The 275,756-nt window shown below is 36.9% G+C and overlaps 16 protein-coding genes and 1 pseudogene across 22 annotated transcripts; 13 read left to right on the top strand and 4 right to left on the bottom strand.

Moving 5' to 3' along the window:
* Positions 1-18,593: 18,593 nt before the first annotated feature.
* Positions 18,594-23,857, top strand: psmc4 (proteasome 26S subunit, ATPase 4). Its single transcript, XM_059508319.1, has 11 exons — positions 18,594-18,731; positions 19,343-19,444; positions 19,535-19,721; positions 20,620-20,766; positions 20,895-21,004; positions 21,080-21,173; positions 21,286-21,453; positions 22,232-22,308; positions 22,435-22,603; positions 23,169-23,224; positions 23,440-23,857. The coding sequence occupies exons 1-11, from the start codon at positions 18,696-18,698 to the stop codon at positions 23,551-23,553; spliced, it is 1,260 nt and encodes a 419-aa protein (XP_059364302.1). The 5' UTR covers positions 18,594-18,695; the 3' UTR covers positions 23,554-23,857.
* A 38,236-nt stretch (positions 23,858-62,093) lies between these two features.
* Positions 62,094-74,811, top strand: LOC132103315 (beta-1,4-galactosyltransferase 3-like). Its single transcript, XM_059508318.1, has 6 exons — positions 62,094-62,967; positions 66,437-66,672; positions 71,296-71,483; positions 72,020-72,142; positions 73,045-73,149; positions 73,421-74,811. Exons 1-6 carry the CDS (start codon positions 62,709-62,711, stop codon positions 73,584-73,586), a joined length of 1,077 nt encoding a protein of 358 aa, XP_059364301.1. The 5' UTR covers positions 62,094-62,708; the 3' UTR covers positions 73,587-74,811.
* A 2,099-nt stretch (positions 74,812-76,910) lies between these two features.
* On the bottom strand, positions 76,911-82,705 carry LOC132103314 (protein LYRIC-like). 4 transcript variants are annotated; one of them, XM_059508313.1, is made up of 13 exons: positions 82,256-82,705; positions 81,556-81,645; positions 81,378-81,462; positions 80,881-81,087; positions 80,736-80,789; positions 80,478-80,648; positions 79,904-79,963; positions 79,664-79,726; positions 79,427-79,575; positions 78,595-78,705; positions 78,453-78,524; positions 78,268-78,376; positions 76,911-77,762 (listed from the first exon to the last, which is right to left on the bottom strand). In XM_059508313.1, the coding sequence occupies exons 1-13, from the start codon at positions 82,583-82,585 to the stop codon at positions 77,692-77,694; spliced, it is 1,572 nt and encodes a 523-aa protein (XP_059364296.1). In that variant the 5' UTR covers positions 82,586-82,705; the 3' UTR covers positions 76,911-77,691. The 4 variants fall into 4 exon arrangements, with proteins under 4 accessions (XP_059364296.1, XP_059364297.1, XP_059364298.1 ...); XM_059508314.1 differs by having other exon boundaries at positions 78,453-78,518; XM_059508315.1 differs by having other exon boundaries at positions 79,454-79,575.
* Positions 82,706-84,755: 2,050 nt separating this feature from the next.
* Positions 84,756-112,330, top strand: LOC132103312 (centrosomal protein of 85 kDa-like). 2 transcript variants are annotated; one of them, XM_059508311.1, is made up of 14 exons: positions 84,756-84,894; positions 85,706-85,760; positions 85,855-85,977; positions 100,621-101,345; positions 102,948-103,078; positions 103,154-103,271; positions 103,360-103,545; positions 105,482-105,634; positions 108,777-108,931; positions 109,050-109,167; positions 109,297-109,347; positions 110,774-110,881; positions 110,976-111,216; positions 111,942-112,330. In XM_059508311.1, exons 2-14 carry the CDS (start codon positions 85,721-85,723, stop codon positions 112,094-112,096), a joined length of 2,304 nt encoding a protein of 767 aa, XP_059364294.1. In that variant the 5' UTR covers positions 84,756-84,894; positions 85,706-85,720; the 3' UTR covers positions 112,097-112,330. The 2 variants fall into 2 exon arrangements, with proteins under 2 accessions (XP_059364294.1, XP_059364295.1); XM_059508312.1 differs by lacking the exons at positions 84,756-84,894; positions 85,706-85,760; positions 85,855-85,977 and adding an exon at positions 91,762-91,978.
* Positions 112,331-114,078: 1,748 nt separating this feature from the next.
* Positions 114,079-121,952, bottom strand: ubxn11 (UBX domain protein 11). Its single transcript, XM_059508310.1, has 14 exons — positions 121,836-121,952; positions 120,630-121,071; positions 119,101-119,135; positions 118,780-118,896; positions 118,595-118,692; positions 118,363-118,417; positions 117,527-117,609; positions 117,089-117,385; positions 116,887-116,964; positions 115,943-116,093; positions 115,756-115,859; positions 115,614-115,687; positions 115,354-115,491; positions 114,079-114,339 (listed from the first exon to the last, which is right to left on the bottom strand). The coding sequence occupies exons 2-14, from the start codon at positions 120,695-120,697 to the stop codon at positions 114,153-114,155; spliced, it is 1,485 nt and encodes a 494-aa protein (XP_059364293.1). The 5' UTR covers positions 120,698-121,071; positions 121,836-121,952; the 3' UTR covers positions 114,079-114,152.
* Positions 121,926-169,539, top strand: atp2c1 (ATPase secretory pathway Ca2+ transporting 1). Of its 2 annotated transcripts, none has more exons than XM_059508308.1 (27): positions 121,926-122,081; positions 138,977-139,081; positions 146,823-146,939; positions 152,075-152,164; positions 152,257-152,292; positions 152,414-152,475; positions 153,885-153,993; positions 154,458-154,613; positions 155,248-155,316; positions 155,413-155,488; positions 155,604-155,670; positions 155,788-155,912; positions 157,506-157,603; positions 159,021-159,116; positions 159,203-159,292; positions 160,323-160,427; positions 161,040-161,196; positions 161,807-161,977; positions 163,717-163,814; positions 164,113-164,163; positions 164,619-164,785; positions 164,893-164,961; positions 165,643-165,759; positions 165,881-166,028; positions 166,842-166,937; positions 167,135-167,276; positions 168,407-169,539. In XM_059508308.1, the coding sequence occupies exons 1-27, from the start codon at positions 122,058-122,060 to the stop codon at positions 168,526-168,528; spliced, it is 2,763 nt and encodes a 920-aa protein (XP_059364291.1). In that variant the 5' UTR covers positions 121,926-122,057; the 3' UTR covers positions 168,529-169,539. The 2 variants fall into 2 exon arrangements, with proteins under 2 accessions (XP_059364291.1, XP_059364292.1); XM_059508309.1 differs by lacking the exon at positions 121,926-122,081 and adding an exon at positions 132,842-132,951.
* Positions 140,751-143,905, bottom strand: LOC132103703 (E3 SUMO-protein ligase ZBED1-like). Its single transcript, XM_059508801.1, has 3 exons — positions 142,963-143,905; positions 141,870-142,498; positions 140,751-141,782 (listed from the first exon to the last, which is right to left on the bottom strand). Exons 1-3 carry the CDS (start codon positions 143,819-143,821, stop codon positions 141,396-141,398), a joined length of 1,875 nt encoding a protein of 624 aa, XP_059364784.1. The 5' UTR covers positions 143,822-143,905; the 3' UTR covers positions 140,751-141,395.
* An 855-nt stretch (positions 169,540-170,394) lies between the features above and the next one.
* Positions 170,395-174,285, bottom strand: LOC132103309 (protein asteroid homolog 1-like). Its single transcript, XM_059508307.1, has 5 exons — positions 174,211-174,285; positions 172,550-173,866; positions 172,260-172,473; positions 171,866-172,025; positions 170,395-171,412 (listed from the first exon to the last, which is right to left on the bottom strand). Exons 2-5 carry the CDS (start codon positions 173,813-173,815, stop codon positions 170,983-170,985), a joined length of 2,070 nt encoding a protein of 689 aa, XP_059364290.1. The 5' UTR covers positions 173,816-173,866; positions 174,211-174,285; the 3' UTR covers positions 170,395-170,982.
* A 2,364-nt stretch (positions 174,286-176,649) lies between these two features.
* LOC132103702 (uncharacterized) lies at positions 176,650-179,316 on the top strand. 2 transcript variants are annotated; one of them, XM_059508800.1, is made up of 4 exons: positions 176,650-176,700; positions 176,825-178,012; positions 178,691-178,852; positions 178,918-179,316. In XM_059508800.1, the coding sequence occupies exons 1-4, from the start codon at positions 176,652-176,654 to the stop codon at positions 178,923-178,925; spliced, it is 1,407 nt and encodes a 468-aa protein (XP_059364783.1). In that variant the 5' UTR covers positions 176,650-176,651; the 3' UTR covers positions 178,926-179,316. The 2 variants fall into 2 exon arrangements, with proteins under 2 accessions (XP_059364783.1, XP_059364782.1); XM_059508799.1 differs by having other exon boundaries at positions 178,691-179,316.
* Positions 179,317-180,493: 1,177 nt separating this feature from the next.
* Positions 180,494-184,120, top strand: LOC132103701 (uncharacterized). The gene is made up of 3 exons (XM_059508797.1): positions 180,494-181,023; positions 181,452-182,660; positions 183,615-184,120. The coding sequence occupies exons 1-3, from the start codon at positions 180,984-180,986 to the stop codon at positions 184,112-184,114; spliced, it is 1,749 nt and encodes a 582-aa protein (XP_059364780.1). The 5' UTR covers positions 180,494-180,983; the 3' UTR covers positions 184,115-184,120.
* Positions 184,121-184,838: 718 nt separating this feature from the next.
* Positions 184,839-188,190, top strand: LOC132103700 (IgGFc-binding protein-like). Its single transcript, XM_059508796.1, has 4 exons — positions 184,839-185,262; positions 185,712-185,788; positions 186,017-187,219; positions 187,367-188,190. Exons 2-4 carry the CDS (start codon positions 185,749-185,751, stop codon positions 187,801-187,803), a joined length of 1,680 nt encoding a protein of 559 aa, XP_059364779.1. The 5' UTR covers positions 184,839-185,262; positions 185,712-185,748; the 3' UTR covers positions 187,804-188,190.
* Positions 188,191-193,263: 5,073 nt separating this feature from the next.
* Positions 193,264-194,055, top strand: LOC132103699 (ribonuclease P protein subunit p25-like protein; annotated as a pseudogene).
* Positions 194,056-197,213: 3,158 nt separating this feature from the next.
* On the top strand, positions 197,214-199,289 carry LOC132103697 (uncharacterized). Its single transcript, XM_059508795.1, has 2 exons — positions 197,214-198,415; positions 198,814-199,289. Exons 1-2 carry the CDS (start codon positions 197,314-197,316, stop codon positions 199,236-199,238), a joined length of 1,527 nt encoding a protein of 508 aa, XP_059364778.1. The 5' UTR covers positions 197,214-197,313; the 3' UTR covers positions 199,239-199,289.
* A 2,598-nt stretch (positions 199,290-201,887) lies between these two features.
* On the top strand, positions 201,888-203,292 carry siglec15l (sialic acid binding Ig-like lectin 15, like). Its single transcript, XM_059508305.1, has 3 exons — positions 201,888-201,996; positions 202,178-202,552; positions 202,803-203,292. The coding sequence occupies exons 1-3, from the start codon at positions 201,948-201,950 to the stop codon at positions 203,186-203,188; spliced, it is 810 nt and encodes a 269-aa protein (XP_059364288.1). The 5' UTR covers positions 201,888-201,947; the 3' UTR covers positions 203,189-203,292.
* A 30-nt stretch (positions 203,293-203,322) lies between these two features.
* LOC132103308 (CKLF-like MARVEL transmembrane domain-containing protein 7) lies at positions 203,323-210,779 on the top strand. The gene is made up of 7 exons (XM_059508306.1): positions 203,323-203,447; positions 203,525-203,643; positions 204,645-205,134; positions 208,183-208,359; positions 208,478-208,576; positions 208,826-208,907; positions 209,568-210,779. Exons 3-7 carry the CDS (start codon positions 205,018-205,020, stop codon positions 209,579-209,581), a joined length of 489 nt encoding a protein of 162 aa, XP_059364289.1. The 5' UTR covers positions 203,323-203,447; positions 203,525-203,643; positions 204,645-205,017; the 3' UTR covers positions 209,582-210,779.
* Positions 210,780-215,431: 4,652 nt separating this feature from the next.
* On the top strand, positions 215,432-220,392 carry LOC132103696 (CKLF-like MARVEL transmembrane domain-containing protein 6). The gene is made up of 5 exons (XM_059508794.1): positions 215,432-215,622; positions 215,894-216,029; positions 219,632-219,808; positions 219,999-220,097; positions 220,178-220,392. Exons 2-5 carry the CDS (start codon positions 215,907-215,909, stop codon positions 220,337-220,339), a joined length of 561 nt encoding a protein of 186 aa, XP_059364777.1. The 5' UTR covers positions 215,432-215,622; positions 215,894-215,906; the 3' UTR covers positions 220,340-220,392.
* Positions 220,393-231,641: 11,249 nt separating this feature from the next.
* LOC132103306 (copine-4-like) lies at positions 231,642-267,209 on the top strand. Its single transcript, XM_059508304.1, has 15 exons — positions 231,642-231,868; positions 242,928-243,107; positions 243,950-244,021; positions 244,467-244,541; positions 247,649-247,732; positions 247,815-247,904; positions 253,938-254,036; positions 255,361-255,447; positions 255,727-255,786; positions 256,815-256,948; positions 258,764-258,818; positions 260,407-260,458; positions 263,574-263,707; positions 263,789-264,025; positions 266,500-267,209. Exons 1-15 carry the CDS (start codon positions 231,698-231,700, stop codon positions 266,629-266,631), a joined length of 1,662 nt encoding a protein of 553 aa, XP_059364287.1. The 5' UTR covers positions 231,642-231,697; the 3' UTR covers positions 266,632-267,209.
* The last annotated feature ends 8,547 nt before the right edge of the window (positions 267,210-275,756 follow it).

Genomic DNA, 275,756 nt, shown 5'->3' with positions numbered 1-275,756 from the left:
GTGTATGTGTTTGAAAGTTTCTAAATATTAATGTAACTTGTTAAACTACATATATTATATAAGTACTGTTTGTAAGATTGTAAGTACACTGTGAAACATTAATTGTACAGCTAGTAACTGATGAAGAGTTATGATTGGTCAGTTTGAAAAGGAAGTAGGTGGTCAAAACTATAAAAGAACAGATGAAATGTTTGGAACGGGAAGGGAAGGTGTGCTTCGTTGGATTAGTAGCCAACCATGTAACTATTTTTTCCCTTTGTGTTTTTCTTTGTTTTTGTCAAATATTGACTTTGAACAGTTTTGTTTTTGTTTTGTTAATTGTTTTCTGAAGTTAAACTTGGATTTACAGTGGACTTTTTGTTTTGGATTTACAATGGACTTTTTGCTTTGGACTTTGTTGCACCTTTTTGGAATTTGTGGCACCCTGAATTAAAATGAAAACTTTTCCATGGACATTTTTGAAGTTTTGACATTTTTTTTGCTGCCTGTTTAGCCACTGTACTGACCGTCCTACGACAGTTAATTAAAAATGTTAATACGACAATTTAATGTTAAGATTAAAAGTATGCTGACAGAAAATTAATGTCACTGCCCCTTTAAGGGACTAGTGACGCTAGATACAGCACTTCAGTAACGTTACAACTCAGAGACTGAAACATTCATTTGTATTATTTGAGGATTTAAAAAGAGATTTATTGTGTTTATGACCTGTTACACAGGTCAGGTTTTTCTGCTTGGTTTGAAGCTTGGTCGGAGCGAAGATTGGTCTGCAGTGTGCAGGCGTGCACATGCACAGACGGGATTCAAGATGGCGAGCCAGACCCAGACTTTCAACTCATCTTCTCCATTGCATCAGTGAGGAAATCTCCTGTGTATGGTAGCTCGCTGCCAGAGTGGTAGGAAAATCAGGAATTGGTTTTGAATTGAACTGGAAACCGATTGAACTATTATTTTTGGACTGAATCGAACTGAAACTTTTCATTGAACTGAATAATTGAACTCACATTTGGACTTGAACTTATGTTAAAGTGTCATACTTTTATTTTCATGTTGAGTTCATATGTTTGAATGTGATTTGAAATGCTTGTGGTCCACTTTGATTTGGTTGTGTAAACTGAAGGTATTTTCTTACCTGTAAAAGAAAGGGAAAAAGAGTTAACTCAGGAAAAAAATAGGAATTCTAAAATAAGTTTAACCTAGGAAAAGACTTCTCTAACTAAGATTAGCCTGATTAAAATAACTTAGGTGAACTAAAGAACAAAAAGAAAGTGAAATACCTTTTCATTTATAATACTTACCTAAATACAACGAATCTGCAGGGTATTTTTTTTGTTTTGTTTGTTTGTTTACTGTATATTCTATGTGAATTTTGCATTCAGTAAATTGCCGGCCTTTTGTATTTAAAGCAACGGTCTCTGGTGTAATTATTTTTATTTATTTTTTTGCTCCCCACTCCTTAGAACCTAGAACTGGTCCGGTGGCACTGTAAGTGGTGTGATTCCGGTGTTACAAACTTGGCGAGCCAGCCAGGAGTGGCTTAAAGCATTTAAAATTAGAAACCAGAGGCCGTATAGTATTGTTACCAGTGATTCATTATGGATATTATTCAAAGGAGTAGTGTGAAGATCCCTAACTCGGTTATAGTTAGTGGTATAGCTGGTACAGAAACTGATGAGGAACTATACGATTTCCTGAAACAATATGGTTCCATTCAAAGGGTAGTTCCAGTAGATTTCGTTGAGCCAGTTTCAGAAAAACAGGTTGTAGTAGAGTATGTATATGGTACAGCTATGCAGTCTCTCTTACCTTCATTGCCACACAGACTCAACAGTAAGACCCGGACTGATGTCACTTATCACATTAGAGCCTTAGCCAGTGTCTACACACCTGTAGCTAGCAAAACAGCTACACAGACTTACCTCTCAGAGTTAAAGGACATTGCAAAACAGACTGGCAAAGACTTTGCAGCTGTCCTCAGAGAAGAGCTCTCCGTCATCAGTGAGAGTGTCGAACTAGATCAATCCGAAATCCAAGAGGAAGATATAGAACAGAACTCACCTGATACCCCAGGACAATATGGCCCTGAAAACGCTGCACAAATAAGCCCCTTACCTAGTACGGCCACAGGGCAGCATGTTCAACATCATTGGTCTCCACCACCATCTAGAGAAAAGACACAGCCTGCTCTGAAACTTTCTGACGTCAACCCACCTGACATACAAAAAGTAATAGTCGAGCATATAGTGAGAAATGAAGATTCTGCTCTGCAGGTGCAGACTTCTTTGAGACTCAGACCTTTCTCTGGGCGGTTCCCACGATCCAACAATGAAGTGGATTATGAGACATGGCGTTCCAATGTGGAACTTCTCCTTAAAGACACAACACAGTCTGATCTTTACAGGTCACGGAAGCTTCTTGAAAGTCTCTTATCACCTGCTATCGATATTGTGAAGCACCTGACACCTGAATCTCCTCTTAAAGCATACTTGGAGATCTTGGACTCCGCTTTTGGCACTGTCGAGGACGGAGATGACCTCTTCGCAAAGTATCTTAACACAATGCAAGATAACGGTGAGAAACCCTCAGCTTATCTACAACGGCTGCAGGTCATGCTGAACACCACCCTAAGGAGGGGAGGTGTAACTGCAAGTGACCTTGACCGCCATTTTCTCAAACAGTTTGTCAGAGGCTGCTGGGACAACCTCTTGATAGCTGAACTCCAGCTAGAACAAAAGAAACAAAACCCACCTACCTTTGCTGAACTTCTCTTGTTACTACGCACAGCAGAAGATAAGCGTACTTCCAAAGCATCCCGCATGAAACAGCACTTCAATATTGCAAAGCCAAAAGTGTCTTCTTATTATCAAGGTATTTATGTGCAGAGTGAAGAAGACTGCAATCCATCTCAGTCAGCGCTTGATCACAGGTCCGAAATCCAAGACCTAAAGAAACAAATAGCTGATTTACAGTCCCAGCTTACACGTATCACACAGAAAGACGGCAGAAAGGCTAAATCAGCTGCCAGACCAGTAGCTCCCCAAACAGCTATCACTCCAGCATCTCCAAGGCTGCACCACAGCCGAGATGTAAACAACAACACAAGCAATAGACCAAGGCCCTGGTATTGCTTTAGATGTGGAGAGGACGGACACATTAAGCCTCAGTGTGAAAGTGAGCCGAACCCATGTCTCGTAGCTGAGAAGAGGAAGCAGCTAAAAGAAAAGCAGTTAGCATGGGACATTGCAAATGGCGCTTCAAAGCCTGATCATTTAAACTAGACCCAGTTCCGGTTGTGGGAAAAACGGGGACTGGAACACAGACAAAGTGTCCCAAAAAGAAGCTGCACAGAGCCTGTGTGTACTCCCCCACACAAAAACAGACAGTGACCCTGCCAAAAGGGCTGATTGGAGCCAGGTGCACTGCACAAGTGACCATAGGTGACAAAGACTGCAGATGCTTGTTGGATTCAGGCTCTCAAGTAACAACGATCCCCAACTCTTTCTATCTAGAAAACCTGTCTCACTTACCTATGAATTCCTTGAATAACCTGCTTGAGGTGGAAGGAGCCAACGGCCAAAGTGTTCCTTACCTTGGCTATGTTGAGGTCCCCATCAGATTCCCAAAGAGCTTGCTTGGAGCGGACATTGAAGTGCCCACACTAGTTTTGGTTGTACCTGACATGCGCTCCACCTTGTCATCAGTGCTTATAGGCACAAATACTTTGGATGTTCTTTATGAAGAGTATGCAGATATTGCACCTCAGAACTATGAGTCTCTCCCTTACGGCTACAAAGTTGTCTTAAAGACCCTTGAAATCAGGAAAAGGCAGTCTGTTGATTCCAGTCTAGGAGAGGTGAGGCTTCATTGTAGGGACTTTGAGACTATTGCAGCTGGACAGACCAAAGTCCTTGAAGGATCAGTGAGCCGCAGGACAACTGATGTTGGAAAATGGGTGATGGTAGAGTCATCAAAGTCATCTTCCCTGCCAGGTGGCATTCTGGTGACAGATAGCTTGGTAAGCCTTACACCAAAACTATCACGCTACATACCAGTCATGCTCAAGAATGAGTCACATCATGACATCACTCTATCTCCAAAGACTGTAATAGCAGAGATACACGCTGTCAAGAGCGTTCAATCAATTAAGACCCCTGACCCAGACCTTCCCACAAAACCTGACCAAAAATTAAATCTCAACCTTGACTTCACTGGCTCTCCTGTACCCAATGAGTGGAAAGAGAGGATAACTGAGAAATTAAGTTCCATGCCGGAGGTGTTTGCACTGCACGAGCTTGATTTTGGTCGCACTGACAAAATAAAACACCATATAACCCTCCGTGACGAGACAACATTCAAACATAGACCAAGACCTATACACCCTCAAGATATAGAGGCTGTGCGTAACCATCTCCAGCAACTCCTGGATGCAGAGGTCATCCGTGAATCGGATTCGCCCTTCTCCTCGCCGATTGTTGTCGTCAGGAAAAAGAATGGCGACGTCAGACTCTGCATAGACTACAGAAAGTTGAACACCCAAACAGTAAAAGATTCATATGCCTTACCCAATCTTGAGGAGTCATTCTCGGCGTTGACTGGGTCCAGGTGGTTCTCAGTACTCGATCTCAAATCAGGATTCTATCAAATAGAGATGGAGGAAGCAGACAAACACAAAACCGCCTTCGTCTGCCCACTAGGATTCTTCGAGTTCAACAGGATGCCTCAGGGGATAACTAACGCCCCTAGTACGTTCCAGAGGCTTATGGAGCGCTGTATGGGAGAGTTTAACTTGAAGCAAGTCCTAGTTTTTCTTGATGACCTCATCATCTTCTCCTCGACACTGGAGGAACACGAGAAAAGGTTGATGCACGTGCTCAACCAATTGAAAGAGTTTGGCTTGAAACTGTCTCCAGGGAAGTGCAAGTTCTTCCAAACTTCTGTGAAGTACCTCGGCCACATCGTGTCTGAAAAGGGCATCGAAACTGATCCAGACAAAGTAGCAGCATTAAAAACCTGGCCAAAACCAAACAACCTTAAAGAACTAAGAACCTTCCTGGGTTTCTGTGGTTATTACCGCCGGTTCGTAAAAGACTACTCAAAGATTGTGAAGCCACTCAACGAGCTCACTGCTGGCTATCCGCCGTTGAGAAAGCGCAGTAAAACCACAGAGAACCGTGAGAAATACTACAACCCAAAGGACCTCTTTGGTGACAGATGGACGCCTGCTTGTCAGGCAGCGTTCGACACCATTATTGAAAAACTGACAACAGCACCCATCCTCGGGTTTGCTGATCCCAAGCTCCCCTACATTTTACACACAGATGCGAGCACCTCGGGACTCGGTGCTGCCCTTTACCAGGAGCAAGAGGGACGGAAGCGAGTTGTTGCCTATGCAAGTCGAGGTCTGTCGAAATGTGAGTCCAGGTATCCTGCACACAAATTAGAATTCCTTGCCCTTAAATGGGCAGTGACAGAGAAAATCCAGGATTACCTATACGGGAACACATTCCTTGCTGTCACCGATAGCAATCCATTAACATATATTCTTACCTCTGCTAAGCTCGATGCCACGAGTTATAGATGGTTAGCTGCTCTGTCGACATTTGATTTCCAGCTACAATACAGAGCCGGTAAGCAAAATCAAGACGCAGACGGGCTGTCCAGGCGTCCCCACGGCAGATTACCTGATGACATATCATCACAAAAAGAGTTTGAGAGGATACAACAATTCACACAAAGACACTTGTCAGAGGCTGATTATGCACACCTAGATGAAAACACCATCAAAGCTATCTGTGAGAAGCATTTGGTTCGCCAAGTGATCAACAATCACTCTGGGGAAACATCACCCAACACCACCTTGGTTGTGTCACTTGCCCATCATCCAAAGGCTCTCCCACAAAGCTTTGAAGAAGAGGATCAGCTTGGTGGCTTACCTGTTATCCCCTCACTGACACCAGCTGAGTTAAAAGATAAGCAAAATGCTGATCCCTGTATCCGTGAAGTACTCAGGCAAGTGGAATTAGAAGAGAAACCCCCACCATCCTTGAGGAAGGAACTTCCTGAGCTTGGTCTCTTATTAAGAGAGTGGGACAAACTTACGGTCTTAAATGGTGTCTTGTATCGCAAGCGGCAAGAGGGTGCTCAGACTCACTACCAGCTAGTGCTCCCTGAAGTCCTGAGATCCTTAGTCCTCAAGAGTCTCCATGACGACATGGGCCACATGGGCGCAGAGCGCACCCTAGATCTCGTCCGGAAGCGTTTTTATTGGCCCAAAATGTCAGCCGAGGTGGAAACTAAGGTCAAAACCTGCAACCGGTGCACACGACGTAAGACTATGCCCGAAAAAGCCGCACCACTAATCAACATCACCGCTACAAGACCACTCGAACTTGTATGCATGGATTTTCTCAGTGTGGAGCCGGACTCCAGTAACACCAAAGACATTTTGGTCATTACCGACCATTTTACAAAATATGCAGTGGCCGTCCCCACCCCGAATCAGAAAGCCAGGACAGTGGCCAAGAGCCTGTGGGACCACTTTTTCGTCCATTATGGCATCCCTGAAAAACTCCACAGTGACCAAGGTCCCGACTTTGAGTCCCGAACAATAAAAGAACTGTGTGAGCTCATTGGCACTCAAAAGATAAGAACCACCCCTTACCATCCGAGAGGGAACCCTGTAGAACGTTTCAACAGGACCCTGCTCAACATGTTGGGGACCCTCGAGAATCAGAAAAAGAGTCACTGGCGGGATTACGTCAAACCATTAGTACATGCTTATAATTGTACTAAAAATGAGACAACTGGTTTTACCCCTTATGAGTTAATGTTCGGGCGTCAGCCAAGATTGCCAGTTGACCTAGCCTTTGGCCTACCAGTCAATCACCAGCCAGGCTCACACTCCAATATGTTCGCAACCTGAAATCTCAACTTGAAGACAGTTACAAATTAGCAACTGAGAATGCTAAAAAGACAGCCAGTCGCAACAAAGCGAGGTTTGACAAGCATGTTGTTGACTCCACCTTGAAGGAAGGCGACAGAGTCTTGGTTCGAAACGTCCGCCTTAGAGGCAAGCACAAGCTAGCCGACAGGTGGGAATCCGATGTGTATATTGTCCAGAGACAATCTGGAGATATCCCAGTATATGTTGTGAGGCCTGAGACAAGAGATGGTCCACAAAGAACTCTTCATCGTGACCTCCTGCTACCATGCGGTTTCCTTCCTGTGACCTCGATCGAAAGTGAAACTAACCCATCAATGGCAGTGAGAAGACCAAGAACTCGACAACATCCTAAAAATGACAGTTTAGATGGAGCTGATGGGGATGAATCCCAATCTGACTCTGAGGAATATCATTATGATAGACACAGAAACCTAAGAGTGGAAATGCTGGGTTTTGACCCGACCCCTGAACCCATAGAACACTTATCAGAAAGGATTGAACCGGAACCCTCAAAAAAGTTTGCTGCTGTTAAGCAAGATCCTTTAGATATAGCCAAAGCTTTTCCTGAGGATGTTCCAGTAGAGACTTGTGACTTGAACTTACCTGATCCTGCAGATTATGACTTACCCGATCCTGCAGACTATGACTTACCTGATCCTGGAAATAATGACTTACCTGACACTGAAGAAAGCAGCTCAACCGCTGGACAGGAAACTGGAAACCTACATGAGGAAGGCCTGGATAATGTCCATCTTTCTACTCAACCTGTTCAGGAGGGCAAAGAAAACTCCAGTGTTATGGACCAAACTGACATCAAGAAACAAGGTGACTGTTCTAGAAGACCTATCAGAGACAGAAAAGCGACTAAAAGACTGACTTACCCTGAGCTAGGGAACCCATTGGTTACAATAGTTCAGTCTTTATTTCAAACCTTTGATTGATGTGTTTACAGATTCCCTTAAAGAGCCTAGTTTTCCAAAAACCCCTAGTGTTATGACAGTATAGATTCAGAATGCACAGGGACGTGCATTAGGTAAAGAGGGGAGGATGTAACCCATGTTAAAATATGACATAAATAATTAAAATGTTAATTAAAGTTAATTAAATTTAGTTAATTAAAAATGTTAATACGACAATTTAATGTTAAGATTAAAAGTATGCTGACAGAAAATTAATGTCACTGCCCCTTTAAGGGACTAGTGACGCTAGATACAGCACTTCAGTAACGTTACAACTCAGAGACTGAAACATTCATTTGTATTATTTGAGGATTTAAAAAGAGATTTATTGTGTTTATGACCTGTTACACAGGTCAGGTTTTTCTGCTTGGTTTGAAGCTTGGTCGGAGCGAAGATTGGTCTGCAGTGTGCAGGCGTGCACATGCACAGACGGGATTCAAGATGGCGAGCCAGACCCAGACTTTCAACTCATCTTCTCCATTGCATCAGTGAAGAAATCTCCTGTGTATGGTAGCTCGCTGCCAGAGTGGTAGGAGAATCAGGAATTGGTTTTGAATTGAACTGGAAACCGATTGAACTATTATTTTTGGACTGAATCGAACTGAAACTTTTCATTGAACTGAATAATTGAACTCACATTTGGACTTGAACTTATGTTAAAGTGTCATACTTTTATTTTCATGTTGAGTTCATATGTTTGAATGTGATTTGAAATGCTTGTGGTCCACTTTGATTTGGTTGTGTAAACTGAAGGTATTTTCTTACCTGTAAAAGAAAGGGAAAAAGAGTTAACTCAGGAAAAAAATAGGAATTCTAAAATAAGTTTAACCTAGGAAAAGACTTCTCTAACTAAGATTAGCCTGATTAAAATAACTTAGGTGAACTAAAGAACAAAAAGAAAGTGAAATACCTTTTCATTTATAATACTTACCTAAATACAAAGAATCTGCAGGGTATTTTTTTTGTTTTGTTTGTTTGTTTACTGTATATTCTATGTGAATTTTGCATTCAGTAAATTGCCGGCCTTTTGTATTTAAAGCAACGGTCTCTGGTGTAATTATTTTTATTTATTTTTTTGCTCCCCACTCCTTAGAACCTAGAACTGGTCCGGTGGCACTGTAAGTGGTGTGATTCCGGTGTTACACTCTGCCCTAGCAGTTTTTAGAGCCTGTCTATAGCTGGACATACTGTTTTTCCATGCAATTCTAAAAACTTCCAAGTCAGTTTTTCTCCATTTGTGTTCAAGACTACGAGTTTCTTTCTTGAGAGAGTGAGTATTACTGTTATACCATGGCACAGTACATTTTTCTCTAACCTTTTTCCATTTAATGGGGGCAACAGCTTCTAATGTATTAGAGAAAATAGTGCCCATGTTGTCAGTAATTTTGTCTAATTCATGTGTATTTTTGGGTACAAATAGCAGTTGAGATAGATCAGGCAGGTTATTTGCGAATCTGTCTTTGGTGACTGGAACAATAGTTCTGCCCAGACGGTAACGCTGAGACATATAGTTAATATCAGTGATACGCAGCATGCACGATACAAGGAAATGGTCTGTAACATCATCACTTTGAGGTACGATATCTATATCAGTAAGATCGATTTCATGCGATATAATTAAATCTAGTGTATGATTAAAACGATGAGTGGGCCTGGTGACATTTTGCTTGACTCCAAAAGAGTTTATTAGGTCAGTAAACGCAAGTCCTAAAGCATCATTTGTATTATCAACGTGAATATTAAAATCTCCCATGATTAGCGCTTTATCAACTGTAACCAGAAGGTCTGAGAGGAAATCTGCAAATTCTTTTAGGAATTCTGTATACGGCCCTGGTGGTCTATACACAGTAGCCAGAGAAAGAGATACATTAGATTTCTTTTGCATGTCTGACAATGTAACATTAAGCAGAAGTATTTCAAATGAGTTAAACCTGTATCCTGTTTTCTGGGTAACATTGAGAATATCACTACATATTGTTGCAACACCTCCGCCACGACCAGTCTGACGGGGCCCATGCTTATAACAGTAGTTTGGTGGAGTGGACCCATTTAGACCAAAATAATCATTTGGTTTTAGCCAGGTTTCAGTCAAGCAGAGTACATCAAAACTATTATCTGTGATCATTTCATTTACAATAACTGCTTTGGGTGTGAGTTATCTAATATTTATGAGCCCAAACTTTTAAAATAGTTTTTGTTCATTTATTTTACATGTTTCTGGTTTAATCACTTTAAGATTTTTTTCTAGATCCTACATTAAATTTATATTTTGACCTCACTATTCGGGGAACAGACACAGTCTTAATAGATTTTACAGCGCAAGTACTTTTATCATTTAAGCGGGTGGAAAAAAAGTCATCATAATAGTTATTTGAGAATTGTCTTACTAGTCACATGGAGCGAAGTGTCCTGGAGATGTTGTCAGAGAGCAGCTCCGCTCCGACTCTGCTGGGGTGTAATCCATCAGCGCGAAACAGCCTAGGATGCTCCCAGAAAAGACCGCTCTGGGGCTCTTGTAGGCCTTCAGGATTGCGGGTATCTGCGCAGAAACATCGAGAACACGAGCACCAGGGAAACAATGAGTGTACACTTTACCTTCGGCTAATGTAGCACGGACGTGTCGAACGATGGAGTCTCCGATGATCACAGCGTCGCGTCCCGATGCCAGAGTGAAGGACATCTGGGAAGATCACGTCCTGGGTGCACCGGGCCTGTGCAGAGAAACACACAGAGTAGACGCGGTGTCACTGTTAGCAGCGCGCTGTATACTTACAGCGGACTTGTGAACGTCAGCCCGGGATGATTCCAGTGCGGCTCTCACTCAGCTGGGCCTGCCTCACCTCCAGGTCGCGAATCTGCTTCTCCACGGCCTCGCTTCTCCTCCTCACCTGCAATCAAAGGTAGACATTCATCCGCCATTAAAGCAAGTAACAGTGAGTACATCAATGGTAATGTGTGTGAATAGAGTATTAGCAATGTAAGCGCGTTTAGCAACAACCATGCTTGCTGATGCTAAGGGGCTATAAGTTAATAGCGGACCCAGGGATCAAAATAAAACTAGTGATAACGAGGCACTATGATTGTTTTTGTTGTAGAATACAATAGAGCAGGGGTTTTCAAACTGTGGGTCGCGACCCACTCGTGGGTCACGGAATGGAACAAGGTGGGTCGCACAAAGTCACTTGGCTGCAGCTAATTTTGCGTTTCAATGACACACAGACACTAACACAGTTCAGTCTAGGGCTGCACGAATGTGACGAGTGGGGCGGGGCCTAGTGCCATGGGAACAGAGCTAGGCCGGTGGAGTGATTGGGAAATGAGCAACACTCACCGGTCTCAAGAACCACGGAGGAGATCGGAAAGATACAAAAGAGGAGCGATGACAGTGAAGGACGAGAGAGGACCAGGCCTGGGTTTTATTTTGTGTTTGTTTTTTATTTGTGCACGGCAGTCATCCGAGAGGGGCTGTCGCGCTGTTTTGTGTTTATTTGGTTATTAAAACTTTGTTTGATTGTCCGCCGGTTCCCACCTCTTTCCACGAAGGAGTCATCGAGGCGGTGGGCTGGAGTGAGTTCGCCCCCCCCCCCCCCGGCAACTCACTCCAGCCCACCACATCGAGCACCCTCGGCGGCAGACTCCTTCGCCCTGCTCGATGGCACTGCGGATTCACCCCAGCGGCGAAGGATCTTCGGCAGCGCGCCCCTCCTTCCTCCCTGGCTTCGGCACCAGTGTAAAACATTAAAATCTTCACAATCACAGGAAGAAGGAGGCGGGAACTGGGAACCCACTCATCACAACGATATAGCCCACCAACATTAATAATGAACTGCAATATCCTTAGTGTGATTTTCAAATTGCAATTAAGTCCGTGTGCGTTGCGTGTTTTGAAGGTCTCAGAGCAATGTCATTAAAAGGTTCAATCGGTCTTTTTTTACCTATTTCACAATTATTTTAATCTCCAAACTGTTTTAGATAGTTCTGCTTTGCTTCTTATGCTTTTCTAAAAAAGTGTTGGATTGTGCTCCGTTCTCGCCGACACACACGGAAGGATCATGAATGCAACAAAACACAGCAGCGCAGATCACACTTCACTGGAGTGAGCCTGCTTCACGTTTTTATGGACACTACATATTTTAACGCCAGTAAACAAAAATTAAAACTTGTAAATTTGTAGTGAAATTTTCAGTTGTACTCTAAAATAAAATGGTTATTTTTCTTAAATACTTAATTTCTGTCATAAAAATTTTAAGTAAGATTAGGTTTAAAGTAATTTCACTCGTTGTTTTTTTTTTTTTTTTAATATTTTGGTGGGTCGTGAAATATATTACACTTGTCTAGGTGGGTCGTGGAATGGAAAAGTTTGGGAACCACTGCAATAGAGAATATATTCACACGTTCTATAAACGGAAACGATGGTGTATAAAATTGATTTTTAAGAAAAAAATAGTCGATAAAAAGAATATAGTGACGGAGCTCAAACGCAGTACAGACGCCAACAACAAACAGCATATTAAAATATAAAAATATTAAAGCGGACCCATCATCCATGTCTTGCCCACACAATCAACCTGATTGTAAGAGATGCTCTAAAGGGGATAAAGCCCACTGTGGACAAAGTGAAAGCAGCTGTGGAATACTTACACAGGAGCACACTAGGTGCTGAAAAACGAAAGTCTACAAAACGTCAGATGGGAATGCCTGAGCTAAGGCCTAAACAAGACTGCCCTACAAGGTGGAATTCAACATTTTATTTGTTGAAACAATTTCTCAAAGGATGCCATCATCTCTACCCTGGCCATTGTCAGTGCACCTGTTGATCCTCTGACCCAAGAGGAACGGGAGGTGGTGGAGGAGGTGTGCAGAGTCCTGGGGTGCTTCTCAATATCCCTCCTTGTCTCCTCGCTCCTACGTCCTCCATCCTATGACCCGGAAACCGATCGATCACAGCCATCTTGAAGGACATCTCAATTCTCTAATTGCACCACGAGGAGGTGAGGATCGAGAAGGCTTCATGAGGAGCGATGAGCGAGGATACACAGGTGTATCCAATGCGGAAGTCTTTTATTGACTTAACATGACGCACGTATAACTTCTACTCCCCCTTCACATTTATTGTAATAAATTTCATTTATATTTTACCTTTTTACTTCAGATAAACCATGCATGTCATATATTTCAATACATTTTATCCTGTATTTTATATTACATTATATATATATATATATATATATATATATATATGTATATATATATATATATATATGTATATATATATATATATGTATATGTATATATATATATATATTTGTATTTATATATATATATATATATATTGTATTTATATTTATATATATGTATATGTATATATATATATATATATATATATATATATACAAACGTCTGCTTTTTGGATGCCGTTTGTTGAGAGAGCAACTTGGAATGCAGCACGAAGGAATCCCTCAGCAGATGCCATAATGGAGGCTCCTCTAAAGATCTGCAGGTCCTCTGAACTGGTGGAAAAACAAGGCCTCTATCTACCCCCGGCTTACTAAAGTCATGACACGGAGACTCTCCATAGTGGCCACATCCATTCCCTCTGAGAGGGTCTTCTCGAAAACAGGACAAATGATTACTGAGAGAAGAAACCGCATCAGCCCCTCGAAAGTAAGGCAGCTTGCATTTCTGAATGCAAATCTCTTTTGTAATGTAGTTGTTTCTATACATTAAAAAGTTGTAATTTAAATGCAAATGTTTAATAGTATTCTTTTTTCATAACAAATCAATGCATTTTTAAAGAAATTGTGAGACATTGTGAGTATGATTTCATTTAATAATTTAATTAGAATTGTTTTCACACCTATCACAGTCAAAACATTATTGTTTTTTAAAGAGCCGTTTGTGAGCCAAAAGAGCCGGCTCTTTACAGTGAGCTGAGTCAAATGAGCCGACTCACAAAAAAGAGCCGAAATGCCCATCACTCTTAAATGTGACGTTAAGAGTATCTTGAGTAATGGTGAATAATTTGAGGGTTTAATGCCATATCAATAGTGTGAGAAACAGACCGATTCGACGGATTTCCAGTCAGTGCGGCTGTAAACACGAGAACCAGGTTAGTCCGATTCAAAAACTAATGATTCATGAAAATATTCGACATGTTAACGAATGATTCATTTACGAATCGAACATCATAAGCATGAATGCCGAAGGAAGAGCAAAAGAGGAGAATAGTTTTAGTGACTGAAATTTCATCTGATAAAAATATATCATAAGGCTACTTCGAAAGAATTTGGATAGGCCGCGTGCGAGTGATGTGGATTATGATTATTATTTATTTTTTTGTAGATTATCAGACTCAGTCCTCGGTAACTTATAAATAAATACATTTAAAATTAAATACATTTATGCATATAGCAGACGCTTTTATCGAAACCGACTTACAGTGCATTCAGGCTAACATTTTTTACCTAACATGTGTTCCCTGGGAATCGAACCCACAACCTTCCGCTGCTAACGCAATGCTCTACTTTTTGAGAAGGGTACCTATTCTCCAAAAATGCACATATTGTTCCCAGAAGAAAGCACAGATATTGAACGTGAATAAATGTTTAGAGGCTGAAAGTCAGTTGTAGTATATGTTTCTCACCTCTAGGAGGAACCACGCTTTCATTTATGAGGTGAGCCATCATTACAGATGAATTATATATTGTAATAGAGCATGGGTACCGTAGCCTTTTAAAATCTCTTCTCTTCAGGTTTTTATTATATATATATATTTGTTTTACACTGCAGATTCAAAGTAAAATATTTATTGCATGTAAATTGCTCTTCCTGTTTAATACTTTGTCTGAGCTATATTTTGTGTGTGTGTGACGAACCTCGTAATTTTAGCAAAACGCGTTTTTTTCAACTTTAATTTTATTTTTATTTTACGAGGTTAACATATTATGAACTGGTAACGTAACAAAAAAAATTAAATAATGTATCCTAGATTGTGTGCATTGCATGATTTAAAAAAAAATCCTCAGTAGATAAAACACAAATAGAATGAACTCAACTTAGCGGAGCTACATTCTATTGTGACATCATAATAGCCCTTACACGTAACTAAGAATCCTGATGAAAAGAGCTTCATTTGGTATCTGACTGTTGTGATTGCTGCTTGCTTATCGCTCATTCAAGCCAGTTTTGTTGCTGTTGTTGAGATAATCTTCACTCCAGCATTTCAACATGTGGTGCAGAGACAGAAATACTCTCCAGAGTCAATCTATACTATGTCTAGGTGAACAGATTTTTGGCAGACCTCCCTTTTTGCCTGAGACTGGAAAAAAGAAGCCAGTTTCAGGTGAACGTCCTCCAGGACGTCACGGGCCAAGACCTCCTATCTATTTAATGGATGTGGCAGAGAGAAATAACACAGAATCTTCTTGTGAGTCTGATCTAAAAGCTAAAGCTCACCCTTCCTTGCCCCGACTGCCTCTTGCAAGTCAATTAGCAAGGATGGACAAACAACCATCTCTGCATGAATGCCCTGTTGCTGTGTCCATGAACATGCCTGTTCTAGAACCAGCCCATTTTCTTGTGAAACCTCTAGTTGGACAGAACAAGTCAGCTGGAGGTTTCTTCCTGCCAGAAGCTGAAGAGAAGACATCAGTTTCAGGTGAAAGACCTCTGGGGCGTCGAGGGCCCAGACCTACTAACCATTTAATGGGCATGGCAAAGAGAAATGACATTGAAACTTTATATGAGTCTGATCTGAAAACTACAGATCACTTCTCCTTACCCTGGCTGCCCAGTTTTGCAAGTCGACCAGTGAGGGAGGACAAACATACATCTCTGCATGAACACCCCTCTGCTGTGTCCACAAAAATGACTGTTCTGGAACCAACCTGTGTTCCTGTGAAACCTCTAGTTGGACAGAACAAGTCAGCTGGACATTTCTTCCTGCCAGAAGCTGAAGAGAAGACATCAGTTTCAGGTGAAAGACCTCTGGGGCGTCGAGGGCCCAGACCTACTAACCATTCAATGGGCATGGCAAAGAGAAATGACATTGAAACTTTATGTGAGTCTGATCTGAAAACTACCGATCACTTCTCCTTACCCCAGCTAACCAGTTTTGCAAGTCGACCAGTGAGGGAGGACAAACGTACGTCTCTGCGTGAACACCCCTCTGCTGTGTCCACAAAAATGACTGTTCTGGAACCAAACCGTGTTCCTGTGAAACCTCTAGTTGGACAGAACAAGTCAGCTGGACATTTCTTCCTGCCAGAAGCTGAAGAGAAGACATCAGTTTCAGGTGAAAGACCTCTTGGGCGTCGAGGGCCCAGACCTACTAACCATTCAATGGGCATGGTAAAGAGAAATGACATTGAAACTTTATGTGAGTCTGACCGGAAAACTACCGCTCACCTCTCCTTACCCCGGCTGCCCAGTTTTGCGAGTCGAACAGTGAGGGAAGACAAACGTACGTCTAAGCATGAACATCCCGTTGCTGTTTCCACAAAAATGACTGTTCTGGAACCAACCTGTGTTCCTGTGAAGAAAACAGAAAAGTGCCCACAGAAAAGATGCAGTGTTGTTGAGGCAAGGAATCTCACGTCTTTTTAGGGTAAATTAGACAATGAGGATGTCAAGATGAAGAGGGCTACTCACCAAAAGGATTACCCTCTTTGGTCAGAAGTTTTGAAAAGAAGCTAGATACACCGCTTGAACCCGTTTTACACCTCAGACCCTGCCTTTGAATTTATAGAGCATCCACATACGAAGAAGAAATGATGATGAAAAAAATGATGTATATAAATAAAAAATTGTTCCTCAAAAAATGTTTTTGTGCATCAAGTAAATTTTCCTTATTCATGCATCCAAAATATCCTTTGTACAGCAAATAAGCAGTCCTTTGTGCATCAAAAATTGCATATTGCCATTGGATAAACTATAACATTGTTTAATCTAAATAATATTCTATCAAAAGGTAGTATATTGAATATGACATTAATTATTTTCAAGGTATGTTTACATTTATTCATTAAGAGGATATTAGTGAGGAATTTAACTCTCACTGAGTTGTTGAGTGGGCAGTTAACGGTCACGTTTTGTTGTGCCATTTCTTGGTTTTAAAAACGGAAAGTGTTCCCAAGGTACTTCCACACAACTGTAACATGAAAACATGCCATTTCTTTATAATAAACATTTAGATTAAATAATTCAAATAGATGAAAATGCTTCATCTTTGTTCAGATGTTGTTCACATAAAAGATTACAAGTTCTTATAGAATCTGAAGTCAAGTATTCATTACAGTACCTTGAGAATGTATTCATACCCCTTCATTTTTTTAATGTTTTGTTATGTTGCTGCCTTATGTAAAACTGCTTTAAATTACTTTTTTTCCCACATAAATCTGCAATCCATACAGTATAATGGTAAAGCAAAAATATGGTTTTTAACATCTTTGCAAATTTATTAAAACTAAAAAACAAATGATTCCATTGCATAAGTATTCACACCCTTATTCGGGACAGTTGAAATTTAGCTCGGGAGCATTCATTTTTTTTGTAGATGTTACTACACTTAAAGTGAAGTTAACCTGTGGCAAATTCAATTGATTGGGCATGATTTGGAAAGGCACACACGTCGTAATAAAAGGTCTTACAGCTGATAATGCATATCAGAGCAAAAACCAAGCACTGAGGTCAAAAGAACTGTCTGTGCTCAGAAACAGTTTGTGTCATGCCACACATCAGGGGAAGAGTTCAGAAAAAAAATTCTGCCTCATTGAAGGGTCACAGAAGCATGTAGTCTCTGTTATTCTTAATGGAAGACGTTTTAAACAACCAAGACTCTTACTAGATCTGGCCTCCTGGCCTAACTGAGCAACTGATGGAGAAAACTGAAAATGTCTATCTGCAGCATCCAACCTGACAGAGCTTGAGAGGTGAAGATATGAGGAAGAAAATAAGGGGTAAGAATAATTTCGCAAGACACTGTAAATGCATTAAAAACAATCAAAAACCACTGCTCCATAAATTAATATATTTTTAAATCTTTTAAGTCTTTTAAATCAGGAGAAAATATTACTCATTGCTCTCAAAATTAAGGGCATAGTGCACCTTTTGGGTACCCAATTTCCAGTTGTCACACAGTTGGTCTTCATAAGGGACTTTTCAAAAACAGTCACTGGAAGTATAATAAGCTTGGTCCATTTCAAAAGTTTGGGATCAGTAAGATTTGAAATGTTTTTGAAAAACATCTCTTATGCTCACTAAAATTAAAGATACATAAAGGCAATACTACTGTGAAATATGAATAGACCTAATTATTAAAATAATAATAATAATAATAATAATAATAATAAAAAAAAAATCTATATATATATATATATATATACACACACAAACACACACACACGTATGAATACATATAAAATAAAAAATTCAGCAGCCATTAACCGAGATGGCCCAAGAAAAATGTACACATGAAAACAATTACCCTACTCAATTTTTAGATGAATAGAAAGCTAAAAAGAAAAAAAAAACATTTATTATAGACATATTTTTTAACAATATAAAATATTTACTGTCTCTTTTGTTTTCATTTAATGCAACAAACGGGTAGGCCTATGTGGGTCAAAACAAATATATTGATTCAGTATTACATTTCACATAATTCACACGTAGGTACAATTTATTTATTCCTTCAAGGAATTTTACAACGAAAGGAAATGTAAAAAGTGGCCTTTAGGACCCGTTGAATATTTTAACTTCACTGAGAGACGTGAAGCCAGTTGCTGCAAACAAACATGGAGGACGGCGGAGTGCTGGTTGAGAAACCTCAGGTGAGATGTTATGTTGGGATTTGACGTATTTTACTTAGAAAGGGTGGCGTATACGCCGTTATTATGTTTGAAAAGTTCTATTCTACATAATTAAACCATATATACAGCAAGAACGCAAGTCTAAAGCTTACAGCGAACAGTGAAAAAATGCCGATTCATTTAGCTCGCCTCAAATGCTCCGTCATGCCATTCTCTGACAGCGGCTAGCGTTAGCATGTGTGCTCCCCAAAATAACAGAATAGTAGAATATGTAATGTTAGCGTTTAAAACTTTAATTTCAAATCATATTTGAATTGTATATGATTATTTTGAACAAAGTTTTCCACGTTCACACGGAACATTAATCAGTCGGGCTAACGCCTAGCCATGTAGCATAGCAGTTTATCAGCTATTAAGTAACGTACATTTCTTTTAGTAACATTTTATAATTATTTAGAAGTTTGTATAACGCTTAACAGAACGGTAAATTTATGTACATTAAAATATGAATCTATATAAATAATATATTAGTTTCTTTACAGTCATGATAACTGTTTGAAAATGAATTGTATTATGTTGATTCCGTGTGATAATGTATTTATTGTACTTATTGTAAATGGATGATCATACAGGATGATGTGCCAGCCCTGATGCTGAATTCAAGGCCCCAGACCGGTTTGTCTTTCTTGACTCCTGAACCAGAAGATCTGGAGGATCTTTACAGCAGATATAAGGTTTGTATTTTTGTGTGTATATATATATATATATATATATATATATATATACACCGCTCTTGTTGACACGTAATCATTTCCACACTGCAGAAGTTGCAGCAGGAGCTGGAGTTTCTGGAGGTGCAGGAGGAATACATTAAAGATGAACAGAAAAATCTGAAAAAGGAATTCCTTCATGCCCAAGAGGAGGTGAAGAGGATACAGAGCATCCCTCTGGTTATTGGGCAGTTCCTGGAAGCAGTCGACCAGAATACTGCCATTGTGGGCTCAACCACAGGTAACAGGATTGTTTGGTATACAGCGTTTCTGCGAGTCTTAAAAAGTCTTAATTCGGCTTTTCTCTTTTGAGCCAAAAGTCTTAAACTTATGAAGTCGTGGCGTTAAATGTTTGCATGCGCTGACAAAATTAAAATCTTCCTCAGAACTCTTGTCTTGTTTTCCAGTATATATATCCAAGCACCCTTAAAGCAAGATACATTTACTCATGATGCAAAAAAAAAAAAAAAAAAAAAGATAGATAAAATTAAGTGAGTTAATGCTTAAAACAAGAACAAATATGTCAGTAAGGTATGATTACTTTTAGTGAGAGTTTTCTGTTTTTTTTTTTCTTCTGATTCTCAGAAAGAAATTTCTTTGTTATTTGGTTTCAAGTATAAATGTATCTTGATGCATGTATCGTTGTGATCGGAAGGTACAGATAAATTTATTCTATACTCTAGTGGTTGGCCAATGAAGCCATTGTCTATTCTTTGCTAAATAAGTTAAAAAGTAGTTGAAATGTTTTTGAATTTTAGTTTTTACTTTGAAGCATAATACACGACATTTGCATTTAGAGACAACTTTGGCCGTTGTTTACCGATCACTTAATTCCTTATTTTCTTTACTTGGTCTTAAAAAGTCTTAGATTTGCTTTCATAATACCTGAAGGAACTTTGGGTAGTATCAATTACAGGATTATCAATCTGTTTTAATTTCTGTTTTTGTTTTTTTCAAAACGGTTGACTTCAACAATTTAAAATATATGCCTTGCACTTTTGTTGTTTTGAATAGAACAATGGCAAATGCTTAAATGTGTTTTTGAAATGTCATGATATTTGTTAATGTTTGTTAGTTAAAGCTACGTGATTTAGCTTTATCAGTAATGTTGTGCAATTTTTTTTTTTTAATTCCTTCAGGGTCAAATTACTATGTTCGGATTCTGAGCACAATCGACAGAGAGCTGCTGAAGCCCAATGCCTCGGTTGCTCTGCACAAGCACAGCAATGCTCTAGTGGACGTTCTGCCTCCGGAGGCTGACAGCAGCATCATGATGCTTTCTTCAGGTATTCTCAATCAGTCCCTTGTTTGCCCTGTATTAGGGATATAGATTGCACCTTTTTTCTGAAAAACTATTGCAGCGACTTTTTTTTTGTGGTTCCTCTTAATGCACTTCCTCTCTATTTGACAATAGATCAGAAGCCAGATGTGATGTATGCAGACATCGGAGGAATGGACATCCAGAAACAGGAAGTGAGGGAGGCTGTGGAGCTCCCCCTCACACATTTTGAGCTCTATAAACAGGTGAGTATGTGCATGCAAGTGCCTGTGGTGTATAGCAGTCTTGGCTGTCCACTCACATTCTGCTTCTGTTCTCAGATTGGTATTGACCCACCCAGAGGAGTGCTCATGTATGGCCCACCTGGATGTGGAAAGACCATGTTGGCAAAAGCTGTGGCTCATCATACCACAGGTAGGCTAAAGTGTGGTTCGATGTCTTTCAGGCATTATACCCAAAAAAATATCTAGATCAGAAGTGCATGGTTATATTACAACTTTTATAATTGTGTTTCAATGTTCTGCAGCTGCCTTTATTCGTGTGGTGGGATCTGAGTTTGTGCAAAAGTATCTTGGAGAGGGTCCACGCATGGTGCGAGATGTCTTTCGACTGGCCAAAGAGAATGCCCCAGCCATTATCTTTATCGATGAGATTGATGCGATTGCTACGAAGCGCTTTGATGCACAGACTGGAGGTATGCTTTCCTTTCAGGTTTTAAATAGGACTGCACGATTAATCGCATGTGATTGTCTATTCACTGCTAATCAAAGAACCGGCTTTACTAACGAGACACGCATGACAATTGCATGTGATTAATCGTGCAGCCCTAATTTTAAAACTGTATGTGTGTAAATAGATATATGCGTGTGTATTGGTGTCAGTAAGATTTTTTTAAATAAATGAATACTTTTCAGCAACACATTAAATTGATCAAAATTGACATTTGTAATTTTGAAAAAAATAAAACTATTTTAAATCCATTCTGTCTGTTAAGCTTTCCATTCATCAAAGAAGGCTAAAAGTATAATGGTTTTCACAAACATTTTAAGCAGTACAACTGTTTTCAACTTTAATAATAAGAAATATTTTATACCAAAAACACCAAATCAGCATATTAGAATGATTTCTGAGGGGGCTTGTGACACTGAAGACTGAAGTAATGATGCAGAAAATTCTTTGCCATCCCAAATCATCTTTACCATCCCAGAAGTAAATAATAAAAAATAAATGTAATTTCCAATTTTAACAATATAACGGAAGCAATGCAAGGTGAGCATATTCGACTTCTTACAAAAACATTCAATCTTACTGACCCCAAACTTTTGAAAGGTAGATTACATTTTGCGTAAAAAAAGTGCATTCGTCCTGAAGGAGACATTTAGGAAAACTGTTGTCTTTACAACTTGTGCACTATATTCCAAGTCTGCTAGTCCCATTGTTTGTTCATTATTTTTTGTTTTCTATGCTTGTAGCTGATAGAGAAGTGCAGAGAATTCTGCTTGAGCTCCTCAATCAGATGGATGGGTTTGACCAGAATGTGAACGTGAAGGTTAGAAAAAAACATTTTAGTTTAATCATCTTTGACTGTGTGGTGTTATGTTGCATTTCTTCTTCTGTTCTTCTTTAATACGGCTACATCCATGGGTGACGTTGTGTGACTTTTTTTCAATGACAGGTTATCATGGCCACCAACAGGGCTGATACACTGGATCCAGCTCTGCTGCGTCCAGGCAGACTGGACCGTAAGATTGAGTTTCCTCTTCCTGACCGGCGACAGAAACGCCTGGTGTTCTCCACCATCACCAGCAAGATGAACCTCTCGGAGGAGGTTGACCTGGAGGACTGTATCCTGACCCTACATGAAGTTTTTCTCATTATGATTACATTTAATCATTTAGAATATTTAATGTTTAAAGTCACTTACAAATGAGGAAAATGAGAGGCATTGATCATATATAGATCAAAAATATTTTACAAAATACATTCTCATTCAAACATTTGGGGCCAGTAAATATATTTATATTTTTTAAGAAATTAGTATCTTTATTCAGCAAAGATGCATTAAACGGAGTGAATTTCTATTTTAAATAAATGCTGAAAAGGTATCATGATTTCCACAAAAATAGCACAACTGGTTAGATGATATTTAAGAAATGTTTCTTGAACACAAATCAGTGTGTTAGAATGATTCCGCATTACCATTACAAGAATAGATGACATTTAAAAAAATATCAAGTTATTTTAAATGGTATTTTACTGTATTTTCAATTAAATAAATGCAGCTTTGATGAGCATAAGAGACTTTCAGAAACAAAAAAAAATTCACAGACTTTGAACTCGAATGCTAGTGTATCTCTTGATTTAAGAGACCAAAAAAAGGATTTACAATTGTCCTTAACCACAATAAAGATGTTGCGAGGCCTGACAAGATCACTGGTGCAGATATCAACTCCATTTGCCAGGAGGTGAGTTAGAAGAGAACAAAAATAGCCTTATTTGTTTTTATTTGTGATCTGATAGGTAAACATTGATAGCCTGAATGCACTAAGTCGCTTTGGATAAAAGCGTCTGCTAAATGCATAAATTTAATTTAATTTAATTTTAAATTTCATAAATTTAATCTGAATTTCTTCAAGCATATGGTTTCTGTAAAGATTAACTCTGTTTTTTGTGTCTGCAGGCTGGTATGCTGGCTGTGCGTGAAAACCGTTACATTGTGCTGGCAAAGGACTTTGAGAAGGCTTACAAGACAGTTATCAAGAAAGACGAGCAGGAACACGAGTTTTACAAGTAGAATACACCTCAACTAGATATCGGCATTAGCATGTACCCTGTCTGTTCCAGCCTTTATTTGTACGTACAGTGAAATATTGAGGACATAACACTTGATTTACCTTTGATTTACATCTTCAGGGTTTATACTGCTTGTACTGGGTCTTTGATTTCACAGGATTGTTTCATATTCACATCATATAAAGTATGAATGGATAATCAATGTTCATCTAGTGAGCATTTTATGTATTCTGTTCAATGTCTCCTCAAAGACGACCATGAAAATGTTTTCCATAATGACTCTAAATAAAGATGTTTTTGGTGTATGCTGGCAGATAATGTTTTCTGTGTGTTTCAAGAGCTTCATATCCTTTGTAAGAACTGTTTAGTATATTCTGCAAAGTTAGAGTTTATGCCATCAGGAATTAAATATTTTTTTTATGGAATTCTTTCCCTTTCATATGCCATACATTTGATTATTACATGTGCTACAGTTTCTGGATGTCCGCATTTATTGCACTTACCAGAATCATGTTTCCCTATTATTTGAAGTGATTTTTTATGTACCTTGTGAAAAGGTACCACCCCAGTGACAGCTTTTGTACCTTTATTTCTGAGAGTGTAAAAAAAGTTCTGAGTTTTTAAATTGATAAAAAGATAATTCAATATTAATGTTCAATTCCACAAACCTGGACTTTGTGTGTGTGTGTGTGTGTGTGTATATGTGTATATATATATATATATATATATATATATATATATATATATATACACACACACACACATACAATAGGCTTTTTTTTTTATAAAGGAAAAAAAGATTAGGAAGGATCAATGATTTACATATAATTTTGTGCCATTTTGTAATTATTAAGTAATTGTGATAATTCAAAAAAATTATAATATTCATTTATACAAAAAGAAATTGGGTTACATATAATAAGCTACTACCCAGCACTGCATTTAAACATAAAACACCAGATGTTTCTGAGAAACATTGTTCTGAGAATGCAATTAAACATTTATTTCAAATCAAACCTCTTTAATGGTGACTTTCTCTTGCCTCGTTTTGATTCAAAAGCATTTCAGATTCCATTTGTATTACTGACTTTCACCACAAGATGGAGTCTGATAATAAAATGTACAAATAATTTAAATGTATTTAAATTACATATGTATAAATAGTATTCTCTCAGTATAGCGGAAGTCCTAAAAGGCCATGGATTATTACGATTATTTTGTTTGAGACGAGTATTTATGTGTGAGTGTGTATATATGTAGTTATCTACATCTTTGTAGGCCATAACATCACTTAATTAAATTAGCATATATATATATATATATATATATATATATATATATATATATATATATATATATATATATATATATATATATTACATTTATATTACATTTCTTATCAATATAACCTACCCCCGGTTTCACAGACCAGGCCTAAAATGTTAGTCTGAGCTGTTCCAACTGAGAGAAACTTACACTGGTTGATCATAAAATTGTCAGTGCCCTTGTTTTGTCTCAAGATACACAACAGCAATGCTTTTTACTTCAGTGTCCTAATTGAACTATGGCCTAATTCTGGCTTAGTCTAAGGTCTGTGTGAAACCAGGCCTTAAAAATTAACAATTGCACATTACAAATAATGTAGTTGAAGTGTGCTAGAAAAAACACAACATCCCCACTTATTAACTAAAAATCATGTACTTCAAAGATGCACAAATAAGGATATACGTGCAAACAGAATACTATGTAGTGATGTCAACCGTGGTTTTAATAAGCAGTTAGTTTATCACACAGAAAGCGGTGAAACTGTGATGATGAGTAATGCATCTATAGCACATACTCAAAATAATCAAATTGATTCAAACGTTTATGAGTTAGTTAAATGTCAGTAATGAACAATACTGCACAAATTTGGGCAGTAAAGTGGATATACAGTAACACCCATTAGTTATATTCAGGTCTATACTGTCACCTGTTGGCCCAGATGTGTAACTTAGAGAACAATTTTTGTTATGTAGAGATCACAAGATAATTAAGTCATGATCACGAGAAAGCAAGCAAGAAAAATATGAATAATCCATGCCTATGGATTTTCGTACTTTTGTGCAATGCATTTCATTTATCATTTATACCCCCAGTCTTTTATCTTGTGTCTCATCAAATGTAGCCTATTAAAGCCACCATTCTCTAACTACAAAACTCTGCTTTTTAATGTAATTTCTGATATAGCCTCAAGTGGCCTTCAGGTGTATTTTAGATCATGCAATTAAAAAGAAATATCTCCCAGTTATTTTGAGTGAGTGTCATATATAGGCTCAGTCTTGTTGCACAACTTTATTTTTGGAAACTTTGTATATTGCTGTTTTCATCAGTTTATCAGTTGGCAGAAGTTGATCAGTTACCAGTGATCATAGACTTGGTTGGATTTTGATCTTACCTGCACTTTATATCCAAACTAATATGTGTTTTTGGACTTTGACTGTGACAGTGACTTTGTTTGCACCTTATTTTGGAATGGGTTTGAAATGATAATAGATAAATGATTATCTATAGTTCAGATAAAGCCCACTATTTTAATTTGCTGATGTCATTTTGTTACAGACTCATACGTTTACAAATACGTAACATGTGCAGTGTTGGGGAGTAACTAGTTACATGTAACGGCGTTACGTAATTTAATTACAAAATTATTGTAACTGTAATTAGTTACAGTTACTACGAAAAAATGAGTAATTAAATTACAGTTACTTATGAAATTTTTAACGATTACAAAGGGGATTACATTTGAATATTTAGACACATCCACATACAGATTTAACTGATTTCTTTCCCAAATTGCACTGACTATTCTGAGACATACCGCCCTAATAATTTCCGGGATGCGGAAATACAGTCTGGTTCGTAGAATCCAATCATAAAAACGGAATGCCTAACGCGGATGGAATATGCCACATTTTGGATGACTAAATCAAAAGTAGGTCAGTACACTTGAATCAAAACATGACATGGACTAGTGTCTGTGAATATTAAGCCCCAAAAGTGCAATATATGACTTGCACATTCTGCGTGTAATTAAATCTCTAATAAATCATGAAGTGTTAGTCATGACTCGCGCGCTCTCCGCGGCTCCGCCAAACGGTTTGGATCAGACTCCGAGTAATCAATGCGAGAGAGAGAGAGAGAGAGAGAGAGAGAGAGAGAGAGAGAGAGAGAGAGAGAGAGAGAGAGAGAGAGAGAGAGAGAGAGAGAGAGAGAGAGAGTGGACAGCTGGAGCAGAGAAGCAGAACTACTGTTCAGGGTTTCAGGTCAGTTTCATCTGTAAAGATGCTTTTTTGTCTTTGTTTTTTTATTTTATTTAATCAAGCAGCAGCACGTTGCTCATCAGTCATCACTCAAAATACTATATAAAGGACATCATTATTATCTGTTGTAATGTTACAGTAGTAATTTAGCTGAAAAATAATTACGATTTTTTTTTATAGGTTTAGGGGGAGCTACGACAGACAACAACACAACCCTTACGAAAATTAACATTTTAATATTTAACTATAAACCCAGAGAAAATGGTTACTATTGTTTAACTGTGATAACCAAAAATGCAAAATTATTTTACAAATGTATTTATTTAAAAATAAATACAAATCCATTTGCAAAAAAAAAAAAAAATTAAACAAGGTTATTTTACTTTTATATAGGCTAATAAAAGCATGGTTAATTTTTGTAAGGGAAAAATATGACTCGTGTACAGTATTAGGATTTTTCTATAAAGATATCGTAGTATTGTAGAGTATTGTATTGTAAAGTATAGTTTTGTTCAATCTTGAGTATTAAAGTCATGAGAGAGATGGATAACGGCAAAATAAAGAGACTGAAGAGAAAAATGGAAGTGAAGGTACAGTTCAGGAGAGAACTTTTAATTATTTTGCATGTCCCCAAATTAAAGATTTAAAATAGATAAAAAATAGTTTTGTCCATGAATTTGTTTGTATGAGTTTGAATTTTCCAGTCTGATTTTTTTTCCCAGTCTGCCCTTCCTGTAAATTAATGGCAAAGACATGGTTTCATTTACCACACATAAGCCTACTGAAGCTCGCAGTGTTTTCAACCTCTGCTGCCTCAATATAGGAGTACACGAGCACATAAACATAATTTCTAGAACTGCTCTGTGTCACTTCATGTGCATTTTACTTATTTTGAGAAAACATATATCATAATCATCATATACAAAGAGACAGCAGTTTAAAAAAAAACACCAATGTTTAGGAGTTTATTACACAGAATATGTCACATGCTTATTAGATAACTGTATTTAAGTTGATGTATATGCTTTTATTTATTATTCTTTAATTTTCACAAATTTAGAAAAGTAATCAAAAAGTACTCAAATGTAATTAGTTACATTACTTTAATAAAGTAATTGAAAAAGTTACACTACTATTACATTTTAAACAGGGTAACTTGTAATCTGTAACCTATTACATTTCCAAAGTAACCTTCCCAACACTGAACATGTGTCCACCAATCATACTGAGGTGACAGAAGTTTGAGATTCTGTTTGGTAAAAAAAAGTTTTCATACATGGATTGCAATTTGATTTGTGGTCGTTTTAGTGGTTTTTAAATGATATTTTGTTTTATTTTACATCTTAAATTAAAACGAAGTTTGTTTTGGGTGGAGTCACGAGAAGGAATGGAATATAAATTATTTCAAACAAGAGCATATTTTATTGTAAAATATATTAATGCATCCAATTTTAAAATAACAATATTCTCAATTAGTGTTGCAAAATCGAGTGAACTCGGTTGAAGTAGTGCTAATTTGTTGCTTTCATTTGTAATGTTTAGGGATGAGAAGTAGATTTCATCTTAAGCAGACGTTACTTAGCACATAGAAACAGATTTATAGATGGTGATATTAAAACTGTTACAGCACCCGCAGAATTTACCATAGACTGTATAAAAACAGGACTTTACACAAAAAAGTGCCCTGATGTGCGCGCACATTCGCTCACTCTATCACAGCATACCAGCGTGAGCGCGCATCACTTCCTGTGCATCGCATGCTGGGCGCTTTCAACTCCGACAGGACAGTGGACGGAGTCACATAAATAGACAGGAGTCACGGAATATCTGAGTGAATAGTCCGCCAAACTGTCCGAGTTTCATCAGGTAAGTTCTGAAGTCTAATTTCAAGATCTTTTTTCTTCATTTGACCTTTGTAGAAGTGTAATCTCACCACCTTTTGGAGGTTTAGTGAGTATGTGAGAAGCCCCAGTTGTGCTAGCCTGCTGTAGCTAACTCTACTGGCTCTGTGACGGTGGGCGGCTCAGCATCGTTTCCTCTCAAGTTGAGGACTAAAACAAACCCCCATGTTTATGGGGAAATGGCTTTTATTTCTTTTCTTTTTTGCGTTTTAGAGACGATAACTTATAATGACATCTACAGCATCAGCCTCAGCGGTCATAGTGTGTCATTATATCCAGCTGTGACTGCAGTTTTTTTCTTGGTTATGACAATTTTAGATTCATTTTATTTTTAAATATTTTATTTATTATTATACTAATTTTTTACTTAAAAACTAAACGATCACTGCACGACATCGTTAAAAATGATTATTATTATTATGGTTACCAATATTTATTTTGATGTTATTGATGCACAGTAGTTTTTCGACCTACATGTCACGTTATCTTTGTAAATGATTGTGAAATTGTGAATATGGTCTCTCTTTATATGAATGATTACATAAATCTTACTTGGTAATACTTACCAGGTGATAAAAGTACACTTTCATAATGTAACATTACTTAAAGTGCTCTATTTTCACGCACTCATAATATACTCAAAATGATTCTTTAGTACTTCTAACTGTATTTAGTTACCACTTGTAGTACACTTGAACACATTTTTCATTCACTAGTGGAAATAAACAATCTTGTTTTGTCCAATCTCTGCATTTTGTTTCGTTCTAGTGAGCTGGTTTCATTTATCTGGCAAATCTGGTTTTGGGTTTCTCAGGATTGTGTAGGTTTAACTTAAAGTAAATAGAACAACGGGTTCTGCAAATCAGGTCAGGCAGGACAGGATATGTGTGGGTGTGTGTGTGTGTGTATTAAGCACCTGTGTTCGGGAATGTTCACCCTGATCCCTCTATTTTCATCTTTTGCCATGCAAATTCGTTGTATTTTGCAGTGAAGAATCCTTTTGATAGTTTGCCTTTGGCAGAAAAGTTTAGGTAAATTTAACTGTGAACCGATTAAATTTGGCTATTTAAACACTTCTTGGAAGGCATCATGAAGAATGATATCACTTTGAATTGGGAGTGGGCAATATGGGGAAAATATCACAGTTTTTTTTATATTTTTTTCAGGGGTTTACTATTTTTTAAGTTGTTAGTACAGAACAGAACAGCAAAACTAACTGTAAAAACAAAGCCTTAGAATGTAAAAAAAAAAAAAAGAAGAAAAAGAATGGCAGTCATTGATTAAATTTTTTACAAAGATTACAATTTTTATCATTATTTTTATCGTTGTTATTAAAAAATAAGAACAAAGATACACATTACAAATACACATAAAATACAAATAAAACAAACAGTGCTTTATTTTTCACAAAATTTGTGCCCGAACCCGAAAGAGACCCGTAATGTACTACACCGAACTGACCCGGACCCGTCTAATATTTCAAAAGCTGGACCCGGACCCGTGTAGATCCGAGAGATGCCGACCCGGACCCGTATATTATTTGAAAGCTGGACCCAAACCTGCCAGGAAGACAAAGACCCGACTTGACCCGATGGTTACATATTCCACCTTTAATTGCTATTACAAGTCAATAAACCTGTTGCGAAAAATACAGCTTTTTGTCTTACCTAATTTAAGGAGCCATAGTCTCTCTTCCTTGTACCTGACTGCCTGCGATGCATTACAATCCTCCGACAAGAAAGTTATCCATGTTATTCTTCTCGTTATTCCAAGTCCAAGCTGAATCCACTCATTATTTCAGCTTCAAAAGTCCACTTGATGTCACGGTGACGGATGACAAATGCAACTGTGCACATGTACATTCTGACTTGAGTTAACTCGCATAATAACTTAGACTGTTTGCCCCTTTAAACTATAATAACGATCGCTCGTTCAGTGCTTTAACGCAATTTTGAGCGTCATATAAAACATTCATTTGACAGTTCACCTCAGATTGTGTTGCTGATAGGGCTGGGCGATATACAGAAAAAATGATATCTCGATATTGTCACATTTTTTACGATATTCGATATATATCTCGATATGTTTGCATTTGCATTTAAATAATAAAAAATAAAACATGATTTTCTTTTGCCCATTAGAAAAAGAAAAAAAACATTTAGATTAAACAGCTAATTTAAGCAGTTAAAAAATCTAGACCAAGAGATCACTTACTGCTTTTTATTAAATGAATACATGTAGGCCTATATGTAACTGAAGCAGTGCAAATTAAGTAACAGTTACAGAAAGTGCATTCTGTCAACTTTTTAGTGCATGCAATTCACAATTTAAACTATGCAACTGGGATAAGTATTTTATTTTAATTTTTTTAACAAGTTTTTAAGCTAAGAACACAAGTCTGTCAACTGTCTGTGGTTTTAAGAGAAGCTCTGTGACATGAAACTATGTTCTTACTGAACCTAAAAACCCTCTTAGATGGGGAGCTAGTTGCTGAAGCACATAGCTATTTCTTATATATAAATATATATAAATTAATACAAAAGACTTTTGCATTTTCTCTGTCTATATTATGGAAACCGGTAAACATATCAGTGAAATTCCTCAATAGTAATTCCAAATGGCCATAGCCTATGTTTCTCTATTCAAACATCAGCGGTCGAGTAAGTGCATTTATTTTGCGATCACAAACGCAAACAATACAGTTGAGATCTCACGACAGAACACAGACCGGCTGAACGACGCTTTCATTAGATCGCTCAATTCCAGCTTGTTAGTGTTTTCAGATTATCGTCGGCGGCTCTTCCGCAATGAGGAGTGAGCATGCGCGCATGGTTGCCAGATTGCTTAAAATAAGCAAACACCGGGCAGAAAATGTATCCTTGTAACAGTGGAGCTCTGATTCGGAGATTTAAACTCTTGTTATCTGGCAACCGCTATCATTACAGCTCTCGTAGTAGAGGGGCGTAGAGCAGTCAGCAGTTACAGGTTCCTTTTTTGGACATTCGGCGCGTTCTTTTGGGAAAGTTTGCTTGAATTTGAAATATTCGATATTCCCGATATATTCAAATTGTACGTCATCAAAATTATTCCGATATTATCGCTAATATTCGATATATTGCCCAGCCCTAGTTGCTGATTTGAAATATATTAAATATGTCTGTCAAGTCTGCAAGCATTAATCCCGTTTGTGCACTTGCATTAGCTGTGCGCTCCGCTTCTAATGGCAGAGAGCGAGAGAGAGAGATGCAAGTTACAAAAAACACAAGCAGTGTTTGATCACGGCCGGGTGTTCTCCGAGTCCAATGACTCCGATCGCACGGGTATTACACACAATGTTAAACAGACCTGGCTGATCATTTAAAATATAGACCCAAACCCATACGGGTCCCGGGTCGACAGGTCTCGGGTGCACTGTGAAGACCTCTACTCTGAAGCAGTTGCAGGAATTAATGACACAGAGTGGTCATTGCATGAGGGACTGGAGCACTTGTCAGGATAGAGGGAAAAATGGATGGGGCTGTCAAATTCTTGAGGAAAATCTGCTGCGCTCTACCAGAAAGTTGACAATGACAATGACCCAAAGCACACCCAAAAACTAAGCAAACAGTTTTTGAAGGAGGAAAAGGTAAATTTCCTTGCACAACCTTCTATGGACACCTTGGCAATTGAATCACCATTGGCTAGTACATTTTTTAGTTTCCTCACCAGACTAAAATGCTATACTCTAGAGCTCCGGACGTCACGTGACCCATTCTGTTTACACCACCATGCTGAGGCAGGGACAGCTGGGAGTAAATATGAAATAAATGGTGCCACGCCAGCATGAGTTTCAAGGCAACAGAGTTCACTGCATACTTTAATTCAAAAGACCTGGACCTGTACATAGCAAAACTTTATAGATAAAGCATAACGGCTCCCTAAAATGCCCCTGTGGTGCTTTTAATGTGTATCAATAAAGTAACGGATAGATTTCCTGACCTGCAGTATCCTGATATCTACATCTACCTCATCAATTTTCACTCCTAACATTACTCTGGAGACTCTGGAGGGGTACAAATGGATGCAATCAAATTTTTTGATGGATATTCAACCTGCTTTGTCAACACTGGTAGGGTCTGTCTAACAACTGTGTTGTTAGCTAATGTAATTGACCCTAGTTGTCCTTGTAGATAGCCAGCATAGCTATATCACTGTGAGTACAGTAGACATCATAAATGTCATGAAATCTCACCCGTTTCAGGGAACTACACTGCCACCAAAATGGTTGCATATGCGACCTTTTGAAATGCCATCGCGACTAAAATTTTTATGAGGTCGCAAATGTATCACTGATTATTTTTGTACCTACCTTATGTTTTAGGCAATATGCTATGATTTAATATGAGCGTTTATTAAAACAGAAATGTGTATTTTAAGAATACGTTTTATAACGCGCTCCGAGCATTCAACACATCAAGTTGGCTTCAGCCCCTCGAATCCACGTCAGGACGTGCCACTGCTGCTTGTGGTCACGAAAGCTTATCATTTCCACGTGTTTTTAAACCTTGCCAATTCAAACATTCAGAAGAGTTTAAAGCATTCAAACACAAGATGCGGTAATGCTGAACTGAGTTGCTGGTTACTCGCGCGATGTGTTCGGTGCGCACGAGAGAGATGCGTCTCGTGAACAGCAACACTGAACCGAGCTCTCCTTCAGGACTTTCGCCTCGTCCTGCACCTGAATGAACAAATACAAATCACAGTTTAAACAAACAGAAAAAGATGCGAAAGAGCTCAATTCAGCACCGTGGTGTTCTGGTGTTCAGGCTCACGCAGAGACGCATCTCAAAGTCTTTTTGCTTTTGTACCGACAACAGATACATACAAAATATGTCAAAATACCATGTTCGAAAAGGTCTGGTTATGTCTTAAGTGAAAGTAAAGAGTTGAGAAAGAAATCGGATGTGTATCATTATAATGGATGCATTGTCTCTTTAAGTGACTGCGCCTAATTTTCTAGCTCTGCTGTCTTTAATGTATGAAAATTAAAGTAAATCACTCACTGCTCTTGACTGAATTACTTTGTAGTTTTCACAAGAATTTATCCACAGTAGGCGTGTGCCGGTTTCAGAATTGGGGATGACGGTTATGACGTGAGTCAAATGTGACGGTTCATAACATAACCGTCGGGGGGGGGTATTAGTTTGAATAAACGAGCAGACACTGATTAGCTACTTGCTCTACGTTTATTTAAAATTAACAGCAAGACAACTAGCAGTGAATGTGCTTGCCATTAAATGAATCACACACAGTGAACAAATCCTTAACAACAACAAAAAAACTTTGCAATGAACGTGCTTTGTTTTAAATAAATCACACACAGTAAACAAAACCTTTTAAAAAAGTAGGCTACTTAAATTCTATAAGAGCATAAAAATGAATGAGTAGCCTAGGCCTAAATTAAAATGATAAAATCTACATACCTTTATTAAAGAAAAAAAGTCGAACAACGACTGTTGTAATACCTTAATTAAACTAACTAAATAAAGGAAACAAAAAAAAAAGTGCAATGACATTTTAATATCCTAATCTTTTTCGACTTCCAAGTTCCGTGACAGGAACACCAACATGTTCACTTTACTTGGTTTTAGTGACGATCTGACAGGGGTAGCTATGTTCCCCGCAGCGCTAAAAACTCGCTCTGATGCTGTGCTTGTAGTACAAATACACATGTATTTACGTGCCAATTTTGCTAAGAGCAGATAGCGTGTTTCATTGTCTCGCCACCATGCTAGTGGATCTGCCGTAGAGTCAATTGGTTGTTCTTGGAGATAGCGGGTTAACTCCGTGTCAGCGCGCGCTCTGATCGGTAAAGGGGCAGAGATTTCAGACCCCCGTTTATTAAGGAGATCTCCAAGATTTCTCTTCTTGGGAGGGGGTGGTGCACAGACCTCTCCCGAATCATCTCCAGCAGCAGCAGCCTCCGAAGCACCACTAACTCCGCCTCCGTTTCCCTCGTCAGCTGATACAATTTTCCCCTGGAGTGCATCTTTTGTCTCCTCCAATCCATCCCCCCCATTGCCTCTGTATCGTGGGTCAAGGAAAGATGACTTTGCCAAAAGCTCCTGAGTGGCTCCCGCCCGCCATCCGCTGATTGTTTTGCGGTCTATGGACGATGCAATGCTTTGCTGATGCGAGCCGCAAAAAAAGCCCTAGTCTGTTCTAGAAAGGATGCAGCAAAGATATTTAATGCTAATGTATGAGGCATAGGCCTACGCTGAGTTTCATACGATGAGATGCGCTCTAGTTTTCAGTGCAGTGCAAGTGAACGCGGCGCTCTGGCGCTTCCATGTCACGGTTATCATTGTCTGCTATATTTGCTTTTTATTTATTAAAATACATGCAATTGGTTGATGAAACATTTATTAAAATTAAGATAAAATTTGTACAAAACGAAATTCGTTTTTAAGAAAGGTTTTCTACAAAGCAAAATTTAATGAAGTGGTAAATATCATGTCTGACGATTTACAAAACTTCATTAATTGGTAAAAACCATGTCTCCCAAAATATTTCCCATCTTATGATCATATCTAAAAAATGAAAATAATTTTTGATAAAAAATGTTTGTAAAAAATATTTTAATGACACTGTTTTGGCGGTTATAGAGTTCTAATGACGGTGTTCAACAATAACCGCCGGTCTCACGGTTATATACTAACCGTCACACCCCTAATCCACAGTCAATCCAAAAATCAGATATAAATGATTATATTGTTCTACTGGTGGGTGCAGGACACTAGTTCATTTATGTAAGTGAGTATAGCAAAATGATATAGCAAAACAGTGATCTGTGATATATTGTATCCAAAAGTTCTTCATACTGTAGACTACCAGTGAAATTGATTAAAAAAATAAAATAAATTAGGGACCTGACCATGTTTTGCTTAAATGTTTCTTTCTTTAATTGCTAATGCAACCTTCACACCACAGACTGAACAAAGATGAATCATTGCTTGCTTGGTAACTGTTCAACAAAGTATTGATAGTTGTGTAAATATTGTCATACTGAGAGTTGTCTGAAGTTTTGGTTGATTCCATTACATATCTTTCTATGAAAGTTATCTGACATTATCATGATGAATTAGTTCTGACACAGTTTAACTCTGAGTTCTTGTCATATTTTATTACCAATTTCTAAACTAGCAAATAAACTGTGATAATGTGAGAAATTTTGAAGGTGTCTGAATACATTTTGTTTTGACTGTGTATCTTATTTTACAGTGAAGACTATGCAGTGCTATTTTAAATTAGTTTCTGGACACCTACAAAAAAAAACTAAAAACAAAAACGTAAACATTGTGTAAATAGCACAAATAAATAAATAGAAAGAACATACAGTACAAATTAAACAATTTCAGACAGGGCCCACTGTACAATCTGTATGCAATAGTTTCATTATTGTTCATTATTATCGGGGGCGGCTTACTTTGAATAATTTGTGCAACAAAATCATGTTTTGCGCCAGTAACTGAAAAAGTTAGTAGCGCACGTGCCACCAGTGGAAAAGATTAGTGTAGTTCCCTGCGTTTAGTCCCAAATTTTTTGTTGGTTAGCATGTTTAATTGTAGTGGACCATTTTAGTCGTCTATCGGGATCCTTAGGAATATGATAAAATTATTTCCCCTTTGCTTTATAGGAAAATGCATATTTTCGATTTAAAGATAATTTATAGATTTAATATCAAGATTCAAGATTTTTATTCGTCACATACACAATTATATAGAGCATATATAACTAGCAGTGAAATGTGAGTCAAGTCCGCTCCATGGACAGTGCAATTATTAAAGAATATAACACAGATGAAATAAACATAAACATAGATTAAAATATAAAAAAAGATATATAATATAGAATTAAATATAGATTGGAAAATAATGTGCATGAAAGTACACTGTTGTCTTAAATATTAAGATACACAGGAATGTACAAGAGGCGAATGTGCAAACAGGTTGACACTTTCAGTATGTCAATGTGAGGTAGTGAGTGATGAATATCTTACTGATAAAGTGAATATTACGTGGAGACATGAAGATGTTTAGAGGCTGGTTTTGAGTTTAGGAGCCTGAGTTATATGCTCTGCTTTTGATGCGCAACACTTGTTTTTTTTTTTTTTGGTCATTTTGTGAGTTTTACTTATAAGATAAACTACGAGGTTAAGAAGCTTACTTAAATGTAGCATTTATTTTCTCTATTTTGCAATAAAAGATGGGTTCTCTTACTGATCATGTCTCAGGTAGATTGCATGTTTTCTTGCTCGGCTGGATGTTGAACTCATGAAAAATAATCACGTAGTTTGTTTTTGCCAAAACTGATTTGCTGAAGTCAAAACACGGATGCAATTGAGGTACCACGAGCAGCTTGATTGTGAAGCGGGAGCGACCAGCCAGCTGTGAGAGATTCTTGACTTTTTTTTTTTTGTAGTGGGTTGATGGTTTTTGTCCCCTAGGATCTTATCACTTGGTTACAAATCCTAGCAGCAGGTTGTCCTGCTGCTCTCGGGGCTTTGCTCTCCCTGTAGCTTTGTGGCGTATAGGGCACAAAGTAGAGGCCGCAAAATGGGTCAGTGAAAAAGGGTGGTTTAACGTCTGCAGTCTCATTTTAAACCATGAAGGTCAAAGAAATGATATCTGTTGAGAGTTAACAGTTAATTTCTGCTCTATACATTGCCACTGCAGCAGTCAAAGGCAAAATGTTTGCTAGTTTTATTATAACATTCTAACTCTGAGAAATAGTGCAAGGATTTAGGGTTCCAGCCATTCCAGGCGGTTCTTCCTGAGGAACTTAATATGTTCCTGACCTCGCAGCGCTCAGTTGTAGTTCTCTGAGCACTGTGCGATGTTCGAACTGATTGCACCATATTTTATGTACTGCACTGTATTTTATACAATCCGAAATGGTTGCACTGTATTTTATGTATAATCATTTTCTATTTTTAACTCTCTTAATTTTAAAAACATTTTTAATCATTTTCAAAGTTTTTAAATTCCTTGTTTTATTTTTGTGATTTTTTTTTAATTTTTTTTATGAGTATTTTACTTTCTTTTATGTAAAGCACTTTGAATTACCATTGTGTACGAAATGTGCTATATAAATAAACTTGCCTTGCCTTATGTATCAAGGGAATTAACCAACTAGATGCATTCAAGGACTAGTTAGACCCAGAAGAATTTGGCTTTGTGTGCTTGCTGTCACCATAGTATGGAAGTTGTGCTCTGATGCTTGTTCAGTCACTGAATTATAAGATCCAGGTTTACTGACTCATCTGAATATTTTGTACCAAATCTGTGTCCAACATTTAGCCTTAATGGGCTTTAGTGTGAGCATTTCGCTTGCCTTTGTCAGAAAAAGATAGATGTGTGTGATAGGCAGTGTTGGACTAGTTACTCAAAGTATGTAATATATTACTCATTACTAGTTAATTCTTTCAAAAGTAATATTTTTACTTTATTATTTTCTGGCAACAGTAATTAGTTACACTACTAGTTCCATTACTTTTCCTTCATGCCCCACATGAAGTAACTGTGTATCTTCCACACAAAATTCTTCTAGAATGTTACTACAACATATTTCTGCCTCATCATTTGATCAAAATCCACATTGGATTGCAGTCAGAAGTTTTTACAAATACTCAAAAGTGATTGATATTGACATTCAAATAGAAGTGTTATATTAATCTCATTAATTGTCATGTGTAGCTTGAATTGTCATGTGTACCATTTCATGCATGTGTTGGCAAAACTGGAACTAGAATCGGAACCGGAAAATATCTAATGTTGCCCAACCATAGTATATCGGCACAATCTCTTTATATATGTACACTGAAAACCATAATAAGTTGACTCAACTGATTGTGTAAACTTGCTCCCTTAATTGAATTGTGTGATGGGTGTCCTAAGGTGTTTAGGTGTTTAGTTAGGTATGTCGGAGTGCAGGGATTTCATTTTGGTTGCTGCTTTAACAATATAATTTCCTGTGAAGGATTAATAATTTATTTAATATAATGTAAAACTTGTTTATTTGTTCACTCAGCTTAGTGCTCTTGTATAGTCTACTTATAGTTCACTTGATTTGTATTTCATATATTGTACTTAAATAATTAAGTTCACTTAACTCCTTCATTTCTTGTGTACTTGCACTGTGTAGCTAATGTAGATTACCACTACATGATGACTATATCAACAATAAGTAACAAATATCATCTGATCAGACTTTCTCTTGCATTTGTTGCTTTAAGATAAGTGTTTTAGAAAGACAAGGTTTAAGCAGTCAGAGAAAAGCTAATTCTTAAAGGGATAGTTCACCCAAAAATGAAAATTATGTCATTAATAACTCACCCTCATGTCGTTCCAAACCCATAAGACCTCCGTTTATCTTTGGAACACAGTTTAAGATATTTTAGATTTAGTCCGAGAGCTCTCAGTCCCTCCATTGAAACCATGTGTATGGTATACTGTCCATGTAAAAACATCTTCAAAGTAGTCCATGTGACATCAGAGTGGCAGTTAGAATTTTTTGAAGCATCGAAAATACATTTTGGTCCAAAATAGCAAAAACTATGACTTTATTCAGCATTGTCTTCTCTTCCGTGTCTGTTGTGAGAGAGTTTAAAACAAAGCAAGTTTGTGATATCTGGTTCGCGAACGAATCACTTGATGCAACCGGATCTTTTTGAACGAGTTCACCAAATCGAACTGAATCGTTTTAAACGGTTCGCATCTCTAATACGCATTAATCCACAAATGACTTAAGCTGTTAACTTTTTTAATGTGGCTAATACTCCCTCTGAGTTCAAACAAACCAATATCCCAGAGTAATTCATGTACTCAAACAGTACACTGACTGAACTGCTGTGAAGAGAGAACTGAAGATGAACACCGAGCCGAGCCAGATAATGAACGAAGCATTGACTCGTTCACGAGTCAAGAACCGGTTGCATCAGTTTTCGGATCGCCAGTAGTTCTTTCGGACAGTTTGATTCAATAAACCGGTTGAAGAAAACGGTTCACCGGTTAATGGCGTCATTGGTGATGATTGCCCTTGATTTAAGCCTTCGGTTTACCTGGGTTTATAACATTAGCACAGAATCAGTTCAGAATCAATCACCAAAAGAATCAGTTCGGTTCAGACGCTCTGTGTGTCGGTCTGCTTCACGCTGAATCACACATGCACAGTATCATCAGCTCCTCGGTTCTCGAATCGGACGCGTCTGACAGAAACGGTTCTTGACTCGTGAACGAGTCAATGTTTTGTTCATTATCTGGCTCGGCTCGGTGTTCATCTTCAGTTCTCTCTTCACAGCAGTTCAGTCAGTGTACTGTTTGAGTACATGAATTACTCCGGGATATTGGTTTGTTTGAACTCAGAGGGAGAGTCAGCCACATTAAAAAAGTTAACAGCTTAAGTCATTTGTGGATTAATGCGTATTGGAGATGCGAAACGTTTAAAACGATTCAGTTCGATTTGGTGAACTGGTTCAAAAAGATCCGTTTACATCGAATGATTCATTTGCGAGCCGGATATCACAAACTGCTTTGTTTTAAACTCTCTCACAACAGACACGGAAGAGAAGACAATGCTGAATAAAGTCGTAGTTTTTGCTTTTTTTGGACCAAAATGTATTTTCGATGCTTCAAAAAATTCTAACTGTCCCTCTGATGTCACATGGACAAAATAAAGGCCAAATAAAGCAAACACTGATCTCTATCATGGGGACATCAAACTTTACTTAACTTTTACTTTTCACTAAAACATTAACATCTAAACCTCTGTTAAGTCTCAACAAGTACAAACAAATGAAGAAAGTTCCACATTTTATTATCTGCCAATCAGTACATTAGTTCTCTTGTTGCCAGGCAGAACCTTTTGCACTGTTATATTAAATAAAGACCAGAGTGAGCCGTTTTAAAAAATTAGGATTTTTGACAACACCTGAAATAAAAAAATAATAATAATTTGTGGTACACAAAGTTACACAAACTTAGGTTTTTGATTTATGGACCCAATTTGGAAGCAAATGTTGATCATAGTAGTTTGTGGTGAAGGGACTTTTTTATTTTCATTTTATTGCATTATCATGAATTCTGGTTCATTCCCTCATTGTTTCCATGTGAGACTTTAGAAGCAGCTTTAGTAGGCTGAGAAATATTGCTGAGGGAAAATATTTCCTGGCACTGTTGTTGCAGGCATAAACTAAATCCTCTAGCATCACAAAAGATTGTATCCGTCTCCATTAACTATTATACCCCTGCCCTCCAGGATCAGGATATTGATATTGTTTTCTTGGATGCGTTTGAACCCAAAGCTTATGCAAACATCTCTGATGTTGTTTGTGTATTATTAGTTAAGATTCCATTTTCTGTTGCATCAAGTCTTTCTGGATTCAGCACGCTCTTACTTTTCCTTCAGGTTATGAGCAGAGATGTTATATAAATGCTCTAGATTTGACTGAGTGAAAGTTCTGAAAACCAAATGCCATAGTCCCTAAAGTCTGACCTCTTTCTCTGTATTTACTCTGATGCACTTTGAGCTCATGCCTGTTTTTACACATGTAATTGTGAAACCATTTGTGCCCAGCTTTGGCATTGTAAACTTCTTGTAAATCTTGTAAATCTTCATGTTTATAATTTCTATAATTTTTTTTACATTTTGATCAAAAATTTTATCAATAAGTCTTCCTGATTCCTCATACTTTTTTTCTGGGATTTCCATGTTTATTTATGAAATTATTATGAGACATTGTATTAAACATTCTGATGAAAGCACCAAGACGCAAATTTCCAAAATTTGCGGATGGAGATGAATATTTGTCGAGTGGAACATTATTTAAAATGCATCAAGGCTTCATTTATTTGATAAAAAACCCAGTAAAAACAGAAATATTGTGAAAAGTTATTGCTTTTAAAGTGTATTACTTATAACATTCTCTCTCTCTCTATATATATATTCCTGTGATGGCAAAGCTGAATTTTCAGCAACCTTCACTCCTGTCTTAATTGTCACGTGATTCTTCAGAAATCAGTTTACTTGGTGCTCATTAAACATTTATTATTATTATTATTATTATTAAACTTAAACAGTTGTGCTGCTTCATGTTTTTGTGTAAAACGATAAAAAAAATCAGGATGAATGATTTTTAAAACCAAAAATAAATATTTAGTAAAATTTTAATTGTCCTTGCTGTCATGTTTGATCAATTCAAGTATAATTTCAGACATTTAAATGGGTTGTGTGTTGAGATTGATTCAGGTGGAAGGAGATGGTATGAATGCAAAAATTGATGCCTCTTACCATTTTGCTTATTTTAACTTATTTAACTTATTATATTTTTATTTATTTATTTTTTGGACAGGAGGTATTTGGAAATTAAGTTTTACTTGTTTGAAAAAAATAAAAATAAAAAAGTTGAGCATTGGGTATTTATTCATGTAGACTATATCGATATCTTGCTTGACAATTGTTTTTAAGGTGGTTTTGTTGTTTTAAAACTTTTTGTTTAGTTCTTTCCAGAATGGCTATTCACAGGATCCTCTTTGACACAGTCTGCCTTTTGTAAATGTGTTTGAAAAGTACTGCCATTTAGGCACTGCGAAGCCACACTGATGTTGTAGAAAGCCGTTTGACAGCGTGGTTTTGAGTTCTTTGTGGCTTACACATGGTGTGTATTTTGATTGATCTTGTAGGCTTTGGACTGGAGGGACATGCTTTGCTGTACATGGACCGATGTTGGTGAATAGATTTGGCTGATAGATTGACTGTTGACATTGTGTGACAGTGAAACAGGAGAACGAGGGATTGTTTTCTCTTTAGATTTGATTGACAACAAGGTGCGGGATCCAATCCAAACTACTCAAACTCCTTTATTCTTCTACCATTCTCATAATCTAACACAGGGGTTCCCAAACTTTATCATGACAAGGCCCCCATAATACCACTAAGTTCTGGCCAAGGCCCCCCTTTTGCATGATGTGTTATTGAACCCATCGACAATACCTACTACGGCAAATGTAAATAAATAAACAAATTAAACATCTGGGTGAACATCCGTTGACATTTATTAGTGTTGTAATAACAACATTTGTATGTCAGATCATCATATATGGTAATTTCAATATCTTCAAATCTGGAACAGTAATTTCAACATTAAACATTGTATCTGTGTGTGTCAGTCAGTGAATGGAAAAAGAAAGTTCTTAAGGAGTGTGTGTGTGTGTGTGTGCGCGTGTGTGTGCGCGTGTGTGTGCGCGTGTGTGTGCGCGTGTGTGTGCGTGTGTGTGTGTCAATGGGAGTGCTTGTATGGGCTGAAATGTGTGCCACCAGAAACTGTATTTGAATTGCTAAACTTGAATAATTGCATTGAATAACTGAATTTGAATAACATAATTTGAAAGTTCTATGTTTAATTTGAATCATTGCATTGAAAAACTGAATCTGAATTGTATAATTTGAAATTGTATTTATTCAAAAACTGAATCTGAATTGTAGTCTAATAAAATTTGTCCAATAAAATTTGATCCTCACTTAAAATTAAACTCTCCATATATCTTCACATTCACATCTCACAATTCAGATTCAGTTCTCAAATTCAATTTCAAGTTACTGAGACAGACATCCGGGTAGTTGGAGGATGAAGGAAGAGCAATCGAGCACAGATCGATAGATAGCGTTCATTGGCGCACAGGAGCCAATCAGAACCTACGTTTTGAAGCATAGTACGTACCCACCATGAAACAAGGAAGAAGTGCTTGCCTTGCCGACTGACTTGACCACCATGGATCCGGTGTGATAAGAATTTTTATTTTTAAATATGAAAGACAAGAAAAGGAAAGTGCTAGTATTAGTTGGTTAAGTGCTGGCGAAAAAGATGAGTCTTTAGATGTTTCTTGAAAATGAGTAAAGACACAGCTGTACGAATAGAGATCAGGAGGTCATTCCACCAGCTGGGCACAGTCCAGCAAAAGGTCAGTGAGAGTGATTTAGAACTTTTTTGGGATGGCACCACGAGGTGTCGTTCACTTGCAGAGCGCAAACTTCTGGAGGGCACATGAGATTTAACCATTGAGTTTTGGTTTGTTGGTGCCGTGCCAGTGGTCGTAATAAGTGTAATAATTAATTATGTTGTTATATATGGTTTTGCTTACAGGCAGTTAATGTACTGTAATTACTGATTGTCTATTATTTAAGAAACTATTGTTTTCAAAGAAAATCATACAGTAATTATCACACTATTTAAATTATGATGACAGAAATTACAATTGTAATTGACCTTAACTCATAACACAGTACATAAAATAGTACATTATAATAATAATTCTACTGATTTTTTTTTTTTACACATAAATTGTCAAGCAATATGCACACTATCAATGTAATCCATTTATACATTTTTCGAAATACATAACATTTCAAAGAATCTTTACAGAAAGACATACTGTTGTGTCTATATGGTCAAAAACACCCTCACTATTTTAATAGTTGGTGCTAAATGATTTAGTCTCCATACATACAGCAAGCAAGCCATAGGCAACAGTGGTTAATAAAGAAAAATCTGCAAGATGTTGATAATGGAGTAAAAAACCTTTGGAGAAACCAGACTAATCAAAAACACTGGGGACCAGTTCTCCTCTGTATATTCAGTCTGAACATTTGGTACAATGTCAATAGTAGTTAACAGTGTTACTGCATTGATTCAGCTGTAAGGTTAAAGGTTAATTGTGCCATGTACAGGCAGTAACATTGTTTTCTCTGTGGCCCAGGTGATGCAGGCAGTGTTAGTGAAGAGTTCTAAGGTGCAGTCATCCATTAATGAATCCTTGCTGTTTTGCTGAAACTGGAAACAGTTCATCCTACAGTATGTGAAGTCCATATTGGAAGATTGGGGAATCATCAGTCTCAACGTAACTCGAGAGTGTCTCGGGACAGAGTTTCTGTGGTAAATAAAAATATAAAAATGTTTAGGAACTGTAATATAATAACAATAATTATTTCCTCTCTGCCGGTGTAATATACAGTACAGTATGCTGGAAGACTTTCTTGACATCATGCAGAACGGGGTCAGAAGACATCAGAAGCAGGAAACATCAAAAATCATTGTTAACCGTAGAGCATCGGTTTACAAATCTTTCGAAATCAAGTTATGATTTATGTGTATGTTGTTATAAAAACAATTAAACAGACATAAATGTAATCTGTTCAACTCAGTCTATTTTGCATTCAAACATTGCTTTAAATTATTTCACCTGCCTCTTGTTTCTCAGAAACTGTGGTGTATGTACGTGAATTATTCTTTCTCTATTGTGTGTTTGCAAATTTGTGCCATTTACTTTTTTGTTGCTTCTGTAGGGTCATCGCTTACAGGTGATCCCTGGATTCTTTGACATGATATGAGGTACTTGGCCCCAAAAGTTTGAGAGGCTTAGGTTATTTACATTTGAAGGAGAATATAGAAGCGTACAAACCTAGAAATGCTCACTTTTGTTTTGAAGTTGAAGGAATGAAGTCAGCTTTGCTGAAACGACAAAACACAAGTATGAAATATAATGTAAAATTAAAATGTAAAAATGTGTACAATAAAGTTAAAAAGTGGACTTTTGAGAGAAAGCAATTTTGCTATGGTCAGGACTAACTGATCAATAATAATCATATGGGAACAGTGACAACCAAAAAAAAAAAAAACCTTTGTACTGTTGAAAATAAATGTATATCACACAGCACAGTCAGCCTTTATGGTAACAGCTCAGTCAATTTAAAAAGTATTAAATCCAACTGGTCAATGCATTAATCCATTGGTGGGGAGACAGATGCTTGGAGGGATATATCTAACTAAAATGCGACAATATATTGACATTTTTTTATTGACTAAAAAAATATACTAAAGTTTGATGTTGGGCACTGGGCCCAACATGACCATGGGAAGGTATTGCATCTGTGAGCAAATATGTTGAATTTACTATTTCTGAGTTGTCTCCTTGTCAAAACATAGTGAGACATACAGGCTTACTACTCTCTCTCTCCCTCTTAGTAAGCAGTACCCTGATAATGACAATCACGAGGATTAGTTATTGTAAATAATCACGCTGAAGACATTACCAGTCTACTTGGCGGCAACAACATTTTCACCGGAGGAAGAGGCAAATGCTTAGAAATAATAAACGCCAAGCAAAGATGTTGTTACCAGAGCTACATAACCACAAAAACGTGGGATAATAGCTACTGTGTTTGCAACATCTCGAGAAAGATGTAATTTCCCCCGTTTCTACAAAACAGCTACACCATTAAACTAAAGATAGTTAGATCGTGAAAAAAAAAATTGTCATTACCATATTTGTCCCAGGCGGATCCATGGTGGTCAAGTCAGTCGGCAAGGCATGCACTTCTTCCTTGTTTCATGGTGGGTACGTACTGTACTTCAAAACGTAGGTTCTGATTGGCTCCTGTGCGCCAATGAACGCTATCTATCGATCTGGGCTGGATTGCTCTTCCTTCATCCTCCAACTACCCGGATGTCTGTCTCAGTAACTTGAAATTGAATTTGAGAACTGAATCTGAATTGTGAGAAGTGAATGTGAAGATATATGGAGAGTTTAATTTTAAGTGAGGATCAAATTGTATTGGACAAATTTTATTAGACTACAATTCAGATTCAGTTTTTGAATAAATACAATTTCAAATTATACAATTCAGATTCAGTTTTTCAATGCAATGATTCAAATTAAATAATACACTTTCAAATTATGTTATTCAAATTAAGTTATTCAAAGCAATTATTCAAGTTTAGCAATTCAAATTCAGTTTCTAGTGGCACATATTTCAGCCCATAGTGCTTGGCCTGGTTGCAACATTCAACACTGAGAGAGAGAGAGAGGATATTAATGGGATGGATGGGCCTGGTGGCTTCTACATAGTTTGTCCAGCCTGGGCTTTATGTCTTTCAGTGCAACACGCATGTCACTCTCCACATTTAGACGTGCTCTGTGTTTTGTTTTAAGTACTTTTAAAGTTGAAAAACCAGACTCACACAAATAAGTGGTTGCAAAAGGAAGAAGGAATTTCAGAGCACTCTCAGCTAGGATGGGAAAGTCATTTCTTACATACATCCAGTAGTTAGAGAGAGAAAGAGTCTCAAATTTCATTTTTAAATCCCATGAAGAAGTCATCTCAATCAGCTCCTCTTGTGATTTTAAGTCCAGACAAGAGCCTACATCAGGGGCAAATGGGTTCCTTACCCAGTTTAGATGGGTGCTGTCTAGAGCCCGACCGATATGGATTTTTGGGGGCCGATGCCGATATTAACTCGAAAAGAGCCGATTTATAAGCCGATATTTAGATTTAAAAAAATAATCTGGATATTAGACCCATTTCCTATAAACTGCATTTACACAACATTCAATAGCAAAATATCTGCCTGTTCTATGTATGTGGGCTGTATAAACCATTTTCCAGAAGGGATTATGTTTAAAAAAGCCTTAGATTACAGTCTCAATGACTAAACAATTGCACATCAAAAGTATATATTTTTTAATGATCAAAAAACAGTCTGGTTTTAAACATTTAACACTTTTACTTTCTTCCAGTTGAAGCTGGTTTTAACAGTCTGTGTGTTTACTGTAAATAAATTATAATACTAAAGTTAAAGTATTTGCAGAAGTAGTCCCACACTTTGCTGCTACAGCATTCACCTTTTTCAGCCATCTGTAGGCAGAAAGAGAGACGGAGAAAGAATAAGCATGTGTATTAATAATATCACCATGTATCATTACTCATGTCATCATTAGAATTATAATAATAATAAACTGGGATCTCCTACATAGGCAAAAATGAGAAATATATATATTTTTTTATTTGTCAAGCAATAGGTATTACCTACTTATATTTAACAATATTATTTCAACATTTTCCTGTTATGTCTGTAAAGCTGCTTTGAAACAATATGTAAAAAAAAAAAAAAAAGCGCTTGTTCAGCTCACATTTATTTACATGTCCCCTCTGGTTTAATCATTTCTGACGCACCTACTGTAGTTACTGTAACTACACTATATTTGCTCTCACAGACACATTCACAACAGACCCGTATATCTTCTCCTCTTCTCTTTGTGCAGTCTGAATCAAAACAACATCTTGCCTACTATTACCGGAAGATTACGGAATCAATTCGAAGTTGAATGGTTAACGTTAGTGTCATGAACACACCGCTGTCAATTTTGAGAAGAACCACCTTCAAACAAGTTAATAGCAAGCATTTAAGGGGCCTGCTAAAAAGGAAGCTGTTAGCGTTAGAGTAACGTAACCAGCCTGAATTCACCAAATTGTTCTCTGGACCTGAGGGTAGCCTCTTCTTCCTTGCTTCTCTCTTAATTCTCATCAGCAGGACTAGCGCTATCGCTCGCTTCTTACAACGGGACAGATATATGTTTGCTTGTGACCGAAAGGAGGAGGAACAGACTATGAAAGAGCTCCCGCTAAACGTTTTTAAAACTCCGCCTATGCCATAGCGCAGCGCAAATCGCGTTGTATCTGAAGGGCAACGCTGAGCCCAGCGGCAAGCGCCGTGCATACCGCGTCCTGTGTGAAAGGCCCAATTACGCGGTCATTATGTGGGAAACACACCGCAATAGAATAAGAATAAGTTAAACGCTAACGTTATAGTTTGACCTCCTATTAACGTTCGCGCTCTTCCACTGATAAACATGGTATTAGCTTTGTGGCTAATCTAATATAGCAATGCATTAGCGGCTGTAAGTGATGTTACAGAATATTTAGAAGTAATAATGATAGGACCGTTAGCTAGAACTACCACACAGTTTTTATACACAGGGTATGAACTAAATCTACAATCATTTCACATGACGAACGACAGACTCACCGTCAAAACAGTTGATCGCTTTCTTCTGTAGTGGACTTCTGGCGCTGTTGTTAACTCTGGAGCTGCAGAGCTCCCTCTAGTGGGCACACTATGCAACACTCATAACATGAGTGAAGCATGAGACTCTGTTTCTCATGTTTCATCGGCCGTTATAAATGCCGATGCCGATTTAAATGCAATTAGCTTATATCGGCCGATAATATCGGCCGGCCGATATATCGGTCGGGCTCTAGTGCTGTCAATGTCAGGGAAATATTCTCTGAAATATCCCTGGAGGTGCTCCAGGTGTGATTGTATCAGTGAAGAAATGGTGTCCAACTCACCACCAGATGACAGCAGCTCTTGGTGTAAAAGTGGGAACATTTCTGTAATTCCCTCCTTGAGCTTGTTTGACCACAGTATAATCTTCAGGGAAAAAGCACGCACTTTGTCTTGCATATGCACTATGTATGTGTCACGCCCTTGCATGCTTTGGTTAAGCACATTCAGATGACAAAAAATGTCAGCCATATATGCAAGTTTGAGAATCCAGGCTTCATTTGTAAAACGGTCAGCCAGCTGATGTTTCTCAGACAAGAGAAACTCTGCAACCTCCCTCCGCAACTCATACACACGGTTCAAAACTGCCCCTCGTGAAAGCCAGCGTACGTTTGAGTGAAGAAGCAATCCATCAAAACGGGCTCCCATTTCTTTACACAGAATAGCAAAAAGTCTGTGTTTCAAGGGGCGTGCTTTAATGAAGTTTACTGCGTGTATTACGTCCTGTAGTACCTGGTTAAGCTCATCATCCAACCGTTTAGCCACCAGTGCTTCTCGATGGAGCATACAGTGCGTGAACGCCGCATTCGGGGCCTTCTGTTTGATGAGAGCTGTCACCCCACTGTTCTTCCCAGTCATAGCCGTGGCCCCGTCAGAACACACACCCACACAACGAGACCAGTCAAGTCCATTTGAATTAATATATTCGTTCAGCACTTGAAAAATCTCTTTCCCGGTGGTTCTACTTTCAAGTTCTTTACAAAACAGTATTTCCTCAACGAACATTTCTTGGGAAATGAATCTTATGTACACAAGCAACTCGGCAGCGTTTGCCACATCTGTACTTTCATTTAGCTGCAGCGCAAAATATTCGCTAGCTCTCACCTGGTCCAACAGTTGAGCAGACACATCCTCAGCCATGTCTCCAATACGTCTGCTCACAGTGTTATCAGAGAGTGGTACAGCGTCAATTTTCTTGGCAGCATCCTCACCCAGTAGCTCTTTAACAATGTCTTTAGTAGCTGGTAGTATCAAATCCTCACCAATTGTGTGTGGCTTCTTAGCTCGCGCAATGTGAAAGGAAGCCAAAAACGATGCCCTCAATGCTCTCTCAGGGACAGTAGCTTGCCGCACGAATGTTGCTGACTGCCTGGTCAAATGTTCTTGCTTTCTTTTAAAAAAGTCAATTGGTTTTTCGGCCTCTGCTGGATGCTTCTGGTTCAGGTGACGTTGAAGTTTTGATGGTTTTAAGCATTCGTTGGAGAGTATCTCGAAGCAGAGAACGCATTTGGGGCACTCGTGTCCATTCTTGTGTGTGACGCAGGTAAATCCATACTTAATGTATGCTGCCTCATACCTACGAGTCTTAATTGGCCAGGAGTTCGTTTTCTGATTTTTTTTATCTGAGGTTTCGATTGCTGGCTCGTCAGGTTTTTTCCTTTTTAAAAATCTATCCATTTTGATAGAGGTTTGACAGAGTTAGCCAGCTAACTAAATAAATAGCTGAATAGCTGAGCACTGGCGGTTGTTACCAGGGCTACACTGACAGATTACGTGTACCAGCCAATCAGAAAGATTAGCATTAAAAGTTTAATGTTCAGATATCGACAAATTATTAGAATGCTATTTCATAACAATACTCATAGTAATAATAAAAAAAAATATTTTTTTAATATTTGTAAAATTTATATAAATGTTTTTTTTTTTTTTTTTTTTGCTTTTTTCTTCCAACTTGCTGCGGCCCCCCTGGCGCCACATGGCGGCCCCCACTTTGAAAACCACTGATCTAACACATGGAATCCAGATACTCTGCAGCTCCAGCCAACATTTAATTGGTCTCTTTTTAAAATTTTATTTACTCTTTCTTTCTCTTATAATACTTGTCTTTTAATACTTGTAAATCAGCATATTGCTTGGCAATTATTTCTTAGTAATTTTGTGAGAATGATTCTAAACAGATGCTTAAAAAAAGCAATGTTCCTGTTTTTTTAACACATTTAACACATTTTCACCTTAAGCTTATTGTGATTACATAATCGCTTGATTTACTGACCAGTGCTGATATGATCAGAGCATAGGCTATATATTTGCTACAGTGAAATTTCAACAAATTATTGCAATAATTTTAAATGTTTATTGGGCAAAGTATTTATAAAATAATATATATAATAATCAAAAATTGTGTATATATATATATATATATATATATATGTGTGTGTGTGTGTGTGTGTGTGCTGTGTATGTATGTGTGTGTGTGTGTGTGGAAAACCTTTTATTTTATTTATATGGTCATTTTGCACAATATTTACTCTATTCATTCATATTCAAGTATATGAAATGGTAATAGATGGTAATAGTCAAGTCACTTTTATTTGTATAGCGTTTTATACAATACTGATTGTGTCAAAGCAGCTTTACAGTCTCAAACAGGAAAATAGTTTGTCAATAATGCAAGAAGACAATAACAACGAGTCATTTTTCCAGCTAAAGTCCATTCATTGATGATTCTCAAAGTCTTAAAATGGCCAAATATTGGCCAATTTCTTGACTGTTAGGCAGAGAATCGTCTTGTTTTTAATGGTCTAAAAGAGATTTGTGTCAAGTAGACTTCACCAACCTCTCTGCTGTCCTTTAGTTAAGGACGGCCTAACACAGTTTTCCACTCTGCATGTTAGAAGCTAGCGCTGATGCAACTTCATTATTCAGTTCAGCCAGTCTGTTGGTGCCTCATGTAAGCTTCATGCAGTTCTTTGCTTCTCTCTTTTCTGCACTGCTGAGCAAAGCCACATGAGTCGCCACAGGCTACGCAGCAGGAAAGATTTCTCTGTATATTTGTTAATGCACTTCATATTTATTTATTCCTGTCCCATTCTTCTGTGTTTGTCAGTGGGCTATGTAGTGTATGCATAAAAAAATATCAAAGGCCTCAGGCACAAAATATGTGCCAATTGTAGTCTTATGTGTATAGATGCATACTTGTTGCCGTGTGATGGAGGAGAGTGAAAGGAAGAAGATAAAAGATTGTGTGCCTTGGCTTAGTTATAATGCATACCAGTGCTGTCCCTTTGAATCCAGAATGCAAGGGGGACGGGGGGACATGTGCTCTGGCAAGGGAAGAAAAGGACACAATATTCTCATTCCATCTCTGTCCTATCTTAGCATTGGTTGCATCATCCATCTTTCTTCTTATCTTCATGTGGCTTAGTAAAACTGTTACTTTGTTCCAGTCCAGTGGTCACAGACCTGCTATGCTTGACTTTGCATTAGTGTCCCTTGCCAGAAGGCTTTTTGGCTTTCTTGAGTGCCTCTACATAGATCATACAATTATTATTTTTTGGATGATTTGTACTACAGAGTAGAGGTCATCCCAGTGCACCCGAGACCCGTCGACCCAGGACCCGACCCGGGACCCGTACGGGTTCGGGTCTATATTTTAAATGATCAGCCCGGTCCGGGTCGGGTCTGAATCTATTACCTCGGGTCCCGGGTCTGTTTAACATTGTGTGTAATACCCGTGCTATCGGAGTCAACGGACTCGGAGAACACCCGGCCGTGATCAAAGACTGCTTGTGTTTTTTGTATCTTGCAACTTGTAAAATTAGGAAAAGAAAAGAGTCAAATAAAAAAGTGATCTCTCTCTCTCTCTCTCTCTCTCTCTCTCTCTCTCTCTCTCTCTTTCTCTCTGCTTTTAGAAGCAGAGCGCGTAGACTCAGTTAATACAAGTGCACACACGGTATTAATGCTTGCAGACATGACACACTCATATTTAATATATTTCAAATCAGCAAGAAAATCTGAGGTGAACTGTCACATGAATGTTTTATATGACGCTCAAATTGCATTAAAATTTTTTAGGTTGATACAGCTAGCACGCATGTGCAGTCTCGAGCGCATTTCATGTTTCTATGGCAACCAGTGAGGGACACTTAGACCGCCAAACCGTGTTTTATATTTTCTCTCATTTTTATAATATTATAAATGAACCGTTTAATCTTAAAGTTTTAGTGGTCAGATTCAGACTCGATGCAGAGCAGAGAGCACAGAGATCAGATGATAGCAAATAAATAACGTCAGCGGCCATGGCATTGCACGAGCGATCGTTATTATAGTTCAAAAGGGCAAACAGTTGAGGTTATTATGCGAGTTAACTCGAGTCAGAATGTACATGTGCACAGTAGCATTTGTCATCCGTCACCGTGATATCAAGTGGACTTTTGAAGCTGAAATAATGAGTGGATTCAGCTTGGACTTGGAATAACGAGAGGAATAACATGAATAACTTTCTTGTCGGAGGATTGTAATGCATCACAGGCAGTCAGATACAAGGAAGAGAGACTACGGCTCTTTAAATTAGGTAAGACAAAAAGCTGTATTTTTCGCAACAGGTTTATTGACTTGTAATAGCAATTTATGGTGGAATATGTGACAATCGGGTCCAGTCGGGTCTGTGTCTTCCCGGCGGGTTCGGGACCAGATTTCAAATAATATACAGATCCGGGTCGGGTCCGGGTAGGCATTTCTCGGATCTACACGGGTCTACACAGCTTTTGAAATATTAGACGGGTCCGGGTCGGTTCGGTGTAGTACATTACGGGTCTCTTTCGGGTTCGGGCACAAATTTTTGGACCCGTGAAAACCTCTACTACAGAGATCATCAGATTTGAGTTGTAGTTCAAATATGGTGACAGGGCTCCAAACAAAAAAAACGAGTAAGGAGCCATTGGCTCCTATAAGAAAAAAACTTAGGTGCCAAATTATTTTTTTAGGTGCCACAGAATAAACATGTTTTATGCGTTTCATTTAAATTATTTATTTTACATTTTAACTTTTACTAATTAGTAAAATTAAATTTTATAGGAGGAGTTGAATCATGTAGACAACAGGTTAAGTAAAAATATTAAAATTCAATAGCTCATAAATATAGCAAAATGCTCTGCTTTATAGTTATTTTTCTAGCTGACGGATGAGCTTATGGACACCGAAAGGTTACTGAGGTTAATATTACGTTGCAATGTTTACAAGCTTTACACGTTTTCCGCAGTTTGAAAGTGTTGTACTGTAGAATCTCTTATAAAATAGCCTACCGTTTGATGTTAATTCATGTTCATTATGTACTCTAGTAGTAAAGAGCAAGGTATGATCACGTGCTGCTTGAACTGAGGCACTACTCAGTACTCGCGATCACGCCTGCCGCTTCCGTTCACATGTCGCGTCTTTTGCGCGCTCAAGTTCGTTATTTCAAATGTAGACGCGCGGTATGCGTGTGTGCTCATAATGGAAGCGACGCGCTCGTTTTTTTCCAGGCGTGCCCGCACCGCATCGAGTTAAAAACATCTCAACTTTTCAGAATCCCGGAAGCGCACCGCAGGTCACGTGACAAGGACCAACCAATCAGCTTCATCCTTTCCAGTACCAACGTTGAAAGCTCAGCCAAGATGAAGGAACAGCTGACCATAGCTGTATATGGATAGCCATTTTTAAATAAATTTAGTAACAGAGCTACTGCAAGCGATTTTTAGTGCTGCAAATCCATTTATCCTTTGCTGAAATTTACGCGTCTTCATGGAGAGAGCAGGTCATGGTTGCTTAGCAACGGCAGATGCCTCAGGAGCGCAAGAGCCTGAAGGCTTTTGGAAAAAAATCAAAGCGGCGCGCCTAGCGTTTTCCACGCGTTTTTAGGCGCGATATGTGAACGGCCCCTTAAAGAGCACCAAAACTGTATTTATTGTTTGAATTTTGTTATGAATTTGGAATAATTTTAAAGCTGATACTTTGTAAATTAAAAAGTAACAAAGCACAAAGCTTTTTGCGATTACTGGACGGCAAGTGCACTTCAAATAATGAAGTTCATGCATTAACAGAACACAGCATGGACTGAGATCTTGTTAAGAAGAAGCCTTATGATTATAAACGAGAACTGTTAACGATATTGGCAATATCCACACAGAAGACAGCTTTACCTGTTGTAGTTTGTTCAAGTTATGAACGAAATAGACGCTGTTTTTCTGCACTTTCTCTTCAAGTCTCCATCATTTCTCTCTCGCGCGCGCGTTTATCAGGTGTGTGTCAGCGCTGCTGCGCGGCAGATGAGGACTGTTTAAAACTCTTTTTCCCACTAAAACTTCGATGCGCATTCTCTCAATGCGCGAGCATAACAAAAGATGTGAATGCAAAACAATCAGGAAAAAAGCCATTACATGCAATTTTTTAAGAGATAACATGTAAATACATAGGCCTAGTCGCCAGTGGCGACCTCAGCAAAAACTTTACTCGCATTTTAATATTTATGGTCGCAATTGCGACCGTTTTAGTCGCAGTTTGGACCCCTGGGTGACATATTATGATAAAGCATCATCTTTAAAGCAACATAAAGATTTTAAATTACCACATTGGCAGATAAGTTTTTCTGTTTAGTCGATGTGTTGAACTTTTATTTTGACAGTGTGTAAGATGTTTATTTTAACTGCGCTGAAAAACATCAGTGTTTGAGTGCACATAGAGCTCCTATTCTCCGTCTTTGTTAGTTTACTGGCTCTGTATGGAATTCATAATAATAAATTTTTAAAGGAGATCAAAAAATAAAAGGATTACTGCTTTGAATCAGTATGATGTATCCTTCACTGAATGATTCAGCAGTTATTGAGTCAACAATGAATTTGACTTCCTGAACTGAAACTTATCATTTATTTATGTAAATCTCAAAATGGAGCATGTTTTGTGTGCTTGTGTCATAAAACCATATCAGTGTCATTACTGACTGTCCTTTTGTCAATGTAGTTGGTTTTGGGTTTCTTCTGACCTCAATCAGATGTCTTTCTTAGAGATGCACCACGATGTAAATTTAGCTTTTAAAAAGATCAAATTTGGAAACACTTGAAAAGTTTATTGTGGTGGCGGTCAAAAATATTTGCCCATCCCAATCCTTTTTTTTTAAGTGATTGTCTATGATAATCTACATTTTGCCATATAGTCAATAGACATTAAGTAGAAAGTTGAGTAAAAAAATAACTCCAGATATTACTTTTAAGGTCTATCCTAATAGGTCGAGACAGAATGTGCGTGTTAGTGAGCATAAAGCCAAATCTTAAGCTCTCTGACCTCATTAACCACGGTGAAAAGATGTCATTTACAGCATTTCCGCCAGCCTTGCCCTTAATGCCTCTGTCTTTAGCCTCCTCTCTGTGATCTGTGATCAACTGAAGATGAGATTAGTAAGAGAAGATGTGTCTCCTCATCTTCCCTTCGTGCCAATCCACCAATCCCTGCGCTATTCCCCAGATTAGGATCATTGGCCTGTGAGTGGTGGTTTTAATGAGCTGTAATTGATTTGTAAGCACAGATCCACCAGACTGTGTCAGGCAGATTAAATGACACTTGTTTGAAGCCTCAGGTCTCTTTTTCTAGCGAATGATTCTGTTGGTGGTGGGACAGAATTCCCAGCAGGAGCGATGTGGCTTTTAGGAATTACAGAGTTCTTGCCTTCCCGTTCCCGCTGAGGGTGTTTGCCTCCTTCCCCTTGGACAAGGCCTGTGTCTGGGAAGTCAGCCATCTTGGAACCAAGTGCAGGCTTTATTCGTCTAAACAAATTTTAGAGGAATGGACGGAGGAGTGACACAAGCTGGTAGTGTTTGCTCTCCAGTGGTTGTACACAGGGTCCAAAAAACGGCTGGGCGATACATCTAACGACATGATCATACGCATCTAGTCAGTAAATCTGGTTCCGTGATTACCGCTAAATTGCCATCACCAGCTTTCAAATGGAGCGGCATTTAATAGACAGAGCCGTATATCACTGACAAGCTGTGACAGAGCCGTAGATCACTGACAAGCTGTGCGATTAATCGAAATCAAAATAAAATCGCGGTTTGAGTGTGTGCGATTTCTAAATCGCTTTATAGCACGATTTTCCACAGCCCCGTCCTCCTGCAGAATGTTATCTGAACCAATCAGGATGCAGCGTACCTAAGTGGAGCGCGAGAACAGAGCAGACTGGGCATATGCCTAACTCCAGGTTTACACACTCTGTCTGTGATGCGTAGCCTTTTTTTTCCGAGCCCATGTTAACGGATCAGAACGTTCACACTGCACGCGGTAAAAAGATGAGAACAGAAAAGGTTATAAATAGAAAGGTGCGAAAAGATTTAATATCTTGCGCATTAGCACAGAGAGAGTTGTGAGTGCACAGGACACAGGTTGAGCGAGAGGAGACACGTTGTAAGGCAGCGTGTATCTGAGCCTTATATAGTCTATGATCTGAGCACGCGCATCTGGTTTTGTTAACAGAGCAAAGGAAATCTGCTTGCAAGCAGATAGATTCGCGCTCGTGCATTATTTTAATGTGCTTTCGCGTTACAATAATACGCTCTCGTTGCTGCTTCTGAACCGCATACACATGACTTATTGTATACGCACTGCAGACGGAGTACGTGTGAACATTGGGCAAAACATATAACACCTGAGGCACCGCTACAGTGAGCTTAATGACCAATGCATGACAAACAAAACATCCCTGAACACGGGTTTTATTTTATTTTTTTATTATAATTTTTTGCCATATGTCTAGATTTTGTTTGATATCTTTACTTAGTGATTATTTTGATTTAAGTCTGTTCTAGAGACATGTTAGAACTTTTTGATAAAGCTCTCATTGGTTTTCTTTTGGAAATATGTTTCAAATTTATACTGTAAAGCATGTCTGTGTGTGTCAAAATCGTGATTAAAATCGAAATCACAAAATGTATCAAAAAAAAAAAAAAAATTGTCCATATCGCACAGCCCTACAAGCTACGCAATATCGTGTTCATTATCCCAGATGAATTGCCTTCGATAATGAACACGATATTGCATAGCTGGTAAGTGATCTACGGCTCTGTCTATTAAATGCCGCTCCATTTGAAAGCAGGTGATGGCGATTTAGCGGTACCACAGAACCAGATTTACTGACTAGATGCGCATGATCATATCGTTAGATATATCGCCCTAGTCCAAAATAAACTTTTTTCCACACCTGCCATTGTCGAATGAGTTGAGGAAATGATCTGGGGCCTCATTTATAAAGCGTGCGTACGCACAAAACGGGGCTGGAAACGTACGTACGCCAGTTCCCACGCAAAGGTTGTGATCTATAAAAAACAAACTTGACGGGAGAATGTGCGCACCTTTAAGCAAACTTTGAGCCGTGCGTACGCACATTCTGGAGACAAAGGGAATTGGCGACACCGATGGTGAGGTCGTGAACTGAAGTTAGATTGTAGAAAATAAATGTGAGAAGAACGATTATAAGAATGAATGACATTTAATTTTCACTCCATTTCATACGTTATATCCACATTATCATGAAGATTAAATCCAACAGTGTTATTTGTGCCGATTGTTTTAGGCTATATACATCTAGTAAAATCCAAACGTAATTCAAAATGTATTAAAAGTAAAATAAAATAATAATCAGCGCTGCCTTACAGTCACATTGTCCACAACGGGAGCACAGGAGGACATGGCGCGATACATGTGATAGGCTACAGAATAGCATGAAATACCCTTTTATTAGAGAACTGCAGAACACAGTGTAAAAAGGAAATATTTTCCTTAATGTACATAGCCTATATCATAAAATGTCAAAGTCTGCAAATACAGTCATGAAGCACAATCGCTACTCATCATCGGTCCTAACTATTACGGTGTTCATTACAAAACCGTCAAGAAGCATGTGTTCACTATAACATTTTCGTCTTAAATTTTCGCCCACAAATTAATTAAGTGATTTTGTCAAGGTGTTAACGATCAGTCTATTTGCTAGAAACATATAAATTCTCCGGTGACCCGGGTATGTAATGCTTCATGATGGCACTCCTGGCACTGTTGGAGGATTACGCTAATGGCAGAATAAGGAGAGAACGAGTTTTCAGGGACCATGATGATTTCCTGGCCCATGATGATGACTGGCTAATAAGCCGATTTAGATTCCCTAGAGCTGTGCTCTTGGATCTATGTGCTGAATTGGGTCCAGTATTAGAGAGGGCAACACGCCGGAACCATGCCATCCCAGTCCAAATACAAGTCCTCACCACTCTGGGGTTCTTGGCAACCGGCTGTTTCCAGCGGGAATTGGCAGACAGGTAAATTAATAATATAAAAAAACTATAAGTAATCCTCAAATTTGTCTCTAAGACCTTTTTGTATATGAAATAATTCTATTGGAATCTATCATCTCACCCTATAGGTCTGGTATATCACAGCCGTCCCTGAGTGCCATAATATCTGTCGTTTTAAATGGTATACTTAATATGGTTAGTCGATACATCAGGTTCCCCTACACTGTGCGAGAACAGGCCGAAATTAAAACGCAATTTGCAGCAATGTCTGGTTTCCCAAATGTAATCGGCGCAATTGACTGCACTCATGTTGCTATAAGGGCACCATCTGAAAATGAATTTGCTTATGTTAATAGAAAGCATGTGCATTCTATTAATGTGCAAATCATATGTGACTCCAACATGACCCTCACAAACATTGTGGCACGCTGGCCTGGTTCAACACATGATTCCTTTATCTTGACACATAGCAGTGTAGGGAACAGACTAAATGCAGGCGCAGTACGTGATGGCTGGCTTCTTGGTGAGTTTAACAATATTAAAAAGTAGAAACTGTAACAATTTTGTTTTTAATATAATTATAACCTGCAGGCGACAGTGGCTACCCCCTGAGACGCTGGCTCCTCACCCCATTTTTAAACCCGCAGAGCGCAGAGGAAACTCATTATAACGAGGTCCACTCTCGTGCCCGCGCAGTTGTGGAGCGTGCCATCGGCATCCTGAAATGCAGATGGCGTGCTCTGGATGCCTCGGGTGGCAGACTTTTATACCATCCAGCAAAAGTGTGCAAGATTGTCAGGGCGTGTGGTGTTTTGCACAATATAGCACTGAGAAACGGTATTCCTCTCCCTCCTGATCTCCCTCTACCCCAGCATTACGACCCCGAGCCACAGCCCCCTGGCCGACAAGAGGGATATCAACGAGGTGCAAGAATCCGTGAGGATGTCATGCGGCGTTTGTAAAGAAAGACAAAACTCAAGGTTCATGTTTTAACTGCATCTTTTAATGATTGTGCAATTTCTTGCATCACTTCTCTCATCTGCCGTAGCTCATCTGCAACCCGGTTGACAGCGTTTATTGTCTCTCGCTGTAACTGCAGGACTGCGTCAGTGAGTACCCGACCACTTTTGGACGTGCCAGACGCAGAAGGGGCACTGCTTTGAGCCGGACGCTGTGCATCTGCATCTGAGAACCCCTCACCCTGAACCTCCTGTTCATTTACAGCTTCAGACTCCGGAAGGACTGGAGGACAAACAATTGGCAACATTTATCCATTTATCACCCCACACACTCAAATGTACAGCGTTAATGATTAAAAATCGGTTTAACCTTGCTCCTCTGTGGTTTCAGTCACGTCAGTGTCTCCCTCCTTTTCCGACACAATACCACACACGCTGACCTCCCCAATTATAGCCGCGATTTTGCTGTCCACTGATGTGAGATCAGCTGTACATGGGCCCCCACCAGTTGCAGCCACGCTCTGGCGGTGGGAGGACAGTTTTCTCTTTGCCTCCACCTTGAATGAATGAGAATCTTTATTTCACATATTTTGCATACTGTAAGCACATGTAAATAAAACTTTTTGAAAATCAATATTGCTATTTATATAGGTATATAGCCTAATAAAACACAAATGTAATATGTTGGTAAAAAAAAAATTTGTATACCTTCAGGTCGGACCATTTTTTCTTTAATTCTGCAACTGTCCGTTCTGTCCCACTGACACAATTGACGGCAGAAGCAATACTTTGCCACTCGCACTGCTTCTTTTTATTAGTGACCCCACTGCTGTGGCCACCAAATAACACAGTTTTCCGAGCCTCCACCTCCCCTACAAGTGTTTCAATCTCAGTATCTGAGAAATTACGTTTTTTTCCTCTTTTCTCACCTGTCGCCATTATTAAAATTAGGCTAACAGAAATGCACGTTTTCACTTTCTTGGATTAATTAATTGGCGGGTCGCATGCCAGTTTTCCAGGTATATATGGGATTCCACTCTCATTTACATGCTGATCAGCAATCATGAGGTGATTTGCATTGACTATTTATGGTTAAAAATGGGCGTGTACAGGGCGGGATATGAGGCTGGTTCACGTACGCACATCTGCGGGTGATCTGTGATTTATAAAGGGAACATTGCTTACAGGTGTGCGTACGCACGGTTTTATAAATCGGAATATTTTTTGGCGTACGCCATTTTTGGCTTTTGGGCGCACGTAAACTTTTAGTAAAGATCCTACGCATAGTTTTATAAATGAGACCCCTGGCCATGAGTATTTCTTGAACTGTTTTTCCTTTTTAACAACAACAACAACAACAACTACAACAACAACAACAGTAATAATAATTTAATAAATTATTATCATTATTATATAATGTACTGTTCAAAAGTTTGGGGCCAGTGAGATAGAAGAGCTTTGTTCATCAAAGCTGCATTTATTTGATCAAACATATTGTCAAAAACAGTAATATTGTGAAATGTTAATACAATTTAAAATGACTTTGATAGTTTTTTTTCTGTAACAGAAAAGCTGAATTTTTACGTGATCCATCAGAAAACTTTCATATATGCTGATTTGGTGCTCAGAAACATTTCTTAACGTTATCATAATATTATGTTTTAATCTATTTTGCTGCTTGACATTTTTTTGGAAACTGTCATACATATTTTTCAGTATTTAAATGTTATTTAATATTTGCATTTTTTGAAACCGATTTTTTTTGTAACATTAAATGTACGGTATTTACTGTCATTTTTGATAAAAATCAATGCATCCTTGCTGAAAGTAAATTTAAATCCATTTATAAAAAATAAAATATAAATAAAATTCAAACTTTGAATGGTAGTGTATTTCTAACCTATTTCTAAATAAATAAACCAGTTATATAGGCCTATGTATTTATTTTATGATCGTCCACATATGTGAGTGAATTGGTATGGAGTACGGAAGCAAATAAACTTATTGCAAAGCCTCTGTTCTGGGTCGCTCCTCATGTCTCCCCCTTTGTTTTTCAGACACTGACTCCTGGCATTGGACAGGGTGTTGGACCCTCCTCCTGCACGACGACAGAATGAGACAATAGCTCCTCTTTGTTTTCCCCCTCCTACATATCCAAGAAGCATATCCATACTCACTATCTTACACCAACACTCTACAAAACAATACTTTGGACCTTTGTGGCTTCCACACTTTACCTTGAAGGCCCCATGAGACTTTCAGAGGACCGTCGCTGCTGAGAAACTCTGGGAACAAAACCCATTTCCTTTCAGCCAGTAGACACATCCTTCCGTTCTGACAGCTTTGGTGGAGCTAAATGGAAGCTCATTAAATCACGGAATCATGAAAACACCAGAGGATCACTGGGAGTTTCCATTTGGAGTTGTAAATTAATAAGCTGAAAGACCACCAGTGAGTGGAGCAAATCTAATTCAACCTGCAGCAGAAGATCTGTTAGAATAAATGATAACTCTCCTTTGCCATTTCATCAGTCTCATCTGAAGTGCCTTTTGCTTCATCGAACCGTTTACATCCACTCCACATATCTGATCCATCTGCCAAGACACATCTGTTTCATTACTTTCTTCTGTTTGCATGCGAGTAAAAGTTTGAAGTATCTAAGATACGAGGAATGAGACCATCGTAGAATTCAGTTCCTCAGACTTATCCTACCTTAACTCACTCAGACTCTCAAACAGTTCTGTCACCATGTACACGCTGCAGTCCAAATGGCGCTACCTAATCATGTTCTTGGGCGTCCAGTTAGTGGTCATGGCTCTTCTTTCTAGAGAGGGGTACCAGAAAAGAGTGTCATATTTTTTCCGGATTTTCCGAAAGCTGGATTCTACGACTGGACACACAGTTGGTGTACGCAACCATACGGATGTTTACGCCAACCTCTCCCTTTTGGGCCCTCCTGTTAAAAAAGAGGACATGGTCTACTGCCCCAACCAGTCTCCTCTGACTGGTGAGTTTGATAGCTCCCTTAGAAGTGTGTGATCAAGTTTCTGATCTGTCTCACTATTGGGAAGATCATATCATTATCTTAGTCATAAAAAATAAAAAAAATCATAAAACATTTTTAATGAAAAGAAAGAAAAAATAGTAGTGTGTATGTATATAAAATATTCTAGTTTTGTAATTGAGGGGACAAAACACAGAAAACTGTGTTAACTGTATAAATGTATTTATATTGTTTTACTGGTTTTAAAATGTATTCATTTTATGACTTTTGGTTTCCTGGGTTCTTCCCCCTCAGTCTCAAAAAACACTGGAAAAGGAATGAAAAATTTAATGGTCGAATGATATGGGAACACTGTAAATAATTAAAATGGATCATCATGGATGGCATGTCAAATCGGGTTTTGGTCTAATATAACTAGATTATAACTAATCTAGGTTTTACACTACAATATCACCATTCATAGGCGCCGATACCGTGGGTGCTCCGGGGCTCGAGCACCCACGGAAAATACCGAGCACCATTTATTTAAAATTAAACATTGCAGTTGGCGCTATGAAGCATCTGCCACACTGTGATTGGTTATGTTGTTGTCAGCGACAGTGACATAACCAGTCACATGCATGTTCCATATCCTATCCACCAATCACAGTGTTTCTGAAAACGTCCCATCCCCCACTATACAGTGCCGTGCGAGTATGTAATCATTTACTGCTTTCCGTAATCACTAATCATTAATCAGACTAAAATGGACAGATTTGTTATAAAAAAATTGCACTGAAGATTTCGGTTTATTTTCTACATTTTGCTTTGGTTAGATTAGGTTTAGATTAAGGATTGTTTTCTTATATTTTGTTCTTTCCTTTGGCGCCGCTTTCGTTCTTTTCCCATTTTATTGTTTGTTTGTTTACATTTTCACCTTGTACATAGCGCACATTATTATTATTGTTATTTTACTGGATCTAGTGGCTTTGGCTTTTTGTGAATAAACGTCCAGTATTTTTTCTCTTTCAAAGTTTTGTCTGTCATGTTCTTCCACCTCATTTCATACCCAGCAGTACGTTAAAATGTAAATGTTACGGTACATTCCCTAGACTCCTTAAAGTTCGTTACAGGGTTTAAATGGGAACATTTTTCTGCTCAAGTATAGGCCTATATACGGTTTAAAAGAGGAAAAACTAATGGACACAAAAGTAGCCTACTTTTGGACAGAATACGAGTTCTTTGTTAAATACATAAAATAAAAATATATTTTTTTTAGCCTATATGAATAATGGATTCGAAACCTCAAAGAAAAGCCATGCCACTATCAAAAGAAACCTCGAAACATAAATGAGGTAGACATTCCCAGAAACTCATTATTTTAGTCGCAACAATCGGTTAATGGAAACGCTGTCCTTTCGCAATAGTTTTTTAATCAATATTTACAAAACATTAATTTCCCAAGAAGCTGAAACGCATTAGCGGTTACGTGTCAGTTAAACTTTTCATCTCCAATCCTGTTTGTATTTTTGAGAAGTGACGCTGTTGTGTTTGTTTGTATCGGCCGCTGTCCATTAGCCTAAGGTTCTGAAATGCAATATTTTTTGAATAGCCTAGTCTATTTTTTTTATTTTTAAAATTGCGTGCGCCCTTGAGCACCCACGGAGAAAAACATAAATCGGCGCCTATGTCACCATTAATGTATTAGCAAGATACTGTAACGAGATACTATAAATACTTGTTTCCATAAACCATAGTCATTTCTGCAAATATACAACCCAGCCATGCCAAAAGTATTCTGGTTCATATGTGTAGTAAACTATTGAAACGACTTTTTTTCAGCCTGTGGGTCAAAATAAATAAGTGTGAATCTACTATGTTTTCTCCTTTTTAGAGTTTTTACACCTCATTAAAGTGAAGTCAAATGCCTTAAAGGGTTAGTTCACCCAGATAGCAAAAATATGTAATTAATAACTTACCCTCATGTTGTTCCAAACCCGTAAGACCTCTGTTTATCTTTGGAACACAGTTTAAGATATTTTAGATTTAATCCGAGAGCTCTCAGTCCCTCCATTGAAGCTGTGTGTACGGTATACTGTCCATGTCCAGAAAGGTAAGAAAAACATCATCAAAGTAGTCCATGTGACATCAGAGGGGCAGTTAGAATTTTTTGAAGCATCGAAAATACATTTTGGTCCAAAAATAGCAAAAACAACGACTTTATTCAGCATTGTCTTCTCTTCCGTGTCTGTTGTGTGAGAGAATTCAAAACAAAGCAGTCTGGATATCCGGTTCGCGAACGAATCATTCAGTTCACCAAATCGAAATGAATCATTTTAAACGGTTCGCATCTCTAATACGCATTAATCCACGAATGACTTAAGCTGTTAACTTTTTTTAATGTGGCTGACGCTCCCTCTGAGTCAAAACAAACCAATATCCCGGAGTAATGCATGCACTTAAACAGTACTCTGACTGAACTGCTGTGAAGAGAGAACTGAAGAAGAACACCGAGCCGAGCCAGATAAGAAGAATCGATGAGCTGATGATACTGCGCATGTGTGATTCAGCGTGAAGCAGACTGACACACAGAGCGCATGAACCGAACTGATTCTTTTGGTGATTGATTCTGAACTGATTCTGTGCTAGTGTTATGAGCGCGGGTAAACCGAAGGCTTGAATCAAGGGAAATCATCGCAAATGACGCCATTACGTCGAGCGCAAAAGAACTGGTGAACCGTTTTCTTCAACCGGTTTATTGAATCGAACTGTCCGAAAGAACTACTGGTGATCCGAAAACCGATGCAACCGGTTCTTGATTCGTGAGCAAGTCAGTCTTTTGTTCGTTATCTGGCTCGGCTCTGTGTTCATCTTCAGTTCTCTCTTCACAGCAGTTCAGTCAGTGTACTGTTTGAGTACATGAATTACTCCGGGATATTGGTTTGTTTGAACTCAGAGGGAGTGTCAGCGACATTATAAAAGTTAACAGCTTAAGTCATTTGTGGATTAATGCGTATTGGAGATGCGAACCGTTTAAAACGATTAATTTTGATTTGGTGAACTGAATGATTCATTCGCAAACCGGATATCCAGACTGCTTTGTTTTGAACTCTCTCTTACAACAGACACGGAAGAGAAGACAATGCTGAATAAAGTCATAGTTTTTCTATTTTTGGACCAAAATGTATTTTCGATGCTTCAAAAAATTCTAACTGCCCCTCTGATGTCACATGGACTACTTTGATGATGTATTTCTTACCTTTCTGGACATGGACAGTAGACCATACACACAGCTTCAATGGAGGGACTGAGAGCTCTTGGACTAAATCTAAAATATCTTAAACTGTGTTCAGAAGATAAACGGAGGTCTTACAGGTTTGGAACAACATGAGGGTAAGTTATTAATTAAATAATTTTGCTATCTGGGTGAACTAACCCTTTAACCTAATCAAGTAAATATTCCTGTTTACACACTCTTTACTTACATATTCAGGTGGACCAATTCATGTCACTTTTCCCTCTGGGCTTTCGCTTGCTGAGGTGGAGAGAAAGAATCCACTTGTTGTCCGTGGAGGGCGTTATAGGCCGCCAAACTGTGAGGCTCGCCACCGCACTGCAATAATCATTCCCCACAGAAATAGGGAGCAGCACCTCAAGTTCCTCCTCTACTATCTGCACCCCTTCCTACAGCGTCAGCAGCTCAACTATGGCATCTATATCATTCACCAGGTGTGTCTGCAGCCTGTTATTGTGGTGTAACTTAAGGTAACTTAAAATCTATCTCACTGAAAACTATTTACTGTTTATAAATATTGCTTGCTGGACATGGAATTGTATTTTGAGTCTATCAATGAAATGACAGCAAAAGTTTGTTCCTCATCTTGTTGAGTGTTGCCACTTAAAGGAAGTATGACAACGAATAAAAAAAAACTTTCTAGTAAACTGTTAGTCACACATTTTTCTGAGAAATATCTGCTCTTTCCTCTACTAGATGATTCGTATTTTTGTCATTTGATTCACTCTAGTCAACAAAGGTTAGACTATCATTCTTACGCTAAACCCTAGATTAAACCATACATTGTCTATTTTATTTGGTTGCCAAAGCAAATTTTATTCTTAGACAGTTGGCACCTGCTGGGTCTTAATTTTAGACCATGCTCTCATAGTTTCACATATTGTACAAAGATGAATTTGTTGCTTGGTTGTATATTAAATATGCAGCTGTATTATAGTTCAACTCAGCTGTGCCTCCTGCTGTTTCCTGTCAGTTTTAATCACTTTATCCTGTAGATCAAGATGCAAACCTGTTCAACTCAACTCTGACACGTCAATCGCTGCTCAGAAATTTCTGCAGAGATTTGAGTTGCATTGTTGCTCGGATTTGTTTTTGCTGAATTGCGAAGCTCAGTGAGATTGAAATCCTACTTTTATTTGGTCTAGAGCTGAAACAACGAATCGATTTAATCGATAAAAATCGATTATTAAAATAGTTGTCAACTAATTTAGTCATCGATTCGTTGCTAAATAACTTTTATTTGCCGTAAGCGGCTCATTTCGTGCATATTTCAAATCTGCGGTGATCAAAGTGTGGCAGTAATGAGCCACCGGAGGTTTTACTCAGCCAGTACAGCAGGAGAAGTAGCGAATAGCCAATAGCTGGCCTCGTTTTATGTCACGTGCTTCCCGAACAGCGTCTCTGCAGCATTTAGCGGGATGTGGGAGACTGGGGGTGCTTCTCAATATCCCTCCTCGTCTCCTCTCTCCTCCGTCCTCTATCCTATGACCCGGAAACCGATCGAGCTCAGCCATCTTGAAGGACATCTCAATTCTCTAATTGCACCGCGAGGAGTCGAGGATCGAGGAGTGAGGAGGCTTCCAGAGGAGTCATGAGCGAGGATACACAGGTGCATCCTATGCGGAAGAGTTTTATCGACTAAAACGTGACGCACGTATAAATTCTCCTCCCCCTTCACATCGGTCACAATAATTTTGATTTCTACTTTACTTTTGCAGTTTATATAAACCACACACCTCACATATTTCAACAGGGTATCTTTCTTTATTATTATTTATTATGAATTTCTTAAATAAACAAATTTCAACAACATGAGGGCAGATCCTCTGAGCGCTGCTGATGACGCAACGAAGTGACGCTCGAGTGATCAAGGATTCCAATGTGTAAAAAAAGCTTTCATTCGATCCCTCCGTCCTCGCGTCTTTTCCTTGCAGCCTTCCCTCGCATCCTACAGGGGGCGGAGCTGAGACGCGAGGAAAGGAAGCGAGGAGAGGAAACGAGGATGCACAAATAAGAATTGAGAAGCACCCTGGGAGTACTTTACTTTGAGCCTTCAAAAAAGAAGAGTAACCTGTAAACTCTGCACTACTGAACTGTTTAAGGGGACGTTCACATATTGCGTCTTTTGCGCGCGCAAGTTCGTTATTTCCAACACCGCACCGCATCGAGTTAAAAACATCTCAACTTTTCAGAATGCTGCAAGCGCATCGCGGGTCATGTGACAAGAACTAACCAATCAGCTTCATCCTTTCCCGTAACAACGTTAAAAGCTCAGTCAAGATGAAAGGAACAGCTGATCATAGTTGTATATGGATTTCCATTTTGAAATAAATTTAGTAGCAGAGCTACTGCAAGCGATTTTTTGAGCTGCAAATCCATTTATCCTTTGCTGAAATTTCCGCGTCTTCAAGGAGAGAACACGTCATGGTTGCTTAGCAAAGGCAGACGCCTCAGGGGCGCTTCTGCACGAGCGCTTTGGAAAGGAGGAGAAAGCGGCGCGCCTAGCGTTTCCCACGCGTTTTTAGGCGCGATTTGTGAACGGCCCCTAAGACTTTCATTTGTGCAGATTCTCCAGTACAATGTTGTTTGCAAATGTTTAGTCGTAAAAGCTGATAACATTGCTTTTTAACAGTTAACATTTAAAGCTTTACAAACATGTTCTATGATCAGTTTGTCGTTTACCAGTTCAAAATTCAGTCGTGCAGCCTAATTATGACTGAATGAGAGAGGTAAATGTTTAAAGATATTTGAAATGCACTTTTTTTCTAAGTATTCACTGCTCTTTTTCACACAGCAGGTTTTTTGTGTGTGACTGTCCAATTTTTTTTTCTGGACAACCTTCTGATGGATTTTACTTTAAATTGTGAGTTCCATTCAGGTTTCATGCCACTGGCACTTTATTCGAAGGATTGTTTACAATTTCACAGCAAAAGCTATAAAGCTGTTTTCCAGTAAATAATAAAATACAATGCACTGCAATTTTATTCTGTTTTATCCTTATTCTTCGTGAAAATATGTTCTGAAAGATTCCTTAATGAGCTTTGTTCGGGATGTTAAACTACTTTAGGAGGTCTAAGGACTGACATGGTGAAAACATTATTTTAAATCTCCTTGTGAAATTTGCTAGAGTATGGGTCAGTGTTCTGATTGCAGAAGAGTTCGACAAAGGATTACTAACACAATAAAACAACTCCAGGTATATTTTTGATGAGGATATGACAGTGCAAAATGGTTAAAATCTCTTAAAAATCTATGCTGAAGGATAAAGACCATTTATTAATAATTTACTTGGGGGAAAAAATGGAAAAAACTAAAATATAAGTACATAAACCGATTAATCGTAAAAATAATCGACAGATTAATCGATTATCAAAATAATCGTTAGTTGCAGCCCTAATTTGGTCACAGTTTTTGTCCTGTTGTAATTCAGTTTGACTCGTGTATATAAAAATATACATGTAAAACACTTTCATTCAGCAAGGATGGTTTAAATTGATTAAAAGTTAACTAAACTATATAAAACTAAAATAATAATAAACAAAATTATTTTAACTCTGTCCTAAAATATCTAAAACTAAAACTGAAATAAAACTATAACAACTGTAGACTACTAAAAACTACTAAAAATAACAAAAGCACACAACAAAATTACTAAACTTTTACATAAAATTACAATTAAAATATTGCAATTAATTATATAAAACACTGAAGCAAAAGAATTCAAAATTTTCTAAATATTGGGACCCAGGCATAGACTTTTGTCCTCTATAGAGGACATTTATATTTTAGTGAATTTCTCCGAGACCCTACATGCCACAGTTTAACATCCAGGGCTTTTTAGAGATATGAAATTTTCGGAGGTTTGATCATAAACGCCTTCTCCTTGTTCTTTAAAAATTACTGATTTTGACTGTCTTTATTTTATTTTCATCTTGCCTCTGAACAATGCATATTAAAGTAGTGTTCATAAGCAGCTCCTGCTGTCAGAGATTGAAACTGAGCCTCATTCAGCTCGTCTGCTGTTTCGTTCAGTGCAGTTATATAGTAGCTTATAGTTTCATGAAACTAAAGTGAGACCATTCTGTTTTTGCTTAATGTCTTAATTATACAGTCTAATTTAGATTAAAAACTACTCTTCAGTTGGATCATGATTAAAATCCAGTGGTTGCCTCTAATTTTAAATGGAAAGAGCACAGACAAAGCCATAGTTTGTTCATATTAAGAGATTTATTTGATTTGGGGTTTGTTTTACAATTTCAATTTAACTTTGTCATATTTCAATTTCACAAAGAAACGTGCAGCAATAGCCTAATAAAATGACACATTGTCTAATTTTGTTAAGAGAATCGTGAGGAAAATCAAATTGTGAAATCAAAATCGTGAATCGACTCGAATCTTGAGTTGAGTAAATTGTTACATCTCTATAAAATGTAGATTAATATTTCAATATTGAAATATTAGATATTCTTTTATGAAAAGAATGCCACATTATTACTCCCATGTTATACTTCTTTTTTTCAATATGGTTTGCTCCAAGGATACATTAATATGCAAATTAGATGCAATGTATGGATAGATTTGTATAGAATGAGAATACCAATTTATGATACAGTAGTAGCCTATATCAAATCATTCTGTATCTTTCATAACATGGTTAAGAATCATCTCTTTACAAAGTTTGGCTAAATAGCCTTAAACCTAAAAAATTATTGGTGAATGAAAAAATTAAATGTTGTTTTTGCCTATACATGCCTTTTCATGACTGAAAAGCTTAGTCCTGGCATCCTCTAAAGTACATAGAATAAGATATGAATAAAATTTGTTTGTTTTTTTTTTCTTCAAAAATGTATTTTATCCGTTTGTTTCTTTGCTCCAACCAATGTAGTGACATAAAAAATTCTCAACTTGTTTTCTGGTTCTTAGGAGGATTGCACAGCTGAGTTTGTATGTTTTGTTTTATCAGTATTTCTGTAACTGGATTTTATTAGTTTTTAGATGCTATAAATTAGGTTATCATCATTAAGAATTGTTCAATAACAATAACACTCTGTGTGTAGGCTGGTAATTACACCTTTAACCGAGCAAAGCTGATGAACGTGGGATTTCGTGAAGCCATGAGGGAAGAGGACTGGGACTGTCTCTTCTTTCATGATGTGGACCTCATTCCCGAGGACGACCGCAACACCTACATCTGTGATGCTCACCCCAAACACGCTGCCATTGCCATGGACAAATTTGGCTACAAGTCAGTTCTGCCCGCTCTCTAGCTGCGTTTCATTTGACTTAATTTGCATGCATTTTACTTTACTTGCACATAGATTATGCCCATATGCATGATAAACTATTTACATTTAGTCAATTAGCAGATGCTTTTATCCAAAGTGACAATTGAAGCAATCAAAATCAACAAAAGAGCAATGATATACAAGCCCTATAAACAATTCTCCGTTAGCTTAAATCTTATAATGAAGTATGTACACTAAAAATGTAACATTTTAATTATATTTTTGATTAAATTCCACACAAAATCTATTAACAGCATTTTAAAAAGTAGCAAAGATAAATGATGGCATAAGAGGTCTCCAAGAATGTATAACTGCGACCTTCAAACAACGAAAAGGTAAAATCTGTAATAAAAACAAACTCATGTAACAGTAAAATGCTTCTAGTTGAATAAACGGTCACAAACCAAAAACACATATGACACTGAACTGAAGTGATTTAAAAGTATGAATTATTTTACATTTATATTGTGCATTTCTCCTGTCTGTTATCAATCAGGTTGCCTTATAAGATGTATTTTGGAGGAGTATCGGCTGTGACCCCTGTTCAGTACCTCAAAATGAATGGTTTCCCAAACAATTACTGGGGCTGGGGTGGTGAGGACGATGACATTGGTGTCCGGTGAGTGAGCATGGGGGATCTTGTTTATTTGCTTTGGAGGGGTTGAGTGTGTGCACAGAAGGTGTGTGTGTGTGTGTGTGTGTGTGTGTGGATCAATGGAGAGGTCTGTGTGGGAGGAGATCTGTCTTTGTGACACAGCTGGCCATGAACCACCTGTCTTTTCTAGCTTCTCTAGTTCAAAGCTAGAGTGTCACATCTGACAGTGTTACTGTCTGCTTTCTAGAGGTGGATCGTGTGCTCTGATGTTTGCTAAAATTATCGCTGAGTCATGGCTCACAAGCTAGGCCACATGCAAAGGATCCAATAAAATATATATAAAATGTACTGTGTAGTTATGCTGTACAATTCATATAGGTGATACTTTATTTGCCGAAGTCTTGAAATGGCTTGGCAAAAAAATTTTTTTTATAATATAATAATTTGTATTTAGCTTGTATACATTTGTGTTCAAAAGTTTGATTTGGTGCTCAGGAAACATTTTTTTTTATCAATAATCAAGGTGGAAAACTATATATTTTTTAAAAACTGGATATGAATGTTTTCATTTTTGATCATTTTAATGCTTCCTTGCTGAATAAACATCAAAAGGAAAAAAAATCTTACCCCAAACTTTTGAATGTTAGTGTATTTTATCACATTTACTAAATGAACTTTTGTGGACCAGAGTTAAATAACGCCTCACTTCCTAGAATGCATTACTTGTGCTGAATTTGTTAGAATTTGATTGTAGAGAAATTCACTTAATTTTATTCAGATTGAAATTGCAGTGCAGCTTCCTGTGAGTCGGTACCAATTCAGTTAATTAGTTGAAAGGGAACCAATTTCTCAAATTTATTCCCAACCCAATCCTGAGTCGCCTTCTGCTTTTTTGTAACGCTTTCAAACTTCCTTCATCTTCTCAGGGTCTCACTTGGAGGAATGTTAATCAGTCGTCCGTCTCTAAAAGTGGGCCGATATAAGATGATCAAACACAAGCAAGACAAAGGCAATGAAGTGAATCCCAAAAGGTAGAATCACCTGACAACCATCTGAATGATGGACAACAACGTATGATGACAGAACGTCTTTCAGTAGCTTTTTTTATTGTGAAATCCGCACATTAACATTATAAAGGTGCAATCCCAGTTGTGTGGATTCCTATTGAAATGACTGCATTTTGACCGTGAAAATTCACAGAACAGTGTTAAATATGACGACACTTTTACACATTTTGTCTTTAACATATGATAGCATCCTCTCCTAGAACTTCCTCTGTTCAAGCTGTTTCCTCTCATGCAGGTTTAACATGTTGGCCAAGACCCGGCATACGTGGAAACAAGACGGTATGAATACGTTGGAGTATGAGATCGTATCCCGGGATTACCAGCCTCTTTACACCAACATCACAGTCAACATTGGCACAGAGGCAGGCCTGCACCCGCCTAAAAAAAAAGCTGCTTCTTAGCTGACTCCCAGCATTCTTGTGGATCCCAGAGGCACAAGTCTTAGCGCCAATGCCACACTGCCTGAAGACTTCACCCACATGCACATGGCTAGTGAATTCATGGGACATCATGCCTTTACTGCTCCACAGACCTTCTGTTTTTCTCTGTAATAGCGGTGCCATCTAGTGATCCCATGATTCTCTGTCCTTTCTCTCGCGCTCTTTTTCTCCAAAGTTTGACATTCTGATCCTGTGCTCACTGGTTCACTTTATAAGTCAGGATGCCATTCTGGTCCACACACTGACCGCTTCACAGACTCCGTAGGAAGGATGTGTTTCCTGACAGACACTTCATGTATCCTCTGTGTCTATAGGCACCACTGAAAAACCTCTGTTGCCTTAGAATCAAGCTGCATTCTCTCTTTACATTTCTCTTATAATGACTAACGGCCACCCATTGGTTGACGTGTTGCACTGGGTCAGGCCGACTCTTTAGGAGGGGTAAAATTAGTTTTCTGCCACGTGAGGGGAAAAGTGAAGCATGCCGATCAACTACATAAGCAACGTTATTTGCTGCACTACTCTGTGAGTCTGGTGCATTTCCTGTTCAGTAAATTAGTACTTTTGATTATGTACTGTATTGCTATACAGGTGGGTGGAGTGATATTTTGCTATATATCTTCCATTTCAAGTAAATAACTGGCCTCTTTGGTAGTAATAACCACTCTACATATACTGATGTTCGCCTTTTTCTCTTCTTTTTTTATTGTCATACTTGCCTTTGGTTATCTTGGTAATAATACTGGCTTTTCTAATCAATGCGCTGCCTCATTTTCACGATTTACCCAACACACTCTATTTTATCTGCATTATTTTTTTCTTTTTTTTTATGATTGGTTGGTTGTGTGCGGTTTGCTTTGGATTAGGCATTAGGTTTGTTGAATGTAGGTGTAATTCTCCTTTTGGTCAGAGAATGTCATATCAGTGAAGAGTGCATTGTGTTGTGTCCATTTGGATGGCTTGGTGAAAAGCATATACTTTGGAAGTCTCTTTGTTTTTGCCCCATATTCCCATATAGAGTCCCATATAGAGTCCAGCATTTGATCATTCAATGATATTTCCTAGAAATGTACTTAGCTTGTTATGCATGCTTTTAATAAAGACTTTCAGCTTTATAAAAACACAAGCATAAACCGTTTATAAAAACATTAAGTAAATTGTCCCATTGAATAAAATGAGCTAAGAAGATCTGTAAAATATTTGTGGCATTGATTTGAAAACACCTGGTTCACAAAACCATTTCTACATAGTTGCTTTGAAACAGATGTGCTACAATCAGTCTTATATAAAATGGTGTGATTAATCAAATACGCTAACTTTAAAACCATTCTTATGTAAATTGTTGTATGAAGTTAAATTAAATGCTAATTTTCGTAAAACCATTTTTAGATAAATTGTTGCATTTAAATTTAATGCCCTAATATTTATAAAATCATTCTTGTGTCAATTGGAAGTAATAAATCAAATGCAATCATAAACCATACTTGTGTAGGGTGCTGCATTAAATTTGCTCACAAACCAATCTTAAATTGTAGCAGTGCAGTGAATGCGCCAACATTCATAAACGTGAGCTATTGCTTTTAGTTGAATGCGCTAATATTTGTAAAACCACTCTTGCATACATTTACGTTTAATTGTACACACTTACAGTCATAAAACTATTACATTCAGTGCAACCAATGGTTACGAACAATTTACACAGTTTGTTTTGCTCATTGTCCATGAATGAGACCCATTTGGTATCGAAAAAAAAGGTCAATTCTTTCAGTCCTCAAAAGAAATTGGTTTTGTTTCACACCTTTCATATTTAAAAATGCATTCATGAATTTGGAGAAGTATCAGTTCTGAAAATTAGACTGAATCATGGCCCCCCTGGGTAATGTTAACCTTGTATTTGCCATGCCTTGTTCCTGTCTTACTTTTTAAATGTCTTCTGCATTGTTAAGTCTCGTGGTGAAACTAACTCTCTTGACAGTCCAGTCACCAGATACACAGATGCTTCAGACAGATCTTGTGGATAGGTGAATCTCAAATACCTGTTTATGATAATGAGATCATACATTGTCATACATTGTTTTTCTAATGCTGCTGTTCTCTGTGTTGAGTGTGAACGGTGGAGGTATTGCTCCCCTCTTTACTAGTTGGTATGCTGTTGGTATTTTTTCTTTTCTTTTTGCTTAACAGTAGTAGGTTTTTTTTTTTTTTTTTTTTTTTTTAATGAAAGCTTAAGGTGGTCGTTAATGGTCCGGTTAATTAAATCTGTCCTTTACATAAATCTGTTGGATCAGAGAATATCACCTGTAAACACTTTTGATTTATTTTGGGATGTAAAGGTTGACACGAGATGTTTATTCTTCACATTGAGAATTTATAATTGATAGCTATTCACATTGCCATCATAGAAGGTACTTATAAAACTCTGTTGATCAGCCGTGAATGATATAGTTTGATATGTACAGATTACAGGCTGCACATTACTGAGGTGGGGTGATGGATCCGATGTTTCTAAATGTGCCTTATCTCTCTGGTGTCAGTAATCTGGAGTTCTTCAGTGGGCAGTGCTCTGAACAAAGGGCATTTGTTTCTCTTTAAGAAGTCTGCACACTTCATAGTGGCCTTATGATTATTTAATAAAACAAATGTTCATGTTCTACATGTCTCTTGTGTTTGGTTACTGGTATGATTTTGAGATTTGTGCAATTCTTATAGGACCTTATTGATTTTGTAATTACAAAACAGTTGCAGAATGAATTAAACTACAGCTTTAAAACTCTTTACACCCCTTCAGAAACAAAATAATATAATTGAATTTAAATTTAAGCATGTGTGATCCAATATGGAGTATTTTAAAAGGCCTTGTTTGAAAGTTTTTAAGGATGCTAATCCATAAGAGCTTTGTCTTCCAAATTTTAATTCCAAAATACCTTTTAATATCTGCAAGTTTGTGTATATCTGATTATATCAGCTTCATATGTCATCTGCTTTTTAGATATCATATCAGTCATTAGAAAACCCATATCGGTTTATCTTTATAAATGCATTTTGAAACCTTGTTAAAGTGTAACCATTTAACATTTAAAAAGAGCTAACAGACCATTTTTCTACAACATTTACTCCAGTCCATCAGTTAACACCTGTGCTTTTGTAACAATTAAATCCATTAAGAAATGTTTTACTTCAAACCATTGCATTTGACTGAAATGCTGTACGAGTGCATAATCAATAATATTGCCTTCTCCAGTGAAAAAGTTGTCTGGTCTGAATAATCGGACAATGACACAGGTGTGCAAAGAATCTCTTTAATGTTTATTACTTGACATGACTTATATTAACCAATAAATATGAAAGAGGAAACAGCATGCAGCTGAAAGATCGTTGCTGCTATCTTGCACAACACAAGTTAAGGCATTGAAAATTTCCTGACACTGCTGTACCTGGTGTAACAATGACCACAAAAAACCCGACCGACATCACTACTACTTCACCAAAGCGTACGGTTAATAGGTTGTTTGTCTGATAATAGCGTCATCTACTCATGCTCTCCAGCAGTAAGTCTCTCAGTGTTTGTTAGGGTTTTCACATATGGCTTGATCCACATATGCTTTTTTCTCCTACAAATTGGCTAAGTCAGTTCACTCTAATCCCCCTCAGTGTTTCATAAATTAAGTATGAGACAGCACTCTCATGTAACAGCTCAATGATCTATAGTTTCCTGGTGGATCCTGTGCATAGATCTTAAGTGTTCTTGATACATCCCTAGTGCTTTGCGATGCTCGCCAGGATCTTCTTACATAAAAAATACTTTGCCACAAATACAAATCATATCAAATTGACTGTAATAAGCAATTAACATACATAAAAAATGGAGAAACAATTCTGAATGATGTGTCCCTTCATGTGACGTGTAACATTACAGTACTGTCTAAATATACCTAATGGGATGTAGACACTAGGATGGGATTCACAACACGGTGGATTTAAGGGTATTAAAAAACAAGTCACTCAGGAAGTATGAAAATTTGTACAACCCCAAGATTGCATATGTTGTCTCATCTCTTCTGTAACTTTAAGTCTCTCTTCTAGCCTTCTTCTTTTTGACTGGTTGTTTCAAAGACTCCTTGCGGTAATCCGTTTTTTCTGGTGGAGAAGAGACAGAAACGTGAAATCAGAGTTTCAGCAGGTTTTATGACGGTGAATGTAAGACTCTTTCAAGACTACGTAAAGCAAATTTAAATAACTTACTGTACCTACTGATCACACTGCAAAACAGTGATGTTCCATATGACTATTTTCGTCGTCTTTTCCAGTACAAATGTCTGAAGATTCATCAATCGAGATACATTTACTTGAGATGCAATATGGCATGGGATAAGAAGTCTTATCAACTATACCCCACTTGCTGAAAACAAGACTTCATATCTTAACTTTAAATGTATCTTGATGTAGGGCTGTGCAGATATTTGTACTGGAAAACAAGCCAAAAACTCAGCAAGATACTTATTTTTGCAATGCATGCAGCATTTAATGCTTTTATGAATTTAAGACCTTTTAAATGCATTAATCGGTGTATTAAGACCTGCAGAGACCCTGTGAAATGATGAATGATCTTACAACTTAAAGTCTATATGGTGGTTGAACGTACTTTGTGCTGGTCCAGGAGCAGATTTGTCAGTCGGCTCAGGTCCAGTCATTCTCTGTTGCGTCTGTACCGGAGCTGATGGTACAGCACGTGCCGTGTCGTCTAAACGTGACTGTCAAGAAGACGACAAATTTAGGATCTTGTTTTATTGCTAATAGCCAAATGAATGTTGGAAAAACAGATCTCACCCCTGCTGTGTTTCCGGCTGCACTCTGTGCCAGTGTTGCGATGCTTGGTTCTCTCTCTGCCTTCACCTGCGGCTGAATGCATGTATTCTGCATTGGTTTGAAGTATTTGTTATTTGGAATTGATTTCTGTCAATATACTCACCTGCTCAGAAGATCCAGCATCCTCCACCTTCTTCTTCTTCTTTTTCTTCTTCTTAGCTTTACCGCTACCAGGGGCACCTGCTTCGTCTTTATCTTTCTCGTTTTCAGACTCCTGTAGAATGGAAAGAAAGTTTTCATTCTCGGTCTGACTACTCAAAGGAATGAGAATCAGATGGAGCTTAAAATCATAGTTCACCAAAAATGAAGCTTCTGTCATTTTTTACTCACCCACGTGTTGTTGCTAACCTGTACCAATTGCTTTCAGCTGTTGAACAAAAAAGAAGATGGTTTGAAGAATGTGGGTGACCAAACAGCTGACGGTAGCTATTGCCTTACATAGTATTGGGGAAAAAACATGGAAGTCAATGGCTACTGTTTGGTTTCCAATATTCTTCAAAATATCTTATTTAGTGTTCCACAGAAAAAAGTCAGCTACATGGGTGAAAGATGACAATTTTAAATTTTTGGTGGACTATCCCACTATTTCAATGTTTCGCTTGTCCACAGTCCTCCGATGTCAGTTAATGGTCACAACACATGCAGGTAAACCAAATATTTCATCTTTTTCATTTATTTTAATTTGACATTTTTATTATTTAATTATTAGCATTTTCTCAACAGTTTGGTAAACCCTGGGTTATACTATATGTTTTTTTTTGTAGTGCAAAAAATTGTCAATTTACTGTTCTATTTTTTTTTCTTTGTAATCGTACTCTCTTATAAATCAATATCAACATAGAAACAGATCCTGGATTTTCGACCCAGGTCAGAACCTGATTTCAATTTTCTCTCTTTATATATTCAGAGAGGTAAAAAAGAGAGTGTATTTTTACAGGCCCAGCGCTGCAGGATGGACTGACCTGAGCCATTTCTGGGACCGGCGGCTCCAGCGGCGCTGTGCTGACAGACTGCTGCCCGGGATAGTTCCCCCACTCCTCTGAAGGAGCGTTCCAGTCACACAATTGATCTGCAGATCTGCTCTCTGAGGAACACAACAGCAACTCTTAGTAAGTATGTGATTCTAAATTTGTGAGTCAGAACAGGTTTTGGGCTTGTATAGATTTTCTTACTTATTCCGGACCACTCATCATCCAGTGGCACAGGAGGCTGAGCACTCCAACTCAGGTCAGGCACTACAAACACAGAGATACATATTTTTTTCTTCTTCGATGATTTTGAGGTGTTTAAACTGAGATGTGACAGAGCATAGTGATAACTGATAACATTATTAAGCGGTACAGAGAAACAGTTACTGGATGAATAGGAGCAAATCATAGTTAAGCATTCATTTTAATTCATGAATTCATTACCAGCAGTCAAGCCACTGAATGAAACTGAAATGTGAGGTCCATCCACTATAGTCCATGAACCTGTTTTATGAAAAACAAAAATGATTAAATACACATAATCCTTGCTCACAAAGACTGCATTTATTTGATTAAATAAAACAATAAACCAGTAATATTTTGAAATATTATTAATCAACTGTTTTATGTTTTAATACATTTTGGAAAAGCAGTCATTACTCCAGTCACATGATCCTTCAGAAAGCATTCTAATATGCTGATTTGCTGCTTATGGAACATTTTTTATTATTATCAATGTTGAAAACAGTTGAGCTGCTTTGATAAAAAAAAATAAAAATAAAAAATCATTTATTTGAAATATAAATATTTTGTACCATTATAAATGTATTTACTGTGACTTTTGATTAATGCATATTTGCTGAATAAAAGTATTAAATAATTAATTATTATAAAAGTGTTAAAAAAAAAACGTCCATCACCTGCATGAGCACCAATGCATACATTAAGCATGTGCCCCAACTAGACTATAATTTTAATATTAAAAATATATTTTTTTTCTTTCTTTTTTTTTCAGTACCTTCCATATCTTGGGGCCAGACAGAGGGCTCACTAGTCTGACGCTCAGTTGGGACAGTCATGCTGGTCCAGTTCTCTGCCTGAACACTGGCCGTCTGAGGAGGAAGCTGCAGGCCCTGATCACTCCAGCCAGAACCGTCAACAGCCAGCACTTCCTGCCAACTCTGCATCACTACAAGACCACAGAAGGCATGTTCAATATCAGTGCAAAAAATATTTCTTCAACACTATCTGTTAACATTGAACATGAACTGATTACCTTGAGGAACAACAGTGTCTCGTACAAAACTTGCTTCAATTTCAGGTGGGTCCACTACAAAGGAGGAAAAAATAATCACTTTGAATCCCCTGATTATATCGACCTGTAATGTATAATAAAAATGGAAAAACAGCTGTAAACATACCCTCCACTTCTCTTTGGACTGGAGGTGTAGAAACAGTGGTAGGGATGGTGGTTTCTGGTTCTTCTGGGGTGGTCTGGATTTCCTCCATGGTACTAATGGCACTTGAAGCCGTGGTTGTTTCTGGGCTGTCTGACCCATCACCTGGAGCCTTGTCCTTCCGCCGCTGCTGGCGTTTCTCACGGTTACTGACCTTGGTCTCCCAGGTACCTGACAGATACAATTACCAATGACAATCATGTTCTGACCACTGTATGCAAATAAACTGTGCTGAGTCAAAGCTATTTATTAAGCAAATACGAAACACACACACACAAATATATTCTCTCCCTCTCTCTCTCTCTCTCTCTCTCTCTATATATATATATATATATATATATATATATATATATATATATATATATATATATATATATATATATATATATATATATATATGTGAAGCAAAATAACTTAACACAAAATTAAAAAAAATGAGATTCCTATCAGTCAAAACATACCCTCATCTGGTTCTTTGCCATTAAGAGATGTAGAGGGTTTTTTCTCTTTTGCTGGAGGCTTTTCCTTTTTCTTATTCTTCTTTGCCTAAAACCATCAGGAAAATCAGATTGAATGAATAACAGTATTTTTGGATGATCCATTATTTTAAAACTACAGTACATGTCAAAATAAATGAACCTTGTCAGTCTTTCCTTCTGGTGGTTCTTGAAGGTCCTCCACTTTGGCCTCTTCCTGTAGTTCAACAGCAAGTCCGTTCCTCTGGGCTTTCTGTCAAACATTTAGAAAACTGATGACTTAAAATAAGACAGTGGTAGTAATGCATGTAAAAGTTACGCAATGTGTATGTAAATGCATGTTTTAAATAGAACTGGGATGCCTGAATTTAAACCGGTATTACGATCGTGAACGAATCGGTGTTTTTTTTTATGAATCTTTAAGTGAACGACTCGTTTTGTTCATAAGTTTGAAGCGCGTGACAGTTTTTTTCTGTTTTTAAAGACTGACTACACAGCGGTTGTGAAGCGCAATCTCATTGGTTGGACCTACTGAACAAATACGCCCTTCACTGAACCAGTCAGCATTTTGAGCGAGACGGACAATCTTGATCAAACGAAACGTATCCGTCTAAGGTGTCAAAACTGTGTATAATGTAAAACACTCTTTCTGGAGCTTTATATAGACTTGTAGACACGAAATTGTAATAATAGGTTTCTTAATGAATCATTTGAGAAATTATTCAATGACTCGCTCACAGAACGCCACAGCACTCGCTTGTCTCCACCTACAGGCGTCGCGATGCAACACGCAGTAAACGAATCTGGTGGTGAACTGATGCAAAAGAATCGAGTCACTGAGATGAATCGCCTCTAAAGCAAACCTTCTCAGCATTCTTCTTTCTGTTCCTTCTTCGGGGCTCATCTGCCTTCTTTACCGTTTGCGGTGGACCCGTGTTGTCGGCGATGTCTCCTGTCTCTGAAAGTCTTTTTGATAAACCACGACAGACCGAGACCCATAAAATCAGAATTAGAAGTAGAGCCCCCCAGGCCGTTAAAAGGAGTAGCCATGGGGCGCACAAATCAGGATTCAAGCCCAAATCTATTCCCAGCTCAGACTTCAGATAGACGAGGCCGGTCGACAGGGTTTCTCTGACATATCCCGTTATCTGCTCCACATGCTGTGAAGCGATCTCTTGCCAACCCGGTGCCATTGCAACCTATCGTGCGGGCACCGGCATGCAACCATTCACAAAAACAACGGTTTGTGATAATTACACGGGAAAATACATAGGTATGCCAGCGTGCCACCGACTAAAGCTTCTTCTTCTTCTTCTATTTTTCCTGGCGGTTGACAACTTGTTGTTGTATTACCGCCACCTCTGGACTGGAGTATACCCACAACTTATATTATCTCTATACTTTTAAATTCTTTTTAAAAGCCCTGTATTCTTTAAAAAAGAAAACAAAATTTGACACATCTTATCAGAACTTCTATGTAAAATATTTCTATAATTAAATATAATTTCATTGGCTTCTACTTGCTCAATAAACCTTTCCCTCTCATTCTTATATTTCTGACAATAAAACAATACATGCTCTACAGTTTCTGAGTTATTTCCAAGACAATACTCACAGATACCATCACCATGCTTTTTCATTAAAAATAATGTACTGTTAAGTCTGGTGTGCCCAATCCTCAACCTGGACAACACCACTTCTTCATGTCTAGTTCTACCTGACCCTGCATTCTTATTTAGGCCTACCTTAGACTGTAAGTTAAAAAGATGTCTCCCACTTGATTCATTTTCCCAACAGCGCTGCCATATTTCAACAGTTCTTGTTTTAATAATACTTTTAACTTCTGCTTTACTGTGTTTTATGTCAACATCAATGATATCTTTATCTGCTGCTCTTTTGGCCCATACATCAGCCAGCTCATTCCCCTCCACCCCTATGTGTGCTGGAACCCATAAGGAGGAAAACATTTTACCCGCCACCGACTAAAGCTGCTCCTGCTGCTTCTATTCTAACACTGGTTGAAGGTGCATGAACTTACTCGAAGACAAGCTCCCCTATTGGACTGGAGAGCAATTGAGTTTACGTGCAGTCTTTTTAAATAGACTATGTGTGTACCCCAGAGCAGCATTTCTGAACTTTTTTTTATATATGCAAGTGGCCCACAAATATGACAAGGAAACACCACCCTGAAAAAAATTAATAAAAAAATAAAAAAATATATATACACAGTACAGACCAAAAGTTTGGACACACCTTCTCATTCAAAGAGTTTTCTTTATTTTCATGACTATGAACATTGTAGATTCACACTGAAGGCATCAAAACTATAAATTAACACATGTGGAATTATATATGGAATTATATACATAACAAAAAAGTGTGAAACAACTGAAAATATGTCATATTCTAGGTTCTTCAAAGTAGCCACCTTTTGCTTTGATTACTGCTTTGCACACTCTTGACATTCTCTTGATGAGCTTCAAGAGGTAGTCACCTGAACTGGTCTTCCAACAGTCTTGAAGGAGTTCCCCGAGAGATGCTTAGCACTTGTTGGCCCTTTTGCCTTCTGTCTGCAGTCCAGCTCACCCCTAAACCATCTCGATTGGGTTCAGGTCCGGTGACTGTGGAGGCCAGGTCATCTGGCGCAGCACCCCATCACTCTCCTATTTGGTCAAATAGCCCATGATGCCTTCACTGTGACTGTAATTTTTTTTTTACAAGAAACTTACACTTTCAACAATCACTCACTGTGATTAATCTCATGATTTCTGAAAGCAGAATAAAATAGTAATGATGTCAGGTTCTGTAATTTATTTCGTCATTTATTTTGGAACATTTTTTCTTTCTAAACTTGTCCACAGACTCACAATAAAGTGATCTCATGATTCTCATGAATCTCATGATTTCTGTCTAGTCTACTGTCAGTTTCTGTTATTTTATTTTATTTTATTTATTTAGACAATGTGCAAAATAAATAATAAACAACATTGATTGTAAATACAAATGATAGCATAATAATCATATCTGTTGTCTGCAATACATAATTGTTTAAATGTTTAAGCTGAGTTGCTAACTATAAATACTATATAGCACAATATACTTCACATGGGTAAATTGGGAGTCATTTTGATTCTTGAATAGGGCTTTGAATATGAAATTTTAATATGAAATTTGATCACAAATAATTTAAAACTTTTAATCAATAAAAACGAAGGTAGAGTCTGCGCCTGCAGCTCACTAATCAAGCGGCGGGGGGCGCTAGCTGTCTCAACCTGACACGCGATCAGAACACAGAGGAAGAAGAGAATAACGGTTGAAAATAAAAGAGTCCCGATTTTCAGTGAAGTTTGCGGCGTATATTAGAAGATCGAGGGCGCTTATAGTTTGATTGTTTGTGTCTGTGTTATTGACGTTGGCAACCAGTCAGCGTTTCTCCGGTAATGAACCGCACGGTTGCTTCTGTAGGTTCTTTAGTAAAGACCCATTCAGCCCGTGAGTTCAGGTAAGTTACATTTCGTGGAGTTGTTTACTTTTTTATTCACCTTTTAAACTCTTTTTGTTAGCTAACTTATCTGTAAATTTGTTTACTTGAAGTAGCAACCTATGTGGAGCTTGTTTCATAAAGTTATTATGAACATTTAAAAGTTATTATATGAACAATTAAATTACTTCAATGGCTTGTTAATCAGGGTCTCAGTTTCTCTTTCTAGTTGTGGTTCAATTAAGTTTTGAAAACTAGGCTATATAGGAAATTATATAGGAATGGCTTTTGTAATTTAAGAAACTTTATTAACGTTACATTGTTCTCGGTAAACGAGCTTTAAATCTCCTACACTTAAGAAAATCCAGCTAAAATATAGTTAACTTTGTCAACTATTGCAGCTCTAAGCTTTGGGAAATATTTTCTGCTGTAGGTTTTTCAAATAAGATATTTTTTTTAAACCGTTAAACCGTGAATATCTTTGAATCTTTTCTACATTTTTATTTAGATAAAATAATATTTTGTAATTTTTCTAATATTATATTATTATATAATATAAATGATCAAATACTATTATGTAATACTATTAAATGGTTAGTTCACCCAAAAATGAAAATGATGTCATTAATCGCTCCAAGATGAACGGAGGTCTTACGGCTTTGGACTGGAGCAACATGAGGGTGAGTCATTAATGACATCATTTTCATTTTTGGGTGAACTAAACCTTTAAAGTTTTTGCTTCTAGACACTTTTGTGTTTTGATACTGTTGTCTTTTATTTTATTTTTTTAAATCTTTAATTTTTTAAATTCACTAATGAATCCTGTCCACAGGTGACTGCTACAGGAATGACCACTTCACAGAAATACCAGAACCCCAAACTCGCAGGTACAAATCCAGTGAAGTCCAGGATAAGCATATTTTATGTACCTCATAACCATAATCGAGTGTCAAATCATGTGTTCATTATCTACTCCATTAGGATGCTCTGACACAGAATGGCTGACACCTGCTGTGTCAGAGAAGTTCCAGAGCCGTTTTGGATGGCGGCCCAACACAGTGGACAGTGGGGACACAGGACTGGGTACCTCTGACTACACTGAAGGTGAGAACGCTGAGAGTGTTCAGAATCAGATACTGTCTGTTTTGACTGTCTGTCATGCAATAGACCTGAATTAAAGAACTCATCAGCCCCTCCATTTTAACCGTGGTCTTGTGAGGCACAAAATGGGATTTCAACTCATGGAGCAAGCATGGAATATATATAATTTCCAGTAGGGCTGCAACTAACGATTATTTTGATAATCGATTAATCTGTCTATTATTTTTACGATTAATCAATTAATCGGTTTATGTACTTATATTTTAGTTTTTTCCATTTTTTCCCCAAGTAAATTATTAATAAATGGTCTTTATCATTCAGCATAGATTTAAGAGATTTTAACCATTTTGCACTGTCATATCCTCATCAAAAATATACCTGGAGTTGTTTTATTGTGTTAGTAATCCTTTGTCGAACTCTTCTGCAATCAGAACACTGACCCATACTCTAGCAAATTTCACAAGGAGATTTCAAATAATGTTTTCACCATGTCAGTCCTTAGACCTCCTAAAGTAGTTTAACATCCCGAACAAAGCTTATTAAGGAATCTTTCAGAACATATTTTCACGAAGAATAAGGATAAAACAGAATAAAATTGCAGTGCATTGTATTTTATTATTTACTGGAAAACAGCTTTATAGCTTATGCTGTGAAATTGTAAACAATCCTTCAAAAAAAGTGCCAATGGCATGAAACCTGAATGGAACTTCTGATGGTAAAATCCATCAGAAGGTTGTCCAGAAAAAAAAATAGGACACACACAAAAAACCTGCTGTGTGAAAAAGAGCAGTGAATAATACTTAGAAAAAAAAGTGCATTTCAAATATCTTTAAACATTTACCTCTCTCATTCAGTCATAATTAGGCTGCACGACTGAATTTTGAACTGGTAAACGACAAACTGATCACAGAACATGTTTGTAAAGCTTTAAATGTTAACTGTTAAACAGCAATGTTATCAACTTTTATGACTAAACATTTGCAAACAACATTGTACTGGAGAATCTGCACAAATGAAAGTCTTAGGGGCCGTTCACAAATCGCGCCTAAAAACGTGTGGAAAACGCTAGGCGAACCGCTTTCTCCTTCTTTCCAAAGCGCTCGCACAGAAGCGCCCCTGAGGCGTCTGCCTTTGCTAAGCAACCATGACGCGCTCTCTCCTTGAAGACGCGGAAATTTCAGCAAAGGATAAATGGATTTGCAGCTCAAAAAATCGCTTGCAGTAGCTCTGCTACTAAATTTATTTCAAAATGGAAATCCATATACAACTATGATCAGCTGTTCATTTCATCTTGACTGAGCTTTTAACGTTGTTACGGGAAAGGATGAAGCTGATTGGTTAGTTCTTGTCACATGACCCGCGGTGCGGTTGCTGCATTCTGAAAAGTTGAAATGTTTTTAACTCGATGCGGTGCGGTGTTGGAAATAACGAACTTGAGCGCGCAAAAGACGCGATATGTGAACGTCCCCTTAAACAGTGCAGTAGTGCAGAGTTTACAGGTTACTCTTCTTTTTTTGAAGGCTCAAAGTAAAGTACTCCCACATCACGCTGAATGCTGCAGACATAGACATCATAAGATGTCTATGGCTGCAGAGACGCTGTTCAGGAAGCACGTGACATAAAACAAGGCCAGCTATTGGCTATTCGCTACTTCTCCTGCTGTACTGGCTGAGTAAAACCTCCGGTGGCTCATTACTGCCACACTTTGGTCACCGCAGATTTGAAATATGCACGAAATGAGCCGCTTACGGCAAATAAAAGTTATTTAGCAACGAATCGATGACTAAATTAGTTGACAACTATTTTAATAATCGATTTTAATCGATTAAATCGATTCGTTATTTCAGCTCTAATTTCCAGAGTACTTTACAGTATTCTAGTATAGTATGACATGATGTAACAGTCTTGAACATTTCTATAGTGAATAAAGATTTTAATTTTTCTTATTTGAGTGCAGGAGGATCTTTATCTAGAAATCATAAAAACATGAAAATCCAAAAAAAAGAAAGGAAATTAAGTAGTCAAAAGGTTTGGGAACCTTGAAAATTATATTAATACCTGTAACTTTTATAAGTAATAATTTCAAAATGATAAATATACCATTTACTCTAGTTTCCCATGACAAACCATGCTAGCTCTTTAATTTTTCTACATGTGAATATACTCTCAGACTTGTATTGATACAAATCTTCAGAAGATTCTATTGTCATGTTAGTGTGTATGCGTGTGTGTGTGTGTGTGTATATATATATTAGTGTTGTCACGGTACCAAAATTTCAGTATTCGGTACCGATACCAGTGAAAATCCACGGTTCTCGGTACCAATTTCGGTACCAAAGCAAAACACAATATGCTAATAAAAAAAATAAAATAAAAATAAAAATAAAACCAATGCCATTCTTTATACTTATTTAAAATTGTGATTAAAGTATTTTTTTTACAAGTAATACAATTATACAAAAAACAGTAAACAAGTTTCACCCAAATTTTATTTGTCTTTTAATTAATGAAATTTGAACACATTCTATTTTTTGGTAAATAAAGGATTTGCTATTAAAATTAAAACATGGAAGAAATATTGTGTGATTTATTTCTTTAAAAAGTTTGATTAATTTTTCAAACAGTAGTAGCAGTATCACATACATTCTACTAAATAATAGTAATATTTCTAGCACAATGCCTTCTTGTAAAAATGAACTTATTTTGACCGGTTGCCGTGAATACCTTTAAAGTGACACTGGTTTTACTCAAATGAAACGGTAAAATGCTTGTGAAGTGACTCAGAACACTTCACTGAAAACTTCACTGAAAGATGCTGAAATCACTGCAAATGTCACGCGCTTCAGTCTATGCAACCCTCTACGGACACCTCTGCAATTGAATCGCCATTGGCCATTAAATATTTTAGTTTACTCGCCAGACTGATATATAATTAGAACTTTAGTAATTAGAAGTAAACTTGATAACCATGTTTAAATGCATATTAGTCAATTGAACTGAACATTTTAACTGGAATGGTGGTGGTGCTTTTTTGTCATTCAGTGATTCTGTAAAAAAAAAAAGGAGGTCAGAAAAACTAACAAGAATACTGATAAGATAATATTGATACGAATTCTAATAAGAAGAACTATACAAACACACTAAAGATTACTAAGGATTAATTAGCTGCTGGATTCATGAATATTAATCAGGTTTTGTGCATTCGCTCGAATTGATTTGCTGAAATCAAAACGAACGATAATAGGTGAGCGCCAGCCAATGAGATTGCCATTTGCGCATTAACTCCACACACTAACGTTATCGGAAAACCCAGCTTTTCTTAAAAGCTGAAGATTTTCATAGATATGCCACTATTTTGACAGGAAAATACAACCAAGAGTAGTTTAAATGTATTGCGTCAATTCTCTCTCTCTGTCTCTGCGTGTGTGTGAGAGAAAGTGACAGCGATCTGTGCGCCTTCACACTAGAGGTACATTAAACACAGGTGCGCTGTGCATCCATTGAGATGAACTGAATCACACAGATCGCCTGACTGAGAGTGAAACTTTAAAGCGCTCAGTCAGAGAGTGTTCGGGCGAGTGAACATATATCTGAGCTAAACTTATACTTAGCCTCTAACTCACACAATGGCAAGTACAATCTGAGAATTTATTAGCCATTGGCTAATATTAGAAATCATTTAGTCGCCAGAAGGAAGATTTAGTAGCATATGCGAGTGGCGTACTCGCAATTTAGAGGGTTGCTATGTAGTAAACAAACCCGCACGTCTCTGCCATTCATTCATTCACACAGAGACACGCAGAACATGCAGGATTCAGATTTCAACCAACTTTTGCGGCTTAACATTTAAAAATACTGGTCCATATGGAGATTTGATTTGATTAATTTATGCTAACTTTGACAAATTCTTAGACTGTCCATATTAAAATGTAAGTTTCATTTTCATGACTGAATTTTGTGATTCCGTCCGCGTCTTCTGCTTCGCGGAAATCATAGCGCTGTGCGTCAAGAACCAGGTTTGAACGGGACCTCGGTACCACCGGTACTTACAGAAACCTGGTACCGTGACATTTTCATTTTTTTAGTACCGACTTGGTACCGAAGTACCGGGTCTTTTGACAACACTAATATATATATATATATAAAGAGAAGTGAATGGAACCCAACATCAATTGTGACTTCCCATGTAGACACCTGTATGTATATTAATCTTCAGATATCATGGATCGTTTTGTATTTTTGTTTGACCAACAGGCAATGGTTTTAAAGAGAACCCTTTTTTTAGAACAGACATTAACATCCTGCTGGCTGTTTTTAGATTAAGCTGTCATATTTTTAGTCATGGAGATGTGCTCATAGTTCTGGAACTCCTATGATATTTGGAGGAGGATATGATATTCCATACCATAGATTGCTTCAGGAGGTGTTGCACTTCCACTGATGGGGGTCTCATTAGGAGGGCCTGACCTGGAGGATCGAATGGAAACTCTGATCCTGGTCTTCTGGTTTCCTTCTCTCTGCCTTGTTAAACATGTAAAGCACAAAGATTAGCTGTACTAAAGAGCTGGTTTATGTTGATTGCCATAGATTTGTACAGAATGTGCTGTCCATTCGAAACATATGTGCTTATGTTGGCTTTGTTGAACTGTTGTTTGCTATTATTAAATTGAATGGTCATGGGAAACCTGAAATGTTTTTAGAATTGTTCAAATGTAGGTTTTTTTGTACCTCCTATGGTAATCAAATATGCTGCTACTGGGATTTTTTTTTTTCTTTTCATGATTTTGAAATTAATCTTTTATCCTCACTAAGGTTGCATTTATTCGATCAAAGATAAAGTAATAGTAATGGCAATTTGGTGCTCAAGAAACATTTCTATTTTATTTTTAATTTTTTTGACGAAAAGAAAAGCATTTATTTGAAATAGGTTTTTTTGTAACTGTCTCTACTGTCACTTTCGATCATTTTAAGGCATCCTTGCTGTATTTTAAAATGTATTTTAAAACATAACACAGCCCTACAAATATTAAACAGCATGTGTATATAAAAATTTATTTTTAAATTGACTTTAAAATCCTTATTGAGTGATCATAGATGTCTGAAAAGTTCAGTATTCAAATATTTTATCGTTATTGAAAAACTCAGTTCAGTCGACCACTGCCATTTTTGTTGTTGTTACCATGAAACTACTCTCAGATAAGTTACCGTAGTAATAGTAATAAAGTCTATTGAGTTTTCCTACATACAGTTTTGGGCACCTATCAACTAAGACACACTAATAAAACAACTTTATTTGGTTTTAAAACCGACAAAACGGTGGCAGCACAGAACATCTTGGCAGCCGTTTCATTTTAGCAGTTATAAATATATGGTTGGTTGTCTGTGGGCTTCTGTGTTGTGGTGGTGATGGCTTTGTTTTGTTCTGGGTGTTTCATGTAATGGCAGAAAGCCTCTCAGTGCTCCAAGAATCTTTCTTCTACCCAAAGAATAGTTTGAACCTGTCCTTAGCAGATGTTCAATAGAGACACCCCCAGGGCAGACCCTCCTACTGCTGCCTGCATCTTGACATCTCCACTTGATTTAGGTGTTTATTTAATTGTTGTATTGAGGAATTTGTTTAATGGCACTTCAGCAGTATTACAGTATTAAGTATGTGTGTGTGTGAGAGAGGTGAGCTGTGTGGTTAAAGCAGGAGTCCCACACACAGACACCTCACAGTGTAACATGAGAGTACTCTATAAATACTGCTAACCTTTCGGTGTGTACACACTCCTGCGCTAACAGAGCTGTAGGAGAACAAACTCTCATAGCAGGTACACTCACCTTGCCTGAGCTTGACGTTAATTTGAAGGACGAGTTCTGGCAGACGGAGTGGGTGTGTTTTAAAATCAGTAGTTTGTCTGTCACTTACTGAAGATGCATTGGGAGGACATGTTTTTTATGCCTCACCGTTCTTTAGTGTATGAAAATGTTATCATTTGGTATCTCTTTTACTAATAGGAAGGTGAGTACCATTTCTTTCTATGATTTGGTGTGCGTTAAATGTTAGAACTAGCTAGGATTAATTATTTCTTTTGGCTAGAACGGGACAATTGGCTAATTTACATAGTCTGCTTTTTGCTGTTGTATAATGTCTATATAATTTGGATAGGATTATGACCTAACAGTGGATTAAAATGGAAAAGCCTTTATATGTATGTATGTATGCATGTATGTAATATGCTTTTTCATTTTGTGATGAATATATGTTATTTTATGTTATTTTGTTTGTTTCATTTTTATTTTGTATTTTTTGTACTTTTTATTTTACTTTTAATTTACTTGACTTTAATTTTCTTTAAATTTTATTTTAAATTTTATTTGAATAATTTTAAAGTGTAAATGAAATTTTATAAATTTCATTTAATTTTCTTATACTTGTTCTTTTATTTCCTTTTCTTTTACATAATTTTCTTTTACTTTTCTATTTCATTTTCTTTTCTTTTAATTACATTTTTACAGGTTTTCTTTTTCATTTTACATGCTTTTCATGTAATTTCCAAGGGAATATCTTTATATACATTTGAAATATTACTTACTTAATATCTATATAATATTAATAATTCCAGTTGCCTCCAGTTTATAAAAATATTTAATTATAAAACAAATAGTTCTGGTCCTTGATTCTGATTAGTTCAGCCGCATTCGAAGCTGTTGTAAATTACACTAAAGTTTAATCAAAAATAAGTAACGAACCTGCACACCATTAATACTTGCTAATTCTTAAACTTAATTAAATGCAACATTTCGGTCCACTGACCTTCATCAGGCAAATGCGATTATTTATTTTTATTTTTTGTATCATTTGCCTGATGAAGGTCAGTGGACCAAAACGTTGCATTTAATCAAGTTTAAGAATGAGCAACTTATTGATTTTTGATTAAACTGTTTGATTTTGTTCCCATGCACATATCGTCGTTTCAGGTGTGCCGAGTTAAAGTCTCTTTAATCTTTGTGATTTGTTGGGGACGTTTTCGTCCACTAGGGGGTAAAGTTGAGTCTTATTTTGGCCACAACTTTCTCTGTGTTTGAGCTAATGGAATGTTTTGGTGACAAATCTTATTTTGACCCATATTTTGGGAAAATGCTTTGACATTTTTCAAAAACTCAACGGTACTCTGTGGGCAAATTCACTACCCTTTCGGGAAGTTTGTGGATGAAAACATCCACTAAATTAAACTGCTGTAAAAATGTATCAGATAAATATTTTTTTCATTTTTTTTTTTTGCATAAATCTATTAATCAACCTCAGTCCTGATCAAAACTACCAATTTTTTTTTTAAAATTTCAAGATTTTAACTTTTTAATTACCAAGTTCATAAATGATGTCACTGATTTGGGAAAAAAACACACAGAAAATTACATATTTTCAATATAAAACGTGATTGTGGACTGGATTTTTTTTACCTTTTATCACAGTCTTGGGCATGTCAAAGATTAGTAACAAGATTGGCTTTGATACATTGTTAGTGTTTGTGCAGCATTAGATTTAAATTTTTTCTCCCTAATTTGTTGTTGGTGGCTGTTTTTGCCCCATTGACTTCCATTATAACGACATTTTTTGATTGCAAAGCCATGACACCATATAATCATGCATTCTTGATTGTTTGTGGTTTTCACTTTTGGGAAGAGGTAAAAAAAAATATTTTTACAGTTGATCACTAGGTGGGACCATTAACCCTTTAAATAGGCCTGTGCAAAAAAAGGTTTGGTTTCTGGCTTGTATATGGAGTTATATGGAGTATAACAGCAAATGATAGTGTTTGTGTGCGTGTGTGAGATTCTTGATTGTTGGTGGTTTTCCCTGTTGGGAAGAGGTAACATTTGTTATTTTTTACAGTTGATCACTAGGTGGGACCATTAACCCTTTAGATAGGCCTGTGCAAAAAATGGCTTAGTTTCTGGCTTGTATGGAGTTATATGGAGTATAATAGCAAATTATAATGTGTGTGTGTGTGTGTGTGTGTGTGTGATAGAGAGAGAGAGAGAGAGAGAGAGAGAAAGAGAGGGCGTGAGCGAGACCTTTGTGCACTTACCTTGATGTACAGTATCTGAAAAAATCAAATTATGCACCTCATGCTCTCAGAACTACATAGAGTAAACAATAAAAAAAGAAGTGTGTTTATGCACCTGCTTCCTTTTGATGGTGAAAAGTACAGATGGCCTATATGTGAAATGCTCCTCTTTTCTTGATGGTAAAGCCAATGTAAAACCTTAAAATCCTGTAAAAAAAATCTATTTCGCATCAAATTTATGAACATAATGTATTATGAACCAAAATGCAATACCAACTTCAAATAAGCTGCAGCTCGCTGGAGGGGTCACGCTACATAATCATTTCTAAAACTTTGGTACAAGTCAAGCCCTTTCTTGTGTTGCTTGCTGCTCTTCCCACCATTAAATATCCAGCACGATGGCATGCAAGTGTTTAAATCCACGTACTTTGCTTTTGTTTAGTCTATTCGCTTGTTAAGTGTGACGTTACATAGCAGCGCTTCCGTGTCCAAACTCTCTATCAGTTACCATGAGAAAACAACAAAAGGTGCTAATATAAACTCACAATGTGATAGAATACTAGCAAAAAGTTATAATATTAACCTTTAACTCCATACCGAAGTACCAGATAGCCAGACAATGAAAATATAAATATAAAAAATGTTTGGGACGCTGTGAGCACAGAGACTGTAGTGTATATCGTAAGTTTGGAAGCGTTCAACTTAAATTATCAATATGAATAAACAGTGCTCATAAACGGCTGCTGAGGTCATATTCTCAAGTGAAGCGAGTTGAGGCCTGGACCCGGAAACATCGCTTCTTACATCATCACTTAACAACCGAATACTTTCACCACCATTAAAAGGCAGCAGGTGCATAAATACACTTTTGTTTACTCCATGTAGTTCTAAGAGCTGAGGTGTACATTGTGATTTTCTGAAATAAATTAAGGTAAGTGCGCAAAGGTCTCTCTCACACACACTCTCTCTTTCTCACACACACACACACACACACATACACACTCAATATAATATGCTGTTATACTCCATATAGCTTCATATACAAGTCAGAAACTAAGCTTTTTTTGCACAGGCCTATCTAAATGGTTAATGGTCCCACCTAGTGATCAACTGTAAAAATAACAAATGTTACCTCTTCCCAACAGGGAAAACCACCAACAATCAAGAATCTCACACACACACAAACACTATAATTTGCTGTTATACTCCATATAACTCCATATACAAGCCAGAAACTAAGCCTTTTTTTGCACAGGCCTATCTAAAGGGTTAATGGTCCCACCTAGTGATCAACTGTAAAATTAATAAATTTTACCTCTTCCCAAAAGGGAAAACCACAAACAATCAAGAATGCATGATTACAATGTGTCATGGCTTTGCAATCAAAAAATGTCGTTATAATGGAAGTCAGTGGGGAAAAAACAGCCACCAAGAACAAATTGGGTAGAAAAAAATTAAATCTAATGTTGCACAAAAACTAAAAATGCATCAAAGCCAATGTTGCTACTAATCTTTGACATGCCCAAGACTATTATAAAAAGTAAAAAAAAAAATCCAGCCACAATTACTTTTATATTGAAAATAAGTCATTTTGTGTGCCCCCCCCCCCAAATCAGTGACATCATTTATGAACTTGGCAATTAAAGAGCTAAAATCTTGGATTTTTTAAAAACATTTGGTAGTTTTGATCAGGACTGAGGTTGATTTAACAGATTTATGCAAAAAAAAAAAAAAAGAAAATAAATATGAACAGCAGTTTAATTGAGTGGATGTTTTCATCCCGAACAACTCGAAAGGGTAGTGAATTTGAACAATCCACAAGGGTTAAGACAAGTCATGTCACTCGGCGGCCATCTTTGAAATGCCTCTTGGGCATTCAAGTGCAGCTCCGATCTCTTTGAATGGGCAAACACCAAATTCTCCAAAACTGTTCAATAAAGCTTAGGATTAAGTTTCATATTTGAAATCACCAAAGAAATCTGACAACAACTGTGTCATAAATGTTGTTACTTTTACTCAAATAGCGTTATAAAAAGCTTATTTCTCAGGCTAGATCAGCAAGTTCTCTAAATCCAGCGCTTCTTGAAAACTACAGACCGGTATCCCTTCTTCCATTCATTGCAAAGACACTTGAGCGAGCTGTGTTCAACCAGTTTTCTATGTTCCTTGTACAGAACAACCTCCTGGACAGCAACCAATCTGGCCTCAAAAGTGGCCACTCAACTGAGACTGCTCTGCTCTCGGTTACTGAAGCCCTGCGACTAGCAAGAGCAGCTTCAAAATCCTCGGTACTCATCTTACTGGACCTTTCTGCTGCTTTTGACACTGTTAATCACCAGATTCTCCTGTCCACCCTCAGAAAGATGGGCATCTCTGGAACAGCACTCCTGTGGGTTAAGTCCTACCTCTGACAGATCCTTCAGTGTGTCTTGGAGGGGTGATGTTTCAAAGTCACACCACCTTGCTACTGGGGTTCCTCAAGGCTCAGTACTTGGGACCACTTCTCTTCTCAATCTACATGACATCATTAGGATCTGTCATTCAGAAGCATGGCTTTTCTTATCACTGCTACGCTGATGACACCCAACTCTACCTCTCATTCCAACCAGATGACCCGACGGTAGCTGCTCGCATTTCAGCCTGTCTGAGTGACATCTCTAGCTGGATGAATGACCATCACCTTCAGCTTAACCTTACGAAGACAGAACTCCTGGTGATTCCAGCTAACCCATTGCTTCATCACAACTTCTCTATACAGCTGGGCTCATCAACCATTACTCCTTCGAGGACAGCTAGAAACCTAGGAGTTGTGATGGATCATCAGTTAAGCTTCACAGACCACATTGCTACAACTACCCGGTCCTGCAGGTTTGCCTTATACAACATTAGGAAGATTAGACCCTTCCTGTCAGAGCAAGCCACCCAACTTCTTGTCCAAGCTCTTGTTCTCTCCAGACTGGACTATTGTAATGCTCTCCTGGCGGGCCTTCCTGCATGTACTGTCAAGCCTCTGCAATTGATCCAGAATGCAGCAGCGAGGGTTGTCTTCAATGAGCCAAAAAAAGCTCACGTTACTCCTCTCCTCATCAGGTTACACTGGCTACCAGTAGCTGCTCGCATCAAATTCAAGGTTCTGATGCTAGCCTACAAGATGACCACTGGCACGGCACCAACTTACCTAAACTCATTGGTTAAATCTTATGTGCCCTCCAGAAGTTTGCGCTCTGCAAGTGAAGGACGCCTTGTGGTACCATCCCAAAGAAGTTCAAAATCACTCTCACGGACCTTTTCCTGGACTGTGCCCAGCTGGTGGAATGACCTCCCCATCTCAATTCGTACAGCTGAGTCTTTACTCATTTTCAAGAAACAGCTAAAGACTCATCTTTTTCGCCTGCACTTAACCAACTAACACTAGCACTTTTCCTTTTCTTGTCTTTTAAAAACCTACCTATGCGTTCTATACTAGACTAACTGAGACTTGTCATGGCACTTGTATACTGTTGTTGTTCTCTTGTTGCCCTGACTACTTCTATTGTTCTCATTTGTAAGTCGCTTTGGATAAAAGCGTCAGCTAAATGATTAAATGTAATGTAAGTTTGCATGCGCAGCCCTAAGAGAACATCTTAGAATGCTGACTGTTTCTATAGCAACCGGGACATTTCTAACTGCAGCTGCAGTAATGCAATGTCTTTACCGATTAGCGATTGGCTCTTTCATTTAGAAGGCGGGGCTTCCTGCGATTGAGCGTCCATATTGAGCGTTGCATTTTTCCCCATTCAAAACGTCTTGGGTATTCTATAGTCTTTGGCTGAGTTTACGCTGATTGAGTAAATTACACTACAAACATATGTAGTGTATGTTTACCACCTTTGTTTACTTCTGTGTTGCACTAAAACAACTTTGTTGGAACCACAACTGTTTCTAAGGGACTACATTGTTTGGTGGAAGATTACTGTTTTTATATTTATATCAAACACTTTATTTGCTCTGTTTTATTCTGTGACACCTAACTACGTATATTGAATAATTGTTTTATAAAAGCGATAAGCCCCGGGAAGTCATGGTTTAAAGTGAATTTATAACAGCTAAGGGAGTTTTAAGTGCTTCGCGGGAGTGCCCAAAAACCCCTTAGCTGTTATAAATTCACTGCAAACTAGGGCTGCAACTAACGATTATTTTGATAATCGATTAATCTGTCGATTATTTTTACGATTAATCGGTTTATGTACTTTATATTTTAGTTTTTTCCATTTTTTCCCCCAAGTAAATTATTAATAAATGGTCTTTATCCTTCAGCATAGATTAAGAGATTTTAACCATTTTGCACTGTCATATCCTCATCAAAAATATACCTGGAGTTGTTTTATTGTGTTAGTAATCCTTTGTCGAACTCTTCTGCAATCAGAACACTGACCCATACTCTAGCAAATTTCACAAGGAGATTTAAAATAATGTTTTCACCATGTCAGTCCTTAGACCTCCTAAAGTAGTTTAACATCCCGAACGAAGCTTATTAAGGAATCTTTCAGAACATATTTTCACGAAGAATAAGGATAAAACAGAATAAAATTGCAGTGCATTGTATTTTATTATTTACTGGAAAACAGCTTTATAGCTTTTGCTGTGAAATTGTAAACAATCCTTCGAATAAAGTGCCAGTGGCATGAAACCTTAATGGAACTCACAATTTAAAGTAAAATCCATCAGAAGGTTGTCCAGAAAAAAAAATTGGACAGTCACACACAAAAAACCTGCTGTGTGAAAAAGAGCAGTGAATACTTAGAAAAAAAGTGCATTTCAAATATCTTTAAACATTTACCTCTCTCATTCAGTCATAATTAGGCTGCACGACTGAATTTTGAACTGGTAAACGACAAACTGATCATAGAACATGTTTGTAAAGCTTTAAATGTTAACTGTTAAAAAGCAATGTTATCAGCTTTTACGACTAAACATTTGCAAACAACATTGTACTGGAGAATCTGCACAAATAAAAGACTTAGGGGCCGTTCACATATCGTGCCTAAAAACGCGTGGAAAACGCTAGGCGCGCCGCTTTCTCCTCCTTTCCAAAGCGCTCGTGCAGAAGCGCCCCTGAGGCGTCTGCCTTTGCTAAGCAACCATGACGTGTTCTCTCCTTGAAGACGCGGAAATTTCAGCAAAGGATAAATGGATTTGCAGCTCAAAAAATCGCTTGCAGTAGCTCTGCTACTAAATTTATTTCAAAATGGAAATCCATATACAACTATGATCAGCTGTTCCTTTCATCTTGACTGAGCTTTTAACGTTGTTACGGGAAAGGATGAAGCTGATTGGTTAGTTCTTGTCACATGACCCGCGATGCGCTTGCAGCATTCTGAAAAGTTGAGATGTTTTTAACTCGATGCGGTGCGGTGTTGGAAATAACGAACTTGAGCGCGCAAAAGACGCAATATGTGAACGTCCCCTTAAACAGTTCAGTAGTGCAGAGTTTACAGGTTACTCTTCTTTTTTGAAGGCTCAAAGTAAAGTACTCCCAGGGTGCTTCTCAATTCTTATTTGTGCATCCTCGTTTCCTCTCCTCGCTTCCTTTCCTCGCGTCTCAGCTCCGCCCCCTGTAGGATGCGAGGGAAGGCTGCAAGGAAAAGACGCGAGGACGGAGGGATCGAATGAAAGCTTTTTTTACACATTGGAATCCTTGATCACTCGAGCGTCACTTCGTTGCGTCATCAGCAGCGCTCAGAGGATCTGCCCTCATGTTGTTGAAATTTGTTTATTTAAGAAATTCATAATAAATAATAATAAAGAAAGATACCCTGTTGAAATATGCGAGGTGTGTGGTTTATATAAACTGCAAAAGTAAAGTAGAAATCAAAATTATTGTGACCGATGTGAAGGGGGAGGAGAATTTATACGTGCGTCACGTTTTAGTCGATAAAACTCTTCCGCATAGGATGCACCTGTGTATCCTCGCTCATGACTCCTCTGGAAGCCTCCTCACTCCCCGATCCTCGACTCCTCGCGGTGCAATTAGAGAATTGAGATGTCCTTCAAGATGGCTGAGCTCGATCGGTTTCCGGGTCATAGGATAGAGGACGGAGGAGAGAGGAGACGAGGAGGGATATTGAGAAGCACCCCCAGTCTCCCACATCCCGCTAAATGCTGCAGAGACGCTGTTCGGGAAGCACGTGACATAAAACGAGGCCAGCTATTGGCTATTCGCTACTTCTCCTGCTGTACTGGCTGAGTAAAACCTCCGGTGGCTCATTACTGCCACACTTTGATCACCGCAGATTTGAAATATGCACGAAATGAGCCGCTTACGGCAAATAAAAGTTATTTAGCAACGAATCGATGACTAAATTAGTTGACAACTATTTTAATAATCGATTTTTATCGATTAAATCGATTCGTTGTTTCAGCTCTACTGCAAACCACTGCTGCTTGGGGCTTATTGCTTTAATAAACTAAAAGTTTAAATAAACATAAAAAAATGCCATTACTGTCCCACTTTTTCAAATATATTTGGTTGAAAATAGACTTTTCCTTAGGACAGACACTTTATTATTATTTCAGCCTATTGATCATTTAAAACATTCCTGTTTTATTCTAGATATCTGCAGCACTAGTAGCAGTCCCTCTTTCCAGCCCATCCGCAGTCAGATCCCCATCCCGACTGCCCGTGTCATGCCCTCCACGGCCGGAGCTCTGGCCTCCAAGCTCAAGCCACGTGCTTCTGAAGAGGCCCAGGCATCCTCCAGCTCTTCCAGCTCCAAGTCATCCCTCCTCAAATCTGCATCCTCCCCCAACCTGGACGCTCAGCACGAAGGAAATTTAGATGCAACTGTGGTCAAGCCTGACAGCTTGAGCCGATACCGCAGCCTAGTTAATGGCTTCGATCACTCGCTCTTCCCCTCTGGAGATCAGACGCGGCTGGATGAAGCCCAGAAGTTTGATGTACCTGCCATGGAGCCAACGCTTAATCAGTCGGCTCTGCTTGGGGGACTTTGCCATGATGTACGACAGCAGCTGCAGATGACCCGGCTTGTGGACAATACAGGCTTGGTAGAACAGACCTATAAAGTCCTACCAGAGGCTAGGGCAGGCCTCACCTGTGCCGTAGACCCATATGGCCAAAGGAACATTCATCCAGGGTCCGGTGTCTCTGCCAGGGTGTTTTCGGTACCTCAGGGCCTGCAGACTCGGGCTCTCCTGGGGGACCAGGCCAGCACAGGAGCATATGATCCACTTCTGCAGCAACGCTGTTGTGAACTGGCCAGCTGGCAGCAGCAGAAGCAGAAACTCGAGATTCTGCGGCTACAGGTGAACCAAATGCAGGTTAGGTGCCCTGCTGCATACAAGAAAGGAAAAGGGAACCGTTATGTAATCATGAATCATACTTCTAAAGCATGAAATTAGAGTTAACTTTATTCAATTCAACACATGTTGCTGATTTTATTGTGCATGATTCATCAGTGCATGCTGTTCCGAAAATAGACAGTGATCTTTTGTCAAAATTTAGTCAGTGTTATCTACTGTTTTTTAATGCTTTGGATTGGCTATTTATATTTTCATTTTATGCTTTTGTCATTTTTAGTAGTTTCTTTTTAAATAACAATATTTAGCTTAAATTCATTTTTTATTTCAGTTTTAATATATATATTTTTTTATTTCAGTTAGTTGCAGAGGATTTTTAGTCTTGGATTTTTTCATATAATATTTATCTCAGCTTTGTTAAATGAATGATTGATGAATATTTTTGTAGTGTTTTTATTTTATTTTATTAACAAACACTGATTGTAGTAGGTGATATATAATGCTCTACCTGTTAAAAAAAACTTTAGTTTTTAGTTACATATGCAGTGCAGCCAGAATAAAAAAGTTAATCAATTGATGTTTATCAATCAATAATTTAGGCTAATTTTGCAACATTAATAACTGAAGGTGAACGGATACAAAATTAGAGTGCTGATTCTGCTTTTTTCTGCTATCTTGATTTTTAAAATACTGATATTATTTGCACAATTTTGAAAAGAAATGAAATATTAATTTTAAGAAATGTTGAGGACATTGAAGATCTCAATGAAGTTGACCGCAGAGTAGAATGAACAAAATACATGTAACGCCTCAGTCGTAATGAACCCTGAACATCCTAAACAAACCTTTTATCCTGTTACAATTTACCACCCCTCTATAGCTGTGGTCTGTATGTTAATGAAGTCCAGACACCCCAATGTCTGCGACGTTTCCCATAACCAGTCCTATAATTGATGACCATTTGCTCAGTATGTGATCAGACCAAATGGTGCAGGAACAACATAACTGTTGACTTTCTTCTCTAAAATAATTAAGACATTTTGGGCAGTGAGCATAATCTAACATGTGTTTTGGAGTGTAATCTGGGTCAGGCAGTCTGTAGTTTCTTACATGTTTTCCATGTTTATTTAGCTAAGTCGCTTTATTACTGTTTCTCAAAAAGGAATCATTGCAGAGATGGAACATGTACTGCTGTTAATTTGTTTGAGAGACAAATATAAATAAATGGACTACCACAATGATAATGATAAACTACATTCATAACTGTTATGACCAAACACTGAAACAGCACCACATATACTGACTGCAAATTGCCCTGTTCTTCATGCTGCAAATTGCAATTATGCTGTCAGCTTCATGACATCGCTGCATGGGTTTGTAATGGTACTACAAATTGTTCCATGCACTTTTGATTAACAGGAAGATCTGCCCTACATTGTTCTTCATGTTTAATATTCAGCGTCAATTGGACATGCCATATATTATTGAAAAATGGGTTGCAAATACAATTTCATGTGGATTTTAAAGTTAAAATAGACTAATCATTCTTTGCCCGATAATGTTTTTATACCCATTTTAAATAAGAGTTCATACTTCCTCACCAATGTTTTTTTTTTATTGCAGTTAATGACAGGAGGAAATGGACCGTATTCATCTCTCCATCCAGCAACCTCTTACACGGAGAACAGCAAGTGGGATGCTGTCATTAAAGCCAATGAGAACTTGCTAAAAGAGAAAGAACTTACCATTGAAAGGTAATGACAAGTTTTCAGAAGCATCTTTAGTAAGATTCTAAACATTAACTTAATGTAGTAACTTGTACATTGTAGACAGAAGCAGCAAATGTCGCTGCTGGAACAGCGTCTCAGAGAGAGTGAGTTACAGGTGCACAGTGCCGTCATGGGACGTGGAGGCCCTTACACTGATGTGTGTCTGTTAAGACTGCAGGTTAGCACACATGCACACACAGCCTTTTCCCTGCACTGTATCAAAACATCTCTTTAAGTTGTCCCTCTTTTTCTTCTGTGTGGGATAGGAAGCCCAGCGGGAAAATGCTTTTTTGCGAGCCCAGTTCGCAGAGCGCAGTGACTGCTATACCAAGGAGAAGCTAGAAGAGGACCGCAGACTGGGTGCAGTGGAAGCAGAGACGCAACGTCTGAATGAGGTCTTAAAAGAGAGCAGTGAAAAACATGCAGAAGAGCTAAAGAAACAAGAGGAGAGGGTGAGCATATTCAAGCTTCAACATGGGACATAAAGGTGCATCTCAATAAATTAGAATATCTTGGAAAAGTTAATTTATTTCAGTAATTCAACTCAAATTGTAAACTTGTGTATTAAATAAATTCAGGGTGCACAGATTGAAGTAGTTGTAGTCTTTGGTTCTTTTAATTGTGGTGATTTTGGCTCACATTTAAAAAAAAAAAAAAAAACACCAATTCACAATCTCAACAAATTAGAATATGGTGACATGCCAATCAGCTAATCAACTCAAAACATCTGCAAAGGTTTCCTGAGCCTTCATAATGGTCTCTTAGTTTGGTTCACTAGGCTACACAATCATGGGGAAGACTGCTGATCTGACAGTTGTCCAGAAGACAATCATTGACACCCTTCACAATGGAGGGTAAGCCACAAACATTCATTGCCAAAGAAGCTGGCTGTTCACAGAGTGCTGTATCCAAGCATGTTAACAGAAAGTTGAGTGCAAGGAAAAAGTGTGGAAGAAAAAGATGCACAACCAACTGAAAGAACCTTAGCCTTATGAGGATTGGCAAGCAAAATTGGTTCAAGAATGTGAGTGAACTTCACAAGGAATGGACCGAGGCTTGGGTCAAGGCATCAAGAGCCACCACACACAAACATGTCAAGGAATTTGCTGAACCAGAGACAGTGTCAGAGGTGTCTTACCTGGGCTAAGGAGAAGAACTGGACTGTTGTGCAGTGGTCCAAAGTCCTCTTTTCAGATGAGAGCAAGATTTGTAGCAAGTTTAAGTTGCTTGAAGTCCAGTGTTAAGTTTCCACGGTCTGTGATGATTTGGGGTGCAGTGTTAATTTTGGCAGGCATTTTTGATTTAGTCTTAATCTTGAGACGAAAATGCTTAATAGTCTTAGTCACATTTTAGTCATTTGAGTCTTTCATAGTTTTAGTCGACAAAAAGTCATTGCTTTTTAGTCAGTACTTTGTCAATAATTTTAGCCAAACTGTAGTTACCAGCTATTTTATATGTAGTTTTCAAATTAAAATAATCATTAATTATTGTCTCTTTAGACCAAATCAATTAAGCTTATGAGAAATTTGAATCAAGGACAGAATTTGGAAAAACTGGAATAAATTATGACAATTTTCATTTTTGGGTGAACTATCATTTTAACAGAAGTGAAAAAGATGCATTGGTGTTGGTGGGGTGCAATGTCATCTGCTGGTGTTGGTCTATTGTGTTTTTTGAAAACAAAAGTCACTGCACCCGTTTACCAAGAAGTTTTGGAGTACTTCATGCTTCCTTCTGCTGACCAGCTTTTTGAAGATGCTGATTTCATTTTCCAGCAGGATTTGACACCTGCCCACGCTGCCAAAAGCACCAAAAGTTGGTTAAATGACCATGGTGTTGGTGTGCTTGACTGGCCAGCAAACTCACCAGAAATTAACCCCTTAGAGAATCTATGGGGTATTGTCAAGAGGAAAATGAGAAACAAGAGACCAAAAAGTACAGATGAGCTGAAGGTCACTGTCAAAGAAACCTGGGCTTCCAGACCACCTCAGCAGTGCCACAAACTGATCACCTCCATGCCACGCTGAATTGAGGCAGTAATTAAAGCAAAAGCAGCCCCTACCAAGTATTGAGTACAGTAAATGAACATGCTTTCCAGAAGGCCAACAAAATGTCACCTAAAAATGTTTTTTTTTTTTTTGGTCTTCTAAAGTATTCTAATTTGTTGAGATAGTGAATTGGTGGGGTTTTGTTAAATGTGAGCCAAAACCATCACAATTAAAAGAACCAAAAACATTATTTAATAGTTGCACAATTTGAAATCACAAATTTGAGTTGAATTACTGAAATAATGTAACTTTTCTGCGACATTCTAATTTATTGAGATGCACCTGCACTCAACCACATATGACCAGAATCTCACTGAACTTGTTGCTGTTTACTACAAAGATCCGAAGTCGAGACAAGCACATTAACAGCTTGAAAAAGAAGTGTCAGAAGGAGTCAGAGCAGAACAGAGAAAAACAGCAGCAGATTGAGACGCTCGAGCGATATCTTGCTGACCTTCCCACCATGCAAGACTACGAGGCCCAGCACAAAAAGGTACGGCGCACTCTGATGGCCAGCCAACAAAACAAAACCTGTGGATTCACAGCAATTGCTCATAATGCTCAGCTTGAGATGCCTCTCTTGTGTTGTATTTAGAGATCGACCGATATGGGTTTTTCTATAGCCGATGTTTAGAGGTCAGGGTCAGCCGATGGCCGATATGTGCTGCCGATTTTTAGGGCCGATATCTTGAAGTTTTCCCCTTCATTTGCATGCTAAAATGAAATGCTTATAATAAGTGCATGCACAACATTTCTAAACTTATCATCGTTTATTGAGCACTGACTTGAACAATCTCTCGAATCTTAATTTTGTGCACTGCACGGTATTAAAATAAAAAATGTATCCAAAGTTAACCAAACAAAATCAATAAACTGACCAAGTATTAAATATATAAAACAGGTTATATATATATATATATATGTATATGTGTATGTATGTATGTATGTATGTAAATCATTTGCATTAAAGTTTTAGAGCATTTATCAGTAAGAATTGTTCAAGTTTGTTGAAACATAAATGTAAACTTAAATATACATTTAAATAAATACAATTTTAGAAATAAAAATCAATTAAACCTGAAAAATATAAAAAAATAAATATATATAAAAAAAAATAACAGTAGTGCTGCAAACACACTAGCAACCAGCAACATTTGTGTTTGGTATAAATGACACAGAACATCTAAAGTGCATTCTAATTTCAAACTTACATCGCAGTCTGTGCATTATTAAAATAAAGTACAGTCAACCAAACATTTAAAAGGTTACACTGGTCAGTTTAAATAGACCGTAGTATACCGGTCCACTCTGCTGTTATGCCGAGGACGTTTTTGCTCATGTGAAGAGGATCTTTATAGTCTAGTTTACATTAAATAAATAAAAAATATTATAGTTTAACATTTAGATACATTGCGAATATGGAAACATTTGGATATGTGCAGAACGAGACGTGAGCAATAACCTCCAAATACATCTAGTCAAACCCGCGCTCGCTCGTCCTCGTATGGATCGGATAATTTTTCGGATCAGCAAAAAAAGAAAAAAAAAAGGCCAAGACAAATAAACATACGTTTTGTCTTTTTTTAATTAACATTAAATTATTAAATTAAAATATATATGAAATCAACTTAAAGTGCACATAATATCTTCTTTTTAACATAATAGCCCGACTTCTCATTTTCCAGTGTGCTGTGATGAAGTGAGCAGTTATGGTCACAGAGCTCTCCGTCCCCCTGGACGTCCACCCTTCTGTCGTGTGCGCAACAGAGGATGCTCGGGATAGTTCATAAAGATCTGGCACAATATTTTCACTCTAACCTCTTTCCTTCATCATTATATCTGACAGGGAATCCAAAATGCGCGGGGCGTTCAAGCTCCTCCGTTCCTCCGCTCGCCCATTACCACTGAGTGTGGACTGAACATGCGCAACTTTTTTTTTTTTTCATAAATCAATCCGGGGGTCACGTGTGTGCCGAGCCGAAGATATTTATCAATAATGATCCGTTGCACCACTACTATAGTGTGTCATTTGAAAACATTGCAGTTGCGTTTTAAAATACAACAACAAGCACCACGAAACCATTTAAAGAGGCGCATTCAGCGGTCTTCCTTGACAGGAAACAGTCAACTAAGTAAAATGATCTCCAACGTATGGCGCGCTCTCTTCATTTTATCAAATGATCATAATCACATCTATTCATTTTATAGTCCTGCTACTAGCATTTTATTCAGACTAAAACCCCTTTAATTCGGGTGAGAAAGCTTTTTTTCCAAGTGGCTTTTGCACATAATAATACCGCTGCAGACGCATTTTGCAGCATTAAGGTAATTAATTTAAACGACGATCGATCATGGAAATGATCGAATATTGACATCCCTAAATACAAATGAGTTGGATGGAAAACTGGTTATTGTCTGCATCAAACCATGCTTCCGAACAAATGTGATTCACCGTTCTGGGCAGCTCCAGCACAGCTGTCTCTCCGAGCACGCTGCTGTCTGTGAGCGGGGCGGAGTAACGTCAGAGACAGTTTACTTTGGTAACGTCACGCTGCAGTGTTTGTTAGAGCTGTAAACTTCTCCACCCCATTTACAGAGTGAAATTCTCTGACTACCTTTATCTCCCAGGACTGTTGTTGAATCTTCCAAAACTTTTGGCTTGGGGTGCTTCACATGCTGCTGCAGCAGCACTTTCCACCGCACCAATAACACGGGGCTGCCCGCCGACGTGCCTGACTTTTAAATCGGCGCTACTAAACACGCATATCGGCCGATGCCGATATATTAAAAAATGACAAATATCGGCCCGATATATCGGTCGACCTCTAGTTGTATTGCCAGACACTATTATAGCCTCCACTGCACCCGTATATCACACATCTGCTCTAGTTGTATTCTTTATTTCAAAGTGACCCTCTCCTTACTCTGTTGGCTCAAAAAATCCCAAGCTCTCTATGCCTCTTCTCCAAGACATTGCTCTGTTTGCAAAAGGGCTTTTTTTTTTTTTTTTTTTTTTTCACCTAAAAATCTGATGTTTTGTTTCAATTAAAATAATTTATCCATTTAATTATTATTTATCCTTTTTGAAATTCCTTTTAATAAAATCAATAAGATTGGTTTTAGAGATTTTTTTTTTTTTTTTTTAGTACAAGATTTTTTTTAAATAATACATTTATTCCAAAAAGGTGCTATCAATTACTGAAAAGTGACATTTAACACTTTTATAATGTTACAAATGTGTTCTCAAAAATTATTTTGAATAAATGCTGTTTTTTGAAACATTCTATTATTCAGAGAATCCTAAAAAAATGTATCCCGGTTTCCACAAAAAAATTTTTTCAACATTGACAATAATAATAAATGCTTCTTGAGCACAAAGTAATCAAAGTAATAATTTCTGAAAGATCATGTGACACTAAAGACTGGTGTAATGGCTGTTGTAAATTCAGTTTGCCATCACAGGAATAAATTACATTTTAAAATAGAAAAACATGTAAATGTATTAAAATAAATGCCGTCATAGTGAGCAGATTAATTAAGTAAGTAAGAGATTAATTTTAACAACATTTGTAAAAAATTTAGCAGCTTTTATTCTCAGTCCTCAGTTATTATGCAGTTATATTGTTGTGTTGCAGCTGGAGGAGGCAGAAGAGAGGGCAGCCCAGTTGCAAGCCTCCATCAGAGACCTGGAAGCCCAACTGGAGGAAGCCCGCAGTGCTGTGCGCAACAAAGAAACCCAACTGGAAGAACAGAGACACAAGGAGAGAGAACTGCTTTCAACAGTCACCAGGTAGGAAAAAAAACATGCAAGATCCACTTGCACAAAAAGACACAATGTCTACTGATTAGGTTTTGAAGCATTGCCAAGTATGTGGGGTCTAATATTGTTTGATTTGCTTTGTGTTTAGTCTTCAGAACAGAGTGCAGGAGAGCCTTGAGGACGGAGTGAGGTTGCCTTCTCTTGACAGAGAGAAGCTACAAGAAGAAAACACTACCTTGAAAGATGAGCATCTGCGACTCAAAAAGGTTTTTTTTCCCCGGTGATTTTCAATAACGCTAAATTAATAGTGTTAAAGCAGGGCTCTGCCTGTTGATGAATATACATTCTGTGCAAATATTTTAAGGTGCTATCTGAATGAATCTTTATTTTTTTAGGTCATTGAAAAGCAACTCAGGATAATGGAGCAGCTTGGCTCACAGATCAGGGTAAAGACTACATTCAGTTTTTATTCATTTTCGTTTCATTTGTTTAGCTGGTGCATTTACATTTTTTTTATTAAACTAAATTTACACAACATTTTTTCATTTGGCAGACACTTTAATCCGAAGTGTTATACTGAAGGTATACATTTGATCCTGCATTCCCTGGGAATCAAACCTATGACCTTGGTGTTGATAGTGCCATGCTCTCCTGTTTGAGCTATACAGTTTTAGTTTAATGGAAAGAAACTGTGGTATTAGCCAAGATTGAGCAGGGCCAATCATCATCTTCTGACTAGCACAAAGACAAAACTAATTTTTATCCAAGCCAAAATATAAGCTATATTCAGTAATGACTCAGAAGAATGATTTAAATGGAAAGCTCATGAGTTTAATTAAAAACAACTTAAGTAATTTGTTTGCAAATCGGACCATGCTGGTTATATTTTAAAATGTAATTTTATTCCTGTGATGCAAAGCTGAATGTTCAGCATCATTACTCCAGTCTTCAGTGTCACATGATCTTCAGAAATCATTCTAATATGCTGATTTGCTGCTCAGGAAACATTTATTATTATCATCAAAGTTGAAAAGCGTTGTGTTGCTTAATATTTTTGTATAAACCGTGATATAGTTTTTTCAGGAGTCTGATGAATAGAAAGCTCAAAAACCAGTATTGTTATTATACAGCCACCTACAGCAAAATGTGTTTCACTGTCACTTTTGATCAATTTAATGCATTCTTTAACCAAAAAAGAACCTGACCCCTGCTGCTTCTGCAATCCTTAGTCAGACCACCACTTCAATAGACAATCGTTCCTGGAGAGATCTTTAAAGGGCCAAACTGGGATGGATGGGGTGGGGGGTATCTTCATAAGGATTAATATTTGTATAACACAGTCATAATTTGCTTGTATACATTTGGTCCAATATTTGCTGTAAAAATGTTACATGGTTTAATAGAAAGTTAATAAAAATTGTTAAATGAAAAAAGACTGACCCCTAGTGTAGGTTGAAAAATTGTGGAACTGTTGAACTGTTAATGGAAACAAACATCATAAAAATCATTCTGTTCCAGTACTTTTTTCTTTCTTTTAAATGGAACCCATTTTGAATCTGAACTTGAAGACTGTAATTAGGTGTAATTTAAGTAAATCCCCATCACTATGAGCCAGGCATCATATTGTATGATCAAGTCCTCAGCAATGTACTTTCAGTAGTATCTAGGAGGTGAAGAATCTTGACAAACACCTTCTTTAATGTAGGAAGCTTCTTTAGGAACACCTGATATGATTTTAGTACAGAAAAAGTCTATATATTAAGGTTCAACACTTAGAGCATGTGCTTTACCTCTTAAAATGATAGTCAAAGTGTCTTGCACCAAAAGCAGTTGAAGTTTACAGCAATTAATATTTTGTGTGTGTTGCCTTAGAGTCTGGAGGAGCATCTCTCTCAGGAAGAGTGCAGTAGTCAGGCTCTTAGAGAGGAGGCGGCAGAGAAAGAGGAGAGTCTGCTGCAGTTACGCACTGCTATGAAAGAGGTTAGTAGTTAACAGTAATGCATGTTCAGCTCTTAGCCTTTGTGTTTTCATAGCACACATGAGAACTGACGGTGTGCACGTGTTCATACTTCAGCTCTCAGTGCAGAACCAGGAACTGATGGAACGTAATCTGACGCTTCAAGAGCGTCTTCAGGGTGAGGAGGTGCAATGTGGTCCCGGTTTGCTCCCTGTGGGAGCCAGGCTCACCCAGAAACTGTATGGAGAGATGGCCGCCTGTCTGTGTGACCTCCGCTCCCTCTGCAACATCCTCACCCAGCGGGCTCAAGGTCATGACCCAAACCTCTCCATGCTGCTCGGCATTGCATGTAAGTGCACTCTCTGCTGTCAACATGCTGTAAAGAAGGCTAGCATGCCTTCAGATATATAGCAGAAAAGAATTCAGTAGTGAAAAACTCCCAGTAGTAAAAATTCAGTAGACAACAGTTTTGAAAGATGTTTTGAAAAAACAAAACAAAAAAATGCTAATACTACCTTTTATACAGTATGTATCATTGTAAAGTCTGTAGTGTGTCCCTCACAGTCTCGTTATCATCCACATAACAGTTAAATTCTAGCATGTGTATTGGTGATTGTGTACACTTGCTTTATATTCTTTTCTCTTTTCAATAAAATAAGGCAAAACAATTATGTTCAGCCTTCAATATTTATTATATATCTATTTGCTCTTTAATGGCTTTTCTTTCTTTTTTTTTACAAACCATTTTCATAAAAAAAAAAAATATATATATATATATATATATATATATATATATATATATATATATATGTTAGATTAACATTTAAATCAAAATGTTTATTGCAAGAGTTTATCACAGTAGAAGTTAAAATTAAATCTAAATGTAACAAAAATGTAATGTTTTCATTAAGAATATTTAATTTGATTAAATCACTTGGTTGATTTGTAGTTGCTGTAGTGATTACAGGGCAGTAGTTTTTACCATACTGTCATAGGCACTCCATATAGCAGCTTTGTTGTGTTCTCTGTGTTGTGGCCATTATCAGCAGTGACTGACGCCGTGTCTCTGTTTGTCTGCAGCACCTGCAGGAGAGCAGTGGGAGGAATGGCTGAGCCCCGAGGGGCTGCAGAAGAAGCTGCAGGAAGCTCAGCAGCTCCGTCGAGACGTCGAGGAACTGAGAACCATAGTCTCTGACCGCTATGCTCAGGATATGGGAGAAAACTGCATCACTCAGTGAGCTCAGACAGTACGGCTTGTGCTCACTGAGGGTAACTCCACATCACAAATGCCTTTAAAGACACTACAATCCACTACAAACCTTCTTCATGAACGATTAGCAACACTAAGGACACTGTAATCTCGCAAACCAGAAGGCTATTTTTATACACAAGGTTTCATAAGATTTTGCTGACTTTGTGTGCTGTGGAAAGATAATTATTTAATTTAAACCTTTCCATGTATTTGGGAATGTCTGTGACAATCTGTGACAAAGTCTGTGACAAAGTTGACAATCAACTGAAAATATTTAATCTTTTAACATGCTGTGTTTTTTTTTTACAATGGCAACAAAGCCTGTGAAGCAAGTGACACTCGGTCGTGTGTAATAAGAAGACATTAACTGCATCCATCATGTGGTCTTACAGTAAATAGACCGTACCACATTAAACACAGAATCTAAGGCCGAAGAAAAATATTTGGCAATCTCTGGCTGTTTAAAATTACACCAGCAGATCATATGTGTATAAAATTGGAGAACAGACATTCCATAATATTATATGTCAACCATAGTTCAATGTGATCAAAGACAGACCTGTCAGAACAGTTTCCATAATGCTGTAAAGAGTCGTGGTGTACACAGTATTATGCAGACCAATAAATAGGGACAATTTAAAGCAAGAGGGGGCTGTAAACATAATGTTAAATTCTGGTTGTCTGTTAAATAATATAAAAACAAGTTAATAGAATTCCAGTAGTTAGACCTCTTCCTGGCGATGCATATAAGAATTCTGCAAACATATGTTCATGTGACGTTTAAGTTTAGGATCACTTAATTGCATCTATATTATAAGTATCGTATTATCAAAGGTGTCTCAAGAATCTCACAACATTAATAACTGTCTGGTTTATAATTCGTTTTATCAGCTGTAAAAATAGCCACACCCTTGAGTCAACACATCAGAGGAAACCAACTGGTGAAGCAAATATTGTATTAGTGCATGTCAATCATTAGAGCAGGTGCCTTGCGTTCAGGGAAGTGACCTGTATTTTCTGCACAAGGAGTCAATGTAAACACTTAATGTCTTTCTTTACTGTAATGTGCGACTGCCAAGGTATTGGGATTCTAATACAAAAAGGGACCATATATTGTGGGGAATCTTGCGAGGTAAATTGTTTTGGTCTAGAAACATCACTAACAAGTGTGAATGTAATTTGATGGTGCACCATACGTTTTTTATATTGTAAGATCTTTTTCAGGTTTACTACAAAACCAGCCAGGCAAACCTTATATGGCAAAGACTTTTATATTAGTTAAACAACACTAAATGTGACTATATTTATATGTTTGTCTTAAGCTGTTTCAGTTTTTTAGAAATAAAGCTTGATGTGTTTCATATGTAACCTTTTATGTTGAATGTTTGTTTTTATTATGTATAATGCTGTAACATCATGTTCTCTTTTGATATAGAAATTACTACATTTTAGCATTAGGTAATATAGAAATTACAATTAACATTTGGTCATTTTTAATATGCAATGACATTTAATATGTTTTTACAAGCAGAAGCAGAACACACCATTCAACAATAACAACAACATGCTTGATTTTTTTTTTCACCTCTCCAAAGCAGCCAAACCTGTTTATTATAGAGATGTTTTAGTGTATTTGACATCTCTCAAAAGACTATTTTTAAATGAATACATTTTTGCAAATGGTTTACAAGAAATATATATATATATATATATATATATATATATATATATATATATATATATATATATATATATATATATATATATTAAAGAACTAGTTGGAACAATAATATGGAATTAAATAATATAAACCATAGACCACCTTGACAGGTGATTGGAATGTATCAACCATTTAGTAATTTAATAATCAAATTAATTACTTTTTAAAAATTATTTTAAACCTGCTTATTGCTGTGTTTGGACATCTCCTACCTGATTTATCAATATCCAAAGTCCGTACTTGTTGATGTATGATCAGTGAGACATCTGAAGTCAGCAATGTTGTAGCATCACTGTGAAAGTGAACCAGTGATGCTCACTGGTTATTTTACAATGAGAGGATGGTTGTTGTTCTTTGTGTCTCCACACTGTCTGTGAGATGAAACTTGTGGACGCAGGAGCAGCGCTGCATTTGGAGTCAGACCACAGGACAGTAGTGTCTGGGTGTCATCAGTGTAGCACCGCTGTGGAAATGCACTAATGATGTCATATAGTGCAGCACCTGGTCCTCTGTCAAAAGAGATTGGCTCAAATTATTATCTGTAAACTACTGGAAAAGGATGACAACCTGTATACTATTTCTGCTGATAATTATAGACACCATACATAAAATTTGGGCAAAGTAGAGTTAAAGGAATAGTTCAACCAAAAATAAATATTTGCTAAAAATGTATTCATCCTCTGGCCATCCAAGAGGTAGATGAGTTTGTTTCTTCATTAGAACAGATTTAGAGAAATTAAGCTATACATCACTTGCTCACCAGTGGATCCTCTGCAGTGAATGGGTGCCGTCAGAATGAGAGTCCAAACAGCTGATAAAAACATCACAATAATCCACAAGTAATCAACAAGTAATTAAAAATGAAAATGACTTTTAAATCAGGAGTGAAATATGCACAGATCAGGCACTGTTTCCAAGCAAAAACAGTTCTAAACAAATATGTCTGTGGATTTTGATGCGAGATGACAACGGGATGGATCACGCGAGGAAGCATTATTATGGATTATTGACTCACATTTTGACCAGAATTGACAGTTTAAAGTTAAAAAGTATTAATAATGGATTTGTTTCTTACAAACATGACATTTTTCACTTCAAGTTGTTAATTGATGGACTGCAGTTTTTGTGGATTCTTGTGGATTGTGTTTGGACTCTCATTCTGTCGGCACCCATTCACTGCAGAGGATCCATTCGGTGGGTAAGTGATGTAATGCTACAAATCGGATTAAATCTGTCCACATCTGTTCTGATGAAAAAGCAATCTCTAAATCCTGGAAGGCCTTCAGTATTTAATTAATTAAAAGTATATTTATAACCTGCATTTCTCTTGGTTCGCGGGTTTATTATTATATGTATTTTGGGAATACATGTAATGCTGTCTTAAACTTTAGTTAAAAAGAAGCGTTTTAGGAGGCAGCATAAATAAATTGCCTACATATGGAGCATGTCAGATATCTTAAAATGCTCCCTAGAGAGGGCAGATCTCTAAATTTGAAAGCTGGTTGTCATACAGTATCTCAAACCTTTTCAGGTCCAAGTAGTGACGGAGATGTCCAATGGTCTCCGTGAAGTACATTCTCATGATAAATGTCTCCATCCCATCCTCAGACTTCAGTCGTAGTGTGGTGACGTCTGGTGCTGATAGTGAAGAGTCTGTCTCACTGAATCACACCACATGGGTGGGAAAAGGTAATTATTCAAGTCAGGAACTAATCAGCTTTTATGCTGTATATCAAAGCTCTTTTGTTTGGTCATAACTTTAAGATAATTAGGGTTTTGATACCATTCCCTCAAGGCCTGCAGGGCAGATGTTTCCACAGTAGTCACCGAATGCCTTTTGGCACCATCAGGAAAGCCCTTAACAAAACAAAAATTCAGTTCAGTGGGAAATCTGACTGAATGACCCTAAATGTGACTACACTGACCAGTAGATGAGCCTTGATTGAGTCACGTATACTGATCACTTTGCCTTCCTTCACCACAGTCTCTGGGAGCTTCCGCAAGAACTGTTCCATGGACAGCTTTCTGCCTTAATACCACACAATTTCAGTTAAAAATCAATTTTCTGATGTAACAGAGTAACTGTGAATCATACCAAAATCATGTTCAAACCTGGTATCTGACTCTGTTTTGGCACTGTGGAGCTGGTCTGCTCAGAACTGTCCATTGAATGGCTTCCTGCTCCATCTATAGTTTGCCCTCTTCCAGGAAACTCAGTCCCTGGTCGCCTAACTATGAACTCCTCATCCCGTTTGTCACTAACCTGTTTTTATGGTTCAAGATCATACATAACAGTTAAAGAATGATAACTATAACTATGTATCGCATCCTTCCTTAATTTAAGTCGATGGGATTTTTCACACACCATATAAAATCCCTAAGTATTTTAACAATAATTTGATTATTAATAATTTGAGGTATAATATGCGAGTGACATGGCAAAGTTGAACACTTGCACTACTTCACTGTTCAAAAGTTTTGGGTCATTACAATTATTATAATTTATTTTTTTTTACTGTTTTTGAACTGAAACTTTTATTCAGCAAAGATGCATTAAATCGATTGAAAGTGTCAGTAAAGACATTTATAATGCACAATAGATTTCTATTTCAAATAAATGCCATTCTTTTGAATTTTCTACTCATCAGAAAATCGTGAAAAAAATTTATTATACATATTACGCAGCACAGTTGTATTCAGTATTAATAATAATACATGCTTCTTGCCCAAATCATGACTGGACTAATGGCTGCTGGAAATTCAGCTTTGCCATCACAAGAATAAATTACATTTTAAAATGTATTAAGAATAGAAAACAGTTTTTTTTAATGGTTATAATATTATGTATTAATATTACTGTTTTTACTGTATTTTCAGATCAAATAAACGCAGCCTTTATGAGCATAAGAAACTTTAAAAAACATTAAGGAATATTATCAACCCAAACTTTTGAACTGTTGTGTAGGGTTAGGGTAAATCTGTAACCCTAAATATAAGCAACAGTATTCGTAGCGATGATATTAATGCTGAAAAGTGCATTCATTCACAGTCCACACCTGGAAGGGCACACCATTAGGAAACCTTTCCTGAAGCTCAGAAGGAAAAAAACCATCCATCAAGTCCTGCATGAATTCCTGCAATAGAAAGTAAATCTTAGGGATGATAAATCTGATGATTCATCTAAAGTAAATGGAATATGTATGGTATTTATGTAGTCAAACTAAATGATGCAAGTCCAAAGCAGGAACACAAGTGAACCTGTGTGCGTGGGTTTTGATAGGAGCGGAATGGACCACTGAACATGACAATGCCATTTTTGTAGAGCCAAAGAGGTATGGAGGACTGCTGGGTAAGTTTGGCCCCACCAGGGACAGCAGTCACATGGGACTCCCCTTCCCCTGCTACGATGTTCAGTTCCTGGATGTTCTGCAGGACCAGGTCAAAGTTCATTCTCAAATTCTTGCGTGCATTAGTTGCTCCAGAAAGATGGCTGTTGGCCTGCTCGCGTTCTTCATAACGTCCAACCCAGATCATCCCATAATCATTCAGAAACTTCTGTGTGGGTGGGAAAATGTCATTCTGTTGAGTTTCCCATAGCTATTTTGGTGTAATTATACAGGAATGACCCCTGGTTTGTTCTCTGCATAGCATTACAAACATCTAAGTATGAAACCGTTTGAATGAAAAGCTGCTCACCTCCATTTCCAACACTTGGTTTTGAAGCTTGAGGCACAATTTAACCAGTTCTTCATTTTGGTTCTCATTACTTGTAGATTTCTCTAAAGTAAACACATGTGTTTAGTCACGCTTTTATATGACTACTGAACTGGTTAAAAAGCATTAGTGAAAACTAGTACTGTAGTGTAAGCCTGTCTGTCTGGGTCATATTTCACCTCCAAATTATCCATGCACACATGTAATAATGTCCAGATGTTTTTGGGTTTGTTTATGACTTTTGTTATTTTACTTGATGAGCCTCATGAAATTATTATAATTGTAACATTGATGAGAATCATACACGGCTTTTTTCAAATTAAAATTAGCAAAGCTTATAACAATAAAGACTTTATATTAATAATTACAGAATTTTATTTATTAAAATCAGCTTATATACATGCTTAGATAATGAAAATTTATTAATTATATTTAATTAATTTAATATATAAAATTAATTAATTTTAATTATATTAAATTATTAAAATCAGAATAGATTACAATAATAAATACTTGAAATGTGTATTATATTAGATAAATGCATAAATACTGAAAATGATATTAAAATCAGTAAATGCTTAGATAAATACTGAAAATACAACAATACTTAGTTATATTGTTATAAAACAATAAATACTTAAAATGTGTGTTATATTACATTATAAATGGTCATTTTAAATATAAATAAATATATTTTTCGAAACCTAATAATAACAAAGTGTTTTATTGTGCGTGTTTTAGTGTCTTATTGTAGTCTCTATAATGCTCTATAAACTCTTGTTTTTTTTTTTTTTGTTTGTTTAAGAAGAAATAATTACCCTTTGCATCTTGGAAAAGATTCAGTTTCTCTTCCAGAACTGTTATTCTTCTTGCCTTGAGCAGGAAATGGAAAGAAATTAAGAGTTAATACCATAAGGCACCTTGTAAAATGAAATCAGCTGTGCATCCGGAGACATCTGACGAGACACTGATGATTGTAAACATACACATTTGGATACTTAAGCTGTGCAGCAGGACAGTGAGATGACAAGAATAAAGGAAGTGTCTTACCTTATGCTCAATATCCACAGCCTGAGTTTTCACCTTTTTCTCAAGCTGAACGATCTTCTGCATCATACTTGACATCAGTTCAAAATCACTCGGCGGAGCTGTGACATGTTTAGAGAAGATTTGTGAGATATGTAAAGTTTTGATGAAAACACATTTAGTTTAATCAGTCAGTTCAGTCATTGTACCTTCTTTTGCCGCCTTTTTTTGCATGACCTTTGCTCTTACAGTGGAAAGATTGTCTGTGATGTGTGGCACTGGCTGGTTTTGTGGAAAAATCTCTCTGAATAATTTAGCTTCATAGTCTGAAAAATCCAAATTGATACATTTAAGTGATTTATAAGATCCACTGATGTATTGTTTCTCTGTGCTTTTTCAATATTTTATCTCCCGTATGCTTTTATATTCCATCACCGACATGGATGGAAACCAGCTATTTCTGTTATATGTAGAGGATGGCATTAGAAAAGATAAAATAATTTAAACTGTAAAATGTCCGTACATCTTACCATTGTCTGACCTGTCTTTGTAAGGCTTTCTGTCCCTAGATCACAAAAACATATATGATTATTTCAAAGATGGTCTAGGTCAATCTTGTAATGCAGTATCTTTGAATTCAATAACTTTGGGGAAAAAGCAATGATTGCATTGATATTTAAAGGTACACTGTGTCGACATTTTCAGTCACTTTTTGTAAATACAACATTCTTGTCCCCTCCTCGGGGGCGGAACGCCATTAAAGCACACCGTCCTGTCTGACATGAGATCAGTTTACCTGAACACACACAGTCCAACGGACTCAACAGACTACCTGCATGAAGATGAATGACATCGTTGAGGTATTTTTCAAACATTGGGTTTATCATGCACAAATGGCATGTGTACACATGTTTCTGTGTTATGCTAGTTAGATGGCTGGCTGTAATTTACTCACTAGTAAACAGAAATTACATGTCATCATAAAAATTTAACAACAATGGCCATGTCGAGTAACAGATGACAGGTAATGGCAGACAATAAAGTCCCGCCCTCACCTGCACCATGCAATGTTATGAGCTGAGGGTTTGCAGCCCAGAAACATCCCGAGCACAGCGATGCATGAACAAAATAAGAAAATACAGGGTAGTGTCTCTGTAAAATGCTTCTAATGGCTCACAGAGCAGGGTAGATCATTCAACAATTATTGTAATTTTAGGTTATTGTAATTTTTACATTTTAGGTAAAGTGTTCTCATTACCTCAAGCTGTTTCAAACCTGTAAGAATTCCTTCTGCTGAACACAAAAGAAAATATTTTGAAGATTGTTGACGACCAAACTTGGTCTACGGGGACCAACAGCTACATTCTTTAAAATAATCTTCATTTACAACAGAAGAAAGAAATTAATGCAGGTTTGGAACAACTTCAGGGTGAATAAACAATGACAGAATTTTCATTTTTGATAGAAAGCTACAGCAGACTTTCACAGATTTGCTCAGATACTTTGACCTCTATTAATTATAACATGATTATTTGCACAATTTCAAGAGCAGGATGGAACATAACATGAATGTCCAGTTAAAAGTTCATTTAAACTGGTAAACATCTTTTGATAATATGCAGATTTCTGTGATTTTATGGGGAGGGTGCAATGCTTTAAATTCATTGCTAATACATGTTTTCATCACCAAACATTACATCACTTTCTAGATGATTGTTATATTTAACCCAAATACAATATATGATTGTATTTGTATTTGTCACTCCTAGTATTTGTATTATATTTTTATATAAGATATATAATTATTATATCAGCATCTGGACCACAATACACTTGAAAAATAAGACACAATATTAGTTATGAATTAAGTTATGAATGTAGTACTGGATATGGTCTTCTAAAAAAAAGGACTAAACGATGTTAGAGTGTAATTTCTAGAATAGTTGTGTTTCATATGTGTCAGTGTCACAGCTAAAAAAGATGCATATGGTTATGCTTTTTATTATTTTTCGGTAGCTATTTAACATTAACTGCTGCATTTTGTTGCAAATTAACTTACCCTTCACTCTGTATGTCTGGTAGAGGAGCTCGTTTGTTCTTCTTCAGAGTTGACAGCGGTGAGCTCATGTTTCTAACAGCAGGACGTTATTTGGTAACCTTACTAATGTAGATCACGTCATTTAGAATGCAGAAAACTAGCAACGCGCACTTCAAAAGATTCAAATGATATAACTCTTCCTTTCCTTTCCCAAGCACACGATATTCAGAAAAGCAATATGTTGACCTGTTTGCTAAACTATTTATTTATTTTAAATGTCCATGAAAGCCCTAAAGAATATCGTATTTCTGTGTTTAACTAAGTTCGCTCTCAGTCCTGGGATGTTTGTTTGAACAGTTGTCAGTGGTAACGAGGGAGCTGTGACTCCGCAAGGCGGCGCTGCGGATCTGTCGTAGGGATTGTGTGACGTAGGCGAGATCAGGAGGACGTGGAGTGACGTGATCTGTTTAGACCACCACTGTAGCCCTTTTGTCCTAAGAGAGGAAGAAAGATAATTTGAGCTATTGTGTAGTTGTTTTTATATATGTGTATTATTATTATTATTATTATTATTACTACTACTTGATTCTATTGTTTTTTTTTTCATTCTCTATTCTTTTAAATGCTGTATTACAGATTAAGATTTATATTCTTTCTTGTGTATGTGGACTTAATTGTTAAAATGTATTGTAATGTTAATCATATCTTCAATAATAATAAGAATAAATAATAATAATAATCAGGTTAGACCATGTCAGTTTAAAACAGATAATTATGGAAACTATGGTGATAACATCTTAGTTTGAAACGCGTAGTGTGGGAATGAATGAATGAATGACTAACCAAATAAATGCAGTGCAGATAGTTAAATAGTGCATTGTTAACCAAATCTAAATTACAAAAAATCGTTTTAACAACAATAACAAAACTATATTTATTTATTTCTAACTACCTTTCTAATCTTTTTGTATTCTATTTTCTTTTTTCTTTTTTTTTTCATTAATTTCTGCTAAATGAATAAATGTAAATGTAATGTAATGTATGCCAAACTGATGGTTTAGCAAAACTTTAGCAAAATGTGTCGATTTTCCAGGTTTCCAGCTTTCATTGTATTTGTCTTATTTGCGCTATTTCAACGTATTTTTATGATTCATAAAATCATTAGAAATGAATACCTAAATAAATTTATATTGTATCCCAAATTTTGAGACACGGAATCGGGTATACTTTCGTTATATTTGGCGGTGGCTATTTATACTTCGTACAAATAATTACTCGATGATTTTTAAGAACTATGCATCAATGCCTTTCAGTAAACTGTTTGACTGGTGGTGATTATTGACCATTCCCTAGTCTGTTTACGTCGCCCCGCCCCTTTTTGCGTGCCCTGCGTGATGACGCCATCAGCGGCCGTCAGAATCAGACAGACCTGACGAAAGCTTACGGAAGATGCAAAAGAAAAGGGACCCGCTGGTAAGTTTCAAGAAAAGCCCGTTTTCCTTTCTCTGAGACACATTGCCGACTTTATAGCTCCTAGAAATGTCCACTGTGAGGTTCAGACAAAGCCCCGTTTTTTAGACGTCGTTCCACACTGTGCTCGGTGTGAATGTATGCTATCAAACACTGATAAAACGTAATTAGAGATCCGCTGGCGTGATTTAAACATTAGCTGAAAGCGTGTTGTCGCCGCTAGCGCTCGGAGAGTCATTCAAATAAAACAACGTACACCGGCGAGAAAAGCGACGGCAGAAGCTTTAAGGTTAGCCGTCATGTGCTGGCTGTCAGTGTTCTCACCAAAATATCAAGTTAACCGTGTTTAACCGTGTGGAGAGTGACATGTATTAGTGTTATAGATTAATTCGGTTGGTTTTCCTCGAACGCATTTGCGGCTGTGAAAGCTTGAAACTTGAGTTGAGAGTGAAAATAAGCGATAACATCCTGCCGCTGTCGTGTGTATGGAGTGAATTGTTTTATTTTGGTCTTATATAACACATGCATATTGGATTAGAGCATTTGGGAAATATAGATGTCAGCATGCTTTCACGTTTAATCTGACGTAACGTACAGTCGCGAACACGTTACAATCCAATCCTTTAAAAGAATAATAAAAAAAAATCAGCTATTATCTACATCTACGGCAGGACAATCAGAAAATGGCAGGAACTGTTGTATTCTTTCAAGAAATAGGCCTCAGAGTAAACAAATAATATAAGCTTCACATGAGTAGTAAACAGCACCCCAGCCAACCTGCTGTCGGTCTCTGGCTGATGCGTTGTTCACTGCCACTGTGTGGTGTGCTTGTCTAGAGGTTTCATACAAGCACGGGTGTAACAGTGACCACATACCTGGAAGTAACTGGGGTGACAGAGTCCAGTTCAATGTGCTCTGGAAGAGGAAATGCATATGCATGTTTGCTGTGTCCTAAACCCTAGTGAGATGCCTACCTAGACAGCATGTTTAAGAATTTATGGCAAATTCATGATTTTGAAACAGACTTGATCAAATAAAATGACAGGAAGTCAGAGAGGTTTATCTCTCCCCAGTGTTCTAATTTGCAAGCATGCTTGTTACAAAAGTGTGTACAATTGAACATATAGCACCTTTCTTCCTTTGGCTTAGCAAGTATCCAGTGCAGTGTCATGTGACAAAGTCAAAGTGAGTCACTTGTTATAATGATGGCCAACAGAGCACAACAATAGGTTCCCGGAAGTAAAAATCCCTTTCTTTATCTCCATAGAGAGCTTGAATTGTAACAGAGATAAACTAAATGGCTATACCACTCTGAGATTTGAATTGTGCTTTAAGGCACAATTTCTATGTGATTTTGATTTAAAGACTTAAATAATTTGTGAAGGTTCAATGATATTTTTTTAATATTTTTGGTTCTCAAATTCCATCAGTATTTCTTATTAAAATATATATTTAAATTCATTTCAGTTAATAATTAAGAAAAGGGTTGTATAAATCAGGGATGCAACGATACCATTTTTTGAGAACCGATCCGATACCAAAAATTCTGAGATCCAATCCGATACCAGCACAGTTTTCTTTTTTAGACCAATCTGTGTTGACCTGATCATCACTCTTTTGTGTTGATCACAATCTACTACATATACACAACTTCTTTTTAATGAAAAATAACAAATGAAAAAATAAATAATCATAATCTATGACAAAAAATACTATTATAAACTAGGTGGATAATTCAGCAGCAAAAGATACTCTAGATTCTATAAAAATCACTTGCACAATAGTTTTATAAAATCTAGTGAAATATTTGATTTACAAATAAAAATGAATAAGTCTAAAAATCTGGTAAAATGTTACACATTGCTCTCTCGGTCTGATTTGGTGAACTGGTTCAACCGGTTCACTAAGAAGAACCGGTTAAATCAAACGATTTGTTCATGAACCGGACATCACATGCACAAAGGGAAGAGATATTGATATGTAGTGTATTAAATCTGTGCGTTAGTTTAATGAGCCTTTTCTTTGAACAGTTTTAAACCTCAGTTATTGTGTGCTCTTGAAGAGAGTCTCATCATTTTGACTGTAGTAACTGAACGTGACATGCAGTTTGATTGCTGAATAGAGGATGACAGACAGCCGCAGCTTAAAGAAGAGTTTATGTGAACTTGAATTTAATGACTTCAATATTAATCTGTACCTCACATTGAACTATAGAATAGCTTCAGAACACTTGAAATATGTCCACAAATACGTTTTGCTGCTTTATAATTTTTTTGTGTCTTTCGATTCTTGGAATCTGCTAACTTTGCTCAAAAATGAATGCCTGCAAAAATAGCTTTTACATTTCTTGTTATGCTGTATTATTACCAAATATTGCGTTCATCTGTTTTATCAACTTTTCTTTCAATTAGCATAGGTTTTTTGTTTTTGGAACTGATCATACATCTCATTGATCTGATTATGCACCTTAGTTTTTAAGTGAACTTTGCCAATATTATCCACAAATAATGTTTTTTTTTTAACTTAAAATGTAAAAATGAATGAAAGGCCTATAGTCAATCAGTTTAGAAAGAAATACAAAACCTGTGCTAATTTAAGAAAACAAGTTATATCACCAATCCAAGATGTGGTGATATAACGAGATTAACGATAAGTGCTTCGCTTGAAGTCGTCTCACAAGTTATGTCTGTCTGCACAGTTTTAGACATGAACCAGATGTATTTCTAAAAAGATGGTTAATTGTGACGAATCATATTAAAGGTTGTGTTGAAGTGTTTATCACATTGTTTTGCTTTACATCAGGTTTGTAATTTTGTGAATCATCTTAGAGCAGGTTGGTTTGGTTTTGGAAGTCTTTATAGAGACAAGGAATAGGAAAAGTACTTCCTTAACTGAGGGTTCTAAAATACAGTCACTGTTGCGCTCTACAGGCCAAAGAAATACCAGATAGTGCTGTGCAATGCTGATCATTATAGAACGAGATGTTTGCACATGATTGAGGAGGGAGAGTTTTTATGGTTGTCTGACTGTTCACCTCTTGGATGATGAGTAGGGTATATTTGTTCTTTCCATGTGTGTGTGTGTAAAAGGTTTTGTGTGTGAAGAAAACCGCTTCATTCCACTGGATTTCCTTCTTTCTTGTTGCCCTGTCCTCCGTTTCTCTCCGTTTTCACTTGTGGACTGACACCTCTCTGCTATCTAACAGTTCCAGAGAGCCTCCGCCTGCAGGAACTGTCAGGACAGCCAGAAGGAAGATTATAAACCGCTCTCTGTCCCAGCAGCCCCCACTCTCTCTTTCTCTCTTTATATATATATATATATATATATATATATAAAATGTGTGTAACTTTGCTTTTCATTTAACTTCCTGTGTAGCTCCAATTAGTTTTGGGTGACAGATTGAGAAGTAGCTGGAGGTGTGTGGTCACTGATACAGAGCGCTTCCCTGATGTTTGTTTCATATCCTAACCCAGTCTTTTTTAGAAATGCAGAATTTTTAGGAAATCTGTCAGTGCATTCAAAATCAAAGCAATAGTGAAATTAGAGTATATTGAGAGGTGTATGATAGCTGATAGATAGTGTTTCAGATTAAGGTTGTGATTCAAGTTTTAGTTGGGTATTTTCACAAGTGGAATATTTTTTCTCACCACTGAATAGCCAGTGCTTGGATGTTTGGTCATTTGTTTACCTTGGTTTTGGAGAAGAAAAAAAAAGATTTTCTTTCTCTGTGAGAAGCTCTGTTCTTGTTTCAACAACACTCTTCTCAGAATAGACATTCGTCGACAATACCACTTTTTGTTGAACTGTATGATCTCTAAGCCTGGATGTATTCCATTGTAAATGATAATCTTTCATTTGTTCTGAATTCAACTCTCACTTTCTAAACAATAAAAGGATAGTTCACCCAAAAATGAAAATTCTGTCATTATTTACTGATCCTCATGTCATTCCAAACCTGTAAGACCCTTTGATGGAATCTCAGAGCTCTCTGACCCTCCATATCCAGCAAGGGTCCTTACATGATCAAGGTCCAGAAACGTAGCAAGGAGATCGGTAAAATAATCCATGTGACATCAGGGCTTCCACCGTAATATTACGAAGATACGAGAATAATTTTGTAAAAAAAAAAAAAAGACTATTCAACAGCTTGTCTCCTCGACGTAAGCTGCACCTCACGGATATGTTTTCTATGTTGTTTGTGCTTTTATATGAACGAAAACAATGTATCCGTGTGGTGCAGCTGACACAGAACAATATACGCTGTTTGTGTTCAGTGGATACTCTCCAAAATGGTGCTAGGGTGACATGGAGGAGACAAATTGTTTTTTTTTTGTGCACAAAAAGTATTCTTTTATCTTCATAAAATTACAGTAGAACCCCTGATGTCACATGGATTATTTTACCAATCTCCTTGCTACGTTTCTGTACATTGATGGTGTAAGGACCCTAGCTGGATATGGGAGAGTCAGAGAGCTGTCAGAATGCATCAAAAATATCTTAATTTGTGTTCCGAAGATGAACAAAGGTCTTACGGGTTTTTAACGACATGAGGATAAGTCATTAATGACAGAATTTAAATTTTTGGGTGAACTAACCCTTCAAATTAACATATTATCCCTTTTAATATGATCACTAACACCCCGAACAGACCCCTTTCTCTGAAAATGTTTGTTTTATTCTCATTTGTTATCAATATCAACTAGGGATGGGTCACGATTTTCGAATATTCGATTAGTCGATTTAATGACAGAATATCGATTAGGCTGTGTGATTATTTTCTAAGGATGTGAACCATGCCCGTGCATCTGACCCCCAAAGCCCGGTTCGGTTGACTAATATGATCGCTCCGTGCCATGCTCGGTTGGTTGGAAGAGGTAGGCCAGAGCGCGGTTCAGTTTAATCAGGGTGCAGTACGCATGTAGTGTGAGCACTAACCGAGCCGGAGCAGGGAACTACTGATACGTGCAGCATGATTACGAGAAATTTGACCACTTTGCTATTAAAAACCAAAACTAAACTATTATAATAGCTGCAACAGCAGCTGTGTAATGACAACAGCAAATTCTGATTACCCCCAGGCCGGGGGTAATAGTAATTCCTTCGTTTCAATTAAAAGCTCCCCCTCGGGTTGGCAGGCCCATATAAGTACTACCTACTTTTTTCATGGGAGTAGAGCTGAAACAACGAATCGATTTAATAGATTAAAATCGATTATTAAAATAGTTTTCAACTAATTTAGTCATCGATTCGTTGCTAAATAACTTTTATTTGCCGTAAGAGGCTCATTTCGTGCATATATCAAATCTGCGGTGACCAAAGTGTGGCAGTAATGAGCCACCGGAGGTTTTTACTCAGCCAGTACCGCAGGAGAAGTAGCGAATAGCCAATAGCTGGCCTCGTTTTATGTCACGTGCTTCCCGAACAGCGTCTCTGCAGCATTCAGCATGATGTGGGAGTACTTTACTTTGAGCCTTCAAAAAAAGAAGAGTAACCTGTAAACTCTGCACTACTGAACTGTTTAAGGGGACGTTCACGTATCGCGTCTTTTGCGCGCTCAAGTTCGTTATTTCCAACACCGCACCGCATCGAGTTAAAACATTTAAACTTTTCAGAATGCCGCAAGCGCACCGCGGGTCATGTGACAAGAACTAACCAATCAGCTTCATCCTTTCCCGTAACAACGTTTAAAGCTCAGTCAAGATGAAAGGAACAGCTGATCATAGTTGTATATGGATTTCCATTTTTAAATAAATTTAGTAGCAGAGCTACTGCAAGCGATTTTTTTGAGCTGCAAATCCATTTATCCTTTGCTGAAATTTCCGCGTCTTCAAGGAGAGAGCACGTCATGGTTGCTTAGCAAAGGCAGATGCCTCAGGGGCGCTTCTGCTCGAGCGCTTTGGAAAGGAGGAGAAAGCGGTGCGCCTAGCGTTTTCCATGCGTTTTTAGGCGCGATTTGTGAACGGCCCCTAAGACTTTCATTTGTGCAGATTCTCCAGTACAATGTTGTTTGCAAATGTTTAGTCGTAAAAGTTGATAACATTGCTTTTTAACAGTTAACATTTAAAGCTTTACAAACATGTTCTGTGATCAGTTTGTCGTTTACCAGTTCAAAATTCAGTCGTGCAGCCTAATTATGACTGAATGAGAGAGGTAAATGTTTAAAGATATTTGAAATGCACTTTTTTTCTAAGTATTCACTGCTCTTTTTCACACAGCAGGTTTTTTGTGTGTGTCCAATTTTTTTTCTGGACAACCTTCTGATGGATTTTACTTTAAATTGTGAGTTCCATTCAGGTTTCATGCCAATTGTTGGCAATTTTTTCGAAGGATTGTTTACAATTTCACAGCAAAAGCTATAAAGCTGTTTCCCAGTAAATAATAAAATACAATGTACTGCAATTTTATTCTGTTTTATCCTTATTCTTTGTGAAAATATGTTCTGAAAGATTCCTTAATAAGCTTTGTTCGGGATGTTAAATTACTTTAGGAGCTCTAAGGACTGCCATGGTGAAAACATTATTTGAAATCTACTTGTGAAATTTGCTAGAGTATGGGTCAGTGTTCTGATTGCAGAAGAGTTCGACAAAGGATTACTAACACAATAAAACAACTCCAGGTATATTTTTGATGAGGATATGTGCAAAATGGTTAAAATCTCTTAAAAATCTATGCTGAAGGATAAAGACCATTTATTAATAATTTACTTGGGGAAAAAATGGGGAAAACTAAAATATAAGTACATAAACCGATTAATCGTAAAAATAATCGTCAGATTAATCGATTATCAAAATAATCGTTAGTTGCAGCCCTACATGGGAGGTAACAAAATCTGACAGAGATCAGGGTAGCAGAGATCGACAGAACACCGGCCCGGAGCGTAAAGTGCAATCTGAGTACAGGCCAGTGGGGGAAGGGAGACAATGCCAGAGGGGAGTGACGCCAAATAAATGTGGACATGCTAATTTTTAAAAATAAAAATATGAAATAGATTACTGTTATAAATAACGTTAAAATGATAAAATTTATGTTCACATAAGTGCCGTCATAGTGCCTTACTGTGCTTTATGATATTCTGTTTTATTTCATACAGATTGAAAGCCTGAATAGTCTCTATCCCTCTCTCTCTTTTTATGGGTGTGTATTTATGCGTGCGTGGGTGCATGCGCAGGAGGGGTGTGATTTTCAACTACTAATCGAATAATACCCAGTGATCATCACATGCAAAACATTTTGTTTTATGTGGATATTGGAATGCGAGTGAAGTAGTCTATAATAAATAATAGTTTGGCATTCAAATACATTGCGAATACGCAAAATTTGATTTTGTGTCGAATGAGAGACCCAACATTGGTTTCGTTTTAGCCTAAATGAATTCGTTTTGGCTTGTCGTTGCTATATGTTGCTATAACTTCTTAAAGGCAATTTTTTTTAAAATAGGCTCCTGTTAATTGAAAGGATTTGTTGTGGAGTGAGGGGAACTAAAATAGCATAGCTATGTTTACAGTGTTTTATTATAATTGTTTGAAAACATTTCTTGTTGGCATTAGGCTTATTTCTGAATGAAATAATAAAATGCGACATACTAATAGGCTACGTGACTTATGTTTTTTTTTTCTCAAAAAAACAATTTTTTTATACGTGTAGCGTAGCCTATTTTAACAATGCGGGCAAACCTTAAAAAATATTTTGATAAATTACTGAAAATAAATTAATTACTTTTTAAACCATTTAACTGATTTGACTGTATGAATCGGTCAAAATTCTTAACGGTTGGTTATTGGTTAACCGGTTAAAATTAATACCTCTAATTCAAATTGTTCAAAAGAACAAACCAATAGAGTAAAGAAGATTCTTGGGAAGGATTTGAACTTGTTTTATTCTGTTGAAACCCTTGAAAAGTTTTTATTTATTTATTTTTTTTTTTTATGTTTTTATGTTTTTCAAAATGTATTATTAGAATTTTAATTTTTTAAGTTTGGTATATGCCAAAATAGCCAAAAAAATGGCATGGCATTAAAAAGAAAGAAAGAAACAAACAGTCTGCATTTCAGCTTTCATACTAGAGTTTACATACAGTTTTGACATGGAGAATAGTGCAGAACATGTCTATGGCACAGTCTTTAGGCATTCACAATGTTGGTTAATTTGTTTAAAATGTCTTATTTATTGATAGTATTGCAAATATTGTAAATAGTCAGTGTAATACCCATTTAACACAGTCTGTTCAGCTTTGTTCTTGACGAAAGAAACAAAAAAAAATGTCCCTCTCTCTCTTGCTCTCATAGATACATGTTCAACACTTTATTCACAAACAGAATGACTCTGATTATTGAAATATACAGAGCAACAATGTGAAATTGTCCTGAGCAGGGGATAAAGATTGGGGCGTTTTGACTTTTGACTATCAAAAGTTTAAAAATTTCCATAGACAAAGATGAAATCCAGGTGTAACCGACCATTCAAAGAATTTTTTGTGCATATTTGTGTTCTGGTTTGTTTAGGAGCATTGCATAATCCTCAACTTGTCAGATGGAGAGTGAGGTTTGTTAAGGGCATGCCAGGGGCTGAGGTCACTTTTATCAGTGTTTTATTGAACTGTATTTTTCCTCCTCCTTTTCGTGCGTTAAGTTTTTCTTAACAAATTTTTTTAATACCACGTATGTAAGCTCCTACTTTATTACTGTTTAAAAGGTAAAGAGAGGTTGATGGGGCAGAGTGCGGTTTCAACTCTGTGGAGGCTCTGCTAGAGTGAACATGACCTTGTGACTCTCAGAGGACTGCAGATGATCAGTCTCGATCATCTAATAGAGAGCGCTGAGAGAGCAGTTTGTTCTGTGTCTGTATGGCCTTGAACCTGCGCTTGGCCTTAATCTGTCAGCAGGAGAACCCGGCAGAGCTTGTAACTGAGACCAAGATAGGGGGGCCTGGGAGACACGAAAACAATTAAAACTTGATTTATTTATTTATTTATTTTTATTTATGTAGCTGACAGAGTGAGATGATAAATGGCTTATCTTGCTTTTGATATCACACTTCTTTCTTAGTAACTGATTTAGAGTTTTACTATTAAAAACATGATGTAATTGCAGAGAAAAACTGTCAATCAAATAGCACTTAAGTGATAATAGATTCCCCTCATATTCCTGATAATGGTTGCCGTTGAGGAGAACTATTATTAGATCTCTGAAAATGCTGAACGTTCTTTCAACACTGTTATTTTCTTCTTTTTTGTGGAGCACAAAATTCATTTTTCAGAGGAATGTCAGAGATTTCCATAAAAGAAAAGTGGATGCGCAAAATGCCATAAATGTTAGTCCATAATAATTGTGCATGTGTATTTTTGAACATCTGAAACCATACAGTTGCTTTGTGTGGGGAACTAAGTTTAAGGCATTAATTTAATATTCTGTCTGCTGTAGCTCTGAAATATAAATTTGCATTTGTTTTCAAACTCGCCTACATCCTAATACGTCACAAAACATGCAAGAACCAATGGTGTTTGCTGTCATTGACCTCAAACCTCGAGAGTGGATTAAATTGATCGAAAGTGACATTAAAGACTGATATTTCAAAGATATGTTAGATATTTTGGATAAATGCAGTTCTTTTTAATTTTAATTGTCAATTAAAATTTATTTTTAATATTGATAATCCTAAGAAATGTTTCGTGTTCACCAAATGAGCATATTTGATTGTTTTCTGAAGAATCATGTGACACTAGCTTCTTTCACACAAAGCATTGATCCTAATAAAATTGACATAAAATTTCCAAACATGTCCCTTGATTGATCCTGGTATGGGGACCTAGTAACATTTTGGGGACCAGCACCTGAATGCGCCCTGTGTGAACAAAAGGCAGGACCAATGCCAATAATCTTGCAACTCTTACACCAGGTGTTTTTAATGCAGATCAATGTTCACGATGAAAAATTGTCTGCAAGCTGTAATGAAGCCTAGACCAGGGAGCTCTTCACTTTCTGCGCAGAAGCTGAGATCGTTTGCCAGCGTTAGTGGAACACTTCGTATTACATTTAAAGTCATGACCCGATGTCACATGTCTTTACGGGATGTGTGTGAGGGTGCACACACAGATTCCAGAAAATCACTGGCAGTGTGAATGAACCAAAATCCAATGATCCCATGACAAATCCTGGGACACTTTATTCTGTGTATTTTTCAGAATGTCTGTTTGAAAAGGGCTACTGAAGACTGGATTAATGATGCTGAAAATTCAGCTTTGCCATCACAGGAATAAATCATATTTTAAAATGTATAACGTAGAAAGCAGATATATAATACTGAAATAATATTTCACAATGTTACTGTCTTTGTGATCAAATAATTACAGCCTTGGTGAACATAAGAGACTTTCAGAAAAATATTACCTAATTGAAACTTTTGAACGGTAGTGTACAGCAGTATCCATACAGTTTCTGTGACCGGTTTGACAAGTAAATGCTGTAATATAATTTGTTTTAGCCATTGACAGCAGACTGTGATCCTGTTTCTGAGTAGGGATGCATTTTATACTGTATTTGTACAGTACAAAAATTAACTGTTGGACAATACCAGTTTTGCAAATTGACTCTGATAACTCAGATAGCACTCATTCATTAGTATAAAGAGTCTGTTTAGAGAGAGGTGAGAACATGTGATTGGCTCATCCAGGTTTAAGCTGTTGCCACTCTTAATTATGGGAATCCGCTCAGGCTCAGACATGTAAGATCTTCGGTAAGATACTTTCTTTTATCTTTACGCTGGAGTGATAGTGCAGGAAGAAAACAGTGTAACTCTTCAAGATGCTAAGCTGATGTATGGGGCTCTGGAAGATTCATGCTGGATCTGATGCTTAACCTGAAACTGACTACAAAAGGTAGCCCCAATTTTCTGTTTCTCTGTAGTTTTCTTCACTGTCTTTTTCTCTCTGTTGTCTAAGAAGGGGATCACTCTGAATGATACCCGCCAATGACATCCATCCTGAGGGTAACTCTCTTAAAAGCTCATTCTCAGAGACGCTCTGAACCTATTGTCTGTCTGGTATGTTTTGCGGCCATGTCCTGAAATCTAGTCACAGCAGGATTTTGTTTATATTTGCATGTTATGCCAAAAAATTTAAACAACCACCTGGAATGTTTTGCTCTTTCCATTGTAACCTATTTTGTTTAAAGCATAGCATTCTAGTATAAAGTCTCTGAGCATTTAACAGGGTTTCCACTGGGTATTAAAAAGTCTTAAATTGTACAAGAAACCCTTAATTATTAAACTTCAGAAGGCAATGATTTTATCAAATAAACACGAGCGCGGCGTGTTTTAGGCCCCCGTTCAGACTAATGCGGTTCCGTTTTAAAACAGCGTTTTAGAAATTAAATCGATCCGCGTTTACACTGCAGTTTCAGGACCAAATTTCTAACAGTGGCATAGCGGACTGTGGGAGGCCCTGTGAAAACCTCACCATGCTGGGTTGTGTTGTATCGTGTGTCGACTAGCCAAAGATATTGTCAAAAGCATCAAATATTGGTAATATTAAAAGGATTTGGAATAACCAATTAATGTAGGCCTGTTACATTATTATTATTATTAGACCTGTTATTATTAGGTTTCTTTTATTATTAAATTACAATTAATTTGCCCTGCAATAATTTCATAGTGCATCGCCGCATTTCTGGCGTGCTTTGAGGATAATAAAAGATTAGGCTATTATCTTACTCCTAATTGAAAATGTTTTTAAAAAGGATTTTTGTATATTAATTTAAACAATTAATTTGAGACCTTTAGACCATTTTTTTTCTTTACTATGTATGGCCACAAGAGAAATTAATAAATAGAAATTAAGGAATAATTCAAGACGGTTGATATATATATATTAGGGCTGGGACAACTCGTCGAGCTCATCGATGACGTCGACGCAAAAAATACATCGACGCAAAATATGCGCATCGATTCATCGACCTGTTTTTATTTCTCTAAAAACCATTTGCAAAACATTTACCTTATGTGCGCTGAATATACGCGATGGCCGGATCAACATTCTGTCCAACGTTATATAACCAATCCAGGGGTTTTTCTGCATTGATCTTTTTTTTTGGAGGCTGTCAAAGCCTTATGTGATCGGTGAGTGATGTAGAATAGAATGACTGTGCTGCGCCTGACAGGGCACGTACGAGAGAGAGCCCCGGCTGCGCGCGCCCACTCACAGTCTTCAAACAACACGAGCGCTTCTTGCTCTCTCTCTCTCCCCCGTGCATATTAATCAAAATCATTAAACACGATAGAAAAAGGGCGAAACACCCAAGTTTCACGCGCACTCACAGTCTTAAAACTACACGAGCGCTGTCTTGCTCTCTCTCTCTCTCTCTCTCTCTCTCCCTTGTGCATATTAAGTTACCAAAATCATTAGACACGATAGAAAAAGGGCGAAACACCAAAGTTTCATGCGCGCTCACGCACTCACAGTCTTCAAACTGCACAAGTGCTGTCTTGCTCTCTCTCTCTCTCTCCCTCGTGAATATTAACCAAAATCATTAGACACGATAGAAAAAGGGCGGAACGCCAAAGTTTCACGTGGAGCATTCAGAGATTTTTTTTTCTCCATGACAGGCTGCTGGCTCCCACTGTTAATTTTTTTTTTTTTTTTTGAAAAGCACTCTCTGTATTAGCTTAAAGCCCTCAAGTTTACATTGGTTACTGTATTCCTTCAATTGCTCTAAACAAGTATTTTGGATGACCTTTTTTATTGAATGCTAGACATCAAGTTGTTGTTATTTTCATCTGAAAGAAGAACTTTTTTTCAGTAAGCTAGGCCCTATGTGTTCAGTAAGCTTGTTTCAGTAAGCTATGTGTTTTCAAGGCTTCAAGGTTTTATTGAATGCTATCTCTATACAAGTGCAAAGTAATGCATTCTTAGTCTTTTATTTTGTAATTTTAAGAGCAATAAACATATATTGCAATGTTAAGGAATTCATGTTTTTTTCATTCAGATATGTAAATCAACATGTATAAATTGTTAGTAGTCAATTAATGGGGAGATAATCGAAATCGAATCGGCCTGGGAAAATTAATCGCTAGATTAATCGATGCATCGAAAAAAAAAAATAATCGCTAGATTAATCGTTTAAAAAATAATCGTTTATCCCAGCCCTAATATATATATATATATATATATATATATATATATAAATTTACAAAGTTTTGGCAATTCTGTTTTTACTTTGTCAGTATGGTGTCGGGAGTGTAGGTTTGTGTGGAAAAAAAAGTAATTTAAAGAAGTTTTATCAGAAGGTAACAACATTTGTTCAGCTACTACGCTATCACAAATGGATCTAGTCTTTGAACCTGTTTGTTTGATGTTTGAATTCGTGCTGTAGCTATCGAATATTTTAGTAATCGAATATTCTACCAAAAATTCGGATAAAATGTGTTTTTGCTTAATTAAAGTGCAATATTAATTATGCAAGAGAAAATAAGACTCCTGGGTCTTGTGACGGTCACCGGAGGGACCGCACGTTCAACATGGACGTTAATACGCACACATACGCACAAACACACACCGAGACTGTTTGGTGATACAAGAGTTTATTGTAATTATTGATCAGAGAGTGAATTAAATACCTGTAAACTATGTGTATTGTTCCCGTGTAGCATTTGTCCCGTGATTTTTAGAGTCCTGGTAAGAAACAATGGCAGGAATTATTGGTTCTGCTTAGGATGGGAATCTACCATGTATTAATTGAAAGTGGGGGTTTGGGGCAACGTGGCCGAGTTGTTGCTGTTATTTCCTGTTGTGAACGAATTAATAACATCAAAGTAGATTTATTAAGTAGAACATCATGCCAATATGTTTCTTTCAGACTCTGTATATTTAAGGGAACATGTGTAAAGTGTTTTCTGTGAGTTTGTCCCTCCACATGTGGTAATGGTGCTGGCCACCCGTATTAATGTGAATGTCTTTGTAATGGAAGGTAGTCTGTGTTTGTTTCTGCAGTGGAGAGTGTGGCCTGAGGGTTGCAGGTATTTTATTCACTCTCTGATCAATAATTACAATAAACTCTTGTATCATCAAACAGACTCTGTGTTTGTTTGTGCGTATTAACGTCCATGTTGAACGTGCGGTCCCTCCGTGACCGTCACAGATCTCTCTTAAAATGAACAACTAAGTTTCCTTTTTTAGAAAAAAAATTTTTATTTTTTAAATGCATAGAATGCAATGCATTCATCAAAAATAAAAATTTAATTATTACCCATTGTTTCTCTGTCTGTACTTGTACTGTGAACAATGACAAGAAAGTTGACAGATGAATTAAGTGCATTTAAGTGCCATTCAGTTGGGGTTTTAAATAAAGCATTTTCTGAGATGCACATTAAACACATAAAACATTAATTTAATTTATCTTTTAATTATTGAAAATTAACTTAACTTTTTGGTAAACAAAGGGGATTTACTATAAAAAATAAAACATGGAAGAAATGTTGTGTGATTAAACCTTTAAAAAAATAAAAATAATGTTTGATTTTTTTTTTAGTGGTAGGCTATGTACATTCTGCTGAACAATAGTCTTTAACTGGACTTTTATTTTGACGGGTTAACGTTCCTTTACAGTTCTGTGTATGTGATGTGACGCTAGTTTTACTCAAATCAAATGGTCAAATGCTCATGAAGTGACTGTCAGAGCAGTTCTGGAGATGTTGTTCATGTGTTCACGTCCTAGTGAGACCGCAGACGTTGAAATCACCGGAGCGTCACGCGCGCTTCAATGTGTGTAAATAAAGGAAGTCGCGCTTCTGCTCCATTCATAAACACAGACACGCAGAACATGCAGGATTCATATTTAAATAGTCTGTTCCGGCTTATTATTTACAGATATTAGTCCATATCGTGATTTGATGTAAGTGCAATTTCCTATTTTTGATTAATTAATTTAAAATTTGGCAAATTCTGTGCCATTCCGCGTTTAACTGTAAATTCCGTTTTTATGACTGGATTCCGCAATTCCCTCCGCGTTTTCTGCATCGGGGAAATCATAGGGTCCTAGTTTTGGTATGCCAGCTCTATCTTGCAATGGACACACACCACGACGTTCTCTTTACGTTTGCCCGCGCCCTCAAATCAAAACACTGCTGACTCCTTGCAGTATGCGACTTCGGATGCAGCGCTTGTGTCTCCTTCCGCTTTGTGGGTGACGTAAATGCGTTGTCACATTAAAAAAATCATTGCGAAAGAACCTGACGTGAGATTTGAAATAAATTAAAAGAGGCTTCGAGGCAGAGGAATTTGCCTCGATAATTTTTTGTAATCGAGTTACTCAAGGATTCGTCCAGCCCTAGTTTGAATCAGGTCTTCTCTGTTGGAATAGAACTGGCTAGATGGCGCTGTTTTTGTTCAGACCAATGTGAAAATCGACCCAGGTTTTTATCCTGCAAACACACAGAGCTGTAAATTTGAACTAGTGGATCAATAAGAAGATAATGCATTATAAAAATCGAAACAGTGAAATGTATTTATATGTAATTTAATCAATAATTTATTGTTAATAATTGTTTAAATTAAAAAATTAATAATTAAAACCTTTAACTCATCCATTTAATTAAAAATGGTTTAAAGGCTGAAATGTGAAGTGCGTCATTTTATGAAACTTTTAGTTTTTGTGAAAACTTGTATCGGAACTGTAAATAGTCATTTTACAGTTTAATTTGTTACTATAGACATTGCCCTACCCTGGTCAAATGGTATTCATTTCATTTGTGCAGATCTTAAAAAGTATTACATTTTAGCTTAAAAAACCTGCAGGAACCCTGTGAATGAACCAGGAATATATCTACATTTCATTAACTCTACTTCTGTTAATTTACCAGTAACCAAGTTACAGTAAACATAAACCATTGGCCGAAACTGAAAGTAGTTCCTGGTCACTATTAAAATTATTACTTTTCTTATACTTTAGAAGAGCTTTGTTACTTTCTGAAAATCCCATAGACTCACACTACCTTTAAAAAGTTTAGGGTCAATAAAATGCTTACATGCTTTTTTAAAGAAGTGTCTTATGCTCCCCATGGAATATATTTGAATATTTAAAAGTATTCCTAAAAAATCGTATTGACCCGCAGATTTGAACTGGCCATTGAATTGGTCTGACTTTGGACTTGAGTCAGCAAGTAACCAACCAGAATACTTAGCAACCACCTGCGACAAGAAATTTTGCAAAGACGAGTATCTCACATTTTCTTAAAGAAAATTTGAAAATGTAGGATATTTAGCCTATCTGTTTTTCTTCTTTTTGAATGCTTGTTTTTGTTTTTTTTAAGTTTGGCAGATGGTGTTGAATAAAATCATTGAGAGATTTATTGCTATCTGACCAAATCAATATCCAGCAAATCAAATGGGATGGGATATTGCATGGATGTTCATCGTGTGCTCTTTGTGAGACTTAACCTGATGTTCATGACCATCTAGAGTTTAAATAATGTCATTCTGTTCCCTAAAGCTTTCCAATCCATCTGCTGGGCTCCATTATTATGGTCGTCTGATCTTCCTCCAGTCAGAATGAGGCACAGCTGGGGATTGCACAAATGCATTTTTCGTAGCTGAAAGTCTATGCAAATTGAGAACATGTCAGATGATTTTAAAGGAGCTACTTTGCCTAGATGTGTTTGTTGTTTCCTTGTACAACAATGGGTCAAAGTTTCTTCTGGGCCAGTAATCCTTTTGGACGTTGCACTTATGTTTTGTTTTTTTAAGAGGAAGTTTTAGTAATCTTTGATTTGGATTACCTCCAAATATGGAACCCTTTTAAATTGCACGGGTTATTGAATTTAGCCAAGATACTAACATCCTCCTTGTCCTCTGTTGATGTTATGTTTTAATCTGTTTAAAACAAGTTTATTTTTTAACTTTTCTTTTTCAGATTGCCGAGTGTCAACCCCACTGTGAAAATGAGACCATGGTTCCAGTACTGACTTCGAAAAAAGCCAGTGAACTACCTGTGAACGAGGTTGTCTGTGCACTGCAGGTATATTCATGTCACACATTATTTCATAGGTTTCCTTAAAAATAAACTAAATGTGTTAATTGAAAAAAATTGGCAACCCTAATAGCTGCCCAAGGTATAAACAAAAACTTTCGACAATGATTTTTATATAATATTGTTTAATTATATAATTATCAGAGTAAATGTAATTTTGCTCAGCTTTGTTTCTTTATTTTGGCTTGACATATTTTCAGTAAGTGCACTGTTATAGAGTACGAAAAAGGTTGCATATCTCTTTCAGGCCCACATACTTTTGAACTGTTATTGGTAGTTTTGACCGTTTCTGTGCAACTTAATCAGCTGCATGAGGGAGTAGTTCCATACACAAGCAAGATTACAGCCTGAAAGATAAACATGTACATGTGGTGATCATTGTAGAAACTGAAGTAATGACTCAAATTAACATTTTTGGCCCTGTCTTTTCATATGTAGGCCTAACTTTTTTTCTTCCTTTTAAGTAATTCAAAGTAAGCTGCAAAATATGCATGGAAGCATATGCTACATTCTTGATCATAGTTGTTAAAATTTTTTTTTTTTTTTTAAATATACAGACATTTGTTGGGATGAAAGTAATAAATTAACCATAATTGCATCTTTTCAATTTTACTTTTTATGCCAACAAAATTAAATATACAATTTTATAATGTAAACCAATAAATTATTGATTGGTTACCAAAATGGGTTCTGTGGTTACAAATGTGACTAATGGCATGTTTATATATATTTTTCATAATGATTTATATGAGCCATGTAAAAGGCTTCACATGAAACCAAGATGGTCTTAACTTATATTTATAGTTTAATTTGTACAACTTGTACACATTTGTACAACAAGTAATCAGCCAATCTTTCTAGAAATTCCTTGAAATTCAAAAGTACATTTTACTCACAGATTTGACCAGTGGCATAAGAGAGTCTGTCATTATTGCAAAAAGATCAGGATCCCACTGTGAAGTAGTCATTGTAGTAATATTCTAATAGAATTAAATCAATATTTGACCACATAATGCCCCATTTGACCAATCAAAAAGGTGTTCTCCACGATGCAACTTCTAGAAACTTCTAGGAAGGACTTCTAGGAACATTAAGGATCATTAAGCATTATTGGCACCTGATTTTAATGCCAGGGCAAAGAAAGGACTTTGATTGTTTGATAGTAATTATGTTTTCGGAACAAGGATGTTGATCCTTGATCATGTTTTCCTTGTTTAAAGCACACTGTGTGTCTAGCCACAGGCTATAGAAACAACAGCAGGGCAAGTCCAGTTGAATTTCCTAATGCAGTCAAACAGCCACCAAATGCACAGACCGCATGCTTTGACACTGAGGGATTGAAAGCCCATCCCTGCAGAGATCACACAGTGTCCCTTAATGAATCACGCCAGGAAGATTAGAGAGTGCTGGGATGCTCTTGCAGTCTCAGTGTGGATGATATAGTTTGTAGTGCCATGTCCATCACCATACTGACATGACCATCTGCTCCCAGAAGACCTTTATTCATCCACTGTCATCAACATTCAGCTACAGTCTCCAGGAAGCACTTTAACCATGAATAATACACCGTGGGTAGTACTATTTTAATACAAAATAAAACAATCAGTCTTTCATTTGTGTTCTGCCATGTTTTTGAGTGTAAACTAAGGCTGAACGATTTGGGAAAATAATCTAATTGCGATTTTTTTCCCCAATATTGCGATTGCGATTTAATATGCGATTTGTTTTGTAAAGATTTTTTTATCCTCTTTTTTCCCCAACAAAACGTAATGAATTATTTAAATATGACCAACACAATATTAGATGCATTTAGTGTGAAATGTTCTTTCCCATAGGCTGGGCCTATTTGTTATAATTAAATTAAAACATGTATGACTTGAAATAAATGACATTTTTATTGAACTGCTCGTTGCAGAAACATCTATGGCTTTGCCACTGTGCATTTCAATAATTTAAACAAAGGTATGCGCACTTTGTAAACACTGTGTGCAAAATTTACAGTCTGAAGAAAAAAATAATTAAAAATAATAATTATCTTACTGCTCCAAAGTCAGTAACATTTCACACAACTGCAACAGCATTTGCTTTGAAAATATTTAGTAAAATCAAAATAAATAAAGTTATAAATAAAAAAATGGAGAAATGCACTTTTAAATTAGACAAAAACTATTTGAATATTATAATTTGGAATAGATCAACCTCACTTATCAAGTACACAACAATAACACACCACACAGACTAAAGTTCACTACGAGTATGGCACTGCCAGCTATAATGATCCAACAGTTTTGTTCTCAGTGGCTCACAGGTTTTTTGCTAAGAAAACCAGAATATTGACTTTTGCTGGCTTCAAGGATGAGCGAGTGCAAGTCACAATATTCCCTCCTGTGCTAAAAAGACGCTCTGAGGGAGCGCTTGTGGCAGGTACACAAAGATACTTGCGGGCCATGATGCACAACTGTGGGTAGCTGATCTTGTGCACCCTCCACCAAGCCAAGGGATCATCTTCTCCATCAATGGTAGGAGTCATCAGGTAATTGTTTAACTCTGCCTCTGCGACATCTTCAACAGGCAAAGAAGGAGAGGCTGCACTGGTCTTGAAAAAACTGCCAAGAGACCTCTTCGCCTTTTCCCCCAAGGGCTGTGCACTTTGAGGCATCTGAACAGTTTCAGTACGAGACCTCTTCTCCTATTAGATAAAAACAACAGCCATTAGTTTTCCAGTTAGATTTTACAGAAAAATTGTGTTTTTGTGAAATACATAATTATCATTTACCCGATGATATGTACGCTGTGCTAAGTCTACCATCTCTGTCTTCAGTCGGGTCTTGATAGCAGGGATGTTGTCAGTACTGATGTACTGTATTTTGAACCTAGGGTCCAGGAAACAGGCAACATCCAAAAGCTCCTGGATGTTTGGGTCTCCATATTTATTATTGAGGTATGCTAGGACTTTGGTTTTTATTGATTTAGTCAGGTCAGTGTCCTCAGCATCTTCAGCCAGGACTGATGTGGCAAAAAGGTGAAGAACTGGCTTGAGGTAGGAGATGCTCACATACTCCTCTCCAGAAAGAGCATCAGTAAATTCCAGTAGAGGATGCAGTGCCTTGTGAATCGACTCCAACACATCAATATCTTGCCAGGTTGGGATGAGGGAGCGTGCATATCGATCTCCAGACAATACCTGAGAAATGGCTTTGGCCTGTTCAAGCACTCTAGCAATCATCATTTCTTTAGATCCCCATCTTGTTGGGCACTCCGTTATGAGGTTGTGCTCAGGGAGTTTGAGCTCCCTCTGTGCCTCCATCAGTGCTGCCGCCTTCTTCCAACTGTGGGAAAAGTGTCCCACCAGCTTCCTGCACAGTGCTGTTGCCCTTGACACTCTGTCATCTTTGAGTGCATTTTCTGAAAGAAATAGAAAGTAGTGTATTACACACAATTAAATTTGAGTTTTGTGATTCAAGGCTATCACTATTACACACTCACATTCTCTGTCATTCTAAAATGCACACATCCACACCCCTGTCCTCTCTCTCTCTCTCTCTCTCTCTCTCACACACACACACACACACACACACACACACACACACACACACTTTTTGTGTTTATTTAGAACATGTAAAAAAACAAAAACAAACAAAAAAACAAAAATGCAGGTGGCCATTCCACAACAGACATAAAATCAAAACATAATATTTCAATTTACATATTAGAAAAGGAGTGGGAGGAAATATTAATTTAATGAATCCCCAACTACACATAATTTATATATTTGTATCCAGCTTATTACTAATCGACGCATCTCTCTCTTTTGCGCGCACGCACACACACACACACACACACACACACACACGCGCGACATAACTTACCAATGGCAAGATGTAATCTGTGCCCAAAACACTGGAGCCTCGTCCATTCATTAAGCCGCGCAGCCAGAACCATATTTGACGCGTTGTCCGTCGTGATGCAGACGTGATTCTCCTCGTGGAGATCCCAGCTGGCAAGCCCTTCTCTCAGGCCGGCTGCAATATTTTCCCCTGTGTGGTCGTCTGGGAAGTAGGTAGTTTGTAGGCAGCGAGCTCTGAGGTTGAAATCTTCATCAATAAAATGGACTGTAAGACTCTGGTAAGGCTCAGCTGTGCGGCTTGACCACATATCTGTAGTGCTAGCAAAAAACTCCACCGTTTTAACCTCCGCGGCGACTTTCTCTTTACACTTTTTGTACAGCTCCGGTATGGCAGTCTGACTGAAGTATGTACGGGAGGGTATATTGTACCGTTTATCAAGCGTATATGTCAATGCCACGAATCCAGGCTTGGTCATCGTGCTGAGAGGCATCATATCTTTGGCTATGAACTCGGTTATTGCCCGAGTGATTTCCCCGTGCCGTTTTGAATTACGTTCATACGGAGTGACACTTTCGAACATTTCGGTCAGTGATCCCTGTCTTGAGGTATTTGGCCTGTCTGGCGCACTGGTGCTCGGTATTTTGGTCATACAACTGTCATACATTGATTTGTGGTATTTTTTTAAGTGCTGAAACAAGTTTGTAGTGTTACCCCGTGAAGTCGCAACGGGAGCACGGCATGCTCTGCATAACACCTGAAGCTGTGCAGCATCTTCTTTTTTGAAACCAAAATAGTTCCACACCACCGACGTGCTGTTCCTCTTTGAGATTAAAGTCGCAGCTGTGTCAGTTACTGACTGTTCCGTCGAGGCAGAGGCCATTGCGCTACAGGTTAAAGATGAACTGACAGGATGAAAAGTTGTTGCAGCCGAGTTCTCCGCTCTTTCGCTCGCGTCACGTGCCCACCTCAAATCGCGCACGTAGCGATTAGAAAATCGCATTTTCTCATATCGCGATATTATCGCAAATGCAATTAATCGTTCAGCCTTAGTGTAAACTGAACATGGAAAGCAAAGGATACCTTGTGGCTTCCCAGTTTGTTGTAAAGCGATACAAGGTGGTCAGATTTGGTTGTACTCGGCACAATTTTGACCGCCATTCCTTATATTGCTAAGACAGCATGTCTGAAAGTACAGTGATCTGTAGATACAGATTTTATGCTCTCTCCAGTTCACAATACAGTGCTCTGGTCTCGAAATGCGTTGTTTGTGATGGTTATCTAAGAGTAGACACACCAAAGCTCAATTTCCAGGACACTGGCTTTATTTGTTATGTTATCATGGCTCCAGCATTTTTATTTGTGACCCTGGACCACAAAACCAGGCTTAAATTGCTGGGTTACAATTTTAGCAATAGCCAAAAAAACATTGTATGGGTGAAAATTATTGATTATTCTTTTATGCAAAAAATCATTAGGATATTGAGTAAAGATCATGTTCCATGAAGATATTTTGTAAATTTACTACCGTAAATATATATAAACCAAATTTTTGATTAGTAATATGCATTGTCAAGAACTTAATTTTGACAACTTTAAATGCGGTTTTCTCAGTATTTTGATTTTTTTTTTTTTTTGCTTCCTCAGATTCCAGATATTTATATAGGTTCTCTGCCAAATATTGTCATATCCTAACAAACCAAACATCAATAGAGTGGTGAAACTATGATGTCACTTTGTAGGCAAAACCCCAGAAGTGAGTTAGCATTTTAGCTCTTACGGTTCCATAGTCCCACAGGCAATGGGTTTTTTGAATGGGATTTTGGTTAAATCCATAAAATAAGGTCTGTGGTTCACACATGCTCAAGATACATTCACATTTTATTCTATGACTCAAAACACACCAGTTACACCCCACTCATGATATTTTTAACTGTTGCGTTTCTTTAAAAAGACTGTTGCTAACAAGTTGCTAATTGGGACTACATAGTGCCATCAGAGACTTTAAATGTCATCACGCCAAATAGTTTATCAATTTACAGTATTTTCCCGTTGTTGTATAATTTGTAATGCAATTAATTGTTGAATAACCAATTAATAGTTTCCCGCATTTTATATTGTTGGTCGACAATATTTTTTTGATTTGCCCCAAAATACAGCACAAGTCTTTAGATGGAAGATGAAAATATAAAGTGAAAGTGGTGATGTTTGTCAAGTATGGTAACACATACTCGTAATTTGTGCCCTGCATTTAACGCATCCAAGTGCACACACACAGCAGTGAGTAGGGAATACACACAAACCGTGAACACACACCCGGAGCAGTGGGCAGCTATTTGCTCCAGCACCTGGGGAGCAATTGAGGGTTTAGTGCCTTGCTCAAGGGCCCTTCAGCCATGGGTATTGAGGGTAAAAGTGAGCGTTGTTCATTCACTCCCCCCACATACAAACTTTAACGATGCATAGTGCTTAAAGCCACGTTAAATTTAAATGTTTACGGCCACATGAAGCTGTTAGAAAGCATATAAGGATATCCTAGAAGCAATGATAAAATAAACAATTCTGTACCCACCCTTACAAAGCTGAAATGTGGTACTTTATTCACTAAAATAAGTTTATACTTTCACTCTCACTCTGCTATTATTTAATAAATTTGAATGCACTAGAATGTTATTGAATAATATGTGGAGACACGTTTTTAATTCAAATAGGGCTGCTCCGATCACGATCGGCCGATCGTTAACGCGCATCTCATCAGTAAAGCCGGTTCTTTAATCAGTGGTAAATTCCCTCAGGTGCGTGATTTCACATAGAGCAGCTGTTACTACACAGAGCCGTTGTTAACTGAGAAGATGCACAAATAAACACTGAAAATGAATGTGGATTTGTGCATCTTCTCAGTTAACAACGGCTACGTGTAGTAACAGCTGCTCTATGTGAAATCACGCACCTGAGGGAATTTACCGCTGATTAGAGAACCGGCTTTACTGACGAGATGCGCATAACGATCGGCCGATCGTGATCGGAGCAGCCCTAAATACAAATATTCATATTAATCTAGGATTTATTGACTTTTAATGCACCTTATTTCGAAATGTCTGCTTTCATTTGTCCATTAGTCATGATTATTTCATTTATTCACTATAATATTTTTAAGTTTTAGTTTGGTTATAGTTTTGTATTTATTCCAGTTTATATGAAATGGTTCATGTACTGTGGATTAAAATTCCTATACAGAGTAAATCCTTTTCACTGAACACGTTGAAAATAAGTTTGAAACGGTTGTGGAAAGTGTGGCGGTGGTGACGCTGAAGGCGAGCGACCGTGGTGCTGTAGTTCATTTATAGCCTAAGTGTAGCTTTTAAGTTCTGCCACTTTTATTTAGACCTTTTTTTATTTTATTTTAGAAGTTTTTACCAAAAATATTTGGAGTAATGGCTGCTGAAAATCCAGCTTTGCCATCAAAGGAATCAATTCCAGGTTGGTAGATTCATCAAAGTTATATTATTTTGTATTATCTTGATGGACAAAACGTGTAAGTTTCATGAACTATGGTTGAACACAGAGCTTATTTTTTGCAATAATTCAAAAGCCTATGGAAAAATCATATAGGCTTTTTGTCGAGGGAACCAATCATGCTAACAGCTGGTCCACCTAAAGGGTGACGTCATAGTCCCCCCACTCTTTGGAAAGCTTATTTATTCAGCTTTCATATAATGTATAAATTTCAATTTCGAGAAATTGACCATTATGACTGGTTTTGTGGTCCAGGGTCACATTTGTTAGTGGTTAATGTCAGTTGTCCTGGTTACGCATCTAATGAGTGTTATTTTGGGAAAGCTGTTTTTTTTCGACTTAATTCTCTCCCTCTCTCGCTTTGTTAGGCTGACCTACAGTACGGTCTCACCCGGGAGGAGGTTACACGACGGCGGGCCTACCATGGATGGAACGAGTTTGACATTAGCGAAGAGGAACCCCTCTGGAAAAAATATATCTCTCAGGTTGGTTGGCAAAAAAATCTTGATTCTTAACTTGCTAATGTCATTCCATAATTTCAGGTAATACCAGTTCCAGTAAAATTTTTCTGTTACCACAGCAAAAAAAAAAAAAAAAACTAATTCAGTGAACATAAATATTATCAAATTATTATCTAAATTATTATCACCTTCACTCAGCAGTGACACACACAGCGACATTTGGGCTACGAGTCTGACTCTCTAACCATGAGGCCACGACTGCTCTAAATAAATTAGAATCCATACAATAAAAATAACTGAAATTTTTGCCATTGATTCTTTTTTTTTAAATGAATGGCTCAGAAAAGTAATTTGTGAATTGTGCTACACCGTTTGTGCTGTATGTTTACAATTCACTGAAAATAACAATTGCTTGTGAATCAGACTTCACTGGTCAGGCTCTGTTTTTGCGTGCAACCTCTAAGGAGACCTTAATACAAAAATACTTTCTTGGCATTATTTTACGACCTCCTCTTCTTCAGTTCAGACTACAAACTCATGTAAATTATGACTTCTTTAGCTGTATGGTTGAAGATTCAGAATCAATATCAAGATTTCTCGAATGAAGGTCGTAATTATTAAAAAAGAAAGATATATAATTCTAGCCAGCCCTACGGGTCTTTTCAGTTTTCTACAAATGTTCTTGATGTACACTCTGTACAAACAAAGTCAATGTGAATTTTTCCACTTGGTTTGAAAAGGGGTCCATAAGCAGAAGTGTGGAATGTTTCTATTTAAGTCTCATGGCAAAAAATAACACTTTTGTGAATATGCCTTGAAGCTTTAAAACGACCCAGTTTATCCATTTTTCTCTTCCACTGTAGAGATGACAGATCGCTGTCCTCTGTGAAAAATTTCAGTCCACTCTGGTAAGGAGGTTTGTGCTGATTGGCTAAATATAGCATTATAACTGGGAGGAATTTTATTTTTTTTCCCCCACGTTCACTTGGGCCCTCTTCAGAGGTGGCACACTTTGTCGCCTTCATCCTTTGTGGGTTCCCTTGCAGAATGTGATACATCCCCGTTTCTCTAAAACTGCAAAGCATGTGTAAAAAATATCTAGCTGTAATAACAAGGGTAAATATATAGTACAAACATGTCATGTCACAGCTCTCTGCGTCTGGGTGGTTAAAGCTGATAATTAGTTTGTGTGAGGAAGGATTGGCCTTTTGTTCTCATTACTGCTAATCACTTTTCTCTGCAATTATAAAGATTGTTCACATCTTATTTAACTCCTGTGATTACACGAATTTTCTAATGCAGCCGTAGCTGAGTTCCCAGTTTCACCTTTGTCTTTCTTCTGCTAGTCAGAGTTGACAAGACTTCTTTCTGGGCATGTAAAAAGTGTTCAAGTCTGTGAACAAGTTTGTTTGAAGTATGACTGCGTTTCAGAGAGTCGCTTTAAAAGCAACAAGCTGGCGTGTCTTTAATCTGTCACTTCATATTCGTTTTTGCTTTGGGATGTGCCTACCTCCCTCTGTCTCTCTCTTTACTGTTTTGCCCCCCCCTCCCCCTTCTGTCTCGCTTTCAGTCACACTGCCCGTTTATTGCCCCATTCTTCACAGACCAAAGCATGTCAGATTTTTTTTTGTCAGGCACCACCACCAGTGCTGCTTTTAAATGATCTCCCTTTTTATTTTTCCTTCAGATTTATTCAAATTCTCAAAGGTATTTTTATTTTAGTGCCACTTTCCCTATCACAAAGCCACAGCGTAAATCCGGATCTGTCACAGTAGATGTTAGAGAATGTCAAAGCACTTTTAGCAGACAGCCTTCCTGTGCTTTGTGTTACCTGCCTGTAACTGTGTGGCAGTGGTTTGGTTCTCAAAAGGATGCCATATTGCTTGCTCAAAAGAAATGAGGAGCTCATCTAGTGTGGTGCTGCTAATTGCTGGTTATGCAAACGCAGCAATCCCTGGGTGTCAGATCTTGCCGTAGATTAAAGCTCTGCATTCTCTGTGTCTGGTCAATCAAAGAAAGTAGCCCACACTCCCATCTTTTTAATCTTCGTTTTCTAGTGCTTAAACAGTGCATCATTAGCAATTCCAAGTTGGTTATCAGGTGACCTTGGGGACTTAATAAGCACAAATAACACTGAAATGAGCCAAATAACACCTGTGAATACATTTCCTGTCTAAACGGTGTCACTCCACTGCAAGCATTTCATTTAGTGTTAAACTGAACATTTAGTTTACCTCAGTAGACTATAAAACTGGTGCTTGTAGATTGTAGAATATATTTCAAGACCCTGTCAAACTTACTGTTATATACATATTTAATTATATAAAATACATAACTTATATACATGCATTACAACGGTATATAGTAGTGTTTACCCACATAGAGCGTATTCCAAATGTTTGAGACCACTATTGCAAATCTGGGATTTTAAATCTAGTTTAAAGAGATTTAACGTTTAAATGAGTGAAAAATAAGAATTTTTACTTTTTTTAAACACTTATATAACACTTATGTATGTTAAATCAGCATTTGAACTCATTCACTGAAATGGACAGTTCAAGTGATTAGCTGCAGCAATTAGAAATGGCCATATTTACTACTAGCAAAAATTAGCTGGCCATGTTCAGTGTTGGGGAGTAACTAGTTACATGTAACGGCGTTACGTAATTTAATTACAAAATAAATGTAACTGTAATCAGTTACAGTTACTAAGTGAAAGTGAGTAATTAAATTACAGTTACTTATGAAATTTTTAAAGATTACAAAGGGGATTACATTTCACACATACACATACAGATTTAAATGATTTCTTCTGAGACATACGGCCCTATAATTTCCGCGATGCAGAAACATAGTCTGGTTCGTAGAATCCAGTCATAAAAACGGGATTGCTATTGCCTAACGCGGACAGAATATGCCACATTTTGGACAAATAAATCAAAAGTAGTTCAGTACACTTGAATCAAAGCATGGAGTAGTGTCTACGAATATTAAGCCGCAAAAGACATTATGAATCCTGCACGTTCTGAATGTCTGTGGAGAACAGGCACGGACCGGACATCTGGAGAACCGTGACAATTCCCGGTGGCCTGGCAGACGATTTGTCCCGCTATTTTAATATTATTATTGTATAATTGCCTGCCGAATGTACTGTACTAAAGCGACCATTTCCGAATCCGCCATTCGATAATTACATCTCTAATAATTCATGGATCGGTTAGTTGTGATTGGCAATGGTTGGGCGCGCGCGCTCTCCGCGCCTCCGCCGAACGGTTTGGATCAGACTCAGAGTAATCAATGCAAGAGAGAGAGACCGGAGTGGACTGTAGCGCACAGCTGGAGCAGAGAAGCAAAACTACTGTTCAGGGTTTGCAGTGCAGGTCAGTTTCATCTGTAAAGATGCTATAGTAGTTTTGTATTTGTTCACTTAGTCAAGGAGCAACAGCACATTGATCACACTCACTCAAAATACTGCATAAACGACATCATTATTATCTATTGTAATGTTGCAGTAGTAATTAAGCTGAAAAATAATGAGATTTTATTATAGGTTTAGGGGAAGCTACGACAGACAACTACACAACCCTTACGAAAATGTATGTTTTAATATTTTGCTATAAATCCAGAGACAAAGGTTACTATTGCCACAAAGCACACAATACACCATGCCACAAATTAAAAATTATTTTACAAATGTATTTATTTAAAAACAAATACAAATGGTAATCCATTTGCAAATAAATAAAACAAGGTTAATGTACTTTTATATAATAAAAGCATGGTAAATTTGTGTGAGGGAAAAACATGACTCATGAATTAGGATTTTTCTATAAATATATTGAAGTGATGCACTCATCTTGACATGTAGGCAATTTAGAAAGTATAGTTTTGTTAAATCTTGAGTATTGAAGTCATGAGAGAGATGGATAACAGGGCAAAATAAAGAGACTGAAAAGAAAAATGGAAGTGAAGGTGCAGTTCAGCAGAGAATTTTTAATTATTTTGCATGTCCCTAAACTAAAGATTTATACCTTTTTTATGTCAGGTCCATACAAAAAATAGTGTTGTCCATGAATTTGTTTGTATGAGTTAGAGATTTCCTGGTCTGAAATTTTTTTTCCCAGTCCACCCCTCATGGAAATTGATGCAGACTTGCGGTTTCATTTACTATACATAGGCCTACTGAAGCTCGGAGTGTTTTCAACCTCTGCCGTCTCGATATATTAGTACATGAACACATAAACACAATCTCTATCATGAATCACTTCATGAGCATTTAACTTGTTTTGGGAAAACTATCATCATATACAAAGAGCAGCAATGTTTCAGGAGTTTAGTACACAGAATTGGAGGTATGCTTATTACATAAACATATTTGAGTTGATGTATATGCTTTTATTTATTATTTTTTAATTAACTTTTTCTTTCCAAACTATTGTTATAAGCAGTGTTTCCTGTAACTATGCAAAGATTTGGTTTCAAAAAAAGTTTCACTAAACAATTTCTTATGATTTTAAATTTGCATTGAACTTCAGATCAATCTTAAAGTAAAATGCATAACTAAAGTCTGATTGTGTGGTGGATGTGTTCAAATTTGATCATCTTAATTCAAGTGATGAAGGATGGTGAAAGTCTGACAGTATTGAGCTCTACTTTAAGGTTAAACCTGCATAGTGTAAATGTTGACTAACGGTTATTTATTATTAAGATTTTTAAAAGTAATCAAAAGTAATCAGTTACATTACTTTAATAAAGTAATTCAAAAAGTTACACTACTATTACATTTTAAATAGGGTAACTTGTAATCTGTAACCTATTACATTTCCAAAGTAACCTTCCCAACACTGGCCATGTTATGTATCAGTTCTTCAGTATTAACTTCATAGCCACACAGCATGGAAGACCAATATTGTAAATCGGTTTGAGCTTTGTTTCTTCTGACACGTGTGTGTCTGTGGCATCTGAAAAAGCAGAATAAATGACACAGAGGTCAATAATTGTTGCTGTGATGTATAGCTAACATTAATTTTCTACCTCAATCCCTGAGGCCGATAAACACAGACCTTCACCTTGAGGCGTGGGACACGGTGAATTCTGAGAAGCATTGCAATCCCATGCAGTCTCTGAGTTTTCCTGACTCTCTCTCTTTTGGTCTCCAGTTTAAAGACCCACTCATCCTGTTGCTGCTGGCATCTGCTGTCATCAGTGTGTTGATGCGTCAGTTTGACGATGCCGTCAGTATCACCGTGGTAAGTTCTTGCTCACTCCCCTTGTCAGTCATTTGATTTCCTTGAAGTACTGGATTGGTCCATTAACACTCATGTATCATTCTTTTTTGCAGGCTATTATTATTGTTGTTACAGTTGCCTTTGTACAGGTAAATCCAACATACATTGATGACATTACCTAATGTGACGTTATTTGATGTGATATTACCCATGTGAACCTATAGACCTTACAATGGATGCAAATGTCCAAATACCTTTGCTTCATTTCAGGAATACCGCTCAGAAAAATCCCTGGAGGAGCTGGGGAAACTTGTGCCTCCAGAATGCCATTGGTGAGCATTATTTACAAAACTCAAAAAGTACTTAAAGCTTTAATATATTTCTATGTCAAAATAAATGGCTGTTAGAAATGGATCTGGTTTAACAAAAAAAATACTCAAACTCAGTCCTTATTTTTGGGAAAATGTATATACTACTGTTCAAAATTTGCAGTAGCCCCTCACTGTGGAGAACAAGATCCAGGGGGCGTGGTTAGATCCACATCTGCGGGTGGAGATTGGTAGGTTTAGGTATATATCAGGTGGGAGGAGTTTTATCTGCATCCAACCACGTCTAGAGTTCTGCAGTGAGGACCATCTCAAAATTTGTGGTCAAATTTTTTTTAAGCAAGTTTGTTTTTGAAGTAAGTTTCTTATGCTCATCAAAGCTGGATTTATTTGCTGAAAATCTCTGAACTGAGGTGTTACAGCAATCTGTCACGTCACATTTAAAAGCGACAAAATGGCATTCATTGTTTGAATTTTGTGATAGAATGAACAGGATATAAAAGCTTAGATTTAACAGAAGTAAGAAAGTACAGAGCTCTTTGCGATTGTTGGATGGGAGGCGCACTACAAATTATGTTTGGTGTAGAAAAAAATTGCGGATCTGACAACTCTGGCTTGAACTATGGATGATTCATAGTGTCATGTAATTCCTGCTTTAATGTCACTATTTTTAACTGTTAATGCGTTGTTGTCAAGTAAATTTTGACAGCCTTAATTCAAAAGAGAGATTTTCTTCACACACAGTATGAGTTGCATTCTGACACATTCTTTTTCTGCCACTTTTTATTGACAGGATATAATCATCCCTGATCATCGGCTATTTTTGAACAACTGGCTGATGGCGGATCGTTAAATAAATTGCTTTTAGTCGTTGATTATTGGCCGATACATCAGTGCATCTTCTAGTTTTTAGTTATTTGATCTATTATTATATATTAACCTGGATATTGCCTTAAAAAGATAAGGAAGCTTTTCTTTTTTTCTTTCATAACTGCATTAATGCTAAATGGTATGAGTTCTTGCTGTCTTAAGTGTATTTTCCAGTGCTTTACACCCACTAAATGCATAAAAGGCAGCCTTTCAGAAAACATATGGAGAGCGTGAGAATGGGAGGCTTAATTTCCACTTCAAACACAGTCTCACATTTGCACTTCAAAACGGGCCGTGCCACAGCCTAGAGCCCTGTTTCCAGACACCTGTAGAACATCCTCAGTGCGCACCACCATGTGTTATGCTGCTTTTTTCTGTCACTCTTCCTAATCGGGCACAAGTTTCTCTCAACAAGCATTTTTTTATTGTCAGGACTTTTGGAAGTACATTAATAATTCTGTTTTGTCTCTGTCTAGCCCACAGGGCACCAGTCTCGCCCTCTTCATTTCTCTTTCTAACTCATCTTGTCTCTCCCTGTACTCCAGTGTTCGAGAAGGACATCTGGAGCACCTGCTGGCACGAGAGCTAGTGCCTGGAGACACCGTCTGTCTGTCAGTTGGAGAGAGAGTTCCAGCCGACCTGCGCCTGTTTGAGGTGTGATAAGATATGGACACAAAGTAACATCTCTCATTTTTGCTTTCTCCTTCTCTTCCATGCACATACTAACTGCGTTTAGATGCACAACAATATTATTTATCATTTGGTCATATTCTGATTATGTAAGCATCATATAAAACCGTAAAACCTTATTAATACTATAAGCAAATTATGCCAATACTCTAGTTTCTAGAAACACTTGACAGTAATTTTAGGTAATTAAAGGTAGTTTGGGTGATATTAGATAAAGGCTTATTCAGAGTTGTACTTAACTGGAAAATGATTCACTTGTAAAATGTTACTGTTACACTGTTGCAGTCAAAAACATCCTAGAACAATAAATGCTTTAAGATTTACCAGATTGCGCATTCAAATGTCACTAAGTGTAGAAATCTTGTGCCAGAAATCGCAGTAATGTCCTTATTACCTGTTAGTGAAGCTGTCCCTTCACTGCCCTGCAGGCGGTTGATCTGTCAGTTGACGAGTCCAGTTTGACAGGAGAGACCACCCCCTCCACCAAGACCTCTGCCCCTCAGCTGGATGCCACCAATGGCGATATCATGTCCCGCAGTAATATTGCCTTCATGGGTACGCTGGTGCGCTGTGGGAAGGCCAAGGTACAGTTACATCTGATACTTCACTAGACCTGCACCCCAATCTACCCCCCACAGGATTCCTCAGAGAACACAATTCAAACTGCCTTCATTCATAAAATGTTTCATATGTCCCCCACTGCTTGCTTGTTTGTTTTTCCTTTTCTTTAGTATAACTGAATTTTGAAGGGGGTTTAGATAAATGTTTAAATAAGATTTCAATTTCACTGGTACCCTGGGGGAAGGCCAAGGTACTATTACATGTTTGTAATTGCTATTTGATGAATCGGACCACAAAGTACCACCAAAAATAATACCATAACCCATTGCCCCTTTTTAACATGTTTGTGGATAATTATTAGTGAGTTTTGATTTGTGTGATTTGCGCTGAAGTTTAATGTTAAGTCACACAGTTTGTTTACCTGATCCTTCATTGCTGATGTAGTGCTGAGAATAATTTGTTGTTCCATTCTTTGCTTTATTCAATTAAAATAGTATTTAGTGATTGATTTAATTGATTTATTCTTCAGATTTTCACACATAATTAGAAAATGTAAAAAAAAAAAGTGATCCAAAATTCTGATTCAAACATTTCTATTTTTTTTTTTTTTTTGGATTAGACAAATTCATTTGAAATAATTTTGCTTTTGAATTGTAGGGCATTGTCATAGGTACTGGAGAAAATTCAGAATTTGGCGAAGTTTTTAAGATGATGCAAGCAGAGGAGGTAATCAAGCATAAACCAGAGAGATTGACATTATATATATATAAACTACATATTTGCTTCACATTAAATTTTTTCCTTTTTTTGTTATTTAAACAGGCTCCTAAAACCCCATTACAGAAAAGCATGGATTTGCTGGGAAAACAGCTCTCCCTCTATTCCTTTGGGATAATCGGTAGACACCTCAAGATTGTCCAATTAACATTCATTGCACTTTCATGAGTTAGTGATGCATACCATCTCATTAAATATGCAGTCCCATGATGGCACTAATATATTTCCATTTTCAGGGGTGATCATGATGGTCGGATGGCTTCAGGGGAAGCACATTCTAGACATGTTCACCATAGGCGTCAGGTATGTCGTTAATTAGTGAGTCCAGCACAGAGACAGATGTTCCCAAGAGGCATGTTATGTGATATGTAGTGCAGGTTTTGGCCTTTTAAATGTTGCGTCATTGCTCTTTTCTTTCAGCCTGGCTGTGGCAGCTATCCCAGAAGGCCTCCCCATTGTAGTGACGGTAACTTTGGCACTGGGAGTGATGAGGATGGTGAAGAAAAGGGCGATCGTTAAGAAACTGCCCATAGTGGAGACGCTGAGTATGTTCTACATTTGTTTCATGACCCAGACTTTGCATTGGACATCATTTGGTGACCCAGTGTAGTACCAAAATTGTTTGGTTTGCAAAAAGTTCTCTTGTGATTTAATGGCTTGAAAGTACATTGTAGTGACCAAAAACTATGTTTATTCATCCAAGTTTGAGGGCATGACATGTAACCTAACTGTGTTGCTATCTGGCTACCGTATTTTCAAGTCGCACTTTTTTTTCATTGTTTGGCTAGTCCTGCGACTTAAAGTCAGTTGCGACTGATTTATCAAAATTAATTTTACATGAACCAAGAGAAAACATTACACGCGGCTGTAGACATTAATGTTTTCTCTTGGTTCTAAATAAATGCGACTTATAGTCCAGTGCGACTTATATATGTTTTTTCCCTCATCATGGCGTATTTTTGGACTGATGCGACTTATACTTAGGTGCGACTTATAGTCCGAAAAATACGGTATTTTGGTTACAGTGAATTTTTTAGCAAAATGCCAAATGGCTTTCCTTTGATGAACATATTTATTTTTCTGTGCTAATTACAGAATTGCTGTGGATCTTAAAATATCTTAATTGACCCTTCCATGAATGAATACCCCAGTATTTTTTAGTTTTCCAATAAAAAATATAAGCCTCTTTTTAATTAAGATACATTTACTTGAGATGCAAATTAAACATGAAGTCTTGTTTTCTGACAAATTTTATGAAAAAAAGGACCTTTTATCTAATGTTCAGACAAAGACCTTGTGAAGTTCCTTTCTTTTGGACAGCACACAGGAGAACAAAAAGGTCACTTTGGTGGTTTCTTCCCTCGGTGGCATTACATAATGAGTCATATGAGAACCAGTCAGCCCACAGAGTCAAATTACCAGCCACAGTCACATTGAACATGCACAATTTAATGCAAAGTAGACACATTAAATCAAGGCCAAATATTCTTGTGGATGTCAGTAACATTTTTATAAAATGTTTATTTTTATGGTTAGAACTATTTTCAAACGCAATGGACTTGATGGCTCTTTACTAATTATGAAACAATACTTTTGCCTAGTAGAGGAATAAAACCCTTGAGGCTACTGTACATTGTTAGTGGAGTCACAACTAGGATTGTTTTGGCACAATTCGCAAATTATATTAATAATACACATCCCTTCATCTAATCGCTTGAATGTCCAAACCATGAAAACAAATACAACTGACAAAGTTTAGTGAAGACGCAAGGCTCACTATGTGTTGAACCGACATTCACCTCCGTGTTTTGCTTTTATGCCACTGACTGGAGAGCAGAGTCATGTGGCTACACACGCACTAGTATGCTTTTAAGGTGAAGTGTTAACAGGATTAAAAAAACGAAATAACCGTCATGGGAAAATTACGTCGGTTAGAGGTTATGAATTTCGGTTTTGATTATTTTTCGATTAATCGTCCAGCCCTAATATGTGAAAATATCATTATGTGGGTTTCTTGGATAATATTTTTCAATCTCACTTAATACTGGGCCTCATTTCCATTTTCTCTCGACATTTATGAATGATTTAATGTAAATCAGAATCTCTTGGTTGTGTATTAACCTCCCTCTCGTCCCTAGGCTGCTGTAATGTGATCTGCTCTGATAAGACAGGCACTCTCACAAAAAATGAGATGACAGCCACTCACCTGTTCACCTCTGATGGACAGCACGTTGAGGTAAGGCCCTGAAACTTTCAGGAGGATAAAATGCACTACACTCTTAGAAATACAGGTACAAAAGATACCTTTTCATGGTACCTTTTCATAAGGTACACCTTTGTACCCAAAAGGTCCATATTAGGTCCAAAAAAGGTACAATAGTGTACTTTTGAAAAGGTACCACCCTAGTGACAGCTTTTGTCCCTTTTTTTCTGAGAGAATATTTGAGCAAAATATCTGGACACCTAAGCACTACACCCATAGGTGCTTTTGAGCACATAATTTATTAATTATTATCTTAATTTATTGATATTAACTGGCTGAACGATTTGCCCCCATTCAGATACATGAGCATAGCGTTAAACACTGATGGTGTCTGTTACTACATGAGGATTTGTTCAGTTTGCAAGAATTACTCGTGATAGTCTTGGGAGCATTAGTTAAATACAAAGGTGGGTGAACACTACTGTTTAGCAAGGATGCATTAAATTGACCAAAACATGACAGTAAATATATATCTGCTAAGTTGTATTAAGCAGTGCAACTGTTTTGAAATTTGATAATAATAAGAAATGTTAATTGAGCATCAAATCAGCATATTAAAATGATTTCTGACTGAAGATTTGAGTAATGGCTGCTGAAAATTCAGCTTTTACCATCACAGGAATAAAATTACATTTTAAAATATTGAAGATAGAAAACAACTATTTTAATTCTGTAATAATATTTCATAACATTACATATTTTACTGTATTTTTGATCAGATAAATGCAGCTTTGGTGAGCATAAGAGACTTCATAAACATGAAGAAACTTTAAACTAGACATCAGGACAAAAAGTTGCCTGCTCTGTCAGGTGTCATTTGTCCTGAAACCAGCACCATTTTGGCAGTGTGAACTTAAGTGTTAATAGCTGCAATGTTTCATGGACCCTATGCATCCGGGTTTCCCTCTGAGGAACAGGAGAAATGTCTCTGAGGACTAATGGCATCAGTGCAGAGTCCTGTATTCATTGGCAGGCACTCTAATAAATCTTCAAAGCAGACAGCTGAGGAAGTAGATTGAGGCTCTCACTTTTGAAACTTACTAGGTCCCTTCTCCCAGGTCTATCACATCATGCTTTTTATTTCATATCCCTGTGGGCTGCAAACAGAGCACTGTCAAAAGACTGACTGCTAAAGTCGTCAAGCATCAGTGTTTGAGCTTTTGTGAATGTTAAAATTTGTAATCTTTGCTCAAATTGTAATAACTTTCCTTTCCTTTTTGGCTGACATCACCAAGCCATCTCCAAATACCTGCGAATATTGGTCACTTGTCATGTGTCAGTCAGTTTCTTGTTAATGTCTTATTACTTAAGTTAAAGAGGTTGTGAATGCCTTTTCATGTTGACTTTAAGGCTTTAGGATCTCCTTGATCTTATTTGTTTTCTTTTACAGGTCACTGGTGTTGGGTATAACAATTCCGGCGAGGTATTGCTGAATGGAGAGTTGGTGCATGGCTTCTCCGACACCTCCATCAGCAAGATTGTAGAGGTGAGGATGAGCAGAGATTATTATGAAATGCAGAGCTGTTCGGGGACTATTGTGACATATTTCATTTGGTGTCTGAAATCCCGTAGGCTGGCTGTGTGTGCAATGATGCAGTGATCAGGAACAACACCCTGATGGGCCGTCCTACCGAAGGCGCCCTCATCGCCCTTGCTATGAAGGTACAGTATGTTGCTGTTCAGCATGATATGTTGCTAATTGTTGTTCTTTTGTGATACTACATGCAAACACTGTATCATAACGAAACCTATACAATGTGCTTGGACGTGGCTGGTGGCTCCGCCCACCTGTGCAAACAAGAGGCAGCAGCCTGTGGGAATGATGCCTGCGTGGTACTGTCTGTCACCTTATGTCACCTGATTTTGGAAAAAAGAGAGTTAGCATTGGTTCTGCTACCTCATGCTAATTAAGATGAGCAGACACGCTTTCACACCCCATAGGACAGTTACTGTGGCAACAGTGTCTCCCTTGAGGGTCCCAGTTGTGTTAATGTCTGGTCCTCTAATAGCATTGTTTTCTCCACAGGGATGTTTACATGGGGATTAAACTGAGAGAAATGAGATTCAAATCCAAGGATAACAAGAACTAGATTTTTGTGTTTTCTGAAGAAAGTGCAGGTGGTTCTCTTCTGCACTGCCACAATTCTAGAGTGTTCTGGGTCTGTCGAAAGCCAGTGTGAAAATTTCAGAACAGTCACTTGCTCTATTGGGCACTGCTTTAAAGGATAGTTCACCCAAAAATGAAAATATAATTTACTCACCCTCATGTCATTCCAAACTTGTGTGTCTTTCTTCTGTGAAACACAAAAGAAGATATTTTAAAGAATGTTTATAATCAAAACAATTTTAGTTCCCATTGACTTCTGTTTTATTTTTTGTCCATATAATGGAAGTCAATGGGAACAGAAACCAACATTCTTCAGAGTATCTTCTATTATGTTCCTAAAAAGAAAGTCAGATATATAGGTTTATATATAGGTTTGGAATGACATGAGGGTGATTAAATGATGACCATATTTTCATTTTTGCCATCCATGGCCTGACCTTGCCTTTCTTCATATGCTGATTTTGTATCTATCCAGTCTGTTTTATTTCATTGAGCCAGAACTGATAGGTCTATTTGAGATTACATCAGACTTTCTGTATTTTCTTTGAAGGATTAAAGTCAGCCTTTGTTTTCTGTTGTTTATAGATGGGTTTGGAGGGGCTGCAGCAGGAGTTTGTGCGTCTGGAAGAGATTCCCTTCTCCTCAGAGCAGAAGTGGATGGCAGTCCGTGCCGTCCATCGCACCCAGCGGGTAAGCTGGTCTACATGCTAGAAAACACTTTGTAAATGTGAAGGAGTCGATGGTGCAAGCTACTGTAATTGGAGCTGAAAATTACTTGGCAACATCACAATAGTGCACGTTGAAATTCACTTTCACATCACTGATCCCACTGATTCACATACAACACCCCTCCCTGCTGTCTTAAAATGGATAGAAAGTACCCAAATGGTTTCCATCTTGGCTGGCTATTTATCACTACTCTCAGGCTCACACTGAGCTTTCTCAAAGAGCTCCTTCGAAGATCCAATCTAATTGTCTACTTTCATGCAGTTTTTGGGTGTCAGGGTGCACAAGTGTTTATCAGTCCATTGAGAAACAGAAGTGTTTAGGCACCAGGCTGCTGCATGGGAAGAACTCTCTGCTGGGTTCACTGCTTTGTTTTTGGTGTTATGTCTTGAAAATAATTTTTTATTAATAATTAGACATCAATTCTGAGCACAGAGTCTGCATGCAATTGTTTCAGCTGTATTGTCTGTATGAATGTTCACAGTCAGAACAAGCTGTATATTTTAGCTGAGAGTCAAAATTCTGGATATGTGAGACGAACTAATTATCTTTTATTAATTCTGATTTAAATGACAGGACAAACCTGGCATATTCTTTGTGAAAGGTGCCTATGAGCAGATCATCCGCTTCTGTAGTACTTACAACAGTAGAGGCATTGCTCAGCCTCTGACCCATCAGCAGAGAGAACTCTACCAGCAGCAGAAGAGCTATATGGGCACTGCGGGTCTCAGAGGTACAGCAATTTCATTTCTCCAATTAATGTCAAAGATCATAAAACAAATAAGATCCGCACATGTGAAATGGGCTGATAAAGCTCATATAAATTTATTGTCCAGAGGCCACAAATAAAGTGCAAAGTGCACACGTGTTTCCGTGTTACTTCTGTCATTACTTATGTAAAGCTCTGATGTCCTACTTTTTTCCGAATTGTCTGTCTCTTCAGTCACAGCTTGCTACTACACTTAAGAGCATCTCTGAAAAGTTCTATACATAAAACTCAGCTCATTTGGATTGCCAGACTGGCTTAATGTCCAACAGCTTTCCTACCATGATCATATCACGCATAACTTTGAAATGACACCAAAGTGTTTTTTGTCAGGTCTAGTGGTGCCGCCTCAGTTGCACCCTGGGATGTCTTTCCCGGCTTACTGCTGTCTGTATGTCATTGGACTTGTTTTGATAAGATTAAGTTGTCTCTGAGGATGTGGAAGAAGCTTTCACACATTGGCATTCCTCTCTGTTAGCATCCTTTAATTAAAGCCATTTCTTGGAGGACACAGTAATAATATTGAGGTTGAGCAGGTTTTGACAGCAGCTGATGATGTTGTCCTATCCTCTGGCAGTTCTGGCGTTTGCTTCTGGATCTGAGATGGGTGCTCTTACCTTCCTGGGGCTGGTGGGCATCATTGACCCTCCCAGAGCAGGAGTGAAAGAAGCAGTGGCGACGCTGATCAACTCTGGAGTGGCAGTGAAGATGATCACAGGGGATTCACAAGAGACTGCAGTGTCAATTGGTATGACATTCAATGTCATGTTATCCCTTTTCTGTCACATTGCGTGTCTTTTATTCTTCAAAGATTTATATAATTTACAGACATTTTCAACTCTTTGAAAATCTCACATTTTAGGCCTGGATAATTTAGCTACCTAAAAAGTCACAATCTATAAATAAAGGCATGGTTTATACTGTTTTGCTGTAAATGAAAACAAAGACTGATATATATTTTTTAGATGCAGCAATATAGTAATATGTAATAAATTAATATTTTAATAAATTAATAATTTCTTTCTACTTAGGTTGAATCAAGGATGTTACAGTTTGCTAAAACTAAAATCATATAAATATTTTATTTTATTTAAAATAGCTAAAACTTAAATAATTTAAACTATATAGACACATACAAAAAAAAAAAAACAATAAAAATGACAACAGCAAAATTACTAAAACTTTAAAGGTCCCGTTCTTCGTGATCGAGATGTTTCAAACTTTATTTAGTGTGTAATGTTGTTGTTAGAGTATAAATAATATCTGTAAAATTCAATACCAAGCGAGATTTTTAACAGAATTCGCCTACATCAAACGACCTATTTGGACTACATCCCTCTAGTTCCTGCAGTAATGAAGTCACTAAAACAGTTTTTTGACTAACCTCCGCCCACATGAATACACAAAAAAGGGGGCGTGGTCTTGTTGCGCTCCGACTGAGAAGAGGCAGAGCTGCGTTTGTGTTTGTCGCTATGTCGCCGAAATGCTGTTATTTTCATCTCGGAGTCCAATCACCTTTGTTTGGGCTTCCCAGGGACGCTGTACTTGGAGATGAATGGTTACAATTTATGTTTAACTCGGTTCCCGAAAATTATAATCCACATGTAAAACTATGTGCAGCACATTTTGCTGAGGACAGCGTCCTCAATCTCAATCAGTTTATTCGCACTCAATCAGTTAATTCGCACAAAGATTATTCTTGAAAGATGGAGCAGTTCCCTCTTTGTCTGGAGAAGGCGTTGTTTATGGACCACAACCGGTAAGTGTATTGTATTATTTAAGTTGGTGCGTTTAACAGTTTCTGTAACTTATTACACAAAGGGCAACGCTGTTTAGCTTTGTTAACTAGATGGTAGGGCTGTGCAAAAAAATCGAATGCGATTTTTCATGCGCATCTCGTCAGTAAAAATGCTCCTGTGATTATAAGTACATCTCCAGCACATGCTCCTGCCCACTTGCTTCTCAAAACTAGTCCAATCGCTTTACCAGGAGGGCAGCGAGCGCTCAGCTGCTGTCGAATCACAACACAGGAACCACTGGCACAATCAGAACTCATTACGTATTTCTGAAGGAGGGACTTTATAAAACAAGGAAGACATCAGACTGTTTTTATGACAGTGAAAACAGCGGTATACAGATAGGTGAATTGTGTGAAAAATACTGTTTTTTTTTACACGCTAAACATGTTCACGTTATATTGCACACTGTAAACACAATCAAAGCTTCAAAAAAGCACGAAAAACGGGACCTTTAAAACTAAAATGAAAACAGGAAGTATATAAATAAAAACTATTTCAAAATATAGGCATACTATAATATCATCTAAATTCTATTAAAATAACACTGGTTGAATCAAGTGTATAAATACAAAGATTTCCTTATACATTTTTACCTTTCAGTTTGGACATTACACATTATGAATCAACCTATTTTTAAATAAATAAATAATATTGCATATATTTATTCTGCTGCCTCTCTTCACCACAGCGAGTCGACTTGGCTTCTATACCAAAGGTTCTCAATCTCTGTCTGGAGATGAAGTCGACCAGATGGACATCCAGGATCTCTCTCAGATAGTGCCCAGGGTATGAGCATGCTCTCGTACACTCTAAGCTTCTACTCTGCACTGCGGTCCAAAAGTCTCACAGGGTTTGGACAGTTTTCAAGTCCACAAGTGTTTTGAAGGCAGTCTTATAACTGTGGCACACAAGATTTAGAGTATCTTTCATTTTTGAGTGATGATAAAAAAAAAGTTTTAAATAGATTAATAAAATAATTAAATCCTGAACATAATGCTTTTTTCTCATTTCTATCTGTCAATGTGTAGTGCTGTCATGAGAAGTGAGTGGTGCCATGAAATGAATTTGTAACTTTTCTCCACAGATAGTGGTATTCTACAGAGCCAGCCCTAGACACAAGTTAAAGATAGTTAAGGTGAGTACAGCAAACTGGTTGTTTGTGATCATACTCCACATATAAGCATGGGTTTCTTAGGCCCCGATCAGACAGAACGCGCTTTTTGCATTGAGAGGCACCTTTTTAAAATTGTTTTCTATTTACAGTGAGCATTTTGCATACTGTTTTTGCGTTTTAAGCACATGCTGCACCTCGCGTTTTTGTAGGAGCGCTCTGAATGCATGAATTAAAAAAAAAACAAACAAAAAAACAATTCTGAGCAGAAAAGCAACCGACATCATTCATTTTTTTTATTGTCCAATCGAATGAATGGAGAGGCAGGCCTTCCGTGATGAAAGTTTACAGTTGCTCGAAATGTTCGGAGACTGCAATGATGGAGGTGAAACTTGTGGTGCCTGTCGCGGTTTACCCAGAGCTGTATTTATTTAAAGGTTCAGCTAATATGTCTGATCGAGTGCTCTTTCTGGCTTCAGTCCTTACAGAACATTGGTGCAGTTGTCGCAATGACAGGAGACGGTGTCAATGATGCGGTGGCTCTGAAGGCAGCAGACATCGGTGTGGCAATGGGTCAGACTGGCACTGATGTCTGCAAAGAAGCGGCAGACATGATCCTGGTTGACGATGATTTTCAAACCATCTTGTAAGCATACGTTTTCTTGGGCTTTTTTGGCTTTATCAGACTTGAGGATATTGATGCACCTTATGATGAGTCTACACATGTCCTCAAGCCTTTGTTTCTCACTCTAGGTCTGCTATTGAAGAAGGGAAAGGAATTTACAACAACATTAAGAACTTTGTGCGCTTTCAGCTGAGCACGTGAGTTGGCATGCTCTCATTTTGATACAGAAATGAAAAATGTTTCTTTTTACATTTATATGTGGTATACATTGAGCCAGAAGGGTTGTGCTGTTTTTAGTTTCTCTGAAGATTTAGTCTAGATGAGCTTAAAATGGATATATATGGGGATCTGGTGAGTAAAAAAAATAAAAATAAAAAATAAATATTGTTCTGACATTTTTTCTGGTGGAGAGTCTCAAAGACATAGGCGGTGATGTTGAAATCATTAACTAATACAATGCTAAATATCTAACCGTGTGATTTTGAAAGTTTGTTGTGCTCCATAATCACAAGAACTCATGGTTTTTATTTCTCTTCGCTTTGGTTTGATTACTATGAATACACTAATATTCAAAGTTTGGGGTCTGAAAGATTTTTCAGTTCTTTTTGGATCACCAGGGTTGTGCTAATTTAAAAAAAAATTATATTGTTAAACATTTTTATTATTTAAACATTTTTTTATTGTAATATATTTTAAAATGTAATTTATTCCTGTGATGGCAAAGCTGAATTGTCAGTAGTCATTAATCAAATCTTTTTAGTTGTTGCATAAAAATTGCATTTTATTTATTTATATTATTTATTCTTCAACAACATAGAATTCTATATATAGATACTCATCCAGGTTATAAATAGTGTTGAAATGATCTCTTCCTTCAGGAGTATTGCCGCCCTCACCCTCATTTCCCTGGCAACACTTATGAACTTCCCCAACCCTCTGAATGCCATGCAAATCCTTTGGATCAACATCATCATGGACGGCCCGCCAGCCCAGAGGTAACAAAACCACTTCCCAGCAGATGTATCACCACCATTGATCAGGACTCAAATTTTAGTATATGAACATTGAACATTGCTTATGTCAGAATAAGAATGAACTTAAATTTTCTTTTCCTAGTTTGGGAGTAGAGCCTGTTGATCCGGACGTGATCAGGAAACCTCCACGGAACGTCAGAGACAGCATCATCACCCGCAGTCTGATAGTGAAAATCCTAGTGTCGTCCTTCATCATTGTTTGCGGGACATTGTTTGTGTTTTGGAGAGAGGTAGGCAGTATTCATCTGATGAGGCCTTCATGAACATTTGTGTTCTGCTTTGTTTTCATTTGTGTTCCATATGTATTCAAAACAGGCCATTAGGTAAATGACTAAACAATTTGTTTGCACTGTGCCTTCTTTTTGTTTTAGAAGCATCATGCAGCTCTGTTCATATATTAAATGTTTTTTTTTGTCTACTTGAGAATTAACATGGAGCCTTGGTACATAAGTGCTATTATTTCGCCTAGCCTCTAATTGGTCAGAAACATTTAAAACAATACTGTAAAATGAATTTGTTGTTTTTTTCTGTGTAAAGGAGCATCGAAACCATTCTGGAAACTCTAGTGAGTGACGTGACATTCAGCCAAGTATGGTGACCCATACTCAGAATTTGTGCTTTGCATTTAACCCATCCAAAGTGCACACACACAGAGCAGTGAACACACACACACACACACACACACACACTGTGAACACACACCCGGAGCAGTGGGCAGCCATTTATGCTGCGGCGCCTGGGGAGCAGTTGGGGGTTCGATGCCTTGCTCAAGGGCATTTAAGTCGTGTTATTGCTGGCCCGAGATTTGAACCCACAACCCTTGGGTTAGGATTCAAACTCTCTAACCACTTCCCCAGCATAGTAGTTAATGATGTACATTTTTTACACATTTGTACACATCAAGTACAAATTTTATGAAATAATTGCCTCCTGAAAGCTGCAGGAACAATGCCAAAAGCTTTGCAAGGAACCATAAAAGCATGTCCTAGACTTTTTTCCCCACCATTTCCTTTCAGTCAGTTTTTATTTTCTTTTTCTTTCAGCTGCGGGACAATGAGATCACCCCACGGGACACCACCATGACGTTTACCTGTTTTGTGTTCTTCGATATGTTTAACGCTCTCAGTTCCCGATCACAGGTATAAGCAACATCAAAAATGAACAGAAATGTTTATTTTCTCATGGGACATGTTAAGAACATGGGGGGGGGGTCTTAAGCACTGCCACCTGCTGTATGGATTGAGTCGTCATGTTTAAAAAGTTTAAAGTGTCAAAGTGCATTTGGATATCCTTTATTAGTGTTTATGTCACTCACTTTTTTTTTGTCATCCTGTAGACACGGATGGTGCATGAGATGGGCTTATGCAGTAACAGGATGTTCTGCTATGCTGTTCTGGGCTCCATCATGGGCCAACTCCTGGTCATCTACTTCCCTCCACTACAGAAGGTCTTTCAAACTGAGAGCCTCAGCATTTTAGGTATGCAACCAAAAAACAGGAAACCACAGTACACAACATTTCTCACATCATGTACAGCAGAGCCCCAAAAATTGTATGTAAAATGCAGAAGAAATAGATTCTGCATCATTTATAGGTTACAAAAATGCAAGAAAATGACATTGATCATACACGCTACTTGTACAGACCATCATCACGTTGCTTCTACTGAATTGCAAGTTGTTTTGAACATTCTCAAATCATCCTAGAGTGTCAATTTAGCTTTATTAATATACTATTATAGTGTTTATATACAAACTAACTGGATTTTCGAGTGCAGCTGTCATTAAAGCAAAAATGTTAATATCCAATTTGAATTCTGAAATTAATGTTGAAGCTTTTCTCAATTTGAGTTGGTAAAATGATTGCAAAATATAAAACCCTCTATTAAAATAATTTTTTATTGACATCTTGTGATTTAATACGAACAGTTTTCTTTTTCGGAGTGTCTTTTTACACTAAGTGCAAATAGCCCACCTTGTTGGCCAACGCCTGTTTACATCAACAAACGTGTGATGGGGAAAGTCAGCACTATAAAAGATGTCTGTCAGTCATCAGCTCCAGTCGTGTAGATGGTACAGTGCGAATCATAGTATTTTTGTATCCGCCTTTTGCCAAACTTAGTTTTTTTCCATTTTCAACTCTCATATCACATCAGAAAGGCATTTATTTTCAATAAAAATTTAGAAAATAATCAAAAAGTTGAAAATAACGTATCCGGTAGAGTTAGGGTAGGTGCAGGGAGGGTTTTATTGTCCCAATAAGGTGGCATCCATTGAATAATTTGAATTAAAATTATAATATACACTCAATATGTTATTATTTCATACTGTTTTATAATGTACTCTAATACTGTGGTGCAGATAATTGCCACTATTTGCAATAAGTAGTATAAACAGCAGGAAATCCTGCTATTTTAACATGGTGTAAATAGTATATTGCTATTTGCACTTAGTGTAAATAACATTTAATTGCTATTTGCACTTATTGTAAATAGCCTCTGTGGATGCCTTTCTTTTTTGTGAATTTCATTGACGTTTTAATTGAGTACTTATTGTGTTTTGGATGTGCGTGATTTGTTCATTGATTTCTGCACCGTCCCTTCCGTGCAGATCTGCTGTTCCTGGTGGGGCTCACGTCCTCTGTGTGCATTGTATCGGAGGTCATAAAGAAATTAGAGAGACTCAGAGGAGGAGAAAAAATGGCAGACACTGACGATTTCTATGACGTATGACACACATTGTGTCCCGTGCAGGAGATGGAGGGTGGGGCTGGGGCATGTGGTTTGGAATGTCGCTCAGACTGGTCTCTTACTGTACAAAACTGTCAGTCAAGTCCGACCTGTATGTACAGTTCTTTTTAAGGTCAAGACCAGGAGCTGATTGTGCAGCACTGAACTGGTCCTGACTGAAATGTCGTCTCTAACACGTGCTCTTGCCCGTCGAGATGCTTTGGTGTGCTGCTTTATGACTGTACTACTTCCCATAGGATCTGGACGAACTTTATTTATGAGATACTGTATCTGTCCCTACAATGGCTGTACTGAATTATTGATTTAAGAGATGTATTATGATTTTTGTTATATTATTATAATTATTATTAAAAGGATTTTGTGTCTTTTAAATCTCTTTTTGTTTAAGCATTTCTGGTTAGAGGTTTGTGGAACAATGAGGATTAATTCCTTTCTTAATTCCAGATTCCAAACTTGAATAATCATTTATTTTGCATTGGAGACTGTTGTAAGCTTGTGTCCTCTTAAACCATGAGTGGAAGGACCAGTGTTTGATGGAACGGACCACTTAAAATCACGTTTTGGGTCACGATGACACTCGGGTGCGAATTAAGACATACATGATGTGCTAAATCGTCACATAGTATACTTTATAGCATCATGGATGCCATATTCATTTTATAACACCATGAAACAGACACAGTTTAGTTTCTGATTTATAGTAAAACAACGCAAAGGATTTCTTGAAATCTGCTTTTTATAATGACTTTCTATTTGAAGATACAGGAACCCACAATATGATGGTGTTACCAGATTACATGGTCCCACTTTTTGATGACCTACAAGGTACATGCACTATTGGTTCTTATATTAGACTGATGATTAAAACAACTGGCTTGTACAATTACTTATCAGTTCCTCTGTATTTGCGTAGTATCAATAATATCTTGTTACTTTCCTTGTGTTTAAAACACTGGTATTAGGGCCATCTGAAAATAAAATGCTTTTGCCTTTTCACTTTACTTGGCTTCTCCTGTAGTGGTATTTATTTCCTCACCTGTTTGGTGCTCAGTTAGGTGAATGATTTGTTTTTTTAAGAGTTTAATGATGTAGTTGTCAGTTAAATGGATGCTTATTTCGGCTGTACAGAAATGTTCGACTAACTAGTCCTAACACCACCACCCCCCCCCCTCCACCTACCCATGCCAAAAAAACCTCAGTGCAGCCCAGCGGCATTGTCTTATTCCCATCTGCCAACACTGTATCTTGTTAATAAAGTACAGCTGAAAATGATATAATTGAGTTTTTGCAGTATGCGATCATGTTTGTCCTTTCTATTGCAGGTAGTGTTTCTTTATCATTACTTTGTCCACATTTTTTAATTGGTGAGATGCCCTTTCTTTGTTTTCTAGCATTGCTGTTGCTTTGGAAACAAACAATGTAATACACTAATATGAAGCAGTATAAAAATGTAATTTGAAGGGTTATCATTGAAGGGTTTTTTTTTGTAATGTTTTTAAGATTGTATTTATTTTATTGTGTTTTGCACAGCTGAAACCAGTAATCTGTTGTAGTCATTTCCGAACACAATTGTACAATAAAATTTTTACAAATAGAAAAAATGTGTATCTGAAATTGATTATTTAACTATGCATTTTGTAAAACATGCATGCACTACATTTTCAAGTCAAGTCCATTTTTATTCCATTCAAATCATTGAAACCCATGATTTTAATGTTTGTAATACCTAAATGCCTAACTGTTTACATTAAACAGGTTAGTGCTAGGCAATAGGATAATTTACATGAAATATAAAGGTTTAGACTTTATATATAACACTTTTTGTGCTTGTAATCTGTATGTGTAGAACAACTTGTAGTTACAAGTTGGAGTTAATAATACATTATGCCGTGATATAGAAATCTGTAAGGTTATTTACACACAAAATAAAGATTAAAATAGAAAAATATTAACATTTTATACTTCAATTAAAAAGCTTATGTTACTTAAAATACTCTGTTGAATAGGTTGAATTTGCATTGACGCAACCATAGTCTAAAGGCCCATTCACACCAAGAATGATCACATATTAGTGTCCACATCTGCGACTATAAATTCTTTACCTAGTTATAGCAGGACTGATTCTGATTGGGTGTCAATGTTTTTATCATTCATCAACTGGAACTGAAAAAGTGATTCTAAAGATAGTGATTCTTCATCGTTATCATTATAGTTATCATCTTTTGTGTGAACAGTCCTTAATTTATAAAAAATCCAAAGTCCAACACCTTAATGCAAATATCGTACAATGATTTTTATCTTAAATCAATAAATAATACAGGATGTTGTGATTGTGATATACAGTAGACAAGCTGTCATATTCTGGTTTCCTGGCATGTCTTATTTCATTTCCAATATAAGTGTATTAGTGCAAACATTTGCAAAGTCCTTTAAGGTCTACTTAAAGCAACTCCTCTCATATTTTTTAGAGGGATGATTAGCATTGCGAGCTTTAGACTTGTGTCTGGTACGGATGGTGTAGGAAATGTCAGGATGATCCTTGGCTTTACTTTTCCTTAAGTTCTCATTAAGGTCATCATCATCATCTTCATAGTCATACTCATACATCAGATGTTCAAAGAAACTGCTTGGTTCATCTATAGGCTGATTATGGCCATTGTAGTCTCTGTGTGTGTTCCCAACAGTTCTTTGCTCGAGCCCGGTTCTCATTTTCTTGATGACGTTTTTACCAATCAAGCTTTCAACTACATCCTTTAGCTGTTTGAAGAGCTGTTCGGCGCTCGAACCTCTCTCCAGCAGACTGTCCAGAGGCCTGCCTCTCCTGAGCTCACGGACGACTTGGTGCAACCATGTTCCACAGTACAAACTAAACAACAGGAGGACAACACCAGTGAACACTTTTAAAATGGCCATTTAGAAATCATTGTAATATGCAAATTTGGTAACATTTCGTATTACTATAAATGTTGAAAACAGTTGTGCTGCTTAATATTTTTGTGGAAACCATGGTACATGTTTTAGGGCTTCTTTGATTAATCAAAAGTTAAAAAGAACAACATTTATTTGTGAATTTAGAACTTGTAATCAAGGTAATGCATCCTTGCTGTATTAAGATTATTATTTTTTTATTGTATGTGTGTATACATGTGTGTGTATGTATATATATAACTAAAATAGCATTTTTTAAAGCATTTTAAATTACATTTGGGAGGCCACAATCAGGAAGCAGAATTTTTAACAATGGAAATCAAAATGAGAATTATCAAATCATGAAAGAAAGCTTTCAAGATGGTTTAGGAGTAATAAACAGATGCTGTACCTTGCAATCACTGGTTCAGACACCGGAAAACACAGTAAACTATTGAGACTGAGACTCCACTTCATGCAGGACTGCCACTGGCTGTATAGATGAGCCGTTTCATGCTCCAGATCAATCCTTCTTCCAGCAGTTTGTAGTTTCTTAGGTCCCAACAGCATGTCTATAACCCCAAACCAAAAAATATCATTTATTCAGACATTGTTTTATGTTATGTACTGGCTTAACACATTTCAAGAACCTCTGCAAAGTTTTTGTCATTTTGTGCCATTTAGGTAATCATTTCCTCATATCAGCATCACATGACAATGGTGGCATTGAGGTTGCTTTATTACTTTACTGCATGCTATATATCTTCTGGTAACATAATTACAATGACGTATGATAACTTCAATACCTCTTTGTCCTTTAAGTGTACTGCTGAACTTTCCATAGACCATTCCCAGCAGCAGCCCCCAAAGATGCATCTGGGACGGCTGAGGCTGTGCGTTTACTAGCCAGTAACGTGTCACAAATATTTGCAGATGTAGATCAGGTTGGATCCCTCTTAACATCTCAGACGACACACCCAAAGTGTCCAGGAGCACCTGAAGTCGCACGCTGAGTGGTTCCTACAAACATTAGAATGTCAAATATTGTAACTCAAACAATTTAATTCGACTTCAAAAGAGAGCTAAGACATCTTACCTCCCATAATGTTTTTAGCCGAAGTCCATTCATGGTCTGTATGGCTTCAACTTTCTGACTGCTTAGTTTTGTTTGCTGTCTGCAGTATTCCTCCACATAACACTTACTTGTGCCAGTAGATCTTTGTTCTCCCAACAAAAGTAACCCGTAAATCACCTGGCGTATGGGGCGAGAGGTTTCACTGCTACAGGGGAGTTGGAAATCTTCAACTTGAGATGTTATTAAAACCCTTTGATTCATTACTGCATCGATAATGGAGGAGCTCATCTTTCCCTCAAGTAGGAGCATCAAGGTGCGTTGAGGTAGAACTTGCAGAGGACCTTTACAAGTTGTACGGGGAATCATCTTTAATTGGAAGAACTTGGCAAGAGAGCCAGGGAAGAGCTTGTACTCTTGGATTCCCTTGGATAGTGCTTCTTTGGTGATGGCTTTTTCATTGTCAGACATCATTTTCAGCAAAGCACTTACAGCTACTTCTGGCCCTGAAAACTGGGATAACCAGTTAATCAAGCCATCAATGTGGGGATGCGGTGTGTCAGTAACTGAGTGCTTTGCCCAATTCATACATCTGATATTTTGCAGCTTCACATAATCATTGCCTAAGATAGAAGCAAAAACTGGTAGAAGGTTTGTGTTCATATTGAAAGATGCACAGAATTTTCTCACTGTAAAGTGTTTGGCTTGGATGAATTTTTGGTTTGTCTGTCTGTCCTGTTTCACGGTTTCCCACTGGAAATGTGTGATTGGCAAGAATCCCGCCTTGAGGTTGAATATATAGAAGTCACTGTCATTGGACAAAACTGGACAGTTCCACTTTTGAGCCAAAGCAGCAATTTCCCAGTCAGCTTCTTCAATGCACTGAACCAGCGGTATCTTGAACTTTTGAAGGAGCTGTCTGAAAACATTACCAATGAGAATAGGAAGGACCTTTTCTTTCTTCCCCTCAGACACGGCCAAGGCCGCATTTATTTTGTCCTGTTTTCGTTGCCTAATAGTTTCCCATTTTTTGTCCGTGTGGTCAGCTGCGCCATCAAGTACAACATAAGGGTGAATGTCACAGGCTGTGAGGTTCTTAAAGAATTGTGTGATCAACTCCTCAAAGGCGTCATAGTCTCCTCCATGCATCTGATCCAAATTATAGTCAAAGTACAGGGTGTAGTATAAATTACATCCATCAATTATAAGTTTCTTGTCTCTAAAAGCCCAGCTCCTTAAATCATTTTTGTTCCTGCTTTCAATGTAGGTCTTCAGTCCTCTGACTCCCATGATGACACAATCGTTATGCCACTAACTTTAACAATATGAAGTCTTCACTAGCTGTGAAAATATAATAAATAATTGTATAATTATTCAATTCTAATTATTTATTCATTTATTATTTACATTGCATAATGGCCTAAGTTAATTTGTATTATGATTTATAAAATGAATTAAATGACATTTAATATCAACTATTAAACATAAACAAATGCTTATGAACGTTATTTCAAGAGTGTCTCAGTGACAGCTACGGAACTTTCTTCAAACAACAACAGCATAAACAACTACATAATTGATCTGCAATGCCAATTGTCAAATATCGTTCTTTCTTCGGACAAGATTTAATTATAAAGTAACATGTTCAAGTAGAAATAATATTAAAGTGATTAAAAAGAACTTACCTGTGTGAAAGTGCGTGAGGCGTCTGTGCGATCTGAATATGATGTAGATCTTATTATACCAAACTGTCAGGAAAGCGAAACTCACAGTCTTATGACGTTAGGATTTACACAAAAGAGAAACTATGGCCTCGGGTTCTTAAACAACAACATGACCGTCATGGATACTTCTAACATAAATATATCAATGAATCACCTGGGTGTGTGTATGATGATACATCCCTGATTCACAAAAGGCAGAGCCTTTTTAGTTTTACAGAGACATGTGAAGTAACAAATTATTTTTTATTTTTAATTATCTATCTATCTATCTATCTATCTATCTATCTATCTATCTATCTATCTATCTATATTTATTGATCTATGTTTTGATAAATATACAGTGGTTGTAAAATTCTAAAAGAACAAATTATAAACTAAACTAGGTTATATTAGTTTATAAGTACATAATCAGCACACGTTAACTTTCATTATCAATACCTGTTGAGAATGAGAATCGTTGTTTCATGCTAAGTTTTCTTTAGGCAGGTTTGAGGCAGTTTATGCAAAGCTGTGAAAATAGCGTGCATTTTGAATGACAAATAATCTGCATTGCTATAAATGAAAAACGACACGATGTGATTTGGTTCAGTGAGAAGGCTGTGATACGCTTATGAGGTAAGAGGTCTCTTTATGTGGAGATATTTAAGATTAGATATTAGATTTTAGAGATGTATAACAGTAAGCCCAGTGAAGGACAACGTCTTGTTGAATGTAGCCTATATATATATATATATATATATATATATATATATATATATATATATATATATATATATATGTATGTAATTTTTTACAGTGATTTACTGATATTAAAGTGTCCCCATTGTGGGTTATGAAAGGTTCATATTTTGGTTTTGGGAGTCCCCAGCAACAGGTTGACATGCATGCAAGGTCAAAAAACACCTTGTCTTGTAAGTTGTAAGTTATACCCTTTACTCTATTTGTCTGTTGAGTTTATATTAGTTAGTTTATATTAATGAAGCATTTCAAAGAGGTATATGTATTAGTTCATTCTTATTGTTGAGTGAATATTTAAATTTAAATAAATAAATAAATACATTTATGCATTTAGCAGACGCTTTTATCCAAAGCGACTTACATTGCATTCAGGCTAACATTTTTTTCCTAACATATTTAAGATTTTTTTTTTCTTTTTTACATGAATAATTATTTATGAGTTAATTCTCATTAATAACAGTGCCTAAAAACAATCCTCACTAATACTAAAGAAACTGTTGTATAACAAAGTAGGCTAAATGTGAGGTTTCATTTAATGAATAATTATATGGTTGTATTTAGGGAATTAAATTAACACATTTTTAAGTTACCGGCCATTAAGAACTTCTAATAGCCAGAAAAATAAATAAATAAAACAAATAGGCTAAACCACCAGCTCAAGGCTGTCTCTGGACGTGACAAAGCAAAGGTTGCAAATCATTTTGTGTCAGCAATCTACTAGGGGTGTGCGATATTGACAAAAAAATAATTATCAATAAAGATAATTAGACAATATTTTGCTGAGTGTGTTACTGTGCTGACATCTTAAGGACTCCTGTGGAAAGCGGACTAAAGTTTTTGATATGCTTCATAGCAGTAATAGAAATAATCTTTTACAATAAGTTTACATTTATTTTTTACCTTTTATGGACATTTTTACCTATATAAATCCTTTTTTTTTAAGTGTGCGTCATCTTTTGGGTCAAATTCTTACATTTAGTAAGTCAGTTATAATAATAGTACATTTAGGCTATTACCAAACAAATGAAATAAGTATCAGCAAAATTAATCTTTGCAAAAGTTGCATATGAAGTGGCATTGTATTCACACATGTTAATTCAGCTCAGAGGAACATGGAATGCTTTAACCTGCAGTTACAAATGCATAATGTTTTGATATTTTAAACATAAAATGTTGAATACTGATATTTGAAATTATTTAAAATTGAAAAGATACATTAAATTAAAAATGCCAGAGCGTGCACTCTGTAGGCTACTGTTGGTGTGTTTTGTTTGGTTTTTGCAACAGCCTGGTGGTTTGGTGGGTGTTCATTTCAAACCTCGGTTGCATTATTACTTTTTTTAAAAAATTTCTCTTGTCTTAAAAGGTAACTAAGTTTCCTGAGTTCATATGAGTGAGTTGACAGCAACTTGATAATTAATGTATAGTAAATTAAAAGGTTTTTTTTTTTTTTTTTTTTACATTTCTAAGTACACTCGGTTGTTTCACTGCAGCAAATATATGCTATATAAAAACAAGTGCTCCTGTGGCTCTCACACTATTCATTTACAAAGTTATAAAACAAGCAGTGTACAACGGTGTAAAATCACAAATGATTTAATATGACTGACACATAGGGTCAAATGTTTATTTGTTTTCTTCTTCTCTTCCTGACTAAAATCAGGATGGTAATCATGCAGACTATTCTTCTGATTATTGCAATGATTGGCCAAGGTAAGAAATGCATCATTAGTGCTTTCTAAATAGAGCCATTCTTCATATATTGGTTTTGGGCCTATTGAGGCCTAATAAAAGGCATGTTCTGTTGACATGATATTAGTAACTCTTGGTTTAACAGGTCAGTCATGGAACAGCCTCGGAGACAGCTTCATCACAATATTCCCAGAGAACATAGCCTTTTACCATCCACTTAGTCCAGTGAATTCTCTCAACATCACTGCTGTCCTTCCCAACACTGTGGTGAAAATCTTCATCTCAGAGCAGTTGACATACAAAATCAAACCACCAGAAGGAAAGCCCGTAACTTTGACCTTGCCAGTGGATATTGAGGAATACCAATTTGGTGCAACTTCTCAGACTGTCAGAATCAGCAGCACGAAGAACATTGTGGTGCAATCAATCAGCAAGAAAGGAGACAGTGTGCAAACTAATGTCATTCAGCCTCGGAAAAATCTTGGTACAGTTTATACCATCCCCTTGCTGAATTACAGCCAGATGATCAATACTTTTTATCAATCGGCAAGAGATGTCAGCAAGAGATACAGCTCCTTCAGGCTGGTTATTGTCAACGGAGAAGATTTTATTAATAATGTTATAATTGTAAAAAGGTCTATAGAAAATAATTACATACTCGAACCATTCACTGCTCTCCAACTTCAAGTTGACGGGACAGAAACTGAGATTTATTCTGATTATGGAGTGGCTGTGATGCTGACCCATCCATGTGTAGAGACGGAGGAATGCAACTGCAACATGGTGCTGAACCAACTTCATCCCGACGCTCAGTGGGATAGCAGATTTGTTGTACCCTCAATACTCAACACCAGCAACGTTTGGCTACATGTGACGTCCTCAGTGGAAATCAGTGCCAGTGGCGGGGATCTAGAATCAAGTACTGTGGATGCCTATTCATCAAAACTCCTGTCCCTTCCATCTCTGCAGTTAGGATCCCAGTTCATCCACACATCGAATCCTGCTTCCCTCAGGCTTGTCAGTCCAGGCATCATCATTGAACCAATCTCACAATCTAAGTTCTCAGCGTGCTACCTAGTGCCTGTCAGCTCGACAGATGCCAAGGTCTTAATCATAGCAGAAACAAACTACAGGGACAGTGTGTATATAGATAATGATTTGCTTTTACCCACTGAATGGAGCACCGTCACCAATTCAGTGTACTCATCGGTGTTAGTGTCTCTTGATAACATACACGTCATTTGGCATCCATCCACAAAGATCGCTGTGTACGTGTTTGAGAAGAGCACACATTTGTATGGAGGCCCGGCTATATCTTTAAGCACAAAGCCAGGTAAGAAGTACAGTATATCTGGTGATGGTTGCTTTTTTTAAAGGGTGATGATATCTATATTCATAATTGATTCTTTTCGTATTATGTGGTGTATTATGCTAACATCAACACAGGTTTATGAATTGCTTCATAGAGAAAAATCTGTCATTACACTCTTAGAAATAAAGTTTCTTTATTCGCATTGATGGTTCCATGAAGAACCGTTAACATCCAATGGACACATTCCATCGGACAAAAGGTTCTTTATAGTCGAAAAAGGGTTCTTTAAATTATTAAAATCTTTATTTTTAAGAGTCTTTTTACGTTCCATCATCAAACCCCTATGACTTTAAAATATTTTAAAAATGCTTTAGTGTTTGTTGTAATATAATGAAAGTCAGTGGGGAAAGTCCATATAATGATTTTTTTTTTCACTATAAATACGCTTTTGTGCAATGGAAATGTTCCTTGAAAGACAAAGTTTCTTCATGGAACCACAGATACCAGTGAAGAACCAGAATTTTTAAGAGTGTTCTTTTTATAGAACTCTTCACTGAAAGGTTCTTTGGGGAACCAAAAACAGTTCTTCTGAGGCTTCATTGCAAAACTTTTTAAAACCTTTATTGTTAAGAGTATATGCTAAGTCTATATTTCATAAGTACTTACTCAAACATTAGTGTTGTGTTTGTGTGCATTTAGACCCTTTAGGCTGTGGATTTGTTACTCGTAAATTTGACATCATCGTCACACCTCAAACCTGGCCTGAATCCCATCAGTACTGTATGCTCATAAGTGATGAGTTATTCAGTCCCAGCAATGAAGCGGACCAAGCAGAGATGGCCGACATTCTGAATAATGAAGGTATGAATGAGAGGCTCTGGATCGGTGTGCGTCGCAGTCTGATGACATTAGATTGGTACCAGCAGAAAGGTGAAAGCTCAAACAGCTTGCCATACACTCGGTGGGGAAACGGAGAGCCAGGTGATGCTGTGATGGGCATGTGTGCTTCAGTATTCCCAAACCCAAACATGAATTTCCTTTGGGAAACTACACCCTGCTGTACTCAGTTGAAGTCTATCTGCTACAGAAGAGCTCGGTACTTTACCATCTCAAATGATTCTAATGGTTCAAAAGAATCAAAAGATACATAATAAAAACTGGCCAGGGAAAACAAGTTGCCAGAAGGTAAAAAAACAGGAATAATTTTTTTAAATTTTTTAATTTTTTTTTTTACAATTTATAGCTGTATACGTTAAATTATATATTTTTAATATACAAACCTCATTAACCCTCATGTTGTGTTTCAGTAATTTTGACCCAGAGAGGATTTTTAACAACAACTTCTTCATAAAAAAACAAGACAATGAGCAAATTGAACGACCTTCAAAAATTGCTTATAAATGCCTTGTTATGCTATATTGTTTTCTTTCACTTAGCACAGGTTTTACATTTCTTTTTGGAACTGATCGATCCTAGGCCTCATTGATCTGAGCGTACAAACCTCAGTTTTGAAATTAATATAGCCTGCATAGCATTGTGTCTGAAGTTTTTTTCCCCCAAATAAACAAACTTTCAGACTGTAAACTTTGTTGCATGCATTGTTTTTCTTTTACATTTACATTTATGCATTTAGCAGACGCTTTCATTCAAAGCAACTTACAATGCACTCTCAGAAAAAAAGGTACAAAAAGCTGTCACGGGGTTTGTTACCTTTTTTACCCCTAAAAGATACCTTAATCACATAAGTACCTTAGTACCTAAAATGCAAATACCAGTACCTAAAAGGTACATACAGTCAAACCAAAATTTATGCAGACACCTTCAACATCTCACACATTATCAGTTTATCCAATGTAGTTTAGAAAAGGGTAATAAAATATGACAATACATTTTGTCATCAATTTTACTTGTAGTCTGTATGAAGGATTTTTAGGTATAATATGTAACTGCGTACCTTATTTTGCTATACTCACATTCATAAATTAACTATAATTTCCTTCACCCATTAGTAAAAAAAAATACATAAAAAAAGGAAAAAAGTCAAATAATATCAGGTGTTCCTCCTAGGTGAAAGGTTTTTGTACCTTTTTTTCTGAGGAGTGAGGAATTGAGGGATGACTGTGCTGTGAGAATATAGCATGTGTTATATGACTAATAGTAATGTCACCATCTCATTATTCAAACTTGCATGGAGACACTAAATGTGTTTTGAATGCAAAATGGGTCTATGTCGCTGGAAAAACACACAAAAGAAGATTACCTTGCTCAGAGAGTGGAAGACCAGTGATCTTGAAGCATCAGGTAAGTCATCAGGTTTACATAACAGAATGTTATGTTAATACTGTACCAATAAGTATGTTTGTGATGTGCCTGTTGTGGTTTAAAATCCACTATGGGATTTCAGAAATAATATCTGTCTGATTCGAAACTACAAATTTTGGAACATTTTGAATTAAGAAGTTTAACCCTGACTCGGGCTATCTCAAGAAGTTAACGATAAACTTGACAATTATGCATGGGTTATGTTTGTGACTTCATAATCCATGTTCACTTTTATAGCACTTTTATAACATTGTAACATTGACATCAATCAGTTTAGTTTGTCAATTCTATTATTTAATACGACTGAATCAAAAATAAATATCTCCTACACGTAAGAACTGCACAGCTTCATGTTTCTCCCAAACTCTTTTATGTATTTTATTGTATATTACATGTATTGATTAACTTTTTTTATTTTAAAGACATAATTATTATCTCTGTTGGAAAACAACAATGAAAACATTAGAAAATCAGCCTATACTGATTTGTTGTTCTTCCAAAACAAACCAGACCAACAATCCATATTAGGCACATATTTCAGCACAGGAGCCATAAAAGAAAACAATAAAAAAATGTATGTATCAGATGTATTCATCTCTTTTTTTTCTAGCTTGGTTGAACACCAGTAGCTGCTTAAATCAACTGTCCTGAAAACCACAGAGAGAGCGTGATGCTGTTTCATCTTATCTTCATGTCACTGGTTTGCTCGGGTAAATCATTTTTCACATTTGCACAAATACACACTTACAAAGCTGATGTAGTTTCACTGAATATATAAAGGTTTTATGAGTCATTACGCAAATTGTTCTGTATTTTACTACAAAAAACTGCATGTAAAGGGTATTGTACAGTCAGTCATTGACAAGATGGTCAGGTCTTCATCCCATTTTGAGCTTATTTTGCTATTAAACTGACTGACTTTACATTCTCTAACTTGTTACACGGCTGCTTAGCAAATCAGTGGGCATGACATATTGATCCGAGTTCAAGTTTTTTGAGAAGAAAATGATACAAGAGAAACCAGAAAACTGTAGCAAACCTTAGGCTCACTGTGTAATGTTATATCAGAATATATCTACTCGACAGAGAATATCTATATCTGTGTAAAATTCATCATTTTAAACTGATGATTTGATAGGGCTGTCAGTGGAGAGCTATGGAAGAGATTTCATCACGGCATTCCCAGAAAACACTGCCTCCTACAATCCACAGGAATCCTACAACATGCTCCAAATTACTGCTTTCTACAACGACACCCTCGTCAAAATCACCATCAACTACACAAAAGTGTTTTATGATAAACTACGGTCTGGGCAGACTAAAATTGTGCATTTTCCCAAGTACAATGAGGAATTTCAGTTCACAAACTTCCCTCTTTTTGTCAGAGTCAACAGCACCCAAAAGATCGTGGTGCTTTGGCTCAGTCAGCACGGGAACAGCGTGCAGTCTAATGTCGTTCAACCTGTTACAAATCTCGGAAAGTGGTATTCAATCCCATTTATCAATTACAATCAGATGATGGCTTCCTTGTACAATATGGCAGATCAGTTAGCTCCAGACAACTGGAGATACAATTCGTTCAGGCTGATCATTATCAATGCTGAGAACTCTGTTAACTTAATCACCGTCCAAAGTATCAGTCCGGATGGTCCAAAAGCATTTAATATTACGCTCATGCCTTACAAACTTTACCAGTTCCAAACTAATGGTTCGGAGATTCAGTTGGACTCTTTCGGCAGGGTGGCTGTGCTGTTAACCCACCCGTGTGTAGAAACTACAGGATGTGATTGCAATATGGTGCTCAGCCACATTCTCCCCCGAAATCTGTGGGGTGATACGTTTCTTGTGCCGTCGGTGAAGAACCTGAATACAGCCTGGCTGCAAGTGACTAACACAACGAAAGTAGGGCTCACAGGTGTGAATATAAAAACTCAGCAGTTCAATTCTTCAGAGCTAATTCCCTTCCCAGAGCTCAAGAATGCGTCTCAGTTAATCAGTTCAAGAAATAAGGTGTCCATCAGACTTATTAGTCCAGGTTTTGTCTTAGAACTCATACCAGAAACCATGTACGCCGCTTGTTACCTGGTTCAGATGAACTCGACAGAAGGAGAGGCCGTTATCATCGCTGAAACAGCCCATAAGAACAATGTGTATATAGATGGCAAATTACTTCAGTTCACTAACTGGAAACCCATTCCCTTTTCAAACTACTCTTCAATATCTGTGTCGCTTAGTGGCACACATGTCATCTGGCATCCAACCTCCAGGATTGGAGTGTACATGTTTGAGACGATGGAAGGTGGAATTCCTTACGGAAGCCCAGCTGTCATTTTAAATGATGACCCAGGTAAATTATACTTTCTTTTTATCCAAGAGTAAATTAAAGTCAACATCAAATGATACTTATAACCTTTATTATCCCCATTTTAGGAAGGATGCGATATTATGTGGTTTATGAAATCAGGACTTGATTGAATTGTGATTGGATTGGAATTAGGATATTATTCTATGTCTGAATGGCACATGACATGAAATTGGTTTCAATTGCCATATGTTTTATATAATTATATGTTTACACATTTATAATGCATAAAATAACAATGCTACTATACACTACAGTTTAAAACTGGTATTAAAAAAAAAGTAATACATACTTTTACTCAGCAAAGATGCATTGAATTGATAAAAAAAGTAATGGAAAACACATTTACATTGTTATATGAAAGTAACTTTTAAAAAAAGGCTGTTCTTTTGAATTTTCCATTCTTTAAAGAATTCTAAAACCAAAATTCATCACAGTTTCAACGAAAATATTAAAAGGCACAGCTGTTTTCAATAAGAAATGTTTCTTGATCAAGTTATTTTAAGTAATAAAATTAGTAGTAAATATTAGTATTACAACATTACTGTTTTTACTGTATTTTGATCAAATACTGTAAATACTAAATAAATAAGTCTTTGTGTGCAAAAGTGGCTTTTTTCAAAAACATAAAAAATAAATAAAAAATTACCCCAAACTTTTGAACAGTAGTGTGTACAAATAATTGTGGATTTTTTTTTTTTTTTTTTTTTTTTTTTTACAGTTAAAAACTTTAAAAACTCAGTGTCCACTTTTATTTTGTGGAAATGACTAGTTCAAAAAAGTATATTTAAAAAATAAATCTGTTCCTGACATTTCCTTATAAACATGTATCACACACTTTCTTTGGAGTAAGAAAGTGAAGTTACATTAGAATGTGAATGAAGTCAAAATTCACAGTGCAGACTGTAAATGTATCAATATATGCTTGTGTGCTCACAGATCGTGATGGCTGTGTGGCAGATTCTACAAATTATAAGACCACTACTGATGTCATGACATGGCCCGAGTCCCATCATTACTGCTTAAATATATCTTACCAGCTGAGCACACCAAGCAGTGAAATGGCCCAAAAAGAGATGACCAACTTTCTGCAAAACAACATTGGTCCTGGGTATCTGTGGATCGGTCTGCGGCGCAGTCTGTTCACGTCAGAGTGGTACTGGCTGAAAGGCAATGACACAGAATATAGCGTGAGCTTCACGAAGTGGGCCAATGGGCATCCAGATATTCCCCAGAAAGCGTTGTGCGCTGCTGTGTCCAAAGATTCCAACAAGGAGTTTTCCTGGAAGAGTGTGTCCTGTTGTTCTAAGCTTAGGCCCATCTGCTACAAACAGGGCAAATATTTCAGTGATATTACCTTTAATACACTATATGATCATTTTAGAATTACTTACCCAATGGTGTGTCCTTGTTGTCCAAATTCTTGGCCTTTTATTTAAAGTTAGTAACTGCAAAAATAAATAATATTACAATAGTTATTTCATGATACTTAGGAAAATAAATCAAATTGCTTAATTATAAAAAGCTAACTGTCTATTACATAGCTGTTATTGTATTTTTGTTGTTTTTGTGAATAATATAAACCAATATTAACATTTCAAAATATGTGGATCTTCTGAAAACACAATTAAAGTATATATATGTGTGTGTGTGTGTGTCTGTGTGTGACAGAGAGCTATATATAATGGTTTAAAATACTGTTATTACACAAACCAAAACTGAATATCCTCTCAAATATAACAACTATCGAAACTTTGTCTGATGTAATGCATGGTGATCTAAAGTGAAGGCAAATAATGTGAAATGAGCTCCTGTTGTAGGTGAATACAAGCATATGTCACATGATCACAGTGCTCTTAAACGTCACTATAGACTCCTTCAAGCCTATTAGGTCTGATTCTGGTGCATTATGGTTGACTCTTACAGCTCACCATCGCCTCCATTCTGTGATGTCATTTAGGCAAATCAGAGATTGTGGCATTTTAATCACAGACACCTATAGACAAAACCAGGCAACAGTTAGCATTTTATTGTATTATAAACATGGTTTTGCTTGCAATTTTGGATCACTTGTGCTGCTTTACAGATTCAGCTGTTTTCAATAAATTTTCAAACTCATAATATGTTGTAAGTATTCACCTTTATTGCATCCTATCCATTTGGGACTAGTTTTTGTTTTATTTAATGCGTGTGTTCATCATAGATGTAACCTGAGCATCAAATGCAAGTGAACTTGTGCCACAATGTACTCTGCTGTCTTGTTTTCATCACTTTCATCATGAAATCAAGTAGTAATTTCAGGTAGTAATTTGTAGTAATGCACTAAATACCTAAGGCAAAATGGTTGCAATAACAACTGAACCAATGATTTTAAATACTTTGAGCAATACTGTTTGTTGTTTTTTGATGTTTTACTCTTTTGCATTGTGAAGGTCATTATATCAAATCAAGTAAGTCTTTTGTTTAGCCAGGATCCTATGCAAATCTGAGAGAAAATTAAGTATTTTGAAAGTCAAATGTTTCTAAACTAAAATAATGCCAAAGAGGTGATTTTTAGAGAGAAGAAGAGTACAGACCAAGACAGCAGGTAAGAGATTTTGTCGCAGTTAAAGGTGTTAAGGTCAGAATATAGCAGATGATTTCTGTAGATAATTGCTGGAGTTCTGAAATATATTCTTTAAACAGTGTACAATATCTGCAAAGAATATATATATATATAAATACAGTACACACAAATAGTTGGCTTGTGCTGAGAAATTATGTAAAAATAAATTTCTTTGTCTTGGCTGGTTTTTAATATTATTATTACTATTATCTTTAGATATCTTTACAAGACATTTTTGACATTCTGAGGTTTCAGAAAATCTTTTTTTTCTTGTCATCAGTTTAAATCACTTTATTCTAATTAGTTGCTTTATGATGGTATTCTGTGTTGCATGTAATTAAAACATCCATCTATACACATTAATAAGTTCCAGAATATATTTAGCAATCATTTTTTTTCCATGTGGTTTTTGTCTGTTCTTTCACCACTAGTGCACAGAGAAAGTTAAAGCAAGTTAAATCCATAATCATGCTTGTGTTTCTGCTCCTCGCATCAATGTTTCACCAAGGTAAGGGAAGAACTTTTACTATATTTAGGACAGCGATTTGGATAAAAACAAATAAATGTGAATTTAACTAATGATAACTAATGGTTTCCCCCAAATTGGGTAGTTTTTGTGGGCAATATTGTTGTTTCACCTGAAGATTTTTGAGAACCGCAAGTTATCTGGGATGCAGTTTAGCCATTTTCAAACTGATGTGTGAGTGATCTCATTCTCTGAACACTTTTATTTAAGGTCTTACAGTAGTGGGCTATGGAGACAACTTCATCACTGCCTTTCCAGAGAACATTGGTTTCTTCTATCCGTCTGGTACCATGAACTATCTAAAAGTCACGGCCCTTCATAAAAACACTAGCTTCACAGTCTTCTACAATGGCACACAGCAAGACCAATATATTCCAAATTCAGGACAGACCATGAGTGTTGTGTTTCCAAAGTCTGCTGAAATATATCAGCTAGGCTCCTCGTTTTTATCTGTCAGAATTACCAGTGACAAAAACATCACAGTGGTTTCTATAAGTCAACGGGAAGGCAGCATCCAGTCCCATGTCGTCCAGCCAACAGTAAATCTTGGCACAAATTATTTGATCCCTTTGCTGGATTACCGAGGGTATCTTGAATCTTTTGACCTACCTAGGCTTGACAATACAACAATGAGATACAGCTCATTCAAGTTACTCATCATCAATGCGGTGGACAGTCAAAACAATGTCACTATAGTCAAGCAAACATCAGCATCAGATATTCGAAATGAGACATTCAGTATGGATCCTTACCAGCTGGTCCAGTTTCAGACCAACGGTTCTGTTTTGAGGGTCAAATCGGGCAAAGAAATCGCTGTGATGTTGACCCACCCATGTGTAGAGACTCAGAGCTGTAACTGTAACATGGTAATAAATCAGATTCTTCCCTCACAGTTTCAGGGTCGGAGCTTTATCGTACCTTCAATCTTCAACAGTTCTGAGACCAAATTACTTGTGCTGTCAGAAAACACCTCCTCGCTATTTCACAATGGTAACCAGCTACAGGCTACTCCCTCAACGTTTCTGCCAATTTCAGAACTGCAGAAATCCCAGCTGATAAATGCAACAGAGCAAGTGTCCCTCAGGCTTTTCAGTCCGGGCATCATTGTGGAGTTGATCCCAGAAACCATGTTTTTTGCTTGCTTCCTGCTGCAATTTTCTTCAACAAATGGCAAGGCATTGGTGATCGCTGAAACAGACAGCAAAGATGATGTGCACACACATAATGGTTTGCTCTCAGTATCTGACTGGACTGCAATCGCTGGCACAAACTACTCTTCGGTTGTTGTAACCATACAAGATCAAATTGCCACAATCTGGCATCCAACATCAAGGATTGGTGTTTATATGCTGGAAGATATGTCTGCAAAAGTAATGTTTGGAGGCCCAGCTATACCAATCAATGAAAAACCAGGTAAGAGATCTCATTTGAAACAAATATCAATCTATCTGTCTGTCTAACTGTCTGTCTGAATTTGTTTTTGCACCATTTTGAATGGTGCAAAACCCTTGCTGGTGAAAGGCAAAATGAAAAAATCTGTTTATTTATTCATGCATTTAGATCTTCATGGCTGTGTGGTAGTACCTGGGGCATTTGCAATTGGAAAGGACACTCTGACTTGGAAGAAGTCTCGTGAGTACTGCATGATTAATGGAAATCAGTTTGCCTGTCCTGTAACTAAATCTGTGCTTAAGGACATGGCTGATAACCTGACCAAAGAGGATGGGGATGGCTGGATCGGACTCCGCCGCAGTTTACTAACTACAGACTGGTACTGGCAGGAGGAGTATGAGCCCCCAATCTCTGTCAATTACGTTCACTGGAAAGACGGGCATCCACTGGGCGTTTTGAAGGGCTTATGTACTTCAGTGTCCCTTGACCCTAAAAATTATTTCAAATGGAAAAGTGCACGCTGCTGTGATAAAAAGAAGCCAGTCTGCTACAAAAGGCCAGTTTACCTCAATCCTTCACAACAACTGTTGGTGACTTACATTTAGTGCTTGTTAGTAATGCTATTCTTTAGGTTAATTAAGTTTATATTGTTATAACAACCTGCATTTCTGAGCTGTATTTTTAATGATTGCAATGTTATATTAGGTTTAATTTATATTGCTACATGGTAAGATTATACAAGGTTAAGGTTATATTAAGCAGTTGTGTTGATATTTGAATTAAACAGTTTTTCAATTTACCATTGAAAGACATTGACTCAAATGGAAGCAGGATGTAGATCAGGAAGTTATGAATGCCACATCAACAATAAAATGTATATCATTAATAAAATGAACAAAATATTATAATCAACATGCAACCTTAAATTGTTGTATATAACAAATTGTGTATATAACAAAATAAATTTGTATAAAGCATGACATTTAGTGTCAATCTTGAGATATAATGCATTGTTTATTTATGCATGAAGTCTTTATTTGTGCCTTATTAATTTATATTCATTGCTGTCATACAGTGTTACGTAGCTCTTTCTGCTTAAACCTAAACCATCTTCATTTATGCTTATAACGTTTAAAAACTACACAATTTCAAGATATCTCCATCACTATTGGATTAAATGAATAAAGTAATTTTCATAAAATAGGAAATTTCACCATTAACTTGCAAATCTGCCACTAATTTATGTTCACTTGTATAACCCATTATGTTTTGATAATCTTCACTAGAGGCAGTGTTGAGTGCTTTTTCTTAATGCAAATTCTCATTGACCAAGGCTGGTGTGGGTATTTATAAAAGCACTAATCTGTTGGAAAGCCACTTTACAAGTATGCATGTAAAACAACTATATGACATACTGTACATTTAGGCTACTGATGGCTGAATAGTGAAGATCAGGATTTTGTCCTTTTGCTGTGTTTCATTGATGTTGATGTTATGATCAGTGCTGTCGCTAGACCCTTTTTTTACTTGGACACGAACGACAAACCCCGGTAAGATGGGCAAAGATGCCTTCTTTAAGAACAATGTGCATTTACTTTTAAACTGTAACAGATTCATATATAAATTTAAGATGATCATGGATTCTGTTATTAAAGGCAGGGTAGGTGATTTAGTTAAAAAAAAAATTATGCTGGTTAAAGTCTCTTCACATCCTGATAGCAATCACTAAGTTAAGTGGTTTTTATTTTAGGCTATTTATATAGTCTGTGGAAGGTGTAGGACCATAAATTTTTAGTCCAGTCATATAGGCTGTAATACCTGCCTGTTAATGTATGTATTTGCATTCCTCCAATTTGCCTACCCTATACTTTAAGGGAAAGACAGAATACAAGTAAAAGAGGTAAATGTATTCAATGACTTTACTTCAATGCAGGCATATGAACATTTACATATTTAATGGCTTATATTTGAATTCAAAGATATTTCATAATAGCAACAACACTATGATTCAGACTGATTTTTTTTTTTATAAAAAGTTATAAAAACATATATAAAATATTAGCTTATTTTTTCTTACTTTAAAATAAATATATGAAAACACTGATGACCCAAAATGATAAATCTGTTGTTGTTCAAAATCTGTATAAGTTTCCTTTTGCTGTTGAATGCAAAACAATATATTTGGAACAATACTGGTAACCAAATAGTTACTCGGCCCCCATGACTTCCATAATAAGAAAAAGAAAATTGCTACACTACTGGAATCAATGGGGATTAGAAACTTAATGGTTATGATCATTCTAAATTCACTCTAAATTCAAAATATCTTCTTTTATGAAATTATCTATACATGTTTAGAACTACTTGAGGCTGAGTAAATGATGACCGTGTATTTCATTTGGTGAACTATCCCTTTAAGAGCTCATCTACTGTGGAAGCATATGGGTAGCAATATTCAATTTGGGATGTAATATGCAAAATGACAATGCAATGTGTAAAATGACAATGCATTTCTGTATTTACATTTACATTTTCCAATACGTTTGTGCAACGTTTGGTGCAAAATGAAAATTAAATTACATAATTTTAATTTGGCATTTCATACACCAGTTTTAATTTGTAAAATGAATACTAATTGTAACGCTTTATAAGTTGCAAAATTAAAATGAAAATGTATTACAGAAATGATTAGATATGTATAACATGTTCAAGCAAAAACTGTTGCAAAATTATCATTTAAATGCTATTTTTCTTAAATGCATTAACACTCACAGTCAAGACACTTACGATTGCATTTTCATTCAATGTCCCGCAATGAATTTAGCAAAATTTAATGTGCACATTGAAAATGCATTCCGAGCCGATCACGTCTCCGCCCCCTCCCGCCATGTCAATCACTGCGTGAACAAGGCGGGGCTTGCAGAAGGTCAAGAGACTCAAATCTCAAGAAGAGGATTCAAGTGAGAAAACATGGACAAGACAGTTGGCCCGTGTAAGTTTTGATCATTTCGGTTTATGGCTTCAATATTTCATTCGCACTTGTGGGCGGAGCTGAAACGCTGCTTTCATCTGATTGGTCGAATCGCTCCACCTTCAGCTCAGTCTTTTCATTCTTTCAGGCAGAATAAGAGTCAGTGCGGGTGAAGCACTGTAATGTCTGAAACCACCGCTCAGTGTTAATTAGATTCATAACCTGATTCATAATATCTGAATCAGATGTAGCTGGGCACATAATTTGTGCTGCTGAGACCTGCAAATTATTTCTAGGTTGTAGTATTGTATGAATATTGTCCCACTGATAAATACAGTGCAAATAGTTATCACTCTTTGGATAAAAGTGAAGTGGAAATAAAAATCAATAATAGACTGAACAGTTCCATGTCTGTAACATTTACCACTCTCATCTTTTAAGTCATAAGGCACTAGGTATGTGTGTGTGACATTAATAAATAATTGTAAAAATTAATATAGTTACATTTCTAAATAAAAATAGTAAAATTAGCTCTGTGCTGCTCAGTGCTCCTGTAGCCTATCCCAGAGCGCCCTCTCGCGGCTGTAGACGGTAATGTTTTCTCTTGGTTCTGAATAAATGCGACTTACAGTCCAGACTTATATGTTTTTTTTCCTCGTCATGACGTATTTTTGGACTGATGCAACTTATACCGAAAAACATGGGTAACATTATTACTATTATTATTTATTATGAGAGTAATTGACAAAGACTAGAACTTTAATGTTTCACCAAATTCAGCTCAGATCTTCAGACTCGTCTGACTCGTGTTGCTGTATAACTGGCCAGACTTACCTTCCCAAAAAAATCCTATTTAATTTTATGTAATAAATTTAACTATATTTGTTTCCACTTCACTGTTATCCAAGGAGACATGACTATTTGCACTGTTTTTATCAGTGGGACAATTTTTATACAATACTATAACATAGAAATAATTTAATTTAACTGGCCAGACTTACCTTCCCAAAAAATCCTATTTAATTTTATTTCATAAATTTAACTATATTTATTTCCACTTCACTGTTATCCAAGGATACAGAACTATTTGCACAGTTTTTATCAGTGGGACAATATTTGTACAATACTTATAACCTAGAAATAATTTAACGGGGTCTCTTGCAAGTCGCAGCAGCATGAATTATGTGCCCAGCGACATCTGATTCAAATATTATGCTAATTAACAGTGAGCGGTGGTTTCAGACATTATAGTACTGACTCTTATTCTGCCTGAAAGAATGAAAAGACAGAGCTGAAGCTGGAGCGATTCGACACGGGCCAACTGTCTTGTCCATGTTCTCTCACTTGAATCCTCTTCTTGAGTATTGAGTCTCTTGACCTTCTGCAAGCCCCGCCTTGTTCACGCAGTGATTGACATGGCGCGAGGGGGCGGAGACGTGATCGGCTCGGAATGCATTTTCAATGTGCACATTCAATTTTGCTACATTCATTGTGGGACATTGAATGAAAATGCAATCGTAAGTGTCTTGACTGTGAGTGTTAATGCATTTAAGAAAAATAGCATTTAAATGATAATTTTGCCACAGTTTTTGCTTGAACATGTTATACATATCTAATCATTTCTGTAATACATTTTAATTTTAATTTTGCAACTTATAAAGCATTACAATTAGTATTCATTTTACAAATTAAAACTGGTTTATGAAATGGCAAATGAAAATTATGTAATTTCATTTTCCTTTTCATATTGCACCAAACGTTGCACAAATGTATTGGAAAATGTAAATGTAAATACAGAAATGCATTGTCATTTTACACATTGCATTGTCATTTTGCATATTACATCCCAAATTGAATATTGCTACCCATATGCTTCCATAATCTACTACTACACGTGCTTTATCTTTAAAAACCCTTGGCTGATGGAGGAGATTGGTTTACTGACTTAATAACTAAGCAGCTTCCCTGATAAAAAGTTCAGCAGTCATGTCTATAAGTTGTTTAGAATCAGATATACAGATATATTAGATATATATAGAGAAAGAATCACTATTTATCTATTCAGTCAAATGTGTTTGTAAAAAGTTTTAAATTGTTGGGGATTCCCATTTCACTCAAGACAGTTTTGCATTGCATTGGACCGGCTGTGACAAGTTCCTAATTTTGAACGCGTGATGGCGCTCTGTCCTAATAAATGACGTTCTGAGCTTTTGTGGCAGTAAGTAGTAGCAGTAATGTAAAAATACATGATTTTGATTAGTAATTTGACATCTTAAAGGGATTCTCGTGCCATGTGGTCATTGCTTGATTTTCCCTATTAAAGCGAAACGAAATATTTCATAAATGCATATAAGTGATAAATAAAGTAAAAATAAAAAATATCAATAGACAGAATCGATAACTTAAATAATTATGTTACAGTTTATGCCAACAAGATGAGCTATTTGCACTTAGTGCTCGTGCCCATGCCCATCATGCCCATTGGATAATCCGGCTCTGAAAACTACACTTCCCATGAACATGTGCGGCACTTTACGGCATATCGTCACATTATCGGCAGTGTGCGCAACACGCTGTAACATTTGGATTGTGTGAATTTTTAGAATAACTTTATAATTTCGTAAACTGTGTCGTTTTGGTTGTAGTTAACTCAGTATTTAAAAAAGACTGTTGAATCTCAGCGGTCGCAGTTTATTCATATGGAACGACAAAAACCCGTAGTTTTTAGAAAAACAGCTGCAGACATCTAAACTGCTTAGCCAGATTGCTACTTTAGTAAAGGTAAGTTTGGAATACATTTAATGTACCACTCTCAATAATAATGCTGTTTTCGAATTATTAAATGTATATTTGAAATAGAGAACACTTTTAAAATCACTTACCCCAAGCTGTCATTTATGAAAATCACCATTGTTCAAGAATACACTGTGACAAAAAAAAATATTTATGAATTTTTTTTTAATTGGACCTGGGGTTTTTGAGACCAATATACAAAGTAGTTGGTAAAGATAATACACTTTACAAACTGGGCTTATACTGGTACAGTATAGATATTTTTTGATGGGATGTTTTTGCAAAACAAACACTGTCATTATTTGCCTTTTGTCTTTTTTAACTTCCACAGGTAAAGGCTACGTGACATGGAGAACTACAGAAAAGCACGCACGGTTGAGCAGCCCTCCCTGTGTCCGTTCCCTGACCTCCCCAGCAGCACTCCAGAAGTTCGAGTGAAGGATGGCAGCAAAATCCGAAACCTCTTGAGGTTTGCTTTAAGTCGCATGGAGGAGAAAACAGCCTCCGCAGATCATCCAGGCCCTCATGAAGGCTCAGAGGTAAGCGCTGGTCCGGGGGAGAATCTGTGCCGCCAAATCATGAGGGTCAGAGTGTGGCTAAAGCCATCAAATGCGTGGAGATCATGAAATGGCGTGTACACGGCCTACACCAGCTCACCAAACTGGTCTATCGCACAGTTCAGAAGGTCTGGGAGCCCCTAGAGCCTGAGGCCGGGTTGGAAAGTGCAGAAAGACTGTGGAAAGTCTCACAGTCAGCAGAAATGTACCCAGTGTATGGGTTCTGCTCTCCAGAGACTCACTTGATAAGGACCAGCCGGGTTACCAAGCTCCAGGTTCTTTTGATGCTTTGTGGGCTCAGGCTCTCAAAGAGGAAACAGCTACTCCGAAACATGGACAGAGAAGGTAGCGGAGTGGAACGGGCTGGAAGGACAGAGGGGGCTTGGAGAGGAAAGGGTCTACGCAAGCACCCGGGTCGACCTGGGGAACCACGTAAACCTTTAGGTCATGCTGGGGGTGGGCAGAATTGAATCAGTGTTGCAGTTGCACCTTCCTGCCAAAGCTTGGTTCATATTGAGTATCTTCCCCTCTGAAGTCCCTTAAAATAAGATTCTGTCTTTATTTATACACAATTATTCATAGGTGTAGTTTTTTTTTACATATCTTGATTATATATACTGATGTTTTTCAGTATATATTGTTAAAAAAATTGTGTTAGAAAAGTAAATATTGGTCACACAACAGGTGGATTTTTTTCCATTTGGAGGAGTTATTGCTGCTTCAGGAAGAAATTCTAACCTCAAAGCAAGCAAACAAACACTATACACTTGATATTTGTTTCATATTTTTGCAGGATTTGATTAATAGAGTAAGTTCCAGCTTAGGTTTTCATATCAGAAGAATGAAAATATGTAATGTTTTCCACAAACCTCTCTATTGTTTTATGCAAAGGAAAGGAAATTGTGCATTTTGAATACCAAATATGTCTTCACAGAAAATACACAAACGTGGCCTTGTAGGGCTGTTACCAAACACCAATGTTTTTTTAAAATGGCACAGCTCAGAAAGTCTAAAAGCATGCAGATGTTGTCTTGGATGTTGTTTTGTTTATATATAATTCAGTTGAAAAATAGATGTTGTTTAATCAGATTTTAGGCATATCTGCAGCAGTGGAGAACTTAAGTAAAAACTTGAAACAAATTTCAAGCTGTCCCTCCATAGACTGCTTGTCAGAGTAAAGTACGAAGACAGTGAATGCTTGAGGGAAATAAGGAGCTTTATGTTATATATTCATAAGAAATTTCTACTTTGTAAAGTTCAGAAAAAAAGTTCACACAATATAATTGAGGATTGTGATGCGTAGATGTATGTATTCCTGGAGCACAAAACCTTAAAGTCTTAAGTGTCAGTTTTTCAAAATTGAGATCTATACATCATCTGAAAGCTGAATAAAAAAGCTTTGATATGATAGGACAATATTTGGCTGATATACAACTATTTTTGAAAATCTGGAATCTGAAGGTGCAAAAAACAAATTCTAAATACTGAGGAAGTCGCGTTTAAAGTTGTCCAAATGAATTCTTAGCAATGCGTATTACTAATCAAAAATTACGTTTTGATATATTTATCGTAGGAAACTTACAAAATATCTTCATGGAACATGATCTTTACTTAATATCCTTATGATTTTTGGCATAAAAGAAAAATCGATCATTTTTACCCATACAATGTTTTTTTTGGCTATTTCTAAAAAGTGACTTAAGACTGGTTTTGTGGTCCAAGGTCATTTAAACAATTATCAGTTCAGTTTCTGATGTAATTGTAACACTGTTTAACGTTGAGGACCATTGACTGTTTTGGAACTGAATTATTTTGAGTGAATAAAGTGTCGTACGAAGGATTTGGTGAATATCCAGATCTGTAATATGAAACTTGTTGACACAAGACACAAACCTTTCTAGAATCGTATGCAAAATCACATGGGGAGAAGAGAGAAGACTCTTTGAATGTCAAATGTTCTTTTACTGAATATACAGTGAACACGGCTCATTCTGTTCAGATAGAGGAAGAGTGCTGGCCACGGTAAGGTAGGATGTTTTATCGATTGAGTCAGTGAAGCAAACTATCTCATTCATTCATTTATGTTTGAATTAGGTAAAGCTGGTCAATATTTCAGAATGTTCTCCTTACAAGTGATCTTCGGGGTGCAGGCATAGCACTTCATCAATATTTAGAGTAGTATTTTTCTTTAGAATTTTTCTAATCTTAAGCAGAACAATTTTTTATAGTCTTTATAGAACATTATAAAATCTGTAGAAATATAGAATTTAAGCAAACGACAAATCAGTGTAAAATAACTTTGATGCATTTATCTGAAAGAATAAAACCTTTTAACAGCCTCCTAGATATTAACTAATTATTTGTTTCTAGTATTTAGTGCACTTTGTATGAAATCCTAAAACCTTTTAGTATTTAATGTGTGACTACTCAATGTAGGGCTGCTCAACATAATTGAATAGGCTGAAGAGTAAACTATTAATGTTGTTCTTCATCAGGATTATGTTTCCTAAATTCTTGATAGTTATAGTTTTAAAAAAAACTATACTAAACACTTTTTTTTTGTTGTTGTGGTGAAATGTGAATTTAATCGTTTCAGTGCCTTCTGAATCTGAACATGTCTAATGGCATTAGTGTCAGTAGATGCACTTCTGTATATAATGTATGTATCGGAAATAAACTAATACCTTTGCTCAGCAAGGATGCATTAAACCGATGCATTACAAAAAATATATTTTTCAAATATATGCTATTCTTTTAAACTTTATATACTGTACATCAAAACATTTCTGAACGATCATATGACACTGAAGAATGAAGTAATGGCTGCTGAAAATCCAGTTTGCTTAGAAATAAATTACATTTTAAAATATATTAAGACAGAAAACTGTAATCTATAAATTATAATGTTTCCAAATATTACTTTGTACCATATTTTTTCTCCTCCCCCACACAAAAAGAGCAACTTCAAATGAAAGACAGACCATATTGAAAGCAGGTATTTTACATAGTCTTGTTTGACTAACTGTAGTAAGAAGAGCTTCATCTGTGGAAAATTTGTTACTGTTGTTTGCATGTGAATTTTGTATAATAAACACAGGATCAACTAAACGTTTTTTAAAATAATGTTATTTACTATTTGTTTTATTTATTTTTGGCAGCTTAGTGCACAGAGGCTGAAACCAACTTCACACAAGGTGGAGCGAGAGCGAGAGTCATGTTGGCTGTTCTTTTGACCATTTTGATGTTTAGTCAAGGTAAATAATGCATATAGACAAATCTCTTAAATTCTTAATTATTTAATATAATTACTAGGGATGCACCAATAACAATTGAAGACCCCAAACATTTTGAACTCCGGAAGATGTTTTTTTTGTTTGTTTGTGTGTTTTATTAAATTGATTGTGCTTGAGTCCTATCATTAAAATTGCTATTATAAATAATGCAATTGATTATTTATATATTAATGCGATCTTTTTTATTGTTTGTTAAATAAATTGGATGTTCTCAAATTGGTCGAATTTTCAAAGTGCAATTATACCAATATATTCAGAATACTGTTGATTATATTGATACCAAATACAAGTAATTAACCTGTTGGTGCATCTGTAGTGATTATTACTGGCTGAAATGAGTTTGAAATTTGAAACAAACATGATTTAGACTGTTGAACATTCACAGGGCTTTCAGTGGAAAATTGTGGGACGAGTTTCATCACTGCATTCCCCGAGAATATTGCATTTTATTATCGAAAGACCTTTAACCTATTCAAAATCACTGCCCTTCACCCAAACACTATGGTTAATGTCACTTATATGGCCAGCGGCAACCTCACCACAAATGCAAGTCTCGCAGTTGGAACCGTTTGGACTTTGAATTTGACGAAAGAGGTTGAAGAATCCCAGTTCCTGTATTCCAACAAGACGTTTCGAATCACCAGTGATAAAAACATCACAGTGGTTTCTGTGAGTGGATGGGAGGGGAGATTCCAGTCTCACGTTGTCCAGCCTGAACAAAATCTGGGAAGTGTGTATCATGTTCCCTCTCTCAATTACACCAAGATAGCTGCATCCTTCAACCTTACGATGACATCATATGTCAGATTCCTCCCTTTTAGGCTGATGATTATCAATGCAGTGAGCGAGGAAAACAGTGTCACTATCAAATGGGTAAATGAAAGCGGCGAGAGCCAAAAATATGTAATAATGCTTCATCCTTACAATCTTTACCAGATTCAGATTAATGAGACGGTGAGAGAAATCGATGCAGATCACAAAATGGCTGTGATTCTGACCCATCCGTGTTTTGACAGCCAAAACTGCTCATGCAACATGATTCTGAACCAGCTCCAGCCATTTGTGTTAAATGAAGGTATAGACAGATTTCCCATGCCCCCTTTCTTCATTCCCAAACAACTACTAGTGACAACAAATAAACCCTTTAAGGTCTGTCAGGGTTATTTTACTACTTGTAATGATGTTTGGGTGCAAAATTCTTCAGACATCCTGCCATTATTACCAAATTTTACGAACGGGGCCTCACTTATTTCTACTTCCATGCATGTTTCCCTCCAATTAGTCAGACCTGGGCTCATTCTAGACCTCATTCCGGTAAGCATGTTCTCTGGGTGCTATCTGGTAGATTTTAATTCCTCAAGAAGTGGAGTCTTGGTGATTGCTAATACATCCAGCACTAATGATGTGCGAATGAACAATTGGCCTTTGCCTCCATACATCTGGAACGTTATGAATGGCACAGAGTACTCTTGGGCTGTAGTGGTGGGACAAAGGATAAGCACAATCTGGCATCCTTTTGCAAGAATTGGTGTATATATGTTTGAAGGCTTGGAGTCTAACAATACCTATGGGAGTGCAGCAACAGTTATAAATAGGGACCCAGGTTAGTGTTCATGTTGAAACAATTGTAATGTTTAACCATAATTTTATTCTACACATATTTGCTACGGTATTTATATGTAAGGGATACCCTAGTGCACGGCTATCTGCCCCTTTAAAACCCAGAAATTTGATGTCGGTGCCATTTCATCTCTGTTCAATTCAATTCAAATCTCTGTCTGATTTGAAGGGGGCAGATAGCTGTGCATTATCCCTTACATGATATAATATTATATATAAATGTTTATTACATGCATGTCTTAAATATATACATGTATGTGTATGTATTTATATATACACATAAATATACACATACTATTTAAACACAAACTTAACAAATTACAAAATAACATAATACATTTTTAGTTAGTACTAACTGAAAATTTGTTTGCTTGTGTTTAGACCGTTATGGCTGTCTGGTGTCTCCGGAGATGTTTGTACTTGGTAAAAAAGAAATGAACTGGTCAATGTCCCGTGAGTACTGCATGAAAAATGCTGATCTGTTTGCCAGGCTCAACAATATAAGCAACCAGGATAAGATGGTCTCAGACATGACGGATGAAGACACCACGGAGGGCTGGATCAGTCTGCGCCGCAGCCTGTACACAACAGACTGGTATTGGAAAAACGAGGACAGTTTCTCACCCAATGTGAACTTCACTAACTGGGACAACGGACAGCCTGAAAGGCCGGAGAAAGGCTTGTGTGCCTCAGTTTCCCTGGATCCCAAAAAGAACTTCAAGTGGAAGAGTGCTTCCTGCTGTTCTAATAAGAAACCAATTTGCTATATTGGACCAAAACACCTCACTCTTTCAGATACTTTGTAATAAGCAGATGTCTTAATAACAATACTTGTAAAGGGACCTCCAAAATTCCTGTTTTTTGTTTTGTTTTTTGTTTGCTTATGTGTAAGGATCAATATAGATTGGTTTAATTATCATACACTACATTTATCTGTCTATAGTAAGACCCCTACATTAGACTAGATTTAGAAAATCTGTTGGGCAATGAAATTGATCTAGCAATGTAATTAACAGTGAAAGAAAAACTTGTATTGCAGACTTTTTAGGTTAAATAAGACTATTACAGTTAATAAGTGGAGATGTATTTTGAGGTGTATCCAGGCTAAGATTTAAACGATGGTTATTATCAAAGAATGTTAAAATAGATTATTAAAGAATGCTAACAGAACAACGAGTCCTGTAGAAGTTTTTTTTTTATTAAAAAATAATAATAATGTCATAAGCTTTATTTGATACACGTTTTTAGACATTTATTTTAAAAATCTTTAGTTATAAAATTGTACTGCAAAAAAGTTCAAACTGACTTCAAAATCTAAGATTTGAATCCACGCTAATGATTCATTGGTGCATGTTATATTTAAGAAAATAAAAAAGCCATGCTTGCTACTGTTTTTCTTTTGGGTTTTGCGGAATAAAATTAACCATGTTGACCTGAACCATCAGTTGAGAAGAGAAAAAATGCTTATGATGCTTTGTGAGTAGTGGTGGAAATAAATATAATGAGTCTTTATGTACTGGTGCAGATCCCAGGTAAAGGCAGAAAATAATGAAAATATATATATATATATATATATATATATATATATTTTCCAACCCCCTGCTTTTTTACATTTTTTTATTTCATTTGCAAAACTTATTTGACAGATAAATGCACAAAGATAAAGATTTTTATATTTTTCAGTTAGTTACTATATTAGTATATAAGTCACTCTGTGTTAAATTATCCAGTCAGATCAGACAAAGACGGGCATCACTTCAGAAGAAATCCTTTGTATTTTTAACAATACACATTGGACAAGAAACGGCTTTGAGTACAGAGTGTTCTGATTATGTGAGCATGCCATTTGTGTCTTTTCAGTGCTCCACGCTGCTAGCTCTAATGCTAAACCTCCTCTTGATCACCCAAGCTCCCAAACCCAGAGCCAAAAGCAGCTATGTACTCAGCGCCAGAGCAAGAAGTAGCACCAAGAGCGAGAAAGAGCTCTTTATGGTTGACCTCTCTGGACTGGGGGGGGCAAAAGATAGAGCATGGCTTGATTCTTCCCCAAAGAATTTGAAGCTGCACAGATGTGCTGTCGTCCAGGTTTGACATCCAGCAGCTGGCTTGAGGCACGGAATTGCCCGGTAGTTTTCTGAGAAAGAGGGAATGAAGTATCTCCCTTCTGAACACCATCCATTGAACATCAGGAAGAGGGGAACCCTGAACATGACATACGGTTTTGAAGCCAGATGCTTCCAAACCCTCAGCTGACAAACTCAGGATTCGTAGTGCAGCTAATAATGAGCAAAATAAAAAATAGCCTGTCAAAATATAAGAGATGGCTCGCTTTCAGAAAGTTGGAATTTGAATTGTATAGGCCAAACCCTATCGAAATTTGAATTGGTATGATTGGAATGACAGGAAGTGAAATATACTAAATTACAACAGTGCTCTGCAGGAATAAGTTAAATTTAAATAAGGTCTTGTCTTGAAAAAGCCATGCAGAATGGAAACTCAAATACTCACTAGTCCACTTTCACATGCTCACTGTGTTTACACTCATGCTCTTTCAAACTATTCTAACTGGATTTTAAATGATTATTTAAATAGTTTTTGAAAGCTTGGTGATGACCTTTAAGTCATGTGACCATGGTGTGGTTTGTTTATAGCTTTTTACTTCAAAATTAATGAACGTTGTGCTCATTTGTGAAGGTTATCTTGAACAAAACGTGTAAGAATCATAAATTCTTGTTTTACACAAAGCTTATTTTCTGTAATAATCAAAAAGCCAGGGGAAATATCCTGTTGGGTTTTTGTCAGTGGAAAAAGGGTGATGGAAATTTCTGGGTTGGCTTAGAAATCTATGCCATCTCTGCAGTGCTCTATTTAGAGAAATCAACAGCCATTCAGAGAAACAATGTGCTCTTCCTTCAAACAGATTTGTCTATAAGGCCAAAATGTTCAGGTCTTTTTAAATGTAATTCACGTAAAGATTTATCAATACTTCATTAAAAATGTGTCTTGACACAATCTATCTATCTATCTATCTATCTATCTATCTATCTATCTATCTATCTATCTATCTATCTATCTATCTATCTATCTATCTATCTATCTATCTATCTATCTATATCTATCTATCTATCTATCTATCTATCTATCTATCTATCTATCTATCTATCTATCTATCTATCTATCAATAACACAAAAATCAAATGACACAAATATTGGCGCGCTACTTTAACTATAACTTTACTATAACTTTAGTTAAATAATTTAAGAAGTACAAGAAACTTAAGAGTCACAAGAACCCTGATAAAGATTTCACCATGTGATACTACCATAAGTAATTCATTGTGAGAAACGTATTATTTTTGGACCTTTCAGAGGTAACTACCTGCACAGACCAGTTCACTTTTTGGAAATGCAAGCAGACAGTTCCTTATTTTCGTCATTACTTACCATCTTGTTTAGTCACAATACCTTCATTTAAACTCTTCTGTCTGTGAGATCCCGGAACGTTCTGTCTGAAGATGCAGGATTATGTGTTTGGTTTGCTTTCTTTTATTTGTAGTCTAAAAGGTAATATATTATATTTTACATTTTGAAAGCAAGAATGTAACTAATTATACACTGCAACAATAACTACTAAACTACTACAACTACTAAAAACTATGATTAACTCCAAAATTTGAGTTTTTAGGCTATCTTGTAACAACTTGTAATGTTATAATATTATATATTGTTCTGTCCTCATCCGCAGGCCTATCATGTTCGCCATGGACCATGAAAGTACAGGATCAGGTCAATGGCACATTGGGACAGAATGTGATTCTCCCTTGCATCTTCACACACCCAAAACAAAATACTTACACCGGTGACATCACTGTTAAATGGATGCAGAGAAACAAACAAGAACTCATTTTTGAATGCATACTTCACAACAAGACAAATGCACAAAACAACAACTGTAATTTTCTAATATCATCAGAGCGATTCTCGCTTAAAGGTAACCCCAGAAAAGGAGACATTTCCTTAGGAATCAATCATTTACAGTTTACCGATGCCTCACAGTACACCTGTAGGGTAGAGCTGGATTATTGGAAATTCGAGAAACACACAACGTTTAATGTCAACGGTAAGATTTACGCAGCATTTGTATTAACGCACAAATAAACAGCAACCCAGAAAGTATTTGGATGCTTTTGGACACCTAACTTGGATAGTTCACCCAAAAATGTAAATTCTGTCATTATTTACTCACCCTCAAGTATACATTTTATACATGTTTTATACATCTTAATTGCAGTTTAAGTGTCTGAATACTTTTTGGGACCACTGCATTGTATAGATAAAATTACAGATCTTTTTGTGATTGTCAACTGTAGCTCCAGCACAAATTCTCAGCCTATCCATGGATTTAGAGGTTCTGGGTATGATGGTGAAATGCATTGCCCAAGGGAATCCACTTCCAGAATTAAAATGGACCTCCTCATCTGGACCACTAGAAAACGTTCCAATCAAAACTGACCACACAAACTTCATAGTCATCAGCTCAGTTCCACACTCTGAGCAGGATGTGTACACTTGCCAAACTGTGAACTCGCTGGGCCAGGATCAGAAAACATTTCCACCAAACCATTCAAATTGTTTTGGTCTCAAGGTGACGACTGGCATTCTGGGGTGTTTGCTGCTGCTCGGGCTTGTGGCGTTCATTTTGGATGCGCTGAAAAGAAGTAAGTGCTTGATTATTTTTTGTGCATTTTTAAATTAAAAATGGTTATGTGCAAATTCTAATATGCTGTATGTGTTGTTATTTCCACAAAAAAAAAAAGGACAAAGTGCAGTCATGCTACAGTAAGATTGCTTGCCATTCATTTAAACTGGAAACTGAAATAGTACATCTATTATTATATTTTAATGTAATTCAATAATTGTTTTCATTTTCAGTGATATAGGTGTACAGAGGGTTAAACCCTCTATATATCATGTTAATGAGACAATTTATGCCAATATCAGCACTTGTCCAGTTGGTGAGTAATGATTAATAAAATCGATATAATTGTCCATTATAGTGTCACACAGTACTAATAAAGATTATTCTTTCTAGGTCCTGAACAAGGTGATGTCTGCTCAACAGGGGCATTGAGAGAGGGGGGAAAGGTGATTCCCAAGACCCCAAAAAATAGGCCCCCAGGTCCCCCGCTGGACATTGGCGAAAAGTGAAGGGTGAGGATTCTTTTACTATTGTGTTTAACTTTGTAATTGCATTGTCTTAATTAAGGGTCAGTTAATGTAATAGATTTTGATAAACCAACTTCGAAAGACCTTAAAGAGAAATACAAACTCCCATTTCACCACATCCCAAAGCTGCTCTATTGGATTGAGATCTGGACAACAATGGGTGCTAAGTGAAAAAAACTATACAAAAACGAAAACACAGAGATATATTGGATATCGTTAATCGGCCAAAAATGATTTGTTTTTGCCCATATCACCCAGTCCTAATAAATAAATATATAAATATATATATATATATATATATATATATATATATATATATATATATATATATATATATATATATATATATATATATATATATATAAATAATTGAGATTAATTAATTAACATGTACATCATGTGCCGATTAAAGATAAAGTTATTTTTAAAGATAAGTGTTCATTGCGTTAATCTGAGAAAAAAAAAAAACACTGAATAGACTTAAAAAAACAGCTGAAATATAAGTACCTTCAGAAAGAAATATTTTAATTAAACATAAGAAATACAAATAAATAGTGAAATATGAAATTATGAAACAATACTCTGAATATAAACCAAAACGTGCCAGTAGGTAATATTCACACCTTGGCCTTATTTTCATTTTTAGGTAAAAAGTTTAATGCAACCTATTTTTGTCTTTCTACCAGCCAATGATGATTCTGAAAGAAAAAACACAGTGTTTGTTATATTAACACATGCATCTTATTTTAAAGAAAATAAATAATTATTTTAGCAAATAGCTTGCTCCATAAATTCAATAAATTGAGCACTGTATGGTAAAGTTCTTTATCAGAACGACCCATTTCAGAAGCTGCCAATATTACATTTTAAAATCATAATATTTACAAGTAAATGTCCATATTATGCGTAGGTGCCCCCCCCCTCACCCCCACACACATATAGCTATGTTAACACTTGTTATCACGTGGTATCTGTTTCTTTTCTAGGCGCTGATCCAGATGGACCAATCACATTTGTTTTTGATTACTGTATGATCATTTTTAAAAATGAATGTATTTAAGATTTGTATGGTGCTTTTTGCTTCGTATTTCAGATATATGTAATTATAGAAAATATGTTTAAAAATAATATTATATTTTGATGTATAAATGTTTTCAAAGCTTTCAATGCAGCCTAGTTGTGGATTCATGCTTTGAGCCTCCACAAGCCCATGTGTGGACGAGGCTGTGTTTTTCATTTCCTGTGTCTTCGGTCACTCTGTGGTGGTTGTCGCTTCCCCTGACTCAGCTGCTGGTTAAATGTGAACGGTTTTAAAGAAATATTATCCTATATAAAGTTCCTCAAATATTATATACCAGAATGTCTAACACCGTGGTAGTTACTACAACTACAACCACAACATCCACCTCGGATGGAGGATTTTGCAACATCGGTTATGCGCGTTCATTTCAAGGATTACTGAAAATCGGCCAAGTGGTAAGAATAGTTAAACACATTTATTTTATGAAGTAAACGTAGACGAATGAATAGAATCCTTAATTTAGGGAAGATAGATGGTAACTGACTGTTTACACCACGATGATACATTGACTTGACTAACTAAACTAAACTTTCCATGAATAGGCTAACGTTACATTTATTATGCACTAACAATGCAGGATACAGTAATCTGTGCATTTGTTTACAACAGCAAGTCTAATATTTCTTTTGGGGAAACGTTGGACAAACGCCTTCGAGAAGTTACACATGATTTTCAATGCTCAAAAATGCTGAAATGTAATGTTACTGTAACATGATATTACTGAATGAATATGATAATCATTCAGTATCAAAGCGTATAATCAGAATGAGGCTTATCTAGGGTAGCCTACTTCATCAGTTCAACAGGAAACAACAGTCCACTATAAAATGCCTTTTTTCGTGTGTGTTTGCATAAATTACTCAACCTCTGCAACAGCTGTTTATTCTGAAGTGAGAAACCCATCATATTTTAAAATTTAAAATGGTAATATTAGCCAAAACAAACATTACTGCAAAGTGCAAAGCTCAGAGTGACTAGTAATGAATGCTTTTGTTGTTGTTTTTGATGTTATGATTTAAAGGGGTCATATGATGCGATTTAAAACTTTCCTTCCTCTTTGGAGTGTTACAAGCTCTTGGTGCATAAAGAAGATCTGTAAAGTTGCAAAGTAACAAACGCAAAAAAGGTTTTATGTTTACGCAGTGCGTGAGTGCAACGCGTAAAAACAGAGTATAAGTCATTGTAATCAGCAATTATGTCCCCACTACAAAAAAGTGCCTAGTTTGTAATGGATTTTATTAGTGTTGTCTCATTGTACTGGGACACATGACATCACAGAGTTAAGGGCATAACATTTCTGTCACACATTTGAGGCATTTGGCCAATCACAACACAGTGGATAGCTGGCCAATCAGAGCACACCTTGCTTTTCAGAATGATGAGCTTTGTTGATGCATTCCAGAAAGGCGGGGCCTAGAGGAACAACAATAATGTACATTATTTGGAAAATAAATTTTTTTGAACCTTAATCTGCATAAACACACTGCATTACACCAAATACACAACAATGTTCTTTTTAGCTACGTCATATGACCCCTTGAAATATTTTTATGCATAAATGCTTCATGTATTAACAACTTTCCACTGCACAGTTTATGAATACTAATAATTATACTAATACTTATATTAATATTTTGCTTATGTACAAACAAAAGATAAAGTGGATTATTTTACAGTAGCACTTTTTTTGTACATGTGTTATACTATTGAAATGTTTTTTTGGACAGTGCCATGGTATTCTTTAAAGGATATAAATCTGCAATAATGCAATTCTTTAAAGTATTTTGGATTAAACACTATGATTTGTGAATATGGTAATTATTCAGTACCAAAGCATTATCCTGTGACATCATCTCTGTACTGCTGCAGGAGGGGGTGCATCCTCAAAATAAAGAAATGAAATACTGTGTTTGGGGTTTCAGGGTTTGTTTATGGTGTGTGTAAAGGGTGATGACAGGCAATGATAATTTGTTAATACTCACACACCCCGGGTGCTCAGGAACAGCCGGCTACTAAAATGGTTGCAGTGATGAAAGAAATTAAGAGAGTTTTGCACTGCAACATGTGGCCTCTGTGGAAAAAAGAGTGCTCAACATAAAACCCACCAAACCCAAAGATGATAAATTCACCAGAAAAAGATAGAAGATGAAGATGATAGAAGTGGTTTGAGAACAGAATTCAACAGGTAACTGTTTCAGTAGGAAACACCAGTGTTGACAGGAAGAGAAACTTTTTAGTATTTGCATACATTATTTAACACTTCTATGCATCAACAATTCATACGGAAGTGGGAAATTATATCATATTTTGAACTCTAAGATTAATATAAACCTAAACAAAAATGACTGCAAAACATAAAATAGTAGGGGAGTGCGGGGCACAAAGTAACGTGGAGTTAGTTGTTACACACATGGTTTGAATATTTCCATACATGCTAGCATAACAAAACTTAGGATATTTACTAGTTGCCATATCAACCCTATATAGAGAAATAACTGTGCCGAAATTCCAAAATCTTTTGAAGATATCGCTGAACACTTATTTTACCATAGTAAAAGTAAATTTATGGCTTAAGTAAAATTTTCAACTCAGTTTTTAGTATTCATTTAAAATGAGGCAAATCTGCTATTATTTTAATCTCCAGTCTGTTATTTATCAGTTTAGATTGTTTTTAATGCTTTGCTAACTAACAGAAGAAACCAACTAATTTTTAATTCCACTTGCGCAGATGGGGCACGTTGTAAGACTGCATTACAATGTTCTTTTCTATGGTATTAGCGATGTAATTTACACTATTTACTTGAATTATGAAATTTAATGAGAAACCATGAGGAATACGTGAATACAGACTGACAGTCAATGTTTAATGCTCAGAAGTGTATTATTTCAAGAAATGTAAAGCATTTAAGCTCATTTATGTGGGCCATCTCAATCATTGTTGCAATTTGTTCATTGTCAAACTCCAAAACCAGATTATTTTTAATTCTTAAAAAACACCGTTGTTTTATTTAAAAAAGTTAATAGTTTTATTTTATTGACAAAATATTTTAGTTTGTCTTGTATATTATTTTCATTTGATCAGATATTTTACATGTCATATAAAGAAAAAAATAAATAAATATAGAAAAATGTATACACTGTAATTCTAAAACAAAGCGACATATTTGTACTAGATGAGTGTAAAAATTATACTATGAACCCCATGTGGATTTAAAAAAGTCAAAAAGTGTTTTTTAAATTAATAGAAACTTCTTTACTTTGAACAAGGACTTGTTTTATTTATTGAGTTTAATTATCTTGTTGAAACCTTATGTAAGTTAAGCCAAGGTTTTACTGAGGAAAAGCATCGCTACATTGTTCTGTTTGTCAAAGTAAAATATTAGTATTTGCTGTGAAGTGCACAAGGAAAATTTTAATAAAATTTCCTACTTCTAATTTTGCAGGTGATCCTCCTAATTGCTTTCCTTTGTGTGTACTGTGAGGATCGGCGGATTGAATACTCTGCCTTCAACTACTTTGAGGTGGTCACTGCATGGTTTCTCATCATCTTCTCAGTCTTCTTCCTCATGCATTTGTTTCGACTTCAAAGCAAGATCACATGCATCAACTGGATGTTGACGGTAAGTGGTCACAGTTCAATAACGCACCTTCTCACCAAAGATCATAGGTGTCTGTTGTCATCTTTTAGAAAGTTTATGCTGCTTTTTCATCTCAAATTGGCTCTTTATTGTTTTTCAGGAGTTTTTACATTATGCTGTGGGAGGAATCCTGGTCTTTATCGCCTCAATAGTTGTAGCTGTGAAGAGTTATGGGGTCTCAGCTTTGATTGCCGGATCTGTGAGTGCCTTTTTATGATTGCAATATGTGCAGTGCATGCTGCTGACTAGCCAGGGAAATGCATAAAGCTTTCTTGTGTATGGATGAGAAAGCAGGAAATTACATTCTGTTATTTGGCAGTGCGTACTTAATTCTTATAAAAGGTCTTTTAGGCATCAAAAGCAAATTACATTTCATGTTTAGTACTAAAATGTATGATTATAGAATGTTGTTAATATGTTACTAATTCCTATTTGTACATAAATGCAGGTGTTTGGCTTTATAGCTACTTTTCTTATTGCAATCAGCATATGGACTTCTTATAAGGTCACATGTGGCTCTCAACCAACTGGTGAGTCTGACCCTGTTTTAACCATGCAATTTCTAAAATATGGAAGCTCTGAACACACTTTAAAGGAATAAAAATTTACAATTGAAATTTGCTGAAAATTTACCCTTGAGCCATCAAAGATGTAGATGGGAATTTGTTTATTGGAAAAGATTTGAAAAATGTATTACATCACATTACATCATCATCACCAGTGGATCCTCTGGGTGCCATCAGAATGAGAATTCAAACAGCTGATAAAAACATCACCAATAATCCACATAACTCCAGTCCAACCATTGACGTCAGAAATCAGTATTATGGTTTGTGAACTTGTATTTTAGCTGGAAGCAACAGTTTGAGGTTAAAAATGTCAATGAATAGATGAATGTATTTATAATAAATACCCAGTTTTTCACATCACAAGACATGGAGTCTAGAATGGAGTCATTTGATCTCTCAATCTGACGGCACCCATTCACTGCAGAAGGTCCACTGGTGACCAAGGGATGTAATTCTAAATTTCTCCAAATTTGTTCTTATAAAGAAACAAACTTAGCTATGTCTTTGATGGCCTAAGGGTGAGTAAAGTTTTAGAAAATATGAACTAGGGTGAACTATTCCTTTAACAGAAAGGACCTGTTGAATTTCATTGCATAATCTTCTGCTAATTCTCTCTTGAAGGTGCTGTAGTGTAACCGGGTGGAACAAACCCAGTCTTATCAGCTGGAAGTAGCAGGAACAATTCTCAGTGTTCTGGAGAGATGATGAGTTCTTTAAGGACATTAATGGGACATTTTTTGTTTTTGAAGGTGATGTATGCTTTTAAGAGTGGATTTCTTCATCAAAACTTTATTGCCTCAGTGAACTTAATCGGCTGGGATCAAACTCAGATTTTTCAGGAGTAAGACTGGTTTATTATAAGAGTGGAGTTTTGATATACTTGTCAACAATGTCTGATTGAGAATGTTTACATTATTTATTTGACAGTATATTATGTTATCCGGATTTGATTCAGTGCCTGTGATCAAAGAATATTGTAATTGAAATTAGGTCTTTGAGAAGAACTGATGCTGACCTACAGTATTATTATTACTATTATTACACGAGTTGAAGTGTATTTTTGCTTTTCCCAGTGTCTCTATATATGATATTATGATATGCAAATGTAAAGTTTTAAGAATGTATTTTTGGCTTTCTAAATGTAAGTCCTTTTGTTTTATACACTGGGATAAAAAGTCTCCTTATGTTGTGTATATTGTGTTGTGTCTACATTGATTCAAAATCAGAATTTGAATCAGAACAAGATTTTTACTCATCCTCATGCCATTCCAAACCCATATGACTTGCTTTCTTCTGTGGAAACCAAAAGAGGATACTTTGAAGCATGTTGTTAAACAACAGCTAGCTTTTATTGAGTTCCATTGTGTTTTTTGATCATACTATGGAAGTCAATGGGAACCGAAATGTTATCATGTCATGGCTGCCACGCCAGAGCTCACAGTCTGCCATGTCACCCCCAGGGAAACCATCTCACAGTCAGCCCTATCACGGCTGACTTCCATAGTATGATAGCTGGCTTACTCTGCCTGCTCTGTCACGGCCAGGTGGTCTCTCCATGTCTCTGCTCTGCAATGGCCTCCTGACCTGGGGTGGACTTATGCTCTGCAGGCTTCACCTTGGTCACGAGCTCCGCTCTGGTCACCTGGTCCACTGGCTCCTCCGTGGTGGTCATCTGCTTGCTCCCTGCCATGGTGGTCTTTGGCTCTGCTCTGGTTTCCAGGCCTGCCATTGCCCCACGGTCCAGGTCCTCCACTGCTCCATTGTCCTGGTCCACCACGATTCCAGGATGCTGGTCCACCACTGTACCACGAACCTCTGCTCCACTGTCTAGACCTGCTATTGCTCCACGTTCCAGCACTGTTACCCCCTAGAGGGGGGAATATGTTTCCATTGCCTTCTTGTGATCCTGCTATTGGTTCCTTTGTTTTATGGTTCATTTGTCCTGTTCTCATTGGTTGGATTGTGTCATGTCATGTTCGTGTAATCCACTGTTCATGTAATCTCATGTTTTTGCCAAGCCAAGTCTTGTTCATTGTGTTTCTGCTCACTTTTGGGTTTTATTAACTTCACATGGTTTCTCATTCAACTTGCCTTCAGTGGACATACATTATAATTATACATCATAATATTTGTTGTATTGTCTTTATGCTGGTTTAAAACAAATGCATTACAAAAAATGAATGTCCAGATGCATTACAGTAATGAGGATTCTAGGGGCAAATTGGTATTAAAATGATATTATAATGCAATGCAACCCTTAATGGTCAACAGGCTTCATGTCATTTTATATAGTTTCTTTTGGTTTTAGGATGAAATATGACCTCAAGTTTTTTTGTAATATCCTACCACTGTTTAGTCAGACTGACTTTAATGTAGCAAAATGATGGGGTTTATTAATCATACCACCCATTAATATGAACATTTTTTAGATATCTTGCAGAACTACTTAACATGTACATCAGAACCCCTCCTTAAGGCTTTGTTTAGAGAACAGCTGAAGTAAATTGCACTTTGGTAACTAATTGTGTTCACAAGAACAACATTGAAATTCCCAAACAAACAGGAAAAAGAGGAACATGATTGGAATGCAATAGAGGAAGAAATGTACTACATTTCTCACAGTTGTTGGTCATCCTTTTCGGAAGTGCAATGGTGTAAAACCACCACTGCATGACCCACAAAAGCAGTTTGCTGCCGAAGTGAATGTGCAGTTGCATATGAAGGAACTAGATTCAAGATTTTATTTGTCACATACACGATTATATAGAGAATATATTACCAGCAGTGAAATATGAGTCAGGTCCGTACAGTGCAATTATTTAAGAATACCACACAGAGGAAAATATACATAAATATAGGTATGAAAGAATGAAATAAAAGTAAACAAAAATATAAGAATAAAATAAAATGTATACTGTAGACTTAGATATAGAATAGATAATAAAATGTTCATGAAAGTATACTGTAGTCTTAAATATTAAAAAATATTAAGAATATTAAGGAATGTACAAGAGGCGACTGTGCAAACAGGTTGCGACACTGTCAATATATCAATATGAGGTAGAGAATGATGATTATCTTATTAAGTGGTTATTAAGTGGAGACATGTAGATGTTAAGAGGATGGGTTTGAGTTTAGGAGCCTGATGGCCTGGGGGAAGACACTCCTCCTAAATCTCTCAGTTTTTGCCATCAAGAAGCGCTTTCCAGCTAGCAGCAAAGTGAAAATACAGTTACTAGGGTGGTTGGAGCCCTACTCTGCTTTTGCAGCATTTGAGGTTGATGTCCTGCAGCGAGGGGAGAGCAGACCCTGAGATGCGCTCAGCTAAGCACACGACTCTCTGCAGGGCTTTGCAGTCTTGACTGGAGCTGTTCCCATACCACACTGAGATGCACTGAGTCAATACACTTTCTATGGTCCCTGAATTGAAAGTTTTCAGGATTGCTGGTGAGATCCTGAATTTCCTCACCTGTGGCAGATGGTACAGTCCTTGCCTGGCTTTATTAACCTGTGCTTAAATGTGGGTAGTCCGAGTCAGGTTCTCTGAGATGTTACACCAAGTATGCAGTGTTGTTTTTTGCAGCCAGGCATTGGTGGATGGATTTAATGTTAATAGTCTCTGCCAACAAATTATTATCTTATTTATATATTATACTACTTCAATATTTTGTATTATTCAATAACTTTGAAATAATACATACTGTATAAAGCACTATAGAGATAAAGGTGACGTCATTTGACTTGATCAGAAACTTGCTGTAAATATTAAAGAACAATTTATGTCCTACTTACCATATTGTTTTTAGATACACAGCGATAGTTTGTAGTTTACAGTAACGTGTGTATAAAAGTGCTTTTATAATTTCTATTCCACGCCTCCAGTTCACTCACGCTTTTGAAGATGAAACATTACATGGAGTCTCTTCAGAGACATACATCAAATTTCAGCAAATGTAGCAGGTAACCCGGGCATTCCCTGCATACAGAACATTCACTTACTATTCACAGTATACACGCAGCATACTGCAATTTAGTAGGAGTTGTGTGGTAGTATGCCATTCCGAGCACAGCTTCTGTACTGATTTCAGTGTACTTGAGTTATATTTAGCAGATTCTGGTAAATACAATTGGCCATACGGGTATTTGACGCATACAGAAAATTTGCATACTATGCACAGCATACATACTGGATACTGCAGAAATAGTAAAAGTAGTATGATATTATGCCATTTTAGTCTGCCCTCTTGTGGTCTGTTGCAGTCTTCAGTTATTATCATGAATTAAAACTAAAACCATAAAAACGTTACTTTAAGTAAAACTGAATTACATAATAAAGATTAAAAAACCATTAAACTTAGGGCATCATTTATCATTTTCATTTAGTTTAACTTTAGGCATGCTGCTAAAATAACTAAATCTAACTAAAACGAATATGTGGACAATATGAATATAAACTGTGCATAATTATACTAAAATAACACTGCTTCTGTGACACCTTTATTAAATCTCTTCAAAACACAAACAGGCATTATAATCGTTGAACAAGTACATAATGAGTCCAAGCAGCATATATTGAAAGATTATATATACAAACAAAATAATTACTTACAAACAATAAATACAGAATTAAATATCTAAAAACAAGCTATGTATAAACTAAATTTAAGGGGGACTAATCAGTACGTAGCCTACTGCAGTAATTTGGAGAGTTGTAAAGTGTTCCGTTTTTCAGCTGTTTTAAAGATTCAAATCAAATTTTCAAATGATTTTTTAAAATGCCACAAAGGAGCAACTTAAAACTTAAGTCAGTGAAACTATATGATTATGAATGTGGCATCAGTCCAGCTGGAAATGACTGACCTATTGTGCTGGCGCTGCAGGTCCTTCATACATCATTGTGGTCAAAAATACAGTAATTGCACAAGGATGTAGCCTCTTTAAAGATGGATTTCGAAATCAGATCCAAGTTCAACTGAATTTTTATTATTGCAAGATAATAATTACTGGAATTACTGTCTCTTTATTGAATGCTCAGTGGGAAGAATTTGGCAGGATCCATTTGTAAACTTGTAAACATTTGTAAATTTGTAAAATAATTGTTTAAAATAGATTAATTATTTTGAAGGATGTGTGCATTATTGCTGTTGATATGCCAAATTTCTTTGTATTGATGATACAGTTTGATAAGATAAGAATGTGTGAGAGTCTGTGTGTACATGGGCATTTATTATTGACTCCAAACAGTAATAACGTGTGTGTTTCTTGCAAAATCAACTCTAGTTCATAATAGTCTAGATATTTAAAGTTCATGTTCTTGGATTCTGGCCGAGTGTAATTTATGTGTATTTATGCAAAGTGTATCTGGATATTCAGGCCTACTCATAGCTAACAATGAAGTTCATCACTCATTGTACCATTTATCATTATCATTTATTTTGTAAAATGAACTTGAATATGAAATGTGGAAGGATTCAAACTCTGATCAGTTCACATCTGTCTTTAGAAAAGTTTATTTTATTGTACAGAAAGGTTAAGACCCATATAGGGATAAAATCTAATTAATTAAAGAGGAGAGAATCCTGGATTCATAGAGACCCACAGTATAAACAGCCCTTGTTGTTAAAGATGGGAATTAAAAGCATGTTTTCTTATTTTAGGTTGTTTTTTCCTCCTAGATACTTATCTACATAATCTTCCAAAATCACATAATCACAAAAAATTCAGACCTCTCCAACTCAGATTTTTCTATTGACTGATCACATCTAAAATTGGCCAAACTGAATTAGTGTAAATTTCATTTTATAAATTCAATTAGGCCAGTCACTAGAAATTTTGGAGTTGGAGAGGATTTTATTTTTTACAGTGTGACATGCATTCTCTAAGTAAAATCTTTAATATTGCAAGAAAAGCACAACAATGATCTCATGCATGACGTGAAATGTCAGAATCCTTTGTCTTCCTGTTTTCAAAGCTAGCATTATATTGGTCCTCAGTACAATAGAATAATGTTATCTGATTTTTCGAATAATTTGACAAAATTACAACTTGATTGGAATTGTTGCACAATAAAAATACATGCTACATGCTCTTCACTGACACTACTGTCTAAGGTAAGCATGTACTGTAAAACTTTATTAAGACCAAAAAGATTTGATGTGGTGGCTACAACTGAGAGAGAATCATGGGATTTTGTTTTGTTTTGTTTTTTAATTTACCTAGCCTATAATATTTTCACACAATAAACACCGAAAAGTTTGTGATAATTTCATTCTTAATTTAAATGATCCTACTTTTAAACGTCATAATTTATATTTTTAATACATGCTCAATGTTTCAAATTCAAAGGACCCGGGTAAAGCGCTACAATCTACATAAAAGAAGAGAGCTGAAGTAGCTGAGAAGGGTCTGTCAGGTAGCTACCAAATAAACAAAAACGTTTCCAAGACAGTTACAGCGACCTTTATACCACAAACAGAGCCGAGATCTGTTACAGCCACTGGAAGGTAACAATCCCAATAACTCTCTTCTGTGGTCCATGTAAGGAGTGATAGAGACAGGAAGTCCTTCCTCAATGAAGAAAACTTGAAGGGAGTGCGGAAGTGAAACATAAATTCAGTTGGCCACACAAAGGACGCGTTAACGGCATAAACGGAGCACATTAAAACAGCCATCTGAGGTATTTAACCATTGAATGTTTATCAATATTGTTATAACACATAATCGGTTGCATTAAATCTTGCAGTGTGTTTATTTCGATAGTTCTGTGCTGATCAAATATGTCAGCCTCGTTAGATTTGGCGTTGTTTTACTTTCGCTTTTCACCTCGTGAACGCCAGCTGTCGAAGCGTCGTTACTTTGTTTACTTTGCAGTATCACAAATATCTCTGATTTATAAATGCGAACACATGTTTAATTGCTAATCTGTTTTATGTCCTTCTTGTTTTCAGATTTAGCTACAGCATGGCCACCACAGACACGGTGTACAACACCACCACAACAGTGCAGGAGCCCAAACCCAGAAGGTTCATCGTGCCATCAGAGAACCTGGACAAAGTTAGATTCGGGATAAAATTGATTGAAGTGGTAAACAACTTGTTTCATGTTTGTCTAAGAAACACAAATGTTTGCATGTACTGTGATCAGAATTTAGTCAACAACTAAATAAATAAAATATACAGCCTTTAAATACGTTATTTCTAATTTAGATACACGCAATTTTCCTTGTAGTAATGTACAAAAGCTCGAGTGGCTAGTGGTTATTTCTGTTTAAAGACCGCACAATTCAAGTCAAGCTAGCATTATTGGAAAAGTGTGTGGGTTTCCATAGAAGTGTATACTAGTAAACAATAATGCTGGCAGTTCATTAACATGTAAAAGGTGGGGCTAAAATATGACTGCTTATGTTTTAAAGTGTTCAGTAGAGTGTTGTGGTTTCTGTAACATGCTAATGAAGATTTTGATGAATGTATCCACTGCCATATCTCACACATCCTTAATAATGCAAATTATGTTTAACAAGTCCTTGGGTGTTAGTGAGGGAGGGCAACTTTTGTCTGCATCTGATAATGATAAGATAATTTTCTAAACAAGCTTGGTCATTTCAGAGTTGCAGTCATGTGCTGCTTGGTTGTTGCTCATGGGGCTTTTTGTACAGTTGGTATTTGAGTTCAAGTGCATTCCCTCCATTTCCTTGGTATCTTCCATATATGTCAAACTGAATTCTGTAATTTATGACAAAGAAGAACATGTATGCATCTTGGTTCACTCAGGGGTGTTGGCATATCTACTGTTCGAGTGGCTATTTAGTAGATATTGCTTGTGCTTTGCAAAGAGATGCAGTTGACTCATATGAGACCAAGTCTTGGTTCAGCATCGTTCATTCACTGCAGTGTTTATGTAACTTAGCACACAGTAAGTATTAAAATATCTTTTTAATCCCAAATACTGACATGGGATCAACAGGTTTTTTCCAAAATCTGTGCTTTATTTCTTAAGATATGAGAAATGTTTATGTGCTTTAACGAACGCAAGGAAAGCTGACCATTTGATTTGATGAGTGACCTAGAAATGCTGCTGAATCCAAATAAAATGTAAAATCCTTTTGGTTTATTTTCTGGGATAAATACAATTCTGAGTCCCTGATTTTCAGTGTAGTCTGAAATGTTCGGTCTGTACGGGCTTTCATCTTGATTATTAGGTTTTAGCATCAATTCTCAGGGTGTCACTAGTTGATTGTCACTTTATTTTAAGTGTGTGAATTCACAATTTCACAGCCGAAAACACCAAAGGCGTTGTCTGCTTGCATGTGACAAACTAAAGCCCCTTTCACACTGCACGTCGGACCCGGCATATTGCCAGAACATTGCCGGGTCGCCTTCTGTGTGAAAACAACCACGTCCCGGGATTGATTCCGGCATTGAACCCAGGTCGGGGACCTAGTAACATTAACGGGTTCGACCCGGGTCGAGCGGTGTGTGAACAAAAGCCAGATCTAATGCCGTGTCGAAGTGATGACGCATGTTATCGCGCGACTCTTTTACCGGCTGTTTTGAAGAAAGATCAACGTTCGCGACAAAAGAATATGTGCAAACTGTAATGAAGCAGAGATGAGTTAGTTCCTCACTTTCCAGGCTGACGCCGAGATCGTTCGCTTGCTTCAGTGAAAGTATAACGTGCCTAACGTTTTCGATTTGTACATTACACGTCACGCCCTGATGTCACGTGTCGTTACGGGATGTGTGAAAGCACGCACATATCCCGGGTTATCACTGGCAGTGTGAAAGTGCAAAATCTTGCGACCCAGGAACAATTGCCGTGTATTTGCCGGAATGGCAGTGTGAAAGGGGCTTAAGTGATATCAGGTGTAAGAAATGACTGTCTGCCTTTAAACTGTAAATGCAATTAGAGAGCAGATGCTAAATTCAATTATCCACTCGTTCTGATCTTTCACAGTATGCTGTGGTAAGTCAAAAGTGTAAGTGACATTTAAATTGCATACTTAAAGCAAGAATCTTTAAGTACAGGGAAGTATGCTTTAGAACACATTAAATTTAGCTAATAATTACCACAAAGAGGTCAACATTGAGACAGATAGACCCTTTATGAGTAAATGCCCTTATACAGTCTAGGGTCTGGTCTCATGCTTTTCATGAAACTAGATTTTATCAAGTGTTTCTCCTTTATTCAGGGAAATTGCCACTGGCGTTTTCTTTGTTTTTTTTCTTCATGTACCCAAGTGTTCTCCTCGTGACATTAAACAGTATGTTATAAATTAATAAGTGTATAAATAAGTTTGAGTGTGTGTGTAAGACAGTTTGCAGAGCAGAGACGGTTGACCGCAGTCAAGTAACTATTTTATTGTGAAGAAATTCTTCGATTTTTCTGTGGACTGTTTATTACAAAACGCTGATCAATTTTAGCACTTAAAAAATATAATTTGAAATCATTTTAATGCATGTTTTCCAGGAATTAAGCTTTTTGTGTTTCAGTTTCAGACTGAAATCGTTTCTGTATGGTTTCATTTTACTTCTGGATGCTCATTAACTCATAAATGTCTAAAATAACCCCCTTTTTGGGTGGTGTCTTTATTCTGTTGAGCAGCTACTGTGTTCTACCTAGTTTGGATGGAGGATTTTGGATGGATTCTGTGTGGTAGTGATAAGTTTCTGCTTCTTAAGCGACAGTGACACTTGCATGTGAACCTGCCTTGTTCCTAGCAGTCATTAAACAGATGCTATGAGTCAGATGAGTGAGCTAGTCAGGCTTTGTCATTTTGACATTGCTTCTCATGAAACTGTATTTTATGTAAACGAGAACACTGTTATGATTTCCTCTTCCTACTTACTACCAGTTATGACAGATTTTCCCATTTTGCCCTGAATCTGTTTTCTTTTTACCAGTTGAATGTCAAATACCAACTATTTGTTATATGCATGCATGTTAAAATATTAATAAGATTTTAGTTGTATTATTATTATCATTATTATTTCCTATACTCTCTTCCCTTTTGTCATAGCGATTATGAATGGAATTGCTATGTGTATTTATTAACAAATTCCAAGCCCAGAGTTTAATAGCAGAAATGTTGTGTACATATATCACATCAAACAATGGAGTTATTTTGAAGGACTTCTCTATAAAGTATATTTGAATAACGTTAATAGCACGACTGCATCAGTTACAGTGTTCTCTTTTTTTTGTTGTTGCTAGTTTCGGTTCGCTAAAGGGAGTGGGAAGTCTCCTGGAATTGATGTAACTGGTGTAATTTCACCCTTGGACTGGAAGACCTTTTAAATTGTGCACATGTGACTAAAACATAGAGTTCAGGATGATGAGTCTCAGGCTTGTGATGTTAAAGGAAACATGAACAATGAAACACAGTTTGCTTGGGTGTGTATGTGTTTTCCCAGAATCAATTCCTGGGTGTATAGCTTATTCTCACTGTTGGGAATCCCCTACCTGATGCTGATCTATTAACTTCACACCTATTTATCTACCAGTTTCGAATTGTGATCCATGTGCTCAGACTAAGCAGCATTCATCACATTAAATACAATATTTTGTCACTTCGGAAACACCCAAATCATTCATATTGTCTTGTATACATGCTGGAGTTATCGAAATGAAAAATAAGATGAAACTGCCACCTAGTGGTTAATTAATGGATTTGATTTTTGTCCCCTCAGCTCCTCTCGTTTGTGGCTTTTGTGATGGAGGAGAGTGTATCCAGCTGTTCGCAGTGTGGACCACTCTACTTTTTTGAATTTGTCAGTTGCACAGCCTTCCTCTTCACGCTGTTGCTCCTCATCCTTCTGGCCACAGTGTTGCACCAGAGAGTTGGAATTAATTGCTGGCCGACTCTGGTAAGTCAAAAATGTTAAATGTTATCAAAATAAAATAATTGTGTATAAAAGTTAAAAGCCTATAAACAAAAGTTAGTTTCTGTATTATGTTTTATAATATTTGACCGCTCCTTACCAGTCAGAATCACCTATTCCAGAAAATATAATTTATTTCCAATTTACAGTTAAGCTACTTTTCATTTTTCCATAGGACTTTGGATACACAATAGCCATGGCAATCTTGTTCAGCCTCGCTAGCATTGTGTTTGCGGCAGACAATGGTCAGACAGATCTGGAGCGGGGCGCAGTGGTATGTTGGCACTTGATTTTAGCTGATCTGAAATCATACCTGCTACTAACTTATATTTAACCATCTTTCCTGTATTACAGGCGTTTGGCTTCCTGGCCACGGTGGCATTCTTTGTGGACTTTGTTTTGTTTGTGAAAAAACAGGGCATTCCTTGCCGAAAGGAAAACAACCAACAAGCAGACTGCACACCCAGACCAGAGAGTGAAAAACTTAACTCTAATGGAACTGACTCCTTGAACTGAAGCTTCTAGAAGCAGTTTGCTGCCATATTCAAAAGCTTTTTCCCCTTTTTTTATGCATGAGAAATGTTTTTACCCAAAGAAAAAAAAATATATATTTCCATATATTTATAAAATTATAAATCCATAAAATTAAACGTATATTTCCATTTCAGTCAGTTAGTAACTGGCATGTTGAACCAGTTTTATATTGTGCCTGAAATATTTTATATTTTTATAATTTTCCAAGTGAAGTAAACCGCATTATACGATATCTTTTATAAAACAAACAAAAAATATTTTGGCCTTACAGAGTATACTTTTGTGTGATAATACATTAAGTCATCATATCCTTATTGGAGTGTATGTGCGTCACAATTTTAGACAATTTATTCTGATGAAATACAAGTACTTTTTATCCAGTACAAAAAGATGCAATGTATTTCTTAAAGAAGTACTCATTGCTGATTGTTTTTATAGTCATATCTGCTTTCCTGAAATAATATATTTTGGAAAAAAAATAGGATTTGATCATGTTAACATTAATGATTTATTATTACCTGTTTTAACAGCACAGGAATATGATATTGGATAAGACGTTTAAAAAAATAATAAAATATTTTCTTTTGACACTTGCACTGTATACACAAATGTCATTAAATAATTTTTACTGTAAAGCTGTTTAGTGAATGTGGTAATAGCAAGATGATGTTATGGCCCTGTGATGATCATGTTTCGCTGTGCAAGGGATGTCAGGGGTGTACAGTCAGATTATTTTTATTATTTTTTAATTAAAACATCAATTTTGTATTGTGTGGGACTAGAAATGTTGTATATTTTCTTTTGTTCTTTATCTTGTTCCATGTGAGCCCAGATTGTGTTTTTTGTGAGCGTGTTTATCTATGAACCTGAATACCCTTTCCAAACAGATATTTGTCTTTATGTGGAGGTATGTGCATGTAGGCCCAAATGTGTTTTTTTAAATGCTCGTAGAGATGAATGGACTGCAAGTTTTGTGAGACACTAATCTGCCTGATGCTTCCACCCTCCTGAGCTGTACATCTGACTGCTGCTTCCTTATGTTAATTAAACATTGTGTATATTTTAATTCCTGATACTGTGTTGATGCTTTGAAAATAGACATTTTCTTATTATTCCTTCATAAGGAATATTCCTTCATGGATCCGTCATTGACTTCATTGTATGAATTTTAAAATGAAAATACTAAGGGGTCTGGTTGAAAACCAGCGTTGTTTCTACAAAAGGTCACATGGAACATTTTACAGCACTGCTTTTGTAAACCTTTATGCATTCCAGTTTAACAATAAATAGCGGGCTCCGAATATCAGACTCTTGTTTTTATGTGAAAATTATTTTGGAAAAATGCTCGTTAAGGCTTTGTAAACCACTGATTTATAGCTGTGTATGTGATTCATTGGTTCAATCCAATGTGCCTTCTGGCTGAAGACATACATCCTAAAAAAAGGGAATAGTGATTTCTTTAAAAAAAAAAGCCTTTAAAGACGGATGATTACATTAATTTATGCTGCTATCTTGCATGTTTGTACCTGTTTTTGATGTGAGTAAATCTAAATGTAGCTCAAGTATATCAATGTTTATTGTGTTCATTTATTTTATGTTCCCTTTTCGCAGGCGAGACTATCTGGATTTATTATGCAAAATATTGTTTTCCCTAAATCTGACACTAGATGTCGCTGCCTGCGCAATCTACCGATGAGCGAATATTTGCTTTTAAAGATCATTTTCATTTAAGGTACGACAGGCGTAAATGATGGTTTGCGTTGGATAACAATTTTGACATTTTGCTTGATTTTACAGCCATGTTTAAGTGACGTTTTTCTTATGAAGTAATGTTTTATAATGAACTCTATTTAGACTAAATTAGCGTATGGAGCCATGCATGGTCAGCTTGAAAGTGTCCTAAAACCCCAAATCAAACCAAATCAGCCAGCTGACAGCAGGATCGTTTTCAGATTCGCACATTTTATTATAACGGGCTCAATAGATGCACGTTTATGTACAAGTTTATTTTATTTATTTATTTTAAACATACTACGTTGATTTGGTGATCTGGTTTTAATGCACTTTTTAGTTGGTCAGGCAGGCTTGGTAACCAGCTAAACCATTCACGCACTGGCTAGTACACCAGTTTAGACTGGTTACATTTTTTTTTATTAGCTGGGATATTTAATAAGATTATGCTTAATCTACATAGCTATTTAAAATATAAAAAGATACATCCGTTATTTATTATAAAGACTTGTTTATGTTTATATATGTCACGTTTTAATTATAGTTAAGGAGAAGCAACAAAATCGAGTCAGTTTACCTGTAGGACCTCCCCTTAAAGTCCGCGTAACCGCTGAAAGAATCCCGTAGTGCGTGTAGGGGAGGGATCGGCGCGCGAGGTGCACGCGCTGTACTTTACTTTCTCTCATCTGCACAACGGCTTGAGGATGGAGCTCGACTCCTTGTGTGGAGCGTATGTCTGCTCAGTGCTCTGAGTTTGATGATCAGCAGCCAAGCAAAAAATTGCCTGGAATTAATTTTTTATGTTCTTTAAAGGTGAGTGAGACGCTTTCGCATCTCTTACTGCAGTAGCGCTCGCGAGCTCAGGAGCCTCACAGAGGCGCGTGCTTTTATTTGCACTTTAATCACTTTAAAGTAAAAGAGGACGTTTCAGTAGCATTAATGTATGACAGTCTGTTTATGAAGGTGTTAATATGTTATGTGTGGTGTTGTTGTTTGGTGCTTTGCTTAACTTTATAGTAATAGGCTTCTTGCATGTTCTTTGTTTCATTTAAGTTATAAGTAATTATTTTGAAGCTTTGATAAAATATTGTGCTGTAAGCTTAAGAGAAAAATATTTCAGTAAATGTCCATAATTAATTATTTAATAATTTAATTTGTTAAAATGCAAAACTTGAACACTATAAAACCAGTAAACACACCTATTTACATTACAGTAAGTCTATTTTGATCTAAAAATATTTTTATAGTAGGATATACTTTTAAATGTACTCTAAGTTCTAAGTAACTTATCTTTAACTTTCGTTTCAAATTTGTACATAAAATTTGTCAAGACATTTTATTTGCACACATCAGCCTTTATTTATAAACACGCGATTCCTTCAGTGCCCAGATGGGGGTGAAAATTTAAAGCAAGTGATGTGCACGAGACCTTTTATTTTACTTGCACATATCGCTAGACAGACTTTGTTTTACTTATAAAACCGCTTTATGCTCACAAGAATTCTTGTATGGAATCTAGAGAGAGCAAACGTTAACAGTATTATTGTATAATACTGTATGGAAGGATTGATTTGCACGTCTGGTAGAACTTTACTGTAAAAATACAGTGAGCATGCTAAAACCATTTTGGTGACTGTATGGCAATAACTTATGTAAAGTTAATGTACTAAATGTAAAATGTGTTGGTAATAACACGTGGTACAGTATGATGAAAAGTCACATGTAATGACTTAAAAATGGACCTATTCTACAAATATATATATATAAAATAATTCGCAGTAACTTCACATGCATCTATCAGTCTTGTTTGGGGTCTTGTCGCACATAAGGGACTTCATTCAAAAACTTTAAAGAGTCTTACCAACCTCAAACATTAACCAGGTAACAGTTTTTACTGTAGCATTTTAGTATATTGTCACATGCACAAACGCAAGCGGTTGTGAAAATTTTTGAATCGTCTTAGTTGTTCTTTCCAAAAACATTACTAGAAATCCTGATTGTACAGTGTTTGTGAAGTTTGTGTCTTCTATAACATTCAAGTGTTTTTTTGGGTTTCAGTTTTCCTTCATATCATTCCTATTTTAAAAATCCTTTATCTGATATATATTTGAAATCATGTATGAGAGCACGTTTCATCCCTGAAAGTGCAATTTAGTTGTGAACCAGGGCTGATCTGTTCAGGATTCCATCTTTTCATAAGGTCATTACTTAATGTTTCATGGGTGCCTTGTTGTCGCAAGGATTTAATGCCTCTCCATTTACAGAATGTGATATGTCCCAACCAATTAGCCAACTTCCTAAAGAATAAGAAGATGATTCATTTTTCAATAGCTGCCTGCAGTCTTGTTCCCATCCTCATGTAATCGAGCAGGCTGATGGGACGATCACATCCAAGTGAATAATTGGTTTGTTGTAAATGACTGGAAATAGGGCTGAATGAGCTGAGATGGCAGGATGCAAGACTCTGGTGAGATTCCATTCAACTGCATCATTCATTCTCTGTCGAGAGCCATTACTGGTGTTTGTCAAATTAGGCACACTGGCTGTAAGGAGAGGAAATTACCTGCTGAGATGTGAGAGAAAAATGTTTGTAACACGGCAGTGGGTTTCACAGGTTGCATCTGACGTGGCACTTCTGTTTGTTTTTAGCATAAGTGAAATTATGCTGAATGCTTGATACATAATAATAATGTGTTGACAGGAAGTCCTCATTAGAGTGTACTTAAACATAATCAAACTTCACTGAAGTTTAGTAGACAGTCTTTTATGTCACATTAGTGGCTTTTATGCCTGGTTCACACTACAGGAGTTTTAAAATCATAACCGATTATGAAATCTGGTTGCACCACACACATAAGGAGAATCTTTGCAGATTATCTTCCCTCAAAAATTAAAAATGCACACACTACACGATTTGAACATCGTGGCACATCACACACTGCAAGATATCATTAAGATTATCATGACAGAGGGAGCGCCTCACGTGATCCCACGCAGCAGATCGCCACTGATTGTAAATTAATTTTTTTTAGCCTGCTAGCTTTGTGCACTCAACCGGTGCATTCAAACCTGACACGATTTCACTCCAGTGCCTCTATTTCTCTTTACAGTTGTGATGCACTTTTGACACATTATACAGTGTTAAAAAATGTCAAGAAACAGTTTCCTCTTTCTTCACTATCCAAGGAAGCTGTAGATTAGCTGTTTTGCGGTTTTGTGCATTGGCTGTGAAAGTACTGACGTAATCATATACCCATCATCATCATCCCGATTTAAATCCTAAATATCAAACATGTTTGATAATAATCGGGGCTGCCCCGATTTGTATGCGAGCAGATTGGGAGGTGCGAGATTCGATCGGTGAATGCCTCACATTACCAGATAATCCGCACCGAACATCGGGACAGATCGAGGTGCTCGACAAGATTGCTCGGGAGGGGGAAATTGGGGCTAAATCGGGCTAAAAATCCTGTAGTGTGAGCCAGGCTTTATTAGTTGTTGTATAAACTGTTCAGATGTTTTCAAGATTTTTTAAATGTTTCTGAATGTCTAATATTCATCAAGACTGCATTTATTACAGTAAAATATTAAATATTAATGCTATTTCAAATAACTGTTTTCCATTTTAATATATTTTAAAATATAGCCAGTACTCCAGTCTTCAGTGTCACATATACTTCAGAAATCATTCTCATATGCTGATTTATTGTATGTAAAAAAAACTTTTAAACTTTTTTTGTGGAAACATATAATTATTATTATTATTATTATTATTTATAAATCTAAAGTTCAAATGAACCGCTTTTATTAGAATTTTTTTTGATAAATTTAATGAATGAATTAAAAAAAATGTAACAGCAGTGTAATATGCACTTGTTGGGGCTGTCCTTTTCAAGGTAATATAAAAATGCCTTGTGTGTGATTTCATAAGCACTTGTTTGTTTTTGTATTTTTCTGCTTTGTTGGAAAAGCTGCGTTGTGAAGTAAAATAATCTTATAACCACCCCCTTAAATCAGCGACTAAATCAAGATTAACTGTGTAGTATTGAATTCTAAGAAATCACGTTGTTTTTTTCCACATCTGGCAAACATGGCATGATTTGCATGTATTATTTATATTGCTTCTTAAAAAAATCCTATAAACTCCAACAAGCCACATTTTCTGTCTCTAATATAAGAATAATCAAAGCCTGCCTCTACAGATATGATTAAGTACCCAGAGCCTGTTCCTGCTGGGAACAGAGTCAGCTTCACCTCACACATACAGGTTCATTTATCAACAGTGCTGTTGATTTTTACATTGAGACCATTATGAAGGGTTCAAACAGAATGCTTTACGCTGTTTTTAAACCCATTGCCCACAGCATTAAGAAACTTAACAGGAGGGGAATATAGAAATCTATAGTGGACTATTGCACACACAGCTCTTCAATCTTTATGATTTGAACAGGCAGAATAACTTTATTTCTCATTCCAGAATCTATTAGCCAGAACACATCACCACAACATTCAAAACTGTGTCAGCTGTCATGTTGTGTGCTGCTGGATTTGATATAATACCTACTGACATAATCTCATTAAAATTCATTGGTATGCATATACTGTATAGTGTATTTTGAAAAAGTGTTTTTAACAGCTTCCACTTTCATGTTGGCATAATTTCAGAGACATCTATTTACAAAGGTTCTTTGGATATTGAATTAAATTCAATTAATTGTTATATTTTAATGTATTATAAGTGGGATACATTTTTTATGCTATTTAATGCAGCTACTTTCTAGACCTATTTTTTTTTATTTAGCTAAATATGATTTTCTCTGTAATTCTGCCATACAAAGAGTGCAAATTAGTTATTTTTATAAGTCCTATATGATTGTCATGTGTAAATTTATTTTTCAAGGCCTTTCTATTACAAACGTTGCTTCACTATAGGATTGTTTATTCTACCATTCATACGTTTGTGTAAGTAATTTCAAATTTTTTTTTGATTAAATAAGGATTTTATGAAAGGAATTAGTACTTTTACAGAGCAGAGATGCATTAAATTAATCAGAAATGACAGTGAGATGTTTACATTTTTACAAACATATTCTACTTCAAATAAGTGCAGTGCCTTTGAACTTTACATTCATCAAAGAATCCTGAAAAAAGTATGGCTTCCACACAAATATTAAACAGCACAACTGTTTTCAACTGTTTGATAATAATACTAATAATAAATGTTTCTTAATCAGCAAATCAGCATATTCAAATGATTTCTGAAGGATCGCGTGACACTGATGACTAGAGTAATGATGCTGAAAATCCAGTATCTCAGGATAAATTATATTTTCTAATATACTAAAATAGATATATATATATATATTTCACTATATGTTTTACTGTATTTTTGAACAGAAATTCAAGTTCCAGTAATATCAGTCTCCACTAGCATTTTGTGAACAGGACGCTCGATTCATAAACATTTTTGCATCTTTAAAGCTGAACACATTTTATAAGCTGTGATTATGTTGATTTTCCAAATTTAAGGCTAGTGAATGAAGTTAAGCAAACTGAAGATAGCATTAGACTTCAAAGAATGTTTCAGCATTCAAGCTCGGCTCATTGGATCTTGAATTACAGGGCTGTCAAAAGTGTTGAGAACTATGTGTTTTGATTATATTACAGTTATAATGCAATCTGTTGTAAAAGGAAGAAACTTTTGCAGTCTTGTGGTTATGGTATGTATCCATGCTGACAGCTCCCCTGTGGAGACTCTCTGTATGATATGAGGGTACGAGAGAAGGGTTCAGCAGGGAATCTGCCATTTGTTTATGATCTTGAAGCATAAGTGAAGCATTTCTGCTGATGTACCAGTACTGTGACTGCATCTCAGGAAACACCAGTTATATTGTGTGACAGCAAAAGAGGAAAGGTTGTAGACATTACCTGTCAAAGTGAACAGCGTGATCCAAATCAGCTCATCATTTGGTAAATAGCTGATGCCAAGATAGCCCTTTATGCAATATTGTTATTTGTTTATTTGTTACTTGATATTTTTACTGTATGATAAGCCTACATAATGTGTTGCTGCCAGGTAATTGCTTTTAAAATACTTGTCAAGGGAGAAATCTTTCACAGCTTGCAGATAACCATTCAGAAGTGCACGCTTGCCATCTGTTTACCTAAGCAGTTTACATATGAAACCCGAAGCTCTTTTTTAACTCACTCTGGATAAGAGCATCTGCTAAATTCCATGAAGTCTTTATTTACACAGTAATATTGGAACAAACTCAAATGCACAAGTTTTTCTGTGGAACACACAAAAATGAATTTTTAAAGAGTCAAAACATTGATAATAGAATGAGAGTTCTTGGTAAACTCAGGCTGTCAAGATAAAAAATAAAAAATCATACACACATTCTGTATGACTTGTGTGCCAAATTTCTTAAAGGAGTAGATCACCCAAATTTTAAATTAGCTGAAAAGTTACTCACTCTCAGGCTATCTTAACAGATTTGGAGAAATTTAGGATTTCATTACTTGCTCACCAATGGATCCTCTGCAGTGAATGGGTGCCATCAGAATGTGAGTCTCTATCAGTTAATGTCTTGTGAAGTGAAAAGCTGCAGGTTTGCAATAAAATCTTTAAGACTTTTTTAATTCAAACTTCAGTCCTTTATCCATGATATTGCTTCCTCCAGTGAATAAGTTGCCTGAATCAGAAGAGAAATATGCACAGACAAAACACTGTTTACTAGCCTAAACAGTCCAAAACAGTTGGTATGTTGGTGGATTTTGATGTGAGAGGACAACATGGGCTGAATTTCTTCACTAAAAGAAGCATTTTTATTGATTATGGATGTTTAAAGTTGTATGAAAAATGAGAAAGACTTTTTTCAACTACTTTTTTTGTATGTTTTCTATGGAAAAAATAACAGCTTACAGGTTTGGAACAACATGAGGTTGAGTAAATAATTACGGAAACTTAATTTTTATGTGACTAGTCCATTTTGAGTACTGGTTAATTTGGATCTCTTAGTTTAATTAATATTATTATGCTAATTTTTAAAATAATTAATTTATTCTTCACCATAAAAATACCAGAATTTCTAAACACTGAGGATTTTGTGTGTTGGTGGGTTTTATGTGGCCAAACAGGTGGATCTGAGCCATGATGGAGGTAATCACAGTCCCATAGTTCTGCTAAAGCAAATTAGATTAGAGATTGTGTGGCAAAAATTAAGAGATTTCTTTGTGGATTCCAAAAAGCGGTGTTCAAAAATCTGCCTTGTTTCTTGGCCCTGCTTTCAACCTTTCAGAAATCTATGATGCATGAAACATTTTGACTTCCGTTGCTTTAACAAGCAGGATACTGTAAAGAAATGTTGTAGAAAGCAGAGGGCTATTAGATGAAGATGATCAGATCGGTGGACAGAATACCGCATGATTACAGCTGTTGTCACAGGGAGTTCCTCAAATTCTCATTCAGTCTCATCACCAGTGGAGGAGACTGCACGTACTGCTGGAGCCTGTCACAGGAGCGCTGCTTACCTGTCACCCCATCAGCTCCATTGTGTGGTTGTTCTCTTGAGACTGACACTTTACTGAATACAGAGAGAGGGCTTCAGCACTACCTGTTTTCCCAGCATGTCCCAGCAGCCATTAGGGATACCAAGTTCTTTCTCACTTGTCTAGCTCAGATAATGCCTGTATTAGACTTTGAGTTAGTCTCGGTGTTCCTTTCATATTTATGCATGATACATAGACATTTGAAATTAAGTTCCCTGATGCATGGTATTTTCCAATGAAACAGTATTTAACAGGGCATAGTGTATTATACATATAATGGATGTTAATGGGTGAAATGCAGAAAATTGTATTTGAACTTGAGTCATGCGCTTGAATCATATTTCACCTCAAAACCAAACGTAAAGAGAATCACCAGAAAAGTGAATACCTGGATATATAATGATAATGAGAATGAATGAGAAATGCAAAAAAATCCTAATGGTTTAAACATCAATTTCATTATGCAAAATAGTATTTCTTACTTTTTCTCTTTGGATTTGGGAGTGAAATGTGACCTGGAAATGTTTTTTATGTTATATTCGAGCTAAATTGTATTTTTCAACACCTGCTCAACCCTGGTCTTGCATAAATGAAAAAATACTTTTTTATATGCATTTATATGCCTTTTTTCATTGTATGGCTGATAGATGGGACGAAGATGGGTGATTGAAAAAAATAAATAAGTAAATGTATACTGTATATTGAAGTACACAATATTAAAAGTGCACTGTAATATGTAATAATAATATGAATTTAATAAACACTTCATTAGATTATTTACAATAACCACAATTTGCATTATGAAACTGCATCCCGTAATAAGCGTTATTTACAGTTCAAGAGTTATCAGTGGGTGTAATTTGGCACTGAAGATTTCTTGAGCGATTATATTTCTGCTGCAGACATTGTGCATGTCTATATAAAGAGGCTCAGTGAGAGTCATTAACAGAGACAGAAATAGAGGGGAAACTGGCTGAGAAAACACTCAAGAGGATGAAAGACTGATGACGTAGTTTGTCGTTGATGTTGAGAAGTTTGCACACACACAGGGAGAGAGCCGCTCACCTCCGTATTATCGCTGCTGACCTATAATGTATGAGGCTGTCAGCTGTCAGTGCGATACAGTGGGAGTGATGGATGACTTTGCATTGGCTGAGAATAATCCTTTCATTGAGTTGTTCTCTCATAGGTCAGATCTTCGCTCATGGTCTGCTTTTGGCTGGAATACTGGTCTGAGGGAATTGCAGCAACAGTTTCGTAATATTTTATTACATTTGAAAGCTCTGACAGTAACTAAAGCAACATAACAATTTAAAGATTTGTTTTCTACCATTAGAGTTTTTGTTTGCTAAGGCAAGCATAATTACTACTATTGCACATTCTGGGAATTTCTTTCTGTACATTAAGACATCCATCCATCACTTAATATCCATCCATCAGCTCAGAATTCTCTCTCCTTTTCCCTCTGTCTCCACATACGCTGTGTAATTTCAGTTAGCGCAGCTCATTTGCTCTATATTATAGCTGACTGGGATGCTGGCGGATTCTGATTAGAAATTTTCCCACACATCAGCTCAATAAATTACTGTCTCTATAGGATTCCCACATGTGTCTCATTATAAACACACAGGCTTAATACATTCACAGTGAAAAATTATGGGCCGTTTTGTAGCAAATCACACATTTATTTTCTTTACTAGACATTTTGAAATATGCAAATATCCACCGTGCATCGAAATCAGACTTATTTGCAGTCTTTAAACAGAAAAAAAGTTAAGACATTATCTGACTTCAACTGGTTGTTATTTTATGCCACTGATCTTGTGATACAAAAATACAGAAACATTAAAACTGTCAATCAACTTTAATTGAATTAAAAATGTTACATAATGAATACCATTGGTTTACAGTTCACAGCTGTCAATTGGACATATTCTTGTATATCTGTGATATTTTAAAATGGTTAAATATAATAAATCACATTACATTGACATCTAAATGAAAAATATAATAAAACTACTGTTTTTTTTCCCTTTCAGCACAAGTATCTCTTGAAACATGAGTGACATCTATGAGTCTGCAGCCAATTCTCTGGGTCTGTTCAACAGCCCCTGCCTGACCAAAGTAGAGCTGCGGGTCACCTGCAAAGGGATCTCAGACAGGGATGCCCTCTCCAAGCCAGATCCCTGCGTGGTCATCAAAATGCAGTCCCATGGCCAGTGGTTGGAGGTGGGTTTGTTTTTTATGGGTTTAAGATGTGTTGGATGCATACAATTTCTAATTAAGTGTCTAAATGAAATAATGTTTTAGCTGATAAGGTCTGCCAATTGTTTTCGGGGACCATATCAGTGGATTCTTCGCTGCATTTGTGCCTTTTTCACGCATACCTTTGCTGTTTTCTTTCAGTTTTCACACCGTTGTATCTCACATGAGTTTAGGCTTGGGTATGAATGTATAGAAATGTCCCTACCAAAGTTAAGAGACTACTGAATAATGTTTCCAAATATTTCATGGGCTTCCTATATCAATATTTACAATTTCATTGTGAAACAGAAGTATTGGTGAAGTGGTCAGTGAGATATACTATTATAGTTTATATAATTTTTTTTAAATATAGTTCTTATTTTTTATATTTTCAGTTTTTCAGTTTTGATTTTGTATTAATTTTTTTAATTGTACATTAAACATTTTTATTAGTTTTTGTTTTTAATAGATGCACTAGGGCATTAAATCCATCTATATTTTGCCTCATAATCTAACCCTTAAGTATAGTTTGAGACAATGCATATTTTGTGTGTTATCCAAATAATTATATAATAATGCATATATATATATATATATATATATATATATATGTACATGAACATGTGTGAGCATGCATGTGTGTGAATGAGTGAGAGAAGCATGCGACATATGTTCCCTGAGAAATCTCTCTGTCAGGTTATGAAGACTTTGCCAGCTCACCAGTGGGAATCTGTTCTCACCACTCTCAATCTCATTAGACATTCACATATTCATTTATGGTGATTCTGCTCTTTGATTGTGTGTTTGCGTGTGTCTCTGAAGGAAACCACACTGTAAAATCTTCATTTTGCGAAGTTTCGTACCTTTTCTCAAAGGACCTCTTCATTCTTTCTGGAAATCCCAATATGCAGAACATTAGAAGAACGTCTTCTGTTCAGCTGCACTGTTTGTTCTTTAAGGGCCGCTAGCTGAGCTTCTTGCATCAAGCTGTATTCAATTTTAGAATTCAAAATGCACAGAGACTCAAACATTAGAGATTTTAAATGGGATTACTTTTGAAATTCAGTTTAATGTCATAAATAAAGCTAATAAACCATAGAATTTTCAAAGAGTTAAAAACTTTTAGTTTATGAGCTATTAGCTAATGTCTAATAAGAGAGAAATATCATGAGATTTAGATTTTCTGATATTGCCTGAAGCAAGTTTACATTTCTAGCACAACAAACAAAAGCAATGTGATTTATCGCAGTCGTGATTGCATTTCTCTTCATACCTCTTAACCTGTTTCCTCCAGTATTCAGTGTTATTATGGGTCAGACTCAATCTGAAAATGTCATTTATGCATGCTATTGTATTGAGTGTCCTAATTACTTAAATTTCATATTCCGTGGGTTTTGACTTAATCTAATTTGAGAGGATTATCCTACTGTGATAGTTTCTCTCTGCGTTTGATAGCTCATCTCTCACTTTCCAACTGTACACTGGGAGTCATCATCAAATCTTTAGCTGAAGAATGACAGTGTTAATTAAATCTGGTCTGTATTTCACTACCAAGAATATCTCTCATTCACCTGGAGCTGTGAGAGGAGAAAACTGGGTTGGGGTATTGAAAGTTCAGAAACAGATTATTTCTATATATTATGGTCAATAAAGAAACTAATACTTTTATTCAGCAAGGATGCATTAAACTGATCAAAGGTGACAGTGAAGACATTTATAATGATATCAATTTAATATAAATGTTGATATTTTGAATGTCCTGTTCATCAAAGAATCCTGGAAAAAATAATGTATTACGATTTCCAAAAAATTTTTTAATCACAACTGTTTTCAACATTGATAATGAGATAATAATGAGAAATAGTTATTGACCGTGTGACTCTGAAGAGTGGAGTAATGGCTGCTGAATATTCAGCTTTTTTTCATCACAGGAGTAAATGACATTTTAAAATACATTAAAATAGAAAACAACTATATATATATATATATCGTATATATATAAACATACTGTCTGTCAATAGTGTTATGTTTTGAAATCTTAGAATCAGCAGTGGGTGTCTGTTGACTCTTGATCAAGATTAGTGTTTGTTTGTTTAGGTGGTGGCTCTTGAATGAGTGTAAGTACAGGAAACAGCATCTGTGTGCCTGAACAAGCTTTTAAACTGCAGCAGTCACAGAGAGTAAAGACCTGCTGCTGACCCTGCCTGTGATTAGCCTACTGCAGCACTGCAGCTGCTCAGAGCTCGAGCACCATCAAGCAGAGAGAGATGGTCACAAACACTCTGAGCAAATCTAGCATGCTCTGAATCACAAAGAAAGCACTCAAGAATGGGGACAGTAAGCCATGATGGGCAGTCATTCTCTGGGGTGAAGGGCCTCTAATGCACTTGGGCCGTTTCCATGTTGTGCCCTTGAAAATGTGCTAAAAGTGCGATTTGTGCATGGCAACTCCATTCAAAGAGGCTTTTGCTCACTGGACCTGTGCAACTAAGTCTAGTGTGTGCTTTAAATCCAAGGTAAATGGCCTTGGTCAGTGATCAACCTCTTTCTGACTTCTCATTTCAATATTTTCATCTTTCTCCATTAAAAATGGCACTTTTAAAACATTTACTGTCTGAAATGCCAAGAAGTGATCATCCACAGTTAGATGTTCTTGCTTCATGGCTTCATTCATCATTCTTCTGACCACTAAAATCTATGTTCCTGAAATTAACTGAGAGAGATTTCCCTGACCTAGTTAGATTAGCTGTCAGTAGACTGGAGACAAGTGATGATCTGATCAACCATGCTCCATTTTAAAAAGCCATCTGCTGTACAGTCTGTGTGTATGTGTGTTTTCTTTTCTTTTTTTTCCCATTATCACAGCTGCTCTATTTTTTACCCACACACAGACAAAACAGTTCTTTTGATTTGTGTGCGTGACTGAATTTTGTTGCTGTTTGTGTTTTTCATTATTGTTATTATTTCAAAGGGGCCTGAACACCTAGCCCCCCCCCCATTTTTTTATTATAAATCATAATATATTAATCATCATCGTCATTATGTAAGTATATTCTAAAAGTAAATATTTCTTATTATATAATGCATCATGTAAAAATGTTATATATATATATATATATATATATATATATATATATATATATATATATATAATATATACTAGTATTTTATAGTATTGGAAATGTCTGCAATTAACCTATAGAAATTTCCATGACCTTTTTTTATTATTATTTAATGGTAATGATAGAAACTTTCCTAAGTCTGTCTAAAATATGTTATTGGCTAGAAATGAGTGCAATTATATCCACCGTATTTTTCAACACCGAAGTAAGCCATTTTTGTGAATGTACAAGACTTGGTTCATTAGCCGCTGTAGGGAAATAACGTGAAGAATAACAAAGTTCAGTAAACGATCAAATGGAGTGCAGTACAAACCACTGTATTCATAGTTAAATAATATGGTAAGGCACACCAGTTTGCAATATCAAGAAGCAAAACGAGACGTTTTGAAAAGCTAAAAATAGCTGGAAGCAGATGACACTGGAAGCCAGACACATAAAATTTACAAATGCACTCGCTCTTAAGGGACAAATAAGGAGGGGTACAATAATTTTGAGCAGTAATTATAAAACTATTGGTCAGAAATTGTGGGATCCTTGTATACTGTATTTTGTGAGACATACCAATAAATAAAAGTGTTTTCACTCAAAGAGCCTCATAATCTGAGATCTGAGAGAACTGACACCGCCCTCTCAGTTTCTCCGAAAATGAATGCTATCTCAGCAACACACCAAAAATCTCTGTGTCCAAAGTTACATTGCCAACAACTATAATGACCTGTCAGTGTGTCAGATCCCAGTGCCCTGGCTGTCAGCTCTCACCAACAATCAGACAAAAGGCAGAACTGAAGATGAGAGTCTGACTGTCAGCGACAGCATTCACTCGCACATCTGAATGACTGTGGCAGGTGGAGCTGTTCTTTCATTTACCCAGAATGCCAATCACAGGAGCAGGGAGCACTCCTGTTGAATAAGGAGAGCATATCTCCATATCGCTCCCTTCGGGGTGCAATCTAGATTTCACTCAGACTGATCAAGACTGATTTCATGGTCTGAAATAACTAGATATTGATGTAAAAAGAGTGACAGAAAAAAAAAACTTGCTTTGTGTCTGTAGCTGCAAGAGTAGTGATGTCATATAAGTGATTCTCACATCACTATCACATTCTACAGTGATGTTTGCCAGTGGAAGAGACACTGAAATTATACTGTGTTTTGTGTTTGAAATGTCCTAAGATGTTGCCAGGACATTACTAAGTGGTTTCTTGGGTAATCTGAGTGGCTACTACGTATTTGCTAAACAACTTATTAGTCAAATAATTTATTTTATTTATTTATTTGATCAAACATACAAAAACAGTAATATTGTGAAAAATTATTGAAAATAATTGTTTTCTATTTTAATCTATTTTTTTAAATGTATTCTTGTGATGACAAAGCTGAATTTTCAGCTGCCATTACAGTCTTCATTGTCAACTTTAGATAGTGTCTTCCTTTACATATCATTCTAATATGCGGATCTGGTGCTCTGTTGTGATCAAATAGAAATCTTTTGTAACTTTATAAGTCTCTTTACTGTCGCTTTTGATCAATTCAATGAGTTCTTGCTGAAAAAAAGTATTTCTTTCTTTCTTTCCACAAAAATAAATGAAGCAGCAAAAATAGTTTCTGGATATTCAGTTGTAGGACATCTATCAAAATAGAAAACTATTAATTAATAAAGTATAATGATATTGTATTATACATGTATTGTGTGTGTGTGTGTGTGTTATAATATACTGTACAGTATGTGATAATTATATTTGCCATGTCATGTCTCTTCTGAAAGTGAGAAAGTAAACATTTTTTCTTTCATATATTCTTTCTTCATATATTCTTCTTTATATTCTCCCCCGTAAACGTCTTCTTTTTTACACTTTTACACATTTTTTGTAGTATTCATAAATTTGAGAGGGACGTTTCTCAGTTCATCTTTTTTTTTGCATTGGCATTTGCAAAGTGGAGCTGTGGCTTATTATGATGCAGTGCTTCCCAACTTCAGTGACACTCTTTTGCATTTGGAGCTCTGTTTCACCATCATTCATTTATCACAGTCAAACTGGAATTTGAAAGTTTCTCCCTGTTGGATATGGACATATTCGTGCAGCATTTTGCTTCACTAACTGGTATATTTTAAAAATGCCTTAAAACTGGTAATTATAAGTGTGTGTTGGTAGAAATTCAGTGGTTATGTTTGTAATGTAAGTTGCCTACTTCTTACTGAATACTACCCTTTAATCATGTAAATTCACGCAGTTTTAATAACTCCTCCAGGTATAGCTGTTTCCTATAGTAACAGGAATGCAAGTATGGCTCCCAACTACTTGAATTTTGAAAGGCAAAACTCTCCAAAACTGCTTATGAATGTTGTGTTTTGAGAATTAATTTCAAAATAACAATAAAATCAGATAACAGTGGTTTCAAATGCTTCTTTTACTGAAGTCACTTTCCTGCACGTACTGTCACGGCCAGCTTGTTCCCGACGTCACATAAAGAGATTCGCACATACTTGTTTGATTAGCAGGATTATTTATTCAATATAACATAACCTGTTACAAAGAATATAACAAAATGTCTAGGGATTAAATAAACCAAAGAAAATAACCATCCAATGGGCAAGGAACGCTGTAAAAAGGGAAGAAATCAGAAGCAAAACCGGTTGGAGCAAATGACTCGAAAATGAAGTACGATGGAGCAGTTCAGCCAAACATTTATACTCTCCGCCCATTAATTATCCAATTAGCTTGGACGTCACATGATGAGGAGGATAATGGTCATCCTACCGCCATCAGGTAAAAGAAAAGGAAGACAGGGTAATAACAGTAGAAATATCATGCATGCAATATTAAGCATTTTGATTTGAGCTTTTAATTTTATACAAGTGGTCTGCCACTTCCTCATATTGTCTCTATTAACTCCTAATATGTTTTAAAAATAGTAAGTGAACTAGTAGGTACTATTCCATAATAAATGTTTACTTTACCATACCATTCAAATGTTTAGGGTCAGTACATTTTTTTAAAAGAAAGCTCATGAAGGTGTTTGTTTGATCAAAAATACAGTAAAAACAATTACAATTACAGTAAAAATTACAATAATTTTTTTTTTCTAGTTGAATGTATTTTAAAATGTCATTTTCAAATAAAGTTAAAACAGCAATATTGTGAAATATTATTACAATTTAAAATAATTTTTTTCTAGTTGAATGTAATTTAAAATGTAATTTATTCCTGTGATGGTAAAACTGAATTTTCAGCAGGCATTACTCCAGTCTTCAGTGTCACATGATCCTTCAGAAATCATTTTAATATGCTGATTTGCTGCTCAAGAAACATTTATTATTACCAACGTTGAAACTGTTGCGCTGCTTAATATTTTCGTTGAACCTGATACATAAAAAAAAAAAACATTTTTAATGTCTTAACTGTTACTTCAGATGAGTTTAATGCATACTTGCTGAATGAAAGTATGAATTCTTTAAAAAGAACAAAAAAGAAACTTATGAACGTTGGTGTGTTTTATATTTGAAAAAAAATATTTACATTTAATAAAACATAATAAAATGTTAAATATAAACAGCATTGCATTTGGTTCATTTATCACACTGCGACTAGTCCAGTTGAGTGCATACAAAGCATTGTGATATAGAGTATATCATAAAAATATTAAGACTAATAATAATAGTGTGCTAATCAAAATATAGGGTTTTTTTTCCGCAAAAAGCCATTGAATTTGGATTGCCACAATTTCTGTCTCTTCCTCCTCCATCCTTTTATCGTCCTTATTGAAAATCCACTTTTCTGCCACCCTTTGTTTAGCGTCTCCTTCACAGGTCTTCAAGCGAGATCTCAGTTGTGTCACTCTTCCTTTTGGCCTCATTTAAAATGGACAGCTGGATCGTTAAAGGAAGGAAACGTTTCTTCACACAGGTTGGACTTATTTAAAGCCATTCAACAAACTGAGCAGTTTTGAGATGCTGATGTGTAGTTGAAATGATTAATGATAGCTCTTGCTGCACCCTGCGGTCCTCCAACTTGGGCCTTGCTCACATAATGGAAAGATGGTTCCACGCTGATTAGCCCTGAAGAAAACCTCCATTCTCTCCCACTGCTGGGCTAATGAGGAGAAGCAGCCGATTAACTATGCAGAATGAGAGTGGCTGCACATTCAGAAACTGCACGTTTTGACTGAGATGTGGAGAGATGTGAAGAAAGGAAGGTAAATGTGGCTTCCAGGGACAATTAGACCCATATATGGGGGATGTTGCACATGTTGACTGTTGAGGCTCATCCTTTAGGGCAGTGCTATTTGTGGCTTGTGTGTGTGTGTGTGTGTGTTTTGTATGTGTGTGAATGGATGTGATGAAACCTTATGAAATATGCTTATGCTTGCCAACTTCCATCCGGCATATCACACTCACAACAAGAAACAAGGCTGGTGTGAAAACATTTATAGTAGGTTGTTTTAAATGCTGTTTCAGTAGATCAGACATTCAATATTCTTACACAACAATGTGTTATTGGTACCAAAGTTAAACTTTCTGAGCCATAGTCAAAGCAGTATTCTGGGATTAGTAGAAGTTAAGCACAGCTGACAGCATTTGTGGTGTGATGCTGGTTACATTTCTTTGAAACACCTTTTTTCCTTTTCTTTTTTTTATTTTTACTATGAGGTCCTTGCGGTGGAATTGAATGAGGCCAATACATAAATGTTAAAATATTCTTTCTTTTAAAAGCCACGCAAAGAAAACTATGAATCTTAGCATTAATTTAGTGTGAAAAACTGCTTACTTTAACTTTTTTGTGTGTGTTAAGTTCATCTTAATTTGTATAGCTTTGTTGCAATGACAACAGAATACCATACAATACTAAAATGACTGTAAAAATTATGATTTAAATAGCTTTACAGCTCAAATAATTGCCAAGTTTTTATAAAATTATAATGCCTGTTTAAAATGATAAGCTTCACATTTCTGTTTTTAATCCTCAAAAATTGGCACACTTTTTTTTTAAATTAATACTTACATTCGCTAATAATTAGTTCTAATAATTAGTAAATAAGTAATACGTTTTTAATTACATTTATTAAACATGAAAGTAAATATATTTATATTTTAACTTTCTATTCAACAAAGAATCTTGAAAATAATTGATCCTGGTTTCCAAAACAATATTAAGCAGCACAACAGTTTTCAACATTGATAATGATACGATGTGGTTTATAAACACCAAATCAGCACATTAAAATGATTTTTGAAGGCTCGTGTTACACCAAATGTAGTAATGGCTGCTGACAATTCAGCTTTTACATCACATGAATAAATTACATTTTAAAATAGAAAGTATTTTAATGGTAATAATATTTAAGACTATATATAAGATTATATATATATATATATATATATATATATATATAAAAACCAACATCATGGTGAGTAATTGAACTATTGCCTTAAACCATTATTGTATGATCAACACATTGATATATATCACCATTTGAGCAGCTCAAATGAAGTACAACCGAATAACAAGAAGCCTTTCTAACAGAGGTGTCTTGAATATTTATTGGTATCTCCAGAGCTCTGCTGTCTATGTGTTGACTGCTCTGCCCCTCACGGTCTAGTGATGAGCTCAGGCCCCTGTTTATGCAGGCATAAAGCGACTTTTCTAAGGCTGAGTGGACACACGTCTTTTTTGAAAAGCTGCTTGTCCAGACCTCTCTTGCCAGAAATTGTCATGTGGGATCTGCTTGTTGATGTGTATAGGAGTGTGATGGAAGATCCATGAATGAAAATCTTGGCTTGGAATGGCCCTGCTCTCCTGGTTCCAGGTCACATTTTTATTTTCCTAATGAAAAATCCTGTAAGGCCTGATTTATTATCAGTGAGCAATAAAATGGACTATGTTTGTTAAGATTTGCATGATTCTCCTGATCCTCTTACAGCTCGTGTTTTTTTCATCCAGTTTTTGACTTGTTTAGACAAGATGCCACACAATAGATGCAATTACTTCTTTTCTGATGAATAGTCACAAGAAGCATTCTGAGAGGTTAACAAGTTGCCTGATGTACAACAGAGCAGATGTTTCCTGACAGCAGAGTCGGAATACAAACAACAGTTAGACAGAGAATGGATGTGTATTAAGCGTAATCAGAACTGTATTATTTTCACTTTAAGTGAGATTTATTAGCATATTCATCAGCAGAAATAAACAGCTGCTTCGAGGTCCATGTCTTCCTGACTGATGTTTATTCCCTCCAGGAGAACGCTGAATGGCGTATGAAACTTTCCCCATAAAACAGCACCAGCTGCCCTGAGGAAGCCCCTGCAAATAAAGAGCAAACACCTGGAAGAGTCAGGCGAATATTTATAGAGCTTAATGAAGAGAAATGGCGGGGTCTCCAGATGGTTGGTGCACATTAAATGGCCACCCTGAGTTATATAAACTGACCATTTTATTGCTGAAGTAAACATAAAAAAAAACAAACAAAAAACGTTTGAATAAATATGATTATTTAAGAATATATGAATATTCTGAAGTTCTAATTTGGAACTTGGAACACCCTTAGGCCATCCAAGATATAGATAAGTGTGTTTCTTCTTCACAATAGATGTTCTCTTGCTCAACAATGGACACTGTACAGGTTGCTGTCAGAATGAGTCTCCAAACAGCTGATAGAAACATCACAATCCACATGACTCGAGTCTATCAAGTAACGTCTTGTGAAGCGAAAAACTTCATGTTTGTAAGAAACAATTCAGTTATTAAAGCCTTTTAACTTTTAACTGTTACTTCTGGCCAATTTACCAGTCCATAATGAAGCACTAAGAAGCAACATTGTACATATTGGATGCAACTCATGCAACTCAAGCTTTTGTTTATGGCAAATGGCATGTGAGAAATACAGTACACAGTTCATAAACATCTGCTTTACACAAGGGAAATACATTTTAAAGACAGGCATTTACATTATAATTAAATCTTTTTAAATGGTAAGAGATCTTCTTTGTCAGAAAAAAAGGAAGTAAGTGTGATGTTACCCCTCGCAGAGAGCAGCATGAAAAATGAAAAAGAACAGAATCCTGAGACTCTGAGCTGCTGAGGAAAGTGAAACACCTGAGACTAAACCATATATGTGGCTGAGGAATGTCAGATTAAACGAACCCTTTTCTTTACCTGCATGAGGTGAGAGGAAGATACATTCTTTAGGAACAGGGATTTGCCAGTGACATGGTTCTATAATTTTGTTTTGAGATTTATTACATTTACTGATTTCAAGAGCATTATGAAAGTCAACTTTAGGTGATTAAATGGTGTCTCAAAAGAGCTTAATGAGAGGGATTAAACAAACCAGATTTTGTTTGTTTGCATCCTCTGTATCAAAATGCTTTGTTATATCTGCTACTTGTCAGCTAGTAGATTGTTTCAATCCAAAGGGACTTTTGGTGCACTTTAGTTTAGATTGATGAGAGCCATTAGTGCACTAAGAAAGGCAACTACAGTTGGTTTTGCTGGTTATAGAATTGGATTGGGCTTTTACAGTACAAATTGATCAGTTCTTTAAGGTCACTGATTCCCTGTTGATCTGGTCCTGAGTATCAGCACTTGTCAAATGTCTTTTTACTTCCTAATCAAGCAGCTTGTCCTGCGATTAAATATTGACCTTAGAAATCCTTCTTGAAAGCTATTAACTTGATTAACCTCTCCCTAACATCCACTACAGTGAATTCAGCTCAACTTGAACCAAGACTGTGTTTGGAATAGAATATTAGTATACAGTCCGTGCCTTACAAAAATTGAACGAAACATGATAAAAGTATTAGCTATAATATTCATTTCACAGGCTTAGTTGTCTCAAAAAGACAAATCTGACATTATTTGCTAAATGTCGTATTTGCCATTCTGAACATAATCCAAGTAGATAATTGTTTTCTGGTGTGTTTACAGGTGGACAGGACAGAGGTGATTCGGAGCTGTATAAACCCCACGTTTTCTAAGGTCTTCACCCTGGACTTCTACTTTGAAGAGGTCCAACGACTACGTTATGAGCTCTACGACATCAGCAGTAGTCATAATGGCATGAGAGAAATAGACTGCCTGGGAGCCATGGAGTGCACACTGGGCCAAGTGAGCATAGAAATTCAAGCAGGCTATATGTGATTATTATGTTTTTTTTTTAGTTTTGCTTGGCAATGCTCATTTTGCAATAGGATCTCTACATCTTGCTGATTGCACAGTTAGGGAGGAGTGGGGCTGGCACTGTGCCCAAATCAGATGAAGCTTCCTGATTAAATAATCACACAAACCACTGTTAAGAGCATTTCTGGACATTGTATGGCTGATTGAATTTTGAAAGGTGAGATGTATGTGTAGCTGGCTCAGTGTGGGAAGGACGGGCCATGCTACTGTCTTATCTGCAGTTTGAGCAAATGGAAAACCACACACATGATCCTCTGCCAGATGGTTAAGATTTGCAGTTTCTCAGTAATGAATTTGCTAGAAGCCTATAGTGTATAACGGATGCCCATATTCATTATGTTTTCCTATTCATGTGTTTATTTTTTTGCACCAAACCACTTTCTAAGTCTGCTTTTCTCTCTGAGGAGCTGGGTTGTTTGTTTTAATTCTGTTTTGGTTGGAGGGGGAAGAGGTGAATATCGCTGTTGAAATGAGCTGCATTTAATAAAGTGAGAAAGCGTGGTGTTGACACTCAATCATGCTGAGTTTCCTGGGGAAATAAAACCAAAAGCACTCCCTCCTATTTATAAATATTTAACAGTTAATAATGCAGCACTTATATGAAGTGGATAAGACTTCATGGTGTAATTATGAGCTAAGCTTTAATGCCAAATTCTTAGTGTTATTATGTGCTGCGTATTGCACATGTTCATGTGTTTTCGTGTGTGTTCGGTCCATCAAAACAAGGTGGCCTCTGACTGACTTAAAATATCTTATTTCTGTCCAAATAGATCATCTCCCAGAGAAAAATCACCAAAGCCTTCCTTAAACAGGGCAACACAGTTGGGAAATCGTCTATTATGGTGAGCACTTTCCTAAATCCCAAATTGATCTGTTTGCTTTCTCTCACGCTCTACTTATGTAAACATCCAGCAGTGCACAAGACCAGCAAATGGCCTTATGCAAACATTTCACGGTATAACCTTTAAAAGCTTTGCACTTTATATGATAGGTGATCAATGCCACTTTTGAACCCAGGCAAACATAGAACAACTTCTCAATATATACAAAACCCTTCCAAAACTGTTGGATGTGGTATTGAATGTGAGCTATCAGACAAAATAGCAGAAAATAGCCAGAGGAGCTCCTTAATGCACACTGACAGGAATGCACTAGCAACAGTTGAACATGTTAAACTCAGTGGGTGAGGAAAGCGAGATCTATAAAACAAATGTCAGTCTTCACGGTTAGCTTTTGATTCTGTTTTCTCTTCTGCTAAAAACAATTCATCACTCTCAATCTCTCCAGATCACCGCTGAGGAGCTAACAGGAAATAACGATTACGTGGAACTCTCATTCAGTGCGAGGAAGCTGGATGATAAGGTAGGAAGACCTCCTCTGCACGTCTATTCAGAATATAAAATGATATTATGTACTGTAACAACAACCATCAGTTATTGGGCTCTATAATACACCCGGCGCAATGCGACGCAAGGCGCAGTGCAAGTGTGTTTGCTAGTTTCAGTCGAGCGCCGTTCACATTTTCCCATCCAGCACCACATCATTTAATTAGCAAATGCATTTGCGCTCATTTTTGCGCCCATGGGCGTGCTGGTCTAAAAAACAGGTGTGTTCAGGCGCATTGCTGGTGCAATGCTATTTTAAGGAGCTCAAACCTGGTCTAAAGTCTGGCGCAATGTTTTTTCTTTGTTATTTAAAGAGCGTGCATGCTGCTTATTAAACAGGGATGCACAGCAGCACACAAACATGCCAAATATTAAAAATTAAAGGATTGCAATGCATAAGATTATATATATATATAGATATATACAGTATATATATGCCTACATGTCATAATGGATAGTCATCACATGTATCAGAGTTAGGCTTTTTGCTCGCACACGAACAGCTCCGTTTCATCTCGGAGACGCGTTCTGTCTTTGTTCTTGCCAAATTCTGCCATGTAAATAGCAAATCCGTCATGGCACGAGCGCAACTGGCTCTTAAAGGGAATGGAAGATGAGACTCTGATTGGTTTTTTTGCATGTTACGCCCAAAAAACACTCATTACTCATTAAGAGAATAGGGACAACCCGTTTAGACCATGCGCCCTGGCGCGCCAACCGTTTTTCCGTCGTTAAAATAGCAAAAGTGGATTTTGACACATCCTGAGTGCACCTGGGCCGTGCACTTTATACTTTGTGTTTAGATCTTTAAAATAGGGCCCTTTGTCTGCAATTAGTTAAGGGGTCAGATTATAAAGATTTCTCTGAGGTCCACAACAACTGTTTTTAACAATGATGTTAATGTTTTTTTGAGCAGCAAATCAGAATATTTCAATGATTTCTGAAGGAATTTGAAACTGAAGACTGGAGTTATGATGCTGAAAATTCAGCTTCGCCATTACAAGAATAGATTAACTATTATATATAAATTGTTAATATAGAAACATGAAACATTTTAAAATAGAAAACAATATATATATATATATATATATATATATATATATATATATATATATATATATATATATATATATATATATATATATTACAGTTGCTTTCAGTTGTATTTTTTCATGATATTACTCTTTTAATGTATTTTTAAAAAATAAATAAATGAAGCCTTGATAAGCAGTAGAGACCTTTTTGTGGCTGTGCCTTTAAAGAAATAAGAAATGAGCAACAGCAGTTTTCATTTCTATTCATTGGGACCATGGTTTGCTTTGGTGTCAAATATAATTGAACTCTCCCAGCCTTCAGTAACAGCCTCATGGCAAAGTCTACATTACATTGTGAGAGGATCAACACAGAAATGTGAAATGAGCAACTGAAACTGTTGTGATCAGATAGAAATGATCAGGGATGCTGTTAAAAATAAACTTCAGCCTTGATCAATCCCCATACTCGGAAATGTGGTCAGACAGTCAAGAAAGAAAAGAGAGAGAGTACTATTCCTGTGGGAGACACAATCAACTCTTGTCAGCAGGGTAATTACATGGGACTAAAATTAATAAGAGGGATTAATACAAGCATAACAAATGATCCACGAGCATCTCGGTTTCACACAGAGCGTCCCGTTCTGCTGCTTGACAGGAAATCAGAAGGTAGAACAGGAAAGCCTCCTTCAAATCACTTTTCATTTAAGAGTTGTTTTCTTTTCCTAAGTCATATTCCTTTAGTGAAAATCATATCCTTGTTATCTGAGTAATTAAAACTTTGATCAGAGACTCAGGCTGTCAAGATAACTTTTAATAAGTTGCTGTTTCATTCTTACGACTTAAACTTTGGCTGAATAACTTCAAGCCTTTAGGAGAACATTACTGTAGTAGACGTTATCTTTGAGCACTATTCTGTGAGTAGTCTGTTGTGAATCTTCTGTGCATGTGGCCCTTTTTATGTATTAAAGTTGTTTGGAAGGATCTGAAAGTCCTGAAAATGGTTCCTGGTGATTCAGTGCTGTTTTGATCATTCAGCATACCTGCCTCTGTCCCCTGAGGAAAAGTGTTTTATATGCATAATTATCCCATGAAAATCTGAAACTGTGGGAAACTTAAAGAAAGGCATACTAGTTTCTTATTGTCAGCAGATAATAAGAAATGTTGCTGTTTAATATTTATACAATCTACAGTATTACAAATGTGATAAAGGGAGATACTGTATATATGCATGTTTCATGTTATAGACTTACTTCTCAAGTGCTGAGAACAGTTTAAATTTGTTAAATTGATAAAAAGTTATAGTAAAGTGATAGTAAAGACATTTTTTTTAGATTGTTAGTTGAAAAAAAGTATCACAGGCTTTAAAAAATATTAAGCAGCACAATTTATATATTTCAATTAATGATATATATTGATGATATTTTATGTAAGGATTTCATTTATTAGAAAAATCTAATAGCTACATGCTGCTTCTGACCAATCAGTATTAATTAATAAAAACGAGGCGTGTAATACTGTGTTTTAAATAGCAGTTTATATTTTGCAAAGGCAACATTAGTGAATCTTTTTGGAGCTCTTTGATGATCAAATAAAATAAGAGATTTAGACCAAAATAGTCTCTATGTCTCTGAAAAATAATAAAATAATTAAAAATAAACTAGGAGTGCATTTGATTACATTTATCATGTAATTTTAGTGGCTTGATTATCTTGGCCTATATTGTATGTTGCTATTAATGTATCATCGATCCCCCACCATATTTGGTCCTATCAGGTGAGGAGACCCCAAATCAAACAGATAGCAGCAGAAGTGGAATGGGGCGGCTGAAAATGGGAGCACGGGAAGCTGCTTGGAAAAAATTACCAGCAAGACACAATTCATTTTCAATTAGTTTTTGCTGAACAAACAATGTTTCATGTAGTGGCAATGCGGCTAGGCTACATGAATGTATATTAGATGCATCATGCATATTATGGAATGTACAAACTCTCCAGAATCACTTTGTTTGAGATGTTCAACTGATCTCTCTCTTTGTTTGTTATTCCCTCAGGATTTTTTCAGCAAGTCGGATCCATTCTTAGAGATTTACAGGGTAAATGATGACAACACTCAGCAGCTAGTGCACAGAACAGAGGTAAGACAACCATTTCTTTCTAAGTTTTCTCTGTGATAGTGCTTAAACGATACTGAATCGCATTCTTCCCCTATGCACACAGACTGTCATGAATAACCTCAACCCTGTGTGGAAGACCTTCAAGACATCCCTTAACTCACTATGTAGTGGAGACCATGAAAGAATACTGAAGGTAAAATATGATGTCACTTGCTATTGGAGATGAATGTGTCACGATCGGTGTTACAGAGAACACAGGAGAGAGAACCAAGTGCGGGTATGATATTTATTCAAAGGGTAATCCAGAGGGGTAAACAGTCCAGGCAGGGTCAAAACCAGAATATCCAAACATACAAGACACGAAGACAGGGCAAGGCAAGGCAAGGCAAGATGACGGACATGAAATAACCTCAACATTAAACAAGGACTCCGTGACTAAGACTCAGACAGACCAGGTATAAATACACAAAAGGATAATGGGGAAACAGGAGACAGGTGGGGAACAATCAATTAACTAGACAAGGAGGAAGGTGACCAAATAAGGAGACAGGAAGTGATAAATGATAAACACTGTGGGAACTGAGGACACCTAGTGGAAACCCAGGGAACACAACCCAGACACTGTGACAGTACCCCCCTTCTACGGAGCGGCTCCCAGACGCTCCAAGACAGACACAAAACAGAGACCAGGAGGGAGGCGGACAGGTGGAGGCTCAGGGGGAGGGACGGAGGGCCAGACTAACAGAAAGGAACAGGGACCGACATTAACACAAAAACAAAAGGAAAAAAACAACAACATGAAGCCCCCCAGGGCGGAGCAGAAGACCACCACACCCTTGTGGTCAAGGCCAGAGTCCTCCAGGGTGGAGCAGATGACCACCACGCCCCTGTGGTCGATGCCGGAGTCCAACAGGGCGGAGCAGCAGACCACCCAGTGACTTGACTTGACTCTGAAAGTTCAACGGTGACTGGCCCTGACTCTGGAAGGTCATCGGTGACTGGCCCTGACTCCGGAGGACCAGCGGTGACTGGCCCTGACTCCGGAGGACCAGCGGTGACTGGCCCTGACTCCGGAGGATCAGCGGTGACTGGCCCTGACTCCGGAGGATCAGCGGTGACTGGCCCTGACTCCGGAGGATCAGCGGTGACTGGCCCTGACTCCGGAGGATCAGCGGTGACTGGCCCTGACTCCGGAGGATCAGCGGTGACTGGCCCTGACTCCGGAGGATCAGCGGTGACTGGCCCTGACTCCGGAGGATCAGCGGTGACTGGCCCTGACTCCGGAGGATCAGCGGTGACTGGCCCTGACTCCGGAGGATCAGCGGTGACTGGCCCTGACTCCGGAGGATCAGCGGTGACTGGCCCTGACTCCGGAGGATCAGCGGTGACTGGCCCTGACTCCGGAGAGGTCACTGGCACCTGACTCGACTCTGGAGAGTTCACTGGCCCCTGACTCGCCTCTGGAGGGTCAACTGGAACCTGACTCGACTCTGGACTGCCTGTGGAGACTTGAGACGCCTCGGCTTCGGGCACCGCCTCTGGAACAGCATCGGGCACCGCCTCGGCATCGGGCACCGCCTCGGCCTCCGGAACAGCATCGGGCACCGCCTCGGCCTCCGGAACAGCATCGGGCACCGCCTCGGCATCCGGAACAGCATCGGCCTCCGGAACAGCATCGGGCACCGCCTCGGCATCGGGCACCGCTTGGCATCGGGAACAGCATCGTGCACCGCCTCGGCCTCCGGAACAGCATCGGGCACCGCCTTGGCCTCGGCCTCCGGAACAGCATCGGGAACAGCCTCGGCCTCCGGAACAGCATCGGGCACCGCCTCGGCCTCCGGAACAGCATCGGGCACCGCCTCGGCCTCCGGAACGGCATCGGGCACCGCCTCGGCCTCCGGAACGGCATCGGGCACCGCCTCGGCCTCCGGAACGGCATCGGGCACCGCCTCGGCCTCCGGAATGGCATCGGGCACCGCCTCGGCCTCCGGAACGGCATCGGGCACCGCCTCGGCCTCCGGAACGGCATCGGGCACCGCCTCGGCCTCCGGAACGGCATCGGGCACCGCCTCGGCCTCCGGAACGGGCACCGCCTCGGCATCGGGCACCGCCTCGGCATCGGGCACCGCCTCGGCATCGGGCACAGCATCTGGCACCGCCTCGGCCTCCGGAACAGCCTCGGCCTCCGCCTCGGCCTCCGGAACAGCCTCTGGCACCGCCTCGGCCTCCGGAACAGCCTCTGGCACCGCCTCGGCCTCCGGAACAGCCTCGGCCTCCGCCTCGGCCTCCGGAACAGCCTCGGCCTCCGCCTCGGCCTCCGGAACAGCCTCGGCCTCCGGAACAGCATCGGGCACCACCTCGGCATCGGGCACCGCCTCAGCCTCCGGAACAGCATCGGGCACCGCCTCGGCCTCCGGAACAGCATCGGGCACCGCCTCGGCCTCCGGAACAGCATCGGGCACCGCCTCGGCCTCCGGAACAGCATCGGGCACCGCCTCGGCATCGGGCACCGCCTCGGCATCGGGCACCGCCTCGGCCTCCGGAACAGCATCGGGCACCGCCTCGGCCTCCGGAACAGCATCGGGCACCGCCTCGGCCTCCGGAACAGCATCGGGCACCGCCTCGGGAACTTCCTCTGGGCTTTGAGGAACGGTAGACGCCTGTCTCCTCCTCCTCCGCCCTCTATGTTGGCGAGTCGGTGACACCTTGTCTGGAGACTCAGGCGTTGAGTCGGCCATCTTGTGCTGTGGCTCCAAGCTGGCGGCCATCTTGTGCTGTGGCGCTGGGCTGGCGGCAAGGCAAGGCAAGGCAAGGCAAGGCAAGGCAAGGCAAGGCAAGGCAAGGCAAGGCAAGATGACGGACATGAAATAACCTCAACATTAAACAAGGACTCCGTGACTAAGACTCAGACAGACCAGGTATAAATACACAAAAGGATAATGGGGAAACAGGAGACAGGTGGGGAACAATCAATTAACTAGACAAGGAGGAAGGTGACCAAATAAGGAGACAGGAAGTGATAAATGATAAACACTGTGGGAACTGAGGACACCTAGTGGAAACCCAGGGAACACAACCCAGACACTGTGACAGAATGTGTATTTGTCTTACACTAACAAATAAATATATGGAATTTAGTTTTACATTACATTTACATTAGCATTTGCAAATCATGTTCCTGTTAGACGCAGTTTATAAAAAGTTTAAATGCATGGATTGCGCTTGTAATTTGATGTAGGTGCTCTTCTGTAAAAATGGTCTGTTTATTAGTCAATAATTCTACTAAAATTGGACTGAAAGGCACATTTCAATGTTCAGATTTCCAGTGCATTTTGATGCAGTTAGTGAAGTATAGACTCATTTTTTTTGTGTGAGTGAGATACTGTTGCATAAGTGTAATATTGGATAATATTTTGACACGAATGTGCTCAAGCAGGCAAATTTAATATTAAAAGTTGCAGTTTCCCACCAGATTCTAAATTAAAGTACCTCCTGATTATAAATGATTATAATCAAGATATATGCCTTCCACTGCACTGCAGTAATAAATGAATGAATACATTTAATTTTATGTACATTTTTATTGGAATCAAGCATTAATGTTTTTTTTGACATACATTTTATTATTAATCTGTTTTTTTTATTTCATTTTAATATATAAATATATATAACATTTTACATAAACTTTGCAGTATCTGCAAAATGTTAATTATATTATCAAAATAAGAGGGATCAAAAAAAATGCATGTTATTTTTTTTTATTTAGTACTGACCTGAATAAGATTTCATATAAAAGACCATATAGTCCATATAAAATAATAGCTGAATTAATAAAAACGACCCCTTTTTCTTAAAGTTTTAAGAAAAAAAGTTTTAAAGTTTTCTTAAAGTTTTCTTATTATCATGACAGTTTTGTGGAAACTGTGATATATTTACATTTACATTTAATCATTTAGCAGACGCTTTTATCCAAAGCGACTTACAAATGAAAACAGTAGAAGCAGTCAGATAAACAAGAGAACAAAAACAGTATACAAGTGCCATTTAAAAAAAAAACAAATATATATATATATATATATATATATATATATATATATATATATATATATATATATATATATATATATATTCTTTAATAGAATGTTCAAAAGAACATAATTTTTTTAACTAGATTTTTTGCAACAATTTTAAACTCTTTATTTTCACTACTTTTGGTGGTGTACATCTTTAAAGCACAGTGTTACACTGGAGTGATGGAGTCTGTATACTCCATAGACTATCCATTTAACAGTAAGATGGTTGGGCCCCCTGTAAACATCCCTTAAGGGCACCTGTGTGCCTCTTTTCCTGCTTGTAGTGCATCAGCATATGGCTGCATGTGGCCTCCCTTCTGCCCACTCATGACTGAACAGAACTCAGACCTTATTAAAGTGAACAGCTAAGCCTCATTTAGTACCAGCTGTCCTCAGTGCCATCTGCAGAATCACTCACGGTAGTTCAGCTCACAGCTGGAGCTCACCCCATTCCCAAACCTGACCTTAAGGAGAGAACGCTGCTGTCACACCACTCAGAGCAAAGACGATCAGTGTGGGAGATGTGTCTTCCTTTTAAAACCTCTGCTGTACACTTAATGGTTGCCGTAATGGTGTCATGTGTGCTTAACTCATAATAACTGTGATTGATTGGATCCTGACGGTATTTGACTGGCCTTATCATGACTCCACAGAAACATATTTGTTGTGGGCTAATGAAATATTAAGTGTTATGATTTCTTTTTTCTTGTAGTGTACACTGACATCTCATTCTTCAAATGATGAACTAGACACTTTCAGACAGACTCTCTCATGAACATTAAACTCTCAGCCTTTCTCCAGAATGCTTAACATCAGTTGTTTGGTTCTTAGTGCAGTCGGGGGAACCAGTATACCTAAACATAAAATCTTATAACAGTATATTGCTTGCTGTAACATATTTAAACTGTTCTCAGCACTTGAGAAGTAAGTCTATAACATGAAACATGCATATATACAGTATCTCCCTTTATCACATTTGTAATACTGTAGATTGTATAAATATTAAACAGCAACATTTCTTATTATCTGCTGACAATAAGAAACTAGTATGCCTTTCTTTAAGTTTCCCACAGTTTCAGATTTTCATGGGATAATTATGCATATAAAACACTTTTCCTCAGGGGACAGAATGGTTATCCTTTATATGCAATTTTCTTAACAATCTAACATATATACAGCATATATATTAACGTTCAAAAATTCAGAGTTGGTAAGATTTTTTTTTTTTTTTTCAAAGTTATTTTTAATGGTTTAGCAATTACATTTTTTTCTCAATTATAAATGTGTTCTTTGCTTTAAAACTGAAGTGTTTAATTTCTTTGCCACTAATAGCATCAAGTTTATATATATATATATATATATATATATATATATATATATATATGTCTTCAACTAGACTTCTTAGTCTAGAACAAACAGATAGTTCTGACCCCATCTAATGGCATTAATTGAGCCGATATTGCTCTTTCAGGCTGGTGGAATGGCTACAAATGGCTTACTGAAGAAGAAAATATAATAACATTAAAAAAAAACACATCAGCTTTAAATTGTGCTTGTCCAACTCATTTCCATCTTGCATCATAAAACTATGAAAACGTGGTAAAAGAGAATTGCTCCGGCTAAGTATTGTGTGAATGAAAAGCACCCACACTATGTCCTGGTCTCATCTTTTACAGCAACATTATTTTGTGATGTTGTTCTGAATATTGCAGAAAACCTTCAAAGTTTAATTAATTTGTAATGTCACTTTATATTTAATGCATGAATGCATAGGGCACAGTGATGACCAAGACTGCTCCAGTTCTTTATTCTGTGTGTTCGGGTTCCAGACATTTGTGGTGTTCAGCTTTCTCTGTGGACCATGTGTAGTTGAGTTGGTTCAGCAAGCGTAGATGGTGTGCACATCCAGCAGAATATCTTTTATTTCAGCTCCAGAGGAATGCAGAAAAAACTGTATCCAAACGAGATGTCTGTAGAGGAAATCAAATGATAGGAGAGAAGAAATCAAATGATATGAAAAAAGTGAAAGATGCAAGAGTTAAATCATGCATACCACTGGACCAACACATACCCTATAGATTTTAGTTATATTTGCTTTAGATGCCTTATTAATATTACATTTTAGCCTGTTGTGTTCTTCCCTTAACATCCAGTGTACAGTGTGGGACTGGGACTCGAACGGAAAGCATGATTTCATAGGAGAGTTTCAAGCTACATTCAAAGAGATGCGATCAGCAATGGATGGAAGACAGGTAACAGTTTTAACCATTCAATTAAATTTTTTTATTGGATTTTTTTTTTATATCCAATTGGCTTTACTTGAAACAGCTCTGTAAGATATTCAGAGCAAGATGCGCTACTGACGAGTACAAACTAGTTTGATTTCAAGAGTAATCAGCAAAAGTGAAAGATGAAATAGGAATGAGGTTACATGAAGAGATCTTCATGATTATGTGGGTCACAGTTAGTTTAGTTTTTCTACACTTAAACAGATTCTGTGGAGAATTATCCCTGGACTGAACTGCTGGATTTTTCTCACATATTCTAGTCATCTAAAAAGATAGATAGATGTATAGATATATAGCTAGATAGATATAGATATATAGATATACAGATATACAAAGATTCAGATAGATAGATTCAGATTTATATTTTCAGATTTATTCAATGATTGTTTGAGTTATTGATATGAAACCAAATTCATTTAAGACCTGACAAAAAAACATAAATGACTGTCTGCAAAAGAACAATGTGCTCTAATGTAATTATAAGTGGAATAATTGCTTAAGTAGAATAATTTAACTAAATGACAAAACTAATGGAATGCCTTTGAAATGCTGTTTTGTAATGTCTGCAAAACAATGTGTCACAAAAAGCATCACATCAGAGTTCGTAACCCTGCACCTGCTAGATCTCTAAGTGTCCATTTAGTCACTTCTGTAATTTGAATATTGCATTTCAGGATCACTATGCTGTTTACAAACTGGATAATTGCATTTTTTATTGTTGAAAATTCACACAAAATGAACACCTCCTTAATAATCGATAATGAAGATGTTGTTCCATGAAAGGTGTTAAAGAGTTTTCAGTCTCCATTTAATAGTCTACAATGTGCAACTTGCTGTAAAAATGGATCCAGTAATTAACCATTACTGCTAAAGACTAAATTAGCCGATTTTGAAAACAATAAGTCCTTGTCTTTTAAGCTGTCAGTTAATTGTATCTCTGCTAAAATGCACATCTATAGCTGGATGACACCTCATTCTCTTGTGAAGTCCCGAACACTTGGGCTTGTATCTAAATACCGCAGGCATTGGTACCAGACTCTGCTAATTATTTTAGAACATCGCTTCCAGGCTCGACATTATTCCTCATTATTATGACTGAAATTGTTGTTTTTGAGTCTATTGTCTACTGGAGCACTTATTTTTGGCCTTCACTGCTTCAATGGGAAGCGATTATGCACCATCTCACACATTTTAATGAAGCTATTATATTCTCGATCGCCCACTCCAACCAATACTGATGGAAAGCTAATGGTTTGTTTTTATTTTTATATTTTTTAAACAATGACAGTTCCAGTGGGAATGCATAAACCCCAAATATAAAGTCAAGAAGAAGAATTACAAGAACTCTGGGATTGTCATTCTGAATCAGTGCAAGGTAATATTTTCTCATCATAAAATGTTTCTCTCTAGAGGACCTTGTCTCCTCCCCGTAGGCCTTCGACAGTGTCATGCTGTCATCAGAGGCGTTGATGGTTATAGTAGAGGTGGGAACTTCACATGGCTAGAAGTCATTCCATCCGGCTAAAATGTGAGATCCCAGCTCTGCAAATGGCCACTGTATTTGATCACAATTGACATAAATTAGAAATGATGAGAAGGAGATGCAACATGCAAGTGCCTGAATTTGTGATAACCTGCCCTTTTGTATCCACAGATAATTAAGATGCATTCCTTTCTGGACTACATCATGGGTGGTTGTCAAATACAGTTTACAGTAAGTCCAGGCAGATAGAACTCATGCTTTCTTAGTTGATGGAGTTTGTTTATCTCTGTTTATATGTATAAAACGAATCATCCATTATTATTTGTTTTCTCTGACATTAGCATAGCCGCCAGTTTTGTTTAATTAATTATGTTATTTATTATTCATTAACATGTACATACTAATGGGAACAGGAAAAACAAAGTATCATTCTAAATGCTTTTTGTGTGTGTGTGTGTGTGTGTGCATAATTTATAAGTAATAATTGTCTCACCTGCTTACAGCGCTGTTAATTTTGCATGACACTTTTGTGTGCACCGTAGTGTTTCATTGCTTTTATTATCTGTCACAATAAGTTCTTCCTTAATTGTTATCATGTACAGTCTCCTGAAAGGTTTTTAGAATTAGTTTCAATTCAGTTGACCTCATGTTTGTTTTATGAATTTATGTAATGCATTTTTAATGAGTGTAAATTTTTCTCTAGAAAGCAAACTGGTAGACCTGCGATTTTTACAAACCTTTTCTGCTTAAACAGAAAATGGTATGGCTAAGGGAGAGGGATTGATCTTGATTAATTAAATGTTGGCACATGTACTTTAGATGCATGCTATAAAATCTATTAGGGTTATTAAGGACTAATTATATGTAGTTAAACTTAATCAATGAATAAAACATAAGTTTCAGCAAACTTATGGGTTGGTGATCGAAACTATTTCAAGATGTTGGGTATAACCTTCCTATTGATTTGGAGTGTTACATTGTCCAAAGTTTTTATTTTAGTTGTTGTCATCTTAAAAGGGTTTGAGAACCACTTCTTATGTTTTGTGATCATAGGGAAAAAAAAGTCAGTCACGTGTGTCCATGCTATTAACTTTTAGTGCATGACTTTATAAATTCATGCATTTTACAGCTCTATACAGTCTGTTTACTCTCTGTCAATGCCGGTAGGAGACAGCACTCTGTAGAGATTCTCCACGTGGTGTATACATTTTGAGTAATTAGCATCAAAGCAATACTTTGATTGCTGCTTGTCTTTTCAGGTAGCGATTGATTTCACAGCCTCTAATGGGGATCCTAGAAACAGTTGTTCGTTACACTACATCCACCCCTACCAGCCTAATGAGTATCTGAAAGCTTTAGTCGCAGTGGGGGAGATTTGCCAAGACTATGACAGGTGAGCAGGCTGAACAGCCAATCAAATCCCAACTTCAGCTCTCACGGTTCTCGACTTTCTTTCATACACCAGTTGTTTAGGTTCACACATACAGTACAGACCAAAAGTTTGGACACACCTTCTCATTCAAAGAGTTTTCTTTATTTTCATGACTATGAAAATTGTAGAGTCACACTGAAGGCATCAAGGGCTATTTGACCAAGAAGGAGAGTGATGGGGTGCTGCGCCAGATGACCTGGCCTCCACAGTCACCGGACCTGAACCCAATCGAGATGGTTTAGGGGTGAGCTGGACCGCAGAGTGAAGGCAAAAGGGCCAACAAGTGCTAAGCATCTCTCGGGGAACTCCTTCAAGACTGTTGGAAGACCATTTCAGGTGACTACCTCTTGAAGCTCATCAAGAGAATGCCAAGAGTGTGCAAAGCAGTAATCAAAGCAAAAGGTGGCTACTTTGAAGAACCTAGAATATGACATATTTTCAGTTGTTTCACACTTTTTTGTTATGTATATAATTCCATATATAATTCCACATGTGTTAATTTATAGTTTTGATGCCTTCAGTGTGAATCTACAATGTTCATAGTCATGAAAATAAAGAAAACTCTTTGAATGAGAAGGTGTGTCCAAACTTTTGGTCTGTACTATACGTGAGTCAGTTCTCAGAGTCCCAACATTGGGATTTTATTTGTTAAATCATAAAATCTAAATCATAAAATCATAAAAATGTGATGTGAATGAAACAAGGGCTCAAGGTTTGGCTGGTTAGCATGGTTCTAAAAACTTGTAGATGTGGATGCATCATTCACCATTGATGGCCATTCAAAAGTATCCATGTATTCTGATCAAAGAACATTTTTCACTAGAAAAATATAAATATTTCACATGATAGAAGGTGTTTTACTCACAGTGAAATTTATTTGTTTATTTTTTAACCGAAAGCCCTGGAGCACATAGAGCAATATGCTGGTCATACATTGCTTTATACATGATGTTATGGTGCCTTGGAAGCTGGTTTGAGACTAGTTTCCTTAGGAGGTACCTTAATACAAAAACACCATCTGTTAAATCAGTGACTGATTTACTGCTGTAGGCACACAGTTAATATGAAGAAATGAGATGTCCTGAACTTCAGAGATTAAACAGGGAAAATAGTTATTGTGACATGACCAAGATGCATCACAGTAAACTTAATTCACAGTGCTATTCACTTCAAACAATAAATAGAGAGTGGTTAATTGGAATTTATGAATAAATAAATAAAACATTGTTTTATCCCAATTTACATAGATGCTCTGTTTTGCTGTAGAAAAAAAACAGATTGGGCCTGTTTTAATTAACGATGTGTTAAATGTGGGAGTAACAATTGGACAGACAGCCAGTTTTTTTCAAATCATATTTTATTAGACCTGTGGCCTTTGCATTTTAACATTTGGTGCTTCTTTAGAAACCCCGAAGCAGTTTTTGCATAACAGGCTTAATCCTAGCATTTTTTGACCACTGTAGCTGAACTGTTATTACAGTACTCTGAAAGGTCATTCAAAAGCTCATTTCCAGCACCATGTCGTGCTCCGGCATCACTCCAGAACGAGATGAATGCATATCCATCAGGACGTTTGGTTGAGATGAAATCTGAAATCACAGTGCTTGCTGATTTGGCAGGCACTAACAACAATTATGCAAATCTGTGTCCATTACAAATGAGCAGTGATGAGGGGCCATTGAGACAGGAAAGCATGATGGGAAATTTGGTAAGTAATCCTCAAGATCCTCAATGCAGGCCAGCTCTAATCTCCTGTCCGTTTTTTTTTTCTGGCAGTGACAAAATGTTCCCAGCCTTTGGCTTTGGTGCTCGGATACCTCCGGACTTGAAGGTAACTTCTTTAACATTTATAGTGAGGGGTGCTATGGGAATTTTGCATTAATGGGATAAAGAGTGAACGATGCTTCTTCTTAGGCTACCGTTGGAGAAAACTGATATCAGAAGGTTAATTTACCTCCGACAGATAATGTGCCTTTGTTCTGAGCTGAGAGTGTTTTGTATTCATAGGCTTAAATAGTTTTGACTAAATAGATTAAATATATCTGGATGTGCAGCCCTCACTCCAGACTTATTGTTAAAATCTCTTAAAAATCTTAAAACATTGGTAATTAAAATTGTGTTCATTTACAATGTGAATAGAAAGGCTGGAATTGGGAAGGCTGGCAGAAAAGCTGAATGTATATTATCCTGCTTATTTCAAGACTATTGACTTCACATAAATAAATAAATGTACATTAAATATTGATTAAAGTTTAATTTATTTATCATGTGAGAAGATAGCAAAGTGGTAGCTGATATATGAAACTAACACAGCTATGAAATCAGGTGCCTGGGACAATTATACAATTTATCAGTCAATAATATATAAAAATATTAGACTAACTGACCAATTATAATCAACACAGCACAATTGCAAGACTGAATAAAGAATTCAGTGCACAGGATGTTGAGTTTTTTTTCCCCCAACCAAAATAGTTCCAACCAAGCATGGTCAACACTTGAATAAACTATTGGGTCTGAATGAACTGTGGGAAGGAATGAACAAATCATTATTTTGAACCGGTTCTATTCAGTAAACAGATTGAACCAGTTCACCCAATCAGACAATCAAAATCGTTTGAAACTGTTACCATGTTGAATCAGCAGTCAGTCGATGAACTAAGTGCTCTCTCAAATGTGTTCAGTATTCAGACTAAATGGAGTAATGTGGTCATAAAACTATTATTTTGTTTATTTATTTTTTTGCAATGATTCATTTTGGATAAACAGTTTTTGCAATGGTTCTGGACTCAACATTACACTAAACTTATCACAGCAGTTCAAGCCAACAGTACCAATCAAAATCAAATATAAGACTGATGACAATAAACATAAATTACTAGAAAAATGTATCTACATATGGCTTTAATAATGTGTTTGAGTGAAGCTGGGATGTCGGAATTATGTGATGATGTAAAAAGAACTGGAGAACCACTGAAGGGAACAGTCTAAAAGAATCACTTTGGAGAAATGTATTTGGACTTCCCATCATATGGTTATTTGCACCCAAATGACTCAGCGTTTGAATGAATCGGTTGAGTAAATAATTCAGTGACTTATAAAGGCAGTCGAGGGTTTAGCTCCTGAATGAAACTGTTTTGAATTATTAATTTTAGTGATTAATGACTCACTTATAAAGCTGTGATTTGTCATCACCTACTGGTGTAACCTGCAGAAATGTCACTGAAAAATCCTAACCAGACAGTGAAAAGTCCCTGCTGTTGGACTATATCAAAACACTTGGAAAGCTACTCAGCCAGTCAAATTCAGAGAACTAACAACTGCATAATATATGGTATGAATTATTTTCAAAGAGTATTTTATTGATGCCACAGATAGCCTAAGAAGGTTATGTTCTTTTTTCTTTCTTTTCCCCTCAGGTTTCACATGACTTTGCATTAAACTTCAATGAGGACAACCCAGAATGTGCAGGTATGATAGAGCATTTATCCTAATATTTTATCTATTCCAGATCTTAATTTATCTCCTTAATGCAGATGCATTAACTACTCTGTGTAAACTTTGCCCACTGGGACTGAACTACTTAAAGCCTCAACATAACACTGGCAAAGTCAGACAGCCCTTCAGTAGTGTTGTCCCCTCACACAAAGGAGATCAATATAGACATAGATGAATTACAGAGATACGCTACTGGCAAAGGTGGACACATTAATGTTTAATGCTGCGATAAAATATATGGCCTGAGGGAAATTCTGAAAAAGGGAGGCGTGGTTGACGTTGATGTCACACCCTCCCCTTCCCCAATAATAAGTCTCTCTGGACCAAGACAGCAGGTAAAAATGACTGTCAACACAAAAACAGATGTTTTAAGGCAAGGTGAAATGATAGTGGTGCCTTGCTTTAGACCAGAACTTCCTGTATAGAGTTTGAGGACATTGTTTAATTTTGTAGGATACAAGTTTACATATTTTATTGCAATTTGTTACCACTCTGCTTTATATTTAACCGCCCTGTGCTGCAAAAGCAAAGTTGTTTTTAGACCACAATCTCCTGGTAGGCTTGCGTCATCACAACCTGTTAAAAGTTTGAAACTCGTGTCTCCTAAAAGGGTGGCTGCTATCAGAGAGTAAAGATGAAAAAATAAGAACAATGAATACTTAAAAAACAGAAACAGATGGGAAAGTAATGTAATATAAATGATAATTCTGTCATTGTGAGAAAGCCTCTGTCAAGTCATCTATCCACTGAAATGTAACCCAACTCTCTTTGGGATGGTGTTGCCTTGGAAGTCAAGTCAGAAGTTGCAAATGATTGGATTTTGTATTTAGTTTGCTCTCAGTTTGTTTTTGGCACTTAGCTTTCCCATCATCCCTGCCTTCAGCCATGAGCAGGATAAATTGATCATTGGTCTAGTGTATAGGTGTCACTTGATTTCCCTTGCTATTTCTGTTCCACCTCTATCAGCGCAGACACACCAGGGTGGCGCCCAGAATGGGCACAGACCACTCAGCTTTTGATCAAGCAGCCAGGCCTGTCTCGTCCAGGAATAGCAAATAGCTCACAGCCCACCAGGACACATGCCAGCCAATCTACCCCAAGCAGAGAACACACCTTTCCGCCCTGGTATAGTCTGGAAAATCCAGCATGACAGTATTGCTGTCCCAACACACCTGACGAGACACACAGTGCATTGGGAACGATATTGATGTGTAATTATTAGTAATTTTAACTTTCGAAATATTGACAAATCTTTGTAGACAAATCGTGGTGAGGTGTCTAGGTGTCTTCTCACTCTTTCAAAGGCAATCCTTTTAAAAGTTTTGCTCAACTGGGAAAACTCGACCTTTGAGTAGTGGGGTGTAATCACTATGTCAAGGTTTGACTGGTTAGCATTATCCTGCTAGTGTTGTGACGAAGCATTCTGCTGCCACACCAAACTTTGCCCATTATGGTCTTTCAATAGTAGTGAATTATAGCAAAATCTTTTTCTAAGAAATGTGTGTGTGTGTGTGTGTGTGTGTGTGTGTGTGTGTGTGTGTATATATATATATATATATACAGAACATATCCACTCGCATTTAAAAGGTTTGGGTCAGTACATCTTATGCTTATCAAGGCTTCATTTATTTGGTCAAAATAGAGCAAAAACATTAATTTTGTGCAATACATTTACAATTTAAAATAATATTTTCTGTTTAATATATTTTAAAATGTAATTTATTTCTACAATGGCAAATGATCCCTTAGTGTCACATGATCCTTCAGAAATTATTCTAATATGCTGACTTGCTTCTCAAGAAACATTTCTTATTCTCATGACAATTAAAACAGTTGTGCTGCTTAATATTTTGTGAAAACTGTAATGCACTTTGTTCAGGAGTCTTAGTTGAATAAAAAGTTCAAAAGAAAAGCATTTACTTGAAATATACATTTTTATTTATATGGAAATGTTTATTTATAATAGAAATATTTTTCACTAAGGGGTTGTGGGACGGTTCACATCTCAATGACAGTCAATGAATCCTAGGTGGAACTCCCAATGTGATATCACAACTAACAACACTTACAGATTTATATTTGCCGAAGGTGATGAATTTTCATTCATAATGCTAACATTACAGGGAGACACAAGGGCACATGGTAAGAGACATTCTCACAGCAGCAGTGTGAACTGGTCAAATGTGACTGGAAGGTGGTCAAATGAAGACTTGGAAGGTGTTATGATAAAACGACATCAGCAGTGGGTTAATTCAAGCCTTTTAATGTCATCAGCATGACTTATTCTTTACAGAGACAGTGCAGTATGTGTGTCAGAGTTGAAGAGTCTATTAAGGTCGCTTTGCGGGGAAGCCACTGAAGCGATTACATTCATTTTTACATCCACTTTGAAAGGCTTCTCATCTTAATTCTGCTGCCACACAGCATGGCATGCTTTCACCTTTGAGTCGTTCAAGCTCACAGGTGTTAATTAAATAAAACAGTTGGAGACGTGGTGAGGAGAGACAAGCTGACCTTAAGATTCATGCTCAGCGAGTCAGTAAACAGAATTACTGCTTCATTGCAGTGATTGAGCCTTAACTGACACATTCCAGTCCTTTAAATATAATGCTCATAAGTTTACATACCGCATGCAGAATCTTCAAGCATTAAAAAAAGAAAAATACATCAAATAAATCAAATTAATGATTAAGTATAAGAGATACAATTATTTTAGTATCATTGATATGCTATTGTTGTTTTGAGTTTTACTTTAGTAATTTTGTTGTGTAATTTTTAACAGTCATTTTTAATTTGAATTTATTTAGTACTTAAACTTAAATTGAGAAATGTTGCTTTGATATCTGAAATAAATTAAATAAGTTTAAGTTGGTTTTTAAATGATTTTTAGATATTTTAGTAACTAAACAGAAATTAGAAATGTTGCCTTGGCGACGATCTGAAATGAAATAATTTATAAAAGTTTTATTTATATTTTGTTTTATTTAATTGTTTTTTTCTTCTTTTCTTTTTAAATGACCCTGATATTATATTAGTGAGTTTTTCATACCTTCAAACAGCTCCAGATCTACCTTTTTTAACTTTGCAGGTATCCAGGGTGTAGTAGAGGCCTACCAGAATTGCCTTCCTAAGATCCAGTTGTATGGTCCTACAAACATTGCCCCGATCATCCAGAAAGTTGCCAACTTTGCCTCAGAGGAAATGCACACCAAAGAGGCCATGGTGAGTGTATTTCTATTCCATCACTCTTCATCTCTAAAGTTTCTCTTGTTTTAAAGTTTCTATTTTCTTGCCTCGATGCAGCAATACTTCATCCTGCTCATCCTGACGGACGGTGTGATCACAGATATGGCGGACACTCGAGAGGCCATCGTCCACGCCTCTCACCTGCCCATGTCTGTCATCATCGTGGGAGTTGGAAGCGCGGATTTCACTGACATGGAGATGCTGGACGGTGATGACGGAATCCTTCGTTCGCCTAAAGGGGAACCAGTGTTGCGTGACATTGTACAGTTTGTGCCGTTCCGTAACTTCAAACATGTGAGTTTACACGGTCATATTAAAAATGTGTGTCTGTGTGTGTGTGTGTGTGTGTGTATGTATATATATATATATATATATATATATATATATATATATATATATACAAAATAGACACTGATAAAAAAAGCAATAAACAAATGTATACAATTACTTAATGAATAAATAAATGAATAGGGTCCAAATTATGGTACTTATTTGGTCTTGCATTAGGGTCTTTCGCACCACTTTAGTTCCAGAACTAAATGTACACGCAAACTATTACCCAGTACCATTTAAAGGGTTGCACCGACTGTGTGTACTAGGACGTGAAGTAAGCCAGTCGACAGTGATGTAATTTGTGCGCGGCGTTCAACAACGTTAACAAAGAAGAATAAAGTTAACAACAGCAGGATGGAGGATGCTCTGATCGGAGTTGTGTTTTTGTTGTGTTTCGCGGGTTTCACAATAATGGACATGGAATGTCGACGTATACGTAAAGCGATTGAAAGAATGCAAAGGAGGATTAAGAATCTCCAACATCAACTGGCAGTGCTACATTTGCTACAAGCACTTCAGCGTCTGTCATTATACTTGCGAAATAAGTTGACACAATGTTTACAGTATGTTACACAGCGTTTTAAATCATGGTGGGTCAGGGCATTTTCTAACACGTCTGGCCAATCAATATCTACCTAAGTCACGGTTAGTACCAGTTGGGCTGGTTAGACCCTGCTCCGGAGCAGGAGCTAATTTTGTTCTCGAAAAAGGCAGCCCGGTACTAAAACCCCTTGTCGTGAACACGCCTGCTTGAGCGACCAAAAGCTGGAGTTTACAGTTTATACACGTTTAAAAATCTATATTTTTCTTACACCAACACATCATTTGCTTCAGAATGGATTTATTAACACCACAGAGCCATGTGAAAGTGAAAAGTGAAAGTGAAGTGACATTCGGCCAAGTATGGTGACCCATACTCAGAATTTGTGCTCTGTATTTAACCCATCCGAAGTGCACACACACAGAGCAGTGAACACACACACACACTGTGAACACACACCCGGAGCAGTGGGCAGCCATTTATGCTGCGGCGCCCGGGGAGCAGTTGGGGGTTCAGTGCCTTGCTCAAGGGGACCTCAGTCATGGTATTGAAGGTGGAGAGAGCACTGTACATGCACTCCCCCCACCCACAATTCCTGCCGGCCCGAGGCTCGAACTCACAACCCTTCGATTGTGAATCCGATTCTCTAACCACCAGGCCACGACTTCCCAAAAACAAGTGGAGTAGTTTTATGATGGATGGATGCACTTTTTTTAGCTTCAAAAACAGGGGCACCATTCACTGAAATTACACAGCTTGGAAGAGCCAAGGCATTTTTTAATATAACTCCTCTTGTAGAGGAATGTCAGATATAGATGCCCTGATGATGAGTAAATCATGGGCTAATTAACATTTTTGGGTGAACTATCCCTTTAACTAGAATGTGACAAACCCCAACATTTTTGCAGTTAGTGGAAGGCTGTGTTTTTAATAAAGAGCCGAGAGGTTGTCTGAGGAAGGTTCTTCATTCTGAAAATTACAGTTCAGTTGTTGTCTGTAAGATTTATTTTTTCTGACAGAAATTAATACTTTTATTAAGCAAAGATTACATTGATCAAACACGATAGTAATAACATTTGTACTGCTGTTCTTTTGAACTTTCTATTTATCGAAGAATCTGGAAATTATGTGCATTTCTACAAAAATATTAAGCAGCAAAACATTGATAATAATAAGAAAATGTTTCCTGAGCACCAAATCAGCATATTAGATCATGTGGGATCATGTGTCACTCAAAACCCATTTTAAACACCCATTTTAAACAAAAAAAAAGTTTTTACTGTACTATAAACAAGGTTAAGACCTCTGAGATAGAACAGGATTAAATGCTTTTTAAATGATTTTAATGGGCAGAGACAGACTTTTAATGCATTTAAAATTAGCTATCAGATTAATTTAGTTAAGATACAGTTTATCATATAGATCTAGAAGTTTCTAAACTTATATCAATATTAAACTGTTTATACAAGTCAACATTTAGAAAAAGAGTGTCCATATCAGCCGAAGTGACGGTTTATTGGGATCCTCTTGGGAAATGTGCCAAGACTTGTTTTCTTTCCAGACATGTACTGCATTGATAGCCCCTGACAAACAAAAAAACCATCTCGGCTCATCATCTCCTCCATCTATTTACTCAGCAGGGGTTGGAGGGGTTTGATGTGGCTATCCTCTGATTTCCTCTCAGCTCCTCGAGGAAACTTTGAGTCACATGAGTCACTTTTGCTCAAGTTTTAGGATGCTTTTCCTCACCATGCATGTGGGTTTCAGCAAGTACAGTATCTTCACACATCATTAGCGCAGGAATGGCAAACTGGACCAGATGGCGAAATGGATAAATGTCCCTGCAAATGTTTGATTCACTGTTTGTTTCTGTTCTTCTTCTACTACTTCTTAGGCCTCTCCTGCTGCTTTGGCAAAAAGTGTCTTAGCCGAAGTCCCAAACCAGGTGGTGGACTATTACAACAGCAAGGGGATCAAGCCCAAGTGCCCCAGCGAGTACGAGTCTTCCAGGACATTTGGCCACTGAAGCGCCAAGCTATTTTTCTTGATACAAAACTAGCACGTTTCTGTGAATTTGAAACCTAATATGTTCTACTTTGTTTTGCATGCGTAGCCTGTGAGGCTTGCATAGATGTACTGTATACATGTACAGACTTACAACTATGACGAAAGCAAAAACTCAAAAAGTCCTACCGATGTAAGCATGATGACTGAAATTATCTGAAGAATAGTTGGATTATCTGTTGTTTTCTTTTATATAAAGGTTTATTGAGATTTTGCTACATTTCGTAATGTTCTTACATTGTAAAGCATTTTGGATCTTAGAGAATGAATATCTATTTGCATTAGGTTATCTGTGGACATTCAGACTTTCTTTTTCTCTCTTTTTTTGTTCTTTTTTCTGCAGATGCAGGGCCAGATGCATGATTGTATTTTAATTGCATGTTAATAATAATCCAGCCTCGATTTTCTACCTGTTCTTTTGGGGCCTGTTAAATTATTTTATGTGAAGCTGCTCTTCTGAAACCGGTCCACATATAAAGATTTAGAATGAAGTATTTTTTGGTAGTTTTAAGTGATGATGTAACAAATTGTTTGAAAATAAAGTTTTCTGTTATGAATGATGCATATTTTGCGTGATTTTGAAGCGAAGCCATGAAACAAGTTGTTAACTGATGTTTTGATAATACTAAAGAAACAGCTCACCCAAAAATTATTTAATTTTTAAATTTAAAATTTAACTATGTAAATATATGTATATATATATATATATATCAGAATCAGAATCAGAATCAGAATCTGTATATATATAATCTGTATATAATCAGAATCTGTATATATATATATACAGTACAGACCAAAAGTTTGCACACACCTTCTCATTCAAAGAGTTTTCTTTATTTTCATGACTATGAAAATTGTAGATTCACACTGAAGGCATCAAAACTATGAATTAACACATGTGGAATTATATATGGAATTATATACATAACAAAAAAGTGTGAAACAACTGAAAATATGTCATATTCTAGGTTCTTCAAAGTAGCCACCTTTTGCTTTGATTACTGCTTTGCGCACTCTTGGCATTTTCTTGATGAGCTTCAAGAGGTAGTCACCTGAAATGGTCTTCCAACAGTCTTGAAGGAGTTTCCCGAGAGATGCTTAGCACTTGTTGGCCCTTTTGCCTTCACTCTGCGGTCCAGCTCACCCCTAAACCATCTCGATTGGGTTCAGGTCCGGTGACTGTGGAGGCCAGGTCATCTGGCGCAGCACCCAATCACTCTCCTTCATGGTCAAATAGCCCTTACACAGCCTTACACAGTGTGTTTGGGGTCATTGTCCTGTTGAAAAATAAATGATGGTCCAACTAAACGCAAACCGGATGGAATAGCATGCCGCTGCAAGATGCTGTGGTAGCCATGCTGGTTCAGTATGCCTTCAATTTTGAATAAATCCCTAACAGTGTCACCAGCAAAGCACCCCCACACCATCACACCTCCTTCTCCACGCTTCACGGTGGGAACCAGGTGTCACGGTTGGTAAAACGTGATCTCTGGGTTTTGCACTTTGTGGTGAAGTCTGTGTGTTTCGCGTCTGCACTGATTAGTTTGTGGGGGTCTCTGTTAATTGTCATCAGCAGCAGCTGTCACTCATTACACACTCCCTATATATTTGCTTGTCTCACGTCTTGTGTTTGTGAGAACGTTGTTTCATGTCTGATCTCTGTCTCTTGCTTCTGTGTTGTTTGCGTTGGAGGTCCGTGTCTTCCCCCGGAACCTCATCCACTCTCTGCACTTCCACAAAGCATCACGACTTACCTTAGGTTTGATTCCCCGCAGTTCCTGTGCTCACCGCCTCATCGCCGTCTTGGATTGTCGTCTTCCCAGCATCGTGTTGTACCCTTGTTTGTCAGTTTCATATTCATTAAACTGTTTAACTCGCACTTGTTTCCAGCTCCTCCTTCACCCAGTCGTCACACCAGGCATGTGTCCATCCGTTCACCTTTTCTGCATCGCACAAAGACACGGTGGTTGAAACCAAAGATCTCAAACTTGGACTCATCAGACCAAAGCACAGATTTCCACTGGTCTAGTGTCCATTCCTTGTGTTCTTTAGCCCAAACAAGTCTCTTCTGCTTGTTGCCTTTCTTTAGCAGTGGTTTCCTAGCAGATATTCTACCATGAAGGCCTGATTCACACAGTCTCCTCTTAACAGTTGTTCTAGAGATGTGTCTGCTGCTAGAACTCCGTGTGCCATTGACCTGGTCTCGTAAGCCTGGTTCACACGGGACGATTTTAAAATTGTCGGCCGATTTTCCAAACCTGAGAGACCCCACACAGGGCGATAAAAAAAATCACGGGTTTAACAGTTTTGGTCGTACAGTGTCTGGTGTGCATTCACACAGCAAAATCAACACATCACACACGAACCGATTTGACTCCCGAGCATTCCCAGGTCAGACGGGAAATCTCGCAAAATCCCTCGAGATCAAACGTGACTTCAGAGTAAACAATCATGGCGGACGAAGAGGATGCACGAAGAGGATGCAGTTTCCATAGTTTGTGCTTTGTTTGTAACCGAAAAAAACATAAGAAAAACAAGAAAAGGCGATGGTCAAAGAAGTGGAGACAAAGTCCTCCATCTCCGACGTCCACCGGACATTCATTTTGATTTTGTTTCCCGGTACTTCCTCGCTGCCTCGTCACCTCGCTTTCTGATTGGCTACACGCCACAGTCCACAGGCTGCATGATCGTTTGTCCTCGGGGGACACCACACACGAGAAGAAATCGGGCCAAATAAATCCAACATGTTGGATATCCCCGATTTGAGATCGGAGCAGTCCCGACGTCCTTCCGAGCAGAGGAGAGCAGTCTTAACACACCACACACGGCAGGAATATCTGATCAGATTATTTTACGATAATCGGAGCATCCTTAAGATTGTCGGAAGGTGTCAATCGGGGCTAAAATCGGCCTAATTATCCTGCCGTGTGAACCAGGCTTAACCTGAGCTGCTGTTAACCTGAGATTTCTGAGGCTGGTGACTCGGATGAACTTATCCTCCGCAGCAGAGGTGACTCTTGGTCTTCTTTTCCTGGGGCGGTCCGCATGTGAGCCAGTTTATTTGTAGCGCTTGATGGTTTTTGTGACTGCACTTGGGGACACTTTCAAAGTTTTCCCAATTTTTCCGACTGACTGACCTTCATTTCTTAAAGTAATGATGGCCACTCATTTTCCTGTACTTAGCTGCTTTTTTCTTGCCATAATACAAATTCTAACAGTCTATTCAGTAGGACTATCAGCTGTGTATCCACCTGACTTCTGCACAACACAACTGATGATCCCAACCCCATTTATAAGGCAAGAAATCACACTTATTAAACCTGACAGGGCACACCTGTGAAGTGAAAACCATTTCAGGTGACTACCTCTTGAAGCTCATCAAGAGAATGCCAAGAGTGTCCAAAGCAGTAATCAAAGCAAAAGGTGGCTACTTTGAAGAACCTACAATATGACACATTTTCAGTTGTTTCACACTTTTTTTGTTATGTATATAATTCCACATGTATTATTTCATAGTTTTGATGCCTTCAGTGTGACATAGTCATGAAAGTAATGAAAACGCTTTGAATGAGAAGGTGTGTCCAAACTTTTGGTCTGCACTGTACATACACACATTCAATGAATGTTGAATGTTGAATTTTTTTTCTTTTATATTATCAACCATAAATCTGAAATTAGTTTACAAGAGTGTAAGATAGTGGAAACAACAACACTTACTACACACTGTTGAAACAGCACTTTATACTTTGACCTATATTTTACAAGTGCTACACTTTCTAATGAGATTTCATTTTGTTTTTGCAGTAGTCAGTTCTTTAGTTCCAGGCTCATAAAGCTGAGAAATGTATTTTAGAAACTGCAAGACATGCTCATTGTAGGTAATGTCAGGGGACAATTTTTCATAAACATAAAATACAAAAAGTATCAACGTAATGTGTGTGGGTCGTCAAACTGTCATAATGCAGGCTGACAGACCTGCCGTGAACCTCTTGACACTTCAGCTTTCCCCTGAAGACCAGCTGCTGGTTCATACTGAAGCCCTTGAATGTACAGTACATAACTGAAAATCTCAACTGAGTCATTTAACATTTCACGTGGACTAATGTTATATTTTTTGTTATATCTTACAATTACTGATAAAATGTTTGTTAAAGTATGTATGCATGTATTTTTATTTTTTTATTTCAACAGTGAAGAGAATGACCCTGATAGCGATTTTGAACAATATATTTTTGAAGAAACGTAGATAGAAAATTACAAGAATGTCGTATTCATAAATATAATATTACTCATACAAAAACATTTTTTTTATATACATAATGAAATACGAGTGAAGATTAATTAAAGGGGTCATATGATGCGATTTCAATTGTTCCTTTCTCTTTTGAGTGTTACTAGTGTTACTGTTAGATAAGATAAGATCCCTTAAGTAGCAAAAACTAAAGTCTCAAACTCAAAGAGGTATTCTTTATAAAAGTTAAGACTAGTCCACGCCCTACTAAAATGACTTGCTTAAACACTCCCCCACATGTCTATGTCACTGTGTGGGAAGATTTACATAACACCGCCCAAATGTTCACGCAAAGAAAGAAGTCACAACTTATTCTCGCTGTAGTATTGTTGCTGCTGCCGCCATATCATAGAGATGCTGTGTTTTGTTGTGAAAGTGAAAATAGTTTGGTTTTCCAAAAGAGGACACAACTAGAAATCATTGGTTAAGTTGAATTTACGACACTATTCCAGAACAGTTCAACCCAAATATTTGTGTGTGTGCAGCTAATTTTCTGGAGGACGAGGACTGTTTTTTGAATCTGGGAGAGTACAATGCCGGATGTTGAGTCTATAAGTATGTTTTCATATTCAAAGAATTTGCTATTGATGATTCAAACACGAGTTTTAAGCAGTGTAGCTTGTTGTTTGTCGTTTCTCCAATCACAAATCCAGACATGATTTTATGTTTACACGGCGTGATGCAACGAAACACGTAAAAAGGCAGTATAATTCATTATAATTAATAATTATGTCCCCACTGAATGCAACAAATGCCTTTTTTGTAATGGGTTTTAGTGTTTTTGTCTGGTCCTGTTAGGACACGACATTACAGTATGGTAAGGGGCGTAAAATTTCTGTCACACACTAGAAGTATTCAGCAAATCACAACACACTGGATCTCAGAGCACACCTCGCTTTTCAGAACGATGAACTTTGTAAAAATCTATATGTTTCAGAAAGGCGGGGCATAGAGGAGAAACAATAATGTGCAGTATGTGGAGAATAATGTGTTTTTTGAAACCGCATAAACATTTCATTACACCAAATACAAAAAATAATGTTATTTTTTAGCAACGTCATATGACCCCATTAGATATATTTTTTAAATTGAAAATTATATATATTTAGTTACAACGTCCATACCCAAATATTTTTCAAAATGTATTTTAGGGGCAAGATGATACATTTTTTACACATCTTACAGTAGCCTACATTTAAACTAAATATAAATGTGGGTGGCTTACTAGATGTATAATGATTTATTCATGTTAAATTTTTTTATGTATTGTAATATGTAATTTTTTGGAACATTGTAAAGTACAGTATGTTCCTTGCAGATTTTTAACAAAAATGTATTTATTACCATAAATGTTATGTAAATGTATTGTTTTGTAAAATTTCAAATCATTTTCAAATGGTTAAAAAATATATATTTATATATATTTTTAAATATATATATAAAAAAAACAAAAATGTTCATATATGAAAAAATATTTTAAATATTTCTTGACATTGTTTTGATAAAAAACTAAAATATATATATATATATATAAGGAAAAATAAGATTTTCCATATGGCCTGGTGTTGAAAGCATGATTTTTGAAATGGCTCTAAATCTACAAAAGTTCATCATGACTGATGTCACATTTATTAATTGTGTAATGCGAGGAATATGTTCCAAAACCACATCCACATATTAGTCTCTGAAGGCTTTAGTGGTACTTCATTATCTCATTTGTTCTCAATCAACCAGAACATATTGTGTCTCCCTAAAAGCGTGCATGGGTCATTTGTATTTTATTGGGTTCATCATTGATCTGCCACTCGAGGACAACCACAGAATACGACATCATTAGGCCTATGCATTCTGAAGAGCTTTTGGCATTGATTGGCTCAGATTGTGTTGTTGTCATGGAGATTTGCGGCCCAGGCTGCGGTTTGAAGTGTAACGTGAGTGAAATTCAAAAAAAAAGTATGAATATAAAAAGAAAGTAATGTCTCACTTCAGTAGCATCATTTTCTACTCAGTAAAACTGCGAGTAGAATTTAAATCTAGTCATCAAAAAAAAAAAAGCCAGATTCAGTGACTAACATCTGTTCTACGAGAAAATGGTGTTTTGCATCCACTCACTTTAAATAATATATATACAGATGCATAAAACTAATTAGAATACAGGACAGAAAATCTCATTTGGCGTGTGCATACTCGTCGCGTCACCAATCAACAGTTTGTACCGCGAGTGTCTTAAACAATGACCCTTTTGGCATCTGCCTTGTAATTATAAGTCAACAAGCTTGTCTCAGCCCAATTTACCAAGTGATTTAAACTTCTTTTGTTACAGCAATTGTTTATAAATAGTCTAAAGACAGGAATTAGTCTAATGAGGGTCTAGTCTCGAGGAAGATATGTGTGATTGGACCTGATTAGCTTCACGGGACAAAGGATCAGGAGGGCTGCCGCTGTGTATGGAGCTTAAAAAGGTCCTGCCATTCTTTAAAATTCTTTAAAGCTTTTTTTTTTGTGCTCTAGGACACTGTTTCACTTTCATCAAGAGTAAAATACATATTGAATACTTGAGTAAAATAAGGGCTTTATGATGCACATTAATGGAACACAGTCTATTTGGATCATTCATTAAACAGCAATGGCTGCCAGTTACAGCACTCACAACCTGCTGTCTGATGCATCTGTCTGAATCGCCATGAACCTCATGCTTTGACAGTACGAATGTACTTGTCAATCATGAGTCTTGAAAAGATGGAAAGCTTGCTTAAAGTGCAAATAATGAATTAACCTTTTAAAATCTTACTAGATGGCTGTATGGAATATTTCATTCCGTTTGGTTATTCCTGACATTCCGTAGGTATTTTGTCAGTGGCTTTCCAATCTGTTTTTTATTTGTTTAAAAAAACTATAAATACCTTTATTAATTCATTTGACTATAAAAATTGTTAAAATTGTTCTCAACCCTTTACACTGCACTTTTATTTAAAGTCTGATAAAAGACTGTCTGAAAAGTATTAAAACACAGATTTTATACACCTATTTTTTTGTTATTGTCTTTTTTTCAGTGAATTTATTGATTAACTGATTAACAAAATATATTTTGACTTAATATTTTAATTACATTTAAATATTTTATTAAAATAAGTATATACAAATATTTATATAAACGTGTCTGCTAATGTTGCTTTATGTTTTCACATGCAGTGCATCTTCACCTACAGTCTGATAAAAAAAAATTAAAAAAAAAAACTTTATGAAAGCACACACAATTTATACACCTAAAGTTTAACTTCAAAATTCCATGTTTAATTTATATTTCTACACCCTTTTCTCACTCGATTTCCTACAGCTGTAGTCTTGCTCATAGCTGTAGAATATGGTTTAAGCTGAGCAGTGAAAGAGGAAAATGAAGGCATCCATTAGCATACTGTGAGTCCTGTGGAATTAAACTAATTGAGTTGTGGTAGCAAGCCAATCCTCGGGAGAGATTACAGTTTTGTATAAATTACCACTATTCTTGGGAAACCTGCAATGTAATTATTCTGTACCTGGCAGGTTAACCAGATGCTGCTTTTCAGGAGAATTTCAAACACATTTTAGGTTTTATTTTTATTTTTTTTGCAATCCTCTGACTGTCTGCTGACATTTACTCATGACATTTACCCAATGCCTGTAACACTGCTCAGCAGGGGGACATTCGGTTCCAGCGTAAAATTTTTGGATTCAGGGTGAGTGTGAGTTGGATGAAGGTGACTGGCACGGCTGTTAGCTTGATTTAGAGCGCTGAGCTGTCCTTGATGAGTGTGTGAGTAGCCCGGTTTATGTACTCTGACTTCTGTCACTCATGTGTACCAAACTCTCAAGTGAAAAATCAGGGATGTCGCTGACTTTTTTTCTCTCTGAAGTGCAGAGCGACTGTCACCTCGTGCAGGAATGAGAATGCATCCTCTCTAACTGTCCTGTACTCAAACTCTTTGAGCTCCTGCTGTTGTTCTTGATTTTGTAATTGGGTGATTTGATTCTAATCGGAAGTTTGACCCCCACATTGTTTGTGCTATGGATATATTTGTTACCTCAAATCACCTCTTGAGAAGAGGTGTACTATTATAGTTTTCTAAGCAATCCTGCTTAGGTTTTTTTGTTGCCAGACCATAAAACGGATGTAAATATTGAACTAAAAGCACTCTGAACTTTGCAATAATTATTAAAGGAACAGTTTGCTGAAAATTACTCGCCCTCAGGACATACAAGCAATGTAGCATTACATCACTTTTTCACCAATGGATCCTCTGCAGTGAATGGGTGCCGTCAGAATGAGAGTTCAAACAGTGGATAAAAACATCACAGTGTACCACAAGTAATCCAAATGACCCCAGTCCATCAATTAATGTTTCGTAAAGCAAAAAACAACGTGTTTGTCAGAAACACAACCATCATTAGGCTGTTACACCAGCTGTGGATTGTTTTTGCTTATAAATGGTGCTTGATCTGTGCATATTTCTCTTCTGATTCAGACAAGATGACTTTTTCACTGTAGAAAGCGATATTATGGAAAGAGAACTCATATTTTAGCTGGAAGCAACAGCTTGGAGTAAAAAATGTATCATTGGAATAATTGATGGACTGCAGCTGTGTGCGTTACTTGTTGGTTATTGTAATGTTTTATCAGCTGTTTGGAATATAATTTTGTGAATAACTCATTCACTACAAAGGAGGATCACTGGTACAGCTTTTTGCACCTTCTGCATGTTTGCATCCTTTTTGCATTAGTTTTATTGAGAACTGGTTTGTGCACAACAATCATGAGT

This window comes from Carassius carassius, chromosome 24 (genome assembly GCF_963082965.1).
Source record: "Carassius carassius chromosome 24, fCarCar2.1, whole genome shotgun sequence".
Taxonomy (NCBI): domain Eukaryota; kingdom Metazoa; phylum Chordata; class Actinopteri; order Cypriniformes; family Cyprinidae; genus Carassius; species Carassius carassius.
This window is presented reverse-complemented; position numbering and strand designations above follow the sequence as displayed.

Excerpts from the sequence above, each read along its gene's own strand:
- psmc4 (XM_059508319.1), top strand. The coding sequence starts at position 18,696 with ATGGAGGACGGCGGAGTGCTGGTTGAGAAACCTCAG. Across the intron at positions 19,445-19,534 it reads ATCTTTACAGCAGATATAAG|AAGTTGCAGCAGGAGCTGGA; the intron begins GTTTGTATTTTT and ends TCCACACTGCAG. Across the intron at positions 22,604-23,168 it reads GGAGGTTGACCTGGAGGACT|ATGTTGCGAGGCCTGACAAG; the intron begins GTATCCTGACCC and ends ACCACAATAAAG.
- LOC132103315 (XM_059508318.1), top strand. The coding sequence starts at position 62,709 with ATGTACACGCTGCAGTCCAAATGGCGCTACCTAATCATGTTCTTGGGC. Across the intron at positions 66,673-71,295 it reads GCATCTATATCATTCACCAG|GCTGGTAATTACACCTTTAA; the intron begins GTGTGTCTGCAG and ends CTCTGTGTGTAG. Across the intron at positions 72,143-73,044 it reads GACGATGACATTGGTGTCCG|GGTCTCACTTGGAGGAATGT; the intron begins GTGAGTGAGCAT and ends TCATCTTCTCAG.
- LOC132103314 (XM_059508313.1), bottom strand. The coding sequence starts at position 82,585 with ATGGCACCGGGTTGGCAAGAGATCGCTTCACAGCATGTGGAGCAGATA. Across the intron at positions 81,088-81,377 it reads TGGCAAAGAACCAGATGAGG|GTACCTGGGAGACCAAGGTC; the intron begins GTATGTTTTGAC and ends TGTATCTGTCAG. Across the intron at positions 80,649-80,735 it reads AGACACTGTTGTTCCTCAAG|TGATGCAGAGTTGGCAGGAA; the intron begins GTAATCAGTTCA and ends GTGGTCTTGTAG.
- LOC132103312 (XM_059508311.1), top strand. The coding sequence starts at position 85,721 with ATGACCACTTCACAGAAATACCAGAACCCCAAACTCGCAG. Across the intron at positions 85,978-100,620 it reads TACCTCTGACTACACTGAAG|ATATCTGCAGCACTAGTAGC; the intron begins GTGAGAACGCTG and ends GTTTTATTCTAG. Across the intron at positions 109,168-109,296 it reads AGCATCTGCGACTCAAAAAG|GTCATTGAAAAGCAACTCAG; the intron begins GTTTTTTTTCCC and ends TTATTTTTTTAG.
- ubxn11 (XM_059508310.1), bottom strand. The coding sequence starts at position 120,697 with ATGAGCTCACCGCTGTCAACTCTGAAGAAGAACAAACGAGCTCCTCTA. Across the intron at positions 118,897-119,100 it reads CAAAGACAGGTCAGACAATG|ACTATGAAGCTAAATTATTC; the intron begins GTAAGATGTACG and ends TGGATTTTTCAG. Across the intron at positions 115,688-115,755 it reads CAATCAAGGCTCATCTACTG|GGCTTTCCTGATGGTGCCAA; the intron begins GTCAGTGTAGTC and ends TGTTTTGTTAAG.
- atp2c1 (XM_059508308.1), top strand. The coding sequence starts at position 122,058 with ATGCAAAAGAAAAGGGACCCGCTG. Across the intron at positions 153,994-154,457 it reads CCGACCTGCGCCTGTTTGAG|GCGGTTGATCTGTCAGTTGA; the intron begins GTGTGATAAGAT and ends ACTGCCCTGCAG. Across the intron at positions 164,962-165,642 it reads GTGCGCTTTCAGCTGAGCAC|GAGTATTGCCGCCCTCACCC; the intron begins GTGAGTTGGCAT and ends CTCTTCCTTCAG.
- LOC132103703 (XM_059508801.1), bottom strand. The coding sequence starts at position 143,821 with ATGGCCTCTGCCTCGACGGAACAGTCAGTAACTGACACAGCTGCGACT. Across the intron at positions 142,499-142,962 it reads CAGATTACATCTTGCCATTG|AAAATGCACTCAAAGATGAC; the intron begins GTAAGTTATGTC and ends TATTTCTTTCAG. Across the intron at positions 141,783-141,869 it reads CACAGCGTACATATCATCGG|GAGAAGAGGTCTCGTACTGA; the intron begins GTAAATGATAAT and ends TTTATCTAATAG.
- LOC132103309 (XM_059508307.1), bottom strand. The coding sequence starts at position 173,815 with ATGGGAGTCAGAGGACTGAAGACCTACATTGAAAGCAGGAACAAAAAT. Across the intron at positions 172,474-172,549 it reads GGCTAAAAACATTATGGGAG|GAACCACTCAGCGTGCGACT; the intron begins GTAAGATGTCTT and ends TAATGTTTGTAG. Across the intron at positions 171,413-171,865 it reads TCTGAACCAGTGATTGCAAG|TTTGTACTGTGGAACATGGT; the intron begins GTACAGCATCTG and ends CCTGTTGTTTAG.
- LOC132103702 (XM_059508799.1), top strand. The coding sequence starts at position 176,652 with ATGGTAATCATGCAGACTATTCTTCTGATTATTGCAATGATTGGCCAA. Across the intron at positions 176,701-176,824 it reads TATTGCAATGATTGGCCAAG|GTCAGTCATGGAACAGCCTC; the intron begins GTAAGAAATGCA and ends TTGGTTTAACAG. Across the intron at positions 178,013-178,690 it reads ATCTTTAAGCACAAAGCCAG|ACCCTTTAGGCTGTGGATTT; the intron begins GTAAGAAGTACA and ends GTGTGCATTTAG.
- LOC132103701 (XM_059508797.1), top strand. The coding sequence starts at position 180,984 with ATGCTGTTTCATCTTATCTTCATGTCACTGGTTTGCTCGG. Across the intron at positions 181,024-181,451 it reads CATGTCACTGGTTTGCTCGG|GGCTGTCAGTGGAGAGCTAT; the intron begins GTAAATCATTTT and ends ATGATTTGATAG. Across the intron at positions 182,661-183,614 it reads CATTTTAAATGATGACCCAG|ATCGTGATGGCTGTGTGGCA; the intron begins GTAAATTATACT and ends GTGTGCTCACAG.
- LOC132103700 (XM_059508796.1), top strand. The coding sequence starts at position 185,749 with ATGCTTGTGTTTCTGCTCCTCGCATCAATGTTTCACCAAG. Across the intron at positions 185,789-186,016 it reads CGCATCAATGTTTCACCAAG|GTCTTACAGTAGTGGGCTAT; the intron begins GTAAGGGAAGAA and ends CTTTTATTTAAG. Across the intron at positions 187,220-187,366 it reads ACCAATCAATGAAAAACCAG|ATCTTCATGGCTGTGTGGTA; the intron begins GTAAGAGATCTC and ends TCATGCATTTAG.
- LOC132103697 (XM_059508795.1), top strand. The coding sequence starts at position 197,314 with ATGGTTAATGTCACTTATATGGCCAGCGGCAACCTCACCACAAATGCA. Across the intron at positions 198,416-198,813 it reads AGTTATAAATAGGGACCCAG|ACCGTTATGGCTGTCTGGTG; the intron begins GTTAGTGTTCAT and ends GCTTGTGTTTAG.
- siglec15l (XM_059508305.1), top strand. The coding sequence starts at position 201,948 with ATGCAGGATTATGTGTTTGGTTTGCTTTCTTTTATTTGTAGTCTAAAA. Across the intron at positions 201,997-202,177 it reads TTTTATTTGTAGTCTAAAAG|GCCTATCATGTTCGCCATGG; the intron begins GTAATATATTAT and ends CCTCATCCGCAG. Across the intron at positions 202,553-202,802 it reads CACAACGTTTAATGTCAACG|CTCCAGCACAAATTCTCAGC; the intron begins GTAAGATTTACG and ends TGTCAACTGTAG.
- LOC132103308 (XM_059508306.1), top strand. The coding sequence starts at position 205,018 with ATGTCTAACACCGTGGTAGTTACTACAACTACAACCACAACATCCACC. Across the intron at positions 208,360-208,477 it reads GCATCAACTGGATGTTGACG|GAGTTTTTACATTATGCTGT; the intron begins GTAAGTGGTCAC and ends ATTGTTTTTCAG. Across the intron at positions 208,577-208,825 it reads CAGCTTTGATTGCCGGATCT|GTGTTTGGCTTTATAGCTAC; the intron begins GTGAGTGCCTTT and ends ACATAAATGCAG.
- LOC132103696 (XM_059508794.1), top strand. The coding sequence starts at position 215,907 with ATGGCCACCACAGACACGGTGTACAACACCACCACAACAGTGCAGGAG. Across the intron at positions 216,030-219,631 it reads GGATAAAATTGATTGAAGTG|CTCCTCTCGTTTGTGGCTTT; the intron begins GTAAACAACTTG and ends TTGTCCCCTCAG. Across the intron at positions 219,809-219,998 it reads TTAATTGCTGGCCGACTCTG|GACTTTGGATACACAATAGC; the intron begins GTAAGTCAAAAA and ends ATTTTTCCATAG.
- LOC132103306 (XM_059508304.1), top strand. The coding sequence starts at position 231,698 with ATGAGTGACATCTATGAGTCTGCAGCCAATTCTCTGGGTCTGTTCAAC. Across the intron at positions 255,448-255,726 it reads TCATTCTGAATCAGTGCAAG|ATAATTAAGATGCATTCCTT; the intron begins GTAATATTTTCT and ends TTGTATCCACAG. Across the intron at positions 255,787-256,814 it reads GTTGTCAAATACAGTTTACA|GTAGCGATTGATTTCACAGC; the intron begins GTAAGTCCAGGC and ends TTGTCTTTTCAG.